Source organism: Vicugna pacos, chromosome 4, assembly GCF_048564905.1.
Source record: "Vicugna pacos chromosome 4, VicPac4, whole genome shotgun sequence".
Taxonomy (NCBI): Eukaryota; Metazoa; Chordata; class Mammalia; order Artiodactyla; family Camelidae; genus Vicugna; species Vicugna pacos.
Genome location: NC_132990.1, coordinates 68235586 through 68505944, shown reverse-complemented (window position 1 = coordinate 68505944; position 270359 = coordinate 68235586). Strand labels below are relative to the sequence as shown.

The 270359-nt window shown below is 46.8% G+C and overlaps 1 protein-coding gene and 2 long non-coding RNA genes across 13 annotated transcripts; 1 reads left to right on the top strand and 2 right to left on the bottom strand.

Moving 5' to 3' along the window:
• Positions 1-37056: 37056 nt before the first annotated feature.
• Positions 37057-264339, top strand: TTLL11 (tubulin tyrosine ligase like 11). 11 transcript variants are annotated; one of them, XM_072960063.1, is made up of 11 exons: positions 37105-37676; positions 80060-80156; positions 85768-85901; positions 91937-92011; positions 122262-122467; positions 122690-122837; positions 134749-134844; positions 135573-135688; positions 221235-221465; positions 229234-229340; positions 263466-264339. In XM_072960063.1, the coding sequence occupies exons 1-11, from the start codon at positions 37242-37244 to the stop codon at positions 263756-263758; spliced, it is 1938 nt and encodes a 645-aa protein (XP_072816164.1). In that variant the 5' UTR covers positions 37105-37241; the 3' UTR covers positions 263759-264339. The 11 variants fall into 11 exon arrangements, 10 of the variants coding, with proteins under 10 accessions (XP_072816161.1, XP_072816165.1, XP_072816168.1 ...); XR_012072252.1 differs by lacking the exon at positions 91937-92011 and adding an exon at positions 222005-222096 and having other exon boundaries at positions 37057-37676; positions 122262-122837; positions 263466-263598; XM_072960061.1 differs by having other exon boundaries at positions 122262-122837.
• LOC140696156 (uncharacterized) lies at positions 120449-122293 on the bottom strand. The gene is made up of 2 exons (XR_012072253.1): positions 122142-122293; positions 120449-120789 (listed from the first exon to the last, which is right to left on the bottom strand). It is a non-coding gene; the product is annotated as an uncharacterized lncRNA (long non-coding RNA).
• LOC140696157 (uncharacterized) lies at positions 162089-174982 on the bottom strand. The gene is made up of 3 exons (XR_012072254.1): positions 174430-174982; positions 165746-165817; positions 162089-162652 (listed from the first exon to the last, which is right to left on the bottom strand). It is a non-coding gene; the product is annotated as an uncharacterized lncRNA (long non-coding RNA).
• Positions 264340-270359: the final 6020 nt, after the last annotated feature.

The following is a 270359-nucleotide window of genomic DNA, read 5'->3' as shown; positions in this document are numbered from 1 at the left end:
TTCTTAAAGAACCAAACTTCCACCACTTCCCCTTGATATCCCATCCTCAAGCATTAGAACCCAGATGTTTTTCCTGATAGACAAGGGAGGTGGAGGCTGAGCTCCCAGCTCCAAAGCCAGGAAGTCGGGAGGTCTGAGTGTCAGTTCCAACCTTGGGTGTGTTTCTTAACCTCTTGTGAGAGGTTGAATTTGAGGACAAACTAAAGGGAACATGCTTATCTACCTCCTGGGCAGGTTAAAGCCACAAGTATTTATAAAGCTCTTTGGTTCAAAGCGCTATTACGTCTCTATTTTTCCTTTCATTCAATTCCTTTCTCACTACTAGGCTATTTCCCCTCCATCTCACTGGGTCACTTTATACCTTCTGGTCGTGGCCTTTAATTGCATCTGAAAAAAAAATGCATGAGTCTCAGTTCCCTGGGCCTTGGTTTCCTGTTTGCAGAGCTCTGAACAGCAAAGTTGTTGTATAGGAGGCTTCGTAAAGGCCTTTCCACCACCATTCTAGATACTGTAAGTGGAGAGATGGCTGTGAGACATTAGATGGGGTGCAGCGTCTGTTGCTCAGAGCGTTAGGACAGTTAAAAGACAAAGCACTACATGATCTGCCTCACTCCTACCGCACCCTGTTCTGACACCTTAGTTGGGAACATTTTGGATACACCTTCCTGTCACCCATTCTGCACAGACAAGCTCCTTGCCAGCCACCTTTGCCGAATTCTCCAATTTAAGAAGAAAAAGAATTGGTTCTTAAATTTTTGAAACAGCTAAGGCAACACGCATTAACTTCCTAGTGGCCGAGTAAGTCACTCCACCCCTGGTGGGGAAAAGTGTGAGCGTGACCACAGATTGGCGCTTGTATGATAACCTCCAGCTATGTATTGCTTCCCTGGTTCTTTCTGCAAAGGAAGCTGAGACTTGCTTAAATAGTAACAGATACTCACTGAGCCCTGTGTGCACTGTGCCCAGTGCTTTACATGAGTCAACTCCTTCAATGCTCAGAGCCCTTTGAGAGGGTTTCTGTTACTCTGTGCCATGCTCGTCTCACAAATGGAGGAACTAAAGTTTAGGGAGAGGTTAAGGAGCCCCAGTCCTCATACATGAAATAGTAGACGTGGGATATGGATGAAGATCGTCTGGTTCCAATGGCCACACTCTTGTCCTTCAAAGTCATCAGCGGTTCTCAGCCTTGGCTGCACTTTGGAATCACTTGGAGGCCTTTAAATACTGATGTCTGGATCCTACCCTGGAGAGATTCTGATTTAATTGGCCTGCGCTATGGCCAAGGCATGGAGGTTTTGAAAACTTCCCAGATTGTTCTAAGGTAAAACCAAGATTTAGGGCCACTGATTGATTCTGTTTTTTCTTCTCCATGCTGATTGATTTTTATACGTGAAGCGGGTCCAAGAGGTTAAGTGCTAGTAGTAGGTAGTTAAGTGGCTAAGCTGAGATGGAAACCCTGATACATCTATTCCAAAGTGCATACTTTTAATCTATACTACTGCATGTAAATCACCGGACATCTTATTACATGAAGATTCTCATCCAGTAAGTCTGGTGTAGCACCTGAGATTTCTAGTAAGCTTGGTGCTTAACTACCTGAGTTTGGGATCCATGGTTATCTATCCCGCTGTGGTGTCTAGAACCAGGCCCTCCCTCAAGGTTAATTCACCTCTTTAGAACCTGAGCAACAAGTCCTAAACAGTTAAAAGTCCTCAAATTCAATTCTAGGATGCTTTAACTTTTGCCCAAGTTGGATAGAAGTTCTTGCCTGCCCCCACCCTCCACCCTTGCTTTGAATTCCTTGAACAAAGCAACTGACTTGACTTCCCTGTATTCTTGATGGAATGACACCACACCGTAACCTTCAATGACCTAAGAGTCCTAAGTAAAGATGGAATTCCTAAAATCTCTCACCACAGGTGCATTCGCAATTTCAGTAGGTGAAAGGTCACAGAACAATTTGAGAGCAGCTAGTGCAAAGAAGCATCTCTGAGCAGGGCTTCAAATAATAGTCAGAAAATCTTCCTGCTGGCTTGGTTTAAGAATAATGAGACTGACTCCTTACATTCCCAAAGGAAATTTATCTGCGCCCTTTCCTCTGCCAAGCCTGTTCCTGTCTTCCCTATCTGAGTGCGTGGCGCCTCCATCCTTCCAGTGTCAAAACAAGAGACGCTCCTGTGACCCCTTCCGCTCGCTCCTCTGCGTGTTCCAATCGCACACCAAGTCCTGCTGAGTCCTATAACCTCTCACATTTGTTACTTCCTCTTTTATGTCACTGTCACCGTCCTAGCCTGTTTTTGTTCCCCTTGCCTGGATTACTGACACTGCTGCCAGGTTGGTCTCCTACCACTGCCTCGCCCTCCAGACCTCCCTCCAACTTGCTGCGTGTGCCTCTGACATGCCAAAGCCTTTGGTGGTTCTGGGATGGCTGTTAACTCAAGTCCAAATCCGTGCTGGCATCCTGACACTCCATAATCCGGCCCTTGCCTAGCCCATTTCCCCCACTATTATCTTATGTCTCCTTATCATGTACCCTCCAGTCTCCCAAATGCCACTCCTCAAGAGTGTTTTCCGATTTCCAAATCTCCACTAGTGCCGCCGTCCACTTGTCGGCAAACAATCCTTCCCTTGTTTCTGCCTCTTGAAAGTTGACCCATCTCTCAAGACAAACACGAATGCTGTCTTCCCCAGGAAATGTCCCTTCCTACAGCCAGAAGTGCTCTTTCCTGCCTTCGTTGTTCCCTTGACAGAATATGGCATGAGGGTTGAGCACAAGGACTCCGGAGTTGGGCTGTGTGGATCTGAATCGAGGCTCTGTCCTTTAATAGCTGTTTGGCCCGGGGCAAGTTTCTTAACCTTTCTGTGCTTTATTCTCCTCATCTGTAAAATGGGGGCATAATAATAGTACCTATATCCTGGAATGGCTCTGAGGATTTAATGAGCCTTACACATGAAACGCTTAGTACAGTGTCAACAAATGATAGCAATTGTTATAGCACTCTACTAGGGTGACACCTGTTGTGGCACGTGGGTGTCCCTTGTCTCCCCTGGTCTTAGTTCTGTAAGATCTGGACTTATGGTTTATTTATACTTCTATATTCTAGTGCCCATCACATGACAGACACCCAGGAAGTGATTAACTCTACTCCGTGTTTATCTTTCCAAAGAACTTCCAAACCGCCTCCTTGCTGTAAAACAACAAACAAATTAATTACGTAGAGAGAGGAGTAAATCTTTGAGGTTAAATTGCCATCTTTGTAGCATGAAATCCTGGCTGAAATGCTTTGCGTGTGATCAAAAACGTATGCTTAGGCTCTGAAATGGATCGTGACGTATTCGGTCTTCAAATGTACCAGTTGCTTCTACTGCATAGGACGTCTCCATTTGAGGTTGTGACATCGAGGTGTGTCTTGATCATTTACAATACATATCACAAGTAATTTGTTTTAATAGGGTATTAAAATCCATAAATGTATTTACTTTAAAAATAAATTAGAACAGATGCAAGAGATTAGAGAGAACTTACCCCAGACTTTGTATCTGAGGAGTTAAGATCTGGGTGATCGATCTGGGGAAACAAATGCAGGTTGTCTGGTTCCAATGGCTGCACTCATGTCCTTCAAAGTCTGAATCTCATCCTTGGATGCACATTAGAATCACCTGGAGACCTTGAAATACCGGTGTCCGGATCCCACCCCCAGATCTTCCAGTTTAATTGGTCTGCATATACTCACATATGCTTTCTTCAATGGGAGAGGAGAGGTGTAGTTGCAGCTACAACCCTGGAAATACATTAATGAATTCATTCAGCAAATATTTTACATCTTGCTTTGTGCTGGTTACCATTCTAGGCATGAGTGATGAACGAGATAGTCAGGGGCCCTGCTCTCCTAGGGCTTCCATTCCAGTGATGAGGGCAATAAACCGCTAAATACAGAGAAACGAGATGATTGCAGGTTGGGATGAGTCTGGTGAAAGGAAATAGCTGGGGGGTGAGGCTATATTTAAGAAGAGGGGTTTTGGAGGGTCTCTCGGAGGAAGTGGTGTTTGAGCTCCCTCCTCAAGGATAAGAAGGAGCCAGCCAGGTAGAGGATGGAAGAGTGTCCCAGCCTGAGGGAACCGCAGGAGCAGACCCCTGAGGCAGGACGGGGCTCTGTGTGCTTCATTCAGGAACAGTCTGGCCCAAGTATGGTTTTGTGGGTACAAGCCCAATGTGATCGCAGCTTCCTACCTCGGCCTTTAACCCAGTGAGGACATCCCCTGTCCTCTGTGTCTCCACGGTCTACTGGATAAAGTCCACACGCCCTCAGGGTGACAGTCAGTCACTCTGGAGTCTGACTCAGAGCCCCCAGCTTCATCTCCCACCACTGTCCACCCCGTCCCCCACATTGGATCCACGCCATCTCAGACATCTGCACCTTTCCCTGTGCTGTATCCTCTGCCCCAAAATTCTCTCCCAGCTCTTCTTGGTGAATCTTTCCCTCGAGACGCAGCTTAAATGTGTCTCCTTCGTGAAGCATCCCTCAACTCCCCTCAGAGTGAATCACATCTTCCTCCACGTTCAGGTGCATCTTGCCTGTTTCAGCCGCCGCTGTGCTCTTTGGGAGCAAGAAGTCCACCTGGTTTCCCATTGCATCTACCCCTTTAGGAAAAGCGCCTGGTAGATAGTGCCTGATAAGGATTTGTTGCATAAATGCTGCACGGCCATTGGCCTCTGCAAAAGGGAGGAGCCGAGTTCATCCTGAACTGTGTACCCTTCTATGTAGGGTAAGCAGGAGTGCTTTGCTATTCGAAGAGTGTCTATGTAATGATTAGCGCCATTGCAGAAAGAAGAGAACCCTCAGGTTTTTTGTTTTTATTTTCCAAAAAGAGCCCAGAAATCCCCGTCAGTCTCAGTAAAAAAACGCCATCTGTGCTCTAAGGGGAGGAAGATGCATAAAAGGTCAGATTAGGCTATGGTAATAAATATAATTGCATGCCGGCATTCCTTTAATTTGAGGGTTGAATGCAAATTAAGCAGGCATGCCCTTTCTGGAAGCCTTGTTTTAATCAGTTCTGCTGCTCTGGTGGAAGAGTTGAAGCTAAAAAGGTCCCTCTGAGACGATCTGCATTCTGTCTATGGAATGTGTATGTCTCTAAATAAACTCACTTTCAAGAAACAAAACATTAAAATGATAATAATGTTTCTTTCTCTTGCCGCCCGAAACTAAGGTATTACATGATGTGACAGTAGTTTGATGGACAGGCGTTACGGCTTTCTTTGTTTTCTTGTCTGTGGAACGTGCAGTACCTTTATGTCGCTGGGTTCCAAGAAGCTGAGGTTCCCAGCGGTGACTTCAAGCCAAAGAACTTTCCAGAAAACCCCTTGGCATCTTCCCTTCCATATCAGTGTGATGGGCAGCAGGCTCACTTGGAGGAGGTGGCCGGGTGCTGTTCCCATGCTATCTCTGACCTTGCTGTGTGGCCTTGGCAAAACGCTTTCCTCTCTGAGCCAGTTTCTTTAGCTATAAAATGAAGTAATGGGCTAAGATGGTATCGGGGTCCTTTTCCATGCCAAGAATTATATGAAACCCAGTTTCTCCACTAGCTGACTTACTGGGGGAGATGGGGAAGTTTTGGTGATCTTCTGGAGGTAGATCTAATCACCTGGGCAGTTCATTCTGGGCATTTGATTCAAATGAGAAGGGCACTTCCGGCCTTTGTTTTAGGTAAATCACCCACACTGCCTTTTGAAGGCCATGGTATGAAAGAGATTCAGGGATTTTTGTCATCCACTTCGAAATTGTTCCGTGGAGCTTTCTTGTTAATTGAGGCTGAGTTTGTTCAGGGGATTACTCTGAAGGCTTTGATCTTGAAAAGTTAAAGGAGAAAACCCTTGAAGATCGTCCTCTACTTGAACTGCCTTCTGATTGAGCCGAGGCCAGTCGACGCCCTCTGCCCACGTGGGTTCAGGCTGGCTGCACCCTGCGTGGAAGGCAGGGGTGGAAGGTTCTCCTGTGGGAGCAAGTGGGCAGCAGCTCTCGGAATAGGAGAGGGAACCTGAGTTTCGGACGCCCAAAGGGCAGGAATGTGATAAGTCAGAGGGCGATTGCGAGACAAACACCCTAACAGAAACATCTGCAATAGCTGTGAATGGGCAGTTTGCGGAAGAGAAGATCAGAATGGCCAATCAACGGGTGAAAAGATGTTTAACCTCACCAGTAGTCAGGACAATGCACATCAAAGCCGCAGTGAGAGGCCATCTTATTAGCAAACACGGAAAAGGTTGATGCTAATCAGCACTGAGCCAGATGTGGGGAAATGGGTACTCTCCTCCCCTGCCAGCAGGAGGAGAAACTGAACCACGGATACATGTGGAGGACAATTTGCTGCATCTATCAAAATATAAAGCATTTGTACCGGTCCCCATTTATGCTACAGAAGTGCTGATTCAAGTATTTTAAGATGTATATAGGGATGCTCATTGTGACATTGTTTGTAAAAATGGACGGAGGGAGAGGAACAACCTAAATCAGTTGCAGCAGAGCCGTTGAATGAAATGCAACAGAGCCCTGCAGTGCCATCGCGGGCAGCCAGTAGAAAGATGGAGAGACCATTGTCACGGGAAGGTTGTGATGAGCTCCTGGTAGGTCAGGGTACATGGTGGTTATTTGTCTACTGGTCTACCTCCCTCTCGTGACTTAAGCTTCTCAAAAACAGGAACTATGGGTATTTTACCTCTGGCAGAAGCACAATTACAACCTGGGCCTGACTGGCTCCAGAATCTGGGGTCTCTGCTCTGCACCACACTGAGCTGTCAGTTTGGGGTTGGGGAAGTGGAAGTCAGAGGAGGGGCAGGAGAGGAAATGCAGACGGAGGTGATTTGCCCAGGGCCCCACAGTTCTGCACTTACTTGACAAAGGGAATCCAGAAGGCTGCTCTAGTCTGGTGACTAGAGATGGTTCACGCCTTGCAGGACTGAGAGACATCCTTCACTTCTCTGAGAACTCAGGGTAAAAACAGTGCTTCCCTTCTGGGGTGGGTCTGTTGATTTGGTGACAAGATGACTGTCCATTGCCCGGCACCACGTTGGTGTGCAATGAATGTGACACCTCAAGGTGACAGGTGCACCCGGCCATGGGGTGTGGGACCAGCTGGATGGGCAGCAGAGCCGAAGTTTTGCAGAGGAAGAGGGGGAGGGCCGAGGGAACACAGTGCCCACCAGAACACGGCCCCCTGCGCGGCGTTCCTCGTGAGTCAGCTTTGGGCTAATTGGTGGACAATGGCGCTAATGAAAAGGCCATGTTCCGGGACAAAAGCACCCACCCCGCTCCCAAGCCTGCAGACAGCCTGAATCCGCTGTGCAGCTCTGTCTTTGGGGCAGGAGTCCAGCCTGCTGGTGAACTGGGGGTGCAGACGCCCTCTCCTGCTGGGTCTGGGCTCCCCCTTGGAGGCCAGTCCAGGGCCAGGAATGTAGCTGGGGGCTGGGCTGAGCCCCAGAGCATCCGAATGGGGAGGAACTTAGAGACCCATTTCCCTTTAACTTACAGGTAGGGGGACTGAGGCTCACAGATGGGAAGGGTTCAGAGAAGGGTAAAGTTAGGACTGAGCCTAGACTTCTGGGTCCCTGCCCTGGACTTACCTGGGGGGCGGCAACTAGATACTAAAAAGTTGTGCAGAGCTGGAGGTGTGGACAGGAGAGGGGAAGGGCTTGTAGGCAGGAGGGACAATGTGAGCGAAGACACGAAAGTGGGACTTCGCAGGCCCATGCTGGGAACAGTAGTAACAGTATTAACAAGGGTAACGTCGACTGGGGGGTCTGCCTGCCCGGCACGGCGCCAAATGCGTGACGTTTATGGGCCCGTTTATTCCTCACATGGTGTCACGAAATTAATATTCTTGTTATTCCTGTTTACTTTATCTGTTTGTTCCTATCTTACTTTATTTAAGAAGAAACTGGAGCTCAGAGAGGCCATGACAACGTCCCAGGGCACACAGCTCATATATGGCAGAAGTGGGATTTCAACCCGGTTTTGTCTGACTCCAAAACTGCACGTCTTCACACATGGTACATGGACACCATGGAAATAAATGCTTGGTACTCAGTAGGCTTGAAAAATGTGAGTAGACAGTTTCCAGGTTTCAGAGCCAAAGTCAGATTTTCAGAGGCCGCCCATGTGCCAAGCATTTTGGGATGCACTATGTTCAGGGTATTAGCTGTGACTTCAGCTACCACCCCCATCGTGATTACCTCCTTTGAGCAACGGGCCAGTTCTGCCAAGTGAGGAGAGGATCCCCAAGTTTTAGGTGGGGAGCTGAGGCCCAGAGAAGTTAGGTGACTGGCCCACAGAAACACAGCCGGCTGGTGACAGAGCGAGGCATCGGACTCAAAGAGATAAGCATAAAGGATGGCCTGGCCAGGTCTCAGGAGGTGGGGAGGGATGGGGCAGGACCAGGCACCGGGCAGCAGCCCCTTCCTGGCTTCCTGACAGCGCTATTGTTTGAAGCCGGTTCTTGGACATCCAGGAAATGGGCGACATCACTCCCAACAAAGGAGAGGAAGCTGCTTGAATGTTTCAGCTCCACCTCATGTGCTTGCCCTGGGGCTGGAGATGGGAGCTGGGCCAAGGCTGCCTGACCCCTCTGCTCAGCCAGGCCGCCCCACCCCCACCCTCGTGTCTGGCCTGCTCCCTCTGCTCTCTGCTACTCCGAATCCGAACCCTGTAAGCCCCGATCAGACCAGCAGACCTGCCTGCCCCAGGCGGCATCCCCAGAGCTCCATCCACACCCTCCTGGATGGAACTCATCTTCCACCATGCCCCGTGCATGATAGGAATCTGTGCCTTTAATTCTGGGTCCAGGCCTGGCCCTGCCTCACAGGGCCTCAGTGTCCCTGTCCCCGTCTGGACAGAGGCATAGTGGGGAGGGCGGGTGTGGGTCAGCTCAGAGCGCTCTTTCACCTCTGTGCTCTGGAATTCTGAGTCTCAACATCTTTCCTGCCTGGATGAGGAGGAAGGTTGCCATGGAAGCATCTGGGACCCCAGAAGGGAGAGGATGAGGAATTCCAGGGGGCAGAGCTGTCACTGAGAGTGGGACAAGGCAGCTAGCTGGAGTGGAAATCAAGGACGGTCTTTCTACTGGGCTCTGAAGTCAGCCGGACCTGGGTTCAAATGCCACTTCTGCCACTTACTAGCTGTGTGACCTTGAGTAAGTCACTCCACCTCTCTGAGCCTTGGTCTCCGCGTCCATGAAATCTAAGGTCGGGGGAGAATAAGTTCTTGCCTCGCACATGAAAGAATTTAAGAGCAAGGCATGGTAAAGTGAAAAAGCAAGTTTGTTTAGAGAGATATGCACTCCATAGGCAGAGTGGGGTCCGTCTCAGTCAGAAGGGAAAACGGCTTAGGAGCTGCACGCTCCACAGGCAGAATGTGGGCCATCTCAGAAAGGTGAGAGGGAGAGAGACCGAGAGGTGTGGGGTGTTTAATGTAAAAGTAGGTACACACTCCGTAGACAGAGTGTGGGCTCAGAAGGCAAGAGAGAGAGCTACCACGAGGTGCGGGGCTATTAGTTTCATGGGCTCAGGAATTTCATAGCTAATGAGTAGGAGGATTGTTCCAACTACTCTGGGGAGGGGATGAGGGTTTCCAGGAAACGCTCCTGCCCACTTTTTGACCCTTTCCGGTCAGCCTAGGAACTGTCATGGCACCTGTGGGTGTGCACGAGGTTCAAGGTCTACTGGAAGTCAAATCTTCCGCCTTCTTGGTTCTAACCAGTTTGTCCTGTCCTCAGTTGCTGTGTCCTTCCTTCAGTGGTTGTACCCTGACCCCTTTCCCCCCACTTCACTAAGGCTTTCTTGGCAGAATGGTTGTGGGAATTAATCCAGGTCGCGGGCACAAAAGGGGCACGAGCAAGCATGTGGTGCCTTCTCCCTCACTTTGGTGACTCTTCTGGCAGGAATTGGCTTGAGCTGGAAAACAGACATTGCCACGTCCTAATTAAAAACTCAAGGCTCTGGTGGAGGTGGGAGAACAAAGAAGCTGTTTTTGTTGCCTGACTTTCTGCAAGTGCGTGAAGCCAGGCCCCTCGCTTGGTGAGGGAGGGCTGTGCCTCGCATTTGGTAAACTCACAGGTCACAGGTCCAGGGTTCCGAGGTCCCTTGAGCTTGTCCGGCCGTAGAACAGAAAGCACAGCCTGTATGAGTGGGACATGCCTCTGGGGTCATCTGGTGCATTTTATAATCGAGAGCCCTGTCAAGTGAGGCCTGGAGACGGCAGATGATCCCCTGTCCTCTGACCTCAAAGAGCCAGTCAGGAGTGGAACCCAGGCCTCTTGCCTCAGGGTTCTATCCACAAAGGCGGGCCCTGGGGTCCGAGAGGCTCTCTGTAGTCCCTACTGCAGGCCCAGGAGATGAGGGCCAGACTCTTGTCAGGAGGTGGGAGGGAGACAAGGTCACCTGTTAGTGCTGGCAGAGAAAGGACAGCCCCAAGCCCCATCCTTCCCCCAAGAGCCATTCTCCAGGGGCTCCCCAGCATTCCTGACCTGTCCCAGCCAGCCAAGACTGGTGACTCTGGCCCTTCTCTCCACCACTCTGACCTCAGGCTCCTCTTCTGTCAAACTGCCATTAAAAATCCTCCTCAGGGGCCACTGTGAACCAACAGATAGGAAGTACCTTGAAACCCTGTAAAGGCGAGGGGCGGTTTTAGACCTTTAGTTTTGATATTGGGATTAGTTGAGCACCTAACATGTGCTATATGGTTGCCCTAAATCTCACAGAGACCCTGTAAGGGAGGCATCTCACAGATGAGGAGACAGAGGTGCAGAGAAAGGAATGATCACATATGGTACCAGTGTCTTATTTGATGCCAGCATTCGAGTCCCTGCTCCCAGTCTAGGAAGCCCTCCCTCAAACACTCTCAGTCCCATCCTGGCAGCCTTGCCATGCTAGGGGCAAGGGAGGGGAGGACGGGAGAAGAGAAGGAGGGGTCAGGAGCCCCCCTCCCCAGCCTCCCATCCTAGGGAACAGGTCTCCAGGAAGCCCAGCGGGTGGCCGGGTCCCAGCGCTGATTGCAGGAGATGGCACCAGGGCCGGCGGTTGCCATGGCGACTTCCTGAATCTCACTGCCTGTTCCCGCTGAGGCTTTGGGAAGTTGAGACATACCTGGGCAGCCCCTGCGCCTGGCTAGGCCTCTCCGAGGGGGAGGACACACGGGTGTGGGGTAGGCCTGCCCACACAGAATCTGCACCGATGTGTGCGAGCTGTGGCGGCAGCAGGCGTGTAGCCAGAGCACACGCACAGGCCTAGGGTGTGGAGATCCGCGTGTGAATGGGTTCAAGCCTTCCTGACAGCGCGGGGAGCCTCGGGGAGTGAGAACGAGTGGAGGAACAGAGAAATTGGGAAGGGTGTTCTTGGCGGAAGGAACGACACAGAGGCTCTAGGGAGCGCACCAGGGAGCGGCTGGGTGGAGGATGCAGTTGGCGGGGCCAGGCCACCTGGGGCTTGGCGTGCCCAGTTAGCGAGCTTGGACCTTTACCTGGAGGCATTGGGGAGCCAGAGAGGGCTTTGCAGCAGGCTTTGAGATCCCTCCAGCAAGCCATGGAGGACTTGCTTATTTATAATGCCTGTTCTTCACTGTCTGTCTTCCCACTAGGGTGTCGGCTTTCAAGAGCAGAGGGGTTCACCTGCTTTGTTCTCTGATGTACACCAAGTATCAGAAAAGCGCCTGGCGCACGGGTGCTCGGTAAACACTTGCCAAATGAATGAATGAATGAGGCCTGGTTAAGAGGAATGGCAGAAGGGATGGAGAGAAATATAAAACTAAGAGTGATGTAAAAGCTGAAAGTGTTGGTTGGTTGGATGAAGGTTGGTTTGGTCGGGGCGGTGGATGCACACCCGAGGTCCCTTCCAGGTGGGTGGGTGTGGCCCCGTGCAAACGCTATTCTAGCTCAGGAATGAGACCGTGGGGGTGATTCCAGGTGGGGTGCAGGATGCTGGGGCCACGAAGACCTGGGGGACCAGATGGGGAGACTGAGGTAGATCCCAAGTGCTGGTCCCTGGCCTGAGTGCCCTGGGAGACGTAGGGTCACAGTAGCTGAGTCCAAGGTCTTCCCCTGAAATACCTCTGGGGTTGGGATCTGCAGCCTCTTCCAGACCACAGCTTCACAACAGAAACATAACACAGGCCACAGAGGTGAGCCACAGATGTCATTTTTAAATGTTCTAGTAACACATTCCATAAGTAGAAAGAGACCGGTGGAATTAAGTAGCCTGTTTTACTCAACCCAATATAGCCACAATATTATCATTTCAGCAGATTTTCAGTATAAAAAATATTCATGAGCTGTTTGACGTTCTTTTATTTTGGTACAAAGTCTTTGAAAACTGGTGAATATGCCACACGTATAGTAAACCTCAGTTGGGATGCACCACGTGTCAAGCGCGCAGTGGCCACCGCCTTGGATGGCACAGCTCTGGGTCCTGGAGCCCACCCGCCAGAAGTGGCGTTCTGGGTGGGGCTGAGTCTGGAGAGGCACCTCAGGGACACAGCAGTTTCGGGCTGCGGAGAAGGGAACCACAGGGGTCAGTGTCAGCCTTTTTTTGCTGCTGTCTTTTGGGTCAGCCAATCTCACTCACCAGGTCACTCAACAGAGTTTTCCTGAGCACACGCTATGTGCGAAGCACTGTGCTGGGTGCTGGGGCTGGAGTCAGTGAGATGTGCATGGAGCCTGGGCCCGTATTGCAGGCGTCACCCAGATGCTAGTGATAGATGCAAGTAAAGCCGCCAGGCGGGAGAAGTGGAGGTTCCCTGGATCTGCAGGGACTTCCCGGAGGAAACCCACACCTCTAGTCCCTCCTCCTCCTCCTCCATCTCCCACCCCCTCACCACCCCCCCCGACCTGAACCGTGATGCCCTGGGCCCTGGCACCAGTGTTTCGCAGTGAAACTTCACTGAGGCTGTCCTCCTCCTGGGCCATATTCAGTCTGGCAACCCTGCAGGAGGGACAGGGAGTGGTGACCACGCTGACCTGCCAGCTCCCGAGGCTGGGCTGGGGCCAGCCCGATGTCCCCAACCTGAAGGCCCATCTCTCACTAGGCAGCAGAGGGGTGGGAACAGGGACAGCGGAAGTGAAGGCGTGGGCTCAAGTCTTGACTCCTTTTCTACCAGCTGGTAACCTTGGGGAAGAGACTCTGACCCTCAAGTTTCTTTGGGGTCTGCCCCCACAAATGAGCAAAGTAGCCCCTCCTCCAGGCTGAAGCCATATGATGGCCCTGAAAACACATGGTCCAGAGGAAGGGCCCATTTTTCCAAGAAACATCAACTCGGGTGAGCCCTGCTTAGAAACGATGCCTGGGTTGCCTCCAGCAGCAGGTAGTTCCTGGTGAGTGAAAGCTTTGACATGTGTCTGGAGTGGGGACTCTGGGTGTGAATGTGACCCTCCGAGCTCTCCTTCACCCTACATTTACAGAGCCAAGTGGTTGCCAAATGGGTTCAATCACTCTTCCTTACAGATGAGGAAACTGAAGCACAGGGAAGTTGGGCGAGTTGCCCGAGGTCTCCCAGCCAGGAGGCTGCGGGGCTAGACTTCCCACCTTGGCCTGGTCCAAAGCCATTACCTCTGGCCACTGCCCAGTACGCCAAGTACCCATAGGCTGTCCCCAGGCATCGCTCATGGCTGTTGTCTCTCGGACAGCCTGGGTCCCCCAAGGTGGGGGTCAGCCACGCAGGGAGACACACAGGGGCAGGGAGGCTGCAGGGAGGGCGCGGCCGGATTCACAGGTTGAAGACTGTTCCTCTGGGCTTCCGGACTTCGTGCCTTTCCCCGCAGCCCCTTCCCTGGCCGCCTCCCTTCCTGGCCTGGTGCTGGGGGTGACTAGTGGGTGGGGTGGCATCCGGGCTGCCGGGTCCCGGGTCTCGAGCTGTGAAGAGGGTGTCTGGGCAGACTGATGGCCTGTCAGTTGGCTGCCGGCACATCCTTAGATTCTTTGTGTCTGTGCAGAGACAGCAGGGATGGTGCAGGGGGTGGGGGTAGAGCACTGCAGAAGAGGAGGGTGTGGGGTGGTGAGTGGGGGGGGAGTAGGGCATCTCTGTGGCCCTGTTGCAGCTAGCTCTTAAGCTTGGTGTGCGAGTGTGCACGTGTGTGTAGGAAGGTGTGTGTTTGCATATTTGCGTCTGGGGAAGGCAGGCCCTTGTCCCCTGCTTTGGGGCCAGACAGATAGGACTTCAAATCCTGCCTCTGCTCCCCTCATGCTAGAGGACCTCAGGCAAGTCTCTTCCCTGTTTTCTGTCCTGGGCCTCTGTTTCCCCATCAATGCAATGGGTCTGTCCAGCTCTGACACGCTGTCTTCTATGTACAGCTGAGCTGATTAGAACATTTGGACCTGAAATCCTGGAGACCTTGGGGTTCTCCTGATGGAGCAGCAGGGGATGAGTCTCAGAACTGTCCAGGCATCGAGGGGGCTGGGCAGATGAACCCCCCAATTCCACAACTGCATACTAGTAGGACAAAAGCTGCCCTCTCCCCGACCTGGGCACCCTGGCCCACGTTGCAGGGGAAGTGGAGCTGATAGAGTGGCGGCCAGGGAGGAAGGAGGGGGAACAGAAGCTGTCATCTGTCCTGAAACAGCTTCCGCCTTGTGCTTGGGCCACCCACATACACGATCCTGCCAGGTCACCTGGCCCCAAAGGGCCACATCCACAGACAGACACACACACGCAGAGTCACATAGCCCTACCCACACAGCCTTCCCTCAGCCAGACACCCACATGCAGTCCCTGTCATCTAGTCATCGCTGGGCAGCCACATTCAGCTCCATGGTCTCACAGGGAACCAAGCAACCACACACAAGGTCACAGCCTGTCTGTGGATGGATTTGTACACACACACACACAAAGTCACGGGACACACAGACAACCACACAGGCGCAAAGCCCGCGGTACAGTCACATGCTGACTTGCAGAATCCTGAGTGCCCTGGAACCCACCACCAAGCATGCACACACGTTCACACAGGCACACAGGCCCCTCTGTGGATGAGCCCAGAGGGGTGGCCCGCTCTTTGGAGGACACACACAGGGTCACAGGAGCCTGCTCTGGGTGGGACCTGGGGAGATGAGGAGTCTTCTGTGGGCCCCTGATCCCCACTTTTTAAAAAGGAGCTCAATGGCCCCTCCCTCTGCATCCCCCAGCTTCCCCAGCTCCTCCAGCCTCAGCATCCAAGGCACTGGGCATCCTTTCTCCCAGCTGATGCCCTCTCTTGTTCTGCGGCGCACAGTTCGCGCCTCTCAGGGGAGCACCCAGAGGCTGGGAAGAGGCGCGGGGACCGCCCAAGGTCAGAGCCAGGAGCTATTAGAGGCAGGATGCGAACCCGAGGCGGTGGGCTCCCCAAACCCACGGTCTCCCCCGCCGCCCACGCCCCATGTGCCGGGCCAGGGACTCCGCAGCCGACCCCGTGCCCCTGCCCCCCAGCACCCAAGGGCCTCTGAGCACAAAGCCACGTGGCGCCGCTCGAGGGGGCGCGCGTGGGAGCGCGCGCGGGGGCCCGCGCCTCCGGCCAAGATGTTCCCTCTCGGCGTGATTGACAGGCTCGAGTGCCGAGAAACAAAATTGTTTATGCGCTAATGAATAAGGCCCTGATTGCAAGATCCTGTTTGGAAAATTATAGTGCGGCGGCGGCGGCGGCGGCGGCCACGGCGGCCCAATTACAGCCCGCGCTGCATATTCATTTCGTGTCTCCTTTGCATCGAGATGAACGGGCGGCCCCGCGCCCTGCAAAGGCAGCGCCAAATTTAGTCCCAGGTTCCACAGTCCTCCGCGCCATTGTCTGCCCCACCACCTGCCTCCTGCCGGCCTGATTGCCGGCCACGCGCACCCGCCCCAGAGGCGCGTGGAGGGAGGCCGAGAAAGTTCGTCCTACCCCCTCCTCCTTGCACCCCTCTTTCTGTCCTCCCCCTGCCTTCCTCGGTCTGCCTGTCTCTCAGTCTCTCCTTGTCTCTCTTCCCATCCCTATTTCTCTCCCCATGACTCTCTCCCTCTCTTTTGTCCTCTGTCTCCGCGGGCCCGGCACACTTCTCCGACTCTAAGTCTCTAACTCCGTATGTGCATCTCGGGTCCAGAGGGTGAAGTGCAGTCCCGTCACCCCTCCCCCACCAGCTGCAGAAATTCCCCGAGTTCCTGAGTCCTTGGGAACAATAGGGCAGTGATGGGGACCTGTCTGTTCCGTGGAGGCCACGGATATATGAGCTGGATCCCACTTTATCTTAGCTTTGAGGCTGGGGTGGCTTGGCCAGTCCCCCAAATCAGGCTGCTTAGAAGGAAGGTTCCTTCCTGTGCTGCATCTTCTGCCTCCCTGCAGGGCATCACCTGCACACAACCCGCTTGGCACCTAGACTGGGCAAGCTCTGCTCTCTCATCTCAGGGCCTTTGCACATGCTGTTCTCTTGTGCATGCCGTCTTGTCCTCCAAGACCCATCCCAAGTACAGTCCTAAGAGGCCTTCCTTCTCCCTGCCACCCTAGGCAATAAGACAGCATCCCCTAGGCATCCTCATTTCGAGGCAGGTCCTTCTGTTACAGCAGTGGGCAAGGGTTTTTGTACATCCTTCTCCAGGGGTCTGACCTGTGAGACCTGGGCACTGGGGCTGAGTCTTCCTGGTGCCCAGTTCAGGGCTGACTAAACTAACACACCTTCTCTGTAATATGGGCATATAGTCACCCATCCTTGTAGAGTGTTGGGCAGGAGTGGATGTGAGGCTGAGAGAGAGGGCCTGGTGGGGGCTCTGAGCCCATGTGGGCCCCTCAGGCCAGGATCCACTGTGTCTTGAAGCCCTGGGCCTCGAAGCCAGCAACAGGCACATTCCCCTTTCTTACTGGGGTCATTGCCCTAGTCGACAGGTGCTCAAGGCCCAGGTGTGGCCAGCGAGTCATGATGATGGTGATGGTGGGGGCGTCTTTTCAGAGGGTGAGGACTGCACAGGGTGGGGCTGTGTTCCTCCCAGTCCTTCCCTAGGGCAGGACTCCTTCCCCAAGTGATCAAGAGACTCCTTTCTGGGGTGGGGCCCAGCTGTGAATAAAAATGGACAACCACATATACCAACTGGCCTGGACAAACACCCCCATCAGAGACTCACAAAGTAACACACTCACACAATCTCTCTCTCTCGCACACACACACTTTCCCTGAAAGACTCACACCATCTGAGACACAAAGACCCGCTGGTCCCAGAGTCTGTGTATGGGGCAGCACCGCCCTCTGGTGGCTATTCTGATAATCTCTCTGTCAGGCCCAGACTGGCTTCCTAGAGCCACGGCTGAGCTGTAATGGGAGACATTCAGACTCAAGGAACTGGGACTCCCAGGGAGAAAAAAGCATTTAAGTGTCCCTGAGGATGAGAGTTTCTTCAGCTCCAGTTGCCTGCCCCTATCCCCATGTATTCAAGGAGCAGAATCCTACTGTTAGTAGGACCTGTCCAGTGATAGTGAGGAGGCCAGAGCTCCCCATCATGGGAGGTATACAAGCTGAGCTGGAGCCACCTGCAGGTTGGTGGCCTTCTGGTGGCCTTACTGGCAGAGTGGACAGCCTTGAAAGTCATCACCAGCTTGGAATACATCCAGCCTTATCCCACCCCCACCCAGTCCCAACACCCTGCCATTCATTTAATCATTAGCCATTAAACTTTGAGAACTTCTCAGCACCTGGAGCATCAATGTGAGATCATGAGTGGTGGGAGATGAGGTCACAGGGGTGGCAAGGCCACATCTTGAGGACCTTCAAGGCCAGTCTTAGGAGAATGGACTTTACTAGGGGGCAATAGGGATCTGGACACAGACTCAGACAAGGAAGTGACATGATCAGATGGGCTTGTGAGGGCCAGCAGGAGGCACGGTGGTGGCCCGGACCACGGTAGGGGCAGCAGTGAGGTGGTGAGAAGGATGCAGATTCTAAAGTGTTAAGGAGATTGAATCAACAGGATTTGGTGAGGCATTGACCGTGGTGGGAGGGAGCTGGAGGAGGTGGGCACGATGGTACAATTACCTTGGGGGTAATCAGTGCTGGATGGGAGGTTAGAGGAGAGATGATGGGAATGGTTTGTATCTGGTGAGCCTGGGAGCCCGGGGACATTTGGGGGCGGTATCCCAGAGGCAGTTGGAATCAGATGTGGTGACTTCCACGTGGGAATCGGAAGGTTATTGACAGGTAGTTGAAAGTAACAAACTGATGAGATCACCCAGGCAGGGCTCTTAGAAGCCCAAAGCGCTCAGAGGGTGATGGTGCTCATCCTATCTCCATTAGCCAAAACAAAGGATGCAAAATTGTAAAACCTAACACGTACACATATTATAAAAAACTTATTATCACCAAATGGACGGGTTCCTGGAAACAGACATTTTCCTCCCCGTCTTCCGTGTTTGGTGCTCTTGGTCTCTGCCTACCTGCCTGCCTACTAGGTGATCCAGCTCTAAGTCCAGGCAAGAACCGGGAGGTCAGAGGCTCAGGAAACATCCACAGTCAGGGCCAGATGGGAGTAAGAAAACCACAAAGTCTGAGAGGGAATAACCAGGGAGGTAGGAGGAAAACCAGGAGAGTGTCTCTTCCTTGGGGCCAAGGAGAGAGAGGTGTGATCAGCCAGAGGGCAAGGAGGTGAGGACTGAGGACATGCCACAGACATGACAGTGGGGCTGCCAGGTGAGCTCTGGTGCGAATGCTCGCTCAGCAACAGGGAGCTGATCACCCCCTCCAGGGGTCCCTGACCAAAGGGGCCGGCCTGGGGTGAGGCAACTGGGGTGCCCTTTGACCTCAAGACCCCTCTAGACTGAGAAACAGGGCATGGATGGTATTCCAGGGCAGAGGGTGAGGGGAGCTGTTCTGGGAAGGAGAAAAGTAGAGGAGTACATCTGTGGATCCCCTGCAGCGGAGCGGCTGAGCGGCTGGTGGCAGTCCCTCCTATGACCACGAGGGGGCAGCATGGGAACAGGTCGCGTATTTCCATAACCTGCGGTGTGATCTGGGCTCCCTGGGTCTCAGTTTCTTTCCCTGCTAAGTGGGGCAGTTGGACGTCATACTCTCTTGAGGCCCACTGGGGATCCCCTACATTTCATGTTCTCCCATCACCCACCCGGACCTCCAGCTTCACTGAGACCAGCATCGTGGCAGAGGACAAAGTGTGACAGCTTCCCAACTGACAGCACACAAGTGTCAAGTCAACGGCTCAGACACGAAATGTGAGCAAAGCCACGAGTGTGTGCAAGGTCAGCAGAGCAAAGACCCAGGAATGTGGGGCCAACCCCTCTGTGATGACAGTCTCTGAAGCTGGTGTGGCTCCTCTTACGGGGAATGCTGGGGAGGTGACTCCTGTCTGTGCCCCTGGGCAGAGTCCAGCTGGGAGGCCAGAGCCTGGGATCCTTGTCTTGACCCCCGCTGACCCTCTGTGTGGCCTTGTCAGTCTCCCTGCCGTCTCGGGGCCTCAGGGCCCATCTGAACGATGGCGGGAACAACATCTCTCCAACCTCAGTCTTCTGAGGCACCCCTGTCCTATCCTTGGACACTTCCCAGAGCTGCTATGGGGAATGGCAATGTTGAGGGTCAAGACAGCCAGTTCCTGGCCCTGGCGCCATGGTCTGATCTTCAGAGGAGTTAGGGTGAAGAGTCAGGCCTGGTGTCGCACTCCATGTCTGATGGAGTATGGCCTTAGTCAGCCACTTCTGGAGAAGTCACCAGAATTGGCCATGCAGTTTCCCTCCAGAGCCTGAGCCAACCCAGGGAAGCCTGTGGGGAATGGCCTGGGAGATCAGTCAGGGACCAGTTGGGCAGTGTTGACTCTCTGCTGTGTCACCTTGGAAAAGTGGCCAACCCTCTCTGGGCTTTGGTTGGGGGGACCTACCCAGGATTCTAGAAAGCATCTTACAGGCCCAGTGTAGCCCTAGGATTAGGATGAAGAGGGGCAGGCAACCCTGAGCCACCTTGGGGACCCAGTCCCTAGGAGGTTGGCTTCATGGAGCCCACCGGGGCCCTAGGGAAACTGAGGGCCTGTCCTGGTCAGGTCCTGGCACCCAAATTTTGGCTTGAGGGTGGGAAAGGGAAATCAAGGGACTCTACAGTCACATGGGCTTGGCCATTGCCAGGTCAGGCAGCCCTGTGCCAGTCCCCTCCGTCTCTGAGCTGCTGCTTCCTCATCTTTCTGAGTCTCACCTAGAGTAGGACCCTCAGAGTTCCTAACTCCCACTGGCTCAGTGCGTCCCAGGTGTTGGGCTGAGTTGGTTCTCAGGCCCTCTCTTCCCCAGGTGACCCCAAGCTTGGTCCTCCAGGCTCCGCAGTGCCAGGTGCATGGTTAGGGCACAGGGCCTGGCAGCGTGGGCCTCCCTGCAGGACACCATCTCAGCGCTCAGCGGGGTCTCAAGGAACTGCCCGTCAGGGGCCAGGACCAGTCAGGCCTGGGCCAGCGGGACCACACCCATCCAGCTCACCTGCCCACTCACCGTTCTCACCCAGCCTCAGCCTTCTGTGTCTGCTGCTGCTGAAGCCAGACCTGAGGGGCTGGGGCCACGGCGGGTGCCCCAAAGAGAGGAGAGGGGCAGGTGTGGGTTGCGTGAGCTAGAGACAGTTTGGATAGGGGGTACCTCTTTATCCTGATTCTGTACATCACCCACCTGTGCGCAGCCTCACACCTGTACCTGCCTTGAGTGCTTTGAAGCCAACAGCTCGTCTGGGCTGTCCTGGAGTCTGGGGACAATGCTGGCCTTGGTGATGAAGATGCTTTGTCTTTGGGCCCCTGTGCCATCCAGAGTGGGTCACTGGTCTGGTCTGCTGTGTGCACTGGGTGCTGGGCCTCGTCCCCGTGCTGCTGACTCTGCACACACAGAACAGACCGTGTGTGCAGATGTGGGGGCAGGGACACATAAGCACAGCCCCCGGGCTAAGGGAGGTGTAAACAGCTCGGCCACATGAGTGCAGACACTCATGCCGGCCTGGATCAGTGAACATGAGAGTGGGGACGCCGGCAGGTGGGCAGAGGCCTGCATGTGCACAGTCGTGCCCACGGGCAGAGGCAGAAGCACAGACCTGCGCTTGTGCACGACCCCCGTCAGCAGCACGCATCACGCATGTGCCCACGTGCCCGCAGCAGAGGCACACAGGGACGCGGTGTCCTGGGTGCACTTGCAGGAACGGGCAGACACACTGGGTAACGTGCTTAGAGCACTCTTCCCTCCTCCAGGCTCCCAGGTGTCCAGATCCTGGCTTGGAGCGGACCAGACAGGTGCCTGCCCACCCCCACCCCCACCCCCAAACCTTCCACAGATGCCGAAGGGCTGGGGCAGGGAATTTCACCTTTTTCTTGGACCGGAAGCCATGGCGATGGAGGGTGTCTTGGGCGCCATCTTGGATGATGTGGCCAGCTGTCTTCAGGTCCTGGGAGTCGTGGCACACATAGAAGATTCTGGAGGAGGGGGAGGTGCAAAGTGTGACCTACACCTGGCAGCCCCCAGGCTCGGTGGGAACTGGACCTGAGCAGTTCAGGTCCCCAGGGGCTGAAGCTGAGCCAAGGGACCTCAGACCTATGGATGGGGCACGCAGCATAAGGGCTGAGCCCTCATCCCTCAGCAGCTCTGACCTCTGCAGAGGGATAGGGAACATGTGAAAGGCCAGTCTATGCCCTGGGGTGAGATTTGTGGGGTCCCAAGTTCCCGTGCAGGAAAGGAAGACCAGGCCCAGTGCAGCGAGGGCAGGAGCAATTAGAGCAGGCCTGAGTTCACCACGGGGATGGGGTCGCCTTGGGACACCTGGGCGGCTGTGACCTGCAGGGAAGCCACCCAGCTGACTGTCACCGGGGTCCAGCTGAGGGCCACGCTGTGGCAGGCCACCCTGCACCTGGCCGTGTGCCTTTTGAGTTTCCATTTCACCTCTGCAACCTGGAGACAGAGACTTCCTTCTCACAGGATCTAAGTGTGGTGAGTCTGGCATAGAGTCGGTGACCGGTGGCTAACTCAGAATCAGCTGGAGATGGCGTGGGCCAGCGCTTCGGTGAGAGAGGCTTGTCGAGGCCAAGGACGGCATCTACTGAGCCCTTAGACAGTTTCAGACACCGTGCGAGGCCTTTCCACGCCACACCTCGTTCAGCCTGAAATCGCCCCACTGCTTGCGAGCCTGCCAGGCAGCCTTGCTCGAATCTGCCACTTAGCCGTACGGCCTTGGGGAGTTACTCAGCTACTGAATGACCTTATTTCCGTCCTTGTCCTAAGATGGGGAGAATAACCCCCACCCTAAGGCTGCAGTGGGGATTCAGTGCATTAAAACCTCAAACACATAGTGACTTAGAACAGAGCCTCACGTTCAGCGAGCCTTTCCTGCAAGTTAGCTCTTCTTCTTAGCTTGATTCATTCCCATTTTACTGATGGGGAAACTGAGGACAAAAACTAAGGGACTTGTCTAGGGCAGTGGTTCTCAGCCAGGGGTCCTTTTACCCCTGGCGGACATTTGTCAGTGTTGGGAGACATTTGTTGTTGTCACATCTGAGGGGTGCTACAAGGATGCTGCTAAACATCCTATGAAGCACAGGGCGGTCCCCCAAACACAGAAGTAGCCCACCCAGAACATCAAGGGGGCTGAGCCTGAGAAGCTTAGTCTAAGGTTACTCCTCTGAAAAGTGACACAATCAGGGTCTGAGCCCAAGCTGGGGGGTTCCAAGAAGGTGGCCCTTGGGGTGTCCCCTCTGGGAGTCCTAGGCAAGAGCGGGGCTCTGAAGGTAGAAGGGCATGCAGCCCAAGTTCGGGAGCAGAGGCAGGACTAGATGCCAGCTTTAGGGCCTCCCTGCCCCAGCCTTTCCCCCACAGCCCCTGCCCCTCTGTGATGGCCAGCGGGCAGGCGCCACCCGGGAGCAAGGCTCATGCGATGCATGGGTGAGCCCCGCTCTCGGCAACACCCCCAACTCCAGCCTGCACCTCCAACCCAGTCATTTGGAGATGCTTTTTTTGCACAGCAAGAGTGGTGTTTCCCCCCAGGCTCATTGGTCCAGGGCCTCTGGGGCGGCTCTGAAGAGTCTAGGATGGCTGCTGGCCAAATAGCAGCCCTGGGGTCCCTGGCTGGGCTCCTGCGGGGAGAAGATGTCGTTCTCCCTCAGGGAGTCTGGGCTAGGTGCCCCGGGGAGCTGGCACGAAGCCTCTGTCCTGGGCTGGCTGGCGGGGGTGGGAGACTGAGGGGCTGCAGACAGACCCCTGCAGGATCTGGTGGATTCTTCTGCCCGGCCCTGAGCCCCTCCTCAGAGCAGCCCCAGAAGCCAGGAGTTCCTGGGAGGCGGACTAGGAAAGAAAGCGGAGGGACTGGGGTTATGCAGAGGGATGGCCAGTGTTTGGGGAGCACAGAGCCAAGAATGGCCCACATTTTGCTGACAAGGCCATTGGAGCTGGACTTTGAGGGGTGAGAAGTGGGACTGAAGCAGGAAGGGCAGTTGGAAGAGACAGAAAACGCCAAGATGAGTCAGGAGAGGGGAGAGCGCGTCTGGAGCTCGGTGGGAGCCCTTTCTGGCCACAGAGGACGGGCAGCCGGGGAGGCAGGTGGGCAGAAGGCCCTTGGTGCCAGTGAGCAGGTGTGGGCTTCTCTGAAAGGAAGGGGGCCCCTGGCCCAGGGCCAGGGCAGGAAGAGGGGAACTGAGTTCAAGTTCATTGGACTTTATAACCCAACTCGGCTGTGAGAGGGAGGGGGGAGCTGAGGATGCCTCGCTGTCAGGCACATGGGAGTCAGTCTTATCCAGGAGGGGTTGCCCCTTGTTCCTGCCCAGGCCAGGCCTCCACAGGGGAGAGCTGGGGCGTCCCCCTCTACCCGACGTCAGAGACGCCACCAGGGCCAGGACTAAGAGAGTGGGGCATTTTGCAGAAAGTGATGATTTTCCAATCCTTAGACTCGGGCAGTTTCTGCTTTTGGTGACAGGTAACTTAACAAACAACAACAATGAAAAAAGTAAAAAGAAAAAAAGAGGAAAAATGAGAGAGAAACAGTCTGAGGTACAAAGACAGATGCAGACAGAGAGAGATACACACAGGGGAGAGACGGTAGGTAGGAACCTCACAAAACATGAAGAGACAGAAAGAGACAGACACAGATGCAGAGAGACGTAGGAGGGGGCAGGGGCAGGGGCAGGGAGACACACCAAAAAGGGGAGGGGAGAAGAGAAACCAGGGTGGAAAGGGAACCACTGCAGAGAGAGGTGGAGGAGAGCCGGGTGAACCCTAGCTGAGACGGGGATCACGCCCGGGGATGCAGGCTTCCGTGGGGACAAGACCCTGCAAGGCCTCTGCCTGTGAGGTCTGGGATGATGCAGCTGCCCTCTCCTCTCTGTGTGCCCCTCCCTCTCTCCACACCTCTTCCCCGTCAGGGTTCTCTGAGCTCCAGGACAGCCCTGCTGAGATCTGAAGATGGAGACAGCCATGAGTTCCCCAAGTCTCTTCCGTTGAGCATTGACTGGCCACTTACTCTTTGCCATGCACTGTGCCAGCATTGCCTCCCCAAACCCTTTCAACCACTTTACAAGGCTCCTGGAGCTCAGAGAGGTTAAGCTGCTGGTCTGAGGTCACACAGTAAGTAAGCCCTGAGATAAAATTTAAACTCAGGTCTGTGTGTCTGATGACCCAAGGATTTTTTTCCCATTGCCCCATTCATCCTGCACCTTTGTGGTTTTACATGCCTCTGCCTGAGAACCTGCTTCAGTTTGTCTCTGTATTTTTAGGAAATATTTCCCCCTCTGCATCTCCCAGGCTTAGCTGGAAAGGGAGGGAGAAGGGAGAGGGCAGAGGGGTTTGGAGGGGTCTCCTCTGCCTCTCAGATTGTGTCTGGATCCTTCCGCAGAAGCCTGGCAGCTCCCCAGGCACCCCTCCCTCCCTCCCTGCAATCCCCTGGCCTCTTAAGAAGCTGGAGGAACAATTGCTAATCAGCTTCCTAGAGAGCCTGGGGAATCGGAGCCCACGGAGCCGAGCCGACGACGGGGCGCCTGGATTGCTGGCAGCTGGTCCCCTCCCCACGCGGTGGCGACCCGGCGCTGGCTCCTCGCTCCCTTTCTCAATAGCAGTTTTTCCTCCTCCTGCCTGATTTTCCCAGGTCTCTTCAGGGTTCTTCCTTGACCTGATGAAGCCACAGGGGTTGAGAGATGCCCCCTGCCTGACACACTCCCTCCTTCACTCACCTCGCCATGGTGAGGCCCCCCCGAATGCTAATCACATGTTCATCTCTGAGCCTTTGGACACCCTCCTTCTTCTGGTGGCTGGCAAGCTCCTACCCATCTTCTAAGATCTGGATTATACATCACCTCCTCTGGGAAGCCCTCCTAGGCCTTACCTGCTCCTCCAAAACAAACTCCCTCCTCTGGGCTCCCATCTGTGAGTCTCAGTGGGGCAAATACTAACTTGAACTGCTTCTCTGACCTGCCTTTATGTGTGTGCCCCCCCAACTCCTCCTCCTCCTCCAGATTTCAGCTTCCCTTTTGCTGCCTTGTGCAGACTTCTCAACCCTTCCCCTCCATCTCCCCTCCCAGGGGTCCTTTTCCTCCCCTCATCCCACTAGGAATGACTTGGTGGCCTTGGGCTCCTGTAGTGCAGTGGTCCGGACAGCGTGGACCACGTCCCCATGCACAGAGCATGATGCATTCATGCGTTCATCATGATGAATTTTTTTTCAGTGGAGGTACTGGGGATAGAAGCCGGTACTCAGCTTGTGCTCTACCACTAAGCTATAACCCCCTCCCCTTGATGAATGAATGAGTGAATGAGTGACTAGAACCTCTGTTTCTCACCTATAAAATGGAGGTAGTAGTCATTCTGCCCTCCAAGGGCAGCTGTGAGCATTCGCTAAAATCAAAGTTCGCTTTCCACCAGCTCTCAGTACTCACACTTTACTCTGAATGTAAACATTCATTGAAGGGAACCCAGTTCCCCCGAGGCTGTGCTAATGGGCTTCCTGCAGGTTGAACACCTGGAGGCTTCCTCTGAGAGGTGACGGGAGGGTGGTGGTGTGGAGAAGCCAAAGGATGGGTAGAGTTGTGGGGGGGGAGGCACGGCCCGGCCCAAGAGCCAGGCTAGCCGGCCTGGGGCGGCTCTTCACTCAGGACCCAAACTCCAGACTGAGCCCCAAATAATAGTTGCCAAGGAAGCAAGGAAAAGGGTGGAGGAGGGCCAGGTGGGGCCAGCGGGAGGCTGGACGGGGCTTGTCTGCGCTGCTAGAGCGGCCAGTGCTCCCCAACCCCGGGCATCACCACGTGACCCCTCTGTCCCGCATGTTATGTCGCCCCTGCTAGCCCGTGAGCCCCAGAGCACAGGGCCTGGGGGTTCTGCTCAGCTCTGCATCCCCAAGCCCGAAGCCCAGCACATGGTGAGTGGTCAACAAAGCTTACTGAATGAAAGAATGACCAAAGAGCCGAGAGGGACAGAGGCCTGGGAGATTTAGCACCGGTGATGGGCCTGTATCCTCGGGTGGGAAGGTCGGGGTGGGGTGGTGGAGTCTCAGCCCTGCTCCTCCGTGGGCCCCAGAGTGGCTCCTGGCCCAGGGTTGCTGCCACCAGGCGTTGCATCCTCCCTGAACTGGTCCCGACAATACGAGCAGCAGACAACGTGGGTTCAAGACACTAAGAGCATCCCCGTATTACAGACATTCATATGCCACTGACTCGCGTCTGCAGGGCTCTTTGTATTGTATCGCCATTTCCTCATTTGATAAGAACCATTCAAAGTAGGCACAGTTGTTCCCATTCAACAGATGAAGGAACTGAGGTGCTGGGGGTAATGGCTGCAGTGGTGGAAGCCCCCAATCTGGAGGCCCCACCGTCTCGCCAGGCCTGGACCACAGCCCCACTTGCCAGAGCTTCCCTGCTCCCCGACTTCTCGTCTGCTTCTTTGGCGGCTGGGGTCCAGGGCTCAGTCTGGAGTAATGGTTGGTTTCTCTGGGCCGGTGTGGGGGACCCCCAGGCTCAGGCTCTTTCTGCTCAGATGGGGCTGGTGGCCTCAGACCAGTTGAATTTGAACTCAGGCTCTGCTGCTAACTGTGAGCGTGGGCAGGTTGTGGGAACCAACCCGGCCACCTTACCCACTTCCCACCCCTGTCTGCCGGGGATGGGAGCCGGGCCTCCCTCTGTGCCTTGCCCAGGCAGCCCCCTCCTCCTGGAACACCCTTCCTGCCTTGCCCCGTCTGGGTGTGAGCCCAGATGCCAGTCCCGTGGGCAGCGTTTTCTAGCTGTGACTTCAGACTGACCCCTCCCTCCCTCCCTCCCTGGTGTCCTGGAAAATCCACATGTCCTGTTCTCAGTTCTGCTGTGTCTGCTGTGTGCCGGGCACCCCTGGGCTCACTCCCAGATATCGGGGTGGGGGGGCAACACTCAAAGGCAAGGTCGAGAGTGTGGAGGGCGATGAGAGGGCCGGGGGCTGTGGGAGACCTAGGTGGGGAGTGGAGGTCTGAGGCCGAGCTGCGTGTGGCAAGGCCCTGTGGGACCAGGGGGGGCCTGGAGCGAGGGCTGGAACCGAGGGTGAGGATGACGAAGTGGGGCCTGGGGGCCACCTGGGGCGTTCCTGGGGACAAGGGATGTGGCCAGCTGAGCTTGGGGTCCTCAGAACACAGTCCTTGCTCGGAAGCCACTTGAGGAATGAAAGCAGGTGGCAGCCCCACGGCAGGGGCGGCTGGGCCTGGAAGTGGGGCTCCGGGCGCAGCCTGGCCCAGCCCCCGTGGCCACCACTGGCCAGGTCTGATGGGTCCTGGATGAGACCCCGACCCAGCTGCCGAGGGGCTCAGCCCAGAGGAAGCTCAGTTCACGCCCTGACTTCGGAAAGGGGGCCCAGAGCTGGCCAGGGGCCTTCTGAAAATGCGCCTGAAGCTTGGGATGGCGGGTGGGGCCCAGCTGGCGTCAGCAGGGTGGGCTGTGGGCAGATGGCCCTGGGCTGAGCCGGGAACAGCTGGCTGGTCCCCGCCCACTGCTTATTTTTGGAGGGCTAGGCGGGTAAGGTCCCCGCTGTGGTGTCACGCAGGCCTGCGCTGAGGTCCCAGCTGCTTCCCTGACTGGCTGAGAGACGCTTGTCAAGTAAGCAGCTTAGTTTTCCTGTTGGCAAAGTGGAGAGGTCTTAGCGCCCACCTCCCGGGACTTGAAGGAAGATTCAGTGACGCAGAACAAGTCACGTGGTCAGCACAGCCCCTGGCTCCTAGGAGGTGCTCAAAAAACGTCACCTGTTGCTATGACTCAGACACAGGTCTGCCCCTGGGGCAGGGTTCACGGCCTCTCCAGGGGAGGCTGCCTGGCCACGAATAAGCCTGAGATCAGGGCAGAAGAAGAGATGCGGGAGCGCTGTTCTGACTTAGTGGATGTCAGGGAGAGGTGCAGGCATGTAGGCTTCCTGGAGGTGGCAGCCTTTAAGCCCAGCCTTGAAGGATGGGTGGGATTCCCACAAGCAGACATTGCTGGCGGCGTCCCAGGAGACCTGAACTGTGCTCTCTGGGGGCCAGTGAGGGCAGGAGGATACATCTGAGCTCTCCAGCCGAGTTCCTCTCCCCTCTACCCCTCCTTGAGTCAGAAATCCCCCTTCATAGGAAAAAAGAGAGAAGGCTTCACCAGATGCAGGGGGGCTGTAGGCGGTGACAGCACAGCTGTGCCTGTGACCGGCAAGGCCAGGCTGGTGGCACGGAGCGGACTGGGACGTGCCCCAGGCAGCCTTGTCTGTGGGGGGTGGGGGAGGGGGCTTCTCTCCCTTGCTCTTAGCCTTCCCCCAACCCTGGCTCCCTCTCGCCTCCCTCCTGGTTCTCCAAGAGTCTCCCTGCCCTGGGGCTGAATAGCCCTCCCCAAAGCCTCTGTTCTTGGGCCTTAAATCTGCTTCTGGGGTCCCACAAGCTAGTAAAAGGGAGTCAAGGCAGATGTACTGCTCTCTCAGTGGGTAGCTGTCTTGGGCCTGGCCTCTTGGTTATCTTGGTTATTCAGCCAGAATGTTATCTGGCTGAATCCTCAACAATGTTCTCAGTCCTGTTTTACAGGCAGGAAACCGAGCCTAGAAACTGCATCTTTTTCCTGTGCCTCGGCACCCCTTTGGAGGTTGGCAGGCAGTGTTGAAGTCCCCCTACCTCCTCCAGACACCTGGTCTCCCCTCGCCTCCCATCCTGTCTCCTCTGAACGAACTGATTCCCAAGGGCTTTCCCAGTCCCCAGCACTCACCCCCGGAACCCCCTGGGGTCCCCTCCCTCACACCCACCGCCAAAGGCTTCCACTGGGGGAAGAAACACAGACCAGGAAAAGCTGAAGGCAGGGTCGCTGTCTGGCAACCCCAACAGTCCGGCTTAATGTCCTCATGACATCAGTGGGAATTTAGGCTGAGAGACATCTCTGTTGGCTCTCCCTCCCGACATCCCAAACCCATCACAGCAAAACTGAACGCACTTCACAGAATCAAACGTGATTCTATTTCTGGTCCATCCCTGAGCCGGACAGCCTCAGGGCAACCTGGGAGTCACCCCGACATGCTCTCTTACTTGCCTCCCCGGCTTCCTCCCAGATAAGTCTAGGTCTGCCCCCTTCTCGCCTGGAACCGTGCCTAGCACTTAGTAGGTGTTCAGTGAAGATTTCTGCAATGATGGAACAGGTCAGGCCCTCGCCAGCTGCCTGCAGACTCCCTCCCTCCAATCCATTCTCTGCTCAGCAGCCAAAGTGACATGTGGGGGTGTGTCATCCAGCCCCATCCTGCTCTGCTTCCAGAGGCTCCGGGTCCCCCATTCGCCTTTCTTTCCTTCCTTCCTTCTTTCCTCCCTCCCTCTCCTTCCTTCCTTCTTTCCTCCCTCCCTCTCCTTCCTTCCTTCTTTTTTTAAGCATTGCTTTCCAAAGTCGGGTTAAGATTGAACGCTCAGAAGCACTCTCTTTTTCCTCCAATTACAGCCCCACCGATACACTTCGACAGTCCCCACTCACTAACCCGGGTGAGACACCTCTCTTGATTGCACACGGATGATTGCTTTATAAAATATTTTTAAGTCCTGACAGCTCTCCAGGAGAGGAGCCTGTTGTTAGAAGAGTGCCGTGGCTTTCAATTTCTCTTGACCTTTAAGGAAAAGTGATTTGAAGTTCAGTGTTTATTCTCTGCCTCCTCCGAGCGCTTGGAGAAGGCAGGGCGGCATCGTGTTATCAGTGACGTTATTTCCGTGCTGAGTGCTTCACAAGCCTGGCCGTCGTTCTGTCACCTGCGGGTGGAGGAGTGTGTGTCTCTCCTCCTCTGGGGACTGGTGTGAGCGTCCGGCAAGGGAAGCAGGAAATCCATCCTCTGAGCTTAACACTCATGCACGAGGCACAGAGCCTTGACCCCCAAGACCCAGTATTTCCTCACCAGTTTATAAAGTGTCAGACTTTTTACGAGCACTCTGGCCAACCTCCTCACTTGGCACAGGGCAAACAGAAGCCCAGAGGGTGCAGGGCCAGGCCGGGGCCTCTCAGTGAGCTAGGACCTACCAGCTGGTGACAGCACGATGCAGTGGCAGAATGGAAAGAACGCAGGCTTAGCGCGAGACATGCTGATCTTTGGACTTCAGCTCTGTCACTTACTCCCTGTGTGACTTTGGATCAGAGCCTCCCTTTGACTCAGCCTCAGCTCCCTCACCTCTAAAATGGGAACCGTAATAATCATCCTCTCTGTGCAGGCACTCCGTGTATTTCAACTCACTCACTGTCTTACACTGGCACTCTGAGGTGGGTACCATTATCACCCCACTTTTCAGATGAGGACAGTAGAGGACAGAGAAGTTGTAAGACTTGCCTGAGGTGACAAAGAAGGACACGAATTCCAACCCAGGCACGTGGGGAAGAAGAGCGTCTTTCCTCCCTGGAGAGTTGTTTGGGAGGATGAAAATGCTAGAATGCACAACAGGGCTAGGTACACAGGGGTGTTCACGAACAATGGCTATTATTGTCATTCAAGAAGAAGCCACCTATTGGAGGAACCGTTAACCCAGAACTGCACATACAGCCTTTTGTTCATTCATTAAGATGGATCACTCCCCTTTCCGGGACTCCAGCGCTCCCAGGGGCTCTGCCATACCTAGTCTAAGAAAAGAAGATTTGGGATCTGAGCCTTAAGAAGAAACAGCTCACTGAGCAGACAGGGGCCAGTGGGAGGATGCACCAGGCAGAATGAGCAATCACGGCAAAAGCTGAGAGTTGCAAAAGTTTGTGTCAGCAAGTAGAGCCAGGCAGGCTCTGTTTGTTTTAATCAGATGCTTGTTGCTATGGGACCTTCCCTGCATCCTTTTTCAGCCTCTTCAAAAACCGGACTTCAGGCGCCACCTGGTGGCAGCCTCTGATACGAACAGGGGAGAAACCACCAACAGTAGTAAAAGCTGCCCACAGCCCTGTCCCCTGAACTGCCCCTTCCCGGAAACGGACTTGCTATAAAAGTGACAGAACAACAACCAAGAAACATTTTTTATTTAAAAATTACATTTTTTTCCAGTTGGCAAAACAATGCATGGTCATTGTAGAAAATTGGGAAAATATAGAAAAGAATTAAGAGGAAAAGAGTCATCGTCAATTCCATTGCCCAGAGTAACCACTATTAATATGCTGGCGTATTTGACTCCAGCGATGTTCTCTGCATGTAATTTTCATGCGATCCACGTAAGCTGAGGATTAGTGTGTATATATATTTAAGTATAAATAATATCCGTGTATGTGGACTCAGTTACATTTAAATACATGTGGCTTATTTTTGTGAGCAATGCAGCGGTTAGTGTGGGTGTCGGGAGCCGGCTCAGGGAGACCACCCTGAGTCTGAAGCCTGCCTTTGTGCAAGTGACTGCTCTGAGGAGCAGTTTACTTCCCCATCTGTAAAATGTGGCTAGTAATGGGACTTGACCCCAACTTAAATGACACAACGTATGAAGAATGCTTAGAATGGGGTCCGGGACAGAGAGGGTTCTTACTGATGTTAGATTACTGGAAAGCTCAGTCTGCCTTTCTGATTTGTAGCAGAAACCTCCAGAAATGGGATGGATGTCTGGGTCCGAGGATGGGAAGAGCATCCCGGCTGATACCAAAGTTTGCCAAAACCGAGAGCAAAATTTCAACCAAGATCTCGTGTCTCTAGCACCACAGCTGTTCTCATTTGTCCCTCTGTTCTTCCAGGCCCTGTTTACACGGAACAGCCTTTAAGCATTGTAATTACGATGCTTGCACCAGTTCACTTAATGTTACATTGCCAACACTGTCCTAAATGGCTAAAGCTGTCATTGACATCGGCTATAATTTGCTTAACTATTTCCTTATTGTTGAATATCTGAGTAGCTTAATTTTTCTCTCATTCATTCATTCATTCATTCAAGAAATAGCTATTCAGAGTTGCCAAGGGGAAGTGACATTTAAAACAAGCCTTAAAGAAGTGGGAGTCTGCCAGACAGAACAGGGGCGAGAAGGATATTCAGGTGCAGAAAACAATAAGTACACAGTCAAGTTCATGGAGGCAATGAGGAAGACAGAGAATCCAAACCACTGCAAGGAATGCTCCAAAAAAAAAAAAAAAAGGCTCCTCTGAGGAAAAAAAATGCTAAGTTTTAGAGAAGATATTATTTGCTCCATAGAATTGATTTTCTGGAATCTGTGAGACTAACCAGCCGCCTTTTGTGGGTAAAATAATTTCTAACATAAGAATGACAAAGAAAATTACCTTTATTTATGTAAATTAGAAAAAGTGTAGTGTTAGAATTTGTCGAATGTTTTCATTCTGAATAATTTACAAGTATATACAAACGTAATAAAATAGAGTACATATATAAAAGAAGCTGCTGTTGAATGCCTACTGTCTGCCAGGCACTAACTGGGCATTGGAGCATTTTTTCTTTTGATGGAGGTTCTGGGGATTGAACCTGGGACCTCATGCATGCGAGGCACATGCTCTACCACTGAACTATGTGCTCTTCCCTGACTGGGGGCTAGGGTATGGTGGTCAAGAACACTACACCCCTTCCTTCTGGCGCCTGGACTCTGGCCAGCAAGATAGACTGTTACAAGTTAATAAACAAGGAAAACTCTGTAAGCTGTGATGAGTGCTGTGAAGGAAAAGGAGAAAACTTCTTTATACATTAGTGTCTTTGGGGAAGAGGTCCTGGTCCCTCATCCTTACCTGCTCTTTGCTCCTCAGCCGCCCTAACTGAAGCTCCTCTGTGAGGAGTCCCACGTGGGGTTGGATTTTCCACCAACACGTTTTAGCATTTCCTGAGAAGTCAGATCTCACTATGGAGTTCAAAGCCCCAACATGGGGCTCAGATGGTCCTTGCTTTCTGTTCTCCCTTCCTCTAAGGCTTGTGTTTCCACTAGTCCAGTCTGCTCCCTGCCCCCTGGAGACACTTACAACTAGCCTTCCTTTTTTATAGGATTAATACATTTTTTCTTCTAGTTTTCTTAAGATATAATTGACATACCGCACTATGTAAGTTTAAGGTGTACAGTATAGTGGTTTGATTTGCATCCATCATGAAGTGATTAGTAAGTTCATCAACATCTATCATCTTGTATAGATACAAAATTAAATAGAAAAAATTTTTACTTGTGGTAAGAATACTTAGGATTTACTCTTAATAACTTTCATATACAATGTACAGTGGTGTTAATTATATTTATCATGTTGTACATTTGTATCCCCAGCACTTGTTTACTGTAAAACTGGAAGTTTGTACCTTTTGGTCTGCCACTGGACTGCCTTCCTCCAATTCCCCGTCCTCCCACCGCCCCCCCCCCATCCCACCCCGGTAACCACAAATCTGTTCTCTTTTTCTATGAGTTTGTTTTTGAGGTATAATTGACCTACAACACTATGTTCGTTCCTGGTACACAACATTGTGATTCAATATTTCTATACATTTCAGGCTGATCACCATCTTTATTCCCTTCTTTACCAGCACGGAACCTTTTCCTTACGCCCTTCTCCACACGGAGCCTCCATCAGCCCTGGGAGCCTTGGAACCAATCAGCAAAGGTGTCCCCTTCTGGTGGACAAGGCCTCAATGGGTGAGGCTTGGTGGGCAGAGTATAAGTTAGATTTCAGCCCCTCAGAGTCCCCATGGGTCACCTGCGTGACTGCACATGGCAGCCATGCCCACAGTCTCTGGAATGACTCCCCCCCACCTACTTCTTATCTACCTGATTCTTACTCCATCTTGAAGACTCAGTTTCTTTTTTTTTTTTTATTTCTGCATTTTAATTTTTTACTGAAGGGTAGGTGATTTACAATGCTGTGTTAGTTTCTGGTATACGGCATAGTGATTCAGTTATACATATATACATACTGTTTTTCCTTATAGGTTATTACAAGTTATTGAATATAGTTCTCTGTATTATACAGTAGGACCTTGTTGTTTATCTGTTCTGAACATAGTAGTTTGTATCTGCAAATCCCAACTCCCAATTTATCCCTTCCCCCCTTTCCCCTTTGGTAACTGTAAGTTTGTTTTCTATGTTTGGGACTCTCTGTTTTGTAAATAAGTTCATATGTGTCTTTTTTTAGATTCCACATGTGAGTCATACCATATAATATTTGTCTTTCTCTGTTTGACTTACTTCACTCAGTATGATCATCTCTAGGACCAAAGACTCAATTTCTTGCATTACCAAACATGTGGCTGTGCTTTTGATAAAATAATGACTAGGCAACTTGAAGCAGTTGACCAGATATACAGTTCTATATAAGATCAATGACAGTAACAGTGCACCTGTAGATGCAGGGAGAAGCCACAGAGGAAATCATGCCCTGGACCATAACACACTAGTGAGACAGCTGGTCTACAGTGTGGCTGCAGTCAATGGGGCCTAGTCCAGTAACAGCACAATCAGCGGCCTATCAATGAAATCCTCCTCTGACCTGGGAACGAGCATTCCCAGCACCGTGGGACAAATTGGTCACAATATGCCTCCCAAACCGTGGTTGAAATTAAGATCAAAGGGGAAAAGATTATAAAATAAAGAATGTTGCCCATCACCTTGTTCTACAAGAATCAAGTCATTAGCCACTGCAGTCACTGACCTACAGTGCGCCCTGGAAGGAGTTCAGGGTGGAGATCAGGAACGAGGCACTCTGTGCTCCAGGAAAACTGGCAGAACAGGCCTTCAGATAGTCAGATATTTTCAGGAGAGATTTTTTTTTAATGAACGTGGGTTCTTGCATCTTCCCATACTTAGAAGTGCACTAAAACCGTTAATAAAGATGTCTGTTCCTGGTGACCAGCAACAAATTTATACCAAGCTGTGTGCCTGATTGCACAAACCCACTTCCCCCAGATCACACGTATACTGTCCCCCCCACCCCTTACCTCTTTGGAATAGTTCTCAGGGCTCTTTGAGAAACTGTCTCCCAGGTTATAATTCTCAGTTTGGCTCAAGTACAATTTTCCATTTCTTTCTTAGATTGAATATTAATGTTTGTCGTTGCTGACACATGGACAGCTCCAAAAGATCTTCAGAGAACCCGAAATAGAATAGATCAAGGGTTCTTGACCTTGGTTGCCTTAGAATCAGCAGAGGAGCTAATTTAACATGCAGATTCCCAGGCCCACCCAGATGTTCTGCATCAAAATCTCTAGGGTAGGGGTTCAGAAGCCTGTACCCTAAATAAGCACTCCAGGTAATTCAGGTGTGGTAGTCAGAGGACTAGACTTAAATACTGAAATAAAGCCATGCTAGGTTGCAGGGGGAAGAGATGAGAGTGCCCCCCCCCCCCGCGGCTAAAAGGGAGGTTTGGACCTCTGCAGTTTATGATTTGTACATTCAAGGTAGTTAATTTACCCAGCGCTGGAGATGAGTGAGGAAGAGGGGTCACCTTACTAGATAACTTCTGTGTTTTTTTCACCCTGTGGTGCAGAGTGTGGCAAAGTTCCTGGTGTGCACTGTTAATAGTCACTGTTCTCAGTGTGGGGCACCGCTGTATCCTCCCAACCCCATTTCCTGAAAAAACAAATGCAGCTCCCGAGAGAGGGGAAAGTCCTCTCCTTGGATTGGTTTTAAAAACATACGACAAACGAAAAGAAAGCAAGGACTAGAACAGGGGTTTGTGTACTCACGTTTATAGTAGCATTATTCACAAAAGCCAACAGCTGGGCACCCAACTGTCCATTGACAGATGGATGGATAAACACAATATGGTACATCCATACAATGGACCTCTACTCTTGCCTTAAAAAGGAATGAAATTCTGGCATATGCTACCACATAGATGAATCATGAAGGCATTGTGCTGAGTGAAATAAGCCCGACATAAAGGGACATTTATGAGGTACTTACATGAGGTACTTAATCAAATTCCTAGAGACAGAAAGTAGAATGGTGGTTCAAGGGCTTGGGGAAGGGGAATGGGAATTAATGGTTTAATGAGTACAATTTCAACATGAGAAGATGAAAAAGTTCAGATGAATGGTGGTGATGGTTGCTCAACAAGGTGAATGGATTAAGGCCATTGAACTCTTATGTTTAAAAATGGTTAAAATGATAAGTTTTACGTTATGTGTATTTTACCATAATTAAAAAAAATGACACAATATGAAAAGGGGCGGTTACTGTCCTCAATTCAATTGCCAATCTGGCTTCTCTATGGCTTCCCCACCCCATTGGGAGCTCCCTGAGATGGGGAAAGTTGTCTCCCCTCTCAGGCCCTGGGTTCTCCCAGGACCAGAAAGGTATTTCTTCAAACGGGGAACTGCTCTTTGAGGGCCTGGACTTGTCACGTCCATCGTCAGACTGAGGTGGTGCTTCTTGACCGTCGAGTTGCCTAAAACCGGTCAAGTTGTGCCTCCTGCATCAGACCGGGAGTTATCCCTGTGAGTGTGCATGGGGCGGGGGAAAGTGGGCTTCTTGTTTGAAATTGGTGTCTCTTCGCCCCAGTCCCCGGGCTCATGAGCCCCGTAAGTGCCCAACGTCTTTCCACTATCAAGCTCCAGACTCTCGGCTCTAAATTCTGCGGGCTCAGAGCCACGGCGGGTTCCCCGGGTGGGCGGGCAGAGGCCGCTTCCGCCCTCTTCCAAGATGGCCGCCGCCGCCTCTGTGACAGGCTCGGTCACGTGGGCGGCCTCGCCTATGAGGTCGCTGGGGCTAGGTCGGCGATTGGCCCTTCCCGGGCTCCGTCCCGAGTCGGCGCCTGCCCTTGTCAACCGGAGCCTGAGCGATCATGGCAACGGGCTCAGGCGGGGAGCGCGTGGCAGCGGCGGCAGCGGCGGCAGTTTGGTCGCGGGCCGGGGCGGCGGAACGACGGCGGCGGCGGCGGCGGTGGCCCTGGCGCTGGCACCGGCCCTGAGCGCCATGCTGCGGGGCAGCCCCGAGAGAGAGCTGGCGGCCTGGTGGGAGGCGGAGGCGGAGGCCGCGACCGCGGCCAAAGCGCAGGCGGCGAAGGAGCAGGTCCGCGTGGACCCGGGCGCGGCCGGGGAGCCGGAGCGCAAGGCGGCGGAGGAGCAGCCCAAGGAGCCGACCCCGGGGCCTCCGCGCGCGGCCGAGGAGGGCGACGCCCGCGTCTCCCCGCGGCCGCCACCCGCGCTGCCCGTGTACAGGCCGAAGCCGGCGCCGGCGCAGGGCCTCTGCCCGCACGGGAAGTCCAGGAGCAAGGGCCGCAGCTGCAAGCGGAGCTCCGGCCAGTCCGACGAGTACTGCTCTCCGCGGCCCGTCACAGTGGACAGCTCCAAGGCCAGGACCTCCCTGGACGCCCTGAAGATCAGCATCCGCCAGCTCAAGTGGAAGGAGGTGAGGCCCGGCCCGGCCGCGTGGGCACAGGGGGGTGGACTTGGACGACCTCAGAGGAGTCGGCCGGCCCAGGCCAGGTCCGGGGGCCGAGCTCCTGCCTTGCGCCAAGCTTGAGCCTGCTGGTCAGCCACAAACTGCTCATCCTTCAGAGCCTAGCCCCCAAGTCACTGGAGCAAGAAGGCTTTCAGAGCCCTCCAGGTCAAGTTAGCCAACTCCTCTGGCTCCCCTGCTGCTCCCCTACAGTTCCATGGTCTCCAGACGTCGGCATTCGCCTCCCCACATTCTAGATATTTGTTTATATGTCTGTATCCTCCACCGGCTTGTGAGTCCCCAGGGCTCTAGACCCTCTCTCTTTCACTTCTTTACTAAGTTAATATTTGCTTCGCATTTACTGTGTGACTCTCGGGGCAGTTAACAGTTTGTACTTTGTAGGCAGACGGACCTGGGGTCTCACCACTCTGCTGCTTCGCTGTGTGACCTTGAGCAAGTTGCTTCACCTCTTAAGCCTATTTCCTCCTCTATGAAATGAGGCTAGTAATACCTCTCTGGTAGTTTTCTTACTATTAGAAGACTTAGGGCTTATTGTAGCTAGCACAAGCGTGCAGTTAATGGTTACTAATTTTACCACCCACTCCTCTCTCTCCTCCACCATCACCATCATTGTCATCAGTGCAGGCACTGCATTTTATGCTCCAAGGCTTGGCATATGGCAGGTGTCCAGAGATGGTGGGTGAAAGGGTGACTGAAGGAATGAGGGTATCAGTTGCATTTGGCTGAGTGGATAAAACTGTTTGACTGTATTTGCAGCACCTAACGTTATTTCACGTGCTTTCATGAGTGTCGGGGCTGTGGTTTAGGGTAGTCAAATCTGGAGACTTGGGCCCAGATATTCTGCTGCTGGAACAGGATCTGTGGCAGGCGACATGAGGACTCAGGTACTCATAGCCTGGGCCTTGGCTATGGTAGGTGTTCAGGAATGGTTTAATCAAGTTGGAACATACAGGAAGATGGCCACAGAAAGGACTGATGAGGTCGGAGGGTTGGTGTCCCAGCAGAGGGAGTCATGTGGTTTGGAGGGGAGTCCAGAATCAGGAAGGGCTGACTTCTAGGTAGGGAGGGCTTAGTCATGGGAAAGTCTGATTCCAGGCGTCAGGGCCCCCCAGCCTTGGGGTTTGGGACTTGGGGGAGGACTTTCATGCCTCTGAAACCTGGAGAAAATGAGGGAGGTTCCCAGTACTAGGCATCTGGGTTTCTGGACAGGGTCCCAGGTCCAGACTGGAGATATGAGGACCAGAACAGGATAAACCCGAAGAGCTTGTCAGTGCCATGGTCCTAATGAAGGGAGAATGAAGGGACTGAGACCAGGCCACAGAGTTAGGGAAGGCTGGCCCAAGCAAAGCCCATACTTAGCTTAGCCCTGTGGGAGAGAGACACACAAAGCTGGCCAAATCTCAAGAGATGGAGCCACGTGGACTCAGAAATCAGCAGGCACACATGTGGGGCCCGCTTGGTTCACTCATTCCATAAGTGTCCACTATGGATGCTGGGCCCTGTAAAGCAAAGATGCTTATGATGTAACCCTTGCCCTCAAGGACCTTCTAGTTCAGTAGGTGATGAGACACAAGTAAAGAAGTCATCACAGTAGTTACAGGGCCTTTGCTGCTGCTGCTTCTCGAAATGCTCTTTCCCCAGCTCTTTGCGTGGCTGACCCTGTCACTTCAGGTCTCTGATCAAATGCCACCTCCTCAGAGAGGCTTTCCCCCGTGATCCCCCGCTGATGCCTGCTAGTCTTTATTTTTTTATCGTAGCACCGAACTCCAGTGACATATTTCGTATTGTTTATTGTCTGTTTCCCTCACTAGAATGTAAGCTCCATGAGGGCAGGGGCTTTGCTTTATTTACTGCTGTATCCAAAGGTGCTTGGCACATAGAAGGTGCTCAATAAATATTTGTTGAATGGATGAACACCTTATGTGATGAGTGTTTCTCTCTCTATGTCAAGGTGTACGTGCCTTGGGAGGCAGAGGAGGGCCATCTCGGGAAGGGCTTCCTGGAGGAGAGGCCCTGAGCCGAGTTCTGAGTGTGGAGGATGAGCAGGCATTACTTAGGGGCTGTGGACTTTGGATCCCTGGTAGAAGCAGTGGTGTGGGCACCGCAGAGTTGTATTCAGGAGGGCTGGATGGTAGAGTGGGCGGCAGAATGGTGAGAGGGGAGGCAGGAGAAGGGAGCATGGGTCAGATTGCATGCCACACTGTGGGATGTGGACTTTTTTTGGGGAAGGCTATGTGAGCCCCTACAGAATCTTAAGTGTCTTTAATTTATCCGCTCTGCAACTTTGCCAAGTGAGTTTAAATTCTTTAGGCCTCAGTATGCCTATCTGTCAAATGGGGTGGGTCCAGCCAGATCAGTGGTTCCCAGTCTCTACTGCTGCACCCACATCCTGGTAATGTTAGTCTATGGGAGGCCCTTGCAGTGGTGAAGCCAGTGGATGAGCAGTTTCCAGGGCACTACCTGTAACTGCCTCCTCCAGCCCCAAGCCTGCCTGATCTCCTGCTCAGAAAGCATATTGGCTGTAAGTGGAGATGCTCATTCTAGTCCGTTTTAAAACATAATTCACTCACAACAAGGCTTTACTATTAATGTGTGATTATTTACCCACTGTCACTCTTCCCTATTCATCTGTGAGGTCCCGAGGACAGGAGTGGTGTCTGACTTGTGTCCCCACTGCCCAGCAGATGGTAGGTGATCAATGAATGAATGAATGAATGACTTGCAACAGAGCTCACATCTCATTGACACCATGGAATGTGGAGTTTGAAAAACGTCAGACAAGGTGAACTTTAAAGTTCCTTCCTGGTTTATAATTTAAAAAATTTTTCTTTCTTCTTTTTTTTTAATGGAGGTACTGGAGATTGAATCCAGGCCCTCTTGTGTGCTAAGCATGTGCTCTACCACTGAGCTGTACCCACCCTCCCCTCCTTCCCGCTTTCAATGATGATTATGGTACCCTTAGTGTTTACTACAAAGTTGACTGCACGACAAGTAACATATGTATATAAACCAGGTACTAACAAAAGGCAAACACAGTCTCCCCAGGCCTCAGTTTCCCCTTCTGTCACAGGGCTGATGTTGGACAAGAGCATGGCTAATGCTCAGCTCAGCAATGACTTTCTAGGAGCAGGAAGTCTGCTGGGGGCTGGGTTGCAAGGAAGTGCGCTGCGGTGTTCTTTGTATGTCACTCTGTGCTGTCACTGCAGGATTTGGGAGTCCCCAGCAGGGGTGGGTGGACCACCCAGGTATGAAAGAGGATCATGAGTACCAACCAGAGTGGAAGGTCTGTGTCTCCTTTTGTGAGTGGGCGGTGAGGGGCAGCGCTGAGCTCGGCCTCAGGGCGCCACCTCCCTTCCTCCTTCACTTTTTAAAATTCCACATACACTTACCAATGACAAAAGTAACAGTGATAACGAACAACATGGGTGATGCCGCCCCCTGACCCAGCTCTTCCCATGCCAGGCCCTCTTCTGAGTGCTTTATGTACACCTAAGGATTCAATTCTCCCAACAACAGTAAAGTGAATGCCTTTTTGCCTCCATTTTACGGAGGAGGAAATTGAAGTCCGCAGAGGTTAACTTATCCAAGGTCAGACGGCTGGTAAGGGGCAGAGCTAGCATTTGAAACAGGTATTCATTCGAAACCAGCCTTCCATGCTGAGCCCTTCCCACTGTTTTCCGCTGGCGGACACTGGCAGACCCTGGGTTGGGGGTGGCTGATGTAGGCATGAAAAGGAGTCACTCCTTGCCCTCCAGGGACAGACATGCACACAGACAGTTGCAGTCCCATCTGGGAGTTGAATGGGTAAAGGGCATTCCATGCAGAGTAGGATCAAAGGCAGGGGATCAGGTTTTACAGGCGGGATGGGGTGATGGCTGCTTAGCGTGTGGGTGACCAGAGCGAGATGAAGGAGCCAGATTGGAGGACATTGAAGGCTGTGGCAAGAAGTTTGTGCTTCCGGCTGACTGTGATCACAGATTCTTGCCATATGTAGACGGAGCTTCCCTTCCCCACCCTCTGTCAGTCCCAAGCAAACCACATCAACTCCCTGATGATTCAGTTTTCAGTCGTATCCACTCTGGTCAGGTCTAGTTAAGCAGTGCTCCCAATGCTAAATCTGCTCCTCAAAGAACAGCTCATACATGTTAGCACTGTAAACTTGTAGGTAAGACCAAAGTTTATTCTAGAAGAGCAAAATCATGTTTACAGAATCACTGTCAAGCCAGAACAGGAAAGAGAGGAATGGGTCCCGGCTCACAGTAGATGCTCAGTAAGTATTTACGGGGTTGCATGGTCCTCTTCCAGTCACGTGAGCCTCTCTGCCAATCTCCTGTTTGTTCTTTTTGCAGTTTTGACGCCCTCATAACGGAAAACCTCCTGGAAAAGGCAGCATGGGGAATAGATGCTGCAATTGTTGTGAGCTGCCCTCCTTGGAGATATGGGTTGTGTATATGTGCACAGTGGTGCCATGGCCACCAGCTGACGTGAACAAGGGCACTGAGGGATTTGACAGAAGGACCTTTGTTGATAATTGTTTGCATAAGCCCTGTCCCAAGATCTATTACAGTGTGAGCTCTTTGTTTTAGAGTGTCCAGATCATGTGCCTTTTTCTGAAAAGTATCCAGCCTTTCTTCAGAACATGCATATCCTTATTACATCATCAGACTTGCACTTTGTGCAATGTTAGTTACGGTCTATGAAATACCATGTTATGTGCTAGGCATTGCCTGCGTGCTTTCTTCTATACATTAATTTGTATAGAACATTTACTGTGGGTTATTTTATTTAATCCTCCCATCAACCCTTTGAAGTAGCTCTATTACCATTTTACATTCACAGATGAAGAAACTGAGGTTAGGAGGTTAGTTCAGGGCTAGTCCAAGGTCACACAGGGAACAAGGGGTAGAGCCACCCAGGGCCTGTGCTTGTAGCCAGGATCCAGTCCTATTCTGTCTTTGCTAATCTTTTGCTAAAATTCACCCTGCAAAGAGTTATTCTGTTAGTATTATTCTTCCCAGATAATAATTGATAATAATAAACTGAATTGGGCACAGCAAGTAAGTGGAAGAGCCAGGGCTCAAACTGTAGACTGACTGTCTTGTTCTAAAGCCCACTTTTCAGTGTGTTTTATAATCCTCCGCTTCCTAACCCTCCCGTTCCTCATCTGCCTCCCAGCTCTCAAATGACAGTGGAGTCGCTGAGAACCGGGAGAGTGATGTTGCAAATAGGACTTAAAATAAAACTCATTGAAATACATCCTGCCTGGCAGAGGGAGCATTTGGTGCCTGCCCCTTCCAAATCCTACCCCTTGCAGCCCACGAGGGAGAAGAAATTCTGGTGCACTTGACTCACTGAGTTGCCTCGCACTACTGGGGGACGTGAGCCTGTTGTGTGAATAGCCATGTCTCAGATTCTTGGGGGAAAGAAGGCAGATTAGAAAATGAAAGATTGGATAGATTAACATTCCCTCCCTTTCTCATTTTAGTGATCATCTTGCGATTTACTTTCCATTTTTTGAAAACAGCATTACATTTAAGGACGGTTTATATCCTACTCTGTCAAGTGTTCTCCTTGAACAGACATGTTATTTTAACACATAACCCACTGGAATTTTTCCTTTGCAGGTTAAGCTTGTCATGCCATAAAAATCACAATTCACTACCACTGTTACTTGAACGATACAATATGTATAATAGCTTCATGAATCCACAGTAACACCATACAGTAAGAGCCCCTAAAAGACAGTGAATTCCAGGTGCTCATATTCAAGTTCTATAACTACTGCAAATTAAAATTTTGGTTTTGTAGCAGGTGTTGTTAGAGCAATTTTCTGTGTTATATGAACACGCTCTCTATTATAAATAAACCTCAATCTTGGTGGCTTTCTGGATTCTGGTTTTGTACCAGCAGAAGTTGAATGCAAAAATTCAGCCACCCATTTTCTTTTTCTTTTAAATCTATTCCTTGTGAAGAACATATTATAAAAGTAATCAGCCACTCTTTCAGTGCCTTCTCTAGCGGGAAGGTGGTGTAACCCTTTGGACTTTGAATTCAGACAGATGAGTTGAAATCCTTGCCGTTAACTACTTGTGTGACCAAACTGGCTGGGTACTGCATACAGAACCCCTCTGAGCCTCAATTTCTTCCACTGTATCGATGGGCTAGTGATGCCTGTCTTGTAAATTTCTTGTGCGATTAAATGATGGAATGTATGTAAGTTACCTTAACCAGCTGCTTGGTACCCTGTCTGCATTCAGTTAATGTTACTTTTCCTTCTGTTGGGTGATCATAGACATTGGTTATTTGATCTATATATATTTTTTAAAACTTGAAAACAACTATTGTAGAATTTCACCTGCATGTATAGGTTAAACAGACATGACCAGTTCATTTCAATAATTTAACAAATACTTTGAGACCTATTTTGTGTCAGGCTGTATTTGGGTTCTTGGGAGACAGCAGATAACAAAAATACCCCAAGATCTCTGCAGGACAAGGGACAAGTTACATTTTGAATGAATGTCCATGTGATGTAGTCTAGGTTTAAATTTTTAAAAAGTAGTATTGATTTAAAGTTCTTTTCTTTTTAAATCAGTTACACTTTTAAAGTTTCATGAGTTTGACTGAATTTTTTAAAGCTGCCGTTCTGGACCTGGTGCCTGTCTTATTCTCTGGTGTATTAACTATATATGTCACCGTGGGAAACTTATTTTAGCTGTTTGAGCGACATCAGTGCTTAACTTTTGTGTTCCTAAGACAAATAGGGTGAGTCGTTCACAGGGAGAACTGAGGTGGTTGTGTGTGAACACACCTGCCAGCTGTGTAGGGGAGAAGCAGGTTCCCTGGACTGGTTTCCTTATTCCTTATTTTCATCCCTAAGGAGCCTTCCCTGCTGACCCTGAAAAGACTACACCAGACGTGGGTTTGAGTCTTGGCTCTGTGACCCTGAAAAAGTTCCTCTACCTCCCTGAGCCAAAGATTCCTCATCTCTAAGAATGAGCATAAAATACGTGCTTTCCATGTGACTGTCCCTCTGCAGCCCAGTCACTCCCCGAGAGTCCTCCATAAAGGATGTTGTTTTGCTGGAGAAAACAGTGATCTTCTTTCTCTTTCCCAGATGAACTAACGTCTCTCCTTCCGCATCACAGCACGTGGACGGCTGCCTCGACTGCCGTTTGTGTACATGTATAGTTTCTCTGGGTGTTTTTGAACCACCATCTAGTAATTTTATAAATGCTTCCTAACTCCAGCAGGCACTGCTGAGGGCCCCTTCTCTTCCTGCACCTGCTTCTGTGTTGTCGAGTAAAACCTGCACGTGTCTGATGGAGCTGGAGGAACAGGGCAGTTAGCCTCCTACGCTGTCATCCCTAAGTATAGTGTTGCTTTTCAAAGAAGTCCTTCATCCCTCTGCCTGGAACTCTGATGAAGGCCAGTTTTCATGTTTTATTCTTTATGGTCACAGGGAGATTTTATTTCTCTTTGCATCAGAACTATGGTTATTGGTATTTTTAAAAGCAACAATGTAAAACTTTATAGATATCTTGGACTATTTACAGATACCTTTTGTTTAGATTCTAAAACCAGCGTGTGCTTATGAAAATTTGTACAGTTCCCAAGGATATAACATAAAACCCCGGAGTCTCCCCTCCCCACTCCCCATGCCCCACCCTCCCCCTGTTCCACTCTGTCTTCTCCTTAGGGTAGCACCAAGATCACACTTTGGCATGTGTCTTCCTAGATTTTTTCCCCTTATTCCTGTATGTGTCAGGATCACTAAATTGTGCTGTAGTTAACAAGCAACCACACAATACCAGAAGTTTCTCTCTTGTGCACACTTAGGGGTTCCGCGTGGGTTGGTGGCACTGAAGGGACCAGGAGCTCTCGTCTTAGTCAGAGAACGAGGCTTCCAGCTCAATAGCTGCTTCAGTGAGTCTCTGAGAGGAAGGGAACATGATCAATTCTGCGCTGGCTTTTAAGACTTCCATCCAGAAGAGATTCTGCTCCCAGTTCATTTGCCAAAGCAAGATACATCGCGTGGCAAACTTGAGAGGGGCTAGAATGCGTGGTCCTGCCATGAGCGGAAGGAGGAGAACTAGAACATCTTGCCAGTGACCACCCACCCATCAATCCTGTGCAGAGACAGATATAAGAGATACATGTATATCGTACGTAAATAGAAATGGAAACAATTTTTATTTTATTTTTACATGCCGCCGTCATACAATATATATGGTAATTGGCAACTGCTTCTTCGGCAGTGCATCCCGAACATCTTTCTCTGTTAGAACATACAGATTCATTTTTCTTTAGTAACAACCTAATAGTTCATTTCATGGAAGTACCACCGTAAAGTTTATTGATGGGGGTGTTTCTATGTTTCTTGTTCACTGTTACAAAGAATGGTGCAGTACACATCACTGTTCACACGTTAAGTATTTACTTGTGTAAATACTTCTGTAGGATAAATTCCTAGGGATTGTTGGATCAAAGGGTGTGTGGACTTTGTGTTTTGACAGTTACCATCAAGTTGCCGCCAGCAGTGTTTGAAAATGCTTGTGTTTTCCTACCCTCTCCAATATTGTATCCTGTTAATCTTCTAAATCTTTGCCAAACTGATAGATAAAAATATGTTCTTTAAAAAAAATGATATGTACTTTTAATTTACATTTCTGTGATTGTCATCAAGGTTGGGCTTTTTGTATAAATTTTTTAGTTATTTGTACTGCTTCATGTGTGAAATGCCTAAATGTATTTTTTGTTCGTTTCTCTTTTGGGTTGTTTATGTTAATATTTTGTTTGTTTATGTTTTTCTTATTGTGCATATCATTTTTGCCTCATTTGTGTTGCATATCCTTTCCCCTGTTGATATTTAAACATCTAATAACCGTTTGCCTTGCATGATATACATGATTATAATTTAAAGCATTCTTTTTCTTGCTAGTCACTAAGCAGTCTTTAATTATTATTGACTTGTTAGCTTAAGAAGGCAGAATAAAGACACAATTCTATTTTCAGGTGCTATTAATCTTCTAGAGAATTAACAGGCAGTGTGGAGAGCCTTAGAGACTTACATTTCTAGGATCTAGATAGTTTATGTGGAACTTTCACATACGTTTATCTAAGTTGACTTTTACTTTGTGCGGTGAGTGGTACCCTTCGCTATTTCTGTTTTACAGAAGTCAGTATGGTCTGGAGTTAGATTTGGGCTGAATGCCTACCCCTGTTAATTCTGCCACATGGGGCATCCTGATGCTCGTGTCATAGGGCTGATGTCCCATCTTAAAAGCACATGTAACCTTTATTCCAAGGCAGTGGTCCATTCAGCTCGCCCACTCATCAGAGGTGTTAAGTGACACACAGCTCGGAACTCAGGGCAGTCTCCTGGCTCTCAGGCCAGGTCTAGTTCGGGGGACCACACTGTCCCTCAAAGTAGAGTGTGACTTCCTGGCTCCTTAGAAATAAGACCACCAGAAATTAGTGTTTACTGAAGTCATTCAGTGCAGGACTGGGCTCTGAGCCTGGCTCTTAGTTTTATATAAAAGCACATGTATCACTTGGGTAAATAATCCTTGCACATTATTTAATATATTAAAAACTTATGAAAAAAGAAAGAAAAAAGCCACTTGTAATCCCACCACTGAGATGCAATGTCTGTTTTTATTTTGAAGAATTTCATTCCAGTATTTTCTTCTAGGTGTAAATTTTTCTGTTTCACAAAACTGATAAAATTATGTTAATGTTAATATTTTACAAAGCTGATTTTTATGTTAGCATTAGTGCCCACATTATAATTTAAACATTTTTTTACGCTGTACAGACTTTTCATAAATGTCATTTTAAATGCTGTAAAATATCCCCTTCAGTGAAATATATTTCATTATTTACTTTCATATTATTAAATGTTTTGTTCCTCTATGAAAAAAATTTCTGATGTACTTTTCCCCCTATATTTCACACTGTTTTAAGACAACTTTCCCGAAATGAAATGATGAGGTTAAAGGGCATACGCATTTAAAGACTTTCGGAATGTATCGCCAAATTGCTTTCCCAAAAAGTTGTAGCAATGAATACTCAGCAGTGTATGAGAGTTCCTATAAGTGTTTACTTTTGAAGACTATAATGACTAACATTGGGGAAGAGAGTGACATAAATGAATCTTCTCCCTGTCTTTACCAAATCTAGTTCTAGTAATCAGTGCCCAGCTCAAAGCAGGGCATTGTGATATGGCCATTTGAGTGTAGTCATTACATCTAAACTGAAATAGCCATATCAAAATGTAAAGCCACTTTAAAATTTTCAAATAATGTATTCAGTGGACAGACTTGACTTTCTCCCTATCATTGACCCTCTCCCTGCCTCTGATTCCTTACCCCACCCCCATTCTTCTACCCATGAGTTAAGGCTTATGCATTTCACGTACAGTTGGGCAATGAAACTGCTGGAGGTCTCAATAAGTTATTTCTTAGATTTTGTCAAAAATATCTCTAGTGTGAAAAAAGGACACAGGAAGAGCTGTGTTAAAATGTCACATGCCATCATGAGCCATTACGCAAACGAATATCAAAACCACCATGAAATGCCACTCTGTACCCACCAGATACATTCGTGTCTGTAATAAAATAGGCAGATATAAAGTGTTGGCGAGAATGTGGAGAAATTGGAACCTTCATACACTGTTGGTGGGAAAGTAAAATGGTGCAGCCGTTTGAAAAATAGTTTGGCAGTTTCTCAAAATGTTAAACACGGAATTACCACATAGCAGCAGTTCACTCCTAAGTATCCACCCAAGAGAAATGAAAACATCTGTCCACAAAAACCTGTACACTGATGTTCACAGCAGCATTATTCACAACACGCAAAAAGTGGGAACAGCCGAATGTCCATCAACTGAAGGATAAATAAAATATGGACTGTCCCTACGGTGGAATGTTATTTGGCCTTAAAAGGAATAAAATACTGATACATGCTACAGCATGGATGAGCCTTATAAACATGTTACGTGAATGAAACCAGTCATAAAAGATCCATATAGTATGCGATTCCATTTACAGGAGTGATTGAGGATAGGGACATCTATAGAGACACAAAATAGATGAGTGGTTGCCTAGAACTGGGGCTGAAGGAGGCTTTGGGTGGGAGAAGTGGGGAGTGACTGCCAATAGGTACAGGATTTCTTTTTGGGGTGATGAAAATGTCCTTAAATCAATTGTGATGGTTGCACAACTCGACGACGATACTAAAGACCATTGAATTGTACAATTTAAATGGGTGAATTGCATAGTCTGTGAATTATATCTCAATAAAGCTGTTAATAAAATGCCATATGTTTATCCACTTCTCATCATTGAACAGTACTTGTCTCCTGGGTAGTAACTGGAAATATGCTCCAGGAACTCAAATCAGTAAAGTGCCCCCATTGTTAATTCTGCATGTTTATTCTGTGCTGCAGTGTTGCCTGTCAGTGGTACATGGACTCCTTGGACACCTGTATCTAACGGAATCCTGCCCTGGTGGCCCAAAGTAGTGGCAGCTATAACAGCCCTCCAAACTTTTGTCATAAGAGTGAGTTTTGTTTTCTGGGCAGGAAATTCAAATGTCTGTCTGGAGAATAAAGTTTGGGTTCATTATGGAGGCTCCATATTAAGTTTTCCAGTGATGTGTGTAGTATGGCAGGTAAAAGCATGGGCTTTGGAGCCACATAGACATAGGTTTGAAACAACACACTCTGTAACACTGGGAAAATTTTTCTCTGAGTCTCAATTTCTTTATCTATGGAATAGGAGTTGTTTGTTGCCAGAATAAAAAGATACAATCATTTTAAGTACTTAGCCTGTAAATACCTGGTACAGTTGAATCTTTTTATTAACATCTGACCCTAAGCATCTCCAGACTCACGTCACATATTCCATGCCTTGAACTTTATTCGTTGGCAGCATCATGTGGTTCTCTTGAACCTTCATGCTGTGCCATTCCTCTTTACCTTTGTTCATATTTTTCCTCCTCCTTAGAATGTCCCCTTCCTTTCTTTGGCCAACTCTTACACGTTCTTCAAGGATCAGATCATGACATAAGTCTTCCCTGATTCCTACATACACCCTAGTCTAGGCTAAGTACCTTTTTTGGTCACTTACAGTATTTTATATGGATCTCAATTTGATTATTATTTCCAAAGAAGTAACTTTTGGCTTATTGAGTATCTCCTCTGTATCTTTGTTTTCTGTTTCATGGCTTTCTGCTCATTCTTTCTTTCCTTCAACTTTTTGAAGTTTATTCTGTTGTTCTTTTTCTAACATTAAGTTGGATACTTAGCCTATCATCTTTTCTAGTAAAAGCATTCAAGACTACAAACTTGCCTCTAAGTACTGCTTTAGCTGCACCCACAAATTTTATTATGTAGCATTAAAAAAAAACAAAAAACACCTTTTAGTTCTATGTATTTTAAATGTTCCTGAAAATTTTTTCTTCAACCCATGGGTTATTTGGATTTTTAGAGTTTCTAAACATATGAGCTTATTTCTACTTATCATTTTATTAGTAATTTGGAACTTAATAGCAGCGTGGTTAAAGGATGTTCTTTCTTTTTTTACTTCTTCTTTCCTCCCCTTCTTATGCCCTCCATCCTTATTTTTTTTGTTTTCCTTTTTTTTTTGCTTTATAGACTAATACATGGTCATGTTCTGTATGTGCTTGAAAAGAGTGTATATTCTCTAGTTATTGAATGCAATGTTTTACATATGTACATTAGATTAGCTTGTGGATTGTACTGCAGATTCTGTAGCCCTAATATTTTTGTCTGACCTAATACTGACTTTAAGAGTTATATTAACATTTCCCTGTATGATTATGGATTTCATATTTTTTTTAATTGATTTTTTTTTCTTTTCCTATTTCCCCCCATACTAGTCTGGAAGTTCTGTTTTTATTCTTCTGGTGGTTACCATAGAAAATGTAGTATGTGTATAATTTCACAAAGTCTAAAGTTAGCATCTTTACTCTCCTTTTAACAGCACAGGGATCTCAGGATGCTCACATTTTGGTGCATCCTCCAACTTACGTGCTTTTGTTGTCTAATATTTTACTTTTATCTTACTGTATCTTTTTTTAAAACTTTACAAATTAGACATTATTATTTTACATAGTCTCTGCATTTTAGATTTACCCATGTGTTTACCATTTTCTCTGTTTGTTATTCTATTTTATGACTCACACCTTCCATATGGGGTCATTTTCTTTCTCCTGGAAGTAATCTTTTAGAAGTTCCTTTAGTGAGAAACAGTTGGTAATGGGCTGTCGGTTTTTATTTTCCGGAATTACCTGCATTTTGCCCTCATTCTTGAAGGACAGTGTTGCTGCACATCCAGTGCTGGGTTGATAGTCACATGATCTCAGCCCTTTGAGGATATGCCACCGTTTACTCAATTCCATTTTTGCTGTTGCAAAGTCAGCTCTCACTGTAATTTTTTTCTTTTACTTGGAAAATGTCTTCTTCTTTCTGGCTGCTTCTAAAATCTTCTCTTCGTCTTAGATGTCGTCAGTGTCGTTATGACTTCCTAAGTGAGGATTTCTTTTTACTTATTCTGCTTGGGATTTGTTGAGATTCGTATCTCTGAGGCTTGTTATGCTCTAACCACATGCAGAGGTTAGACCATTGCCTGTGTACAGGGAAAAGAGAATTACACTTAAACCTTTATAAACTTTCACTCTGGCCGCCCTACTGAGAATGGATTACAGCCCAGAGTCAAGGCAGAGGCAAGTTAGGATACTACTGTAGACCCCAGGGGAGAGGCAGTGCTGCCCGGGACAGGAGGGTGCTGGGTGGGGAAGATATTGATTGAGATGGCCTGTCTCTTGCCCTGGACTGTAAGGTATTCAGTAGCTGGGAGCTTGTCTTTCTCGTCTTTGTCTCCTTCATGTCTGGCACAGAGAAGGCATTCAACAAACGTTGATTGAATTGAACTGTGAATCAGCAATGGTTCTAGTGCTGTTTTTTGCACCACCTTCAAAGTGACTGTTTTCTTTAAAGGGAAATGACATAAAGGCATTCCAGGCTGTGAACTCATCCTGTCGCTGGCATTGAGAAGCTCAAGCCAGAAGTAGAGAGCTAGCTGTTTGTACGCCACTGCAAGCCTTAGATTTTGGCCAGTTTACTCTCCCTGAGAGCAGAGCTTTCGCTAGCCTGTGCACGTGTCCCTTTCTTAAGGAGTCTCAGGCTCAATTTGAAACTACCTGCATAAAGCCTTACCATCTTACTGGATTTTCATGACATTTTTTCCCTAGGCAGGTTGCAAAGATGTTCTTCTAATGGTATGTTGTGAGTGTGAAAACTTCTGACAGCTAAGACATTCTTTTTGGGAGAAAGTGTTCCGTGTCTAGGGAACAAAAGGAGAGGCAAATGGTCCCTGCCGGGTGACAGTTTAATAAGCTTCAGCTTGTCACTTAAGACTGTTGTTCTAAGAGTTTTTGCACGACTATTCCATTAGAATGTGTGGGAGTATTTCTAGAAAGTACAGTGAAGTAAAGCATACAAATATGGTTTTAGGTTCTGAGACCTTGAGGTCTTCATTTAAACAATTTTATGTTGATGTCTCCTGAGCCTCAAGCCCTGTGCAAAGCACTACAATAAAGGCACAATCAGACAACATCCCTGTCCTTGAACCAGGATCACTACTGGCCTGTATCATTCTTTTGAATGAATTTCAAAAAGATGCCCCTCCTCAAGGAAAAAATATTAAAATTAGTCAATCTGTTATTTCCATCTCAACAAATTTGTTACAGCAAATGGATTACTCATGATAAATGAATATGAGTTATTAAATAATATTTACATGGTGTCATAATGAAGTACTCATCGATTTAAACTTGGAATTCAGAAATACCCTGGCACAGTAAACAAACATCAGATGACTGAATTCCAACATGAAACTTCAGATTGCATTAGTCTCCATGAGGGATTTTTTTAAAACGTGACAGTAGTCACCAATTATACATCAGGTGTAAAAGTAGATCTTATTTAGAAACACAGTCTATGTTAGATGTTGTTAGATCAACATAGTCTTTTGATAATCCAGTTTGTCAAAGGGGAACAATATATACTGTCTTGTTAAAATGAGTCATTTGACTACCACGTGCCAGAAAATTCTCATCTTAAATATAAAATGACCCAAACAGAATCATCTGATGAGGTTTGTTTACTAAACCAGAATATTTCTGAATTGCCACTTTAAATCAACAAGTGCTTTCATTATGATGACATGTAAATATTATGCCATAACTGATTTTGTTATCACAGATAATCCACTTGTCATAGAGTCAAGAATATTATAAGATATGAAAAGTGTTCGAAATAGTAAAGATGACTACATGTGGACAGCATCACCGTATCCTTGTGCATGACCTAAAAAGCCACACATGGTGGCCTTGGAGGGCTCAGTCCCCGGGGAGCAGACATGTCTGGTGATTCCAATGCAAGGTGCTATGAGTTCTACTAGAAGTGTGCTGGGAGACAGGGAGGCAGGATGGGGCTAACTGGGAAGTGTTGGCAAAGGCCGGTGTGTGTGTGTGAGAGGCACTCAGGCGACTAAGGTGCAGTCTTTTGGACATGCTGTGGCTGTTAGAGGCCTCTAAGCCTTCTTCCTGGGCTCCTGCTGCTTTCTGGGTAAGTGAGATAGCCGAGTTCCAGATGGGTGAGGTGTTTCTGTTTTTAGCTGGACTGTTGGTCTTCCCTTCTCCTGCCTACGTCTTCCTCTGTCTTCGGGTCGCTGCTCTCAGAGCACGAAGCAGCTGTATTTTATGGCTTGTTAAATTTTCTTTCTTTCCCACCAGATTTTAAATTCAACGAATGCAAGGGCCATCTCTGTCTTGTTTATTATTGTTTATTATTAGATCCTCACACTTCAGTGCACAGTGCCTGGAAAACCATATAATAAGCTTTTGATGGATATTGGCTGACATGATTTTTTTCCTTCATTCCTCAAACATTTCCTGAAGCCTTATTCTGTGCCATGGACTCCATTGAGCAGTGGGGCAAGCAATGAATTGCCACCCCACGAGTCCTCCCCGCCAGGAAGCGCACTCTAGCTACTACGATCTGGTGACAGGAAAGGGGTGCAGCTGACTCCGAATCAGGGTTCAGCGAGGGCCTCCCCGAGCCGGGGCCCTGAGCTGAGTCTAGAAGGAAGAGAGGGGTGAGTCAAGTTTTTTCTGGGGGTGGAGGCCGGACAAGCGTTCAGACAGGGCTCAGCCTGCACAGTAGCGTGGTGGCAAGCTGGAACACGGGGACTTGGGGGACTGCAAACATTTCAGGCCTCTGGAATACAGGATTTGAGGAGGGGAGAGTGACGGGTGATGTGCCCTGAGAGGTAGGCGGGCGCCGAGTGGTCGAAGTCTGAACTGTGCCCTGACAGCTGGGGGGCCACTGGAAGAATATAAATGTGTATGTGTGTGTGTGTGTGAAAAACCACATTTGCATACTTGAGCCCTCTGGCTGTGGTGTGGAAGGTGCATTTAGGGGTGCTGAACTACACATAGGGAAAGCCTCCTTGAGGGCAGGGAGAGGCACTTCCTGGTCGAGTCCCAGCACGCGGCGAGTGGCCGGGGGCATCGTGTCGTTGCGGAGGTGATACTTTGTGAGCCATCAGCGAGGCAGGAGCACAGGCCCTCACTGCGGACGACAGTGGAATCAACGCTGGACTTCACTGAGCCACCCAGCAACCCCCGGAGGCAAATCAGGCAGATTTCATCAGCTCCACTTTACAGATGAGGTGACCCAGGCTGGGGCCGGCACGTGCACCCAGGTCTTTGTGAACGCCAAGTCCAGTGCACTGTCCGTGCTCTGGGCTGCACGGTGGGGTGGGTGGCAATTCTGGGAGAGAGTTGGCTCACCTGAGTCCCTTCTCCCTGGGGACTACTGTCCTCCTTTCTGATGAGGGAGGGGCCTCAGGCTTCCAGCCCCCATCTCATGTGTCCCTCCAGGCAATGGTGACCCTTCCCAGAGCTCCTTCCAGGCAGAGAGACACAGAGGCTCAGGGGGGCAGCTGAAAACTGTCTTCACCAGAGCAGTGGGAAGAGATTTGTGGCCCATTCACATCCTCATCGCCTGGGTACCACGCTGCTATTTAATAAAGACCCCATTGTTCGATGGGCCATTAAGTAACCAATGATATATTTCAGCCTCATTGAGGAGGAAGACACAGAGTTAAATCAGATTCAGACCATGTTGAGAAAAAAGAATAAAGGGGCTATTCACACGCAAGGCCCTCATCCTAAGGAGAAAGGGAAGGGGACGTGCATCACCCACGGTCCTCCCGGGCCACGCACTGGTTAGAAGCTTCTGCATTAATGCTCCTCGCAGCCGGTGCTGTGCCTTTTGTAGGCGAGGAAGTGGAGTGCCCAGGCCATCAGCCACCTGGAGAATTCAGCCCGGGTCTGACCTCATGGGCCTTCTCCATCCACTGCACCGTGCTGCCTCCCCGGGCTGTCTTCTGTCCCCAGACAAGCAGTGGTTGATTTTTGTGCAAAATTCAGATGGCGTGGAGGTCAGCAGCCCATGCCCGTGTAGCCCTGTGCCCGTGTAGACCTGTGAGTGTAGACCTGTGAGTGTAGACCTGCGCTCCCCGCCAGCCCTGGCAGCGGGCTGCTCACTGCTGTGGGAGGCTGGCGGGTCCTTTCCGGCCCGAGCGGGGTGTCACTGGCCTTCCCAACACCCTCTCCCTTTGTCTGCCCTTTCCTCTCCTCTGTCTTTCTGGCCCTCTGTTTTGAATCCATCCTGAGACCTTTGCTGACTAGTACTGAGCAAGTTGGTGCAGAATTTGTTGCTTCCTCCTCAGGGTGTCACATTTAAATGGATGACGGCGGCATCTCAAGAGACAAAGGGATGAGGTGCTGCCGGCAGGATGGCGGGCCACGGGGTCTATGTTCTCGTGTCCACAATCCCCCTCACATCCCGGCAAAGCATTTGAGGCCCTTAGGATCTCCCTATGTTACCCAGGGAGCCTCAGCCTGGCCGAGCCTCCCCTCCTGCCCCCCACGCCCAGTCGCACTCCACCCCGACAGCCCAGGTCAGTCTGGTGCCACCATCCTTGGCTCTCACTGGTCTCTCGGTCTGGAATCGCTTTTGTTCCCCACCACCCCCTGCTGGCTGGACCTGGAGCCCCACTTCAAGATCCAGCCAGTCGTGAGCTCCGCTGCAGAGGCAGCCGCTGCTTCCTCTGTGTCCTCAGGGCCCTTGGTCTGTCTCTCTGCACACAGGGTTTTCATTGGGGAGAATGATTTGTTCGTGGAGGCTGAGCCCTGAGCAGTTTGAGGACAGAGACAGTGGTGTGTGTGTGTGTGTGTGTGTGTGTGTGTGGAGCTCAGCCTGGGAGAATGTGAGCATGTGTCCCAGCACTGGCCTCAGCTGCAGAGGGGCACAGAGATGCATGGTGTGAGGGAGCGAGTCCAGTCCTCTCTCTGTCTTGTTTCTGTCCTTCTGTCTTTCGCCAGGAAAAGCTGCTTTTATGGAGGTGGGGGGATCATGCTGCTGGGCCTTCTCTGGGGTTGTCCAGTAGGGGGCTCTCGCTTACTCCCCCATACAAGGAGAACGACCTCCCCCTCCCACCCTCTACCCACCCCTCCCATCCCATCCTCCCCTGTCTTCCGTCCTGGCACCCTCGCTGACTAGCAGCGAATAAATGAACACTTGTCATGCTCTCTTTGCTTTGCAGTGTCTCTGACTTTGACTCAGATACTCGGGGCAGGGGAGTGGGGTCTCCACACCACACAGGCAGGGGCTGTCCCAGTCATTGCTGTCTCCCCAGCCCCCAGATCAGCGCCTGATGCTGCGGGTGCTCAGCGGAGGCTGTGAACACAAAGGGGTCTCAAAGCCCAAATCACTTGGCTTGTTCTCGGTCTTGGTCTTTTGGGTTTGCTGTGTGTATTCACTAGATTAGGCTAAACTGTTGTGACAAGCAGACCCAAATGTGTAGGGGCGCAGCATAACGGCAACCTATTTCTTGCCCTTGTAACACCTGGGTGGAGGTTTTCGGTTTGTTGGGGTGGCATTCAGGGACCCAAGTTCCTTCCACCTGTGGCCCCGCCACCCCTTGGGGGTCTCCATCATCAACAGCCAGGTCAAAGGAGAGGAAAGAGCAAGGAGGGGCACACATGTCACTGCTGCCCCCATCCCAGTGGGTGGGACTCAGGCACGTGGTCACATTTAACTGTTGTCAAAGGAAACCAGGGCGGGACAGTAGTGGTAAAAACAAATTTTCTTCAGGAACTATTGCAGCAAGGGGAGAGAGACCTCCGTGTACCACTGGGCTCCATTCCAAATACAGCTCGGACAGGTGGGTATCGGTGACGGGTCTGGCTAAACCAATTTGACAGGACTCTTGCTGAAGGCAGAGCAGGGCGATCAGATACCACTGGTGGGGGATGAAGAGTTTGATTAGATTTTGAGGGGGATCAGCTGTCAGCGGTGGGGCATTCTTGTAAACTGACTTTAGCAGGATTCTTGGTAAAACTGGGAGATGCAAAGACGAACGAGAAAGCTCAAAGGTCAAGGCCTAGTTGGGAAGAGTGGTCGGTAGAGCCTGACAAAGGTTTGATCAAGGAGAACATCTTTGCCACTGCCAGGGAGACCAGAAGAAGAGGAAACGGACTCTGGTGAGCATCCGGCAACCTCTGCCAAAAGCAGTGTAGAAAAAGGATGTCGAAACCAAACAGACTCACATAGAAAACAAACCATGGTTCCCAAAGGGGAAAGGGTAGGGAGGGATAAATTAGGGGTTGGCGATTAACAGACACACATTGCTATATATAAAATAGGTAAACAACAAGGACCTACTGTATAGCACACGGGAACTCTATTCAATTTCTAGTAACATATAATGGAAAGGAATCTGAAAAGAAAAAAAAATATATGTACCTATAACTGAATCACTTTGCTGAAACTAACATTGTAAATCAACTACACTTCAATTAAAAATTTAAAAAGAGAAGAAAAGAAAAAGGACATTGAGTTTGTCAAAACCAGGTTCAAATCCAGGGCTGCTCTTTGCTAGCTGTGTGAATTTGGAGGAGTTAACTTAACTCTGAGCCTCAGTTTCCTCAGCTGAGTAAGGGGGAGAGTCACCCTACCTTAGAGGCTGATGGAAAGAGACTGTCAGGAGAGCCCCGGGGGTGCATAGCAGGTGTCCACTCTGTCGTGACTATTACTACTCCAGTCATTAGCATGTTTATTCTTACCATGTGTCTCAATGTTACTGATTGAAAATTTAATAACATGCCCATGGCAGACAAAATCTGCATAGTTTAAAAGTATAAACACTGAAAAATACACCACTCACTCATCCCGCTTTCACTTCCCTTCCTCAAAAGCAACCACCATGGGTTTCCAGAGATTTGCACACACAAGTATACGTGTACAAACAGCCCTTTTAATTTACCTAATGCTTTCATGCGCTACAGTCTACACCTTTTATTTCATTTCATAATATAACTGAGCTATTGCTTCATATCAGTATATATTGATTTGCTGCATCATTTTATTTATGGCTGACACTCTTTTAGCTGTTTACACTCTTTAAAGCTGCCACGACCATATCCTTGTGTATATGTCTTTGTACACTTTTGTGAGAACATCGGTAGGATGGAAATCCCTGTAGGAGTCATACCATGTATTTAATTCTGTTCAAAAATAGGATTTAAAGGTTTAGAACATTTTTACTCTGGTAACTATTGTGGAGAGAAAGGATTAGGAATTAGAAACTTGGTTTGTCATGAGAAGGTGAGATAAAGAGCATTATTTCTTTATTTTTTAAACTTTTAATGGCGGGGAGGGTATAGCTCAGCCGTAGAGTGGGTGCTTAGCATGCATGAGGTCCTGGGTTCAATCCCCAGTACCTCCATTAAAAAAAGTAAATGAATAAAATAAGTAAGCCTAATTACCCCCACCAAAAAAAACCTTTTACCAGTAGAGATCCTTGGTCCTTCATCCCATGGTGCTTTGGATTTCAGATTTCGCTGCAGAAATATTTGGCAGATTATAAGCCAGTGCAAATCGGCTCTTAGCTCCAGAATGTATTTTCCCACATGAACAAATTGTCAGCCAGCTTTCTGAACCCCACACCCGTTACAGAAGTTGGATTTACTACAATAGAAACAGAGTTCTCTTTGTTTTTGTTTGTTTCTTTCTTCTTGTGTCCGAGAAGCACTGTTGAGTGCTTTCTCTGTGTTGGATACTTTTCATAGATGGTCTCATTTCATTCTTTGGTCTCTTCATTTCAAACCTTCGAGGTGAAAAATACCTGTTTTCCAGATGAAAGTGCTAGGTTCACAGAGGTTAAGTCACTTGCTCAAGGTCATGCAGAACCAAGGTCTGAGCTCAAGTGTTGATGACGATTCTGCTCTGTGGGCCTCTCTTCTTTTTAATTAGGGAACTCAGAACTTTCCTGAATGTCGAATAAGTTTCACTTGTTGCATGAACATGTGCTGATTAGCAACGCCTCTTAAAGATCTGTGGCCTTGCTGAGTTTCGTAGAGAAAGAGGGTCTGTTGTGGCCCCGAGCTCGGTGTCTGACATGCTTAGAACCAACCTCATTAATCCAGCCGCTCTTGGGTGACAGTCCAGTGTACACTGTCAGCTTCCACCTTTGAACTGTCTCTACCCTCAGTAAGGAGGCAAAATTGTTCCTTCCGTGACCCTGGACTCGGGCTCGGTGATTTGTGTCCTTCCCTGGTGTCCTCCCCACACTTCTCTTTTTACTGTGTTTTCTGGCTCTTAGCAAAGCCATTTAAAGCACTTTCTAAATTGCATGGCATTATTATTACTAATGACCCACAATCCCTGTCATGAGCCGGTGTCACCTCAGCCTGAAGTCTGCTCTTGCTTCTGGAACCTGGGTGTAGTGCTTCCATTTCCTAGGAAATCTGTTGCCTGTGAACAAACGTTAGCACATCACAGCTCCCTCCCACCCCCACATTTTACAACCTCGTATCCAGAGAACCACAGTATAATTCAATCTACCGTGTACTGGGAAGGCTCTGTTTTTCCACAGCATAGCTTAGAATTAGTGCTTTGTGCCTCTGAGTCTTTTTTTTTTAATTAATTCAGTGTATCTTTATTAACTATCATTTCCATATGAGCACAGCCTTCTCTTGTTGGGCTATACATTCACCCTTGTTTTGTAATTTAGTAACAAACATTTGTTAAGGCCCTTTTCATGTCAGGCCACCACCTCCATTCTCTTGTATATTCCTCAGAATAACTCGGCAGAGGGGGTGTTACTAGCCACCCTTTGCAGTCGGGGAAAATGAGACTCAGAGAGGTTCATTAACTTGCACATTTCAGCTAGTAAGTGGTAGGTCTGGGATTTGAACCCAAGTATTTGGATTCTAAATCCATAACCTCTCCCGGATGAAAGCCAATGCTTGAAGTTCCTTATTGTCTTGCTGCTTCGGTTACTCAGCTCCTTAATTAGTGATGACTCCAAATTAGCTGCATGTTCCTGAGCCTGCTGGTGAGGGAATGGGTTTTGTTTTGACAGCAGTCACAAAATCTATACCGAGAGGACATTACTTAAATCCAGAATGAGAGATGGTGAAAATCTGAAAGGGATCATTTTTATTTGACTGGCTGACTGATTGATCTCTAGAGGGTTTTTATTTATTTTTTGTCCAATCCTTTTCTTCTTGAAAGGCTAGATTACTTCAAGGAGCTCCATCCACCCATTTCTTAAAAATGTCCAGGAGATTGCAGTTAAGTAAACTCCCAGCATGTTGGGTTTTAGGTTTTCCAGAGCCTTAACTCAGCATATCCCAAACTTGTTTGATCGTAAGAAGCACCTGGGGCATTTGTTAAACTTTGATTTCCCAGTAGGGATGGGACCTGGGGAATCTTTATTCTTTTTAACAAGCCCCTTGAGGCCGATGCTTCTCATCAGATCAGCTTGGGAAACACTGAGTGTTGTTGCTGGGCATTAGGTCCTCTTGGTGGGCTGTCCCCTTTAGATTTGCAGCACAGCTGGTCATATTGTATTACAGTGGAAGGAACATGAATTCTGGAGTCAGAAAGCACAGGATTCAAAGCCCCTATCTGACCACGGATAAATTGTGTTATCTCGGGCACATGACTGAAGGTCTGCATCTTGAGATGTCAGCTGCCATTTCCTCTGCCTGCAAACAGGAAATTGTTTTCCTTTCTCTCCCCACCCCTTCTCGGCTCCTTTGTCCTCTTATTCTTCAGCTCCCCAAGGCATCTCCTGATGCCCCCCACTCTGGGTCACTCATAATTATTTTTGTAATAATTTTTAAGTGTCTAGCATTCCCCACTAGACTCTAAGGTCCAGGAAAGCAAGAACCATGATTCTCATGTTTATTACTTGTGACTGTTATGTTTAACATTTATCATTTTATTATCAAGACTCTCATATTTATTTTTGCATGCTCAGCCCCTAGCATAGTGTGCTGTGAATGACCTCTGCGCTTTGCTTTCCTTGTCTGTAAAAATGGATAAATACAATCTAGTCAGTGGGGTATTGGGAGATGAGAATGAAATAGCATGAGAGCAACTGGCATACCGTAGGCATCTAATAAATGTTAGTTTTTGCCTTCCTTTGGAGAACTTACTTCACGGTAACTATACTGAATAGAAGACATTATAGCCGAGGCTTTAAAGCTGCTTGACACAGTTCTAAAACATTTTTAGTATTCTTTCTTATTCTTAAGGATTTAGAATTTAGTCTTCTTTCCCCACCAGATCCAACGACTCTTCCACCAGACTTTTACCTTTGTCTTTATGAGAAACAGAAAAGGAGAAGACACAGAGACACACAGAGTGAAGGCCACATGGAGGCAGAGGCAGGGCCTGGGGTGATGTATTTGCAAGCCAGGGAACGCCCAGGGCAGCGGGCGTGCACTGGAAGTGGGAGGGAAGTATGGGACGGCTTCTCTCCCGGAGCCGCTGCTGGAACCAACGCTGCCGGTGCCTTGATTTCGGACTTCCGGCCACCAGGACTGTGACAATACAAATTCCTGTTGTTTTGAGCCACTCAGTTTGTGGTAATTTGTTATAGGAAAACAGTAAAGTGGAGATCTTCCCCCAAACCACAGGGGTACCTGGATGAGCGTATAGGTAGAGGCTCTCCCTCGACCCAGAGAACGGAATCTTGGAGCTAATAATCTTCCAGCAAGCCGCTGAAGCGCACTCATCCTGATCTGAGGCTGAAAGAGCCCTTGGAAGCCGGGGAGCCCAACTCCCCTCATTTTAAGGATGAGGATGCCCAGCCAGGGGAAGTGACTTGCCCAAGACCCTGAAGCTAATAAGGAGCAGAACTTGAACCCAGGTCCATCTGACTCCAAAGCCTGTGTTCTTTCCACTTCAGTCATGGCCCTGGCCTCAAATGTATCCTGTCCTCTCGGATCATCATGGCAGCGTGGGCCAGAGGAGGGAGCCCAGATGCCAGAATCAGGAGACCTGTGCTAAGCCTTTGCTCTCCCAGTATGGCAGGGAAAAGGTTAACTCCTCTAAACTCAGATTCCTCATCCCGACAGACAGCGAAGCTAACCTTGCTCCCAGAGCACCTGAAACTCTGGGTTGTACGGCTGAAGTAAGATCATGTATGTGAAAAGGTCTTTATTAATGAGATCACTGTATAAGTAGAAGTTAGTACTCATCATCTCGTCTAGTCTCAGACTTGGAAAGTGAGAACTCAGAAAGTGTGATAGGCAGAATCCTAAAATAAGCCCTAATGACCTTCACGTATGTATAATCCTCTCCCCTTTGAGTGTGGGTGGGACCTGTGTATATGATGAGATATCACTTCCATGATTATGTGACACTACAGAGCTAAAGGATGTCTCTGGGTGGGCCTGACCTAATCAGGTGAGTCATTTTAAAAACAGCTTTCTCTGGCTCATTGCAGAAGAGGAAGTCAGACAGATGTGATCTGGCTAGTCTGGAGGAAAGTGAACATCCACATTCTGAGTTGCCTATGTGGGTCACTATGGCAAAGGACTGTGGGCAGTGTCTAGTTGCTGACTGTGGTCCCTGGCTGACAGTTCGAAGGAGAATGAGGACCTCAGTCCTCCAATTGCAAGGAGAGGAACTCTTCCAGTCAGCGTGGAAGACAGCCCTGAGCCCAGACGAGAACCACACTGGCCCCACCTTGATTTCAGCCTGTGATGACCTGAGCAGAGGACCCAGCTAAGCCCTGGTGGACCTCTGACTTGGAGAACTATGAGCTAATACATGGATGTTGTCTGAAGCCACTAGATTTGTGTTGATTTTTTTTATACAGCAATAGAATACTAGTAAGAGAGATGAAAAGTTTTTCCCTGGGTCATAGAGACATTAAGTGCACATGTCTGTGTATTCCTTCAAGAAACCCTGAGCTTCTCTAAGGCTGGAACTGTATCTTATTCATCTCGAGTCAAGACTGGCTGGGTTTGGTCCCTGGCTCTGCCACATATGAGGGTGAAAACTGAGGCAAGTTATTTTAACTTCTCTGTGCCTCATTGTTCTCATCTGTGAAATGGGTGTGATAATAGTACTTGCGCCCTAGGAGTGATAGATGTGTTAAGTCACTTTATACATGTGAAATGTAGAACTGTGTGTGGCACATGGTAAATGCTCAACACACGTGGTGGTGGTGGTTTTGTTATATCCAAGCACTTAGCCCAGTAGCTAGCACATAATAGGCACAAAATTAATGTTTGTTGAGTGGATGAATGAAAAATTAGAATCTTGGTCTCCTGAGTTTTAATCCTATAACATTTCTACTAATCATTATTTACCATAGGATACAGATTTTTCCAAAGCTATTTTTACTGCCCTGATTCTTCAGGATGCACCAGGAAAGCACCAGATTTATAACACCGTGGAAAGACAGAGGCGTTTAAAGTGGTACCAGAGTGCTTAAAAACCTGCGCTCTGTGGAAGCTGACTGAAAGCCCTGAGTGAGCTGGCTTTGTCTTCATAGACCTTGTCAGCTGGTCGGGGTGACATATACTTAATGCAATTGCCTAATTATCTGGTCATCAGGGAAAGACCAGTTGTCATTGCCAACTGAGCTGGGCCATCAATCAGTTAGTTCTGAGTTCATTAAGTAAATTAAAAGGTATGGCTTAAATACTTGAGGAGAAGAATAACAACTCTCATCTCAAGGAGCTAGTGAAAGCAATACGTTTTTTGCCACAGCTGTTGGCTGTGTTGAGCTGTGAAAAATGAGATTTGGAGCTTGACAATACAGCTCAACATCAGAAACAAAAGGAAATCCCAAACTTTGGTAGGGATGCCCAAAACTCTCACCCTGGCTCCCATCACATTTGGATTGTTACTGCTGATAATTCCTTTTAAAACTCTAAGCAGTAGGGTGGACTCTAGCTGTGAAGTAGCCCATCACTCTTGAACTGGCCCACACTGAGGGTGTACATTTTCTTGCCGACAGCTGCCCTGTTCACCTACAGAGAGCTGGACATGTCAGTTATTGTCAAGCCCTGGGCTGGAGAAATGAATGACCAAAGTCTGCATGCACCTGCTATATGCTGAGAATTTGCACATCAAGATTTGTTTTGAGGCTTAGAGATTCTGGTTCCACTCAGTTCCCCTCCTGTGGCAAGACCCCACTGTCATGCTTTATTCCTCCAAACTAAACCACATGCTGTCATGTCCACTCCTCCAGCATCTGTTTGATGCCATTCCCAGTTGCTGGGCTAGGCACCTGGAATTCAGAAATAATTAAGATGTTGTTCCTGCCCTAGAGATGTTACTGAGTCCAAACTCGTTCTGCTCTCTGCACAACATGCTAATAAATCGGGGGACGAAATGTTGGGGCAAGGAATAATGACTTTGTTCAGAAAGCCAGCAGGCCGAGAAGATGGCAGGCTAATGCCGTAGAGAACCATCTTTCCCAAGTCAGAATTCAGGCTCCCTTCATACTAAAAAGGGAAGGGTGTGTGCTTGTTGCAAACTTCTTGGTGTTGGAATCCTTTGTTCTTGCAGCTGTCCACTTGGTCAGGTCATGGTGTCCCTGTAAACCCCGAACAAAACAAATGTCATTTTCTGTTCTGCAACTTTTTATCTTTGTATGAATGCAAAAGGGTTAATACCCTTAAAGGTCAGAGCCTTGAGAAGAGGCTATCCTGTATGTTTCAGGCTGTAGGCAACATTCTTTTACAAAAGGTACAGAACCAGCCGCGGAAACAGCGTAGGGTTAAAGCCAAAGGAACAGATCTAATATGGAGTGAGATTTGTTCTTTTCCACTACAGAGAAATCATACTGCCTTATGCTCCCATGCCTTTACACACAGGACTCCTCCAGCCTAGACTACCTTCCTGGCTTCTGGGTTTGGCAAATTCCAGCTCATCTTTCAAGTTTTTATCAAACCGCACCTTTCTCCCCAGGGGAATAACTTGCCCTGCTTCATTCTCCCATAGGCTTTTGACCCTCATCTGCTGGAGTGTTTGCCACTTTGCATTGTGATTTATTTACGAGTTCACATTCCAAAGACAGAGACTGTGCTTTATCCTTCTGTAAATCCCCAGTGCCTGACACTGAGTTAATGCATAAATTGCATTGATACTTGAATGAAAGACTAAGTTAATAAAAGAGGATAACTATTCTTATGTGAGATGTGTAGGAGGATAGAAGTGGGGATGGAGCTGGAGAATCAATGTGTTTTTCTAATATCTCTTTTGCCAGCAGGGGGAGAGATGTGCTTATAAATATCCCATCATTGAAGCCTTTAGGATCTGTGGTCTAAAAGGCCAAAGAGGGGCTCACGGTCTTTCTCGGTGACCTCTCAAATTTATAAGGAGGCATTTTGCTTCAAGGGAGGGGGGATATGACCTTGATTGACTTGAATCATATGATCTTATGGCAGGCTATTTTCTGTTTTTCCCTTGAATACTTTGTGATTTCCTGTTCCTTTTGGGGGGGGGGGCGGAGGCAGGAGGGGATTGAGAAGTGATGGTGATTATTCATGGTTTCAAACCTACAGGTGACACAGTTCTGTCCTCTCTGAACACCTTTCAATGCAATGACGGGGTCTGAGAGTTTAGTTATTTGTTCCTGGTATACGCTGTCCAAGACTGCTAAGGGGAGACCCCTTCCCTCTCTGCTCCTGGCCCGTTGCTTTACTTTCTCAGCAACCACTCCAAAAATGCACTCACTCTTTCTTCAGTTTTCTCTTCTATGACTGAAGAGTTTGTACCTCTTGCTTTGACTTCTCTCCACTCCCACTCCTGTATTTCTGGATTCCTTGTAGGGTAGTTCCAATGAGATGTCCCATCGTCCCCTCAAGCTCACTACTTCTAAAAGTTAGCTGTTTGTCTCCCAGCTGCACTCCTGCTCCCATTCCCTCTATTCCATTATGCCCCATTGGGCACTGAAACCAGGAAGTGAGGATTAGGACAAGCTGGGGCCCCCTGGTGGAAGATGTAGGTGCTGTGAGTCACAGTCCTTTGGCAGAGGCAGTTCAGCACTCTGGAGAGCTCCTAGTGGGGCCAACTCCTCAACTCTGGTGGCTCCCCTGCTCCTTCCCTGCACACATCAGCCTTAATATACACTTCCTTGTCACTGGAATTCTCTGGCTGTAAAAGGAACCTTATTCTTTTCTTTTAGGCTTAGTTCTCTGGGAACCAAAGACTTAATGGACCTGGGTTCAGTCCTTGCTTTACCACTTACTGCATGCACTACCAGAGACGAAGTTATCTAATTGCTCTAAGCCTCAGTTTCCTCTTTTGTAAAATTATATATATATATATATATATTTTTTTTTAAATTGAAGTATAGTCTTTTAATAATGTGTCAATTTTGGTGTACAGCCTAATGTTTCAGTCATACATATGCATACATATCTTCCTTTTCATATTCTTTTTCATTATAGGTTACTGCAAAATATTGAATATACTTCCCTGTGCTATACGGAAGAAACTTGTTTATCTATTTTGTATATAGTAGTTAAATCTGCAAATTTCAAACTCCCAATTTATCCCTTCCCACCTCCCCTCCCATAAACATAAGTTGTTTTCTATGTCTGTGAGTCTGTTTCTGTTTTGTAAATAAGTTCATTTGTGTCTTTCTTTTTTAGATTCCACAAATAAATGATATCATATGGTATTTTTCTTCCTCTTCCTGACTTACTTCACTTTCTCTTCTGTAACATGAAATGGCAGTGTATCTACCTACTTGATAGTGCAGTTGTGAGGGTGAATTAAGACAGCACATATAGGAGGGGAGAGTACAGCTCAAGTGGTAGAGTGCATGCTTAGCATGCATTAGGTCCTAGGTTCAATTCCTAGTACCTCCTCCTCTAAAAATAAATAAATAAACCTAATTACCTCTCCCCCTTAAAAAAAAAAAAGACAACACATATAAAGTATGCAGCACATAATATAAACTCAATAAATAGTAGTCACAATTTTTATTATTATAGAAACTATTAGTACAATTATATAAATTCTTCTTAGTAATACGTGATGATATGACTTGAGGCTCTCAAGACAATGGCCTGACTATGGGAAATTGCAGGCTAGTTTTGTGGGTCAGGAGTAGCAAATGAGTTTAGGGGGGCAAGTGAGTCCTAAGAAACTGCTCTGTCCCTTGGGTACATATTAAGACAGCAGTGAGTGCTTTAGGGTTAGCCCAAATCAGAGTCAGTGTTGGTAAAGAATAGCAGGCCCTTGCAGATTTATAGACTAGGAAATATTCTGCATGTGGCAAATGGGAAAGCAGGCCCAAGAGATCCAATAATGCCTAGCGAGGCTCAGCAAGTTGGTGTCCACGGACAGAGGAGGACTGGATCTCCAGGCTCTTGGTTGCTCTTTGCTGTCGGTCTTTGCACAGTTGCCTTCTCCCGTGGAAACCCCTTTCCCTGCCTAGTCTTCTTGGCGACTTCTCTTTTTCTCATCTAGAATCAGCTCTCCAAGCCTCAGTTACCTCTTCTGTGAAATGGGGTTGTGCTGGCTATTCACTAGGTTGTATGGAGAGGAAATGTGACAGTGTGAGTCAAGAGCTTAGCTCTGACGCAGGCATACAGTGGATGTTGGCACAGTGAGAGGGTGGGCACAGGTGTTACATCGATCTGTTCATGTGTTTGACTCAGCCGCTGCATCATGGGCTCCCTGAAGGTAAGGGCGGCTTCCTTCGTCCTCCTGTTTTCACTTCTCCAGCTTTGTCTCCTACCACTAATCCTCTGCTCCCACGTGTGGGACCTCTCAGCATTCCCTGAGCCTGCCACCCGGCTCAAAGGCATGACTTGCTTGTATGTTGAATGAATTGATGTTTCAGCTAAACATGGTGCCTTTAGACTGGCTTTCTGGTGGGAGTTGCCATGTGGAAAGCATTGAACTGGCCTGGGTAGCTGGTCAACTGGGGATGAGCTGCCCCGAGAACTGTCAGGAGTGACTTCGGGAAAAGTTGTTTGGTATCCTGGATGGGAGGCAGTGCTGCTGAAATGGAGATCTGATTTGCTTTGTTTCCATTCCAGTTAATAAACACATTTAAAGTTTTGATGTGGAAGAGACTGGGTAATTGGAGGCCTCGTGGTGCATTGGTATCATTTACTCACAGTGAGGGAGCAAAGAACAGGGAGACTACCGTTGAGAATATTCCAAAGCATAATGGAGTTAATTTATAATTGATAATTGATATTGGAGCTCTTTTCCATAGGCTGAATTATGATGGGGTGGAGTAAGAGCCATTAAATGTGGTTATTTTGTTGTTTGTGTCACCCTTATGAATTAGAAAGTGGAAAAAGAACATAGTGCTAAATTGGTATCTAATCTTTTCAGAGCTGTTTGCTAAATAAACTGGAATTTTAATTAAAACTGCAAGCCAAGAGGTAAATCACTTTAGAAGTTTGTGAAGCTTTTTTCTTTTGCCTAATATAATTACCACTAATAAAGATTCTTTTCGGGTGGGAAATCAGAGACCAGAATAAACAACTGGAGGAGGTTGCTATGGGGCACAGAAATTATGAGAGGAGCGAGGTTATCTTTCCCTCCTGCTAGCGTGGGCTTTTTTTTCCTGTGGTTCAATTGTTTGGTAACCGTTTTGATCTCATTAAACGTATTGTAATCAGAAGCAGGAGCGAGGTGGACGACAGCCCTCACCGCAGCTCCTCCAGCTTTGATTCATATGAGTCAATTATAATGAATGGATTTAATAAAAGAAAAAATACAAGATGCTTTGGTGATTAACTCAGCGAACAACGAATGGCACGCTTACCGGGGGGATCATATTTGCAGCAATGACGAAGGGAATAGGAAAAGAAACTTCATAGATCACAAGAATTGCAACTTTCCAGCAAAAGGTTGTTAATTACTTATCCTCGTGCTGTATTTATTGGCTCTATTAGGGGATGAGTAATTATTGTCTTCCCGGGAAACCCACTGGAGCCGGACGGCGGCTTTATTAAACGAGAAGTCTCCTCAGAGTGCTGGTTATCCCTGTGGGATCCTCTCCAGTCAGTCTCCAACGACCAGGAACGCGGAGGGGGTGAGCCAGCCCCTGGCACAGAAGGCACTCCTTCAAAGTGCCTGGGCTGTCACAGCAGCTCTCCCTCCTGAACCCTCTACATGCTCTCACTCCCCCGTGCCTTCCCCACCCCTCCTCCCAGGCACTCTTTTCCTCTTTGCTGGGTCCTACCCCACCCCGCCCCCATTCTCCTTTCTAGCATGGCCCTGCTTCTGAGCACTTCCCTGGGCGCTCTTCCACCTGCAGAGTTCAAGCTCCTCGGCTTGCCCTGTGAGCTCGTCAAGGTCAGTGGGGCCGTGCTGACCTCTCCAGCTCTGTCTCCCTCCTGATCCTGGGCTGCAGGCACCCCACCCTCTCCCGGACCCCCTGCTTGGCATGCACTGTCCCCTCCGCCCGATTTCCCTTTTCATCTCTGCCTGGCAGATGCCAACTTCACACCCACCTCGAAGGGCCCCTCCTTGGTTCAGCTATCCTCCCCTTGCTCCTCCTGGGCCCTGACACAGCACTGGGTTGCACAGAAAGCCTTTGTCTGTTAAGGATCTGCCTCTAACCCGAGGCTGGTTCCCACATCCCGGGAGCCTGTCTGATTCACTGTTTCTTTTCAAGAGGTGGACTTGTGTTGTAGCTGGCCGGCCTCTGCTTTCTCTACCACTGGGGGAATCTGAGGACTCGCTCTGTCTCTGCCCTTCTCATCCAGGGACTTAATTGGATGAAGAATCGTGAAAGAGGCCTGCTGTCAGTATTCTAAATTGGACTACTCTAGCTGCTACTATGTGCCGGGACGTTCACGAGCATTCTTTCACTTACGTGGTTGTTTTTCATCTTTACAGCACCTCCTGTGGGGGAGGGTTTGCCATTCCTCTTTTTCAGATGATGAAACCAAGGCCCTAGGTAGCCGCCAGGCCTGAGATTTGAATCTAGGTTCTTGAGCTCCACCATCTCCTTTGGGTAATATCTTACCAGCCAGTAGGTCTGGGGAAGGGTGATGGGAAAGAATGGAAGAGAAGAAGGAAACCAGTTTTATTTGAATATCTACTGTGCACCAGGCATTGTGTGCCAGGCACAGTGCTAAACACATTATTAACCCATCTAATAATCCAGTCACGCTGCCGTAATTGTTCCCACTGAGGAAACAGGCTCGGAGTTTCTCCGCGTGTGGGCTTTCCCTGAAGCCCCATCCTGTCACCAGGAAGCTGGCAGTTCCCTCACCAGCATGGGGGGAGGTCCTTCCTCATCAGCCACATTTTCCACGGGCAGGAGGGAGCCTGGCATCTCCCTGGGGTCCCTCAGTTGGGTCTCTTGTCACCCGTCTGGGTATACAGCAATGTTGTTAGCTGTGATAAGAGCAGCAGAGGAGTGAGCTGGCCTCCCTCTCTCAGGCTCTAAAGGGATTCCTCTTCTTTTGATATGCTCACACTTGGCAGGTAGAGCCGTGTCCCATCTGGGCACACCCTTCAGGATTTGGTGAAATTCCACTAAAATTCTCTCTGTTGGCTTTCTTTCTCGATAGAAGAAGAGTGCTAAATTTTTAGTCCGTCTTTGAAGGGCAGTTGTTCAGTCCTTCCCTTGTCTTAACTGGCCTTCTGTGGACTTTTCTGTGCAACGTTTTTCCTTGAAGTGTTAACCACAGCTCATTTTTAAAATTATAGATGTATGTGCTCATTGGTTTTTTATAGATTAATCCATCTATCCAGCGATCCAGCTTAGTAGAATCAAAAGAACACCATCTTTGGAAATAGACCAACATGGCTTCAAATTCTGGGTTTGCCACTTATTAGCAACGGGATTGTATTTTTTCATGTCAAGACGGAGGCGTATATGTAAGACACCTGGCACATACTTAAGTGCTTGATAAATAGTAAGAATTATATTCATTGTAAGGATATATTAGTCTTGAATTCCTTCCTTCTCAGAGTGCTTTCCCTATGACCCTGTTCTAAAACCAGAATGACGGATTCATCATCTATTGCTGTGTAACAAACTTCCCCCAAGGTCAGCAGCTTACGACGACACACATTTATTGTCTCAGGTGATTTCTGAGGATTAGGAATCTGGCAGTGGCTTCGCTGGGGCTTCTGGCTCAGAGCCTCTCGGGAGACTTGACGGAGGCTGAACGATCAACTTCCAAACTCATTCACGTGGCTGCTGGTAGGAGGCTTTGATTTCCTACCTCTTCTAGGCGTCTTCAAAGCAAGTGGTAATGAGAGAGGGGCAGAGACACAGAGACTGAGAGGGCACAGTCTTTGTATACAGGTATCCTTTAGAAGTGACATTCCATCCTTTCCGCTGTAGCTACTGGTCACCTAGAACAAGCCTGTGACACTGTGGGAGGAGACTACACAGGACATGAATTCCAGGAGGCAGGGATCAGTGGAGACCCTCTTAGAGGCTTCCGACCACTAGGCTAGGTGGGGGAGGGGGAGAAAGAAGAATAAAGTGTCTCCGCCCTGAAGCATCCTGTCTGGTAGGGAGGCAGTCATGTAAACAAAAACACCCTACGGGCAGCGGCGGTACCTCGGGCGTGCACAGAGTGGGGCGGGAGCGCTGGAGAGAAATCCAGTGCCCGCCTGAGGGCATCGTGGAAGGTTTCCCAGGTGCAGGTGAACCGCGTGTTCTTATTTAAGAGCCGACCTAATGATGCTTGGTGTTTGGTTGGCATCTTTTTTCATTGAAGTCACTCACTGAGGTGATTTCCTTGGACATTCAAAATAATAACTATCCCATCTAACAGCCATTGGCTGCTTACAAAGTGCTTTCTCACACATTACCTCAGCCTCCATAGCAGCCCCGGGAGGCAGACAGGCTTTATTGCTGCCACTTTCCTCCGTTGTGGATGAGCTGCTGAGGCTAGAGGGGCGAGGTCAGGACATCCAAGTCTCTGGGTGGGGTGTGGTGGGTCGGGGCCCGAGCCAGGGTCTTCCTAGTCCAAGCGTGTTGCTCTGGCCGCAACACCTCCTGTCTGTCCACCACCGCCCCCCAACCCCGAGTGCTTTAGGCCCCTCATTTTAAAACAGCAATTTGGGTCCTTTCCCCCTAAAGGTGCTTTACACAGATTCTTGCCCAGATCAAAGCTTATTTGCCACTTTTATGCCCAATCACTTGAAAGGTTTTTCTGTTCATGAAGAAGCTTTATGAAGAAAATCATTCACAAAGTATAGAAATGTGAATTGTGCTTTCATCAGCATTCACTGGGAAATTTCATTTTGCAGAAATCCCTCGGGGGGTTTGGACTTGCTCTTTGGGCCATTAGGAGAGCGACCGGAACATCGGTCCCTCAAGCACAAATATGCTCAAAGGACATAATGCTTTCAGTTCTCGTAAGAGCCTGGCTATTGCAAGGTTTTTTTGGGTTTTTTTTTTAAAAGTCCTTTTGGGCAAGACGGAGAAGGATTTTGGGTCCACAGAGATATGTTCGCTGAAGGAGGAACTTCCTTTGTGACAAAGATGGTAGCAGGTGGGGTGAAGGTAGGTCAGTTTCTCTAGTCCACGTGTGACTTTACCATGGTCGTGATCAGCTCCAGAGCAGTTGTGTGCAGTTAAGAGCCTGGGCCATGGGGTCTGGCAGACCTGGCTTTGCTCCTGACTCTGCCCTTACTAGCTCCGTGTCCTTGGGAAAATTATTGATTCTCCCCAAGCTTCGGTTTCTTCATATGTAAGTAGGATTAATAGACACTCCCTTCTCGTGAGATTGTTGTGAGGAGTAAATGAGGTAATATATGTAAAGTGTTTAACACATAGACGTGGTAATAGGCATCACATAAATGCTAACTTTAATGATGATGGTGATGATGTTGTATTTGAGTAGCTGCCATTCCTGAGCACCTTTATTCACATATTCGTTCATGAAACATACCAGATGTTGCTAACAATTGTGTCTGTGAACAACTGGAGGCTTCCGGGAGTCTTTGATTCTCCTACAACTACATGGGAAATATTATGCATGTGTGTTTTTCTGGAGAGACTCTCAAAGTGAGTCTTGACCCCCCCCAAAAGGTTAAAATAAATAAAGTCTCGGGCTTGGAGTTAGAGATACACAAGATTAGGAAGGTGTCTTCATCTTTGAAGAGTCTGCAGTGTCGGGGAGCAGACAGACTTGCAGATGAGCCATTGCTGGGTGACCCGTGAAGGGTCTGAGTGATGGAGGCCACGAGGAAGGGGGTGCTGGTGAGACAGCTTCATGGAAGGAAGAGGGCAGATGGTCAGGCTGAGTTGGAAGATCCCAGGCAGACGGAGTGGCATGTAGAAACCCAGGCCACAAAACAGTAAAGTGCTGTTTACTTAATGTCGAAAGGAGTCTGGCTGTGACCGTGCAAGTGCCCAATGCCGCATGGTCCCGCTGGAGGCGAGCACTTTGGCAGAGGGGAGTTTGGGAAGTGTCTTTGAGACCAGGCTGGGAGCTTACTTATGGGGAGAGTGTCGGCAAAGGAGTGACATGGTCAGAGCTGTGTTTAAAAAAAAAAATCCCTCTGAGTGTGGGGTAGACGGGAAGGGGAGACCTTGGTGGGACGGGGAGGGGGAATGTTGGGGAGGAGGCTGGTTAGTCCTCATCCAGGGGAGAAACGAGGCCCCGAATTAAGGCAGTGGGAATTCAGAAAGGAGAGGAAACTTACAAATAAATGAGGAGATAAACCAGAAGACTTGCTGACCAGTGGGCTGTTGGGGAGGGAGAGGGTATCAGGAGGGTTCGCAGAATTTCGGCTTCTCATTTGCCTGGGGTCTGGGACCCACTGGACACCTGGTTAGATATCACTGGAGACCTGAGACAAGAATGTCAAATAGTTCCTGGTCCTAGAAATTCAGTGTTACGAGGGAGATAAGGGTTACACGTGAAGTACATAACAGTACGTATTATAGGCATGGGAATTAAGTGCTGAAGACACCAGCAAAGTGATCATGGGGGGCCCAAGTAGTTCCGAAGCTCTCCACATCATCATGTTGAACGGGCAGTTGTTAAGACCCACCTTGCAGGACCTCTCAGCCACATCTCCTACCTGATCTTCCTTCCCATCTCACTCTACTAGCCCTTTCTCAGGAACAGGGTGACCATTTAATTTGTTGCCCAAACTGGGATACATTTGAAAGCGAAAAGAGGTGCTATTAATGATGACACCAGGACAACAGGCGTAGACTGGAGCTGTCCTGGGCTGGTGAACACGTGGTCTCCTGACTCAGAGCGCCTTCTCTGACCTCCCCAATGTGCTCGGTCCCCTGTGTTCTCGTTGCTGCCCGGGTCGCATTTCAGCCTTACTGTGGTTTGTGGTGATACCCTGGATTCCACTTTTTCTCCCCAGGGACTGAGTGCTCCATGAAGGCAGACGTGTTCCCGTGTGTCTTCATCACCTGAGACACACGGTGCCACAGAGTAGGTTCTTAACGTATAATGAGTAAATAAATCAATGATGAACTCAGATTTGTATTGTTCTGTGTAGCGTACAAAGCGTTTTCATTTCCAGTATCTTGTTTGGTCCCTGTTGCTACCTGGTTTTCTCATCTCAGTCTACTGAGGACACGGAGGTTCTGGTTGTTTACAATCTTACAGTTAGTAAGTGAACAGAGAAAGTCTAGAAGTCTCAGGTCTTCTGACTCCAAATTCAGTGCCTTTTCCAGAAGGGTTTAAAGAAGAGAAAAGGAAGGATGACTCCCAGATTTAGAGTCTGGGTAACTGGGACGATGGCAATGAACCTGAGAATGGGGAGCAGGGAATCTGAGAAGTGTTTGTCAGTTTTCAATTTCCCCATGAAAATCCATGCGGCAGTCCAGGCTCCAAAGAGCTCAGAGTAGAGTCATGAATGGCCCCTTAGCCTGGGGGGTGGGGCGTAAGCAGGTAGTTTTTTGTTGTTGTTGTGGTTGCTTTATTTAGAACATAAAATTCACCATCTTAACCATCTTTAAGTGTACAGTTCGGTGGTGTTAAATACATTCACAGTGTTGTGCAACCATCACTACCATCTATCTCTAGAACTTTTTTCATCTTCCCCAAACTGAGACTATACATGTTAAACAATGACTCCCCATTTCCCCTCCCCCCAGCCCCTGGAAACCACCATCCCACTTTCTCTCTCTGTGAGTCTGACTACTGTAGCTACCGCATATGAGTAGAATCATACGTTTGTCCTTTTTATGTCTAACTTACTTCATTTAGCATAGTGTCTTCAGGGTTCATCCATGTTGCAGGAGGTGTCAAAATTTCATTCCTTCTTAAGGCTGAGTAATATTACAGTGTGTGTGTATACCACATTTTGTTCATCTGTTGATGGCCAGTCAGTGAACACTTGTGCTGCTTCTACCTTTTGGCTGTTGTGAATAATGCTGCTATGAACGTTTGGGTACCAACATCTGTTCGAGTCCCTGATTTCAGTTCTTTTGTGTGTATACCCAGAAAGAGAATTGCTGTATCATGTGATAATTTTGTTTTTCACAGTGTTTTTTTTTACATTCCCAATGCACAGGGGTCCAATTTCTCGACATCCTCATCAACATTTGTTATTTCCTTTTTATTATTATTTTTTATAATAGTAATCCTAATGGGTGTGAAGTGGTTTTGATTTGCATTTTCCTAATAATTAGTGATGTTGAGCATCTTTTCATGTGCTTATTAGCCATCTGTATATCTTCTTTGGAGAATTGTCTATTCAAGTTCTTTGCCCATTTTTCAATTGAAAATGTTTTTGTTGAGTTGTAGGAGTTTTAAAAATATATATTCTGAATACTAATCCCTTATCAGATATATGATTTTCAAATATTTCCCCCCATTCCGTGGATTGCCCTTTCATTCTGTTGACAGTGTCCTTTGATGCAAAAGTTATAATTTTGATGAAATTTAACTTATTTACTTTTTTCTTTTGTTGCCTATGCTTTTGGTGTCATGTCCAAGTAATCATTGTCAGGTCCAATGTCATGAAACTTATCCCCTATATTTTCTTCTAAGAGGTTCATAGTTTTAGTTCTTGTGATTGGGCCTTTGACCCACTTTGAGTTAATTTTTGTATATGGTGTAAGGTAAGGGTCAAAATTCATCTTTTTTGTATATGAGTATCCAGTTTTCTCAAAATCAGTTGTTGAAAAGACTGATTTCTTTTCTCCATTGAATAGTCTTGTCATCCTTGTTGAAAATCATTTGACCATATATGGGAGGATTTATTTTTGGGTTCCCTGTCTTATTCCATTGGTCTGTATGTCAGTCTTTATGCCAGTACCATACTGGGTTTTTTTTTTAATTTACTTTTATTATTTTTGATTTAGAGCTGTTTTAGGTTCACTGTAAAATTGAGCAGAAGGAACAGAGATTTCCCATATAATCACTGCCTTCACATATGCACAGCCTCCCTGACTATCAAAATCCCACCCCAGAATGGTACATTTATTAACATCAGTGACCCTAGATTGACAGATCTTTATCACCCAAAATCCATAGTTTATATTAGTTTTCACTTTCGGTGGTGCACACTCTGTGGGTTTAGACAAATGTATAATGACATGTATTCATCATCATGGTATCATACAGAGTAGCTTCACTGCCCTGAAAATCTTCTGTGCTTTACCTGTTCATCTCCTAACCCCTGGCAACCACTGATCTTTTCATTGTCTCCATAGTTTTGCCTTTTCTAGAATGTCATTTAATTGGAATCATGCAGTATGTAGCCTTTTCAGATGGGCTTCTTTCACTAAGTAATATGTGTTTCCATGTCTTTTCACGGCTTGATAGCTCATTTCTTTTTAGCACTAAGTAAAATTCCATTACTGGTTGTACCACGATTTATTTATTCATCCACTTACTGAAGGACATCTTGGTTGCCTTCGAGTCTTAGCAATTATGAATAAAGCTACTATAAACATTTGTGTGGAGGGTTTTTTGTAGACATAAGTTTTTAATCTGGGTAAATACCAAGGAGCACAATTGCTGGATCATATGATAAGAGTATGTTTAGTTTTGTAAGAAGCTGCCAAACTGCCTTCCAAAGTGGCTGCACCGTTTTGCCTTCCCACCAGCAGTGGATGAATTCCTGTTGCTCTACATCCTCACCAGCATTTGGTGTTGTCAGTTTTGGATTTTGGCCATTCTAACAGATGTGTGTAGTGGTATCTCATTGTGATTTTATGCACCACTTTTGATTACTTTACTTTGATTAGCTTTGTTATAAGTTTTGGCATTAGGAAGTGTGACACCTCCAAGATCCTTTTGGCTATTTGGAATCCCTTGATATTCCATATGAAATTTAGGATAGATTCTATTTCTGTAAAAAAAAAAGCCACTGGAATTTTGGTAGGGATGGCATTGATTCTGTAGATCACTTTGAGTAGTGTTGATATCTTAGTAATATGAAGTCTTCCAATCCTTGAACATGGGATATCTTTCCACTTCTGTGTGTCTTTCATTTCTTTCAGCAAAATTTTGTAATTTTCAGTGTACAAGCCAATGTACAGGTTAGCCCCTTGCTTAAGTCAATTCCTAAGTATTTTATTCTTTTTGATGCTATTGTAAATTGAATTGTTTTCTTAGTTTCCTTTTTGGATTGTTATGGTTAATATACAGAAAACCAACTGATTTTTGTTTATTGGCTTTGTACCCAGCAACTTTGCTGAGTTCACTTATTATTTCTAACAGTTTGTGTGTGTGTGTGTGTGTGTATAATCTTTAAGATTTTGTACGTAGAAGATCATGTCATCTGCAAACAGATAATTTTACCTCTTCCTTTTCAACCTGGATGCCTCTTACTTCTTTTTCTTGCCCGTTACTCTGGCTAGAACTTTCAGCACTTTGTTGAATAGAAGTGGGGAAAGTAAGTATCCTTGTCTCATTCTTAATATTAGAGGCAAACCTTTCAGTCTTTCCCCATTGAGCATGGTGTTAGTTGTTGAAGCAGTTTTTTAAAAGATCTCAAAAAGATGTGGGATTATGAGGTCCTGGGGCCTATTTAAAATTGTGTTTCTCTGTGTTCTCAGCACCTAACAGAGGGTCTGGCAATAGTAATTATCGAATAAATTGATTTTTTTAAAAAGGCAGTTTCTCAAAACTGAATGAGCTAAGGGCTCCGAATGAAAGGTTAATTTAGGAATCATGAATGTGGCAAAGATGGAAGGACCGTTTTAAGGGTGATAAGGAGTCCTCAGTTGTCCATGGGCACAGAGCAGGTGTTGGTCCCCCAGTGTGGGCAGCAAAGCCACTTGGATCTCAGTAAACTTTGTTTGGACAGTCTGCTTTTTAGAGAAACCTCGCTGGTTAAGGCGTTCTTCCTTTCTCTATATTAGTACTTAACAGCTGGAAGAAAATGACATATGTTGTATCTCTTTGTGTTTATGACTACAGAATTAATAACTTCAGTCCTTAGGATGCAAAGAAAATGAGTGAAGTGCTATAAATTATAGATGGAAGTTGTTAATGCTAATAGAGTGTGTAACATATGCCTCACTTTGGCACAGTTTTGAAATAATGTGAATGATTTAAAGGACTTGAGTCTGTTTGCCTTCATTTTAATTTGGAGTCGTTGGAAAGCATTGAGTCACCACCATTTCATTAGTGATGCTGTGTTCTTCCATTGGAACTTAGCCCTCTCAGCTTGCAGCAGATAAAAATCCTGGTTAACTCAAGCCTTAGGGTGGGAAAATTGGATGATTTTATTTAATGTGTTGGTGTTTCTCTTCATTTGGACTTTTAACAAGCAGGTTCTAAATATGAACTAACATGGCCTCACTCTTTTCTTTTCACAAGGGTCATCTGAGTTACACATTTAAAAAATACTTTGTATAAATGCAGAAGTTGTTGCTAACTGTAAGTAGCAGCAAGATGTTAGTAGGAAGAGTAGGCTATTTTGTCTTAGCGTGGGATTTTGCTGGTTGTGAATAACTGAACTGCTACAGCTTGTGCAAAAGGGATGCATTCTAAGGATGTGCGGCTGCCTTACAGGATCCAAGGGACAGCCGGGCTCAGAAGGGTCTGGGCTTAGGCCCTAGAAGCCCTAGGAACTGAGGTCACTCAGTCTGTGTTGCCAGGGCCACATGGCCTCATGTCTCCTTTTCTCTCTGCACCTGCTCCTTTCTCCTCTCTCAGTAGACTGGCTGCCTTTGCTTCTCTGTGCACACGGTCCAGCACAGCTGCCCGGCTCTGGCTTTTTATCATGTCCAGTTCAAGGGCCGGCAGAGGCTGCCCGGCATCTCTGATTTCCAAGTTCCTGGAAGAGAGAATCTGGTTATCTCATTGTGAGTCAGAGGACCACTCCTGGTTTGTTCATTTATTCATTCAAGAAGTCTTTGTTGAATGCCAGGAACTGTTTTAGGCACTGGGGATACATCCTGCCCTTGTGGACTTTGTGTGAGTGTGTGTGTGTGTGTGTGTGTGTGTGTGAGAGAGAGAGAGAGAGAGAGAGAGAGAAAGAGATTGTAAAAGCTCGTTTTGGGGCACTGGTTTGAATGTTGCAATTTTCAGAGAAAGTGAAATATAGTTTGGAATTCAGATAGACTTGGATTCAGACTTTGATTCCTCCCATTACTGGCTTTATGTGACCTTGGGCATGTTAGATTACCTCTCTCAGCCCCAATTTCTTCATCATGTCCCTCATTAAAATGGGAATAATCCTTTCCTAGGATAGTTATAAAGATTCAAATGCAAGCGTGCCTGTAAAGCCACTAGGATAGTGCCTGCCATGCAGAATCAGAACTCTGCCGCTCAGTGGGTGTGGCCCAGGAAAAGTCACTTAGCCTGTCTGAATCTGTTTCTTCACCCTTAAAATGGGAAAGACTTAGCTACTTCACATGCTTACTGTGAGGGTTAAATCATGCGATGTGTGCCCAGGCGCTGGGGATTGGTACGTAATAGACACTCAGTATCATAGCTGCTCCTCTTGCTCTTGTCATTAATCACATTTTCTCTCTCTCTCCTAGTTCCCATTTGGTCGACGCTTGCCTTGTGATATCTACTGGCACGGAGTGTCATTTCACGACAGTGACATATTCTCCGGTCAAGTGAACAAGTTTCCAGGTATCTGCTGTTACTGTTGGCATTTAAAAATGTTTTGAGGGCTGAGTCTTCTTGGACAAAAACATGACAGTGTTCTGAGATCAAACTGGAGGACCCTGAATTGGGAATTGCTGTCTGCACTCTGCCTCAGTGCCCTGACCTTGAGATCAAAGGTGATCAAGGCTTAACCCACCCAGGGTTTAAAGATGGCAGCTCAAAAACATCAAAAGACAGGTTCTTCTGGTCTAATTCCGCTGATGGAAGAACCTGATTTGCATCTTTTGGGTTTTACATATTATATGGGGGTGTCCTGGTGGGGGACTGTATTCTCAAAATGAAAAAATTAGGCTACTTCACTCAACTAATTTGCAGGAAAGAGAAGTACTAAAATTCTGGGACTTGATCACAGAAATGGGGTCAGCAGCTTCGACCTGAATAGCGTATTCGGAGGTACCATGTTTAAATCCAAATACAGCATCTCTATACCGAGAACAGAAGCAGCCAGCCTCCGCCTTTAACCTGAAGATATTATCTAGTGAGACTGTTATCTGGAGAGACTGCAAGGAGGACTCGGTGCCAGATAAGTGCGATAGCCAGCACTTAAAAAACCCCCTCACTCTATTCCCAGCCTCCCCATGTGCCTTTTGATTTTATGTTTGATGTCTACTATGCTCTTCTGCTATGATTGCTATTCATGATTTTTTTTTTCCATGAATGACTGCAGTTCTTCTTTTTTGGTCCAACTATTTTTATTTATTTTTAGGCTTTTTTGTGGGGGGAGGTAATTAGGTTTATTTATTTACTTTTTAAAAAGAGAGTACTGGGGATTGAACCCAGGACCTGGTACATGCGATGCAGGCGCTCTGCCACTGAGCTATGTCCTCCTCCCACCATTCATTACTTTTAATGGCTAAGTGAAGAGGGTGGTTAAGGTGAGAGGGTGGTGCTTAGGGAGAAAGGAACATTTGGTCATTCTGGGTATGATTGTGGCCAGAGGGGTCCCTCTTATTTTCAGAAATTTTAACATAACAGGCACAAACCACATAGAATATAATAATAAATCATTTTTAAAAAATCACCCCAAATCTCATCCCTCATTTAACAAAACCACAAGGTGACTATTTCTGTATTTCCTCCGAGGCCTTAACCATGTTTATGTATCACTTTTACAGATTGGCAACTGGAGTGTAGTCTCCTGACTATCAAATGTTTTCTCTAGTGTTCCACTTATGCTTGTTTTTAAAAGGAGAATCAACTTACTCTCCTTTTTTTTTTTTTTGGCATTCCATGCCTCATCTTTAAGAAAACCCAACATTATACACTGGCAAGTTGTACCATGTCCACTAGGGGGTTTTTCAACTAAATAACAGACTGGCATAAGCCACTTGGCTCAGATTCACTGAGAAGGAGCTGGGGCAGGAAACACAGCTGGCCAGCCACTCAGTGTCAGGCGTTTCTTTCCAGTGGTGCCATTGCAGGGGTTCCAGAGCTGGTCTCTGGCTCCTCAAGTGAAAGTTCAGGTTCAAGGAGACAAGATCCACGTCGGTAAATGTGGGTCTGCCTGGGCTTGGAAACGCTGTAGGGGCCAATAGCTCACATAGCTACTCCGTCACGTAGCTTCCAGGGTCCCCCTTGGGGTCATGCTGAGTTACAAGATTCACTCCACTCAGGAGAGCCTGGAGCTGTGGCTTCCTACCAGGCACTTATGCAATATGCCAATGAGGGATCATTTTAACCATATGCTTTGTTGTCTAGTAGCACAACTAACTCCACCTTTATTGATTTCCTGGGATCAGAGCTAGAAAATGAGCCCAAGGTCAGTTTTGTTCTTGGAGGAGAACGGGTTTTGCTGAAGAACAAGCAGGACTCTTGCAGCCAGGGTTCTTGTACAGTTTAATGTACAGTTTACAATTTTCTCTGTCTTGCTACTCCTAAAAGGTGACTTTTTGATGCCACTGAAAGGACTTATTGGGATATTGGGAGAAGATAATTTGGACGAGAACAATTCTTTGAATGAGGACAGAATTCCCAAGACATGAATCATCATATGAGGCTTCCTTTCCATTTTTGCCATTGGCTCCTGCCTCGTCTGATGGCTGAGAGGAGGAATTGGAGGCAGTAGCTCTCCACTCGGGACACAAATAGAAATATGGGAAAGAAAACGACCCTCAAAGGACTAGTTTCAGGAAAGGTGATGTAGAAATAGTCATTCTAAAGAAGCAAGGATGCCCCATCTCATATTCCACGTGCCAGTGACTGGAACATACAATTTTCCACTTTACTAACAGCAGTTAATTAGCTCTAATGACAAAGCAGGCTCTCCAGGCAGTGGAAACACCGTCTGCCCTGTGAGAGACAACAGCCCTTAGCAAAGGGGTGAGTACAGAATGGTCTGTACTTTGGCTCCAGTTCGTGTCCAAGCTTATCTTCTGTCTCTCATATATCCCCTTATTCTGAAAATGCATCTAGTACACATTGCATATCACTTAGAGCAAGTTCGACTGGACGTGCCAGGCAAGGGGTAAACGCTTCACATGCTGAATAAACGGGAAGCTTTTGGAAAACATATGTAACTAATTTATTTGGTTCTTGTCAGCATGTTAGATTTTAGCCACTTTTCTATGGGCAATTTCCTTCAAGATATGTTATTATATCTTAAGATTTTCACTAAAAATAATCTGCTTTAGATATGTCACTGCTTTAAGAAAGCCCAGAGCTGTCCGTTCTCAGCTTCCAAGCAATCGTGTTTTGCTGAGTTTCTGGGGCTGAGATGTACGTAGCAGGTGGCGGGTGGTATCTGAGATCCCACCCTGAAGAGGGGACTTTGTCAAAGGAGGAGAGGGCTCCAGGCAGGAAGCATGTCAAATACAAATTCAGTGCTATGCTAGAGGAGGCTTGGGATGCTGTGAGAGTTTGGAGCAAGGGCATGTGACCCAACCCAGATTTGCTTGGGGAGCAGGCGGGGTGAGAGATCCTGGAGCAGAGGATGGAATGTGAGCTGAGCCTCCATGAATGAATGGGCCCGACCCCCCTGTGAAACAGGGTGGCAGAGCTGGTGCAAAGAAGGCTTCGCATGTTGCTCATGCAGCAAAGGGCAAGTGGCCCACGATAGTTAGAAAGGGCCGAGTGTGATGGCGCAGTGGAGCCGTGGGTGATAGGCAGGGGCGGAAGGTCACAAGGAGCCACTGAAAAATTTCTAAGCCAGAGAGCGACACTGGACAGCTCGAGTTTTCAAAAGATCTGCCCAAGGGGATGCGTTGGAGGGGAAGAGAAAGGCTGGGAGAGGAAACAGCTAAGAGGCTACTGCAGTATCCAGGCAAAAGATGAAGCAGAGAAGAGGATGCATCTGAAAGTACTTATTTGTTGTTTGGTGGTTATAATGTGTTTTTGCCAAGAATCGTTGTTACACATGATACTTGGATTGAATAGCGCTCCCAACATAGCCCAGATTTTGCTTTTTGTTTTGCTGTGTTTTGTTTAGTTGGGTTAAGTAGGTCTGTGTGGGCAAGCCTGAGGCTCAAACTCCATTACACTCCTGTGTTCCTCCAATGGGGTGAGACCGCCTGCCCCAGGCCTGGAGACTCCAGTGCAGCAGACAGAAGAACCCAGGCCCAGGAGTGGGGGTAAGAGGCCAGCTCCTGGGGGAGAAGCTCCAGCCTGAGTTTTCCCCAGCCCACAGGGGAACTTCCATAGTAGGGACATCTAGGGCTAGACCTTGAGAAGCCCAGGTAGGCAGTCAGCCGCAGAAGAACTTGTTAATTCAGCACGAGTCCAGAGACTGGGCTAAAGTCACAGGTGGGAGGACTCCAGCCCTTGCAGGGAGGCCTGCGGGGCACAGAGGAGGAACACTGGCGAGAACAAGGCAAAGGCATTGCCAAGGCAGCCACTCAGGCACCAGGAGCCAAAGGCAGGTGGCCATAATTTTGTAACAAACAACGGAGCCTCAGAGAAATAGGTAAAATCCTCCTTAGTACAAAGAAGGGGTCAAAGTTATAGCAGGGGAGTGAGCTGATGGTTGGACCGAGGGCTTCCAAGTCGTGTCAGAATAGGTCTCAGAGCCTAGGGTGGGGTCACAGGTAGGGGTCAGGTGCTATAGCTCCTTAGAGAAGGGAAGCTGTAAGATGCTGTCTTCCAGTTGGTTATGAAGGTTTTGAGCTTACTGCTATCACTAAAATGTTAAATGCAACTAAGAAGTCTCCAAAGAAGCTGAAATTTTGTTTTGTGTACTTTGTGCTCGGCTCCAGGATTTATAACTCAAAAATTCTAATTTCGTCGGGAAATAAAAGGAAAGAGCTATCATTTTCGGACTCCTACTGATTTCTTGGGAAGCTCGGAAAAGAGTCCTCAGTGAGCTTTCTTTAATATCGGAGAGTCCGCGTTAGAGCACAGTTTATTAGTGCCTTTTAAGCGCCTTTATTTCTTACTTGATCCTTCTCTGTCTCCTTCTAAACGAGAACTAAGAACGTGGGCCCTGACATCTTGAAGCTGCGATCTTTAGATCTTTATTGCTCTTTTTAATATGCTGAGGGAAGCAAGAAATAGATTATTAAAACCTCATTCTCAAACGTTCACTCTTTGCTTCCTGAACATGGGGGTTTATAGCAACCTCATGTGTTCTGACTGTGCCCGTTGGAATGTGATAATTTGGACATGTCAAACTGACATGAAACCGTGTACTTTCTATTAAAATCTACTTTGCTAAGCAGATTTCTGGTTTCGTTAATGGGACCGTGTAGCCTCTTTCAGGGTGAGGGCCATTTTTTGTCTTCTTTCTTTGGAGCAGTGATATTTACCTTAAGAAATAAGCATGCTAAAGCTGAAAATAATTTTTACCGATCTGCCTAAAATTTGCTAAGATGTCTACTCAGTTTCTTTTTCTTGCCAGAGTTTCTAAAGATATTACAAGAAAAAAAACCCCACCATTCTTTTAAAATGTTTTGTAAGTGACGCATTTCAGTCCCCTCCGGGCAAGTTAATGAGATCTGATCGGTGTCCGTTTCAGTTCTTATAACTGAAGAACTCCTATGGATTCCATTTTTTCCCCTTAAACTATAAATTATGCTGTGATAGCCTCTTTACTTCCTGTCTTTATTTCAAGGAGACAGATTTTCTGCTGAAAGATGTGTATTTTTCCATTTTATACCTTTAATACTCATGAAAGAGGAAAACAAAGCAAGTTAATTAAGCTTCTCATAATGGAACCAGAGTCCACATGGTAATATTCTCTCGGGTATAAGATGGGAGGAATCTTAGAAGTATGTGTGGTGGCCCCCAAGTTAAAGAGGATATTAATTTTTAAGTGCGAAATATAAATCTTTCTCTTTATTCATTATCTAGGGGGCTGACACAGAAAGGAATAATAAACTAGGTGGAAACTCATTCTTTCAAATTGATACTTCATTTTTATAAGGAGAAAAAGATATCAGTCTATAACCTCAAGTTTGTCATTAATTTGGTAGGTCTTTCCAAACCACGAATCACCGCTGTGGGGAACAGCTCATACCATTTTTTTTAAAATCCTGTCTGAAAAAGTGAAAGTGTCGGGCGAGTGGTTTTAAAAGTCCCAAATAACGGCTGTTTTATAGCTAGTGGCCCACTGTTGTTCAAACCTCACAGCTTCTCTTCTCCCCAGGCATGACGGAGATGGTGCGTAAAATTACTCTGAGCAGAGCGGTGAGGATCATGCAGAATCTTTTTCCTGAGGAGTACAACTTCTACCCTCGCTCCTGGATTCTGCCTGACGAGTTCCAGCTCTTTGCTGCTCAGGTAGATGTCTCTCCATCCCCATGACCCTTGAATTCCATCGTGGTTGCCACTGTGTCCTGGGTCCTGTGTGCTGGGGGCTGGGGCAGGGGGGTCCCCCAAAAGCTGGGATTGGCTAAGGGGGTGTCTGAACAGTACACAGCAGGTGTTGCAGTGATCAAGGCAGCCTGCAGAGTTAACCAGTAGGATGACAGACAGGTAAACGGAAGAAGTGGGTCCTGACCCAAGGAGACAAGCCCGAGGCTGATAACAGCAGCTAGATCATAGCCTCAGGGTGTCTGGAGAGCCAGGGAGACAGAGCTGGAGCAGGTGGTCGAGCCCACAGTGGACTGGGGCTGTCAGGGTGACTCCCAGAGGTGTGATCTCCCCAACATCCGCTGCTATGAAATGTGGGCGGTGGGGCTCCGTGTCGAGACCTGTGAGTAGGTCTGACAAACTGTAGGAGGACACTTTTAAGTGTCCTGCTTTCCATTTGTTCCAGAATCAATTCCCTGTTGAAACACTGAGCAAAAACAGCTTGAAGTGGTCATTTTTTTCAAAAAAAAGCTCTCTATGGGATGGTGGTCACATGGGTCTGAATACATTTCTTAGAATTCTTTGAGCTATCAACTTAAAATGGGTGCACTTTGTGGCATGCAAATTATGCTTCAATGCAGTTAATTAGGAAAATAAACTATCAGCTGGTTCCTATACTCACCCCTCAATTTCCCACCTCTGTGGCACTGCTCACACTATTGTCCCTAAGTGGAATACCTTTCCGCCCCATTTCTGCTACTCTGTATTTAAGTAGTCTGCAAGGCTGAATTTAAATGAGATACAGACTGTGTCTTCAAAATCAGAGAAGTGAGAAGAGCATCGCCATCACCCCCAAAAGTCCCTCTGTGCCCCTTTGCAGTCAGTCCCCTCCACCCCCAGCCCAGGCAACCACTCAGCTGCAGTCTCATTATCGGTTAGTTTTGCCTGCTCAAGAAATTCATATAGAGTTAATACAGTATGTACTCTTTGGAGTCTTTTTTTTTTTCCTTTTGGAATTGTGTTTTTAAGATTCATCCACGTTTGTTGTGTGTATTTTTATTGCTGAATCGTGTTGCATTATGAATCTACCACAGTTTGTTTACCTATTTACCAGTGGATGGGCATCTCGGTTATTTCCAGTTTAGGGATATTATAAATAAAGCTGCCATGACTATTCATAGACAAGTCAGTTTGTGGTGGATGTATGTTTTCATTTCCCTTGGGTAAAAGCTAGGAGTGGAATTTCTCGATCATACAGTATACGTCTGTTTAACTTTATGAGAAATTGCCAAACTGGACCACATGGCACTCCCTCCAGCAGTGTATGAAAGTACCCTTTGTTCCATGTCATTGCCAATACTTGGTAATGTTAGTCTTTTGAATTTTAGACATTCAAGTGGATGTGTAGTTGTATCTCTTTATGGTTTTAATTTATACCTCCCTAATGGCTAGATTTTGAGCATCTTTTTATGTGCTTTTGGGCCATTTGAATATCTTCTTTTGTTAGGTGTATATTCGAAACTTATGCTGACTTCCATTAGCATTTTATTTTTATTAATTTGTTGTAATTTATTATCGACGTATAGTCAATTACAATGTGTCAAAAATTTCTGGTGTAGCGCATAATGTCTCAGTCATTAGCATTCTATTTTTAAGTTGTAGGTTCTTTATATATTCTGGATATGACTCCTTTGTATGTGTATTGTTATGTGTCTGTGGATGGTGAATATTTTCTCACACTTGTTTTCAGTCTTAACCTTAAATTTTTCACTTTTTAACTCTGTCTTTGGAAGAGCAAAAAAGTTTTTAATGTTGATAAAGTTGAATTTATCAATTATTTCTTTCATAGTTTGTGCTTTTTGAGTGGTTTTAAGACATCCTTGCCTAACTAAAGGTTGTGGAGATTGTATACTTTGTTTTTTCTAGAAACTTTGTAGTTTTAGCTTTACATTTATGCCTGTGATCCATTTCAAGTTAGTTTTGGGGTATGGCATGAGATTAGAACTGAAGTTTACTTTTTCCCGTATGAATATTCAGTTGTTTCATCATCCTTTGTTGAAACGAATGTCATTTTCCCCATAGAGTTACCTTGGCATCTTTGTTGAAAATGAGTTGCCCATATATGTTTTGAGCTGTTTCTGGACTCTGTTTTGTTCCATTTATCTGTACGTTTATTCTTAGGTTACTATCCCCCATTGTCTTGATTACTATGGCTTTATAGTCAGTCTTAAAATCAAGTAGTGCAAGTCTTCTCATTTTGATTGTCTTCAGAATTGTTTTGGTTATTATAGGTCCTTTGCATTTCCATGTCAATTTTGTAATCAGTTTGTCCATTTCTACATAGCCTGCTGGGACTTTGGTATTGCATTGAATCTACAGATCAGTGTGGAGACAGTGAACATTTTAACAATGTTGAATCATCTAATCCATGACAATTTATTTTCATTTATTTATATCCTCCTTAATCTATCTCAACAATGTTTTATAGTTTTCAGCGTACAGGTCTTGTACATACTTTGTTAACTTTGTCCTCAAGTAGTTTCACTTTTTATGCTATTGTAAATGATATTTTTTGAATTTCATTTTCCCATTATTTGTTGCTAGCCTATAGCCATCCAGTTGTCTTTTTAATTTTGAGCTTCTGTCATATGACCTTACTCGAGTCTCTTATTAGTTCTAGACGTTCTTTTTGGTAGATTTGTTATGACTTTTTATGTATACAATTAGCTCATTTGTGAATAAATGTATTTTATTTATTTGTTTCTAAGCTACGTGCCTTTTATTTCCTCTTTTTGTTAAACTGCACTGGGCTAGGAACTCCAATACAGTATTGAATAGAAATGATTACATGCTAGTCTTAAGGGAAAAGCATTCAGCCTTTTCACTGTTACATATGATGTTAATTATAGGTTGTTCATAGACGCCCTTTATCAGGTTGTGGAAGGTACTCTCTATAGTTTGCAGAAAGTTATTCATCATGAATGGGTGCTTAATCTTATTAAATGCCTTTCCTGCATCTGTTAATATGATGATTTTTCTCTTTATTCTGGTAATATAATAAATCACATTAACTGATTTTTTTAAAATGTTAAACTTGCATTCCTGATATAAATGCTACTTGGTTATGATGTATTGTCCATTTTATATTTTATATACAGCTAAACTATTTGCTGATATTTTGTTGGGAATTTCTGTGTCTTTGCTCATGAGAGATACTGGTATGTGATATTTTTGGTTTTGTTATAAGGCAGGCCTTATTAAATGAGACAGCAAATGTTTCTTCTACTTTTTTGAAGATTTTATTATAAGATTGGTATTATTTCTTTCTTCAATGTTAAATAGAATTTACTCTTGAAGATATTTGGGCATGGAGCTTTCTTTCTGGGCACATTTTAAATTATGAATTAAATTTTAAATACATATAAGACAATATATGCCTTTCAAGGAATTAGTCCGTTTCATTTAAATTGTCAAATTCTACTGACATGAATTTTTAAAAATAGTATTCCCTTGTTAATTTTTAGTGTCTATGAGATAAGTAATGATCTTCCCACTTCATTGCTGGTATTGGTATTTTGTGCTTTTTTCATGATCAATGTAGGTAAAGGTTTATCAATTTTGTTGTTTTTTTAAAGAACTTACAATTTTATTGCTTTTCTCTGTTCATTTTCTTTATCATTGATTTCTGATTTTTATTATTTCCTTTCTTTTACTCTTTTGGGTTTAATTGTCTCACCTTTCTCTAGATTTTAAAAGAGGAACCTAAGTTCACTGATTTTTAAACACTGAAGCAATAAATTTCCCTCTAAGGACGGCCTTTAGATATATCTCAGAACTTTTTGTATGTTACATTTTCATTACCATTTATTTAAAATATTGTCTGATTCCCTTGAGATTTCTTTGACCAGTGAGTTATTTAGAAATGTGTTGTTTAATTTTTAAATAATTTTGGAATTTTCCAAATATCTTTTGTTTGATTTCTAATTTAATTTTGTTAACATCAGAGAGTATATCAGTATTATCTCAGTCTCTTTAAACTTATTGAAAGTTATCTTATGGCCCAGATATTGTCTATTTTGATGAATGTTTCATGGACACTTGAAAATATGTATCTTGGAGTTGGTGTAACATCCTATGAATATCCATTAGGACAGGTTGGAACTTGGTAATGCTCATGTATTCCTCACTAATTTACTGCCTATTTGTTCTGTCAGCTATTGAGAGATCATGATGAAATTTCCACCTCCCACTGTGGATTGTCTGCTTCTCCTTTAGTTATGTCAGTTTTTACTCCATGTACTTTGAAGCTCTGGTTGTTAGCCTGATGACTTGACTCCTTTATAAAGTAAATTTATTTCTCCTGAAGTCTACCCTGATATCAATATAGTACCTCCAGCTTTCTTTGACTTAGTATTTGCGTGGTGTATATATATATATATATTTTTTTTTTACTTTTTTTTTTTTAACTTCTAATCTAACTGGATTTTTAAAGAGTACTTCTGGTTGACAACATGTAATGGGGGTATGGTCTTTTATCCAGTTTGATAATCCCTGTCTTTTAATTGTTGTGTTAGCCCATTTACACTTATATGCAATCATCAATATTATTGGACTCATGTACACCATCTTGCTATTTCTTTTCTATTATCCCTTATGTTTGGATTAATTGAATGTTTTAGTGTTTTATTTTATCTCCTCTTTAGGCTTATTAGCTATGCCTCTTTAAAAATGTTTTTAATTTTTATCCTATCCCTAGACTCTAGGGTTTACAATGAATCTTTAATTTATCATCTTTACCTTTAAGTATTAGATACTTCAAGTAAAATATAAGCACCTTACAACAGTGTACTTCTGTTCCCAGTCTCGTCCATTGTGCTCCTGTCATATATTTTACTTCTATGTTATAAACCCCACAATACAGTATTATTATTTTTTCTTTAAAAAATCAATTATCTTAGAAAGAAACCAAAAAATGAATATATTTGTCTTCCATACTCATCCATATATTTATATTTCCAGCACTCTTCATTCCTTTGTGTAGCTTTGGGATTCCATCTTGTATTCTATTCCTTCAGCTTGAAGAATTTTCTTTAAAATATTTTTTGTAATGCAGGACTCCTGCTGTAAAATTCTCTCAGCTTTTGTTTGTTTGAAAATGCCTTCATTTTGTCTTTAGTTTTAGACCTGTTTTGAAATAATTTTGGACTTACAAAAAAGTTGCAAAAATAATATAGAGAGAGAGTTCTCGTATACTCTTAATCCAGCTTCTCCTAATATTAACATCTTATGTAATTACTGAAACTGGGAAATTAATATTGATATAATATTACTAAATAATCTATACATCTTATTTGCATTTTTCCTGTTGTCCTACTAATGACGTTCTTTTTGGTACAGGATCCATTCTGCGTTCCCTCATTGTATTTAGTTGTCATTTCTCCTTAGTCTCCTCTAAGCAGTCTGTCTTTGTCTTTCATGACCTTGATTCTTTTGAAGAGTACTGGACAGTTTATTTTTTTGAGTGTCCCTCGGTTTGGCTCTGATGTTTCTCATGATTAAATTCAGATTACACATTTTTGGTAGAATATCATGAAAGTAATGCTGTAACCCTCTCAGTGCAGCATTCAGAAGATACATGGTGTCAAGATGTCTTAATTCTGGTGATGTTAATTTCAATCACTTAGTTAAGGCAGTGTCTGCTAGGTTTTTCCACTATAAAGTTACTATTTTTTCCCTTTGCAATCATTAAGTATCTTGTGGGGAGATATTATGAGACTAGGAAGATAGCCAATTTGTCTCATAATTTTTTAAAAAACAGCTTTAATTAAGGTATAATTGACATACAGTAAACTGTAAATATTTAAAGCATGCAGTTTGATATGTTTTGATATATGTAAAACCCCATAAAATCATCATCGCAATCAAGGTAATGAACATAGTATCTATCACCCCAAAATGTTTCCTCATGTCCCTTTGTAATCCTTTTGTTCTTTCCCTCCCTGCCCTCTACCTCCCATCACCAGGCAACCATGGATGTGTTTTCTGTCAAGATGAGTTTGCACTTTCTAGAATTTTATATAAATGGAACCATACAGCAGGTACTTTTGTGTGTGGGTGGTGGGGGAAGGGGGTGTCTGACTCTTTCACTCAACATAATTATTTTGAGATTCATCCATGTTGTAGTATTCATCAATAATTCATTTCCTTCTTATTCTAAGGAGTATTTTATCAGTTTGTATTTACCAGTTTCTTATATCTTCAGTTGCTACTGGACATTTGAATTGATTCCAGTTTTTGGCTGTTACAAATAAAGATGCTATGGACATTTGTGTATAAGTCTTTGTATGGGCATATGTTTTCATTTCTCTTGAGTTAATGCTTAGGAATAGAATGTCTGGATCATATAGTAGGTATCCATTTAATTTGAAAGAAAGTACCAGTTGTTTTCCAAAGTGGATTGTGCCATTTTGTGTTTCCGTCAACAACATACGACCATTCTGGTTCTTCCACTCACTTGCCAACACTCGGTAATAGTCAGTCTTTCTAATTTTAGCCATTCTAATAGGTGTGTAGTGGTTTTTCATTGATTTTAATTTATATTTCTCTCATCATTTTATTCTATTTTATATTTGGGGGAGAAGGAAGGAATTATTACTTGCAGCAAGTAAGGAGAACACAGGGTGAGGGTGGGGAGAGTATTTCTCAAAGCAGCGTCTCCTCTGAATAGCAAAACTGGAGAAGTTTTAAGCTATGGGCACTTGAAGGGGCATATTCATAAAGGGCCTTGAGGAGAGGAGAATTTAGCTTGGAATTGGGGCAAAGGTCAACAGAGTCCAAGCTTAGCTGATTGAAGCCACAAGGGTCAGAAAAGGTCAACACCATCATCCCTTAAGTTCCAGTCAGTCTGGTTATTGAGCCCCACGAGGTGGGTTTAAATTAATCAAGTGTGATGACTGTTCTACAGGGGTGTTTGGGGTTCTTAGGGGACAGAGCAAGAGGACCTCTTCAGTGTTGGCCTCCACAAAGGCCTTCTAGAGGGAGTTCCTAGAGGATGCACAGGACTGGTGAGATGCAGAGGAGAGATGAGTGATGTGGGAGGTCTGGGAGGGCAGAATGAGTCTGTATTTACCTGATTACTAATAATGTTGAGCATCTGTTCATGTGCTGTTTTGCTGTCCAAATATATTTGATGAAATACTTATTCACATCTTTCACCAACTGAAAAAATTGAGTTGTTTATTTTTATTATTGAATTTTGAGAGTTCTTTATATATTTTGAACACACGTGTTTATCAAATATACCAATTGCAAATATTTTCTTCCAGTTTGTGCCTTGTCTTTTCATTCTTTATAACAGTATCATTTGAAGAACAAGTTTGTAATTCTGATGAATCAATTTATTGATTTGTTTTTTTATGGATCATGCTCTTGGTGTCATAAATCAAAAATCTTTACCTAACCCAAGTTCCCAGAGATGTTCTTTTATATTTTTATCTCCAAGCTTTATAGTTTTAAGTTTAGGTCTATGATTCATATTGAGTTATTTTTTAATAAGATATAAGGTATGGATTAACTTTTTTTTTTTACATGAGATATCTAGTAGCTTCAGAATTATTTGATGAGAATACTAACCTTTTCCTGATCGCCTTTGCGCTTATTTTGAAAATAGTTGCTCAAGTATGTGTGGGTGTATTTCTGAATTCTCTGTTCTAGTACTTTGATGTATTTGTCTATTTTTATGTCAATACCTTACTGTCTTCATCATTATAGCTTTATAATAAGTCTTGAAATCATGTAGTAAAAGTCCTCCAAATTTCAAAGCGGTCTTGGCCATTATAGTCTTTTGATTGGCCATATGAATTTTAGAATCAGCTTGTCAGTCTTTATTTAAAAAATCTGCTGGGATTTTTATTGGGATTGCATTGAATCTCTATATCACTTTGGGTAGAATTGACATCTTAACAACATTGAATATTCTGACCTTGTGTATCTCTCCTTTTATTTAGGTCTTCTTTAATTTCTTTGAGCATTTTTTAATAATAGTTTATACTTTGACCACCTTCATCCAATTTCACATCCCTCCGTCCCCTTCCTCTGGTAACCACAAATTTGATCTCTTTTTCTGAGTTTATCTTTTTTTTTTTTAATGGAGGTACTGGGGATTGAACCCAGGACCTTGTACATGTGTTTGTTTTTGAAGTATAATTGACCTACAGCACTATGTTAGTTCCTGGTGCACAACATAGTGATTCAATATTTCTACACATTACAGTAAATGTTTTTTAGTTTTTACTGTGCAGGTCTTTCACATCTTTTGTCAAATTTATTTTGACAATTTATTTATTCAGTTTATTCCAGTTTCTAGTTCTTTATTATAAGTATATAGAAATTCAGTTGATTTTTGTTTATTGATCTTGTATCCTGCAACCTTGCTAAAACTCACTTAATAAATAGTTCCACTGGCTTATTTTGTAGGTTCCTTTGGATTTTCTATATAGACTATCATGTCCTCAGAGAATAGGATGGTTTTATATGTTACTTTTCAATAGGTCCATTATTTCTTTTTCTTGCCTTATTACGCTGGCAATAACCCCATGCAATATTGAATAGATATGGTGAGAGTAGACGTCCTGGACTTATTCCTGATAAGTATTAGAGGATAAGCATTTAATTTTTCATCATTAATTATGGTGTTAGTGGTAGATTTCTGGGAAATGTTCTTTATTAGATTGATGAAGTTTCCTTCTATTTCTGTTTCCATGGATTTTGTTTTGTTTTTAATTAGGAGTGGATGTTGAATTTTGTTACACACTCCTCTTGCATCTGTTGCAATGATGGTATGGATTTTCTTTTTAATTTGTTAATGTGGTGAATTATATTAACTGATTTAAAAATATTAAACAAAATATGCACTCCTAATGCAAATCCTACTTGGTCATGATATATTATCCTTTTTATATATGATTGGATTTGAAATACTAAAATTTTGTTTAGAATATTTGTATCTATATTCATGAGGGATATTGGCCTGTTCTTTTTCCAACATCTTTGTTTGGTTTTGTTATGAGGGTCAAATAAAATGAGTTGGAAGAATTTCTTATTTTTAAATTTTCTGGAAGAATTTGTGAAGGATTGTCATTATTTCTTCCTTAAATGTTTGGTAAAATTCACCAGTGAAGTCATGTGTGCTTGATGTTCCTTTATGGGAGGGTTTTAACTAAAAATTCAATTTCTGTAACAGATATAGGCTATTCATATTATTTACTCTCAGATGGGCTTTGGCAGTTGTGTCTTTAAAGGAATTTGTCCGTTTTTTAAAAGTTGTCACATTTATTGTCATAAAGTTGTCATAATATTATCTTTTGTCCTATCTGCAGAATATTTACTGATGTCATCTCTTATTCCTAACATTTTTAATATGTGTTCTTTCTTTTTTTTCCCTCATCAGTGTGGGTAGAAGTTTATCAATCTCCTTTGGTGGCTTTGTCACTTTAATCCTTTGTTTTGTTTTTGTTTTGTTTGGTGGTTCCTTTAGGGTTATTGTACGTATCTTTAGCTTATGACACTCTATCTTTAAATGATATTATTTCATTTTACATATAGTATGAGAACCTTATAATACTATTTCCCACTCCTGGCTTTTATGCTTTATGGTCATACATTTTACTTTTACATATATTATAAACACCACAATAAATTATTATTATTTTTGTTTAAACATTCTATTGTATTTTAAAGAGATTTAAATAACAAGAAGGAAAAAATCATGTATGTCCTTATGTAGTTACTATTTCCAGTGGTTTTTATTCCTTTGTGTAGATTCACGTTTTTGGGGGGGATTATTTTTCTTTACACCAAAGAGTTTCCTTTAGTACTTCTTGTGTTAAGGGTCTTTTGGTGATGAATTCTTTCAATGTTTGTATTCATTAAAATTTATTTTGCCTTTGGTTTCAAAAGATATTTTCTTTAGGTATAGAATTCTAGGTTGACTTTTTATTTCTTTCAGTGCTTTTAGTATGTTGCTCCTCTGTCTTCTTGCTTGAATTGTTTCTGACAAGAAATCTGTTTTCATCCCTATCTTTGGTCTTCTGCATGTAACAATGTCTTTTTTCTCTGGCTGCTTTTAATATTTTCTGTATATCACTGGCTTTGAACAGTTTGATTGTGAAGTGCTTTGGTGTAATATTTTCATTTGGGGTTCACTGAGCTTTTAGATTTGTGGGTTTATAATTTTCATAAAATTTGAAAAATATCTGTCCATTATTTCTTCAGATGTCTTTCCATCCATCTCACCTCCTCTCATTTGGGAGACTCCAATTACACATATATTAGGCCATTTGAAGGTGTCCCACAGTTCACTGATGCTCCATTCATTTTCTAAAATTTTTGTTTCATTGTAGAGAGTTTCTATTGTTTTTTTCTTCATGTTCACTAATTTTTTCTTCTTTAATGTCTGATCTGCTGTTAATCCCATTTGTTCTACTTTTCATTTCACACACTGTAGTTTTCATTTCTAGAAGCTTGATTTGAGTCTTTTAAAAATATCTTCCATCCTTTTACTGAACTCTTTGAACATATGAAATGCATTATAATAACTATTTTAATGTCATTGTCTGCTAATCCTAACTCTGTGTCCATTCTGGGTTGGTTTTGGTTGATTTGTTTTTCTCTTTATTGCGGCTTATGTTTCCTTGCCTCCTTTTGTGCCTGGTAATTTTTAGCTGCATGCCAGACATGGTGAATCTTACCTTATTTGGATGTTAAATATTTTCGCATTCCTATAAATATTCTTGAACTTTGTGGTGGGACTCAGTTACTTGGAAATCAATTTGGGGTCTGGTTTTTAAAGTTTGCTAGTGCTCAGTCTAAGGTTAGTTATTCCTCACTATGGAGGCAAGAATCCTATGCGTACTCTGTCTACCCAATGCTTTGTGCATCATGGTGATTTCCAGTCTGGTTGGTGAGAACAGATACTGTTCCAAGCTCTGTGTGGCACCAAGCACTGTTACCTCTAATCCTTTTGAGTGGTCCTTCCCTTGGCTTCATGTGGTTTCCTCACGTGCATGCACTGATCTGTACTCAGCTAAATTCTCAAGGAAGACCCTCTCTGTGGATCCCCAGGGTTCTGTGTTTGTGCAGAAGTCTCTCCAGTACTCTTCCCTGAGAACTCTGGCTATCTTAGTCTCCCTTGACTCATAGCTTCATTTCCTCAACTCATATTGTCCACTGAGCTCCGCGGAGTTCTGTCTCTGCATGACAGTCCAGAATCTCTCAGGAGACAGTAAACTGGGACAATCCCAGAGCTCACATCATTTGATTCCCATCTTCAGGAATCAGTGTCCTTTGTTGCTTGATGTCCAGTGCCTTGAAAGCCATTGTTTAATATATTTTGTCTTTTTTTCAGTTGTTCAAGGTAGGAGAAGCTGAAGGTACGTAGACCTGGATAGTTCTCTAATATAAAAGAGGATTTCCCAAAGAAAGAGAATGCATATTCGTGGTTGCCAGGGGGCTGGGAGGAGGGTACCAAATAGAGGGAAAGTGCTTAATGTGTAAGAGGTTTTATTTTGGGTGATGGAAATGTTTTGGAACTAGACAGAAGTGTTTACACAACATTGTGAATGTACTGAATGCCACTGAATTGTTCATTTAAAATAGTTAATTTCTAGACTGTGAATTTCACCTCAGTAAATTATTTAAATAAATTAAAAACAGGAGGAGTTCTTTGCCTCTAAAACAGCACTAATTTAGAATCTGCTGGTTCAGGGTCTGGCACAGGCAGAGTACGACTATGAAACCCCACCATAGCTGTTTGCTGGAAAGCCCCAGCCCCATCCCTTACCCCTCATCAGGTCCCAGGCAAGTCCCTCTGCCTCTCAGCCCCATTTCTCCATCTGCTCTGTGGGGAAGTGACCCTAACCTTAGAATGAGCGTGACATCCTGTGAATATTTGATGATGAAATGCTTCATTAGCTGCTAAACTGGATAAAACCTGTGGCATTCTTGTTTTTAGTATCTCATTAGTTTCCATACAAAACAATGTATCACATGAAGAAATCAAATAAAAGAGGAATGTGTAAATTAGAAGTGAGAAAAACGTCCCCATCCTCAGAAATTACTGGACATGTCCTGTGCATCCTTCCAGGGTTTCCTATGTATAAACAAATACACACTGTAACACACAGCCTTTTCTCTTAAAAAAAAGGGATTAAAACTGTACATTCTCTTCTCTAGCCTGTATGTATTTTAGAAATCTTTCCATGTCACTGCTGCATTGTTTTCTGTTGTAGGAATGCATTATAACTTTTAAAAGCATTCTCCTGTTGATGAATATTTAGGTAGATCTCACATTTTTTGGTTCAACAAGTAATGCCATAGGGAACACCCTCATGCAGGTATCTTTATACACCTGTGCCAGCATTTCCTTCAGATCAATATCTCAAAAGGGAATTGCTTTATTAAAGGTTATGTACATTTATGTTTACGACATGTAAAACCAAACTTTATTAACAGTGCGCTTAATCATGCCGGTAATCAATGTCTTCCCGGTGTCTTGGAAGTGAGCTCTCAGAGGTGTGAGTGTGGGAAGGGATTTGGGGGTTGCTTTGTGAATTCCTGGCACACAAGTAGTGGTAACACATTCTAAAGCGTGATAATTTGTGGGTATTTTATTTCTCCCACTAATTAGGAATAAATTTACTTTGTTCAAGAGGTCTATATCCCCCTCTCCCCCAATCCGTTTGCAAAACTGGTAGCCAGCTCCGATCAGCAGGTGGCGCTAGGCAAAAACAAGTAGGATTCTCAGTGGAAATTTTTGTGAAGACTAGAGGATGCAGCCTCTCTTCCCAATTTCAGCAGATGGCCAATAAAAAATTCCTTAAAGTTTATTTTGCATATGGTTTTCCATCTGGGTATTTGAGAAAAGTACAGTTTTGTTATCACAACAGTATTTATTATGGTGAAGGAGTTTGCATTTCGTAGAAGAAGATTTTTTTCAGTGAATCAAGCCAAAAACCTGTTCAAGAATGTTCTGCAGTTTCTTGGAGGGAACCGGTGAGCATGGGGTCCTTCCGTTTTTACTCTCCAGTTTCATCCTAAGTTAGCCTGTATCCGCTCCTCGAAGCTGAATGAAGTGCCTTATTTGCAAAAAGCCCAGAGAACAATGTTCTCCACTGGGTTTAGGAACTCGGAAAATGTGGAGTTATAAGTGGGCCAGAGTCAAGGCAGGAAGCAAACCTGCCACGTGGAGTTTGTATCCCTTGTCCTGATTCCATGCGGATCAAAGAACCTTCTGGTGGGTTGATTACTGGAACCGTTTTCCTTCATACAGACAATATGCTGCTTTGGCTGATTTCAGGCCAACTGCTGGTTTATCCAGAGGATGAAGTTTACACTGCACGAGCCCTGGAGAGCCCGTCCCACCTCTGCGGTCCCAGCTCACGTGCCACGTCCGACCTCTCCCCCTGGGCGCCTTCCATACTCAGCTTCCGTGGGTGCTCAGCCGCAGCTCCGCAGCTCCTACCTCGGCGACTCGTACACGCCTCTCCCCTTGCCTGGAGCACTTGCTCCCACCTCCAAGGCTGCCTTCTTTCATCTGACCAATTCTGCCAATTCCTCACACCCCAGCTTATCCTTTCCTAACTCTGTAAAGCCTGCACTACCCGCCATGCCTCGGGCGGGCACCTTGTCTTTCTCTCTTCGCGGTACTCACTCCTGTCATGCTGCTTAGCGACTACATCTAATTACCTTCCTCGCCTGCTCTAACTTCCACAAGGGCAGCGAGTGACTGATTGATCTTATTTACCGTCGTATCCCTGGCGCCTAGCACAAGGCTCGGCACGAAGTAGGAACTCAAGTATATTTGCTAAATTGAACTGAAATTAATGCACAGATGCTCTGGTTTTAAGATGTTGTCCCTTGTGAGTTTAGTCATCAAAAGTTAGCTTCTGTGCGGCTGAGGGTGTCAGCCTGCCCCAGCTTGTCACTTCACAGGTGTCGGGGCCAAACTTGGGCCACGAGGAACTCACCAGAGTGACACCATCCAGTGAGAGCCTTTCCCAGTGATGCCACAACCTCCTCCCACACCCAGAGCTCTCGCACACCTGCAGCGAGCTCGGGAGCCGACATGGAGGCCAGAATGCCTTCTGCTGGTGCCACATGGCTCCCGGGAGGCCAGAGCGGTGGCCCAGAATTGTGGTGCATAACTAGAAAAAGTCTGAAGATGGAAGCAAGGGGACTCGAGCTGTCAGAAGAAGGGATATTCAGAGCCGCTGGCAGGGCCTCTGTGGGAGCTATGGTTTCACCTCCACGTCTGCTTCAAATTTTATTTCCTTTGTTGCCCAAAATAGAACTTCACCTCCTACTCAGATCCATCATGCTGTTCTTGTGCCCTTTGCTTAACAGCTCCATTTGTTTATTGGAAAGCATGAGCTCATCCCATGCTCAAGACGCTGCTCCCCTTTGGACAAGTATCCTTAGGTCCTGTTTATTAGGAAGTCCTTTTAAAGTAGCCTGAGTGACAGCTGGCCTCTGTGGAGTGCTTTGCAGTTTACCAAGTGCTTTTAATATACGTGACCTTTTCAGTCTTCACTCCATTTGGGGAGATATCGTTACCTCCAGTTGACAGATGAGAAAATAGAGATTCGGAATCGAAGGCACTAATACACTCAGATCTCTGACTTGCTTCAGTTCAGACGTTTTCCGAGACCTAAAAGTGTGCTAGGGATGCGATACAAGTTAGACGTATCTTGCCCTCATGGGGTTTCTGGTATGAAAGGGTGACCACTCATTCATTCATTCAGACGTTCATTTATTGGATCCAGATCCCATTTTCCTCCCACTGCGTCATGTCTGATTCATCATCTCATAAGCGAGGGAGCTGAGATTCAGGGGATCAAGTAACTTGCCCAGAGTCACGTGGCTTATAGGTACATATATCCAGAACTAGGACTCACATCTTCTGACTCTGTCACAATTTCCTTTAATGCCAACAAACATTTCCTGAGTCTCCTTCACGTGTCATCACTGGTATACTGAAGAGTCCAAGATAAAAGATGGGGTCTTGGCTTAAAATGGAGGGCTCTGCTAAGCAGAGGAGATAATGGTACAAGCTGATAAAGGCTGTGATGGAATGGAGCACAAGGTGCTGTGGGAACCAGAGTAACATGCAGAGGGAAAGATGGGGAGACAGAGAACATCAGGATACTCTCCGATGCGATCACTTCATGTGAAATGAAACACTGGGCCAGAGTTAGGACACCCGCTTCAAGTCCTGGCTCTCCCTCTTTATTTGCCTTCCTGCCCACCTCCCAGCTTTATGGAGATGTAGTTGACATATAATATTGTGTAAGTTTCAGATGTACAACGTGATTTGATCCACATAGATGTTGTGAATTGATGACCACAATAAGGTTAGTTGGCACGTCCATCACCTCATATAATTATTTTTTTGTGTGTGGTGAGAACATTTAAGATCTAGTCTCTTAGCAATTTTCAAGTATATAATATGGTATTGTTATCGATAGTCACTACGTTGTACATTAGCTCCCCAGAACTTACTCATATTATGACTGGAAGTTTGTACCTTTTGACCAACATCTGCTCATTCCCTGTGGCACCCCACCACTACCACCCCCACCCCCACTTCCAGTCCCTGGCAACAATCATTCTATTCTCTGACTTTTTTTTTTAGATTCCACGTATAAGTGAGATCATACAGTATTTGTCTTCCTCACTATCTAAGTGTGATAAAACAGCATTTGTATTATATCACTTAACATAATGCCCTCAAGGTCCATTCATGTTGTTGCAAATAGCAAGATTTCCTTCTTTTTTCATGGCTGTATGATATTCCTGTGTGTGTGTGTGTGTGTTTGTGTGTGTTTGTGTAAAACACTAACAAGGATATATGTAGACACGCATATATGTGATATATATATTACATTTTCTTTATCCATTCATCCATTGATGGACACTAAGGGTGTTTCCATGTGTTGGTTACTGTGAATAACACTGCAGTGAATGGGGATGCAGATATCTCTCAGAGGTAGTGGTTTCATTTCCTTTGGGTATACACCCGGAAGTGGGATTCCTGGATCATATGGTAGTTCTATTTTTGGCTTTTTGAGGAACCTCTATACTATTTTCCATAGTGACAGTATCAATTTACATTCTCACCAATAGGTGTGAGGTGGTAGCTAATTGTGATTTTGATTTGTATTTCTTTAATGGTTAATGATGTTGAACATCTTTCCGTGTTACTGTTGGCCATTTGTATGTCATTTGTTCAGAAAAATGTCTGTTCAGGTCCTCTTCCCATTTTAAAATCAGATTATTTGTTTTTTTGCTGTTGAGTTGTATGAATTCCTTATACAATTTGGGTATTAACCCCTTGTATATCATTTACAAATATTTTCTCCCATTTTGTAGGTTGCCTTTTCATTTTCATTATTTCTTTTGCTGTGCAGAAGAAGCTTTTTTAGTTTGATGTAGTCCCACTTGTGGATTTTGCTTTTGTTACTTGTGCTTCTGGTGTCACATCCCAGCGCCATCTCTTAACTGGCTTTGGGAATCCGGCCAAGTAATCTCTCCCCTGGCTCCAAGGCTTCAGTGCTTTTTCTGCAAAAGGAGAAGATTATAGAGTGCCACTAAGGTCCCTTATATTTTTGTGATTCTCCGAGTTTGGCTTTCCTGAGACTTCCATAAAACTCCCTGCTGGAGTTAACATTCTGCACAAATTTCCACTGCCCAGGTTTTCCTTGGAGCACAAAGGGCCTGATGTAATCAATCATCCGCCAGGTCAGTGTAGCCCGGGGCTTCGTGATGCCCCGATAGTGAAGGCTGCACCACAGCTGCATCTGGACCTGCGCTGCGGGGCTGGCCGAGGCTCGGCACCCGCGCCCGGGGCAGCGACAGTCACCCCACCTCCACCCCGCTCCCTCCCAGGAGGTGACAAGCCGTGTGGGCACATTCCTTCCTGCGTATTCCTGTGATGTGGGCAAAGCCAAGACATCCTTCCTGTTGGTTCCTCTAGAGCCCAGTCAGAAAGATTCCCATCTGTCCAGGCCCTTGACTGGCCCTTCTGCCGGGGGTTCCCTTCCTGCGTGCGTCCTCCTGACAAACTCTTACTGCGATTCCCTGTCGTGGAGCTGATGTCAACAAATCTATGAAGGCCTTTTCTGATGCACCCTCTCCCCTTCCCTTCCCCCTCCCTGGCCGCCCTGACCCATGGACCGTTCCTCTGGACCCCAATTCTATGCGCTCCCTCAGCTGTAGGACCCCCAGACATAGCAGTTTTCTTTCAGTGTTACAGGTTGAGAGAGACAAAGGCAAGAGTTTGGGGTCAGCGCAGAACTAGGTGAAAACCCTTCCTTCATCACTTTCTAAGTACGTACCTTCGGTAAGTCAGTCACTTGGAGCCTTTGCCTCATCTGTACCCCCGTAGGGCTCCTGGGAGAATCACACTGTCCCTTCAGTGAATGGCCGTTGACTTATCTGCTGTCCCTATTAGACTAAGGGCCCCGGGGAGCTGGGGCCTGGTCCCATTCATCTCCATCTCCCCAGTGCCCAGCACAAAGAGGACCTTCAGGCACTTGGGTGAAATGAATGAGTATTGGAAAAGGTTTTGCGGTCTTAGATGGAAATTTAAGCTGGAGCTAAGAATGCTTTGACAAAGCATACTAGGGGTTTCTGGCTTATTGGTAATGTGGAAATGGACTTATTTTAATTTTTAACAAAAGTCTAATCTTGAGGCTAATTATCTCATTACTTGATGATAGATCATTTAGGAGAGGAAAAGGGATAAGAATTCTCTTTGACTGAATGGCATCCGAGCTTGGCTTAACGTTCTTTTCCCCTTAGGTTTTCCACCACCCCTCCCTGCCTCCCAAGACAGCCCTGTGTATTAATACTTTTTAAGAGTAAAAGCTCTATTGTTTCATTTTCTAAACTTCAATTTTGCCCCAAATACATTTATTGTTTTAAATCACAACTATTATCATCAGGCTACTTTTGTCGTACTGATTTATTATGTAGAATTTTGAAATGAATGTGATCATTAGCGATCCATTGCTTAAACGTGCTTTTTTCCTCTCTAATGGCAAGCTTGGAGGAAAAAAAAAAACTGAGAGGTAGTCTTTTTCTTGGAGACTATTTTAAAGGTCAAGAAAACCCTGCTTCCCAAAGTGAGTAAAAGGTCATCTTTCACCCCGCAATTTCTGTCCTTTCATTTCATTCTGCAAAAGTTCTTAGTGATGTTGCCTTTGTCACTTGGGTAGAGAGGTCTAATTTCCCCCTAGTCAGTCTTAACTTCTTTGCCTGTTTTGAAGGGAAATTATGAAAATTGCTCTTGCCTGGACCTTCTTTTCCTCATCTCCAAAGAAATGAGAAAATCACTCCTACTCTGTCTCTTGCTCAACAACTTTTCCGTGCAGGTGCTTCTTGGGGGGGGAGGTCCTAATGAAGGGAGAAACAAAGCAGAGATTTGGATTTAGAAAGGGGTTGTAATCGAATTCTCTGGCTTTGTTAATGAAATCATCCTCCTGTCCTTTCCTCTCACCCCTGCTCCCACGGCCCACCCCTGCTTCTGAAATTAACATCATACATTTTCTAGAAGAGTAGGATCCAAGGATTTCTTTGGCTGGAATGGATCTAACCACAGTGTTTCTCCATCCTTTTGGACCTAATGTCCCCTTTGCATTTCCTTTTAACTTCTTCCTTTGATAAAATTTCAGACTTACTGAAAAACGAGAAAAATAATACGGGGAATTTCTATACATCCTTCCCTCAACCCCACATGTTAACATTTTTCCATGTTTACCTTCCCCCTCTCTCTCCTCTTCCTCTCCTTTTTTGAGAGTAAGATGCATACAAGATGCCTCTTTATCCCTAAACACTTTCATGTGTCTTTCCTAAATAAAAGAGAATTTTCTTCCATAAGCACACCATAATGATCAAAATCATGATATTAGCATTAATCCGGTACTGTTACCCAGTCTAATCACATCTGGAATTTATGCAGATTTGGACCACCGTCCCACTAATGTCTAGCACCAGGGAGTCCTGCCTCACACACTCCATCTCGTTGTCTGTCCCTGTAGCCTCCTGGAATCTGGAAGAGATTCTTGGGCTTTCTGTGTGTTTCACGACGCTGGCATTTTTGACAAGTGCAGGCTAGTGACTGAGCAGACTGCCCCTCAATCTGGGTTTGTCTGAGGCATGCTTATTATTTGACTCCGGATATGCATGTTTGGCAGGAACAGCGTAGAAGCAGCGTTGTGTTTCTCACAGGGATCTCGTCTCTGGGGGCATGTGATGTCAATGTGTCTTATTACCGGTGATGTTAACGTGAGTCATTTGGTTAAGGTGGTGTCTGCCAGATTTCCACTGAAAAATTACTATTTTCCTCATTCTAATTAATCTAAGTATCTTGTGGGGAGATGCCTTAAGACTGCATAGTATCCTGTTACTCCTCAAACTTCTGCTCTCTAGTTTTAACCCCTGTTAATGATTCTTGCCCGAATCAGTTATTAGCATGATGGTTGCCAAATGGTGATTATCTGATGTCATCATTCCTTCTGCACTTGTTAGTTGAGTTTCTCCTGCAAGGAAGAACTTTGCCTTCTCATTTATTTATCTGTGTATGTGTGCCTATTGGTGTGGACTCGGGGATTCTGGTCTTATTCAATGAATTATAATCCTCTACATTAGTTTGATGTTCAGATTATCCAAGATTGGGCCAGTGAAGCCCTGGGTCCTTCTAACCGCCCCTGTGACTCTTTGAATATTCTCCTCTTTTGGCTCCAATGTGATATTCCAGGCTTTTCTTGGATTTTCCCTGCCCCAGCCTTGGAATCACCCAAATCTCCAAGAAGCTCTAGTTTTTTATGGTGGGTGAGAAGTGCTCTCATTACTACAGGGTTGTCATTTCAGTGATCGTCTCCTTTTATAAAAAAATAGTTTGTGACATTCTCTTTACTACCCTGAAATGAAATACAGTCAACCTACACACATAGCAAAAATCAAACAAACTCACCCTAAATACTTCTCTAAAAGAGAAAATCAGGAAAAGTTCTTTACATTATACGTTACAATAAGTAAACACTTTGACACTGTTACACTAAAAGGCATAATGAAGTGGTCAAATGCTTGCACCTACCTAGAATGAATAAATTTGGATATAAGAAAAGTAAGACAATTTGCCGAAACATTATGTTCTCTCTCTCTCTCTCTATGTATATATATATATATACACACACACATATACAATATTTCTTTATTTTTGACATTTCAAACTATTTTCCATACATTGTATGGGTGACTCAGAGGCTGTAAGCCACCATGTCATCAATGACGTGACACTTCTGAAATATTGAACAGCTCCTGATAAATTTCCAGGAAAAAAAGGACAAAGTATAATTTCCCCTGTGCTTAAATGATTGTTGCATCCCTGGAAAGTTTTGATGCTCAATTTAAATCACGTGGAAAATTCTTTTCGCTTGTATGTGACTTGGAGTCGGGTCCTCGGCTATCTTTATGTTGGATATAAATAGGGCTTTTGCTTCACGAAGGCGCGGAAGGCACGGCAGGACTGCCCAGTGCGCTGCAGTCAGTCTGCCCTTGCCCACCAAGTACCAGGAATACTCTCCATTCATGGTGTCAGCGAAAACACTCCCAGAAGTTTCCAAAACCCTCCCTAGGTGGCAGTACCAGCCTCACTGAGGCCATATCCCATCTATACGGAATAGAAACATTTTCATCTCTCTTTCTTAAGAAACATAAATCCTGTTGTGTTGCTGGAGGGTGTTTAATTCTTAGCAGTTGCCAGAATTCTGTCTAACGTTGCAGTTTCCCCGATTCCCACCTTACTTTTGCAGTGAGGATGACCCCAGCTTGTCCCCTTGCCTGGGTGAGGAAGCAACCTGGGCTCACTGCCTTGGGCGGCCAGAGTGAGCAACAGGGTGGGTGTCTGCACGAGGGAGGCAGGTCTGTGACCTCTCATGACCCTGCACCATCCTGCTGGCAGTCCTGTCATCACCCTGGTTCTCCAGAGAACATGTAGGAAGAATATTGCCCTAAGCAGGCAAACACCTCCACCTGGAGACCCAGAGAGGGCAAGAGACTCGGCCAAGTCACACAGCAAGTCAGAGGCACTAATTAGGCCTAGAGTTGAAGAAATTGGTACCAAAGAAGCAGAGGAATAGGAAAGAACCTGGGAGAACATCCCCACCCCTCCTCTCCGGGTGCACCCCCTCTGCACCCGCATCACAGGTGAGCATCTTCAGCAATGGGCAATTAAATATTTTTCTAGGCAGTTCATTACACCTTGAGACTGCTGTCAATTTTAAAATATTCCTGAGTTGAGACCTTTCGATCTGTATCTCATCCTTCCTTCCCTGCCTCTACAGGATGCAGTTTGCCCCTTGGTCCCATGGAACATGTGTCTTTCCTGTAGACCCTATGACAGCCTTTCAGAGATTTCAAAATTGTATCCACAGCTCCTAAGCTCACCCTCTCTGGCATTGTACTCGGCACTGAGATAATTGTGATAAACATGCTGGACATAGTTCTTGTCCTTCTGTAGCTTTTAATGTAGTAGGAAGGCAAATGCCACGCAAGGGTGGACATACAGGCAGAGGCTAACTACCCCTGCTTCCTTCTCCAACCTGATGCAGTGGGAGAGCTTGGTTTCCAGAGCGATACCACCCGTCCACCGCTGCGTGTGTGGCTCTGTGCTATTTCTTCACCCTCTGAGCCATGTATCCTCCTCTGTAAAACTCTGCCCCGAGGGCCGTTGGCTGACAAACACAAGGTAGAGGATTACATAAGAACGCTGTATGGCACCTGGCACCGTGATGCTCAGTAAATGGTCCTGTCTCTCTCTTGTTCTTTTCCTTCCCACCATGTGGCATGTTCGAAGCAACTTCCAGCTATTTAGAAAGGGTTTAGAGCACAGAATAAAATGATTTATCAGAGTAAAATCATTCAGGTTTATCTCTACTGCTCTTGACCTTTGTCGGATAACCCCGGGATGCTTTCAAAATGACACAGGCAAAAACACCAACAAGATCATGCCGATGTGGATTCAAGTTGAAGGCGAAAAACTAAATGGTCTCTCAGATTAACTGTTGTACGTTTAATGTTATAATACATATTGACTCATGTCACTCTTGACTAATGTCACCATATCACCGTATCTTCTACACTGAAATTATAATCAGTCTACATTGTCAGTCTGAATATATGTGAGCACCTGCCGGTGTCCTCCAAGTCCATTATAATTTTTAAAGTGTTCCCTGGGAAAGGCTGGACCAGAGAGGTTTATCCTAATCCCAGTCTGATGGACGAAGGTACTGATGCTGGCGTGTAACATATCCTACTATTTCTTGTACAGATCTCTCTGGGGCTGTCTGGTTTGTGGGATTGTCCCCTGCGATTTCGAAATGCTACACTGTTGAGATTGTAGCGTAGCTGTCCTGACTTTATGGGCCATGGGTGCGGCATCCCCTTGGGAGGGTGGTCTCTCTAATGTCAGCGTCAGAGGCTCTCTCGGCCGAGCCTCTGGGGAATCTAGCTGTGTTCCTAGGTCATGGGAAACCCTGTCTTCTGCCATCTAAGGGCAGGCTGAAGAGCTCTGTCATGCTGGGATGAGAGCATCTGTGAACAGAATGACCTAGTAGCTCGTCTCTGTGTTTATATCCCTTCTGCTCCCTCTTGAGTCATTAACAAGGTCTTTTAGAGTCTGGTTGCATCTGGGCTGTGGGGCGCTGAGAAGAATGGGAGCCCATGCTTGGTCCAGAGCATTAAAATGGATCGGTCGCACTCCCCTCCTGTCCTAAGTCCACTGTGGTGGGGTCAGTGTTTAGTGGGATAGCCCCCAAGGGAAGGTGGAGTTGGGGGGACAGTCAGGGGAGCCTGTTCCCACACAGAGAGATGGCCTCCACCGCCCCTCTGTGATTTATTAAGGAAGCAGGGGAGTTTCCTTGCAGGTGACCACCGAGGTCAGGAAGGGGGCACTGGGCCAATGTTGCCTGGGAGCCCATCCGAGAGCTTTGCCAAAGGTGCTGTTGTCCCGTGGCCACCTGCCACCAGTGAAATAAATGGGGGAGGGAAACAGACAGTGTTTATTTCAGGAAAAGTGGCTTATAGAGCTGGCACAGTAGGAGTCCCTCTGTAAAACTCAGCCCAGCTTGGCTTCCAACCAGCACGCTCATTTAGAACTTAGAACGCCACAGAGCTTCCCGGATCAAAGGCATGTAAAAGTAATTCCTTACATGTCAGCACCTTCGTGTTTCTCCTTGAAATTTAACCCAGCGGTTGAAATCCTGAGGCTTGCAGGAGCCCCTGTTCTCACTCTCCTGGTGAAAATAAGCAGGCCTCCCTGGGCAGGCACGTGGCTGCCGGGCCAGGTTCTCAGAGGAGATTGGTTTCTTGGTTTGTCGGTTTCCATCCAGTGTTTTTCTGGCAGAGAGCAGAACCCTCAGCCTGCAGCATCAGCATCTCACTGCTGTCTATGCCTGCCCGGCCACCTTGAGCTGGGCAGACCCAGCGACAGGCCATGCCATTGGCACTTAGGGAGGCAAGCGCCCAGGTTCAAGGCCCTGGTCCCACCGTCATCTCAGACTTCCCTGCCTCCCCCACTCCTGCTGCTTCCTCTTCCTGCCCTTCTGACGTTCTGACCCACCACTTCCTAACCGTGTGACTCTCAGGTCGCCTGACTTCTCTGAGCCTCAGATCTTTTATTTGTAACAGTATTAAAAACAATATCCTGCACCTACACAAAAGATCCTCCAGAATAAAACAAAAACTAAAAATACGTGGGCAAAACGGGCGAAGGTGGTCAAAAGGTACAAACTCCAATTATGAAATAAATAAGTCCTCCGGGATATAATGTGTAGCGTGGTGACTGTAGTTAATAGTGCTGTATTGTATATTTAGAAGTTGCTGAGTGTATTTTAAAAGTTCTCATCCCAAGGGGAGAAAAAGTTGGTGACTACATAAGGTGGCAGAAGTTAGGCAGAATTACTATGGTGACCGTTTTGTAATATATACACATATCAAATCAGTATGTTGTCATATCATGTTGTATGTGAATTATATCTCAATTTTTAAAAAGCTTATAAACATAGAATATATATTTAACTAAAAAGTGACGGTTAATAAACTGAAAATCCGGTAGTCCCTACCCCCTAGAAAAGGTAATAATAGTGAGCACTTACATGTAACACTTATTTATGCCCCGTACCATTTTTTTTAAAGACTTTACATACATGAACTCATTCAATCCTTCAGACATCCTCTGTGAGGTAGATATGTTACCCGCATCCTATCCAGAGGAAGCTGAGGCAGAGAATTAGGTGTTTTGCCCAAGAACACATAGTAAAAACATTTTTTAAAATTAAAAAAAAACAAGAAAGTAAAATAAACATCAGTAGATTCCTCATAATGTGACTGAGAGGATTGAGTAAAATAATGAATGTAAGGCATACACTAGGTGCTCATGAATGGTAGTTATTATTAATTACATTTAAAAATGTTAAGTAGTGAGCCTTTCTCTAGGAACTGGCATACAAACGCTGAAAGATCATATGGTTTCAGCAGAAAAAGTAAAGCCTTTGGGGATTTGAACTCACGCCTGGGTTCCCATCCTGGCCGCCCAGGGCACACCCTTTCTGGACTGGGGGAAATAACTGACCCTTTAAGTCTCAGTTTCCTTATCTGTGATGGGGATCTATCATAGTTTTAGGATGAACCATATGAAATTGCTGATAGCCATATGGCTGGTTTTGACCTATAAAAATAGCAGTTTCATCCAACTTACCCTTCAATGCCTACCTCATAGGATTGCTTATAAGGACTGATGAGCAGACATGGGACCACCCAGCACAGAGCCTGAACTGCAGTCCTTCAGCTGACTCAGGAAGCTATTCCAGGAGTAGAGATGGGGGACACCAGAGGAGTAGAGGTCGGTGCGATGTGTTTTAGGAGAAGAAGGGTCAGAATCGGGGGACAGGGTAGGTGACAGGCAATGTGAGGGGAGGTAGAAGCCAGGGTGACGCCCAGATTTCTGGCTTGGGAACCTGGGCGGATGGCGGTACTATTTACTGACACAGGGGGCGCAGGAGGAGGAGATTTGAGGAAAGAGACCATGGATCTAGTACTGGCCCCATGGAATTTGTGGTGTCTGTGGAGCTGTCTAATTATATGGGTCGGAGCCCAGGAGAGAAGTGTGTGCCAGAGACAGAGAGCGGGAAGTCAGACGCATCCAGGGCGTAGGTGACCACAGTCATGTTCCCTGTGATCAGGGACCAAATGTAACAACAGTGAAGCAAGTGAGAGGGCGTGTGGGTCCCAGCCAGCGTTTGCTGATCCCAGGCCGTCCAGGTTCCTGCTAGGTGGAGACAGAGCGGGGCCGGGAAATCTTAGAGATGCAGGAGTTGTCTTCCCTGCCCCTCGAGGAGTTAGCAGTTGAGTTAATTCAGACTCTTTTCTGTACGGTCTTGGAGTATAGGAGGAAACCTCTGGTTGCAAAGGATAAAAATGAAGCTGCTATTCCGCATCTTGTAGGATTCCATCTCATGGACACACACCAAGGTGCCTGGCCGGATGCCTGGCACAGAGCAGTACTGCCCACAGTAGGAGGAGGGTCCCTGGTTTGGGTTTGCAAACTGTGACACTGATCTTCTTGTGTTGTTTTTTTTTAAAGTTTGATGTAAAGCATGGAGAGAATGCAAGGGACGGACATCAGAACGTAAGGATGTGGCACTGGGGAGGAGGAAAAGCCAGGGCCGGTGGTCCACAGTGTTTTTGATTTTAATGTAGTCTTTTGAATTCGGAGATGAGCAGACAATTTAGCCAGTTTCCTGCTAAGCAGGAAACCCCGAGGATTGGAAAAACGCATTTATCCGCGAGGGGTCCTTACTCAGCCATCGGGTGTTGTGTTTCGAGTGAGATATGCTGAGATGCCTTCTGGAATCTCAGTAGGAAAGTGTGAGGATGAGAGAAGGGGGAGTGAGGCCTCTGAGGCCAGGGGCACTGCCGCGGTGGCCCACAGGAGTACGGAAATGTGAGGCTGCCCTCCAAGGGGACCAGCCAGCAGCTGAGGGGCAGGAGACAAGGCCCAGTCACCAGGGGCAGTGCGGCAGGACTCCCTCCAGGCAGGCTGGGGATGAAAGGGAATCTGGAGGATGATCAGGAAACCAAGGCAGAATAATAAAGGTGAAGTAAAATGAAATAATAAAAAACAATAGTGTGTTAAGTGCAAATGCAAGACATGATTGAATCCTTACCACAGCCATGGGAACAAGGCACTATTGTTCCTGTTTTCAGGTAAGGATACCGCAGGCAGGCGGGTTAAGGAGCTTGACCGTGGTCATCCAGCCAGGAGTTGGCCAGGAGATCGGAGCCCACACTGCTGGCGGGAATGCAGTTTGGTGCAGCCACTGTGGAAAACAGTATGGAGATTCCTCAAAAGACTAGGAATAGACTTACCATATGACCCAGGAATCCCGCTCCTGGGCATATATCCAAAAGGAACCCTACTTCAGAATGATACCTGCACCCCAATGTTCATAGAAGCACTATTTACAATAGCCAAGACATGGAAACAGCCTAAATGCCCATCAACAGATGACTGGATAAAGAAGATGTGGTATATTTATGCAATGGAATACTATTCAGCCATAAAAACCGACAACATAACACCATTTGCAGCGACATGGATGTTCCTGGAGAATGCCATTCTAAGTGAAGTAAGCCAGAAAGAGAAAGAAAAATGCCATATGAGATCACTCATATGCGGAATCAAAAAAAAAAAAGAACATAAATACAAAACAGAAACAGACTCACAGACATAGAATACAAATTTGTGGTTGCCAGAGGGACGGGGGGGTGGGAAGGGACAGATTGGGATTTCAAAATGTAGGATTGATAAGCAAGATTGTACTGTGTAGCACAGGGAAATATATATAGGATCTTGTGGTGGCTCACAGCGAAAGAGAATGTGACAATGAATGTATGTATGTTCATGTATAACTGAAAAATTGTGCTCTACACTGGAATTTGACACAACATTGTAAAATGACTATAACTCAATAAAAAAATTGAAAAAAATAAAAAAAATAATAAAAAAAACCGATAGTGTGTTAAGTACAAACGAAGGACATGATTGAATCCTCACCACAGCCGTGGGAACCAGGCACTATTGTTCCTGTTTTCAGGTAAGGATACTGCAGGCAGGTGGGTTAAGGAGCTTGGCCGGGGTCGTCCAGCCAGGAGGTGGCCAGGAGATCGGAGCCCAGGCCCCGAGCTCTGCTGCTCCCCACAGACATTCAAGCATGTGGACCTGGTGGAGCGGGAGGGGGGCTGCAGCCTGGGGATCCCCACATGCTCAGGGATCCTCTAGGCCTGTAAGCTGGAGCGTCAGCCCCATGCTAAGCCGGCCTGGTGAGAGCTCACGTGCTGGGGGACGAGGAGGAGGGGAGAGGATGAGGGAGGCCAGGCAGTGAGCCAGCTGTCCTCATGTTCCCCCTCCCCTCACTCAGCTCCGGGTGTTGAGGGCAGACCGGAGAGAATGCACAGTCTCCCGAAATGACTGGTTCCCTCCTATTAAGCAGATTTTATAGTCCCAGGTGGGTTCTCTCCAGAGTGGCTTTTTGACGGCTCACTAATGATGGATAGATTACAGCCCACATAAAGCTGCCATTCTCTAAAAGTGGGAGCCATTAAATTTGGCTGACAACAGGCTAGATTTGGGGCAAAGCTGGTGGGGAGGCTTCTCTTTCATGATCAGGGGTGCTGGCTGTCCTCGCAGCCCAGTGATGCTGTTGTCTGCCTCCCAGGTACAGCAAGGACCGTCTTCAAAACCAGGGCTGCCACTTCGGCTCCACCTGCTAGCTGGGTGACTGCAGGCTTCTCTCTTTCCTCTCTGGGCCTCAGTTTCCTCATGTGCACCAGAATGGAGATTCGAGAACTGAATTAAGTGCTCTCTCTGGAAAGCACTGAAATTTATTATAACACCAAGCAAATGTGATTTTGGTATTCAGAACGAGGATAAGGTCTCTTCTTTTTTCTCTTTCTTTTTTTTTTTTTTAATTTTTAAATTGAAGTCTAGTCAGTTTACAATGTTGTGTCAATTTCTGGTGTTCAGCGTAATGTTTCAGTCATACATGAACATATGTGTATCTGCTTTCATATTCTTTTTCATTAATTTCTTTCATATTATTTTTCATTAGGTTACTACAACATATTGAATATACTTCCCTGTGCTGTACAAAAGAAACTTGTTTATCTATTTTACATGTAGTAGTTAGTATCTGCAAATCTCGAACTCTCAATTTATCCCTTCCCACCTCTTTCCCCACACTGGTAACCGTAAGTTTGCTCTCGATGTCTGTGAGTCTGCTTCTGTTTTGTAAATATGTTCATTTGTGTCTTTTTTTAAGATTCCACATATAAGCGATCTCATATGGCATTTTTCTTTCTCTTTCTGGCTTACTTCATTTAGAATGATGATCTCCAGGTCCATCCGTGCCAAGGTCTCTTCTGAAAGATCTCTTCAGATGCCCCAATTGCTTATGATAGAAAGAACTTTGGGTTGGAAATCTGGAGATTTTATGTTTTAGTTCTGTACGGCAGCTCAAGTGTGTGTATGTGTGTGTGTGTGTGTGTGTGTGTGTGATGTGGTGGTTCCTTCCCGGGCCTGCAGGCTGGGTGTGAAGGCACAAGGCAGCTCTGTGCCTGTGGAGGACTCTTTTCTTTACCCTGCTGCCCTCGGCAAAGGCAGATGAACCCTGTCAGCTTGGCTATGGCTCATTCCCACCAGTGTCTTTTTCCCGACTCTGCCTATTAGACAAAAGTTCAACTGCTTGGAATTTTCCCAAAGAACATGATTGTCATGGAAAGATCTCAGACTTTAGACTCTGATCAACTTGGTTTCCAGTGATAACTTTATGCTCGTTGGCTGTGTGACGTTGGCCCAGGAACTGCACCTCTCTGAGCCTCTGTTTCCTCGCATGGTTGTTGTGAGGGTTCAGATGACAGCTGTAAAGCACACAGCACAGAACGTGTGTGCCACAAGTGATCGTTTTTCCTTTCCTCTTATTCTTTAGAATTATTTTGTCCCTACAGGGGAAGTTGGTTTATCTGGCAACGTGTCAGCTCGATATCAATTAACTAACATTCCTGGGGTTCATAAATGCCTTAGTAATCAAGCTTCCTAATAATTTCATTTCGGAAAATATTTATTGAGCACCCGCTTTGCTACATTCTGGGAATAGTGTGTAAAATAAGGCTTGGTCTTTTTTTTTTTTTCTTAAGTGAAAGCAACTTTATTTAGAGAGATACACATTTCACGGAGAGTGGGGTGAGACTTGGTCTTAATCCTCAACCAGCTCATGGCCAGATGAGAGCACGACCATGACAGTAAGTAATAATAACATTCCACCAAATGTTATCACTGGCACATCACACTCTCTAACTTACATAATCCTCACAACAACCCCACGGCGGACGCACTGCTGTTTGTTCCTCTCACTTTGCAGCTGAGCAAACCAGGGCCCAGAGAGGTCAGAAGAGTGTCGAGGGTCCCACAGCTAATAAGGGGCAGCAACGCTGGGCTTGGTCGCCCTTTGGGCAATGTCCACGATCTTAACTCTCACGACGCACTCAAAGATGCGACTGTGATACATCAGAGCTATAAACTTAAAGATACACGCGCAGTTACATTACAGGGGGATGGAGACATGCTGTGGACGGGTTAGATGCACAGAGGATGAGAGAAGCCCTTCTGCCTGGAGCGCTGCGGGCCAGAAGGGGATTCTCCGATGGAAACTTTGAGCTGGGCCTTAGGTGCTGAGTAGGAGCTCTATGCATGAAGAAGGGGGAGGGAGGCCAATGGGAAGGTGCGGCAAGGCTTAGAGGCCGGAAGAGGGAAGGGAGGGGCAGCCGGGCCGGAAACGAGGCAGCTGAGAAGCGCCGAGCTGGCCTGCCAAGGGAGGAGAGCCTTTAAAGTCAGGCCAAGGTGTTGCACGTGAGTGAGAATAATTAATGTTATTTCTCTTAAACCGTTTAAGTAAATCCAGGACACTCATCAGTGATAGAAACAAACAGGGTTTTGCTGTTGTTGTTTGGCTGGCTGGTTGGTTTGGCTTTACCACTTAGGTTGTCTTCACTGGAACTGTTCACGAGGGAAGTGTGGGATTCCCAGGGACTGTGGCAACGCCTGACCGGTGCGGGGGCAGTCACGGCTCCTCCCGCTGGCCCTTCTTGGACTGAGGGGTTTGTGTGGACACCCGTTCCCCAGTTCAAGCCGTCCCACGTCTGAGTGTAACATCGGAGTCTCAGCCCTGCCAGACAGCAGTGTTTGGTTTTGCTAGTACTGGGGGAGTTGCCGTATCCAAAGTAATCATTTGCATAAGGTATTGGACAACAGGGTCCCGTTCCGATGAACAGTAAGGGACTTGAGTGGTGAGGTTTCAAAGTCCTCAATTGGCTTCGTGGCCCCAGGTGCTTGATTAATAGTCAGTGAAGTGAGCTTCTCATCCCCCACCCCCACCCCAGACCTGCTCCTCTTCCTGTATCCCCTAAATGTGCAAGTGCTCCCATCCCCCACACTGCTGAAGCCCCCTCTCTCCCCTTCCCCTCCATCCAGGCACCAGGTGCCCTGGAATCCTCCTGTGTCCCATTTCCCCATTCCAACCCCATCACCACTGCCCCGGCTCAGGCCTCCGCGACTTTGATAGCCCTGTTTTCCTCCTGCATCTGATCTTATCCCTGCCAAACCGTCCTCCTCACGGGTGCCCTGTCACCCACTGGTGGAAAATCCACTGGTGGCTTACAGATCGAGGACAAACACGAGGCATTTGGGGACATCTTCTGCCCGTTCCAGCCTCTTGTTCCCGGTGCTTCTCTCCAGTCTGGACTTTCCCTGCGTAACCTGGCCCATGGCGGAGGTTCCAGCCATCATCCGGGGCACTGATGACCCCAGGTCTCTCTCCTTCCTCCTAACCCCACTGCCAGCATCAGTTTCAGGCTTGTGCTGTCTGTCCCTGGCCATCTATCCCCTCCCGTCCATTGTCTACGTGGCAGCCAGAGGGATGTTTCTACAGAACACATCGAATTAAGTTGTGTAATTAAGTTCTCAAAACCCTTCAGTGACTCACCGTCACTCCAGGACGTTGTCCAAATGCCCCTAAAATGCTGTTCCAGGCCCTTCCTTCCCTACGAGACCCTGCGTCCTCCCCAGGCGTGGTCTCTTCCATTCCCCTTCTTCACCACATCCCACATTCATTCTAGACACGAGCTCAGGAACCTGACTGCCCGTATTCAAATCCTGGTTCTTCCATGTCCTATTGGCTGTGTGACCTTTAGCAAGTTACTTAACTTCTCTGGGCCTCCGTTTCCTTATCTGTGAAAATAGAGTTGTAGAGGGTTAAATGAGATAAATAATACGTGTTAAACTTAGGACAGCTTCTGACCCATAATAAGTCCCTTCAGGTGTGAGCTTATATTACTATTGCTGCTATGGGGATCTGGCCCCTGCAGCTCCCCCTGGGGTTTCCAGCGTCCTCCCCTCTTCATTTGCTGGCTGTTCTCCAGCCATTAGAACATGTCCTGCTCTCTCCCACCTTCACGGACTTCTCCATGGCAGCATGCTACCTGTTTGTCCTCTCGGCCTCACCTGTCTACCTCCCACCCTGCCCCTTCCTACCTAGCCCTTGGTAACCTAACTGCAGCCTCCTTTTCACCTGACTCAGAAATTGTCTGGCACACTGGGACTAGGAATTTGCCTCACATCCAAGGCTCAGTCGGCTGAGACTGGAAAGGGCTGGCCCTTGCCCCCTGTCCAGTGTTCACTTCGTGACAGCTGCTTGTCTACCAGACTTATTTTTGCTGAAGATCCACTCCCTGTGCCTGTGACACCGAGGGTCTCAGTTGCTAAGATTGGATGCAAATCCACCTGAGTGACAGAGGACTTCTCTAACTGGCTTTGACATCCCAGGTATTGCAGATACAGTATTTCTTCACAAATTGTCCTCTTACCTGCCCCTCGCTGCTAATAATGCTTTGTGGCTTGATGTTCCAGTGGCTGGATTTCTCTCTCGAAATATTTTAGTTTGCTTCCCCCAGGTTCCCCAAGTGCATCATAAATCTCCAGTCCCGAGTTCCTGCTCTTGTAGATCATCCCAGCGCGCTGATCACAGCAGCCCAGCATGAACTCTCCGCTGATTAATGTCACTTGCGTGTTTGTAACACAGCCTTCAACTGTGGTGATGTCAAGATAAATCATTGTTCCGAACCTGTTAGCTGGTGAGAGCCAGGGACCTTAGTGTGACCCCCCTTTATTGCATAGGTGAGTACAACAAAGCCCGGGGGAGTGAGGTGACTTCCTCAAGGTCACACAGTCAGAAATCACCTAAACTGGGACTAGAATCCAGGTTTTCCATTTTTCACTCCAGTATTCTTTTTAACTCACCAGAAACTATTTCTTTTCTTTTTTTAATTAAAATATTTTAACTTAAAAAAGTGGTAAAATATGCATAACATAAAATTTACCATCTGAATCATTTTTAAGTGTACATTTAGAAGTGTTAAGTACATTCACGTTGTTGTACAACCATCACCACCGTCCATCTCTAGGACTTGTTTCATCTTCCCAAACTGAAACTGTGTACCCGTCAAACACTAACTCCTCACCACTCCTCTCCCCAGTCTTTGGTAACCATCATTCTACTTTCTGTCTCTGTGAATTTGACGACTCTAGGTACCTCATCTAAGTGGAACCTTATAATAGTGTTTGTCCTTGTGTGTGATGATTTATTTCACTCAGCATAATGTCTTTAAGTTTCACTGTAGCATATGTCAGAATTTCCTTCTTTTTATGGCTGAATAATACTCAATTTTATGTATATATCACATTTTGCTTATCCATTCATCTGTTGATGGGCGCTTGGGTTGTTCCACATTTTGGCTGTTATGATTAATGCTGCTATGAACATGGGTGTGCAAATATCTGTTCGCCAAAAGCTATGCCTTATGAAAATATATTCAGAGACACTTGCTGCTACTGACTATTGCCACTCATATTTTTTTTTCTAATGGTAAGTTTGGGGGAAAAACAAAACCTACAATAAAGACTATGAAAGTAGATAATTTTATGTGGTATGTAGTTCCAGGATTTCATATTCATGTTTCTCATAATTTAAAAATTTTTATACAGACTGATAGAGAATTTTAACAGATAGGCCAATCTGTGTATTAGGGTGAACACTAAAAATATATTTAAGGGCCAGGCACCATGAGAACTGAGTGTGACCTTGGCCAACTATGGCATTTTGGAGATGAGTTCATTCAAAAGTATGAGCTTATCTTAACAGCAAGGCAGAGGGAACTTTTTGTGGTGGTGCTTCTTTAAGACTATTTTAACATCTTAATTGAGTGTCTGTCTTACTGCTGAGAAGAGTTGAATTTTGATGATCTTTCCCAGTCACATTTCTCAAATATCCACTAGGGGGCAGTAAAAAACACATAAAATTTCCAATAGACCCAACGAGTGCCCGGCAATCAGGCCACCACATCCTCTGTACCTCTTTCAGCTACCCATACATGCCATTACAAGATAATGAACTGCACATCCAACAGCATGTCAGGGTGAAACTGGCGATACCGTCAGCTGCAGCCCAAGTGCAAGTGTCCCTCACATCCAGGCTAACATTAATGCCTGCAGCTTCATTCACTGCGTTGGGCCCAGGTTGTATTTGCATTCAGTTCACATTAGTCCAGTGATTCTCAGACAGAGTGAACATCAGAATCACCCGTCAAGCTTTTTCCAAAATACGCATGCCCAGGTCTCATCCCAGATCTAATGAACCTGAGTTTCTGGGCCCGGGGCCTTGTCGTACAGACTATATTTAGATTCTTGTCCACAACTTCTTGCTGAGAACCAATACATTCGTTCTTTACTTTAATACCTTTAATACCTGGGGAGGAGGGGTTACCCTTGAGTAAAACCTCAGAGGAAAATGAATATGAATTCTGGAGAATCTTTTTCTCTTGTTAAAAATACAAGTTGCTGAAGGGTCTGGAGGCTGAGGAACAATGTTCAGAACAGCTCTGAGGCTTTCCCATAGGGAAGGCCGTGCTCAGGGGCCAGACTCTTTAGTGCGAGTCCAGAGCCCAGATACCAATACTGTCTTCTGTATTAAGAGAATGTTTCCTGTCATGCTCAGGGAAAAAGAGACCTTTAATTTTATCTTATCAGAGGGTAAAATGGCACAGAGAGCCTGCCATGAGGTCAGAAGCCTTCAGTTCTCATCCTAACCATCCCCCTAGCTAGTTATGGACCCAAGGCAAGTCATGTCCCCTCTCTCAGCCTCAGCTTCCCTGTTTGAATAATGAAAAGACTGGATGCCATTAATCTCCAAGGATCCTTCCAGTTCTAAAAATGCAGTGATTCTATTAGTATGAATAATCGTGATTTGTATGGTAGTACTCTGGCAAAGAGCAGAAGAAATATTCAGTCATGCAATGAATGACAGAGACTATTGAGCATGTAGTTTAATTTATTTAAGGCATATACACTGAATTCAAAGGAGAAAATATTGTGGCCGATAATATATTGATCTGTTAGTATCTTCAGCCTAGCCAAAGCTTTCTAGAGGAAAAAATTACCCATTGGTGCAAACTTGACATCTTTCACTTCCTGATGCATAACTACCATTTCTGCAGCTCGCTTATATTTACTGTAAAGGGCCAAATGTATGAATGCTTTGGATGAATATTAAATAACTACGTAAACGTCAAGGTCACTGTTGCAAGGAAGGCTCAGTGGAGGGCCCTCGGAGGCTTGCATTGATCTCCTGTGAAGTTCCATTCTTGAATCCTGCTGACAAGGGGAAACAATTGATGTGGACCATTATTAAGGCTTTAAGTGTTTCTCCATTGTTAAAGATCTTTTACAAGCCCGAGTAACTGATAGTGCCCGAGGAATTGGCAAAAGCTTCAGTTAGAAATATAGGCTGGTCAGAGAGATAAGTAAAACCCAGCGCGCAGATGTCCTGGGCTGGGCTTACTCAGCAAAGATGCGCAGCCGGGTGAGTCCAGTTCACGGGCTTCTTCACTCCAGAAGCTGCAGAGAGAGTGGCTCCTTCTTTCAAATCCACCTTAAATTTCCTCCAGCTCTCCTCCCCGGGCAAAAACCTCCCAAGGATCAGACAAGGGTCCAGGGTCCCGGGGAATGGGGCGTGTATGATGCAGACCCGCGGATCCAGGCTGACTGTCTGTGCTGGTCATGTGTCCTGGATAATTATGTGGGTGTCCTGCTGACCGGGAACTGGGAGGAGAGCAAATCTTACGATGACAGAATCTAGCTTCAGAAAGACCTCACCAGACTAAAGGATTGGCCGAGTCTACGAGATGAACTTAATAAGAGATATCAATGGTAAAACTAACAGCCCCCCGTGCACGAGCTCTGTGTGGGCCTGCGCTCAGCCCCGTGTGCATTTCAGTTTATTTCATCTTTACAATGGCCCAGAGAGGAAAGGTTTTCATATCCTCATTTTTAAAATGAGGAAACGGAGACATGGAAATGCAGAGCAAGGTGCAAGCCTTCAGAGCCCTGGATCTGGATTCCAATCCCAATTCTGCCCCTCGGCCCACCGGCAAGTTACTTCATCTTTTTAAAAAAGTAGCAACAGCCGGGCTTTCTGGCCGCCTCTTCTGTGTCAGATTCTGTGTGCTTCACCCTTTGCATTTGTTATCTCATTGAATCCTCAGAACAGTCTTTCTCCCGTTTTGCAGATGAGGCAGGCACAGGTAACTTAAGTAACTCGCCCAAGGTCACACAGTAAGTAGCAGGGCCAGGCTATGAGCCCAGCCAGCCTGACTCTCAGGCCCACGCTCTGAACAGGCTGTGCCCTCTCCGTTTCCTGTATTATAAAAAGGGAATGATCATCTGTGAGGGTTAGATTAAATAACTTATGCAGAGTGCCCAGTATAGGACCTGCACATAGTAGGCGCTTGTAAATAGCACTAGATTATCATCATCACTGTCATCAGTTAAATAACTTGCTTGGGGTTATAGCTAATAACTGGCAAAGGCCTGGGATTTGAACCCAGGTCTTATGACTGCAGATCCATTGCGCTGTGGATCTCCCTTCCGGAGGACAAGATCGGGAGCACCTTTGAGGTCACTATCTCAGTACCTAGTACCCTGTTCTCCCCCTGGCAGGTGCTTACCGAGTACTCACATAGGCAGGGCCCGTTTTGTCACCAAACATTTGCCAAGATCCTGCTCTGTCTCAGGGGACCAGAGAGGAAAAGAATATGGTGCTAACCATCTTTTTTCTCCCCTGCCAGGTTCAAATGGTGAAAGATGGGGACCCCTCCTGGAAGCCCACTTTTATTGTGAAACCTGATAGTGGTTGTCAGGGTGACGGAATCTACCTCATTAAAGACCCCAGTGACATCCGCCTGGCAGGGACCCTCCAGAGCAGGCCGGCGGTGGTCCAGGAGTACATCTGCAAACCTCTCCTTATCGACAAGCTCAAGTTTGATATTCGTCTGTATGTCTTACTCAAGTCCTTAGACCCCTTAGAGATTTACATAGCCAAAGAGGGACTCTCTCGGTTTTGCACGGAGCCATATCAGGAGCCCAACCCCAAAAACCTGCACCACATCTTCATGCACTTGACCAACTATTCTCTGAACATCCATAGTGGTAAATTTGTCCATTCGGACAGTACTAGCACGGGCAGCAAGAGGACTTTCTCTAGCATTCTTTGTAGGTTGTCTTCCAAGGGTGTTGACATCAAGAAGGTCTGGTCTGATATCATCTCCTTGGTGATTAAGACTGTCATTGCCCTGACTCCAGAACTCAAAGTTTTCTACCAGTCGGATATCCCCGCTGGGAGGCCGGGGCCCACATGCTTCCAGGTAACCATCGCCAGTTCTCAGCCTGAGTTCTTGACCTTGACGGGGCCCTTACAGGGCTCCCTGGCCTCGTGTGGGATGAGGGGTGGGGGGGGGATGGCCAGAGGGGTGGAGGGGTGGATGCTGGCCTGGGCTTCAGTGGGAAACTAGGGTCCAACATCCTGCTTTCTATTTGGGGCAAGTTACTTCCACTTTCCCACCTGTGAAAGGAGGCTAATAGTACCTCCCCCTTAAGGATTCTTACAAGAATCAAATGACATAGATGGAATACGCAGTGCCTCCCATTCATTCATTCATTCTTTCTTCTAGCAGTTTTTACTCCCTGCTTAGTAGGGTCAAGCACTGCTCCAGGTACTAGTGAGACCGTACGTCAGGTCTCTGGTGGCTGATGCAGAGGGTCTGCTCTTGTGGGAGGCAAATAAGTTAAAAAGCAATTTGTATACAGTGTCACGAGTGCTAGAACAGGGTAGGAAGCACACTGGGCGCCGTGAGACTGTGGGACCATCTAACATTTTCCGAGTGGGAAAGAGAGTGATCCGGGAAGACTTCCCAGAAGAAGTGGCAGTTAAACTAGAACCTGGAGGAAGAGTTAAATGAAGCAGGTGAGACTGGATAAGGCTGGGGAGACACAGTGTCCTACGGGAGACATGTTTGCAGCCCTCAAGGGAAGAGGGGACTGAAGGAGGTTTAGTGTGGCTGAAGGGTGGGGTTTGAGGCAGTGATTGGGAGGGAGGTGAGGGAAGATGAGGACGGAGAGGTAGGTAGGGGGTAAGTCAGGGAAAGCTGAGGGCGGTGGGGCCACAGGGAGGTGCTAGCAGGGCACTGAGGCACGCAGATTTGCCCGTTACAGAGAACAGACTGGCTGCAGGGCGGAGAATGGCTTGAAGCGAGGCTGGGAGCAGGGAGGGGACGAGTGAGCCACTTGCATTCATTCGAGCAAGAGAGGATGCTGGCTTGGATTAGGAAGGTCTTGGGGCGGTTGGAGAGAGTAGACTGGGGAGCATTTAAGAGCATGGCTAGGCTTGCTGACTGGAGGGGGCTCGGGGAGAGTGGAGAGATGGTAGCAGTGAGGGAGCAGGGAGAACCCAGACTGACTCACAGGTGGCTTGGGCACTTGGATGGATGGATAGAAGCCACTGGCTGGGAACCAGGCTTGTAGGAGGAGCGCTAGGAGTTGGGCTTGAACAGGCCTCTGGAGTGCCCCTTGTGTGACATCCGAGTGGAAGGACTGAGTGGAACATTTGACATTTGGGCCCAGAATTCAGGAGAGAGAGGTCTGGGCCAGAGAGAAGGGTTGGGAACTCATCAGTGTTCAGATGCTCACTGAAGCCATGAGAGGCTGCAGGGCGAGAAGAGGCCAGACAAGGGCCCTGTGGGACCACCATTCAAGTACGGGACAGGCAGAGAGGGGGCAGCTACGGAGGCCAAGAAGTGGCTTGAGCTCTGGAAGGGATGTCTGGAGAGGAAGTGGCCCAAATGCTCGGAGAAGCAGCAGGCGGGGACTCAGAGAAGCAGCCAAGGCGAACGCTGCTGAGATGTCACGTGAGACCAGAGCTGACCGTGTCCGCTGTCCTCGCTGACTTCCGTGAGCCTTGTCTTCGGTGGGGCAATGGCTCGGGGCGATGCACTGTGAGCTGAACCAGAGCGCGGGAGGGAAGGAGATGGGAATAAGAGCAGCGCCTGCTTCCAGATCGTTTGGCCGTGAAGGTGGTGGCGGGGGAACACAGAGTCCAGGAGCTCAGTGGGCACACAGTTTCCTGCTGCCGGATAAATCAGAGCAGGGAGCAGAGGATATGGAGGGTACCTCGGGGGCCCGCTCCACCTCATCTTTAAAATTATCTTGTAGCAGCTAATGCATCAGAGAGACTACACGAAACATGTATGTAAGCTGTGAAGCAAAATCACCAAAGAATCACCCCCAACCCACCTCCCAACCTCAGGTACCCGATTACCGGCTTCTTCCCCGCCCCGTTTCTCTCCTTAGCCTGAGGAGGACGTCATCCTGAATTTTATGTTTATCATTTCCTTGCTTTAAAAAAAATTTTACTATATGAATGTTTCCCAATGCAATCTATTGTTTTGTTTCACTTCTGTTTGAGCTTTATAAAACACCACAATCAAGTATGTTCTTTTCCACTGCAGGTCAGGGTGGGCCGCTGATCCTGTTTCGTTCGCACTGCTGTGTATTCCATTGTAGATACGCACGATGTGTTCATCAGTTCTCCTGTCAATGAACATTTGAGTTGTTTCTAGTCCTTTATCTAAGGCTGTGGCAAGAGAGGAACGGGTAGCGTGGAACGAGAAGGGAGAGGGGAGGCAGGGCGCAGCGTCTCTGATGGAGGGGTCGTTCATTCGACAGCGGAAGAGGGGGCTGGTCCGGAGGTGCAGCCCCCCCCAAGCAGAGGGCCTACCCTGGGGGCTGGACACCAGTCAGCGGGATTCCCCGGCTGGCTGACGGAAGCTCTTGGAGGGGAATTCAGGCAGCGAGCAGTTCCAGGAGGGGCTGACTGTCATACAGAGATCTGTCCTTAGGCAGTTGGACCCCAGGCTTTGGTTCCCAGGCAGGATGTCCTGCTCAGCCATCAGGCAGATGACTTAAAGCATTAGAAAGGGGGAAGTGAGCAGGGCTTAGAGGGAGAACCAGGGAGAAAACAAGTCTGGCCCGAGCCATCAGGAGTTTAGGGCAAAGGAGACCGATGCAACGTGGAGGCATTCAGGGGTCACCCCGGGGGACTGTGTGGGCACATCTGTTCAACAGGGACAGCTATTCCGGGAGTACCATGTGGCCAAGCCACAGAGCCCTGGCACAGCACGGGGGCGGGGTGGAGGGCGATGGTTTTGCTGCTGTCTGGCTGTGGACAGGCGTCACGGGGCAGCCATCGGGGTGGAAGCAGGGGCCCGCGCCGTGGGGAACCAGAGGGCCGACAGGGAGGGAGCCGCTGGTTGGGACAGATCACATCGAGCAAAGGGAACCACAGCCCTGTGACTGCTTCCCGCTGCTTGACCACACTAAGTGCTTCCAGGCCCGGGGTCAGGAAAGGAGCACAGGGCTGGGAATAACCCTCCCGGAGGAGCTCGTCCTCTTGCCAGCTGTGTGGCCTTGGGCACCTTCTTCGCCAGCCTGTATCTTTCTCTGCGAGTCACCTGCGCTCACTTTCCTACCTGCCTCCTTTGGAGCAGTGGCAGTCACGAGGTGGTATAAAGCGTTAGCTGCTTTCAATCTGTTTTACCACACATTTCAGATTCACAGTGATTGAACAGTGTTTTTTTTCCTCCTTGGAGTCCTCGCCTGCTTTCTTTTTATCACTTGTTAAAACACTTGTTCGTTTGGGTCTCAAACACCTGAGTGAGCTCGGCCTAAAGATTTAGGGACAATGCATGATTCTGCCATTGACTTGCTGTGTGATCTTATATCAGTCACTTAACTTCTCTGTGCCTCAGTTTCCTCCCCCCACCCCAAGGGTTGGTGTCTAACTCCCGTGAGATAAAGATTATGAAGGGCTTTGCAAACCCTAATGCTCTGTGCATGTGTACTGAATCATTTCTTTGTCCTGGACGCCCTTTTCTCTTGTAGCCTGGGCCCAGCCCGGATTGCAGCATCCTGGGACATGAACTCTAAGCCACCCAAATTACATTTATCTTAAACATGTGACCGCGATCCCTTTCCAATCACAGCCACAATAACTACTTGGGAAATTGCAATGGCCCGGAGCAGCTGCTGGCGCGGCGCGGCTGTGGGCAGCTTTCCTGTAATCTGTTGCCTAGGAACGTGGCTGCCCTGTCATTCTGGCCTGTCCCCGTCATTGCCCAGGCAGCCCCCAGCAACATATCCGGTCAGTCTTCTCGCCTGCGGCTCTGCGGGCCTGGCTTATACAGTAAGATCCGTCTGGGGGTAGGTGTTCCAGGCGGCAGAGGTGCCCCGGCAGAGGAAGGGTTTCCAGCTCAGCTTCCATGAACATTCTTTCCCAGCTTCACTGCTCAGTTTCCATGTTCCTCTGACTCTGGGGCCACTTCTCTCCTTGGCTGTGATCCTTTCCCTTCGGTGTCTGGAGGAGGCACCTTCCCTAAATGCTAAGGTGCTTCTAGTCTTTCGTCTTTGCCCTTTTGATCTCCTGCCTCCCCATCAGGTCCAGACCACCCCCCTCCCAGAAAGGAGGCGAAGGAGCAACCTAGTGGTCACACATGGGCTTGGGTTCCGTTCTTGGACATCTTGGTTTTGAGCCAACCTCAGCTCCACCTTCCAGCTGCTCAAGCTGGTGAGCTTGGCAAGCTAACCTTTCTTGGCCTCAGTGTCCTTATCTGCAGACAGAGATGTTATTTGTACCTACCTGACCGAGCCATTGTAAGACTGAATGAGAGAAAGCTATGTGGAACGTTTGGCACGGTACCTAGCGCATAGTAATCACTTAATAAACGATGGTTATTACTTATTTTGTTATCTGTAGCAACAATCGTTCTCAAACTGGTCTACGAAGAAGTGCCTTGAACTAATGGGGAAACCATGAAATAGTCCCATTTTGAACTTAAAGGAGCATCAAGGTTCCAAAGAGCATAGTTTGGGAAACATGTCCTTAGCCTGGCATTAGTTGCCTCCCAGCCTGGCCAAGGCCTCAGCTCTCCATCCTTCCTGAGCCCTGCAAGCCTGGAAGACAGAGCTGATTCCTGTCTCTCGGACGTAATGTGTGTTTTCCCAATTCTGCCTGTTTGTTCTCTTCTGTCTTGGCCATGCTCTCTTCTAAGTCTCACTGCTTGTTTGAAATTCATTGCCTTCCAGACAAGGTGATGCTCACATCCCACTTTCTCTGTAAAGCCTTCCTTGACCACTTCTGATGCTTAAGCTTTTTTCTTTTTTAAGACAGATTTGCCGGTCCCACTGAGACAAGACCCGAGCTAGCTCTGGGGCGTGTGGTCATGGATAAGACACAGTCCTGCCCCTAAGAGGTGCATGGTGTCGTGGGGAAGACCGACACGTGGGAATTACAGTTTTTGTAATGAAGGCTGGAAGGGGGCTTGTACAGGATGCTGGGAGAGCACAGAAAGGGGATTAGTTAACTTTGCCAGTTAAAGCAGTCAAGGAAGGCCTTCCAGAGGATGAGATGCTTAATCTGGAGCTTAAGGCATGAAGAATTTTCTATGCAGAAAAAGGTGAGCGATAACACACTCTCTGGTTTCTCTCTTATTTCATTGGCTGCTGCTTCTCATCTGTTTCTTCTGGACCTGCCAGTGTTGGAGATTCTCCAGGACTCTAACTCCTCACCTTGCATCTGCAATCATTCCCGAAAGGACCTCTTCCAGCCCCGTGGCTTTAAGTACCAGCTATGTGCTGTTGACGCCTACATTTGTATCTCCAGTCTTGACCTCTCCACACTGGTCTACCCAACTGCCCACTTTAATTTTCTACTTGAATTTCTGGTGGGCATCGCATAGTTGACATACGCAAAAGCAAACTCTGGATTTCTCTCCCCAAATACTCTCTCACTGTCTTTCCTATTTTAGTAAATGAATAGCATTCACTTACTTAGGCCCAAAACTCCAATCATTCTCATTTCTTCTTTTTCACTCCTTCCTACAACTAATCCATAAGCAACTCTTGCAAATATACATTAAAATGCAGCCGAAACGTAACCACTTCTAACCAGCTCCGCTGCTCCCCTCCCAGGCTAGGCAGCCGTCACCGTGCACTTGTGTCACTGCAACAGCCTCCTGATTGATGTCCCTTTTCCCACCCTTGCTACTTATAGCCTGTTTTTCTCACTGTAGCCAAACTGATTCTTTTAAAACATGTCAGATCAAATTACTTCCCTGTGTAAATTTTCCCGTGGCTTCCTTGTTGCACTTAAAATCCTGGCTCCTTACCGTGGCCTACAAGATGCTACATGATCTGTCCCCTGTCATTCTGTTGGCCCTCTTCTCCCGTCACCCTCTTGCTCACTCCTTGCTGTTTTTCAAAAGTGGCCTTTGTTCTTGCTGTTCCCTCTACCTGGAATGCTTCTCCTCAGCTCTTCAAATGAATTTTTCTCTCACTTCATTCAGTCCCTGGTCATCCATCACCACCTGAGTCTTTTGCTTCTGGTTGTGATGGAGTAGCAAAGACTGGACTTGACCTTCTTTTGAAAACAACCAGAATACCAGACAAAAATACATGAAATCAATGTTTTCAGATTTTGGACAACAGACAGCTCAGCGACTATGATCCCTGAGGAAAGAGGGGGAAAAAAGCCAAGATGAATCTACGGTTGCCTCAGCTTTCTGTCTGGAGGCAATCTCCAGAACGTGGGCAAGTGGGAGAGGGAAACTAAAGAGAGCCCTGTGACCTCAATGAGTTGAGGGGATGGAGGTCAGAGTTTGGGAGTGCCAAGGGGGCTGGAATTCTGTGGGCAGGATTCTGAGAAGGAGGGAGCCAAGCAGGAAAAGAGCTCCAGGAACCTGCATGGGGTCCTGGTGCCTCTTTGCTGAGCACTAGGCCATTCATACGTGGAGTGTTAATCCACAAAGCTGGGCAAAGAGTGACCAGGGCATCGAGAAGCTGAACAACCTCCACGGCTCACGCAGAGCAGGGAGATGGTCGAGCTCCCAAGAACCAGTGTGGAGAGTCCTTGGTGATGACTGGGGGCATTCAACGGAGACTCCGGAGAAGTTCTGCCTTAATGGACTGCATCTTCCCTGGAATGACATTTACTCCAGACTCAACTTAGTAAAGCTTAAACAATAGGCCTGGAAGGTATCAAACTAACCTGCAAATAACTGACTGCCAAAAAACCTGGTACTTTTTAAAAGAAGACAAAATTCAGACACTCAGCATGAAGTGTCTGGCATCCAATAAACACACACTGGAGGCAGGAAAAGGGTAACCCAGACCAAGGGGGGAAATCAATAGAAACAGACCCATAAATATTGGAAATAATAGAGCTAGGAGGAAAAGGATGTTAAAACAGCTACTACAACTGTGTACAAAAATTTAAAGGAAAATATGAGCTTAATGTGGAGGGAAATGGAGCTATTAAAAAAAAAACCAAATGGAAGAAAATACAGTCCCTGTAATGCAAACGTCACTGGATGGGATTAACATCAAATTAGACACCGCAGAAGAAATGATCAGTGAGCCTGAAGACAGAGCAATAGAATTTATTCAAAATGAAATGGAGAGAGGAAAACAACAGGAAAAATAAATAAACAGACCCTCAGTGACCTGTGGTACAATATCAGATGGTCTAACATATGTGTAATTGGGGTTCCCTGAGCAGAAGAGACAAGGAAGTTACAGGAAAAACATTTGAAGAAATGGCCCCACACACAAGTGCACATGCACACACCCCTGTAAGGTTTGTCATAATCAAACTGGTGGTGATAAGAAAATCTTAAAAGCAGCTAGAGAGAAAAGGCACATTATGTTCAGAGGAACAAAGAATATCCGAAAAGTTCTCATCAGAAACTGTGCAAAGCGGAAGACAATGGGATGACACGTCACCTCCTTAGAAAGTCCTTCCCTGACCACCAAACCCTCCCTGCATCCACTGCATCACATTCTGTTCTTACCCGGCTTTAATTATTAACTTGCTTGCAGTCTCTCTCCTAGAACATAAGCTCCAAGAGGGCAGGAGTTAAAACATCCTTTGTCTTATTTGCTGCTTTATCCCCAGGGCCTGGGACAGTACCTAGTGTTTGGTAGGTGCTTAACAGATATTTGATAAATCTGTCTTCCAGGTAAAAGGGTATAAAGCCAGAGAGCACTAAAGCATCCTGGAACTACTAATAGTTCAGCACAATTAGAGCCCCAGGTGTGCAGCAGTGAGTCAGAGGAAATAAGGCTGGAGTTGGATACAGGTGCCAGGTCATAGAGGAATTTGTAGGACATGCTGTGGATCCCAGGCTTCCTTCTGGAAGCAGAGATTTTAGGCAGAGGAGTGTTAGTATTTTATTTGCATTTTAGAAGAATTACTCTGGCAGCCCCTCATGCCAGATGAATTAGAGGGGTGAGTTTGAGAGCAAGGAAACTGATGGGGAAGTTGTTCAAGTTGCCCAGGGGAAAGATGCTGCAGGTCTGATCCAGACTAGGAAAAGGGAGGATGGGTCAGACCTAGAAAGCGTTCTAGCAGGTAGAATGCACAGAGTTGGTAAGCAGCTAGATGTAAAGGATGAAGGAGACATTCTTGGCTGCCTGCCACAGGCTCAGACTCCCTCACAAGGCTATAATCAGCATGTTGTCCAGGACTGCAGTCGTGTCAGGGCTTGACTGGGGAGAGATCCCCTCCCCAGCTCACTCACATGGCTGTTGGCAGGCCTCCGGTACCCTCCCTGGCTGTTGACTGGGACATCAGTTCCTTGCCACTTGGGACCCTGCAGAGGGCAGCTCACCACATGGTAACTGGCTTCCCTCAGAGTGAGCATGCAGGAGAGTTAAGAGAAGGTATCCCAAGATAGAAGCCACAGTCTTTTTATAACCTAACATTGGAGGACACAGCCCATCATTTCTGCCCAATTTTGCTTGTTAGATACAAGTCACTAGGTGCAGCCCACCCTCAAGGAGAGGGTATTACGTAAGAGCAGGAATGCCAGGTGATGGGTATCATTGGGACCACATTAGAGGCTGCTGGCCACAGATAGTTTGGATATGTAGGATTCGAGGAGTGTGGGACCTCCTAGTTGGGAATACTCTGGAGACAGGTGGATGTGCAGTTCTGAGGCTCAGGAGAGAATCCCCTCTCATTGGAATGTAGCTTGGAGCCTTTGCATGAGTTTACAATGAATGGCTCAGGGCCCTTTTCTCCCCAACTTGCTTTGGAGGCTTCTAGAGGTGAGGGGTGAAGGACAGATATCTTTGAATCCCTAGGGCACCCGTCAGGTAACACATAATTGCTGACTGAATTACTTGGAGGGGTGGATAGTATCATGATTGAAAAGTCCTCTCTCTCTATGTGACATTTCCTACTCTGCCACCAAACCAGAGAGAGGTTTTCCCATTTCTAAGCTTCAGGTTTCTAGTCTGCAAAGTGGATTTTAGACTAGATTAGTAGTTTTTCTTTTCTTTTTTTTTAAAAAGGTTTTCCTTACGGGAATACTAAGATGTAAAATCGGTAAAAGTTGATCTGATCTGGTCTCCCCTAAAAGACCCTCATTTTGAAAAACACTGGAGCAAGTAAATTCTGGATTTTCTGCCAACTCTTCTGGAGTTTTATGACAAGATCAACTCTAAGCTTCTCCCAGTTCTGTGATTCTGTTTATTGAGATCCACTGGTGGTCCATATTTCACTGAACTTTTGGGAAAAAAGTCATACTTCCTTGAACCTGGGAAAAATATAATAAAGCTGACTTTCGTTTAATACTTACTATGCATCAGGTACTGTGCAAAATATTTTACATCACGTTTTTATTTCCTCCTATGTCCCCTATTAGAGTGTAAGTGCCATGAGGGCAGGGACTCTGTCTAGTCCACTACCATATTTCCAGGAGCTAAAATAGTCCCTGGGACATAGGGAGCATTCAATAAATATCTTATGAATGAATGAACTGAGGTGAGTACTATTCTTACTCCCATTTTACAGATGAGGAAACTGGGGCATAGAGTTGCTAAGTAACTTGCCAGTAGTTACACAAGATAAAGGCAGAGTTAAGGTCTGAAATCAGCTCCTCTGGACTCCAAAGCCATTAATGCTACTTCTTGTTGATGGGATTAGAAGGAAAGTGGAAAGGGAGCTGGCGTATGTCGAGTATCTTCTTTAGGACGGGCATAATCCTAGGTTCTTTTTGCTTCCGTTATCAACCACCCTGCAATGGTTATCAATGGGCTGCCATTATGCCCATTTTTCAGACGAGGTGTGTGAGGCTGAGAGAGGCTAAGTTGTCTAGCTAGTGTGAGAGACTTGGCTGAGATTGAAACCCAAATCTGTCTGGCTTCAAAGCATTTTTGCACAAGACCCAACATATCCAACTACATCCACCGAAGTTTAGGTTCTGGAAGATACTATGCTACGGGCGCGTGCAGGTCTATGTGGCTGGTGGGGTTTTGTCACTCCCCTTCTCCAGCTTTCCTATAGCTGTGCATTCCCGAAGCCACTGTGCCTTGAGCTGAGAAGAGTCCACCAGGCTGAGAAAGTGCAAGTCCAAACTTCTAAGATGTAGCAAAATGTAAGCATTGATGACTCAGGATGAGGAACGCTGGCACCAGTAGCCGGCCATTTCTGTAACCTCATCAGCATCGCGCGTCTCAGACCAGGTCTGAAGTTAGACTGATGGTGTCACCGGAGTCTCTTAAAGCCCTCATTACTCATATCCACTTGTCATATATTATTAAGCAGATCTATAATACATGTAACATTTTCTACTGAATTTCCATTCCTTTCTTCTCATGACCAGGGAAAGAAAAATAGAGTAAGAGTGACTTCTCCCAACTTTTCATCCTCACTGCCCTTTATTGAAGAATAACCTCATCTTAAATTACCCCCCAAAATGGTCCTTTGAGCTCTGATTTCATTAACGAGGATGAAGCTAGAGTTTAATAATTATCATTTAACTGATACATAGTCTATATAGACAAGTCAATGGATTTCCTCTCATCTTTTCTTCTTGTGGACTCCACAGGGGAGGGGATGCAGTTATATCTTTTTTCTTCCCTCTCCTTTATTCTGTACATTATTTTTTGAAACTTTGGGATTGTATCGCTCACATTAGGAGCTTTCTAACTTAACGTCTCCTATAGAGATAATGAGACGAGCATCTGACGTCCTCCTCGTAGTCCAAGTCAGAATCCAATCTGAAGGGTGAAGAGATGTTATCTGGATAAAGGGTTATTTTGGGCAGAGGGAGTGAGATGCACAGGGTGGCTTACCCCATCGCAGGGCTTGTGAGGAGTTGAGAGAGGCCAGAAGACAAAGCCTCACGTGAGGCAGCAAGCCGGATTCCAAAGCAGGCAGCCGACAAATGGTCCTGGAGTCACCTTGGGTGCAGGCTGGCTTCATCGGTGCGTGATCTGTGCAGTCACACAGGGCCCCCATCGGAAGGGCTCCACGCGTGGTTTAAGGCTCCGTTTCACCATCCTGAAACCGTTTTGAGTAAGAGATCCTGCCTTTTCATCTTGCACTGGGTCCTGCAAACTATGTAGCCAGCTCTGCTTGGGTATGAAATCCGGCTCTGTCACTTCCTGGGTAGGTGGTCTCAGGGAAGTCCACTTTCTGAGACTCAGTTTCTGCTTCTGTGAAATGGACAGCCTGATCCCTGTTTCAGATACACTGTTGTGAGGATTCAACGGGAGGTTCAGATACACTGTTGTGAGGATTCAACGGGAGGATGAGTAATTGGTGCATTGTATCATAATTGGCGCCTAATAAGTTCTCCTGTCTCCTTAGCTAGAATTGCCCAGGGGATTTGTTATTCAGACTGCATTTGCCTGCGCTCCAATCTGAACGATTCTGACTCACAGGTGTGGGCTGGGGAGGAGCAGTGGTTTTGAAAGTGATCCTTAAGTGATGCTGATATGTACCTGAGGTTAAGAAGGATGCCCTTGGGTTTTTTTTTCTTTTTAGAGGTCTAGTTAAGGAGCAACTTAACAGAGGAGAACAGAAGGAGAGGGAGAAATTGATGGACTGCTTCTGGTCCTTAACATAATAAAAAAACTTATGAAAGAAGAAAAAGGTCGCCATCTCACAGCACTTGAGATGACACACCAATAGTGCTGAAGGGAACATGCGAACCCACCGCATTACCAAGGCTCCTGGAAAATTCTCTGCTGTGCAGTTGGCCTGACAAGCCCCTGCAGAGGTAGAGGGTGTGTGGACAGGAGAAGCCAGGGTCCAGCCCCAGGTTGGGGGGCAGCGTGGGAATTTATTTTCACCTCGAATGCCCCAAATACCATACTCGATTCCTGAAAAAGACACTGTAGCTCGAAGGAGTAATTCTGAATTGTGTTTGTCCTGCCCAGATTTTAGGTTTTGACATTCTTCTAATGAAAAACCTGAAGCCCATACTCCTTGAAGTAAACGCAAATCCCAGCATGAGAATCGAACACGAGCAAGAGGTAAGTATCTTCAGCATCTCGTTGAATATGTTGCCATCCAACCACACGTCCCGCTCTCGTGTTGCTCCCTTGGCCAAACGAGGTTCGGCATTCTCAGATTTGCCCAGCAGAGTTCTGTTCAATCCTAAATAATCTCGGTTTTGTTGTGCTCTGGACATGCTCTATTAATATAAGACCTCCTCGACCTGTGGTCGTTTCCCAGCATGCAGTCCTTCCAGATCTTAAGATCTGCAGATGTAGAAGAGCTGAGCCTTTCCATCAGTTCTGATCTGAACTAATTAGCTAGCCTCGGGAGATGAATTAATTGAAATTCTGTGAGTATTATTTAGCCATGCTGACATGCTTGAATCACGAAGACAAACAGTACATTTAACAGTGGGTCTATTTTCCCCCGCCCCCTTAACAATGCATAGAAAAGACTGGAAGGAAATACACCAAAGATTAATTTTGGGTTTGGGGAGGATTACGTGGATTCTTTTCATTTTCTCTGCCTCTTCCGTATTTCCAAATTTTCTACAATGCATAGGTGTCATTTTGCTAATTAGAAAAATAGATTTTTTTCCCCCTCTTTGTGTATTTTGTTGATCTGTAAAAAGGAAACTGACGTTTTTAAGATAAAGGGAATTCTAAAGGAAAATCTAACAGTCCATCCACTGGGGCTACTGCTGACAGTCACCTGGGACTGAATCACTCTCTCTGCTGTAATACGGAATCCGTACCTTTTCAAGCTCTCTCCAGGGGTGTTTGAGAACGTCCCCAGCCTTGTCGATGAAGAAGTAAAAGTGGCTGTGATCAGAGACACACTGCGTCTCATGGACCCACTTAAGAAGAAAAGAGGGAACCAGTAAGTATTTTTGAAGTCACTTATCTCTACCAACTCTGCTTCCCGTGTCCGGCGCAGGTAAGTCGAGTTCTTGAAACATGTTAACACTGTGAGATTTATGCATTAAACATTCTGATAAGTCATATTTTCATCTATGAAGATCAGCCTCCAAATACAGTGACTCAAAAGTCAGGAAATGGAGGCCTGCAATTTGAATTTGACATGGGGGGTTTAGTGGATGAATTTCTAGCCGATTCTTATCTGAGTCTGGAGAGTCTTTCCTAAAAACCCACTTTCCTCCAGTGATGGGATCTCCTCTCGCTCACCATTGCCCACATAGTGCTCCTCTTTGAAATGCTGAAGCACAGGGAGAGTACAAAATGCCACAGGTTCCCGGGACGTGGCAAGGATCACTTCCTTTCAATTTTCTTCGTGACGTTTACACTCTTGCAACAGAAGCTCTTTGTTTCAAAATCTGCAGATCCAATTATTGGACTTTCAGCTGTTCTACAATATTTATAGCAGTTGGAATTCCCCTCCATCTCACCCACCCAGTGGATGGTACGTTGAGGTGTCATCCCCGCCCTTCCCTCCGTGGAATCATCCCCGAAATGAATAATATTTCACTTGGGTATTTTGTTTGTTTTGTTTTTACCAAATTCCTGGCTTCCACAAAGGAAGAGCTGAGTAAATATCACTGTGCCTGTTTTAGGCAGGCATCTCAAATAGCGTTCCTCATACCCCCGACAAATCACATGGACCCAAACAAGTAAAGCACTTGTCAGCTACGGTTCCAGACTGTGAGCGACACTGACTTCCCTAAGCAGGGGTGTTTCTGTGGGTTCCCCTGCTGCGGCTCCCCTCCTGGGGCCCAGATACTGTTAGAATCAACCTGGGGTGGTGCCTCTCCCCTTGGCTACACCTTAGAACCATCTGGAGAGCTTTTTCATAAATACCAGGGCAAGTGCCCCCACTTCTAGAGATGCTGCTTTTAATTAGCCTGGGCTGGAGGCCTGGCCACAGAAATATTTTAGGTTCCCGAGGTGATCCTATCATGCGGCCAAGGTTGAGTGCCGCTGCCCTGCAGGAAATGTCACTCTGAAGGGGCATTTGTCATTTTCTGAGTCAAGTTGGATGGTACCTGCTCGGCTGGGTTCTCCTCCAGAGCATCCTTTGCTGTGTGAGGCACAGACGCACTGTCGGCAAGACTTGCTGAGAACGCTCACCTGTGGATCGTATGGGCCGATCCTGCCAGGAGCGGCCGCCACCGACTAGAGCTTCAGAGCGGTGGCGTGGCAGGTCTGCAGAATCCTCCGAGCAGCTGATGGCGGTGGATAACGGGTCTAGTCATTCACACGTGCAGCTGCTACTTTTAGCCACTCCTAAGGATAAACAGTGGATCAATTACACTTTGGTCAGATTAATTGCAACAGAACACATTCCTCAAAACCCTGCTCTCTAATGGTTATTGATCTCACCACTAGAGATTAGGTCTTGAGGGACCGTATTGCCCTGTGGGGAGATTTTGGTGGCTGTCCATGCCAGTATGGCACGGGCGGGGGATGACAGATTTTTAAAGATGACCTTGACACTTCAGCATTCCTATTCGTTTGGTAGGAACCAGTTCAAAGGCTTTTGTGTGGCCTGAGCCGCCTTAACCTCTGCCACCCAGAACAGGAAGAGATGTAAGGGTCCCCCTGTATTTGCACATTAAAAGGCATCGAAACATGATTAGCTTTCTTTTTCATGTTTTAGTTGAGTTTTTTTTTTTTTTTTGACGGAGACCTGGCATTCTGTATAATCCTTATGAGCTGCAGATCTAAAATTTAAATGGGCACAGGGCCATTGGGAAGGATGGGAAAGGCATTTTATAACTTATCAAGTCAGAAGTAGCAGCACCTCATTTTTAATTTAAAAAGCATTGACTTTTTTAAAATTGATAACCAGGAACAGTTAGAGCTTCGAGAACCTGACTTCAATTCTAATATAAAAACGCTTTCATCTCACCCTTTTCTTACCCCAATATAAGGATGTATATTAAGAGCTAAATGTCATTTACTGATATTTCTCCTTAATTATACCTTTTTTTTTAAACCCAGCAATGATTGTCCATGAGAGCATTTTGTAATCTGTAAAGTGCATTTATATGGAAGAAATTATAATCATCATTTTGATAACTTTACCGTGCAGACAGAAAGGCTGCAATTATTCTCAACTCTTTTATGTAGAAATGTTTTAGGGTAACTTGGAAAAGCACCGTAGTTACGCCTGCAGAAACACACAGTGTTGTGATGCTGAAAAATGTGTTTAAATCTGAGACCAGGTCCCTCCAAGCGCCGGAAATGAGGGACTTGTAGGCCGGAAGTTACCTTTAGAAGCTGAAATTTCTTGTGTTTGAATAGAATCCAACCTAAATCTTTTCAAATAAGTGATATCCTAGCCTTTGCCTTCAACTCCTTAGCAAAAGAGGGTCTGACGTGTCCCTCATTAGTTCCTTCCTGAGTACACTTTGGCAGCAAGACCGTTGAAATGGGTCTTAATTTTCCCCACACAGGCTCAAGAAAAAAAGTAGATAGATGTCCTGAACGCCTCATATCTCTAAACTGCTCTGGGAAGGTGCAGAGGGGGCCTTGGAAGGGCAGCAGCCACACATGTCCATGCATCAAGCATCTTGGCATGCCCCAGGAGCTTGTAGGCTGGGGTTGGTTTCTTGATGGGACTGAAGGCTGTCCCCAAGCCTCCCGTGGGGAGAGGCACTTGTGACTCTGCTGAGACTCATCTTGGCGTAGTTGACAGAACTCTGTCTTGTGCTGAAGAGACTGAGATTCAAATCCTGACCTTGGGGACGTGCAGGAGCTATTTTGAGCCTCATTATCCTCTTCTTGAAAATGGAGATAATAACGTTTAAATGGAACAGCATGAAAAACTTTTACAATATATTAGGTACTTAATAATGCTTAGTTTACTACTCAGCGATAAAATGAGCTGCTAAACTATCAACAAACAAACAAACAAGAATGCTTAGTTACCACGATCTTTCCTGGTTATACTTAAAGTAGATGTTCGAGTTTAAAACCCAGGACATATCTTAAATGGAAGCTAGTTAGGTCACGGTGGACTGGAACTGCCATTGGCGCTGGCTGCCAGAGGGAAGTTTTGTTTCCAAGTAGCATGATGTCACTGGCCCAAGCAAATTTATTTGTTGGGTTAGGAGCAAATACATTCGGCCCCCAAGGGAATAAAATAGCTGTCATATGAGAACTGTTCTGAACTGTGGTGACATTTTGTAATATCTAGGGACTCTCTTGATTTACATACGAGGGTTCTTTGGAGGCACTGCAGGGACGTGGGAAGGGAAGGCTGTTCAAGGGAAGGACTCTGGAACCATCACCTATCTGTGCACACATGGAGGTAAAATTCACATATAAAATTAGCCATACTAAAGTGTAGTATACACTCACAGTGTTGTGCAACCATCAACCTTATGTAGCTCCAAAATGTTTGTCACCCTAAAAGGAAACCCTGTATCCTTTAAGCAATCACCCCTATTCCCACCTCCACCCACCTACTTTCTGTCTCTGACACATATGAGAATATAAGAGAAATGCTGCTGCTTAGGGTCACCAAGAGGTCCATCAGGCTTTACTTTCAAGTTTCGCTATTCTGGATACTTCATGTAAAGGGAACTGTACCATATTCAGTTTTTTGGTATCTGGCTTCTCTCACTTAGCATGTTTTTGAGGTTCACCCATGTTGTAGCATGTATCAGTACTTTATTCCTTTTTATGGCCAACTAATATTCCATTATATGGATATACCACATTTTACGATCCATTCATTACTTGGTGGACACTAGGGTGGAAGCCATTTCTTTTTCAACCAGAGGGGAGCTGGAATGATCTATTTTGTATTTTGGCGTTCTACAGATTTCCTCTGAGAGGAAAGGATCTTTTCTGCTACAAGGAATCTCTAAATCCAACCCCCTCATTTTATTGATAGATGCACAGACTATTAGAATTGGAAGGCAGATCCCTGGTTCAAGAATGTCCCACCTAAGCCTCCCTGACAGAGGAGCAGCCTGTGTTCTGACCAAGGCACTGGATGTGGCATCAGCCAGGTCTGGGCTGAAGTCCTTAATCCCTGATCATTTCAGTATGAGCTTAGCCAAGTCGCTTTGTTCTCTGAGCACATCTATGAAATGGAGATCAAGGTGTCTCCTTGGCTGGACTGGCATGAGCGTCATATGAAATGACACAGACAAGAGACCTTCATGACATCTGAGGGTATCAGACAAATGCTAGTTCTTAAGGTCACCAAGTGGCCAATTAGGCTTTGCTTTAAAGTTATGCAGATGGGGAGACATGTCATCCACTCCGGAAGCAGCCTACCTGAGTTGTGCACATAATGATTCTGCCCGCCTGAATCGTACAAGATGAAACAAAGACGAAGAAGGTTGGTCCCTTGCCCCACGTCACAGCACTAGTTAGAGGCGGAGCAGAAACTGGATCTTGGGTCTCCTGATCTCTATTCCAGAGTCCTCTCTGCTCCATCACACTGCTCCACTGACCTTCAGCTTCTACTTCAAAGCTAAGCTTATAAGATACAGTAGAAAAATCAGGAAAATCAACGGAAAATTTCCCCTATTCTCAAAGTATTTGGGCAGCCTAAGTCTTTCTTTTTAAAAACTTCTATCAGAAGCAGAAGTGAATAAATTGCATTCCTTGATTATTTTGTAAAAAACAAGGTGATTATTCCATCAATTGAGTAATTTGGGGGAAATCGGTTTACCCCTGGGGGAGCCATTTTACTACTATTTTGCTCCTTACTCTGAATGTAGATGTTTTGAGTAATCACATTCCTTTCTCAGGAACCATAAGCCTTTAGGACCCCAGAGGAATATAAATAAAAGCAGGGATAGGCTTGGAGGAATCAGAGGGGATCTTGACGCAGTGCCTGGGAGCTGGGGTGGAGACTGCTTGCCTCTTACTCAAAAGTGTACATTTGGAACATGACTTATGTGAGGCACGGAAGCCTCTTTTCCCACAGCAACATTTCCTCATCCTCCCCCACTTTCACTTACCTCCTATCACCATAACAACCAGGTTACTATAAAGGGCAGAGTCAGCCTGCCCGGACCACTTCTGCCTTCATTCATGGAGGTCCGTCTTCTGAGGCTTCACTGGGAATTCAGGCTTCACTTCTTACCTTGTCTCCAAGTGTGTCCCTTGGATCCTGGGCCATTGTTAGAACCAGTGCATTAGGTGACTCCCTAAATTAGGTTGATTCTACATGGAATCTAGGCTAAAGGTGAAACATTCTAAGAAAACAGATCCAGGAATCTCCCAGTGACTCAGTTTCCCCACTGGGGGGCTTGTATTTTAACCAAGAAACGTAACTCTGTCCTGTCCTGGGAAAGAATAATCAAAAACACATTAATCAGAGGTCTACAAGCCGAGACCCCTGCCCCTTCAATTGGCAGTAGGTCCTACTGAAATCCCCTCCAACGTAGAGAAGATGGGTTCCTAGTCTATCTAGGTTAACATGCCTTCGTGAAAGTAGAACATTATCTTCCTTACCAGAGAGTATTCTTCTGGAAACAGACATTCTTTCAGGAGAATCACCCGACCATCCAATTGAATGGCCCGTCCATGTGTGCTCAGCTGACGTTTTGTTGAAATTCTGAGGCTATGTTTACCTCTAATGGTTTCTTTGTGGCAGGACCCTACAGATCAGCACAGACTAATGCTGAGAACCTTTGAAGATTTCATGTAAATCAGGAATCTGGGTCACAGAAAGGTGAATACTTGCATATTCATTTGGGTTTCATTTTCTACTATGCCACGATCACAGACACAGATATTGGTTATTTAGAGTATTTCTGGAGCCCTCACTGTGCACCAGGGAGAAGACTGCAGAAGGGAATTAGCTCACAGGCCAGTAGGGGAGGCAAGACCCACACATAAATATCTATAAGGTGGAAAGTGAGAAGCGCCCTAAACATAGAGACAAACTACCAAGGGAGGAAAATGGAGGGAAGATTATTTTCTTCCTTTTTTTTTTTTTTAAATTGAAGTATAGTCAATTACAATATGTCAGTCTCTGGTGTATAGCGTAATGTCCCAGTCATATATATACATACATATATTCATTTTCATTAAAAGTTATTATGAGAAATTGAATATAGTTTCCTGTGCTATTCAGAAGAGATTTGTTTTTATCTATTTTTATATATAGTAGTTAATACTTGCAAATCTTGAACTCCAAAATTTATCCCTTCCCACTTATTTACCCCTTGCCGTAACCATAAGATTATTTACTATGTCTGTGAGTCTATTTCTGTTTTGTAGATGAGTTTATTAGTGTCTTCTTTTTTCTTTTCTTAGATTCCACATATGAGTGATATATGATATTTTTCTTTCTCTTTCTGGCTTACTTCATTTCGAATAACAATCTCCGGGTCCATCCATGCTGCTGCAAATGACATTATTTTCTTCTTTTTTGTGGCTGAGTAGTATTCCATTGTATAAACTATCACTTCTTTATCTAATCATCTGTCGATGAACATTTAGGTTGTTTCCATGTCTTGGCTATTATAAATAGTGCTGCTATGAACATTGGGGTACGTGTAACTTTTCAAATTAGAGTTCCCTCTGGATATATGCCCAGGAGTGGGACTGCTGGATCGTATGGTAAGTCTACATTTAGTTTTTTGAGGAATCTCCATACTGTCTTCCATAATGGTGGCACCAAACTACATTCCCACCAACCGTGTAGGAAGGTTCCCCTTTCTCCACACCCTCTCCAGCATTTATCTTTTGTGGACTTCTGAGTGATGGCCATTCTGACTGAGATGAGGTGATACCTCACTGTAGTTTTGATTTGCAGTTCTCTGATAATTAGCGATATTGAGCATTTTTTCATGTGCCTATTGGCCATTTGTATGTCTTCATTGGAGAACTGCTTGTTTAAGTCATCTGCCAATTTTTGGATTGGGTTTTTGTTTTTTTGTTATTAAGTTGTATGAGCTGTTTGTATATTCTAGAAATTAAACCTCTGTCAGTTGCATCATTTGTAAATATTGTTTCCCATTCTGTAGGGTGTTGTTTTGTTTTGCTTGTGGTTTCCTTTGCTGTGCAAAAGCTTATAAGTTATAATTAGGTCCCATTTGTTTATTTTTGCTTTTATTTCTATTCCCTGGGTAGACTGCCCTAGGAGAACATTGCTTAGATTTATGTCAGAGAATGTTTTGCCTATGTTTCCTTCTAGGAGATTTATAAGTCTTATCTTATGACTTAAGTCTTTAAGCCATTTTTAGTTTATTTTTGTGTATGGAGTGAGGGAGTGTTCTAACTTCATTGATTTACATGCTGCTGTTCAGTTTTTCCAGCATCACTTGCTGAAGAGACTGTCTTTTCTGAATTGTATATTCTTGCCTCCTATGTCAAAGATTAATTGACTGTAAATATGTGGGTTTATTTCTGGGCTCTTTACCCTGTTCTGTTGATCCATATGTGTGTTTCTGTGCCAATACCATGCTGTTTTGATCACTGTAGCTCTGTCGTATTGTCTGAAGTCTGTGAGGGTTATTCCTGCAGCTTCATTCTTTTTCTTCAGTATTTCTTTGGCAATTCTGGGTCTTTTGTGCTTCCATTTAAATTTTAGGATTATGTGTTCTAGTTCTGTGAAAAATGTCGTGGGTAATTTGATAGGGATCACATTAAATCTGTAGATTGCCTTGGGCAGTATGACCATTTAACAATATTGATTTGGGAAAGATTATTTTCTGATGAGGAGAGTTTAAAAGAAAACTGACAAGTGGGGGTTGGCACTTGAGCTGAGGTTTAAAGGTTGAGTAATATTTGAAAGAAGGATGCCACTGGTGGAGGCAACAAAGGCATGGGGTCTCTGAGGGGAACAGAAGGAGTTAAATCAGCTGGAGAGACAGGTTCAGGAAGTGGATTAGTAGAGAGGAGGTGCCAATGGGAGGAGGTGGGTGGCCTGGGTGTCAAGCTGAAGAAATAAAAGCTTGTCTTGGATCTGGGGTCACAAACATGAAGCACTTCAGGGTGTCTGTGATCCCTGAAACTACACAAAATTGTGTATATATGTGTATTTTTCCTGGAGCAAATGTCAGAAATTTCATCAGATTTCCAAAAAGTTAAGAACCTAACAGTCCTATTATGGTTGGTGGCTACAGGGAGCTGGAGTAATTTGCCCGAGGCTGGGGTGTCATGGCTTCAGGATCCATCACGACCTCCATACCTAGAAAGGTTTCACGTTTCAGATGGCAGTCAGCAAACTAGAAAAATGTGCGTGATTTTCAAGTACGAACAGACAGGAAATGACTGATGATAAGTGCATTATGTGAGGTGCAAGAAATAAAACCAGATAACCCTCTTTATTTGAAAATGTTTAAGCGTTAAGTCAGACGTAACCAGTAAAAAGCCTCTTTGGCGTGAAGTTTGTTGAGCAGGAACCATTTCTGAGACTTATGGGGAAGGTGGAGTTTCCTGAGCTGGTGTGAGAATGTCGTTTCAGAGACCATTAGACAGGAGCCGAGCCCCTCCACCAGCAGGCAGGCCCGTCCCCCTTACGCCGGAGTGTGGAGCAGATGGGAAACTGGGCAAGCTTATGGCCAGTCAGTCACCATTATGGGGAAATGGTGGGGTGGAATTGTGCATGGACCCTTCCAGAGTTATACCAGTACTGATGAGGGGAGCACCTGTGTTTGGAAATTTCCCTTTGAGTTGCTCCAGTGAGCCTTAAATGTTCATGCGCTTTTTTCCCCGTGTCTTTCTTCCTTCCTTCCTTCCTTCCTTCCTTCCTTCCTTTCTTTCTTTCTTTCTTTCTTTTTTCTTTCTTTCTTTCTTTCCTTCCTTCTCTTTCTTTCTTTCTTTCTTTCATTTTTTAATTGAAGTATAGTAAATTACAATGTGTCAATACCTGGTGTACAGCAAAATGTTTCATTCATACATTATAAATACATGTATTTGTTTTCATATTCTTTTCCATTATAGGTTACTATAAGATATTGAGTATAGTTCCCTGTACTATACAGAAGAAACTTGTTATTTATCCAGTTTATATTCAGTAGTTAGTACTTGCACATCTTGAACTCCCAGTTTATCCCTTCTCACCCCCTACCCCCTTCCCCCTCCCTCCGGCTCCGGTAGCCATACATTTGTTTACTATATCTATGAGTCTGTTTCTGTTTTGTAGATGAACTTATGGGTGTCTTCTCTTCTCTTTTCTTTTTTTTTTTAGATTCCACATATGAGTGATATCATATGGTATTTTTCTTTCTCTTTCTGGCTTACTTCACTTAGAATGACAATCTCCATGTCCATTCATGTTGCTGCAAATGGCATTGTTTATTCTTTTTTGTGGCTGAGTAGTATTCCATTATATATAATATAACTATATATATGTACCACTATATATAATATATATAATATAACTGTATATATAGTATATAACTATATATGCCACTATGCATAATATATATAACTATATATAGTATATAACTATATATATACCACTATATATAATATGTAACTATATATAGTATATAACTATATATACTGCTATATATAAATATATATAATATAACTATATATAGTATATAATATAACTATATATACACCACTATATATAATATATAATATAACTATATATATAGTATATAATATAACTATATATATATACCACAGCTTCTTTATCCAGTCATCTGTTGATGGACATTTCCACTGTTTCCATGTCTTGGCTGTTGTAAATAGTGCTGCTATCATGTGCTTTTAAATGAAGAGTTGTTATCTTTCTGGGAGGAGGCATTGTGGTCTGGGCTCAGGATCGAGGCTTTGATGCCAGTTCTACTTGGCCTCAGGTTAAGTCACTGTACTTTTTTGAGCCCAGTTTCCTCATCAGAAAACAAAAACAAACAATAGCAAACAAACAAAAACAAGGGAATAAAAGGGAATCATAGTTGCTGCTTGGTCTCTTTCCCAGGGAACTGCAGATTGAGCACTTACTGTACATAACACAGTGGCGTCTACATTTGTTCCCAGTGTGTCCTCACGACAGCCGTATGCAGTCCATGCTATTCCTACTTCTGTTTCATGGAGGGGGACACTGAGGCTTGGGGAGGTTGAGTGACAGGCCCAAGACCACACCGCTTATAAGCAACAGACTGAGATTTAAAGACAGGTGTGTCTGGCTCTTGCCTTGAGAGAATGGATGTGAAAGTATTTAGCCCCCTAAGGAGATGTGTGCCCACAAGGTAATATCATTACTTGGCTGGGTTCATTCCTTTGCTGTACATTTTAAGGCAGGGACTCTTACCTTTATGTTCAAGCATCGAACATGAGTTAGTGCTCATGAGGGACTGGCCATCTCCTGCGAGGAGATTATCTTGCTGACCAGTCAGGTGGCTACTTCATATTTGGTAATATTCAAAACCATAATAAATAAACTGTGGGCCATGTGCAGAGAACACCCGCTTACAGCAAGATCTACAGGTGACCCAAGGCCGAAGAGAACCAGACAGGAAATGAACTGGACAGCTGTGCACCTCAGACTGGGGACCTGCTGAAAGTTCAGAAGAAGGTGGAGTGAGCCAAGGATTACATAAAACTATGTGCAATGATTGATATTAGATTTTTTTTGGACCTCCATGAATGGCGGTTTCCTGTGATTCAGCCAGTAGCTGGAGTGTTCAAGGCAGCTTCTTGAAGGAGGTGGGGCTTATGTTTGCTTGGGCTTGGTTTGGTAAGAAAATTTAAGTAAGCTTGCAGGAGGAAGGATGGAGGCAGGAAGCCTGGCTGAGGGGTTAGGTAGGGCTGGGGAGGTACCTGGCAGGCCCTGGCCGCCAGTCATACTTCCAAAATGGTGCTCTGGGTTGGTGAGGACAGGTGCTGCTTCTCTGCTTCTTATTAAATTTTTTTTTCTCATTATGAAAGTAATATGTGCTTATTGTAGAAAAAAAATGGAATGGAAAATACTGAGAAGTGTATAGCATGAAATAAAAATCTCCTTCATATTCAACCACCCAGAGCTAATCTTTATTAACTATTTAGTTCATAAAAATAGTATAATTTTCTTCTATGTATATTGTTTTTTAGTTGACACCATACTGTCCATATAATTTTCATATGCAGTTTTTATTTTTCTCCATTTTATGTGAACATCATTTCCCCTTCTTATTAACAGCTCTGTAAACACCATTTTCACTGATGGCTGGGCCAGCGTCTGCATCTGTATTGGTGAATGTTTAGTTTATTTCCAGCATCTTGTGCTTCAAGTTCTGTGTGCTATTTAGAAGGCTGTCCATCTTAGGATAGAGGGAGCCCATGAGGAAGCAGGACTGGAGATCCATGCATTTTTTTTTTAATTGGAGTATAGTTGGTTTACAATGTTGTGTTAGTTTCTGGTGTACAGCATAGTGATTCAGTCATGTATATACATGCTCTTTTTCATTATAGGTTATTACAAGGCATTGACTATAGTCTCTGTGCTATATAGTAGGACCTTGTTGTTTATCTATTTTATATATTGTAGTTTGTATCTGTTAATTCCAAACTCCTAATTTTTCCTTGCCATGCCTTTCCCCTTTGGTAACCATAGTTTCTTTTCTATGTCTGTGAGTCTGTTTTTGTTTTGTAAATAAGTTCATTTGTGTCATTTTTTTAGACTCTACATATAAGTGATATCATATGAGACTTGTCTTTCTCTGTCTGATTTACTTCATTTAGTATAATAATCTCTAGATCCATCCATGTGGCTGCAGGTGGTGTTATTTCACTTTTCGTGGCTGAGTAATATTCCATTCTACATATACACCACAACTTTTTTATCCAATCATCTGCTGATGGATGTTTAGTTTACTTCCATGACTTGGCTATTGTAAATAGCATTTATTGTTTGGATCCACACATGTTTTCAATGTGCAGGTAGGAGAGTAGGGGCCCTGGAGTCAGATCCTCTGTGGTGAATCCTGGCACTTCCATTTACAGCCATAAATGGTACAGATTTTCCTCCCCTCTCTGTACTTTGGTTTTTTCATCCATAAAAGGGAGTTTGCAGTTGGATGTTTTTAAATCTGCGAAGCAATAAGAATTTCTCAATTTGGAGGGAGAGAAAACATTGCTTATTCCTAAGAGAGTATTCTTTGTGGGAAATGTCCAATCTGAATGTAGTTTTTAAACAAGTCAAACAATATATGTAACCTGGGCAGTGGTTTTGTTTGTTTGTTTGATTTTTAATAAGGAAAAAAAATGTGTGAAGGAGGAGATGGTAAAGTAAGTGGGAAGAGATCTCCAGCAGCAACAGGTTGATCTTTGGCTGCGAGTATGGATTTGATTTCCCTCTAATTATCTGCTAGATTAAAAGAAATGAAAGATCAAAACCGAAGCCAGTTTGAGTCATCATTTGAAAGCCCCCGGTTATCACACCAAATGGTGGGCAATATTCTCCAGCTGCTTTCTTTCTTTTCCTTTTTACTCAATTTCCATTTCTTCCCCCTTTCGCTTCAAGTAGCATGAGAACCTCTTGAACTCTCATCACAGAGGCTAATGGGAGAGGGTGGGAAGAGGGTGGAATTTGAACAGTTCAGTGTTAGGATCCACCCCGCAGCTCATCCTCCACTGGGCGCTCACATCGCACATAAGAATCAGCTGCAGAGCTGGCTGTGTAGTCTTCATTTGCTTAGAAGGGATCGCTCTCTTCCTCCAGACAGTCCAGCACCAGAGCCTGGAGAAGCTGCTAACATGTGCACGAATGAATTCATGCATGCATGCACGGACAGATGAGTGTGAACCCTGTGCTAGAGACTGGGTCAGGCATGACCGCGAGCCTCTGCAGGGTGCAGGATGCACCAGGGCAGCAAGGTGAGCAGGATGGAGGTTGTGAGAGAGGCCTTGGTGGAGAAAATGAGACCTCACGAGGGCCTCGAGGCTGGATAGATCACCGGGCTCTCAAAGAACAGAGAGAACTCCGGAACTCCAGCTGCATGGTTCATAAAAGCTCCAAGCTGAAAGCAATCTGATTGTCCACCAACAGAAAAGTACACTCATAGTGGGTATTCACTCGCTGAAATGCTCTATGTCCATGGAAACGTAGAAACTGTATAGCTTTGTGCTTTGCTAGTGATGCTGAGCCGAAGAAGCAAATCCCTAAAGAACATCTACAGTATGGTTCTACTTCAAGACAGGCAAAACTAAACTTTCTTTCATAGACATGTAACCCTAAATGGCAAAAATATGAAGAAAAAGCAAGGAAGAATGATCAGAGAGGTTAAGATGGTTACTTCTGGGCAGAGTGGGGGAGACAGAGACGGGAAGGGGGCAGATGGGCACTTGCGAGCCTGGCTGTGCTCTATTTCTTAACCCAGGGGGTGATGGCATAGGTTTTAGAATTCCTCTTTGAGTGTGCGACGCATCTGATTTATAAGCTATTTTGTATGTGTGATGGACCACAAATTTGTAGGTAAAATAAAGATGACCAGTGTGTCAAGATTATAGCGAATAAGCAGGGAGATGTCAGGAGACGGGGCCAGGTGCTGCAGGATCGAATGGGTCAGACCAAGCCTTTTTGCTTTCACCCTCCAAGCGATGGACAAGTTTTAAACAGCAGGGTGACGATGAGATTCGTGTTTTGAAAAGACCCCTCTGGCTACCGCATGAAAACCGAACTGGAGTGAGGCCAGGGAAGACGCGAGGGCAGCTAAGACGTGAGAGAGGTGGTGCGGAGTAGCTGGTGGTAGTGGGTAGGGTGGAGGGAAACGTTGTAGTCAGGAGGCACTTAGGAAGGTGGGTGGCTAGGACTTGGGGATGAGTTGGGTATGAGAGGTGAGGATGAAGGAGGTGTCAGGAGAGGGGCTGGTTGAGCAACTGGGTGGCCGTTGGTGCCAGGGAGCCCTGGGGACACAGCAGCTTTGGGGGATGTGATGGGGGTCATGAGAGCTCCATGTATACTGTCCGCTAGGTAGTTGGGTACATGGGCCGAGTGGGGCCCATTATGAAGACAGATGGTTACTAGAGTAGCCTGGCACATCCAAATGGGCAGGCTGGACACTAAATGACTTCAGTGGCAACGATGGTGAAGTGGGGTGAGCTGGGATGGGAGGTCTGGGTTCAGATCCTGACTCTGCCAGTCTTTTTGACATTCTTTAACTCAATTCCCAGCATGTACTTGACAGCACCCAGCTCACAGAGCTCAGCCCTGCTGGCTGGCTCAGGTGCTGGGCACAGAAACATCCTGTCTTCAAGGTATCTTTTGCAAATCATCGCGCCGTCTTAATTTACTTTTTGCCTTTCGGTGTGCTTGCTGTCCTTCCCAAGCCCCATGCCTGGCGGGAAGAATGGTGGAGGAACTAAGCTGGGGGGCAGACAGGGAGGGTCTGTCTGCAGCGCCTGCTTCACGGGGCTTCCCCAGCGGCCTCCTCTGCTCATGACCGTCTGCAGCGTCATCACCGCCACACCTGGACAGCGCTCTGCATGTCGCTGAGCCATTTCAGAGCCGGGGAGCTTAAAGGATACTCATCCAGCCACGCAAAATAGGCTTGGCATGAGTCATTCCCATTTTACAGGTGAGGAAACCAAGACTAGAGAAACAACATGACATTCCACAGGCGTGGGGTTTTTGGACTCTGCACGTGAGAGGAGGTGGCCAATGATGGGAAAGTTTGCCTGTTTGTGCAAATCCGCTGGCCGAGGCCTCAGATAGGTTGTATTTCTGCACACCATGACCTTCCTGAAGTGCTGTCAGGGACTGTGGCTGGAATCTGTCCTCAGAGGCCTGATTAGGGAGTGGGTCTGGACCCCCTCTGCAAGGAGGCAAGAGTGAAATAAAAATAAAAGAGCCCAGGGGACAGCATTACCATTAATAGCTTGAAAGGTTATTGTGTGGAGAGGGGATAAACTCTGCAGGCCCCGGTGGGCAGAACAAGGAAACATGGGTGAAATTTCGGAGAGTCAAGGAAAGAGAGGGAAAAACAAAACCAAACCACCTTACCTTGACTGGAATGATAATGGTTGACTCAAAGGATTATTGAGTTCCATGCAGCTGGAAATATTCAAGCCAAGACGAAAGGGCCTCGTGTAGGGAAGTCCTCACCTGTGCAGTGGGATGATGGTGCAGGTTGGCTGTGAGGATCAAATGGGGGACTACAGCAGACCTCTGGGTGCACTCATTCCACAGGTCCCTCTGGCGTTCCTCCGGTGCATGACGTCTGTTGACTGGTTTAATTGTCACCTGTTTACATGCAGGCCCACCCCTAACATTTGTGGAGCCTGAGAAAGAGTACAAATAGGGGTCCCAGCCTCCTGCCAGCCCCTCCTCCTCTTCCCGCTCCTGAATCTATCCACCCCCTTCCCAGCAGACTCTCAGAGCTTCCCTTGTCTGGGGGGAGATGCCAGAAACACATTTGCCCTTAGGAGGGTGGACTCCAGTCATTTAGGAGAGGACTTCCTGGGTACCCAGAGCTGGTGTCCGGAGGATGTGGGGCACAGGTCCCCTGTAGGCATGTCCCCTTGGCTTCGAGGACCCTGTGCTCCACAGGAAGTGGGGCTGCCAGAGTTCTCAGGACCCTCTCAAGTTCAAAGCCAGGGCAGGGGCCCAGCTGCCAGGCCTAAGTGCAGTATTTTCTGCAAGATTCCTAAGCGGCGGTGCTTAGTTATCCTGGACGTGCTTAGCCATGAGCCATGCTGGGTTCTCAGCGGCAGACCGAGGGTAAGGGGACAAGGCCAGGGAACAGGGAGAGTGGGCAGGGAGCTGGGGAGCTGGGGGAGGGCCAGCAGCCCAAATTATACTCTGGGTTCTTATTTCCATAGTAGGGGGGGCATCTGTGGGCAGGGTGTTGCTGTAGGCGTCCCCAGGCAGTGGCAGGAGGAGTCCCCCGATTCTGGGCCATCAGCCAATTTGAGGAAGAATCTGGAGCACTGGTGTCTCCCTTGGGAGTGGGGCTGGGGCTGGGCGTCAGGGAGAGGGTGGATGGCAAGGACCAGACTTTAGGCATCTAGCCTGGAGTTTCAGAGACAAACAGCCCTATTAGAGTAGCCGGCGGGCCAGCAGGACTGGCACAGCTGGGCACTGGATTCCAGGTTTGAGTCAGCAAGACCACCCCAGACCCCCTTCTACAGGGGCTTTGGAGTCTGCTATGGAGTCTGCTAACGTGTCCAGTAGGGAGTCCTGCTGAGGCCAGCATGGGCCGTGGGGCTGGACGGAGGCAGCGTCCTTGGATGCAGGACCTTAGAGCCAGCAGCTGCGTAGGAGCAGAGGGGTGTCCAAATCACCTGGGGGCTTTGTTAAGTCCCCGATTGCTGAGTCCCAGCCCAGAGTGTCTGATTTATTTGTGTTTCCAGCAGGATCCTGGGTAGTATCAACGCTGCTGGTCCAGGCACAACACGACGCTCTGAGAACCACTTGCCTGCCAGCCCCAGACCTTGTGTCTGTCCCAAACCACTTGTGGACTCAGGGCAGTGGCCCCTCAACCCCTGCTGGGTTTTGGCCTCATGGGGGCTGACAGTCAGTAGGACTCATCCTTATGCAAAAGAGATGGACGATGCCCCTGGTGAAGGCAGGCGCTGGAGGTAATTCGCCACTAACTCAGAGACAAGACGCCCCCAGTTAACATTACTTATAGGTGTCATGTAGGTTGCCTGTGACCACAGGACTGAAAAAACAAAACAGGCGCCACTTTGCACATGTACATTTTTATTCATCTGTTTCCCTTCCCTGCCTTTCTGTGGGAGTTTCTTAAGATAAGTGAAATATGAAATGACTGTAAAATCTAACCTTTAAGGCACAATCAAACCCTTTTAAAAACAATTCTAGTGAGGGAAAATGTTGCATTATTTTTTCCATCTCTTCATTCTCTTCCAGCTGGTTTGCAGGCAAAGTCTTAGATGATTTCTTAATTTTGACTCAGCCTCCCTTTACAGCAAAACGAGTGGTGGGGAAAATTTTCTTCTCTAGGCAACAGCAGCGTTTGTCTCATTTGTTTGGTTTTGCGCAGTAACGTGCATGACAGCTTGCGGGGCCGCTCATTGGAACTTAGGCCCTTCTAAGAATGCATCATTCTAGTGAACAGTAAATAGATCAGGTTGCAGATTTTAGCCATTTAATTATTGACAATGGGAACGCTTACTCACCTCATGAATGTTTAAAAATGGAGCAACAGACAAACTGTACTTCACTCCCAAATTGCATTGTAGTTTGGAACCGCTTCATATTTCAGCGTTATGTGATTGCCCTGATGTGAGCTCTATTTTCTTGTTTGTTTGTTGGTTTGGTTTGGTTTTGGGGGGGGAGGTTTGGCGGGGGAGTGTTATTAAGTTTATTTGTTTATTATTATTTGCATTCTTTTTTATTGAAGTATTGTCAGTTTACAGTGTGTCAATTTCCAGTGTACAGCATATTGTTTCAATCATCTGTGTACATACATACATTTGTTTTCATGTTCTTTTTCATTATAGGTTACCACAAGATATTGAATATAGTTCCCTGTACTAGACAGTAGAAACTTATTGTTATTATTATTTTTTTTATTTAACAGAGGCACTGGGGATCGAACACGTGACCTCGTGCATGCTAAGCATGCATTCCTCCACTGAGCTATACTCTCCCCACCTTGAGCTCTGTTTTCCTTCAGGGAGTTTGGTGGCAGAATTACTTTGTTCCAAACCGTGGAGAAGTCCAAGACGTTTATAGGGAACAGGTCATCTTAGCATCATTTAGTTTGTCCTTGGATCTGTAAACGTCCTTGCTGAAAATAGAACTTGAAGGAATGCTTTCCAGAAAGCGGACATAGCGTTGTAAAGAGAAAGGGTTCCAGAATCCAGTGGGCCCGGGTTTGGAGCTTAACTCTTCCTCTTGCTCACTGTGAAATGTACGGCAGTTACTTCTCCAAGTCTCAATTTCTTCACCTGAAAAATGTGAATAATAGCAGTAACTACTGAAGAGGATGATTGTGATCATTAAATGAATTAAAATACTTAAATTTGTAGTCTAGTGACTGGACATGATAAGTATTCAATAAGTGGTGGTTATTTTTTAATTATCCTTATTGTTATTATATAAAGTGCCTGTCACTGTGCTGAGCACATAGGAGTTCAATACATGACTATTATTATTAGCATTATCAGTTTTATAATTCTTATAGGTGGGTGTATATTAAACATACAGTTTTCCACCATACAAATTATATGTGTTTTTTTTAAGATATTTGAGGCAACAGGAATTTATATGAGTAAATGGGCAGCCTAATGAGGTTTAGCAAGATCCAAGTAAGTCAACGGTGCTCATATAAATAGTTTAATTAAGATAATCCCTGATGCAAGACCTTTGTTCAATTTGTGCCTCAAAACGAAATGGGTTTCATAGATTTTTTTCAGGAACTTTTCCTCTTTGCTGTGCATGGGTTTGGGGACCTTCGGTAAGAGCAGTCTTCCCATGAAAGGGCAACTCTGACCTTGGGAGATGACCTGGGCTGGGAGTCAGCGTCCTGGGCCTCACTGTGACCTTGACCTCGGGCCAGTCCCCACACTGCTCTGAGCTGCGGTTAGTTTATCTCTAGACTTCCTGTGGTGCCAGAATGTGGCGATTCTCTAAGTGCATGTGATTTATTACTTTTAGAAAGAGAGATATAAAAAATAAAAAGAGAGATTTCATCCTTTAGAAATCCTTAGACTCTGCACATTTTGCCAGTTGCTTTTACACCACTAGGTATTAGGTGCCAGATATTTGAGGACGGCTTAATTGGAAGTTGTGTTTATCATCTGGAGTGTGTGCGCTTGCACTAAACGTGTTTCTGACAGTCTCTCACTATCCAGCTACTTGCTTCCAACCAGTATGATGTGCTTCTCCATTGCATTCAGAAGAGACACTTTAGTCGTGGTTGTGAACATTAATTAGTTTGAAGACGAGAAAACAGGATTGTATTTCTAAAAATAGTTCTGATACTGAAGGCCATTTTTTGGCGTTATTATAATCTGGGTGCTTCGTGAGGGTGACATTACCTGGCTCTGCATTTACCTCTGCCCAAGTTCATTGCTAGCATCTTTGAAACTGGGAACCAGTGCTCGTCATCAGGGTGTAGAATGGTGCTCATCTCTGTGCTGGGCTAGTGTAGCTGTGGCCCGGTGTTTCCCTCGGTTTAAATCTTAAATCTCTCAGCTGTTTGTGGGAAATCTTTCTTCTGGTCTCAGAAGCCTGTTGACGTGGTCTGTGATAAGGTATCAGTGTGAATGCATGGTGTCGGTGTGGTGGACAGACAGATATCACTGAGGGCAACACAGCATAAGAAGGGGAAGGATGCTGGTGTGGGAGACCCAGGTATTGGCTCTGTAACTGACTTGCTTCTCTCCCACACGCTGTGGGCCAGGCACCATGTGGGGCCTCTGGGTGCGAAGGTATTCAGCGTGGCTCCTCCACCCAGCTCTGTCATCTGGCCTTTCTTCCTCTCTTCACTGAGGGACTGAACTTGATTGCTGAGAACCCTTTCTGTTCTCTGTTAGCTCAATTATTAATAATAATAGCAATAAGTCTCAGGCATTTTTGGTAGAATTCCAGCAGCAGGGAAATCTCTGGATGAATTCTAAATTCCAAGGTGGCTCCCAAAAGAGTGCTTAGTTTTTGAGCTTGATTATTCCCACTTAAGGCTTATTATTGGCTATTTTTTTTTGGAGAGGGTCTCCATAAACTGGTTCTTGGCTCCGTCTTAGTAGTTGAGAAATGCTTTGGTTAATTTTCTATGCCAGGCTCTTAATGGCATTCAAGTTGCTTTATGTATTATCTCAGAATTGGTAGGAGCATAGGATTTTCCCTATTGATGAGGCAGTCATTTGAAGTTGCGCTTTCTCTTTTAGTTTGTCTCACGTTTGAGTTATTTTTAGTAATATCACCGCATTCTCCCATTTTCCCCCCTCCATATACTATATGCCTTAATCTGAATTAAAAGAATTACATTCCTATAGTGAATAATGTTTTGGGCTATTTATCACATATGCACTGAGCTGTAAGCTATCTTTTCTTTAGCAAAGAGCTCTGCTTTTTTCTGAGCCTTGTCTGTAAAATGGGGATCATAATCATTAGAGCTCTCAAAGGAGGCCCAATCAGCTGCCCTCTTTTCTACCTAAGTTCTGAAATAATTGAGAATAAGACAGAGGAATAAAGAGGGTAAGAGTCAAAACAGCACGTTGATTGTGGAAAAAGTAATGCTGAGAATGTTTCCTATGTCCACGGGCAAATGAGCCCCCTGATGTTGAATCCAGAGTGAGACTCGAGCACACAGCAGCCCCACCACTACCCGGCACGCAGGACTGGGGAACCAGCACCAGCCCCTGGGGAGCACTGAACCTGTGCTCCCAAGAGGAAGGGAGGAAGGGCTGAGCTTTTATCCATCTCTCCCTCCAAATTCACCAATCCAAAAAGGCATTTAATTTCCTCAGGGATAGAGCAAGGCTGGGGCAGAGAGAGGCCAAAAATATTACCCTAAGTCAATCTTGTCACATGGAAGGAAACACCAAGGGTGGGGAAACAGGGTCTCTCTGGCCTTCCCCACACCTCACCCCCCCAGCCGAAAAAGAACTGCAATCACACTTCCCTGAGAGGAAGCAGAGTAGCAGGGGTTAAAAGAACCAGCTTCAGAGTCTGACAGACCCAGGTTTCAAAGCTAGTCTCCATTTACAGGCTGTGTGATCCTAGAGGGATTCCCCCACTTTGCTAAACCTCACCTGTACAATAGAAGTGACAAGAAATAGGTCTTTGTGAAAGTCACGCGAGATAATCCGCTAGAACGCCAGGCACGTGATACGCGCTCAGTAAAGAATAGAAAAAGTCAAAAGAGAGGATGTCTATAAATGTCCTTTGTAAGTTCTACAATTATATATAAAGATAAAGAAGTGGCCTCACCGATGGTGGTGGTATCATTGTAACACTGCATTCCACCTGCCGTGCCCATACTGCTGGTGCTCCTCATTCAGGCTTGCTGAGCTAGGCTGGGGTACTGGCTGGCTTGCCATGCATCTCTTTTCGATCAGCTCTTGCAAAGCAGATCCACAAGGCAGAAAGGAGGAAGAAATTAAATTAATGAGAAGCTTCCGTGCATCAGAATGACCATTCCTCCAATTTCAGCTATTTTTGTCGATCCTCCAGGAAACTGCCATGTAATTCTGTAGCAGCCATTAGAAAGTATTCACTCCATTTAATTTATGCTGGAAAATCATTAGTAGGGGTTTGACCCAGGCCCGGAGCATTCTCAAGCCAATATTCTGCCATCAGGCTTCGAGGGACAGCTCCGTTTGCCCTGTGTCCTTGAAGTGCCCTCGGGGGAAAAAACCAGGGAGGTGGTGGCGGGGGACGGAATCTGGTGAGTTTCCCTCTGCCTCCTCTTTGTCCTCCTCCATCATCACCATCAGCATCACATTTATGGAGTCGCCAGCAACTTCCTTGTTTAATGTTGACCCTCACCCTATGAGGTTTTTATCATCTGCATTTCACCGTGATGACATTTGCCCAACGACTTGGCAGAGTCGGAATTTAGAGCAGGTTTGGCTCATTCCAGAGCCCTTGGACTCTTTGTCGGGAGCCTGGGTGACAACCTAAAACCTGGAAGGGGGCTTTTGAGAGACCCTGGGCTGGAACCAGCAAGTAGTTGCCCACTTTTTGCGCAACTGTCATTGCTAATATCTAGTGCAGCCGCATTTTCAGTTTTATTTAGTTTCTTAAGTAACATTCATCTTTCTCCCTGGACCAGGGAGTACTTGAGCATTGCTGGGAAGACCCGTGTCACATACTCTGTCCCCAGGGAAGACCCTTTGCTCTGGTGGAGAGCAGACGCCCTCTTGGCATGAGGTGCGAGGATGAATCACTGAGTTTCGTTCAATTCTGAAAAAATTTATGAGCTGCTCCCCTTTTCCAGGTCCAGGGGTGGGAATGAATCCGTAGCGTCCACCTTGCATGGCTGAGCTAGTAAGTAAGACGGGCCCGCAGCAGTGCCTGGAGCCTGGGGCCCTCGGGGAGAGCAGCGGTGGTGTAGTTATCAGTACTGCCCAGCTCCCGGCGGGCCAGGAATGACCCTCACACAGACGGTTCCGGCACCAGCACAAGGCGCAGACTCAGAAGAGGCTGCCTGGATGGGAAGGGACGAGATCAGACTGAGGAGGAATCCTCAGCTTTGTCACAACAGGAAGAACTCACTCCAGCGAATGCAGCCTGGGGCACAGAAGGCTTGGGGAAGACTGGTAACTGTCCTCACTCGTAGGAAGGTCCTTTTCAGGGGGAGCACATTTATTCAGTAGGGCTCCGCAGGGAAGAGCTAAGATTAACAGAGGGAATGTACCGGAAGGCAGGCTTTGGATAAATCTTAGCAAAAGCCTTCTGGTAATCAAGGTTTTCCAAAGTGGAACAGGGCTGCTGGGGTCCCTGCTGTCTGTCACTGGAGAGCCCACGCAGAGCCAGGTAAGTAAGACAGGAGGTAAAAGAGAGAGTCCAGGCTTGGGCGGCAGAGACCCAGATTGGAACCAAATTTGTGCACTTGCTGTGTGGCCCCAGGCAGGTCCTTTGACTCATCCGAATCTCCTTTTCATGCAGTGATCCAATAACAAGTGTGAAAGCACTGTATGAACCATTGAAACATCATGAAAAGTGTTAATTATGCTCACTGTCATTTCACTGCAGTAACTAGTGAGCGTGTCTCTGTCATAGCCTAATGGTAAATGTTTGTTGATTGGTTTAATGAGTCAGTGCGTTGCCCCACAAAACTGGCCCTGAAATACGAATTTGCATCTTATCCTTCGAGCCTACTACATGGTAGGCTCCAGGTTAAAATGTATTGGGTGAATGAATGAAGAAGAGATTAAATGTGTTAATTACTGCTACCCAGTGTGGCAGTCATTGGCTGAAGCACTCTACGTAAATCTCATTTAATCCTAAACGCAGTCTGGTGAGATGGCCCAGAAGGCAGAGCATCCGACTCAGGATTGTAATGGGGATGGTGGCATTGGATGGGAGGCTGTGGGTCAGTCTCACCTGTGAAAGTCCATATTTCTGGGGCAGCTATGCTCTTGGTGAGAAATGTCTAGTCCTGTGACTCGGGGAGACACATTTGGACCCCAGGGAATCAGCCCTCAGCTTGAATTATTAGGTCCCATTCCTGCTCCTGTACCATGTAGTGTCTGTGCTAACTTCGTGCAGGCAGCAAGGGACTCAGAAAGCAGTGCCCCACCCGCTCCTGGGTGGTCCTGCGGTGTCATCCACTCAGGAATAGTCAAACTCACTCCACAGGATGCCACAGCCCCGCTGCTTGCAGTCAGAGTTCAGGATGTGGATTCTGCAATCCTGAGTGTCTCTGTGAGGAACGACGGTTCTGCCTCTTCCTAGCTCTATGACTTCGGGCAAGTTGCACTTCAAGCCTCAGTTTCTGTATCTGTAAACTGGGATGCTACCTACCATTTACAGTTATTGTGGGGATCGCTGTTAAATGCTTGTTTAGTCCAGTGCCGGGCAATGGAAGGGCTCACCGACTGTTAGCGTTCTCAGACATGCTAGACATCACTCAATGAGCAGTTGCTACCATACATAATTACTATAACTTGGCAGATTACAGAAACAAACATAAAACCATTTTCTCCATCAGTATAATATTGAGGTGCACTGTTTGGGGGCAAATATTAAATAAACGAGGACCAGAGTTTAAGTCAGTGACAGTTCCCTTCCTGCAAGGAGTATTCCATTTCTCAGTACAGGCAGACCTCGGAGATGTTGCAGGTTTAGTTCCAGACCACCGAAATAAAGTGAACATTGCAATCAGGAGAGTCAGACAAATTTTTTGGTTTTCCAGTGTATATAAAAGGTACTTTTACATTGTACTGGCATCTGTTAAGTGTGCAGTAGCATTATGTCTTTAAAACCAGTGCGTTTATCTCAATTAAGAAAAAATACTTCATTACTGAAAAAGGCTAACCATCCCCTGAGCCTTCAGGGAGCTGCAGAAGTCACCTCAAGTACCACTCATCACAGATCACCATAACAAGTACAGTAATCGTGAAAAAGCTTGAACTATTGTGAGAATTACCAAAACGTGACACAGAGACATGAGGAGAGCAAATGCTGTTGGAAAAATGGTACCAATAGACTTGCTCGATGCAGGGTTGCCCCAAACCTTCAGTTTGGGAAAAACACAGTGTCTGCGAAGGGCAATAAAGCGAGGTGTGCCTGTGCAGATAGCTGCCCCGGAATCATAGCTCTGGTTTCCAGTTCTGCCCTTGCCACATTCAGGATGAACTAACTTAAGGGAGGGACTGTGGCTACCTCAGCCTCGATTTTCTTGTCTGTAAAATGGGGGTAATCGTAGCTGCCTTGTTGGATAGTTGAGAGGATTCAGTGAGATAATGTACCTAAGGATTAAATAAGGTAATTAAACGGGATAGGGCTTGACATGTGATAGTCATTCAATAAACGTCCATCCTAGGACCGTGTATGAGAAGGACTAGCTCACTGCCTGGCTGTGAAAGCAGGCACCCAGTAAACAGCAGCTTCGTTTACTCCTTTTCAATTTGCAATCTCCTTCATCCTCTGTGAGCACGGTACCAGCGTAACGAGGCTTCCTAGCTATCGAGCAGTGCTGATAGAGGGACCCGCTGCGAGGGGAAAAGGCGGCGGATCTTTGTTCAGTGGGGACCGCGCGCAGCTGAGCTCAGCAGTGGTGGCAGGAGACCACGGGGGGCAGGTAACTTCTGTTAGTCCCTCCTGTGATTCCTTAAGAGGGGGCTCCGATCCAGTGTTTCAATATTGGAAGTTCGCACATTGAGCAGCTAAGGCAGAGACAGGGCTGCCGGATGGATGGCTCGTTTCAGAAAACGTTTTCTGTTGTGTCTCTGCTGGCGGAGACAGGGAGCACTCCAGACACCTCGTTCCACAGCTTGTATTTTCTTTTTTACTGCTGCTGAGTGACTGTAAGTCCAGTGCACCCAGCAAATAGCAGCATTTACAATGCGCTGCTACCCATGTGGCATCTGAATAAGAATTACAGATGTTTGTTTTCCATATACTTGAGGTTTATGACTTCAAACTCAAAAAACGTTTTCAATTTTAACTGTTTGCAGTTGAAATCTTTCCAAAGTGCCTGCTTCCTAAAATCAAAGGAACATAATTTGACTTTTTCCCCCTTCTTTGCTTGGTGCCCTAGAGTTAAGGAGGGGCTGGTAATCTGGCTCTCAAAACCCAGAACAGAACAAAACAGACAGACAAAACCCCAGTTGTCAGTGTTTGCCTATTTCCGTGGTGTAAACATTCCTACGACAATTCATTTCAAGCTCTTGGTGGTTTGTGACAACCAGCTTGGAAGATTCCTGAGATCTGAGCTCCCCACCGCAGAGGACAGTATTGTAGGTAGAGGGGACACGGGGCCATCAGACCTGGGAGGGTCTGGCTTTCGTCCTCATTTATCCCACTTGAGAGCTGGGCTACCCCAGACAGGCTACTTGACCCGAGTGTCTTCATACAAACCGAGGTAAAAATGACCACACCGCGGGTGATGGTGAGGACACGGTGGCATAGGTCAGGGGTCCCAAATGCCAGTGCTTTGGGGGCCCAAGCCAGTGACACAGTGATCACAGCAGGCTGCTGGGCACTCGGGCAAACACCTAAAACGGTGGTTCCCCAGACTTCCCTGTGCCTGGACCCCCCCCAACTTTGGGTTTAATCCCGAATTTCTGGGGGAGCCGATAAGCAGAATGTTTTTGTAATTTCTAGAAATTCCACAGGGAGATCAGTTCCTCGGACAGGACTTGCTCCTCACGGTGTTAGTTGTGGACTGCTTTCTTTAAAGGACTTAGACATTGACTTTTTGAATAATTTTTCTCTCCCCTATTATCCTAAATGGAAACATTAAATTTAGGGGGAGTTTGGGAGAATTGTTAGTAGGGACGGAGGGGGCAGGGTGTGTAAGAAGCAGAGGGGATGAGGTAGAATTGTTGGCAGTGGTCAGATTATAAAGGGCCTTGAATGCCAGGCCAAGGAGCTTTTGACTTGCCCTGTGGGCGAAGGGGAGGACCCCGCAGACACACCAGGGCAGGGAGAGCAGGGACTGTGATGAGAACCATTCATGGTTGGTGCGTGGAACAGATCAGCTCGAATCACTCATCCTTCGGAACAGCTCCCTCCCACTACTCCCCCACTCCCCAATCTGGTGTTCCTGCCCTTCCTTCATTTGCATAATTTACCTTTAATTATTGCTTCCATTATTTTCACAGCCCAGACTGGCAGGAATAGTCTGGTGCAGGGTGGAATTAAACTGATGGGACCTCAGAAGCCCTCCTCTGTTCCAATTATTAACCCAAGCATTTTTCAGAGAAGATTTTATTAAAAGACATCACCTGGGGTTTGTTTTCCAGCTGCATTTTCCAGAGACAGCCTGATCCACAACTGCCCCTGACACCCGCCTCCCCTCTGTGTGCGCACTTTAAAAAGCAGGTGCCAGTCAGAGCCCAGGGAGCAACAGTTTCTGATGAGTTGCCTGTTAAACCACGGGCCTCCAGATCGTGCTGCTAAAATTACCAATTTTTCAATGAGGAAACCCTAATGGTAATTTTTTTTTCCCACCCTGAGCACAAGCACATCCGGCTCTTTGCTGCTGCCACATTTCTCTGAGATTGTTGTCAGATTGTTGTCATTGTCACTGTTATGTGTTACTATGACTATTTCTGGCGCCAGAGGCAGGGCTGGGTGCTCTGCAGATGTCCTGGTCTGGTGGAATTCACACGGGATCTTTGCAGACACTGTTTTCCCAGAAGAGGAAATCTGGTCTCCGAGAACTGAGTCACTACCCAAGGTCACACAGCCAGGATGGGTCAAGTTCAGCCCTAGGCTGGGCCCTCGGCCACGTTCTCTGCTGCTGCCTCTTCCCTGGGATGTGCTCATTAATATCCACTTGCCTGTGTTTTACTGACCACGTTTGATGACGTAGGAATTTGTATTTGAGCCAAATAGCACCTGGAAAACAATGTAAATCATTTTAAAAACAGAGCTTAAAAATACAGTACAGATGTAGATTCAGTACCACTGATACTTTCCCTGGACTACTGTCATTCCATTTGGTTTCACTTAAAGGAACAAGTGCAGTATTTCCCTATTACAGCAATGACGTTCCGGATTCTCAAACTACCCCACAGGCAGGAGTTCAGTTCTCCAGTGGTAATTTACGGTGTAACCAGCCTTTCTAGGCTTATTTATCATTTCTGATAATTTGGTCATAGTTTGTTCCTCCTTGCAGGACAACGACATGGAGTCGCTTTGATTCCAGATTTCTAAACATCACATTAACTTGGTGTTTGTTTGTTTTTAACTCTCTCACTGTTATCTGTTTATATTTTTATTATATGAAGGTGGATTTTTATTCTTTGATCAGACACGGAAAAAAAGAGATGGGCGGGCTTATAGAATCGTTCATTCATTTATTCTGCAAACATGTTTCTGAGCAGCTCCTGGGTGCGGGAAGGTCGGACGCGATTCTAGGGAAGAGGGTGGAGCTGAGAAGCAGCCCCTCCCCCTCGCCCCGCCCCCGTGAGCTCTGTTCTTGTGGAACTTGCGTCCTAGAGGAGGGGCAGACATTCAATAAGCACACAAAGAAAAAGTGGAGAAAAAGTGCTTTGGTGCCAGTGAGCTTGGTGATGGGACATCGATGGGGGCAGGACACGTTGTCCTTTCTCCCAGGTGCTCTCTGTGCAGCGGGGAGACAGACGCTTCAACACATAGATAGACTCTGGCTTCTGGGCATTTGAAGGTTTCACATTGACTATTCTGACTTTTCTTGTGCGACATGGAAATCTGTGAGATGCGGCAGTTTGTCCTTTGCTGAGGCGCCAGTCGGCTTTCATTGTGAAGGAGAAGGTGTTTGCCTCCTCGGAAAATAATTTGAGCCTCAACAAGTGGGTGCAGTGAGGGTTTCGGGGGAGTGGGGGGACGTTCCTGTGCCCATGGAATCAGCCCAGAGAGGTCTCATTTCGTGTATGAATTCGTCTCTGTTACCGTCCGTATACCTAAGAAGGAGAGCCGGGTGGCTCCAGCCCCGTCTTTGAAAAGGAAGAGAAAAACCCACAATTAATACAATGGAGTTGGCCCCTGACTTCGTGAGGACCACTTCCAGAGATGTTTGTGCGTCCTTAAACTGACTGCTGCTTATAATGAGGCAGAAAGGGACCGATTGTTCATTATCAGCTGGACTCATTCACTAGTTAAGTGACTTGCTAATTCACACTTCCCTGGTAGAAGGGGTGACTCAGGATCACACAGGGTGCTTTCCACGTGTCATCTCATTTCACCCTGGTGACAGTCACGTGACTAGGATTTTCATCTCTGCTCACGCGACCTCACATGCCAGATGCTCAGCTCCGCCAAAGCCAAGCGCCAACCGTGATTCATCCTAAATTCTCTTTACATTTTTATTATATGAGGGTAGATTTTTATATTCTTTGATCAGACATGAAAAAAGAGGTGGGCAGGATTATAGAATCAATCCACAGAGGTCTTATTTCATTTATGAATTCAACAAACCTTTAACTTAGTTCTGTAGCACAGATGGGAAAGGCTCTGGGAACCCTGGACGGTTCAGAGGCTGGAGGTACCTGGATGCACCTTCTCGGATGAGAGGGCACTAGCCTGGGTCCTGCAGAAGGGGGAAAGCTCTTCAGGAAGAGAAACAAAGTAGTGGGCAGAGGGAGCTATGTGTGCAAAGGCCAGAAAGTGTGACAGCAGACACTGCATTCGGGCAAAGCACAGATCAGGAACCAGGGGGGAGGGGGGAGTGGGAAGGTGGCAGGAGATGAGCGGGGGAGACTGGGAGGATGGGGCTGCTGACCTATATCACACACATACCCCTTGGGGGACAGCCCCCAGGATGGACTGGAACACTGAGGTCTAGCTAGAAGACAGGGGACCAGTTGACAGTTGAGAAATGAGCGCCTTGACCCAAGGCATTTGGTAGTGGAGCTGGAGAGAAGGGAATCAGCCAGAGAGACCCTTCTTGGCTTGACTCAGCAGGTCAGGGGGCCCTGGGATGGGATGTGTGATGCTGGAGGACTCACACTGGAGTTGAGGGTAAAACAATTAATTTAGGTCAGGAACGCCGCTGGGAGAATAGATCTCAGGGGAAGAAAAGAAGTCCAGGTTAGGACAGGTTGACTTTAAGTTACCTGAGGGAATTGCCGGTGGAATGAGTCTAGAGGCTGTCAAAGACATGAGAGGAGAGACATTTTAACACGGGCTGGGAAGCCAGACCACAGTGGTGTAAACTCTGCTCGGTCAGCCAAGTGGCCGGGACTTAGCCTCACCGAGCCTCAGTTTCATCTGGGTTTAACTTGGGGACCCCTAGTATGTTTGCAACCTTGTGAAATGGGTTTTGTGTGCCTGTATATTCAAATTCCATAAATGACATGCTGTAATTTTAAAAAAATAGCTACACACTACAGATTTGGACAGGGTGCCTTGATAAACATCGCCTGTCATCACCCTTGTCATCGTCGCTCTGATGTCATGGCACATCAGGAGCTGTTGCAGAAGATGAGGTCCTCCAGGCAGGGCCTGGAGACCTCGAGAAGAGAGCAGAGGAAGACAGCAGCGTCCACCTCCATTTCCTGTAAAAGCCAATGCAAACGGCACGTTCTAAAATCCGGGGCTCTCTTTTGTGATGGCTTTGGCTTGACTTGAAAGTTTCTCAAAATGAATTGCAATTTTAGAAAGTAAGGCATGAGCCTCCGTTGTATGCAGGTCCCCCTTCCATGAGAGCTCTTCTGAGCACACGAGTAAGATAATGACAGGCTTGGCAGAGTTCAGATGTTTTCCTGGGGAAAAATGAGTGGGAACAACAGAATCTTAAATGCCTTAATTTTCAACATTGCAAGATTAATTGGTTCCCAAATATAGCTCGCTCCTGCAGTAACTGGGGTTCTGGGGAGATTCCAGCTTACCTGCCACCTTTAGCCAACATTCCTGGGTTTGATGATGAATCACCTTTTAAGAAGTCAGTAATCTAATTAAAATTATATTTCCAGTTTACATGAACTAGAAAAAGAATAGACTGCTCCATACCTTGCGGTGACACAGGGTGTCCAGAGAGGAGTAAGGTCTGGCCCCTGTCCTCAGGCAGCTCAGGGTCTGCAACTGGAGGGAGACTGGAAACAGTGAAATCAACTCAAGGTGATAAATACTTGATAGTTCAAGTGCTGTCAGATCTCAGTGGGGAAAGGGACTCCCTCTGCCAAGCAAGTCAGGAAGCATCTCCAGAGAAGGGGACATCTGAGGCATCCTTGAAGGATGCCAGGAGGAAAAGGGGAGGATGCCAATCTAGCAGGAGGCCAGCTAGGAGAATGTTGCAGTGGTCCAGGGAGAGGGGAAGAGATCTGAATCGGGCGTTGACCCTGGGGACAGTTTGGAGAAGCATTTACTTCTCCTGGCGTGGCTACTGGGGTGTGGGCGAATGGAGGGGGATAAATCAGGAAAGAGAGAGGAGGTCACAGATCACAGAGGGTTAGAACTCCAAGGGAGGGAGGGATGGGGAATAGGGAGTGAGGATGAGGGACGAGGCTGCAGATTTCCCATGAGTGTACAATTTTCATGTAATTTAGAAATAAGGCTTAAACCATCAATCAAACACATATTCAGGAAATCTAACATAGCTATTACAAGCTCTTCGCTGGTAAGCTGTGCTCCGAGAGACCGGATTAAATACTTGACCTGTGTTGTCGCTGAAAAACCTGAGAATGAGTCGGATTGTCAGGTCCCAGTGAGGAAGGAAAGCGAGCCAGGCTGCTTGGAAGGGTGGAGGAGGGAAGGCATGCGTCCCTTCTGGACAAGTTACCTTTTCAGCTGGTACAAGAGGTGCACTCATCTCTCGTCCCACCAGCTCACTTCCCTGCCTCCCTCTGCCTGCTGCTCCCTCATCCTCCCCGTGCTGAGCAAAAGGAGAGCCCAGACTGATGAAACAGTTTTCAGAGCTGTCACTGCGTCTGCCTGGGAGTTGCCTGACCTGCAGTGCGCAGGCTGGGCTGGCGTGGGAACACCTGGGATTTCCTTTTTGCTTGACCCAGGGCTGAAAATTTCTTTTGTTTTTTCCTATTACAAAATTTTAAAAAATTATTTTGATCATGAAACATTTTAAGAATTCAGAAAACTACATTACAGGTATTTATGCACGATTCTGCAGTTGTAACAATTCTGTCTCATCTACTTCGGATCCCTCGTTCTCTTTTTTTAAAAACAGAAATCATTTACAGGTAGGGCATCCTTTCTTCTCCAGCTCTGCCCCTCCCTTGCCCCCAAGAACTACTGTGATCTTTGACTTTCACTGCGTGTGTGTGTATTTGTAAATAGTACGTGTGATTATTTTAAATATCAATTTTTATATACAGGATACACCACTGTACATGTGTGCTTTGGCAACCAGCCTTTTTGTTGAATGTAATGTTTCTGATATTTATTCCATATGATGAATTTGGGTCTGTGCTGGATGCACGTTATTTATTTTAACTGCTGTGTAATATTTCATATAATAAACCACAGTTTATCTGGTCCCTTCCTTGTTCGTTTACTTGTAAACTAAGGAAAAGCCAGCTTGCTTCTCACGTCTGCTGTGACAGGCAGTGCTGCAGTGAGCACCACCGCGTACGGGCAAGAATGTCCCTGGGGTTGGCACCTAGAAGCAGGAAAGGGCGCCTTCTGTGTTACTGGTTATTCTCTAACATCAGACTTTATCTGTTTGGTTTGCTGCTATATCCTGGGCACCTATAGCAGTGCCTGGCAAAGACTCAATGAACATTTGTTGAAAGAATGAATATTGACCAATTATTCCCGAAAGTGACAGCACTAACTTATACGCTCACTCAGTTTCTATGAGTATTTCCACGTCCAGCATCCTTGTCGACACTTGGTCATTAAACTTTATTAACGTTTGCCGATCTGATACAGATTAAACGGTGCCCTGCTGTTTTAACTTGCACCCCTGTGATCATTCATGAGATTGATCATCTTGTCACAGACTTTGGCCATTTGGATTGCTTCCTCTACGAATTACCTCTTAACATGCTTTGCCATTTCTGTTTTCTTACTGATTTGTACCAATGCTTTATTTATCTTGGATAAAGAGCCCTTTGATGGTTATATGGGTTATATCTATGGTCATTCAAGCTGTAATTTGTCTTTTAGCTTATTTTAGTTTGCCTTTTAATAAACAGAAGCTTTCCATTTTATATAGTAGGATTTATTAGTCGCTATTTGTTTGCTAAGACTGATAGTTTTACCTCTTTCTAATCCTAATACTTTTTTTATTTCTCTTTAAATGTCTTTTTGCTTTAAGGATCATGGACAGCTTGTCCTGTTTCTGATTTTAAAGGGAATGCCTCTAACATTTCACCACTTAGTATGATGTCAGCTGTGGGGTTTGGTCGCCATCTTTTATCAGGTTATTTTATACCATCTGCAACCCTGGGATAATCTCTGCTAATGATATATTATTTTTCATCTATACTGGATTTGTTTCCAGGTATTCCCTTTGGTTCTTTTCTTAAATTTATTTATTTTTTTCTTTCCTAATCATTCTTCTTCCCTTAGGGTTTTGTGCCCTTTGTTTGACATTTTAATTATTTTAAATATACTCGTTTCAGGATTTTGTGGTTTGCCTTGTCTTTCTTCAGGGAGGGACATCTCTTCATGTCTTTCACACTGAGTCTATCTTTTGCTTCCACTGGCTTACATTTATTAAGCAACTGCTGTATGCTGATAGAGTAGGGTGGGGGAAGGGTTTGTCCCTGGACTTCAAGAATTTGTCATGCAATTAGTGCTCATTCTCTGCAAATCCCTTGCACAGAAGTGATTTTAAGGAGTGCAGAAGAGCCCGGGTGAATCTGGATTAAAAATCTGGCCCCATCAATTATTAACTGTGTCACCATTCTCAAGTTAACAAGTTACTTAATTTTTTTTAAAGCACCCTGTTAACCTTTTCTATTAAAGTGGGAAGACAATAGTGTTTCCTTCATGAAGCACATTGGAGAGCACGTGATGTAAAATGCTGAACACGGTGTCGGGCACATAGTGAGAACCAATCAGAAATAGCTGCTCTTGTTATCCATGTCCATTTTCCCATCTGATCCTCACAATTGCTTTATGAGATGGATTATTATTACTATTTGACAGATGTTCTACGAGCATGCGGAAACATTTAGTAGAATATCATTAAAATGTTGGGGTTTTTATTAGTGTATGTAAAAGAGATTTGATAAATGTAAAACATCATGCAGATGGAAGGGAATGTCATTCTCTGCGATGGTTTAAACCCAGATTCTTATTGGCATTTAAAGGTGTTGTTACAGGAATTGAAAATCAGACAGAACACCCACAGAAACAGCCTAGTGGGTCTGAAGAGGAAGGAGTAGAGAAAGGATTGCAAATATCATTAAATAATGTTTAGGTGTTACTGGTATGTATTTAAACGTCTATGGGATGATGTAGTAAATGTTTCAAAACTATTTGCATACAGCACCAATTTATTTAAAAATGTACGCTATATGTGCATAGAATGTATCAGAAGGAAACACACTGAAGTGATGACCCTGTAAGATTATACATCATTTTAATTTTTTCTTGAAGCTCTTCTGTCTATTCCAAGTTTCTACAACGAGCCTGCTCTGGGAAGGAAAGGAGGGAGCCATGGCCTGTCCGTTAGTCCTGGGTGAGGGCAGCTTGGCTCAAGTCCCAGAGGACTCGGAGCCCGTGGGACCCCCTACTTACAGGCACGTGCTGGAGTTGGAGGCCTTAGAAACGCAGTGTCTGGGCCCTCAGAGGGCAGAAGAGAAGTGGGATCTTGCCTCTTGTCTTTCCAAAGCCAACTTGATACTAATGGTCTGGATTAGATATCCTCTTGTCAGCCTGTAATGGTTGGGTAGCTTTGACTTTTGCAGCTTACCCAGCAGCACCTGCCCAGGTAGGTCCAGGCAATGGAGATCTTACTCTAAGTCCCGTTTGAGGTTTTCTCTTCCTGTTCCAACACTGTCTTCCTCTCTCCAGCCTCTTCGGTTCTCTAAGTCGGTTGGTCAAAGCCCCTTTGTGTCGGGATCTCTTTCTAATGGTAATTAGTCTCAGCGGGTCCCTGGTTAAGTGACTACCTGAGGCTGCTTTTCTCAGAACAGCCAGTAGGGGTCAGTGTTCCTCGAGACCTTTTGAGACTCGGACCGTCTGTCCAGGCCTGGGGAGCTGGTTCCCACCCAGCTCTCACTGGGAGCCAGGCACCGTGCTTGGTGCATTTCGGGCTTGACTTCTCTGAGCTCTTTTCTCAGTTCATCCAGGAACCTACGCCAGAAACCGTGGAGTTTCCCATGAACTCTCAGCGAATCCTCTTGAGTTCGCCATCCAGAGAGCTCTTGATTCTGTCATTCTCTCCATCTCTACTGGCACCACTTGTCCTGGTCACCATCATCTCTAGTTTGCATAACTCTTAGAGTCTCATAACTTATTTTCTGCTCGCCTGGTCTTTTCTCCATCCATTTTATTCTCCTCACAGCAGCCCCAAGTGATCCTTTCAAAACTCGAATCTAACTGGGGGAGGTTCCTGCTTAAAACACTTCCCTAGCTTTTCATTTCCTCATAGGCTTCAGATAAAACCATTTTAAATGCCCGACAAGGCTTTGCGGGAGGTAGTCTAGACTAGTGAGGTCCTTGGAACCCCAGAGTTTGCCAAGATCTTTTCAGGATATCTGCAGGGTCAGAACTTCTGTCACCGTCACAACACTAAGATGTGCTTTGCTTTTCATCGTGTGGACATTTGCAGCGATGGTGTAAAAGCAGTGGTGAGTAAAACTGCTGGCTCATTGGCACTACTGAAGACAGTGGCACCAAACTATATTAGTAGTCATTGTGTTCCTCACTGCCTTGGGCTTGCTCACGGTTTCAAACAAATAAACCAAAAAAAAAAAAAAAAAAAGAGGTTCACTTAGGAAAGTCCTTGATGAAACAATACAGATTATTAATTTAATTCCATTTTAGCCCTTGAATACGCTTCGTTTTCATATTCTGTATGCCAAAATTGCAAGTCCATTGAAAGCACTTCTGCTGTGTGTGATTGTCTGGGTTGCAAGCTGAGCTAGCCCCTTTTGTCGTGGAATGATTGGAAAGTTCTTTTTCCATGGGAGGAACGATAGGCAGACAGACTATAGTTATTCAGATTTGGGCGTTTGGCAGACGTTTTCTTGAAACTAAAAGAAGTGAGTTTCTCATTTCAAGGAAAACAACCAATAGCCTTTGCTGCCAAAGATAAAATTAGAAACTTTACACAAAAATTAGAATTTTAGGAAACCGGTATCTGCCACCATGAGCTTAACAGCTTTGCAATATTTAAAGATTTTTTTTCTGATGAGATCAGTGGTCCTATTAATGAATGCAGTTTTCTGGTTTCATATAATGAATTGAACAACGTTTGGAAAATCTGTTTAAACGAGCATTTCCCAAATGTCCAGTGCATGATGTTGTAAAATTCTGCATAAAGAAAAGGTCCACTCAAAGTGCAGGATCGATCGATAGCTTCTCCTAACATGGTATGAGAAATTAATTGATATGATTTCAGCTTCCACATTGCGACTGACCTTTAAGAAAGCACCACTTGACAAGATTTTGGCATCTGCTGGATTCCCTTCATAAACTTCAACCGTACACATATCACAGCAGATGATGGAGACACAGATATGAGAACCCAATTATCTTTTATTAAGCCAGACAGTGAAGAGATTTGCAAAAAAAGTAACACAGTGCTTCTCTTTTCACTATGTTTTTGGTGATTTTTTTGGAAAAAAATATTTTTCACAAAAATTCATTACATGTTAATATAAAGTAACATGTAATGAATTTATTGTTATTTTTAAATGATTATTTGTTAAAGTTGTCCCTTTTCATTTCTATTATGATAAGTCAATAGAGTGTAAGTATAAAGGACTTCTGAAATGCCAGAATTTGAAAACCACTGTTCTAGACCCTAGGTCTAGAGATTCAGATCGCTAGCCTCTTCTTCCATCATTCCTAATGTTCCCTGAGCTCCCTCCAATCTGTATTCTTTCCATTGTTCCCTCAGTTCCTCCAGCCCAACTCCCTTGTGCCTCAGGGCCTTTGCACATTCAGTTCCTTCTGCCCAAAATGTATTTCTTCCCCATTCTCCAAGATTCTCTTATTAACCTCTACTCACTCTTAACCATCACAGCTCAGGAAGGCCTTTTCTTTCCCTGTATCCATTCCGATCCCCTCCTGTCCATAGGCTCCATCTAAATATATTTCATACGTGTTCCCTTTCTTTACCTTCAGATTTAAATTCTTGTTATGTCCCTCCTTTATCATTTCCCCTTTGTGCCTGTTTTACCAGTACCACCTCCTCTGCTGTCTGTTGTATCCTATTAATCACCACCTGTCTGATACAAGAGAAAGGAAAAAACTAACTGACATTTTCAGTGCTAAGGGGGCCAATTGATCAATCTTTTCCTTGAGATTTCATACATTTTTAAGAGGGTTCTCACATCCCTCTTTACATGCTCCAGTGTAATTTACTCTGTGGGTTTTTTTCAGCTCAGAAAGAAAAGCATCTGCATTTTGTCATTAATGAGACCGATTTTCCTGTCTCTTATAGTTGCAAATCCCTGAAGTGTGTGCTTGTTTTTTTTTTTTTTGTATCTGCCAAGCCTCCCATTTTAATGGTACATCATCTTTTCTCTGAGCTCCAACCCCTTGAAGTGTAAACTCAGACCTCACCGATCCTCAGGATCAGTGGGAATTAGCCTTATTATTTGATTTTCTTTGCCAAAAGAAAAAAAAAAGTGGGTTATATAGATCTATCGGCCTGCCATCCTACTATGAAAGGCTTGACGAGATTTTCTTTTTGATCTGCTAAGAAAGCCTTTGGAATAGCACAGGCTCTCCGTGCTGTCAGTGAGGAGGTCTGGGAGGGAAGCTTCTGGAGGCGCGTGATGCCCGGCAAGCCTCTTTTCCTCCCGGGCCCTGGTTTTCCCATTTGTGAAATGAAAGCTCATCCTGCCCTAAGACTGTGTAACCCAAATGTGTCCTGAGAACCTGGTACACACGCAGGCTGTGCCTGCGACCGAGGAGGGGTGCAGATGCGGGAGAAAACAAGCCTGTGTTTCCAAAGATGAGTACAGTGGGCTTGGAAACCAAATATTTAAATCTCTGAAAACATCAGGTGCAATACAGAATGAGAGTCGTCCTATAATACAGTTGACCCTTGAACCACACAGATTTGAGCTGCAAGGGTCTGCTTATAGGCAGATTTTTTTTTCAATAGTAAACACTACAGTGCTGCATGAATCCAGGGATGAGGAGGAACTGTGGATATGAAGAAACCTAGTATACAGAGGGTCGGCTATAAGTCAGATGTGGATTTTGGACAGCTAGGAGGGTGGGCACCCTTAACCCCCCTGTTGTTCAAGGGACAACTTTATATGTAGGTGTATCTATGTGTATTTCACACACGCACACACACACACACCCCTTGTGCCAAGCTCCTTCTGCCTACCTCCGGGGCCCAGGTGCAAGCAGGGTGTATGAAGGTCAACTCTCAAGATCTCATAAGACAAATGAATATACAGAAAGGAGGGGACAGGAGGCCCTCAGAGCGCGCTGACATCCTTGAGAAAAGCTACACAGGAGGATGGCGAGAGAGGAGCCACGGTGGCTCCAGAATTTCTTTGCTGGGAGGGTGGGGGGACCAGAAGAACCCTCTGGAAAATGGGCAGCTGGACGGAGGGGTGAGGGAGGTGGCTAGTCTGACGGCACAAGACCCGCCAGGAGGACTGTCTGCAGCGTTTCTAGGCCTATTTTCATCATTCATCTTATTGTTTACAGTTGGCAGGCATTTTAGTTCTATCTGAAACCGGGGGATTGCATCTCAGAGGCTGAGATGGTGTGGGAGCACGAAGCTGGAGGACGTAAGACTCCCCCTCAACCAAGAAGTCTGGGAATAGAGCATCTAATTTTAACCTCTCCCCCCCACTTAGCTTCCTCCGTTTCTATCCAGAGAGCTTTGCACGCCCGCGAGGGGCTCGGAGGATGTGGTGGCCCGGTGCCATTAGCATGTGCTCCCTGCCCCGAGCGCATTAGATCATTACCGAGCACTCTCTGCCTTTGACAAATGGGACAGCTGCCGCTCAGACAATTTCCTAGTGAATGGCTGAGCCAGGTGGAGTGGGAAGATAGCTGGCCTGACCCAACAGGGAAAGCTAATACTAATCATTAGGTCTTTGAACCTTGCCATGTTACCAATTAATGGTAGAATAAAGTGAAACGAGCAATTAGATGGATTCCAACCCACTGGCTCTGCTTCCCTGCTTGAGTGCCTCCCACCTCCTTACTGTGTAAAGCTGAGTACAAATTCAATTACTAGGAAGAAGGGCAGTGGGAGATGATAATACATTTAATGTTGATGGCTGCCAGCTACTAAAAACATTAAATGAGCACTTGCTACGTGGCAGGCTGTGCTAGGAAATACACATTTCTGTATACATCGATCCTCACAATTGCCCTGCGAGGTGTGGTTAGTGTCACGGCTCCTGCTTTCAGATGCCAAGATCAAAGCAGAGAGAAATGCATTGAGCGCCAGGACCATCTGACTGAGTGGCAGACCTGGGACTCGAACCCAGGCTTGCTGACAACACAGTCCCAGCTCTGACTCGCTCCCTACTGTCCTATCAGACCTATCAGACTCTGCACCAGACGCCATGCTGCTTGCTTACATGCACATGTCTCCTTAAGCCTCCACGCCGCCCTGCAGGGTGCAGAGGTAGTATTGGTTCTGAATTCACCCACGAGGTGAGAGAGGCGAGTTGATGGAGGGGTGACGGGCAGAGCCCAGTGTCCACCCGACACAGCGGATGCCCTGTCTGCTCCCTGGTGTGTCTGGGTCTCGTCCACACTGGGGTAAGTGGCCTTGGGTCCCGAGGGCTGAGGCGTCCACGTCTTGGCATGCCTGTAACCCATAAGCAAAGGTTGTGACAGCAGCCATCTAGGGTCCCAAGGATTCTATGACAGTTGGATGGATGGCTGCCCTGGTCAGCCACTTCCTGTCTCCACAGCAGGAGGCCCTCGAGGGCCAGAGTTCTCAGGGGCCCATGGATGTAGAACTGAGTTAATCACCACCCACAAACTTTGTCTTGGAGGGGTCTGTCTTGAGATGTGGAACGTGGTTTTAGTAATTGTGTAACTGAGAAAATGAACCAGTTTGTATCTGTATTTCCCCCAAATTATCACTTTGGGCTATTTTCTTAAGTCCTCAAACTATTTGAGTTAAAGAGCTCCTGGGGCGAAGCGTCTTGAGAAACTGAACACTTTGCTCTTGTCTTTTGAGCCCAGTTACTGCTTTTGTGTGTTTTACTCCACGATCTGGAAATCACAGCGACGTGGCACACCTGCATCAAGTTTCATCCTGGTCCAGCTATGACCCCCGCTTGCTTCTCTGTGGCCTTGAACTTACTGTGTCATCAGAGCCGGTTTCTCTGGACCTCAGTTTTCGCGGGTGATGGAATTAGACTGGGTCATCTTTAAGGAGCTCTTCTAGAGCTCAGATTCTGCAGTTTGCTATTTATTGATCACCCTCCCGTTGCTCTCATTTGGGGAATGCAATAGTCGCTGTAAGTGAATTCTTTTCAAAGGACGGGTGCTTATCCCACTAATCTCCAAAATTCCACAGTTTAATCACTTAAAATTGGAAATCTTTTCAGAAGCTTACACATCCTTGTTTTCTTAACTCCAGTAGATATTAAACATCTTCCTGATGAATTAGGCTCGTCATTTTGAACTCAAACCCATAGGACCTTACTGCCCAAAAGAACGGTGATCCACCCCCTTATTTGGCAGATGCCTTAGGGAACGAAGTCCTGGTCACACAGCCGGAGAGGAGCACAGGGTGGGTCCCCGGGGCCTGCCTTGTGTTCCCGTCCAGAGTGTCTTCTTCCTGTCCGCCAGGTTCTGATGAGCTGTTGCCCTGAGACCTTGCCTGTGTTCCTGGTGCTCGGCCCCGGACCAGTTCAGAGAGCCCACTAATCACTGTTGAAGGAGTGAGTGAATGAGCTCGTAACCCCAGAAACGGCTCTGCTTTGTAGCACTGGCGTCTGATGTAACGTTCTGCCCCCTGCACTCCACCACACTTTCCACACACACGCTTTGGCCGGGAGCGAAGCTACAAACACCCCTGGCTCTCCTAAAATAAAGCACAGGAATCTGATGGAAACTCGCTGCAGTCTGGGGCCTTTGGGGCTCATTTCATGTTTGGAGGCTATGTTTTGATAGTTGAAATTTTCTGAAACCACATGTTCTCCTTAAAATCACAGAGGCTGCGTTTAGTAGGCTAAGGATTTTTTTCTTTTGTCCAAATGAGAAGAAATGAATCATTGTATACTAGTGTGGCCAATGTATGTTGTATGTGTACAGAAAATTGAATAAAAGGTTTTTATAAATTTTAATTTTTTTAATGAAAGTATAGTTGATTTATAATGTTGTGTTAGTTTCGGGTGTACAGCACAGTGATTCCTTCATACACACACATACACATATATATATATATATATATATATATATATATATTCTTTTTCATTATAGCTTATTGCGAAGTATTGACTATAGTTCCCTGTGCTATACAGATGGAACTTGTTGTTTATCTATTATATATATAAATAAATATATATATATATGTGTATCTGCTAATATATATATATTAAGTATATTATATAATATTTAATATATTAATTAATTTAATTAATTTATTATTATTTAATTAATTAATTTAATATAATATATAATATATTAAATATATTATAATAATATATATATATATCTGCTAATCTCAAACTCCTAATTTATCCCCTCCCCCTGTTTATCCCCTTTGGTAACCATAAATTTGTTTTCTATGTCTATGAGTCTGTTTCTGTTTTGTAAATAAATTCATTTGTGTCATTTTTTAGAGATCCCACATATAAGTGATATTATATGGTATCTGTCTTCTCTGTCTGACTTACTTCACTTACTATGATAATCTCTAGGTCCATCCATGTTGCTGCAAATGGCATTATTTTATTCTTTTTTATGGCTGAGTGGTATTCCATTGTGTATATATATGTGTATACATATGCACCACAACTTCATTATCCATTCATCTGTGGATGGACATTTAGTCTGCTTCCATGTCTTGGCTACTATAAATAGTGCTGCTATGACCACTGGGGTGCGTGTATCTTTTTGAATTGGAGTTTTCACCAGATATGTGGCCGGGAGTGGGATTGCTGGATCACATGGTGAGTCTATTTTCAATTTGTAAAGGAATCTCCGTACTGTTTTCATAGTGGCAGCACAAATTTCATCCCCACCAGCAGTGTAGGACGGCTCCCTTCTCCCCACACCCTCCCCAGCACGAAGTTTTTAAGCTAATTGTCATGACTACAAAGAAACAACACTGTGTTTTCTGGAAGTGGTAGTTTTTACCAGGGAGGGGCTGACCGAGAGGTGGTTCTGAGACAGAATTCATGACCTGTTCTGAGTCACAGACACCATGCGTCCCTTACCTCCTCCACCTTCCTTCCCATGGTTCTTGATCATCTAATGTGATCCTTGAAGATTGTGGTCCCTGAAGCATCTGCATCAAAATCACTTGGCTACATAGTCAATAATATCAAAGTCGCTGGGTTTGATGCGAGGAACAGGCATTTTAAATAAGCTCCTTGGGTGATTTCTTAAGTGCGCCAAAGTCCGAGGGTCACCGGCCTCCCCAGTAAGATCCAGACCCAGTTCCATACGATGTAGAGGATCTTCCACGACCAGGTCTCACCACCTTCCCCACGTGGCCTCCTGCCGTCTCCGGCCTCCTGGTCACCCCGACGGTCATCGGGAAGGACGGTAACTGACTCCCAGCACTACAGCGGCTCTTCCTTCTGTTCAGAACACGCCTCCTCTGCCCAGCCAACTCCTGGACTCCCATCAGTGTCCTGCTCAGGACCACATCCCGCAGAAGTCTTCTCTGCCTTCTGGCTTCAAACATTGCCCATTTTGTGTGCTCTTTTAGCACAAGCTTCCCCCCACCCCACCCCCAATTATCAGTCTACATATTCTTTCCACCCAGAGACTATGAACTTTCTGGGGGCAAGGAAGGGACCTCATACATCTCCAGCGCCTTGCCTGGCACTTAGCAGGGACTCCATCAATGCTTTTTCGAGATTTAATGACCCAAAGTCTGGCTCAGAGTTCAGGGAGAGGCCGTTTGTTGAGGATCATGGTGCTGACGTTTGCTGAACAAAAATAGTCCCCATGAAAGGTCAGATTCAAGGGGAAAGTGTAAAGAGAGACAATAAAAATTATCTGTCTGTCTGTCTATCTATCTATGTATCTTTCTATCTATGTATCTTTCTGTTATCTAGCCAGGTAGCTGTCTGCATAGATACACACAGAAAGCCTGCGTTCTGTGTCAGACACTGCTGAGAGCTTTCTAAGCACTATTTCAATGAATTTCTACAACAGTGCTGTAGGGTGAGGCTCTACCGTGTTTTCCTGCATTCAGTGGGTAAGGAGACTGAGGCTTTGGGACCCGCCATAGTATGCCAGAATCTAGCTAAACTGGTGGGATCCAGAACCCAGTCTGATCCCCAAGCTCCTGCTCCAACCTTGGTCCCACTGGAGGGAGATGCCAGGCCACAGGTGACCAAGGAGAGAAGACACAGCCCACGGACTCGCTCTGAGACGGGGCGACGCTGCTTCTCCCCCAGCAGCCTCAGATCCCTGGCCTGTGCCGCAGGTGATGGGTGCCCCCTCAGAGGGCTGGGGGCCTGGGCCCCTCTGCTCTGACGCCTTATGTTGGGAATGGGACGGGGGCAGCGCAGGGCCTGCTCAGGGCCAGTCCTGCCAGTGGGCCCCAGACCCGGGTCCCTCTGGAGCACAGACGTTTCACATCTAAAAACCGTGGCTACTTCCTGGCAGGCGTGTGTGAAGCGGGACTTCAAAGTGTGTGTCAGGATCCCCTTACGGCTCTAAAGATGAAAAAAAAACCCTCAAGAGACAAAGTCACCTCAGAGCCTTCACACAGGTAAACTGGTATCTTTTTGAGAGGAACACAGAACCTGGGAGAGATGGATATGACAGGATTCTCGGAGCTCCGTGGTACAAGAACAGTGGGAAGGAAAGATGAATGCTTTATCTTCTGAGGAGCGGCCCAGGCCTTTCATCCTGAGATTAGAGGCCCCGATGCCAGGCTCCCCACCACCACCAATGAAAAGAGGAGGTGGGAGGAGGGGAATGGGGAATTCATTCATTCATTCCACAAGCCTGCCCTGAGCAGACACTGCTCCAGGGCCCAGACCTAGATTCAAAAGACCAGACCCTGCCACTGAGGCACACGTGGTCTGGCCCAGAGGCAGCCAGGGGGCCCTAGGAGAATCTCAGTAGAGGAAGCTGGGGGGTACTTTGGGAGGAAGCAGCATGCTCTGCCTGGGAATATCTGGAGGGCTTCCTGGAGGAGGCATCCCATGAATCTGAAGAATGAGTAGGTGAAGGGGAGGGCAGAGGAGAGGCCCAGAGTCATAAACCGGCTTGGTGGGTCCAGAAGTTGGTGAGAAAGATGGTCAGTGGGGGGGAGTGGGCAGCCAGAAGCCTGGTGGGGTCCTGGGGCCAGTGGGAGGCCTCACCTTCCCAGCCTGGGAGCCTGGGGCCGGGCTCAGCCCACAGGCTCTAAGCCGCCAGCCTGCACAGGAGTGACAAGGAGTCACCTTCTCTGGGTCAAAAATAATTTTCTTCTAAGCTCCAGCCTTGGGGAAAATCCACACCTCGTCTTCTGTCATGTTTTTTGGTGCCTTGGTCTTTTCTTCGGAAATGTCACGGTAGAAGATTGGAACTGAAATTCTGCTGGCGATATTAGAGATGCCGAAGAAAGAGGCTTTCAGAGAAAGTGAGCCTCCTGGGTCTCTGCGCTGCTCTCCTTCCGCCGAGCCTGGTCTCCTTGCCATGACGAGAGAAAATGTTTATAATAAGACGATACGGTTGGATTAAAACAGGCCGAAAAGGAACAAAATCAATATTTTGCCCTTTGTTTCATAATATAGGGCCCCCACACTTGCTTACAGACATTTTGGTGAGCTTCCAGCCCCTAGTGACAAATGACGGTCTCAGGGAGAGCTGGAGGAAATCTCTAGAACGAATTTTAGATGCTAAAAGTAGTAGGGCTGGACGATTTTGCTTCAGGTTATTAAAAAAAAAAAAAGCCTGTTATCACCACAGGTATTTCTGCAGGAAATTGCCTGGGCCTGTTTTTTCTCTTCTCTTTCTGGAAGTGCCCAATTTCACTCTGACCTCTGCCCTCCCATCCGGGCTCGCCCCAAAGCTATTCCCTCTCTCTGCCGTCTTCTGTTTCATGTTCAACCTTCTCGTCCTCCTCCGCAGAACCCTCACCTGCCCCTTCCCTGCCGTGTCTTAATTTTCCTCTGAAAGAAGAAAATCCTTCCTTCTTTCTTCTCAGCATCTTCTAACTCTGAATTTACGTTATGCTGAAAACAAGCCAGCAAAGAATACGCTTCAGGGTAGGGACTTAGGAAATGAGGGAAAAAACCTCACGGCTTGGTCTTCACCCTTCTCCCCGCCCCGCATTGTAAATCAGCACCATTATTGAGCTGGGAAGGGAGGAAACAGTTTGGGTCCAATTCAACTGCGTCACTAGGCACTGAGCACCTACTTCGTGCCAGCCCCTGTGTCCAGTCCTGGGAGCATGAGAGGTGGATGCAGCCCCTAGTTGGGGCTGTCTGGGAAGACTCTGTCCAAAGCCAGTCACTGTTCTAGTCTGAAAGCAAATGCCACTGAAGGAGTTCTCTCGCTCCAGGACGAAAAGCCAAGTGTCACTTCCCACAAGCTAAGGGAGGCTGTGTGATGCTGGAAAGAAAGCTCAGGCTGGAGCCAGGCAGACCAGGTTGAGCCCTGAGTCACCAAAGTCACTCTAAAAACAAAATTGGGGGGAAAAAAATGAAAAAATAATTGCCCTCCCCGAACCCCAACACCTCCATCCCCAACTTCTACCAACACGGTTACTGCTTCTCTAGACTCTGTCTACTTGCCGATGTGCCTTTAATATTTTCTTGTCATGTACAAGCTCTTTGACTTTGACTTCTGCCGGGTTTTAAGTGGCCGTGTGGCGTAAACTTTCCTGCCCATGACCGCGCAGTCCTCCTGATCATTCTGAGTGACTAGAGACTCTGCCTGGGGGCAGGTGTACCGCCATTTTCCCCATCACTGGATGTTTATGTGGTGTTCAATTTTGTTCTTCTTTGAATAAAACCCAGCTCTGGAATTACTGAGTCAAAGGAAATGCTTATCCTTTAAGATCTCGCTGCAGGGTGCCATTTTGCCTTTCCCAAGGGCTGTCACTGCTGTTTTTGCCCCGTTCAAACCTGTGTGTGGCCCCTCCCTGCAAAGCACCAGGTACTGCCTATATAAAACTAGCTGCCAATTTAAGGTGTGTAAGGTCATTCTTAAATAGGCGTGTCTTTGGTTGTTAATGAGTATGAACGTGTTTCCAGGTAACCGTTTATGCTTACTGTTTTTATTTTATTTTATGGGACTTGGAAATTATCTGCTTACCTCTCTTGCCTATTTAACCATTGGGATTTTGAGTTTTGATACAAACACACACACATACTCAGTACAGATATTAACCCTTCACCCTGAATCCTGAAAACCATTATTCGGACGTGACTGGGCAGAGAGGATTACAGCCCCCACTTGACAAGTACATACCCACAGTACAGAGTGATGGGGACCCGTTTGGGGCACTCATTTTAGGGCGTGGTCCTCTCCTAGCTGTTCTGAGAGCCAGCCTTTCCCCCCACCCTATCATGCAGCTGCCAGAGGCTGTCAGGGGGTTTCCAGAATGGGAATCACTTCTTCCAAGAGAGAAAACAAATCCATTCTAAGCTTAGTGAGTCTCAAACCTGTAGTTAGCAACTGAGATCTTTCTACTGACGCTGGGGGAACCAAAATGTCATTGTGGACTTTCTGTCTCCACTGGCCCAAGGTCAGCTCATTTCCGAGGTGGTTACTAGTCTAATGTAGCATTTCACAAACTGGAATACCCCAAGAATACCTTCAGGAATGTTAGCGATTAATGCCACATTAAAAACTCAACAGTTGAGGTGATCACTTGGCTCCAAGGCTACAGACAATAAGCATAAATGGGTAAAAGGAAACGGGGGGACAACGACAAACTTGTATTTCATTTTTTTAAAAGGAGCGTCACTAAAATGAAAACAGAGCAGGGTAAAAATCCTTGTGAAGTACTCAGGGATCTCAGGAGAAACGCTGTTTTCTAAAGGTGATTTCCTAAGGGTTAGTGGTGCCTTCCTTGTTCAGGACGGATACACAGTTGTTTCCAAGCAGCTGGTTCCACCTAGTGGGTTGGGTTCCTGAGGTTCCCTCTGGAACCAGGAGGTGAAGTTGAAGAGCAACGGCAGCTGCTGCTCAAGTTCAGAGAGCGCGGACTGTGTGCCAGGGTGCGTGCTACGCTCTTAGAGATGTTATCTCAAAATCCGGGAGACACAGATGAATAGGGCTTAGTGTGTGACGGTGCCAGGCTTCCCGGGTTCCTCCGTGGCTCAGAGATGGCTCCCCAGGACAGACCATCAGCCCATCTTCTCTGCTTCTCAGCTCTCCTGCCTTCTAACAGAGGAGGCAGCCATGAACATCTAAAGCTCAAGATTACTCCCTTGATCTGGCCCCGGGCTTCGTTGCAGGACTTCGCAGCTCTCTGCTTTGCTCTCACTCTCCATTTTTGAGCCCCTATCTCTGTCTCACCATCCGCACTTGGAGTACCTCCTAATTGCAATGACTAAAGCTGAAATTCTCTAGGTGCTGAAAAGTTACGCAGAAATAAATCAGCGGGTGCCAGAATTTCTCCTAAGGGGGACTCAACCCTGGGGAGGGATTTCTGAGGTTTAATTTACACAACAGCTGTGCTTCTAAAAGGGTGTGTAAATCAGTCCAGAGGTAATTGAAAGGCACTAGGGAAAAAAAAAATTGTTACTTAGAGGAATCCTGTGGTGAGCTCTTTTGTAAAACAAATCTTACTGATCCTTCAGGGTCTGGCTGTGATGTCACCTCTTCCTTGAAGCTGTCTCTGATCATCCCCCGCTCCCCTGACTAGATTAATTACTCCTTCATCTAAGCGCCCTTAGGCTACTGGTGGTGCCTCTGCCTAGCACGTGATCCAACCTGCCTTGTGATATAAATAGATCATATAGATCTTGGCACAAAAAAGGTGTGAAATGAATGTTTGTTGAGTCAAAGAAAGAAGTAACCAGTGAATTAGACTCAACTCCCCAAAGGAAAGAAGTCTTATCTGATTGAACTTTTTTTTTTTTTTGCATACCACTAGCAAGGGTCTTCCATTGGCCAGCAGATATTTGGATGAATAAACATCGGAAAACAAATTAGCCTCTCTTTGTGTATTCTTTGTGTAAACCCCTCTGTCAAATACAAAGAGGTCACATTTTAAGATTATTGGAAATTTGTTGGCAGAAGTCAAAATAAATCAAAAGCGTAAGTATGCCTTCTGGGCACTGCGCACATTAACTGGATGTCCTGTTCTTCTTTTCCCCAGGAAAGGGTCCTGGACCCTTTACATTGGGTAAGGGTGTTCCTCCCTCTTTGAGAACAGTTCCTGTCCGATGATGGACATATTGTGCATGAGACTGAAATGACCACGGTTATATTTAGTGGCATAAACTTGGCCACAATCTTAGCTATGGTGTTCGTTATTTTTTGTTTTGTTTTGTTTATTAATTGAAGTGTACTCAATTTACAATGTTGTGTTAGTTTCTGGTGTATAGTTTCTGGTGTTTCCTTTTCATATTCTTTTTCATTACAGGTTAAGCTATTGAATATAGTTTCCTGTGCTATGTAGTAGGACCTTGTTGTTTATCTATTTTATATATGGTAGTTAGTATCTGCAAATCCCAAATTTCCAATTTACCTCTCTCCATTCCCTTCCCTCCCGGTAACCATAAATTTGTTTTCTATGTCTGTGAGTCTGTTTTTGTCTTGTAAATGAGTTCATTTCTGTCATAGTTTAGATTCCACATATAGGTAATATCATATGGTATTTTTCTTTCATTTTCTGTCTTACTTCACTTAGTATGATCATCTCTAGGCCCATCCATGTTGCTGCAAATGGCATTATTCATTCTTTTTTATGGCTGAGTAGTATTCCATTGTGTGTGCGCACGTGTGTGTATATACATGTATGTATGTATATGTGTATGTGTGTATATATATACCACAACATTTGTACCCAGTCATCTTTTAGCTACAGTCTTTGTATCAGAGCAGACACACAACAGTTTCCAGAGGGAAATCTTGGCCTTGGTCACAGATACTCCCTTGGCCCGCCCCTGTTGAAATGGGGTGGCCATCTCTTCAAAGGTGCAAGTCTTCTTAGAGACATCAACTTAAGAAAAGGATTTCAGCCCTACTTTGGTTCCATGACCACCAAAGAAAATAGCTTGGGTCCAGATTTGCAAGATAGGCTATCTACATCTCAGTGGTTTGCTGCCTCATGGCATCCATGATCGTTTACTGGAAGGACTGGGATCTGTCTGGATCCAGCCAAATCATCAGAAGTCTTTGCTTGTATATACCGTCGCTCCGGCTGCCTCTCCCAACTCTGCTTTGGTGCTTGCCCTGCGGTGGGAGACTTTGTAAGAAACCCTGATTTTGAATTTACATTGTATGCGTAAAGAACTTAAAACAGCATTTGGCTCTTGGTCAACTAGGTCAAATATGGATGCTCTTACCAGCATCGCCATTAGTGTTATTGCTGGGATGTTGTTGAGGACATCAACAACACAGGGGAAATTTCTCTCCAGCAAGAAAAGCTGGGCTTCTCCTTGAGTAACCTGGTCTTTTGAATTTTAAGATCTTGTTGTGAAAGTGAGTATTACAACTTCTCTGCTTCCCTCTTTCCTTTGCCTCTCAGGAAGCTTGCAGCCAGATTTGTGACCACCCCACCCTTGCCAGCAACAGTGCAGACCCTGGCAGCCTGTGTCTCTCTGTGTTTACTTCATCCTTAACCTTATCTTTTGATCCTACACAGGCTTTTCCTCTACCCCTATTTACGTGTAGATCCCTATTTAAAGCATTTTCTCTATCTGTCTGTCTGCCTCTCTATCATCTATCTCTGTAAGCCACTTCATATTGTTTTTTTTTTAAAGAGCGTGTGTGTGTTTCTTTAAAAAAAAAAACACAACGATATTTTAAAATATTTCAGAGGGATCCATCAACTGATGGATGGATTACCAAAATGTGGTATATTCACACAATGGAATATTATTCAGCCTTAAGAAGGAAAGAAATTCTGCAATATGCTACAACATGAATAAACCTTGAGGACGTGATGCTAAGTGAAATAAGCCAGTCACAAAAGGACAAATACTGTCTGCTTCTACTTATATGAGGTGCTTAGGGTAGTCCAAGTCTTAGACAGAAAATAGAGTGGTGGGTCCCAGGGGCCTGAGGGGAATGGGAAGTTATTGTTTAATAGGGGTAGAGTTTCAGATTTATAAAAGCAACAGAGTTCTGGAGATGGATGGTGGTGATGGCTGCACGGCCATGTGAATGTATTTAATACCACTGAATGTACACTCAAAAATGGTTAAGATGATAAATGTTAGGTCATATGTATTTTAACACCATTTTAAAAATCCACAATATTTTAAAATATTTCAAAGCGATGAAACTCCTGAAGTCATTGCCATCCGAGACTTGTCTAATACTGATCTTATTAAAAAGCACAAAAATGGTTAGTCTTGCATTTATAATTAATTAAATTAGTCCTCATTTTCTCCGTGATTTAGTCTAACTTCTGATCTTTGTAAAACACCCCAACTTAACTGACACTTTTTTGTTGACACACACCATTTATAGAGAAAAGTGCGTAACTTGCAAGTGTCCTGCTCAGTAAATTGTCATAAAATAAACACTTTGGGGGAACCAAATCCTGGATGAGAAATGGAACATTATCAGAACCTGGGCCCTCCCCGACAGGCCCCCTCCCAGTCACTGCCTCTACCTCTTCCCCCCAGGTGACTGTCACCCTGACTTCTAATCCCGTATGTCCATCGAACCTGGTGTATATATACAGTCGGACAATAATATTCTTTAGTATCTGGCTTCTCTCACTCAACATTACATTGGTGATGTCCACGCATGTTGTTGCATGTAGCAGGAATTCATTCATTTTTTACTATTGTACAGAATTATATTTTGTGAGCATACCGCAGTCTCCTTCTATGTCGATAGGTTATTTCCAGCATTTGGCTATTATTTCACATCCCTTTGGGGAACAAAATGGGCAATAATGAAATTAAGTCAAATGAGTGAGTGAATGAATGTGTTTTTTAAATTGTGGTAGATGATCCCCCTCCACTCCCAGGTGGCTCGGCCCTGGGGCTCTCGGGCCAGGCCCCTCCCCTGCCTGAGCTCCTTGGAGAGGATCTATATTGTCCTTGATGCCATCTGCCCCAGACCCAGCTTGGGTGTTGCCATTTGTTCATTCATTCATTCATTCATTCATTCAACAAATACATATTAAACATCTACCACATGCACGGGTTGTTTTGGAACCTGGGGCTACAGATGGCGCTACCTTCTTGGAGCATATTTCTTGTGATACAGAGTTCCCCCCCACTTCCACTCTGTGACCCGTGTGCGGTGCTCTGCCCCCTAGTGGCCACTCTCTGTTAGCGCTCACGGAGTCTCGCCCTCCCCGTTCAGCCTTCAACCAAGGATGCGCGGAGTACCCGCCCCCTCCAACCCCACCCCGTACACAGACTCGCCTCTCTCCAGACACCGAGGTCCCTGGATGCTGATCTCTGCTTCCGTAGCTCAGAGGGATGCTCCCCCCACCCCTGGCCTACAGGCTGAAGACTGGGTACCTGGCCCGCCTCGTGTTTCCCTTTGTTCAAGGATCGCAGGCCTGCACTGCCTGTTGTCCGATGTCTAAAAACACTTTCCTCAAAAAAATGTGCCTGGTTTCATGGTTGCCTAGGGCAGGAGTATGAGTTTGCTATCCCTGGGTCACAGCCCAAAGTGGAAATGTATGCTTATCCTTTTAATGGCCTCCTATTATTCCATTACATGAGCAGAACTTAATTCCAGTGGATTTTTCAAGTGCAATTTATTTCCTATAGAGCAACGAGAAATGTAAGATTTAGAGATTATACTCATTCTTGCCCCTAACTCATGCTCACTTCACCAGGTGCTGTGATTTGTCTTTCTGTTTGTTTTTTTTTATTTATGGTGGTAAAATATACATAACATAAAATTTACCATTATAACGATTTTAAAGTCTACAGTTCAGTGTCATTAAGTATTCTCACGATGTTGTGCAACCATCAATTCTAGGAGATTTTAAAGGTATTTACTGAAGTTAAAATTGACTTCTGGCACACAATAGAACGTATTTGTTTAAATAAATATATGATTGGAGCCTGTCACTGGAAAGAATGTTTTTGAATTTGTTGGAATGCTTTTGGCTACAGGTAACTGAAAACCCAACTTAATTTGTATTACCTCCCATGAAAAGATGTCAAAAGCTGAAGTAGCTCTGAAGTCGGTTAGTGTGGGGCTCCATGACATCACTGAACCCCCAGGGGCTTTCCGTCCTTTTGTTCTTCCATCCTTTTGTTCTTCCGTCCCCAGCACCATGACTTTGTTGCCAGGTTTGTTCTCCTCCTAGTCTCTGGAAGGCCACAGCTGTCTCAGGTATCCTATCCCAAAATAGCATCTTGAGACAGGAAAGGGGACCACAGGTATTCAGGTGTCTTTAAAGAGTGAAGAAACCTTTCTCCGAAGCCCCCTAGTAGATTTCCCGTCACATCCCGTTAGCCAGGACTGGGTCGTGGTCCCAAGCTTGAGCCCACCAAGATTGCTTAGACCAATCAGAACTCTCCCTGCGGTGGGGCCTGGGGCTGGGGTCGGCCTCCTCTGAAGCACGTGGCCTTGAAGAAGAGCCTGGATCCCTAACCAGAATGTGAATTCTGTCAGGAAAAGGGAAAGGAGGAAATGGATCTTGGTTGGACCATCCATCATGTCTGCAACAACTTCCCAACCCAAAAATAAATCTGCCCAGGCTCTAAGTAAGAGACACTTGCCTGGTGAGAAATTAGGTTTGCTTGAATAAAGTAATAAGTCTCTTAACTGGAGATCATGTTGTCCAACTGTCTGACTGTCATCAGTCACAAATCAAACTGGAACATGGTTAGCCGTCCTCGGGGCTCACGTGAGCTCGTGATTCCTTCAGCTGGGATGCCATTGCTTCTTATTTCTCCACCTTTTCAGGCTCAACTCAGAAAGCAATTTCTCTGAAATCCTTCCCTGAACCCCCAGAATCAAAATGAATTTTCCCCTTTTCTGTGTTCTCTTTCATTCTGTTTTGAATAACCGCTATATATATCCAGGCTTTTATTTTTCTTTCTTTGTTTAAAAAAATTATAAAAGTAATAATAATTCTTCTTCATAAATAATTTAAACAGTTTGTTAAGTCCATAAATTGTAAAGGCATCCTTGAATCTTCCCATTCAGCTTCTCCCTCAACCCCAAGCCCACTTTCCAGGGATGACCACTGTGAACAATTTGTTTTATCCTTCCAGACTTTTTTAACGTGATATTTGACCTCCATTTAAATTCATGTTGTTATTGTAATTTTTATAAAAATGGAATCAGGCTGTGTACTCTATAATATGCATATATAATTCTATAACTTGTTCTTTTTACTTATTAGTATAAAGAAAATGTCTTTGGTATCAGGAGCTCCAGATCTAGACATTGTTTTTATGGCCTGAGTGTTAATCCTGCCTGGGGCCTTACCACATTTTTATAACCAGTGACCTGATTATGGGGACTTAACTTATTTCTGCTTTCCACATTTCAAACAGTGCTGCCAAGAACACCCTTTTGTGTGTGTATGTGTGTGTGTCTGTCTATCTGTCTTTGTCTACACATATCAGTATTTCTGCAGGCTAGATTACTAGAAATAAAATTTCTGGGCCAAAAAAATATGTGACTTTTACAATTTTGATAGCTACTGCCAAATTTTATGAGGGTGTTTGGGGGCCAGCTGCTGTTGGTGTGAGATGAGTAATTTCTAGACTTTCAGACTTTATAAACCAATAAAACTTTTTTTAAAAGCCAAACTATGGAGACAACATAAAGAAAATCGCCATCGTTTTGTTTGTCCACGTAAGGACATTAAAAAAATTAAGTGCCAATCTTTAGCTTGAATCGTGTGAAATGGCCATTTCTGTATGTCAGAGTAGTCTAATATTTGCACTTTCACGTGGTTTAACTTGATAGCCTCAGCATGATTTCATCAGAGAATGGACACACGTGCTCACACATTCACACACCTACCTTATCTGTTTTCTCATCTCATCCATCACACGAGTGAACATCTGGGAATCACCTGTGTAGTCACTGACCAGCGGCTCCCCCTCACCACCCCCGCCAGCATCTGTCTAGTCTGTAACTAAGACCGAGGTCTTGGTCATGTGAAGGGCAACGTGGTGGGTTGGCAATGGACATGACCTGGCATCTGTCCCTGTCCTGGGTCCCTTGCACTGGTTTTAAGCCACCGTGGAGAAAGGGTGAGAGGCAGAAGCTGATAAGTCTGGGCAAGAGGACTGGTATATGACACTTGGCAAGAGCAGGACCCCAGGAGCCACAAGCGGCCCAGGATCTCCCCTGACCCATAGTCCTCTTCCTCTCTCCCCGTGGAATCTAGCTCCGTTCAAGGGCCAGAGGCTTAGGGAGCAGAAAGAGCCAGGCCTCTAGGCTTGGTACTCACGTGGCAGCCCAGCCGGAAGTCAGGCCACTCACAGCAGCCTTGGGCAGTGGAAATGGACCCTTGGGAGACGTGCAGGAGAGAAAGTGTGGAATCTGAGTGTGATGATGAGGGCTCGGCCCTGGTCCTGGATGCTCCTGAGCCCTTCCTGGGGAATCTTCGAGAATGCCTGTGCAATCTGCTGGGGGTGGGGCCATAGCAGGGCGGACTCTGGCTTTGTCACTGGGCAGCCCGAGGGCTACTGAGATAGTCAACACGTGGGCTTGCCACTTTATTTGAAGGTCCTGCCTGTAAACTAAGCTCCTTGAAGCCACGGACTGTGTCTTCTTTAACTGTGATCCCACACTGTGCCCCAGGCCTTGCAGGCGGCGGGCACTCAGGAATCCCTGTGACAGTCCAGGCCCTATTCCGGGGGCTGGCAAACTTGTCCTGTAAAGAGCCTGCTAGAAGATGTTTCAGGCTTTGCTGACCATACTGTTCCTGGTTCATCTATTTAATTTAGCCATAGACAATCCATTCACTCAAATAGATGTGGTTGTGTTCCAATAAAACTTTATTGACAAAAACAGGTGGCAAGTTGGTTTTTGACCCAAGGGCCATGGTTGGCTGACTCCAGCCCTATAGGATCAAATGCTTACTTACAAGCTGTGTCCCCAGGTAAGTATTTCACCTTTTTGAGCTTCAGTTTCCCCAAATGTAAAGTGGGGGTAATCATCGCCGCCTTCGGGACTGATGTGAGAGTTAAATGAGATAGTGCAGGCAGAGGACCACGGGCCTGAGATGGAGCAGGGACTTCAGAATGGCTAGTTTTAACGGAGCCCCACAAGCCAGCTCCCTTTCCCCAGCTCTGTCCAGGGACTAACATGAAAGAGCAAGAGGCAGGAATTTTAAGGGCCGACGGAACGAAATGCTTGGGACTTTGATTTTATTTCCACACAAGCACTGGGCAGAGACGTAATGTCCCTGGTCCCCCTTCCACGTAGCCTTCAGGTGTCAGCTCTGTAGCCTCCTGGTTTTATTACATCCATCACAAGCAGCGTAAGGCTTCCAAAAACACAGTCCTAGACAGATGCTGAGCCTGTCTGGGGATTAGAAATACCCTTTTCCATTCAGCAGAAATTAACTTAATCACCAGGTGTGAAAGGCAAGCAACAGAAACAGCCTTCCCTGCAGCTTTCATTAAAATTAAAATTCTATTTAAAATTTAGCTTGTATTTTCTAGGACTTGAACCCTTTCAAGGAGATAATATCTGTGGTAAATTTTTACACTGATAGAGTGGCAGAGATGAATGTGCTGGGGACAGTGATGTACTGTGTAATTTAACTTCGCCTCCTGGCCCTCGCTTCACCATCGGATGGATCTGTACATCCTAAGGAAATAATTAGTCTTGGTAAGAACTGGTCTTTGGCCATTTTCAGAAGCCGTCAGACTGATCCAAAAAGATGAAACTCTGAGTCAGGATTACTAGGAGCAAGGTGCTTCAGATCTTGTTCTGATCCATGCTGTAGAAAGTGCTCTTAGGAAAAAAAAATAATAAACAGAAAGGGAAGCATTGACAGTGAGTCCCCCGGAGGCCTGTAACAGAATCCTCCGTGGCTTAACCGATGTTTTTCTGGGGTGGGGAATGGGGACAGTGGTCAGGGTCACTGCATTCCTCATCAGGCTTGGCAGGAGAGACCCCCTTGACAAGGGACATCAGCGGAGCCAGCGCGATGTAGAGAGAGCACTGAAGGCAGACAAAGCTGGCTTCAGATCCTGGTTCTTTTTTTCTGACTCTAATCTTGGACAAGTCTTGTAATTCCTCCGAGCCTCAAGTTCCTAATCTGTAAAATGAGGGGAAGGATGCTTGTCTCCTAGGATCATTGTGAAGTTTGGAGATCATCTTAGTGCCTAGAACTCATCACATGCTGGGTGCTTGCTGGGTGCTTAATATTATGTATTCGTTTAAGAAATCATTGTTGAACATCTGCCACGTGCCAGATTTGAGACTGAGTGCTGAGAATACAGAAACTCATAAAATACAGCCTCCACTCTTAAGATGCTCAAAGACCCAATAGAGGATTGAGACGTGGAAACAGGAAGAATCACCACTCAGGGTGACAAGTCCTACAAGGTACAGAGGTGACACAGAGAAGGGAGCAGTATAATCTGGAGGAAGTGACATCTGCTAAGTTTTAATGACGTATAAAGGCTCGCACCGTATACGGGCAGAGAGGGACATTCTGAGCAGAATAGACGGCTTACAAAGAAAGGCGGGCGTGGAGAGGCATTTTGGATTTGGAGGTTTATGAGCAGAGCAGTATTGTTAGACGGGGAGGAGTGGGGGAGGGAGACTCATGAGGATGGAGTGTCTCTTGATGCGGCTGCATCATCTGAAGACCTGGATTTGAAGTGCTCTGGATGCTTCCTCAGCTTGGCCACGGTGCCAAGGTGCGTTAAACGTCCAGACCAAAATTGGTGTCTCTTCCGAAAGGAAATCCCACTGTTAACTTTAATGGAGTTGCAGATTGGAGAGGAAGCAAGTGGTAGAGTTGAAAATGTGCTGGAAGAGGAGGTCCAGGCGGCCGGATCCCAGTCCCTCGTCTACCTTCCCGTCCACGGCCGCTCTTAAGCCTGGAGGAGGGACACTATTTCTCCTTCAGCTCTGAGTCCCTGGTCCAGGGCAGCCACATAGTAGAAGCTTGTAGATGATTGTTGAGCAAAAGCTCAGATGCCGCACCTGAGCGTCTCTAACCGACCTCCCTCACAGCGCCTCTCTGAGGACCAGGGATGGAGCAGGGGTGAAGGCACGTGGCAAAGTCTCAGGATTTATTTAAATATGAGTGTGTGATCATCATCCTCTTTGTTAAAGAGTTGTACACCAATTAGAAGCTGTACCGATGCTAAAAAAAAACAGTTTCCCCACCCATTAAAAAATTGCTCTGATTACCACTGGCTCTCTCACTTAACAAAATCCAGCCTACGCTCTTTAAAAAGACAAAGAAATGCAAACCGTGTAGTTACATTCGGTGATTTGCCTTTTCAGTATTGCAAAAATGACGTAGTAGTCAAAACAATAATTATATTGGAGACTATTAGAGATATCCAGACTCTTTCCTATGTAATCTAAAAAAATGTTAATTTACAGGGGGAAAAAAAAAAACCATTGAAATTGTACCTACCTACAAAGCAAGCATTATCTAAAAAAAAAATGTTTTCCCAAACATTTTCAACTGTCTTGACAGCTCAAAACATCACTTTCTCTCCAAACCCACAACGCTTTGTTTTAATAATAAATGTGTTCTAAAGAAAAGCGCCGCTGTCCCGGGCTAGGAATTGGAGTTTGGTTTGAAGCTTGTAACGAGGCTGCACTGTTTTCCAAACTGCTACTCAGCTGACAAGGAAGCTGCAAAGGAAATGCAGAGTTTGGAAAGCACTGCACAAAATACAAGGATGGTTACCGTAGTGGCAGAATGGTAAAGGACTGTTATAAGGAAAAATATCTGAAATCAGGCTGTGTTGTTCACAGCAGATGAGTTACACACTTTGGCCCGAATGATAGCTAAGTGGTGTCAGACGTGCCTCACGAGAGAGTGTCGCGAACTTGAGACTTACCCAAGGTCATGGGCACAAAACAAACAGATTTGTTTTTCCAGGGACCTATTGTTGGGGCTTGTAAAACTGCTAGCCTTCAGTGTCTGCAGAGGAGCCAGGGGCCACCGTTACAGTCCTGGTTCTGCGCTTGACACTGTGTTGTGGGGACCGACTGGTCCTCCCCCTGGGGCCTCCGTTTCCTTGTCTGTAAGTTGAGTAATAATTTCTGCCCTGTTTACCTTCCAGCATTGCTTTGAGGATCCAGTGAGGTAATGGGTGGAACCCGGAGCGTGGAGACCCAGAAAGGATTGTTAGCGTGTCTAGCCGTCCTCCCGACGCCAGGGCCTAACGTGCCCCCTTTCCCTTCTCCACCGCCCCTGAACACCGCTGTCGTTTGGAACCACCCCTGGTTCTGCTTCTGCAGAGCTGCCCCAAACTGCCTCATCCCAGGGCTTCCCCAGGAGACAGGGTCAAGAGAAGCCTGTTCCAACTCTGCCTCTGCTGCTTTCTCACTGGGTGGTTCTGGCCAAGTCCCCTCCCCGGCCTGGGCCTCATTTTCTGAGACCTAAAATGAAGATTTGGCCTAAGTGATTTCTGAATTCGCTTCCAACAGAAAACTCTCGAAGCCCTGACCGTTAGGCCCAAGCTGGCCCTTGTCCATCCGGTGAGACCTGGGTGGTGGGAGACCCTGGGGGAATGGGCCTTGGGTTCCTTCATTTTCTGATTGGTCCTGTGTTTCATCGCTTAAGCGCCAAGCCCTTTCCGGTTTATTGCGAATCTTGACTTCCAAAGTCCATTACAGTGAATCTGACTTTTTAATTGGAATGATGACTCTGCAGACTGGTTTTAGATTGTTCTGTGATGCACTGGTGCCCCCAGAGAGCCCGGAGAGTGTCGCATCCACTCTGGAGAGTTTTTCTACCTCCTCCTCTGCTTTCAGGCTGGCAGTTGTCACTTCTCGTGCTGCAGATTGTGTGGCATGGCGTCCAGTCTCCTCCCTTCTCATTTGCTGGCTGTACCCTACTGGGGTGGGGGGGGGTCCTGAAAATCAGATCGCCACATTTGATAGAAGTGTGGGCAAAGTAAGCATATATATCGGTGTGGCCCCAGAGGCCCTCCTTCCACTCACAGATGGGAAAGTCAGGGTGTGAACTCTGAGATTTTGATTTTGGCCCCTCAGCGGGCTTCTCACTTGCCTCCTGGTTCTCAAGTAGAGGGGGCGGGGTGCCTACGTTCTGACCCCAAGATTTCTCTACCGCCTGGGTGTTCTCGCTGTAATTGTTGCAATCAGTCCTTACCTCAATCTCTCCTCTCTCCCTGCTCTTTCACCCGCCTTAGGCTCCGTCCCCATCACTTTGTTATTGAATGCAAATCCACGTGCCAATGCACAGAGAGGCCAAAAAGTACTGGGGTTTGGAGCAGAGAAAGGTTTCTTGCTGGGCCGAGCGAGGAAGATGCTTAGCTCATGCCCCAAACCTCCACCACCCCCCACCGCAAGGGTTTCAGCTGAGCATTTTTAAAGGCCAGCTGAGGAAGACAGCCCACGGTCTGTGATCAGCTGTGCACAGTTCTCTGATTGGTTGATGGTGATCAGTCCTTAGGCACCAGAAGGCCTAGGGGGCTGTGTGCTCATGGTCATCAGGTAGTTAATTTCTTCCACTTGGTGGTGGTTTTTAGCATCTGAAAAACTGAGGAAGTGTGCATGAGTTACCGCCACCTGGGTCCTTCAGAGAGGAGCTACAGCAGAGGACATGGCGAGGGGTCTGTCCCGGGAAGGCCCCTTATCCCACTAGGTTACAACTTGAGTCCCAGGATTGGGCCCTTTCCTCCCACGCTCCCAATTGTTTACACATGCAGCTTCCTTTGGGTGGAATCCAGGCTTTTCTCTCTCCTACCTGCTACCTCGAGGGCTCTTCTCAGGTCTTTCGTCTCTCAGCTACCTCGTGAAAGCCTTGGAAACGTGCCCTGAACTCCCAGGCGAGCAGAGTGCCCCACGGTCCCTGTGCCACCTCTTGACTCCCACTGAGGCCGCACTGAGTGGTCTGTCTGTGTGGGTGGCACGCCTCTACCCAAGGTGAGGTCCTGCGTGGCTAGGACCGCCTCGTTCAACTTCGTATCTAGAGCCCGGCTCAGTGCTCAGGCACGTGAGTAGGGATGGAAGAATGAATGAATAAGAAAGCAAATAAACGAATGAACAAGTTGACTGCCTGCTCTGGGTTGCCCCCAAATTTGCGTGTTGAAATCCTCACCCACAATAACTCAAAGTACGGCCTTGTTTGGCCATGGGGCTTTGCAGGGGTAATCAAGCTAACATGAGGTCATTAGGGTGGGCCCTAAGCCAATATGATGGGTGGCCTTATAAGGAGAGGAAATGTGGAGGCACACACACACTCAGAGAAGATGATCTGAGGACACAGGGAGGAGACGGTCATCTACCAGCCAAGGAGAGAGGCCTGGAACTCCAGCTCCTGGGGGACAAGTGACACGTCTGCCTGTCTGGTCCTCATAAGAGCTGCTCCAACTGGTTGAAGAAATCTGTGACGAGATGAACAAACAAGTGTAAAGATACGCGGAGAAAACCACCGCTGAAGTGAAGAATGACTTTACTAGTTACTTCAATATTTTCTGAATTCCCAGCACATCCCCTCCAAATGTGAGATGGAGCTCTGTCCTTTGCTCAGGGAACACCAGCATGTGGCAGGATCTTTCCCAAGTACTAATTATTCTGCTCAGTGAGCCAGGCTGGCAGTTTCTAACCTGGACCCTTGAAAGCCCGGGTGAGTGGCGTCACGATGTGTGTCTGTGTCGGCACTGCTGTTAACTCAGTCACTGTCCCCTGCCTCACACCCTTGAGAAGAGAGAAACAAAGGGTCTGATAAAATGTCAGATCTGGGAGGAGCCATAAAGTCATCTATGCCAGTGTGCAGATTTTACAGATGGAAAAACTGAGGTTAGAGGGGAGTGGAATTCCCTGGGACTCATGCTGGTTTGGGATGAATCTGGGACTGGAATCTGAGTCATGTGATGCCTGGTCTCTCCCCTCATTCTCCAGCGACCAGAAGAAGTTTTCTCCTCCTTCCTCTTACGCAGTCCACACGCCCTGTGCTTGGGTACCAGGCATCCGTATCCAACCCGCGTAGACAGCCCCTTTCTTTGTTCTTCCTCTTCTTCTCCCGCTTTCTTCCAGAGGTAGGCCTCATTATCCCTAACCTCCAGAGGAGAATGCTGGACCTCAGAAAGGTTACGTAACTTATCAATGTCATAGGGTTAAGAATCGGCAGAATGGGGATTGCATCCCTGGCTGTCTTACCCCCAAACTTTCCATCATTCTGTGCTTCTTCTTAATGACTTTTTATCTCTAGGTCCTAGACATTTTATCCCAATTATGTAGAAAATATTTTAAAACATCCATTTGGTTAGATGTAATAAATTCTTCATGGCAAACCCACGTATGTGTGAGAATCCCTAGAGAATTTTGCAGTCAGCTTTAGCAGATTTCAAAGATCTTCCTTATCCTTGGAAAGTTACTACCAAATGGAAATGAGTGTCAGGGGCTGACTCGTGGTGACTGCTCAAAGGAATCTTGAATGATCTGTGGGTAACTGGCTAAAGGCGGTGGTCTCTGATGAACGGGAGACCGGACTGTCTCCTGTCCCACCCTGGTTTTGCACGTGTATTTTCCCTCACCTGTAGAAAACCTTGTAATAAGATCCCTGAAACTCCTATTTGTTGTTGTTTCTCCTTGAGCTCTGGGAAGGCAGACAGAACCTCCTATTCCTCTCTGGATTCCATCCCCTAGCACAATTCTACTATCTGGAAGGTACTCCATAAAAATCTGTAAAATAATGAGTGGTTTTGCTTTCATTTTGGAACCATGGGCATCTTAGAAGAACTGCTCTCCTCTTGTGACCATTGCTCTGAGGACAGCCTCTGTGCTGGCGTTGAACTTCTGCTTTCCCTTTTGGTTCTGTCCTGTATACTGGATCCTAACAAGCCACAGTCCGTGTGCTCCCTGGAAAGTTAAAAATCAATCCTCATCCTGTTTCTGTGTGTCTGTTATGAGTTTATCTCTCTGCTGAGTCTTGGGAGCCACACCAGGTTTTGCCTTTCTGGAGCTCCCAGACTAGTGGGCGACTTGACAAGTAACTCAAATGCAAAAAGACCAAAGTAAGTGTTAAATGAGGCACTGGCTATGAGCTAGGGGAGGAAGGGTGAGTAATTCTGTCTGGAGGAATCAGGAAAGGGTTCATGGGGAAGACAAATATTAAAAACAAAAAATTATTACATAAATGGAGCAGCTGACATCCCCAAGTTCACATTCTGCACAAGAAACTCAAAACTAGAGTTCACTGTTTCCAATTCTGGTTGTTTAGGGTGCTGACTCAGACCCAGATTCATAGCTTTGAGAAGAAGAATCTAAAAATTAATTAGAGATACAAATCTCAAAGATTATTTCCTATTATTGGGAAAATGACTGTGGGTCACTTGAAAATATTGCTTAATCTCATTACTTCTAGTTTCATATACTCCTATGTGAAATATTTTTAAACCCATATTTGTGTTGAAATTAATAGAAAGATATGTCACCCTATTTTATTGTGATCTCAGTAGTTGCCTTCAGGGCGAACCAAAGATTATAGATTAAAAAAAACTTTGAGTTGGCGACTAGGAATTTATTCCTTAGCAACTTACAAGGTCACAGACTAAAGCCAGCTTATATATCAAGGGCCTTAAAAATGTTAATACCAGTAGACTCAGAGATTTCACTTCTGGGACTTTACCCCAAAGATGTAATCCAAAATTATGAGCAGAATTTATTGTGTAACTATGTTCTCCCACGTAGTGAAAAATCAAACAATCTAAATATCCATTGGCTTGGAAGGATAGTCATTCAAGGTATCTATAAATAATTTTGATGATATGGCCAAATGCTTGCAATAAAATGTTAAATGTAAAAGCAGGCTACAAAATTGTGTATGTAGTATGATTTCAACTATGTGAAACAATTATATCCATAGGAGAAGATGGAAAGGAATTGACCAAAATATTAAAAGTGATCATTCCTGGAAGGTGAGAGTATGAGAATTTTGTTCTCTTACCTACATATTTTTACATGTTTTCATGTCTTTTACAAAGGTAGATGATCCTACAATACTAAAACCAGCAATATGAGAACCCCCACAACCTGGACCACACCAGAGGCCAGGCGCTAGCAACGAGGCATAGTGACCTCCAGGTCTTGTGAGCTCGGGTCATTTGCAGCTGGACCCGGACAGCACGAAGGAATACGGAGAATGGTACCTGCTGCCCTGGTGGAAGAAGCAGGCAAGGACTTGACCTCTTCAAGGGGGTCCAGTTAGATGGGCAGGGATAACGGTCAGTGCAACCTCCTAGTGGGAAACTCCTAAAGTACCGAGCAGGCACTGATGCAGAAGCCCGCTTGTGGGGAGCTGAGCGCCTCCCACGAGGACAGGGCTGGTAGCTGCCAGCGGCGGAGGTTCTGCTCCAGCATGAGGATTCCAGGCTGACAGCAGAAAGAACGGCGCTGGGCTCAGGTGACTGAGGTTCCACCTGTTGGGCCAGGCCTGGCTCAAGGCTGGACAGGTCTGAGCTGGCTGGTGGCGTCTCGGGACTCCGTGGGACTCCAGCTGCCAGGGGCTGGCTGGTGTCTCTAGCTGAGCAGTTTATCAAACGCATAATAATATATAAGAACCAAGCAGTTGGAGTGTCCCTTTGCTGATCATTATAAAATTTGGAAATATTCTTAGAGGTTAGTATCTCCTCCAAAGAGAAAATATTTCCAAAGAAAGTGCTGCTGTGAATGTGGGAATTCAGCAATTCGTGTTTCATTTTCACACGTAGTGTGTGCAGCTAAGTCGGCCTGTGTATTTTACCCACGTTGGATTTGGGATCCCTGAGTTGTGCTGGAAAAACCTGCAAACTCCTCATTGTAAAATGATGGAGTGTGTATCAGTCTATTCAAAGCACAGAAGAAAGACTATACCTCAGTACTCTCTTTAAATACTTTACACTTACCTAATCCTTTCAATTACACCGTGGCTTCTGTTCTTCGTGGCAGATTGAGGAAGTGTAGACACGGCCAGCCCAGCGAAGGTGGTGACGGCCCTAAGCCAGCCACTGTTTATACCTAGGGTGTGTCTGTGTGCGTGGTACAAAGTGAATGTTTTATAACATTTTATAAAAATAATATATATATAAGCTCATATATATTATATGTATATATTTATATAAAATATCACTGATCTTCACAACCACCTTGCAAGGGAGCTAGTGTTTTAAGGGTGAGAAAACAGAGAATCAGAAGGGCTGAGTGACTTGCCTGAAGTCACACAGCATCTAAGTGGCAGAGTAGGGTTTTGAACCGAGCTCGGTCCTCTTTCGACAGGCAGAGGAAGGGCCTCGGGCTGCTGCCGGCCTGGAGTCTGGGCAGTAACCCTTGCAGGCCCTCCTGGCTCCCCCCCTGCAGATTTCCTTCCTCATACCTTTCTGTGCAACCTCGAACATTTCTATTCCCACGTATGAGAAGTGTGAGTCCCTTTTGTAGGGAGTCATTAGAAAAAGAGGGCCCGGGCGTTGGGAAGTGAAGAGGGAAGAGGAGGAGGAAGGAACGGTGGCCACTCCAGCTGTGATGGAGATAAGGGAGCTGAGGGACTGTGCAGGGGGGCCTTGGACATGCCTCCCATGTGTATCAAGAGGAGAGGGCGCCTGGTTGAAGGGGGCTGGTGGGGTGCGTTCCTTGGCCTGGAGTTAGGAGGTGGGGCCAAAGCCGCCCAGAGCTAGCAAGGAACTGGGGCGTACGGCAGGCATGTTGGGAAATTCCTCTGTATCTGAGCATCTAACGGAAGGTAGGGCCATTCCGAGCATTTCACATTCACAGCATCCTGTGACTCTGGTAGGATCCAGAAGGTAGAATTCAACAGCTCCTGGTTATTCGGGTAGAGATTACCGAATCTTTAGCTGGGGGAACACATTCGTTCACAAGCACGCACACACAGAGAAATAAGGCTCACTGTGAACATTGCTTTGCAGCAAAGTAAAACAGATTCCAGACATCTTGTTCAAACTGCAAGGGAGAAAGATTTGAGAAATGTCTGGGGAGCAGAGTATGACAACTTCTAGTTCCTAAATTTAAGACCCGTAAGATAAACATAAGTTCTATTGTTACTTGATGAACAGAGGACTTTCGTAAAGGCCTTGAATCAACTTGTCCCTGCCCTTGGTCCCCCTAACTTTCCTTCATCACCATGAATTCTACCATCTTAGAAATTTTAGGAATCTGCCCTTAAGGTTTTTGGAACAAAAAAGGTTTCTGTGTCTGCGTCTTAGCACTTAATACACCTATAAGGAACTCTCTCTACACCAGAAGTGTGAGCTCCAGGCAGGCAGCGACACTGTCTTATTTATCTTAGATCCCCTGCACCAGCACATAGGAGGCACCACATGGTTACCTGCTTGGCGCCAACTTTAAGATGCTTAGTACCTACCATTTTGTTCAAACCCTTTTAAGAAAACATGGACTCCAGGTCCATCCTGGTCCCTCCCCACAGATGTTTGCAGGCTGGGCGAGAGGACGCCTCCCGGGCCCTCTGGCAGCTGCTCTGTATAAGTTACTTGTATTGGTCTCATGCAAAACAGCTTGCAAAAACTAGTTCATTATGCTTTCTGATTTCAGCTTTCCAGATATCTCTATGCACAGAAAACACAGATTCCCTCTGGTTTCTGACAGAATGTCTTCATTGAAGCTTCAGCTTTCGAAGCTTTCTGTAGTCAGGTACTGGCCAGTTAAGTGGACGCAGCTGGAATAACGCGAGTCCCTGATATCTGTCGCTACATCTCTCAGTAGTGAGTGGTCCAGCAGGCACGGGCCGAGGAATGGGGTAACAGGAGAGATGGAATCAAAACTGTCCCTGATTCTTCCTTAAATGAGTGAGAAGCAACACGGCAGAGTGGGGGAAAGACAGGTTTTGACAGCGGATAGACTCGACCAGCACCCTTCTCTTGCCATTTATCTGCTGTGTGACTTTGGACAAATTACTTAGCCTCTCTGAGTCTCAGGTTCCTCATCTGTAAAGTGGAGATAATAGTACCCAACTCATAGGCGCGCTGTGAGAATTAAAAGTAATTTTCTGTAAAAGTATGATTACAGCTGTGTTAAATCTTATATACCACACACACAGGCACACATGCACACGCACTTGGAGATGGACAGACAGACAGACAGACAGACATCCTGGAAAGGAAACACCAACATGTTAGCAGTGGCTGGCTGTATGTGGGTGGTGAAACAAAGGCTGAGTATTTTATCCCCTTTTCTGCTTTTCAGTATCTTGAAGTTCTTTTTCCATGAACATATATTGACTTTATAACTAGAAAAAGAGAAAATAAATTAAGAAGTGTAAAATAGGAAAAAAAGAAAGAATATGCATTAAGTACCAGGCATAAGCCGGCACCCAGTAAATGGTAGCTATTTTTACTAATTAGTCATTATGCCTAATAATAATAATTAGGAGTAATGATTTCCTCTGGGACCAGAGGTGGTGAATTAGACTGTTGGTGGTGGCTGATGACTCACAAGGAAAGGGAGTTCTGGGTTCACTTCCAACTGGGTCTCCCTGGTCCTTCTTGCCACCACCCTGAGCTCCAGGCTCCACACTGTCGCCACAGCCACCTCCCTCCACACAAACGGGCCGGGCACGGAGCTGCTGTGCCCGTGACGAGGGGGAGCAGGCAGAGCTGTTCACAGAACTCTCCGCGGAGGGGCTCATAAAGAAGAGCCTCAGTGCCGGTGGCAGGATGTTGCCGTCCCTCTGTTAATGGCAGGTCATTTATCTAGGGGGACAGGAAGAGTGAGAGGATCCAGAGTCTATTTCTTCTGCTTGGGTAGCAGAGGAGGCCTCGGTGAGAGATTTCCCAGCACCTAAAGCATCTGAAACTGACTTGATGCTGCTACGTGGAATATTATGAAAGTTAAAAATGTGTTTCCCTCTCCCTTCAGTTACTAGTAGAGTGATGAGAATGATCAGGATTTGGGCCAAGTGAGAATTTGCGACTCAGCTATCAAATTCCTCAGGGTCCAATAGGTTCAACCAGAGAGAAATAAAATTCTGCACCAAAGAAAGAGAAAGTGAAACCCCGAACTAGCTGTGTGATCGTGAGCACATCAGTCTACCTCTCCGAACCTGTGTCCTCAGGTGTCAAATGAGAGATGGGCACAGTTGGTGCCGGAGGTCCCTGGAAGTTCTCACTTCCATGCCATGCTGATTTTAAATGCAGCTGGTTTGGAGAAGAAAGGGGACTTACAGCTTTTCTCTGTTCCATGGGCAAGCTGCCAGAATGTGACGAATAAGACAGGAGAGGACAGGAATTCTCTCCAGGGCCGACGCTTCTCAGTGTGGCCCCCAGTGGTGACTAATGATGGCAGGACTTCAGCTGGGGGCTCCGATGGAAACAGCAGACCCTGCACGAGTCCTTGCCGTCCCTCTGTCACATCAGGGCGCTGAGACTGAGGTGCTAGGTGTCAAACGCCCGCTGCGTGCCAGGCACCGAGGCACGTGTTCCAGTACAGGGCATGATCTCTAATCCTCTGGCACCTGCAGGAGTGGCCTTGCCTGGTTTCATAGGTGAAGCAGCTAAGACTCAAGAGGTTGGCCCCCTTTCCTCAAGAGGCATTTTCTGTGCATCTCCCACGTGCTCAGGGCACAGCACGGGGAAACCGAGAGAAGGCAAGGTGATCCCAATAGCCCAGCGATGGCCATTTAGAAACAGTTACAGACAAGTAAATGGTGATAGTACAGTGTGAAAAGAACCTCAAAAGAGGTAGAAATTGGATGTTATGAAGCATGGTGAAGGGGACACCCCCCACCAGTAGAAGGATAGGGTGGGGTAGGGTGGGGTGGGGAGAATGGCATTCCAAGCAGAGGCAATGCATGTGCAAAGGTCCTGCGGCTAGCAGACGGCAGGAGGATGTGGCAAGCAGTGCAGTCTGGCTAGAGTTTACATGGGAATGTGGTAGGACATGGGGCTGGAGAGGAATCCAGAGGCAGAGCATGAATGGACTTGGCCAGACCAGAGAGTCTAGATTGAGTCTAGATACATCCTGCAGGCATTGAGGGGCCAGTCATTCTCACAGTCACACACTCAGCCATGTTCATTGAGCACCTACTGTGTGCTAGGACTGGGGAGTCAGTAGTGAACAAACCATCAAAAATCCCTGCCTTTGAGAAGTTGACGTTCTTTATTGGGTTGGGTGGGGTGAGAGGGCAGGAGCTGGACAGTGAACCAAATGAATGAATAAAATCTCTACTCTGATAAGTGGTGATAAATGCTGTGGAGGAGGAGGAAGCAAGGAAGGGCCTCGGGGGCACTAGGGAAGCATGGGTTACAGCTGTGAGCAGAGTGGTCGGGGAAGGCCCACCTGAGAAGGGCCACTGCCACAGCACTTGGAGGAAATTCGAGAGAGATCCAAGGCTTAGGACCTCGGGACACCGCGGTCAGATCTACAGTTTGGCTGTGACATGGAGGATGGTTTGGAAGGGGAGGCTGGAAGCAAGGAGACTGGAGAAGAGGCTGTTGGAGTTCAGGCGACCCACTGATGAGGTGACAGGTGATGGCAGCTTGGATTACAGGGCACGGCAATGGGGAAGGGCAGAGCGGGGGAACCGAGGTGACGAGGGACACGGGGAGACGGAGGGCTCGTCTCTCTCTGGGCAGGTGGTGAATCTCTCCTCTGAGTCAGGGACAAAGCTCGAGGCTCAGATTTGGGGTGGACGACCATGAGCCTCAAAGTAAGTTGCCCTTGTCCACCCGTGTTCATAGCAGCAGTGTTCACAACAGCCAAAAGGCGGAAGCCACCCAGGGATCCTCTGATGGACGAATGGATAGACATGTGGTCTGTACACACAGTGAGATATTCTTCAGCCTTTAAAAGGAAGGAAATTCTTTTCCTTTTCTTTCTTTTTTTTTAAATGGAGGTACTGGGAATTGAACCCAGGACCTCATGCGTGCTAAGTATGCGCTCTACCACTAAGCTATACCCTCCCCTCCGGGAAGGAAGTTCTGACTCAAGCTACAGCACTGATGAATCTGGAGGACACTGTGCTAAGTGAAATAAGCCAGATACTAAAGGACAGATACTGTATGATTCCCCTTATATGAGGTACCTAGAGTAGTCAGATTCACAGAGACAGAAAGTAGAATGGTGGGTGCCGGGGGCTGGGGGAGTCGGGAGTTGTGGTTTAATGGGTGCAGAGTTTCAGGTTGGGAAGATGAAACAGTTCCAGAGATGGATGGTGTTGATGGTGGCACCACAGTCTTAATGTACCTAATAGCACTGAACTGTACCCTGAGAAATAATGAGGTGAGTTTTATCTTATGTCAATTTTATGAAAATGTTTAAAAAATTATTTTAGAGCATTTTACCCCAAATCAGACAACAAGCAAGTCCAGCCCATCTCTAAGGGCCCTCTCACACCCTTGCCACTTATTCTGAGCTCTCAGTCTTTACCTGTACCCCATCGTCTAGACTGGCTGGGATCGCCTGGGAAAGGTACTTGGCGTCCCTGGGCCTATTTTTCCTCTCGAATAAGGTGGAGACAAGAGTTTGTAGTGTGAAGACTGGATGAGTTCATACACATCACAGACCTGGCAGAGAGTGAACTCTTATTATATCTCATCACCTATGATTACTATTCTTATGTCAGAACATCCTGACTTTGGTAAAACAGCAGAGACTAGAATCCATGCTCCAGCACTTGTGAGCTGTGTGACCTTGGGCAAACCACTTAGCCTGCCTGAGCCTCAGTTTCTACCTAGAAAGAGGGGCTGCGAGTTTGTACCAGGCTGGGATGAGGGCAGCACTAAATCACACCTGTGTTCAAGGCCCCCCAGGGCACGGCCTGGATGCCGAAGTGTCTGAACAACAGCAGCTGTTACTGTGTAAACACCAGATCGTAGTTATGCAAGGGAAAAAATTAACACAGTGACATGATGTGTCAATTTAACATCCTTCTCTACTTCCGGACCATTTTATAGCACATAGTTAAGGTGTTCACAGAACCCTGAAATTATACCTTTGTGTTGGCTTCACTACTATGTCAGTTTCTGATTCGTTTTATGAAGGAGACCTATTCAGCCAAGTCTAGGTACCAGTTACTGAGCCCCTGCTCTGGGCCTGGCCCCAGGCTGTTGCTGGAGAGCCAGCAATGAGTCAGCCAGGGGCCCTGGCTACAAAGAGCTGATATCACCCAGAGGAAGAGCCAAGGATACTGTCACAGCAAACTGCAGCCAGGAAACCTGGGTTCTTCCTGATCCCAGAAACCCAAGTACCAGGAAGCCTTAGGCAAATCACTTCTGGTCTCCAGAGCTCAGTCTATCATCAACATTCAGAATGAGGACCTTGATCTTGCCAGTCTCCGTAACTTGAAGCTATTTCCTTTCTAAATGCATTGATTCCGTTGCCCTGATGCACTCTCTGGGAGCTGCCTGCAGGACATTCAGGGGGCTTTGGACCAGAATCACTGCCTTCTGTGCTAGACGGACCTGGCCTTGGGAGCTTAGCAGTCAGCCAGCATGGACCTGACCTCATGGATGCTGGGACCCCAGCAGCAGGCTGGTGAGGATGGAAGGATGCTGGGGCCAAGTAGAGCCCGGGATGCGGAGAACTGGAGTAGGGACTGGAAGCCAAGTCTGCAAGGATTAGGAGCAGAGACTCCACAGCCAGGGAAACTCCGAGCCAATCGGGAGCTGGCATGGCTTGTGGACAACTTGTGTGTCCACCCTTAGGAAGGACCTTGAGGAGTCAGCGTCATCGGCCCTCGTTGCCCTTCCCCTGCAAGGCTGCATCCCGGCACTTCCCGCACTGCTGGTCTGCCCTCTGCTCCTGTCTCCGTCAGGCCAAGGCACGGTCTGCTCATTTCACATGGGACGCTGCGCCCGGCCTCTCTTATCTCAGGGCAGAATTGAGTCAAATCCAGCAAAGCTGTGTTCGGGGCCCGGGAATCATTGGTATGTGCACCGGCATAGCATTTCCTAGTCAAATTCTCAGTAGCCAACAGAAGTCGATTAACGTGGGGAAGATAAATCGTAGGTTATCGTTCAGCCGCGGCCGCCATCCATATGCATGAAGCCCAGGGACCTGACTTCCTTGCAGAATTAAGCGTAAACTTTAGCGGGACCAGTTTCTGAGAGCCTGCTACACTCTACCCCTGTCTACCCCCAGCTACTTCCCTACAAGCCAGAGCAAGTGCTGCTTCAGGTCTGGAGCCACAGAGGACACCTCCCGGGCCCCTCTGCTCCACGCCATCTATGTTCTTGAAGAGTTTGATGGGCTTCTGCCGTTTAAGAAATTGGTCACATTTAGAAATATTCAGCTTCAGTGAACATGTCACGGCTGTGTATAGGGAAAACATACTATTATCTCTCAAGCTTGCCTGAAACAACAGGCTTGTTTCTGAAACAGATGTTTTGTGAAACCCACCGTGACAGCCTCATCAGAGCTGGAGATGGGCCAGCACTTGGTTACCAGCCTCGCAAGGACACAGACATCCCTGCTGGCTTCTCGTCCATCCCCTGCACCTGGGCCAGAAGAGAGCCTCCCCTTGGCTCTTCCTCCTGGCTCTTGGGTTCTGAAGTTAAACATTTTACAAACCTGATACTGTAGACAGAGGCAGTCAGCCAGGTGTGCCCCGGGAAGAAGTTTCCAAAATAATGACTCAGAGTAGTTAATTTGGTCCAACTAACATTTATTGAGGGCCTACTGTGCACCTGGCACTATTCCAGTTGCCTTCAGTTATGTCATCTCGCAGTAAAGCTCTAAGGTCACCCATTTCAGAGATGCAGAAACTGAGACCTTGTCTGGGTTTCCCAGGGCTTCCATAATAAGTTACCACAAATGCAGTGGTTTCAAACAACAGATACGTACTTTCTCACAGTCCTGGAGGCTGGAAGTCCAAAGTCAAGATTCCAGCAGGGCCAGGCTCCTTCCTAAGACTCCAGAGGAGAATCCTTTCTCATTCTTTCCAGATTCTGGTCGCTCCAGGCGTCTCTTGGTTTGTGGCAGCATCATTCCAATCTCTGCCTTCGTCTTCACTTGGCCACTTCTCTGCGTGTGTCTGTGTCAAATCCCCCTGCCAACCCCCCACCCCCACCTTTTGCTTCTAAGGATACCTGGCACCAGATTTAGGGCCCACTCTAAATACAGGATAATCTCAAGATCCTTAACTTGATTATATCTGCAAAGACCCTTTTCCAAATAAGGCCACACTGACAGATTCCAGGCTTTCAGGGCCAGTATTCAGCCCACTATTGACCTTCAGCTATTACCTGGTTGTTTCCCCAAGGCCACACAGTGAGAGAGCGTCGCCTGTGGGGCCCCCCGGAATGTTCGAATCGGAGCCTCTAATGGAAGAGGGACAGTGGAGGGGCTTCTCTCCGGGCCCCCAGAAACCAGGGTGAGGGAGAGGGGAAGCCGAAGCTGACTTCAGGGCTTTGAGCTTGGCCCACAGGGAGGATAAAGGCGCCAGTAACGACATGGGAACAGCAGGAAGCAGGTTGTTGGTGGGAGCAGGAAATCAAACTGTACTGAGCTTGGATACAGGGGGGACATCTGAGTAGATGTGACTGGCAGGTGTTGGGCTTAGAAGGTGACTTTAAAAAGCTGCATGGAGCTTAAGAGCGAGGGAAAGAATTGAACCTGTTTGGCAAGTTCAGGTGCTGTCACAGCTTAAGCCTTATGGCAGGGTAGGGGCGCAGAGGGCGAATGAGAAGAAAGAAAATGAAAGTTAAGTATTCGCACTCCTTGGTTCATGGATACAGCACTCAATCTTCTCGCCTGTAAAATGGGCGCGCTTCTTTTTCCTCCTAGGGATGATGTTCAGGTTGCATTAGATCCTGGATGGGAAATTGTGCACGGAACCACAGCAAGGGGCTGCAGGTATCAGCTTAGCCTCATCTCCCCAGATGCTGAGCACGACCGGAGAGGCACAAGGGCTGCCCTTCCCACCCCTGAGTCACGGCTGAGGAGGTAGTAACTGCTCTGTTCACTGGGTTTGAACTGGCCTTGAGGGTGGACTCTAAATCTATTCATCATCCCCAGAGGAACCGTATAATAAAAACTGGAATTTCTCCATCCCCTGGTGAGGGGTGTACTTTTGCCAACGGATTTTGTTTTTTGTAAAAGCAGGCAAAGCACTCCTCTTATCAACCTCGTGGAGCGCTTCTGCTTTGCCGCCCTCATCCCTTGGCCACCGCCGCCCACACGTCCCCCCTGCCCTCCCGAGAGGTCAGTCAACGTTACCATGACAACCAAGGAAGAGGCCAGCTCTGACTCCAGCTTGCGCTGGCTCGTTAGTAGAGAAACTAAGTGACTCTCTATTTTCTTTCTTGGGGCAGGGGTTCCCCACCTCATTCCCGTTGGCATGGAAACCTCTCACTCCCACCAGGTGAAGCGGTCAAGTGGGGAGATTAATTTATTTGAGTGGGTGTTTGGAGAGCCCACTATGCAAGGAGAAAGCTTCAGGACACAGTGGTTCTGGCCATTGTGACATGATAAGCACGCTGCTCCACAGGGCGGGGTGGTGAGTGGGTGGTGAGTGAGCACCGTGGCCTCTAGACCTGTGTGTACGTCTCTAAATCGCTGGGATTTTTAAACTGTTTTGTATCAAGGACCCATGGTATGTCTGGCATGCCACCAACTTCTTTATGCATCGATACTGTTATCACCCTTTGCAAATGAGGAAACTGATGCTCAGAGAGGTTAAGCACCTACCCCAAGGTCATTCAGCTGGCAAGTGGCAGCCTTGGAGCTCAAAGCCAGGCCGGCTGGATGCATAATCCCTGCAGCTCTTGCCACCCGGCCGCCCTGCCTTAACCTTGTACTTGAACTTATGCCATCTCTTCCGAGTCTCTAGAGCCACCAGGGAGACATCATCTAAAAAATGTACCATGATAGCTAAACATTTAGTACTTCTGTGAGAAACACCACGGCAAACTGTCTGGCTGCCTGCTTGGGGAATTAGGCAATGACAAGAGAAATTAAATACTTTAATGGATTTTGACAACAACTCTATGTTAGGGGAATTTAAATTGCATAAAGAAAGAAGTTAGACTTCCTCTCTGGACCTGATTACCAACTAATATGCATGCCTAATTTATTAGCCGCATCTTTTAAAATCTAATTTTGTCAGGACCAAAGTTCTTGGAGGAGAAGAATATTATGGGCTGGAGGAGGCAGGTAAGTCTTCTCGGAGGAGACTGGGCTTGAGCTGACCCACTGTCCCTGATTTTTGAGGCGGGTGTTTGGTAAGTACATGTCGAATGAGTGGTAACGATTACCATTGCTTTTGCAACTAAACTCCAGCTGGGATGCTAGCCTCTGGCTTTATGTCCTCCTGTTGAATCTCTCCACACCCCTGGGAGTGAGCTTTTATTGTCCATTTTACAGAACAGAAACAGAGGCTGAGCGATAGGGCATCATCTCTGTGAATAGAACCAGGATGACTATTATTCTTATTATCATAAATTATTATTGTTGTATTATTACCCTAAAAATGGCTTTATATAGAACCTTAGGCTGAAAATGACACCCGGAGGTCACCCTGCCTGTTTTCTTGCCTTCAGGCAAAATTATACTAAATTCTTTATGTTATTTGTCTGGAAGAATGCTTTTCTTGCACAGTCATTTTTCACCGTGTCTTTTTTCGACATCGCCGATTAGATGCAGAGTCCCATCAGGGGAACAAAAGCAGATTCTATTTTTGGCAAACTCACAGTCTCTGGAGGAAAGAAGCCACAGACTTTAGTCACCATAATGTAAGTTCAGAAGAGGAGGAATTTCACAAGAGAGGTGCAGATGAAGTGCTGGGAGAAATCCAGAAGAGAGGATTCTGGGTAGGAGGGATCAGGGAAGGCTAGGAACTGGCTGGCATTTGAAGTGGGCTTTGCGGGATGAGCAGGATTTGGGCCTGGCTGTTGGTGAGACGTGGTGAACAGGACCTGGGCATCCAGGCACCAGGCCTGCATCTACTCCTGGCCACCAGGGGACCTTGGAGCATCTCCACATGTAACTAAGATCACCCGGAGGACTGTGTGGGGCACTGTGTAGGGCAGGAGGCAGGTCAAGGACAAAGGCTTAGTGGGCCGTCTGCCATGAAGGGTCCTGAGGAAGAAAAGCAGAGAATGGAAAAACACCAGGAGAAAGCAGGGGCACAGAACGAGAGCTTCAGAAAGAGCGACTAACCGCATCGGATGCTGGGAAGAAGCTGAATTCCAGAAAGATCAAGGAGTCATGGCAACCCTTGGGGGAGCAGTTGTTCAAAGCAGTAAAAGCAGGGGCCAGCTGCTCACACTGAGGCCAGGAGGACATCAGCACAGAGTGACTGTCTCCAGGTCACACTCCACCCGGCGTCTCCTAGTGATGACCGTCTCCTAGTGGAGGGCCAGCAGAGAACCCCCTGGCGCTGCCCAGCCTCGCTGGAAGCCTGGAAAGAACAGTTTTGACAGTCAGACAGACCCAGGTCACCAAGTGATCCCAGGTAGAAGGTTGAGTACATACTTTATTTTACCTGAGCTCAGCTTCGTCTGATGGACATCAACACCTACCACTTCTTGAGTTTTCACAGCATGCTGGGTGCAGTTCTAAATGCTCTGCATATATTAGCCCATTCAATGGTCACAGCAGTGCTGGGATGTGGGTAGAATTATCATCCCCATTATACAGATAAAGACACCAAGGCACAATCAGGTTAAGACACTTCCCTGAAGTCACCAGCTCATTAGGGGCAGGGCCAGGATTCCAACGCAAGCCTTCTGGCTCCCGAGTGTATGTTAGTATCTCATACCTTAAGGTGAGACTTAAGCACAATAATCAGTGCACGGGCGAGTTCCTGCCCAGAGGAGGCGCCACAAGAGTCACTCTCTTTCCTTGACCAACCACAAATTTGAAGTTGGGGCAGCCCAGCCTGAGAGAGGCCGGTGGGATCAGCCCTATGAATCCTCAGTCACAGCAGTGAAAATCCCCTACAGAATGACACACACAGAGTCACCTTGCAAAGCAGGGTGCCAATGCCACGAGCCCCTGGGACGGTCGCATGAAAATGGTTCTGCGTTCGATGCCCGTGCAGCAGGGGTTGGCAGCTGCCACCCTGCAAATCAGTGACAAGTGAAATTCACAAAGCTAGCAGATGTCATCTGAAATCTGAAGGCAGGAGGATCCTTGACCAGGGATATCCCTACTGAACCCCCCTGAATAAGGGTTCATTGGGTGCCCAGGATGCTAAAGGGAACGAGGGTTACCATAGAAAAGGAGCTAGGCTGGGATGAAATTGAATGCCAGGAAGAATTGCAGTCTGGGCAATGGATGACTTCCACACACACGTTTCCCCACTTATTGTCTGGATCCACGCAGCCCTATACTTTGGTGCAGAGCTGTGTTTAAGCGTTAAAATGCTTTGTGTGGCAGATAGGCTCTGAGTATGTAATTAAAAGGATCCCTTCATTAGCAGAGCTTACAACAAAAGCTCGAGTTGGCCTTCCCCGCTAATGTTGGAGGTGGTAAAACAGAAGCCGATACAAACGCTGATTACCACCGTCACACAGACAGAGCCTTGCTGTCGCCACGAGGAAATCTTTGTTCTGCCCAAGTGTAGACAGGATCTTCCCAGTAACAGAGAGAAAAAGAGGGGAAAAAATTCATTCCGGCAACCAGAGGTGGAGGGGTGTGGCAGTGTCAGGGTTAAAGATGTGACCTCTGGAGTCAGGCCACCGGGTTCCAGTCCCAGCCTCATCACTTAAGCAGATGATTTAACCTCTCAAAGCTTGAGCATCCTCCGATGGAAACTGGAGTCCACCATTGTGTCTAAACTAACAGGATGGTGAGAACCCACTGAAACAGTGACTGTATTTTCTGCCCGTTCTTTTGAGCACCTGCTGTGTGCCAGGAACTGTGTAGGGGCTGGAGTCATCAGCAAGCAAGAGAGGTGTCGCCCTCCTGGGCTTTCGGTCCAGCGGGCGAAACAAGCATGAGACAGAGAGCTGCACAGGTAACCAAGGAGGTGTGAGTGTGATGATAACCCCCCTGAAGAAAAATGAATGGTGGTGATGATGGCGCTGATGCACGAAGCCTGGGAGGCACGGGTGACGCTGACTGAAAGCTGTGGAAAGCATTTTGGAAACAGTGATACAGAATCCCGGACTTGATAATCTGGGGATAAAGTGGATAATCTGGGAAAGAGCACTTACAAAAAGAGGGAGGGATACAGGACGTGGACGACGAGACAGGCAAAGCAGGCAGCGACCCGACCTGTGGGGCCCTGAGAGTGAAGCCCTGTCCCGGGCGCCGCGGGCAGCCTGTGCACGAAGGGCTTGTCATTTGAAAAACGTTCTCCCGGGGTCCAGTGGAAAGCTGAACACGAGCCCAGCCATCCGCGGAAGGACAGCGGCCAGCTACTGAGTGGGTTTAAAGAGGGACTCGGCAGCCCTTTGGGCAAAAAGATTTCTCCTCGGCGCCTGCCAGCCTGGCCAGCCCTTCCGAAGCTTCTCATTCAGAATCAGAATTATGGTCACTCCGGTGTTTTTAGCTCCATAATGGTGTCATTTTTCTACTTTCTTTCTCTTTTTTTAAAGGTTCTGAACAGGAAGTCAGGGGAACTGGGCCGTCTTTACTATTCACTTGATGCTGGCCCTCAAGCAACTGACTTCGCCTCAACTTCCCAATAGATTTGAAAAAGAAAACAAGACGGGGGCACCGCTCGTGCCCCTCCTACCCCTCAGTCAGTTTTACTTTTGCTTTATATGGGGAGCAGCAAATCTCTCCCGCTCTGTGCGTGATTCTGTGACATCAGGAGTCCTGCTAGGCAGCCAGCGTATCAGAGAAGGGGCAGCTCTCCAGTGAGGCCCGAGAAAATGGGGCTCCCTTATTTAGGGGACTTATGTATGTCTGGACGAGAGGTAGGTGCATCCTGAGCCCGGGTAGCCTGCCGTGAGATTCCCCAGTCGGCCCGCCGGCAGTCAGAGGAGCAGGCGGACAGTCCAGTGTCTAGTTGCATGGGTGGGGGTGGGGCAGACTGTCAGAAAATGGTTAAAGAAACGCTGTGTTCTCCTGAGTTCCCAGAGGTGTGTGCCGATCAACCCCACTGAGGCTGGTGACTGGACAGTGAGCCTCTCGAGACGACAGCATGTGGGAGATAAAGATGTTGGCGACGATAGTCGAAGTGGCCAACAGGTATTAGGGCACTGCGCCAAGCACCGTGCATCCATTTCTCTGTAATTACATCAGTCCTAGAGGTTAGGTAACATTGTTAGGTACCACTACTATTCCCACTGTAAGAGGGATAAGAGGATGCTGAAGCTTTGAGGTTCTATGACTTGCCTGAGGTCACCCAGCTTGAGAATGCAGAGCTGGGATTCCAGCGGTGCCTCGATCTGCCCCCAGAGCCCACACCCAAGAGAGACGCCCAGGCCGGCGCCCCATGGAGGTTGCTGCCTGGCTGCAACCCTCCCCGCCCGAGTGACAGCACGTGTTTCGCTGACTCTAACTGCCCATGCCGGAAGGCGAAGAGAGCGAGAGGGAGAAGGGCGAGGACGCCCGCTCTGTGCAGAGGGGCAGAGCAGAGAGAGCCCAGTTGGAAAAGAATCGGATTGGGAGGCCTTTGTAAAATGAGCTGTCAGTTCCTTCATCCGGAAAATGAGAGGGCTGGGCCCGATGACCCCTCGGGCACTTCCAGCCCTGAAGCAGCCTGAATTGTGGGTCTGTGGGGGTGGGGACATTAGACCAAGTCCTTACGTTTGTCCTGTTGTTAATTCACTGCCTGGCCTGGCAGGAGGATGCTCCTGCAGCACCCCCAGCCTGGCGGCTCCGGGAACGCACCTAGGGACCAAGCAGGGACCGAGACCTAGTGGCTGTTGGGGCCTTCACTGGTTCACACATGCAACAACAGTGCGTCAGTGATTCATGTGAGCCTGTAACTGTAAACAAGGGGTTGATTTGTTGAGCAATCAGAAAGGAATAGCCCCGAACAGATAAGTGCTGGCAGCTCCCAGGTTGTCACAATGAGGTCGGTTACAACCCCCCTAAGCAGAATTATCTGGATGCTCTAGAAGACAGGCTCTCTTTGATCCTAAACAACGCAACAGTTTTGTGCTGGGCTTAGACTAAGTGCCCTCGCAGCCTCTCTCCCTGGTAAGCCCCACACCAGCCCATGAGTAAGAGACCTCTCTTTCTTGTAAACAAGAGAGGAGAAAACGAGTTTCACGAGCACACTGAGTTGTGACAGGATGGAGTGGAAAGGGCCTGGGCTTTGAACTCAAGCTGATCCCTGTTCAAATCCTTACCCAGTCATTTAATAGCTGAGTGACGTTTGGAAAGTGGGTCACCTCTCTGAAGCTCAGTTTTCACATCAGCAAAATGGGGCCAGTTCTTCCGCCTAACTCAGAAGGGTCATTGCCAGGGTCAAATGAGATGTGACAGGTAACCCACCTGACTCTCAGATCCCCATGCCTGCTCAGTCCCCGTGCATACAGCAGTGGTTAAAACAAGGATGCTGGCGCCTGCCTGCCTGGGTCTCTATCCTGGATCTCCAACCTATTAGTTTGCATCATTGTGTCTTGGTTTCCTCATCAGTAAAATGGGAATAATAATAACACCTGCTTGTTAGGATTTTTATCAAGCTAATTGTTTTAAGGTTGCAGTTGCTGGCACACAGTAGGTGCTACCAGTAGCATCACTGTTGTGTTTTGTGGATGATGGTACACTGTGCTGTGGAGAAAAGTCATCGTGGGAGGTGGAAGTGGCCCAGCGAGTGTTCACGGGAGCAGGGAGCTGCACGAAGGGGAGCAGGTGGGAGGAGTCCCAGCATGGGTCTGGGTCTAAGTCTTATCGGAACTAGAACATCAGACGGATCTCTCACTGAGTCCCTCTCCTCATCAATTTGGAAACGCGTGCCTCCCCCATCTATCGCCTTCTCTGCAAATAGCACCGAACTGCCATCAAGCAAATGGGGCCTCTGTGATGGAGGAAGAGATTTATCAAATGACAGAGCTGGGCTGCGTGGTAGTTATGTTTATTTTTAGTGATTTCATCCTCCAGCTCTTTAAATTAGCTGGTGGGCTGATTTAAGGGACTTCTTTGGGGGCATGGCTGGCAGTGTCTTTAGGAATGCCAATGTGCATTTGAAACTCCCAAGGGGCTGGGGGACATGTCTTGGCTAAACGACGGGGAAAGGAGCCTCCCTTTGCTAGGGTGGCCCCGCTGCCCACCAGGCTTTCCTGCCAAACCATGAGATTGCCCGGGAACATGATCCAGGGCCTTCTCTCCCTCTCTGTCCCCCATGGTCAAGCAGGTGCCAAATCCATCTTCTTTCACGGAGACCAGAGATTCTCAGATCTCAGCCTGCATTAGAATCACCTGCAGATCTTGCTAAAACAGAGCTTCTCAGGCCATCGGTCTGGGGTGGGGCCAAGGATGTACACTTCTTTCAAGTTCTCAGGGGATGCTGATGCTGCTGGTCCCGGGACCACACTTTCCGAGTCCTCGACCTCGAGAGTTCCAATAGCTTCCTGACATCACCCAGTTCCCCCTCCATGCAGAACACCCACTGCTGCCGGGCTCATCCATCTCCACCGAGCTGCTGATTTTGCTGCCCCCTCCCCAGATCCACCACAGCCTTCTTATTTCCTTCTCTGCCAGATCCAAGCATCCTTTTCTGACAATCAAGATCCTGTAAGACCCAGATCCACACCAGCTTTCTGGTCATATTCCCACCTGTTCCCCTTCTTGCATATGACCCAGCAAACTGACCTCCTTCCGAATGCTCTGGGTCCCGCCTTCGGATGCTCACCTGGCCACCCCGACCTGGCTCCGTCATTGTTTGTGGGCGGGTCTAGGCTTCCCCCCACTGGGTCACGTGCTTCTGGGTAGCGAGGACTGTGTCCACCTCACCTGTGTAGCCGAGGCCCCCGGGACAGGCAAGTCCTTGGGAAGTGCTTCCTGAATGAATACATTCTTGAAGGGACGCTTAACTAAAAATGGGAACTATTTCTCTGAGAGAATCCAAGCACTGCCTCTGAAACTGGACCTTGCTTTTTATCGACCTTCCTCTTTTGCCAATTTCTGAGATTATATGGTTGATACATCAGAAGAAAAGTCTTCGGTTTGATTTTAATCAAAATTGCACAAGAACTGTATAGTGAGCTAAGCCTAGGGTGTGTAGTGAGACAGTCCTGAGTCTAAATTCTGATTCTGCTATTGATTTGTGACATTGTGCAAGTATTGAGGTTTTCTGGGCCTCAGTTTCCTAATTTATAAAATGGGACTAGTTTCCACCTACCTCGTAGAATTGTTACAAGAAACCAGTGAGATCATATATATATATATATAGGTAATAAGCTGCTTGATATACGGTAGGTCCCCGATAAACAGTGGTGGTTTTTAACAGCAGGCTTTCCAGGCAGAAGAACAGCAGGTGGTTTTTTGCGAGCGTTTTACTAAATTGTAAATGACAATTTAAACTTAATTTAAGTTTTTTGAATGTTTAAATTTAATCAATTTCAAAAACAAAATTCCATTTTACCTGTGAAACAATAATAGATACAGCATTCCAGAAATCTTTCCCCTATTTTAATGAATCAAGGATACACCAAATTCAGCTTTTAAAACCTTACCCCGAAGGGCTAGAAGTTTGATTTATGTTTCGTTTACCAGTCACTTCTATTTCATAAGCCTGACTTTTCCATTAAAATGCTATTAAATAAAAATGGGACTTTGCAATATTTGTGATAACTTAGATCTCAGTGTGATCATTGGAATTATCCTGAGCAAAATACCATTTCTCGTTGTTTTATTTCCTCGTATAGATCAGCGATATCTTTATTGCCTTCTTCTGGCTGAGTAAAACCACTTCCCCCCGCATTTGTGGCTTTGAGTCCAGGAAAACATCTGTGGCTTTGAAGGCCCTTTTCATCTTGAGGTTGTTAATTGGGATTCAGGAAGGAAGGGGAACAGAAGTCATCCAGTAAGTGCATCAACCCTTGAAAGAAATGTGGGCGGCTGTCACAGAGCAGAGAAAACAGACTCACCCCGTGCGGCTCTCGGGGTGAGATGGGATACAGGCTGCGGACACTGGAGGGAGACACCCTCTAATGTGCCATCCAGGAAACCTTCCCAGCCTGAGAGGTCCCCCGGAGTGGGTGGGGGCCGCATCATCAGGCAGCCCCAGCTAAGGCCACCACCCTGGACCATCTGCCCCTCAGATGACCCACTGGTGCCCAAGTCCTACCTACCTGGGATTCATTTCCTCTCTAAAATGACGTCACTGTGAAAAGGTGCTGGCACTTGAGAGGGATGGTGGTTCCACAACGTGGTGAATCATCTGCTTCAAAACGGTTAAAATGGTGAATTTGACGTTATGTACATTAGACCGCAATGAGGGAAAGAAGGTGACATCGCTGGGCAGAATGATCTCCAAGGCTGCTTCCAGCCGTAACATGTTATGTTTCTGAGAGGGAGCGCATGGTTTAGGGGACCTGTCACGATACCATTTAGTCCAAGACAAGCCATGTGGACACTCAGTATCTGACTGAGGAGGGTGGCTGATTAAATTGTGGTTCAGGTATAATATGGGTTATTACATGTCCGTGAGAAATTACACTCATGCGAACATACCATGGGAAGACACTTGTGATGAAAAGTGTAAGGATTTTAACTCTCTGTGATGTGAGGCTAACTTTATAAATAGATATGAGAATCAAAACATTAGTAGTGTTTAGCCCAGAGTTGTGGGATTACAAATGATTCTGATTCTTTTATACATTTCTCAAAACGCCTCCAAAGAGCATGAATTACTATTATAATTTTTAAAAACTATTCAAAATCCTTTGGATTTTATAAAGCCCCCCTCCCCATGTGAATCATGATGTGTTTCAGAATCACAGGGCAGCAACGTGGGAAAAGCCCTGGACAGATGATCGATGTGTGATTCCATTTCATCCAGGGCAAAGTGGTGCTTCACCCTGCTGTGCCTCAGTTTCACCATCTGGGACAGGGGTATAAAAATGACAGTCTCCTTCATGTACGGCGTAAAGAGCAAACGAGATCATGAAAGTGGGGCAGTTCTGTTGATTGGAGGGTTCTCAACTGCTTCCTTTGTCATCGAGTGTATGCAAACGGTACACTTCCAACTCTTTCCTGTAACAAAAGCATAATGAGTGCTTATAAAGTCAGTGATTGCCACTTATCTGGTAATTTAAGAGCTAATTTCTAGTAACAGTGCTACTTTTTTTCTCATCTTTCTTCCTATAACCTTAACGTGGAAAACATCTTATTTCATCTGAAGAGTAACCACCTGACTTTTATTGACTGTCTTAAATTCAAGGAGGTGATGATAAAACCAGTTTAGCTGAAGGAAAATTACATCCACCCCCCCACCCCCACCCCTACCCCCACCCCCAGGAACATGTGCTCCTCCCGAGGAATCAGGTCCCCCTCCTTTGTAGGAGGGAGCGTTTGTTTCCCCGGAACAATCCACACAGGTTTTCCTTCAAGCTGCTCTGGTTCTGCCCTCTGCCTGTCCTTGCTTTGAGATCCACTCAAAAGGAGCCACAAACAGAACTTACAGGACTTTTTATTCACCAAAGGGGTTCTCTCTCTTAGAGGCTGGTTCCTTGGACCAGTACAAGGAGAAGACCATTTTGGCAAGGCCATCAAGGATGCTGTTTCTCTATCGAACCTCTTTCCCATTTAAACAAGCTTATAGGGTATAAAGCATCATGACCTTGGTACTGTATTTGCAGCCTGCCTTGCTATTAAAGGCAAACTTTCCCAACTCAACATTTTTAGTGAAACCTTTCCCAAACGCCTAATACGTGCCAGGTCCTATAGAAACAGAGTTGACTAAGAGGTGGTCCTTGCCTTGGATGAGCTGACAAAATAGTGAGAGGGATCGGCGTATACACAAATGCAGGGCAGCTTGAAGAGAGCAACGAAGAAGGAGGTCCAAGGGACAGGAGTGGGACATAGCCAAAGGAACATCTGAGCTGATCCTGAAAGCGGGACGGGCTTGGGCCGGGCAGCCAGGGCCAGGGGAGAGCAGGTATGAAGATACCAGGACAACCCAGCTTGGTCACTGATGGTGTCCTTGGATGCAGGAGCCCTGGGGACGAGGCCATTTAATAAAGAAACAAGTAGAAAATAGCCTTGGTCTTGAGCTCAGTACCATGAGACGTGGCTCTTCGTTTCCCAGATCTCTTAACCAGTCGGGCAGTATTTATTGGCCATGTACGCTGCGCTCAGGGTGTTACCAAGTCCAAGCTCGTACTGTTCGCCACACACCTGGCCAGTAAGTCAAGAGACAAATTGTTGGGGCAAGGAATAGCGGCTTTATTCAGAAAGCCAGCTGACTGAGAAAGATGGTGAACTAGTGTCCCACAGAACCATCTTCCCTGAATTAGAATTCAGCTTCTTTTATACTGAAAGGGGAGAGGTGGGTACAGTCCTGGTTCCAGCCAGACTCCGGATGGGATGTGTTAACTTTTTTTTTATTCCTGCAGCCATTCACAGGTGGGTCTGGTCAGGAGGCCTCCTGTGAGGTAAACAAAGGTATTTTAGCTTAACACTCATTACATGGAAGGCAGGGTTCCCGGAGCTGGGCCATTCGGTGCACTTTAAGCCATTAGGCAACATCCCTTTAGTGATTAACTTGTAGCGAAAGCAACAGAATACAAAGGCTAAAGTGAAGGAAACAGATCTAATGCGGAGTTAGGTTTGTTCCTCCCGATTTCATGGGTTCTGTCGCTGGAATGGACACACGGGTGGGAAGGCTTACGCCTGGCCCCCGATCAGGGAAAGCGAGATGAGCTGCAGGTGCAGAGGAGGCGCTGAGTGTAGAAGGGAGCTAGGCGTCCAGCAAGCATGAGTCTCTGCATCCAGGCTGGGCAGCGGTCAAGACCTTGGCACAGTATGTCTAGGACAGTGGCAGGAAAGGAGGAGGGCCTCGCGTGCCCGAGCAAGGAGTCGACTTCATCTCGGAGGCTCTCGGGAAGCACAGAGAGCTGTAGTAGGTGGGCAACCCAGCCAGGTCTGCTTTAAAAGGGCACCTTGGGTACCAGCGTGGAGGATGGAATTGTGATGGGAAAGGCTGGAGAACCTGTCGCTACGTCCAGGAAAGAGGTGACCAGGCTAGGGCAGGGGGAGATTGGAGTGGCTTCTCGGGACCACTGAGGAGGCAGGACTGGCCTTGGAGGCAGAGGGAGAGGAGGAGGTGGGATGTATTCTGATGTCTCCGGCTTGGGTAAGTGACAGATGGTGGTGACATCGAGGAGACAGGGAAGGCGGATTTGGAGCTAGGGGAAATGGTCGTGTCCGTGTAGGGTACCTCTGGGCCATCCTGGCACATAAACAGGTCATAGCAGATAGGTGGGTATGGAGGTGAGGAGAACGCTCCAAGCTGGAGGTGCATATTTGAGAGCTACTAGGTGTGAATTTTCTTGAATATCAGAATCATTTCAGAATAAAAGATCCAGACTAAGGAATCACAACAGTATAATCGTATTTTTTTGTTGTATGAGTTCCAAATAAGGAAATCGTTAAGCCAGAAAACGTAATTGTGCCTATTCCTAGAATTGGGTAACTGATGTATCTTTGCAAATTGTTCATTGAACTGTGCCTGTGGCTTCTTGCCAGCCCTCAATGAGATTTTTATATTTCTTAATTATTCAATTACTACCCTGAAGTAGGAGTTTGAAATCAAACCCAGACTGCTTCATAATAGAATATTCTCCTGAATCATGAGTACAGTAAAGGAAGTTGTCCATATTGGGAAACCAGGATAGCAAAACAGAGGAAGTGTTAAGTTTCTAGTCCGGCTCTGTCCTGGGTTTGAGTCCTGGTTTTGTCACGCCCTGGCTGTGTGAACTTGGGCAGGTCACTTCTCCAAGGTCAGTTTTCTGGTCTGTGTGATAAAAATCATGATAATACCACCCCCTACCCCCATCCCTGAGGTTGCTGTAAATCTAAAGGAAAGCAGAATTCGCAAGAGAAAGCTCTCTGTGTTCAGTAAAGCCTGCTCCAGAGGTCGGTTCTATCTTTAACTCCTTGTGTGCCGCAGGTCTCAGCAGCTCTTAGCCACAAAGGAAAATCCTTCGGACAGCGAGCTGGCCGGCAACACCAATCCCGAAGCCCACCTGCCCTCCATCTGCCTCAAGCAGGTGTTCCCCAAGTACGCGAAGCAGTTCAACTACCTGCGCCTGGTGGACAGGATGGCAAACTTGTTTATTCGGTTCCTGGGAATCAAGGGGACGATGAAGCTGGGACCAACAGGCTTTCGTACCTTCATAAGGTCAGTGAGACCGGCCCCTGTCTGGCTTCTTCTGTCTCCCTGACTGCGCCTGGGAGATTCTGTGGTGCCAGGTCAGTGCCCGACTTGGGTCTGGATCGGTCCAGGAGCTGACACTGGGCCTGGCACATAGTAGGCTCTTGTTTGTTGAATGAATTAACGAGTGTTATGGATGTGACAGCATTCGCAACCCTATGCTTGTTGTTAAAAAACAATCTGCACTCCCTTGAACTAGGACCTCAGCCCATAGATGAATAATTGCCCCTGGACTCAGGCAGACCTCGTGCTGCTTCAACTGGGGTGATATTCTCCCAGGGGTATGCGGCTGAGCACCGAGCGTTTATGAAGCCACAGCAGGGAAACAAGGCACATCTTTGCAAAGTGTCGATTTCAGGAGAGAAAAGTTAAATAATTCAGGTGATAAATAATTTAATACATTTGTTCTAATATACAAATAATGTGGTTATATTATAGAGTATAATACAAAATTTGCATGCATTTAAAAGATAAAACATGAGACAAAAATTGTTTTTTTGCCACAGCCTACAGAATAAGCCATTGCCACTTAATCTCCTGAGATTATTCATTAACTTGCCTTCACCCTTTGGAGCACTTACTAGCTGTGTGACCTTGGGTAAGTTAATGACGGTCTCTGAACCTCAATGATCCTATTAAATGGGGGTGAAGCTACCAATAGCCTAGGATTGTGTGCTCTACACCTCAGAGAAACTATCTGCCAGCATTCCAGTTGCTGCTGTTTTTCTCATCGTTGGCTTTAATATTTCTATCTAGCACTTCAAAGTCACACTCTTCATAGTTTTATTCATGAACGCAAATAGTTAGAAGTCTCCAGTTGGAAACCATTTTTGTCATAATGCTTCTCTCCAAATGAATTTTATAAATTCTAACCCTAGCCCTCTGATATTCCTGCTAGGATGGCAAACAGAAGTATGAGCGGGAATTTTTGCCACTTCAGGAAACCTGAAGTCATATTTGCACAGTGATTTTGAGAAGGGCTTTGGAATAGTTCTGGGGGGAAAGAAAACCCAGTGGAAAGAGCACAAGCTTTGGGGTTTGTCTTCAGAGCCAAGCACATCACACGATAGCTCTGTGGCTTTGGACAAATCCCTTATCTTCTCTGAGTCTCAGTTCTCTCTGTACAATGGGAACAATCTCTCCTGCCTGGCAGGGTTATTGTGAGGTTGTGATGTAATATATCATAAAGGACCTGGCCCAGTGCCTAGCTTACAGGAGCTGTTTGTGAAATGGGAGTCTTGCAGTCATTATTTCCAAGAAATAATGGGAATTTCAAGAAAGTCAATAGGCATGTGTTATTTCCCTCAGAAAACTACCTAATGTGACAGCCTCTGACTCATTTAGGAATTGCATTTGACTAGATACTCATTTATAAGTGGTTTAAATCGTGAGGTGAAGCTTGGCAATGGGGATTCCAGGGCTGGTTAATGACTCCACAATGTGATCAGTGCCCCAGTTTGACTTCCTGCTCATCCATCCTCAGTATGTGCATCAAGTTTCAGGGTTGCCTTATGGTCCCAAGATGGCTACTCAAAGTCCAGCCATCAAGGTCAAGTTCCAGGTAGGAATAAGGTAGAAGGGAGGAAGAGCAAAAGGACTGTCAGATGTTTCCTTTTAATTCCTAATAGAATTATAATAAAACATAAAAGAGAAGGGGAGATGTGAAAAAAAGAATCCCAGTCTTGCCTCTGGGGGCAGGCAGGAAGCATAAACAAGCCAGTGATTGGGATCTAGAAGGATGAGGGGAGCCCGGGCTGTGGCGTCCTGCAGAGCACACCCCCTGGCAAAAAGAAGGGTTGTTGCTGGGCTGGTATCACCAGAGCTTTGTGATTATTCAAGAGAAGCTAGAAATACTGATTTTAATGTAAAAAATCTTAATAGATGTATATACTGAATGTTGGCGATTCAGAAAATAGTTTTGGGTTCAATCAGAGTGACTGCGCATAGAGTCCACTGTGCATGTGACCTCTGGTGTGAGAGGTCAGGGTACCTATTAAGAAGACTGCTGTGTTCACACACAATCTTGAAAAGAAAATTCTTGAAAAGAATAGAGGATGGGTCTAGCAAAGAAGGTTCTTAAAATGCAATGAGACTAGAACTGGCTGATTCAAAAATATCACTACAGATCTGTCTCTCTGTAATAGGTTTTATGATTTTTCCATCCCTGAGTTCTGTTGGGATTAAGAGCATTTGCATGGAAAAAAATGGGTATTTGTGATGTCAGCGGCTATTGGGTCCTGCAGCCATCATTCCCAGTCTGTGTCCCAGTCCTGTTAGTGGGACTGATGGTGATCCGGACAAGGGACAACAGTGTCTTCAGGTGGGGAATAGGCAGCCAGAGCAGGACACAGACAATGAGCCCCTCTCCCCTCCCTCCGCACCCACCCAGAAAGTGTCCTGAGAAATTAAGGATGCAGGAAGAAATGGAGAAAACATTGCACAAGCATTAATAGATTTCTCCTTTTAAAATGTACCAAGACATCTCAACAGCAACTTAGTCGTAAAAGATGATATTCTCTGCTTTTAGAGTTATATCTGGATGTGTTCCGTCTTGCCAGCTAAATTTAACAGCACGCGTTTTCTCTTGCTAACAGCGATTCTCTCTCTCCTTTCCACTTCGGTTTAAATTTTGCTTCATTATGAATTAATAATATTTACGCCATATGTTAGATCGAACCGAGTGCCCTTCTCTGGAGCACTGTGCCCGTGACATCTTTGCTGGCGAGAGATCCTCCTCTCTGAGCCTCCCACGCAACCAGCAGAAGTTGAACTTGGCTTTTATCTGCCCACTCTTCCTCTCCAAGTTCCTTGAAGAGAACTGAAGGGAACAAAATAATAAACATTCCGATTGAATTTATTTTCAGTGACCATCTCTCATAATGTGCTGCATAGATCAGCAGTTTTAGGAGTGAATTATGCTAATGCCAGTCTGGCCATAGTCTATTTTTCTTTCCCACCCAGAAATGAGAAATAATGAACTGTCGTCCTCTCGTCGAGACTTAACGCTGTCTAACCAGCTTTTCGTGTCATTTCCTCAGGAGGCGTGTAATAGTCGCACATATTACCATGAACGAAGCGCTTCTTTTTCTTTCTTTCTTTCTTTTTTTTCCCCCCCTTTAATTTCATAATAACTGCTAGGGTGTGGAGACATCTCTTTCTCTGAGAAACAGAGATGATCTGATTTTTCAGTTTGACAGCTTTCTCAGAGGGAAATGGGTTTTTTGATATTTTCTTTCTATCGAATTACTAATTTGGGAAGCTTTCTGTGTAATTCACTGAGAACACGTTTTTCCAAACGTATCCTACATCGGAATTTGACGTCACCTGGCACACACTGCATCTTCCATTTTCGAAGCCTGAAGATTAAACAGTTTGCCAAAACCAGGGTTTATTTCTAGAAAATGGAGGCAGCTTCTCCCGCACCTCGAGTGTTTGTTTCACAAGAGGCCATTCTGCTTGGAGATTCCCCACTCGTCTCCTCTGCAGTTTCTAATCCGGTCTCCTTCTAAATTAGAGAACGGTTTTCTCTTTTTCCTTTTTCTCCCCCTTCCACTTCCTTTCCTCGTAAGGAGATATTAACATGCTTCATAATGGGTAGCTGTGGGGGGTTTTATTCTCCGAGAGGCAACATGGTGTGTCAGAAGGTTCTGGAATAGGGGTGTCAGGAGGCCCTGCCTCCCCCTCTGTCATTAACTCCTCGGTGACTTTGAAAATTCCCCTGTTCTGTGGTGATTGCTTTCCAGCAATATCAGGAGACTCTCTGCCTGGGATATCAACAGCCTTTAAAAAAATAGACAATATAAACCAAAGTTGTCCTCCACATCCCACCCCCGCCCCCCCCGATGTTTAGATTGGGGGGGAGGTTCTTTCTTCTTTAAGCAAATATTGATTATTTGTTAGCTTTCTCGTTATAGAAACCTCTCCCGAAAAAATAAGCTGCTTTTTCTTCCACAGAGAAGGATGAGCACAAAAGAAATTCTATAAATAGGATTTTATGGAGTGGAAAAAGTTGGTTTCTAAATTTCCCATGAGATGTCAGCAGTTGTCGAGAGGAAAGGGGGATGATAATTTCAAATCTCTCTAATCTTAGGCTCCTAATGAACTTGAAGGATTTGTGATTCTCTCCCATCGTATGTGCCCGTATTCTTTTGATTCTGGAGTGGAGGGGGAGCCCATCTTTCTTTAAACGGGTTCTACTTCATGGAGAACAGCGGGGAGGCTGTCCTGTGTGCCAGGCACTGAGCTAGTCCTTAAAATAGCTCTGTATGGTGAGTGGCCTCACCCTCGTTGTACAAATAAGGACATTTAGAAGCAGAGTGCTTCAGTGACCTGCTCAAGGTCACAGAGCAGAGTGGAGATTCAAACCCATGTGCATGTGACCCCCAAAGCTCGTTTTTTCCCATGTACATTTCTAGCCCAGCCTCTCTCAGGAATCTTTCTGGGCTCTCATGTTACCGTATTTCTTGGACTTCTCTTCCACTGAGAATTTATCCTTCCATTCGTTAGTCATTTGAAGAACTGCATCCCAGGGCATAAAGGGGAAACCGCTTAAACAATTAAGAGCTTCTAAGCTTCATGTTTTTACCCCAGACTCTGAGATCACTTCTATCCTCTGAGAGCTGTATCCAAGACTAATTCAGCTCTGTGTCACCCACTGGGCCCAGAATACCACTGACAGGGTGGACACAAAACAAATTCTATACTGAGTGGATGGATGGATGAAAAGTTCGTTCCAAAGACTTGACCCTCAGAGACATTCCTTGTCTGAGTCAGTTGGGAATGTCTGGTGATCACGGGGACAAACCTGGGACAAGCTGTCTCCAAGTGACCTTGGTTGTCTTGCCCCAGCCTTCCATCCCAAAGCTCCCCAACAGGGCCTCTCTAGAGGTTCCAGCCTTACTGAGCCCCATCTGAGACACCATCTCTTGAATCCTGAGTCCTTCCTGCAGCTCTGGGCTGAGCCACCTCCTCACTTCTCCCCAGAGTTCTCGAGTCCACTGTTTTATCCTCCAGGGGGGCGTGGGCGTGACTTCTAGCTGTGTGATCTTGGGCCAGTCATGTCCTGTCTCTTGAGTCTCAGCTTCCTCATTACTGAAATGGGACTAACAGCACCTCCCTCATAAATTGGTTATCAAGACCCAGAGAGTTAATGGGCAGGAAAGGGCCTGGCATACAGATGGTGCCAAGAAATGCCTACAGAATTAAAATTCTTTTAAAGCATTTCCTGTCTGCCGCAGCCAGCGTGCACCCGTCCTTCCCCTGCCCCAGTAGCAGGTGCTACAATCAGCTGGATTTGCAGGTATCACTAGGGAAGATAAGTTACCTTGGAAAAGGGATAAATGGAGAGTTCTCTTCGGTAAATTACAGCTACTACTAAAGGTTTGACACTTCTATTTTCCACCTGTCAGGAAAAAAATAACTATGTACCAGCAGTCAGCTTGGTTTCCCTTTTCATACTCCCTTTACCCACAGAGCAAACCAGGCAGCACGCCTGTCCTGTGTGGAGCAGGCAGTGCAGGGGACCCTGATACGCTAATTAGAGAGAACCTGTACTATTGCTAATGAAGTTTGGAAGTGAACAGTGTGGGCTGTTAGAATACCTCGGGGGAGACGGGAGCATGGTCCCCTGCTGGACCCGACAGAGATAGCCATCTTGGTGACAGGTGACGTGAAAAAGCCCTGCGTCCACTGACATGTTGTTACTGGCGCTCAGTAACTGCGCTGATGTGCTTTGAAGTCCGCCACGGTGGCTTGTGATTGAAATATGGGAGCCGCAGCCCAGGAGGAAGCGGGATGTGAATTGATGGCCCAAGAAATATAGGCGGGGCAGAAAGGGAGGGCAGGGGGAGGCAGCGAGTGTGCTGGCACATAAGATGCACCAGCTCCGCCCGGCACACGCCCAGCCAAGGTAGGGGTGTGCCTGGGTTTGGAGAGGGGCCTCTGGAATGCCCAAATCCTGCCTGTCAGTCAACCCCTGATCTGTCGGGTTCCTAAGGGAGCTATTCACTCAAGGGATGGTGACAAATGGGAAACCAAAGAACCACTTTATCATTAGCTGGGGCGACGGATATGGACACTTTTGGAAAGTTGAAAGCAGCATAGAATGTAGTTCAGCCAAACGGACAGCTGGCTCAGAGGACCAGCTTTCTGGATTCCCAGAGTAAATCCAGTCTGCGCTGGAACTCGCCTCCTGGCACGATCCTGTTCAGAAGGGCGGTGCCTCTGGACAAGCCGAGGGCTGTCTCCATTCTGAACAGAGAGCCCAAGTTCTGGTACCCAGACACTGGCTGGTGAGCTCCATTTCTGCAGAATGAACAGAGCCACTCACTGAAAGTTCAGCTTCAGGGAGCCTCTGATGGGGCTGGGATGGTTCTAGCTCTGCAAGAGGAGGAGGGAAGAAGAAGCGAGTTCAGGAAGGGAACCAACAGTTGTGAGCCAGCCAGGTGCCAGCACCACACCAGGCCCTTAGGAACGCACTGCCTCACGGCATCTTCACAACAGCCACGCAGGCGGGTGTTATGATCTTCATTTTAGAGACCAGCAAATTAATGCACAGAAGGTTTGAGTAAATTGTCCACAGCCACAAAGCTAGGAAAAGCAGCAGAGCCAGGATTTTAATCCTGGTGTGTCTGATGCCCAAAGCATGCTCTTTTCAGCGTGCCGGACTGTCTTCCCCACATTTCCACACCAAAAGAAACAAAACAACAATAAAAAAACAAAACACAAGTGAAGGGGAGGAGGAGGACTCTAAACACTCTTCTGTGGCTTGGACAGGGAGCATCACTGCTGACATTGGACTGGAAACCTGGTTATCTTGGCCTCTCTGCGTAAGGGGAATATCCGAAGCTCCAAGCCCCGCCCCCATCCCCCCCATCCCTGTCATTTCCAGGTGACTCCCCTGAAGTCAGGAGTGAGCACGGCGGGGTCTCCCCAGTGATGCTGCCTCAGCCCACACGAAGGGGCGTGGGCCAGTCTGGGCTGTTCCACTCTGTGGGCTCACTGTAGCTGATTGGGGGCTAACCTGCAGGTGACAGATTAAGATGGATGACATTCAGGAACCTCGAGCCCCTGTCTGTAGCTTTGGTCCCAGGGACTCATCTGGTGAGCGTTTCCAGTGGGGAATCCCGTCTGGACAGCAGTGATGCCCTCAGCCTGGACTGGTGACGTGCTGTTGTCACTAGGTCCTGGACACCAGCAGGAGAACACAGCACCTCAGGTTCCTTCCCTTCTTCCTCCCACGGACTGGTGGGTGTGAAGGTGGAGACAGGCACAGGGTGCATTTTTGAAACGGGGAGTTCCCATTTCCCTTCGGGAGAGGCAGAGACCTCCCCTGGTACGTGCACGGACAGGCTGACCTACGGTTACTGTCACAGAAACTGCCTATCTGATAGGTCAGGAAGTGGAGGCTCAGGAAGGGGAAATGGCTTAACCAGGGCCATCTGCATCTAAGTGGCAGAGCCAGGTTCAACTCAAGACTTGCCACCCTAAAGTTCCTGCTCTTCTTGGCCCTTTAGAATCCTGACTAACCCCATTCCAGGAACCCACGTGATCTGACCTCAACTTGCATTTTCAGCCTCCTCTCCCACCATCCCCTACTTTTCGCCCCTCACTCGCTCCAGCTGTGGGAAGGGAGGGCTTTCCAGGTAGGGGGCACAGCCCAGGCAGAGGCACAGAGGCGAGACAGGGCAGCACAGGTCGGGTCTGGCAGTGACGTGTCCCTTCCCGTCCTCGGCAGGAACTGCAAGCTGAGCAGCAGCAGCCTGTCCATGGCCGCCGTGGACATCCTTTACATTGACATCACGAGGAGATGGAACTCCATGACCATGGACCAGCGGGATTCAGGTACTGATGGCTGGCCTCTGCCGGGTCCTGTGGGAGAACAGACAGGGATGGGCGACACATGCTCTGTTCCTTCTTGTTGAGGGTCAGGGTTGCGGAAGAGGAAGGTCGTACTCTTGTTATTGAACCAGACTTGGGTCTGCTCGCCTGCACTCACAGTAAAGCCAATCTACTGACGCCGCGTTGTGGCGAAGGAACGCGTAGCGTTAATTTCAGGGCACTGAGCAAGGAGTCCAGGCAGCTAATGCTCAGAAGGCCTGAATGCCCCAGTGGCGTCCCCATATGGAAAAGTTCTTAAAACAGGGTGAGGGAGGGGGTTGTGGGGTGTGTGATCAGCTCGTGGACATTCTCTGGTTGGTGGTGAGGTCATCAGGAGTCAACATCATCAGCCTTCTGGTTCCAGCCTGGCTGGGGTCTGCGTGCTTGTGGGCAGCCTGCAGTTAGCCTCGTCCACCTGGTGGGGGTCTCAGTCCCTGCAAAACAGCTCGAAGGACGTGGCTCAGAATATTATCTATAGCCTTTGAGGAGGAACTGAATGTCCCTGACTTTGTTTAATGGCTAAACTATTATCATTTTGTCTAGATTAACTGTTTTCCTTTTTTTTTTTTTTTTTTTACATTTTCCCACTTCTCTGATTAAATATATTCTTTGGAACTTGGGGAAGGCCTAGGAGGCTAAAGTTTTTCTGCAAACAAAAGGCAGGCAGAGGACATAGGGTCCTACTTGGTGCCACTCTCAGCTCTGGACATCACTGGAGGGACCGAGCTGAGTCTGAATTCAGGAGCACTGTCCCGAATTCTGCTGCGAAGGCTGTGCCCACCCAACTTCGAATTCCACCATTGGAATCCTTTGCCTTTGCTTAAAGCTTTGATTTCATTTATATTGGAAACATTTACATACTCATTGGTTGGTTTATCCCACAGCACACATTTCTTGGGCATAAGTTGGGCTATGGCCCCGGGAGACTGGAGTGAACAGCACTTGCTTGTGGCCCAGTAGGAACTGTCTGTAGACTTGGGAGGCAGGCGAAAACACAGCAGTAGCTAGTGTGATGTGTGCCAGGATGGAGGGGAGCACAGAGGGGCGATCGGGAAAGCCAGCAGAGGGGCTCCTGATCAGGCAAGGCCCAGGGAAGACTTCTTGCCGAAGGCTGAGCAGGATAAGCCGGGGGACGGGGTGGGACAGACCCCTCCTGCGGGGGCACTGCCTAGCCTCGGCAGAGACTCACGTGCAAGGCTCAGGCCGCCCCTAATAGCCTGGAGGCGCTGGAGCAAGGAGGGAAGGGAGAAGGGGCAGGGGTGGGGTTGCAGGTCGAGTTCTTGAATGCCACACAAAAGAGCTTTGGTCTTGATTCCCTCTATTACGTGGGGCTGGTGAAGGATTTGGTGAGAAGAATCCGCTTTAGGTAGGTGAATTTCTGGTCATTGTCCTCCCAGAGGGTGATTTGCTAAAAAGTCACAGTGACCAGTGGGCCTGCCCTTCGTACAGCGCATCACAGTCACAGTGTGTTCTTGTGCGCCTTCCCTCGTTCAGCGCCCCCGTGTTACCGTTTGCATTTCACAGACGAGGAAACTGCAGCTCAGGTGACCTGGCTGCCCCCCCACCCTTAGCTGCCTCCTTGCAGAAGGGGCACAGGGGGAGGGGGTGCCTGGGGGAGCAGTTTTCTCCCGTGATTGGGTGACAAGGACATGAAACCAGGGTCAGGAGACTCGGACGAGAACGGACGATGCCATTTCCTACACATGAGCTTGGGAAGCCGTTTTGTCGTCTCCATTGCCTCCTCTGTAAACGGGGTGCCCTGGGTCTGAAAGCTGGTGGGACAGGCCATCTTATCAGTGGGCTCCACCTGGGGAGAATCCTGGGTGGGACTGTCAGACAGCGGGGTGCTCCCCGCAGGACCCTGCCCCCACCCCTGGTCGGCCCCGGGCTCCAGCTCCCTGACCGCAGGGACTAGCCGCCCTTCCTGCAGGTGCCGGTGTTAGGGCATCATTTGCTAACTGGCTTTGCATTTGATAATGATGCTTCCAGCTGCCAGTTGTTGGCTGTTTCCTACATGCCGAGCGCTCTGCGGGGCACTTGAGTTGTGCAGCCCGGGCTAGAATCCCCTGGAGGTCGGCACAGTTGTCTCCATCTTACAGAGAAGGACGTTGAGGCTCAGCGGCATGGCCGGTGAATAAGGCTTTAACATCAAGCTGCCACCGTCCCCTCCTGGTTGCTTCCTCCTGCTCATTGATCCTTGAGTAAGATGACCTCCCGGCTCCTTACTGCTCCCCTTTCTTAAATTCGAAAACAAACTCAGGAGATACCAGTACCCACTGATTCAACAAGGTGAGTGCTCCTATGGCATCTCTGCCGTCACAGCATCCTTCCAGCCCTCCCTGGCAACCGGGAGAGGCTGGAGATGGAGCGTCTCAGAAGTAAGCAGATTAATTAGCATCTCGAGGACTGAGAACGCTCATGTGACAGTCGAGCTGCCCGCGTTTTGCTGACGCCTTCAGAAAGTGAAGAAGTGTTTGCTCTGTGAGCCGAATGCAGGGAGTCCTCGCAGGAGCCCGCAGAGGGGGCCAGATGAGGGGGTGGGGTGGCAGTGGAATTATTAAATATTGAAATTGATCAGGGGTAGCAGCAGGAAGCTATTTATCATGTTTTATTGCTTCAAACTAGCATTACCATCTGGCCCATTGTTAATTCTGAGTAGCTTTTCATGTTTTGTTTGCCTCTTAAATTGCTCTCTGTGAGTGGACTCCATCGGGGCTGCCCACAGTGCAGGCTCGGGGAAGGTTTTTCTGAGGTCGGCAGGGTCTCTCTGTCTGCTGACCCAGCTAAGAAGATGAGAAAACGTTTATTTTTAGTACATCCAGATGCGTGCATCCGGGGCTGGGCTCTTCCAGGCCTTTCTGCCACACCTCAGCCCCTGAATGTGTGGAATAACAATCGTTAGTAGTAACAGCAGTTTTGAGATCTCCGCCTACGTGCAAATATCACTGCGACTTCTCACACCAGACCTTCAAGGTGGGTAGTCATGTCCCGTTTCGCTCCTGGGGTTCCAAGAGCAGAAGTGACTTGTCTAAAATCCCATAGACAGCGAGTGGCAGAAACCAGATAGGAACTCAAGCCTCCTGGCCCAGGACGCTGTCCCTAGTCCAGGGCCACACCAAGCGGGTGCTTGTTCGTTTTCGTGATGGGGAGGGGGTGGGGCCTGCAAGGCAGGGAGGTGAAAGGTCAACTCACAGAGTACAGGGAAGACAGAACTGGAGTGGGAGGTGGCACCTAGTGCACGCACCTGTCCCCTTCCTTCATCCTCAGAGCTTATACTCCTGTTAACATCACTCCTGAAAGGACATAACTGGGGGCAGGGAGTTCCGAGTGTGAGAGCCATCCATGGCTTATAGCAGCGGTGGTCTACAGAGATCTCCCTCTGCTCACCTGCTGTCCAGCATGAAATGCCAGCCCATTTGGATAAGACCATCTCCCCACACCCAAACAAGTGTGTCCAGGCGCTAATGCACCTTCCCTTTCTGGAAGCCAGCCCAGACCTGCCTCTTGCCCTAATGAGACTCTGGTACCCACCCCGCGGGTTACCAGATCCCTGATGCTCGGGGCCTTTATGAAATTTTATCTGACCTGCAGGAGGAGATCCTGCTATTGAAATGGAGAGAAAAAAATGGTGTTTAAAAAGATTAGAGAAGAAAAAAAACCAAAACTAGTAAGAAAAAGCATACACGTTATAAAATCTAAATCTTAGATAATCCATTTATATATATATATATATATATGTTTAATGGAGGTACTGGGGATTGAACCGAGGACCTCATGCATGCTAAGCACGTGCTGCACCGCTGAGCTATACCCCACCCCCTCAGATCGTCCTTTTAAATAGGCTTGTTATTGATTGCTGGTTTTAATTGGACCTCAGATGCACAGAATTGGGTTAACCGTAATCCTTGGTTCATGAGACGCTTCCACCCTGGTCCATGCATAGTCTGCTATATTTGGTTAGCTTTTCTAATTAGTTATTTTTAACCATGGAATAAGCATCCACACACTCACTCCCCAAAACCAAAGCTAGGACTTGACAATAATCCGCATCTAGCACGTGGCTTTCCCCCAACACCAGTCCCTTCCCTGCCTCTCTCCCCCTGAGGAACCCTCACCTACATCCTGTGCCCATCGCTCCCTAAGTAGACTATCTTCCTCTCTGTCCGAATGCCAACGACTATTTCAGAGTTTCATGGAATTTAGTAATATGCAGTCTCACACTCTAGCTGGCCAATGGGATTGTCGATTGTCATTTTAAAAAAAAATTGAAGATTTCAATTTCCAATTCTAGAACTTTAGCAGAAGACAGGAATCTAAGTCAGGGTGTTATCAGCAAAACTGGGGTGTGGTAACCCTCTCATTGCCCAGAATCAAACGAAGAAACAAACTTGTCAGTGAAGATGCAGCTGTTTTACATAAATTGCTCTTACGAGCATCTCCTTGTCAGGGAGACTTTGCTCTCAGGACTCCTCCCAGAGTAGAATTCACTTCTCTGTGGTGGGAGATAAGGACAGCATCAAGATTAGGCAATAAAAGGCAGTATCGCTGGCATCATCTCTGGGAGACAAACATTTCACTTGAAAGGGAACATCTGAGCCCAGCACCCAGGTATCTTGTCCATTTAACACACAACCAACATCTGGGGGCTTCAGACCAGCTTTGTTCACTTCGCAGCCAGATGTTTTGCTGTTTTAAGATGTCAGCCAGAGGTCCCTCCCAGTGAGCAATGGAAACATGATTGCAAAGCAAGAAAAAATAGATTGCAGAGTCCTTCCCACCTGCCTTCTCCACCCATGCGAGCACAGATGATACAGATGTACGTCTGCACGGAACGCACGCACACACCTTGCTTGCAGAGGGGAATCAGAGTGGCATAGTTCAGTGCCTCCTGTGTGCTGTGCACTCATTGACCAAAATAAGGAACAGATCTTCCAGTGCTTGAAGATCTCCTGAGCTACGTGCCCCACTTTGTGGGGCTGCCTGGGTTTGATTGTCAGTGTAACCAAAGCCACCAGCTCTGGGATCAGACAAACCTGGCTTCAAATCTGAGTCTGATAACTTTCAGGCTTTGTAATCTCTACAGGTTATATAATTTCATCTTCTGAAAAGTGGAGATCATAACGGTGCCCACATCATAAAAACACTGATATGGATGAAAGGAGACAAAGCAGAAAGTGCTCAGAGCAGGGTCCGACGGAGGAATGCTCTGTAAGCAGGGGGTGCTGCTCCATCGTTATCACCTTGCTCTGACTGTAGCCCTCTCTCGGGGAATGCTTCCCGGGCACCTGCTCATACCAGGCACTCAGCAGGCGCTGGGAACAGACAGGAAGCCATGCCTGCCTGAAGATGCTCACAGCCTGGGAAAGGGAAGGAATGTGGTGGAAACATACCTTCCCTGGGAGCCGACAGAGTGCGTCCCTTCCCTTCCCTATAAGACTGCTGTCATCTGCCTTTGGCTGGCCGGTTGCTGAAAATAGCTGGGTGCCTGGTTGCCCCATCCTCACCCTCCCTGCCTGTTCGTCTTACACCGCACTGTTAGGGCTTGGGCTGGGAAGAGGAACCCAAGGTGCAACTCAAGGGAGGTGAGGGCAGGGTGGGTGCAGTGAAGCTGGGGACTTTTAGCAAGAAATGCAGCACTGCCAGCTCCAGGGCTGCGGGGCCCTGAGAGCCAGGGTCAGTTTCTCTGCACGTCTCCAGTAGTCTCCGAAGCCCAGCTTTCCCTATCCTCTGGAGGTCTGCTCTCACTGCTGGGTGCTCCTGCTCTTGGCTGGCTGTGGCCCGGTCCCCCTTCCCATTGGGCTCCAGCAGCAACCAGTCCCACTTTCCCACAACTCCGATCACAGCGCTAATCAAACACTGTGGAACCAGTGTGTGGCACCTGCCACTGAAGCTAGACTAACCTCCCTGGCGCCGAGTTGTTCACGCCTTAAGAAAGCCTCAGTGCCGTGCCCGGCACACAGTAGGCACTCTGTGAACTCCGGGGATGGACACGAGGGATGAGACCCTGCCAATCTGCTGACATCAGTGGAGATCTGAGCCTCATCGCTGCCTCTCACCAAATTCCCTCAGTCGACTTATGCAAATCATCTGCCTCCCATCCTTTCGTCAGCTGGAGTGCGCCCCAACTGAGACGTATTTGGTGAACGACGACTTACTGAAATATTTAAAAGTATTTTTACTTGGGATGTTTAGCACAGCCTCGCTTCTACATATACATGGATGGCCCCCTCCCTCCGCGATCCGGGAGGCGGGTTTCACGCAGCGCCTCGCGCCGTGTCTGGCACACGCGACGTTCTTCAGCCTTGAAATTATCTCGGAGTCAGATGGGCCTCCCTGGATGTGCGCCCTACACGCTTACAAAATAGTCAGCATCAGAAGTATTTTTAATAAAAGCGAGTGAGCCAACAGAAGTGCCAGCTCACCCTCTCCTGCACAGACGCTTATCTGGGGCTGCTACCGCGCAGGCTGTGCCTTCTGTAATTACTTCCCCCTCCGTGAGTGTCGCCTGGAGACGTGTGTTCACGCCACAGCCCCTTTACTTGGTGGTTCTCTCCATCACCTCCAGGGCGAGGGGACAGGATCTCTGACATAGTCTGGTCCCAACCCCCCCCCCAAAAGAGACAAAAGGAAAAAAGTGGGATGATTGTTTTTTTTTAACGTAGCCTTCCCCTTTTCTTGTACCTGTGGCTTACCATCCCAGATCTTGGAGGCACAGCAGCCGCAGGATGGAGGTGGTGGGAAAAGCATTGGCTGATTTCGGTCCCCTGCACCTCCGCCTGGGAGCCCTGAGCAGAGGAGGGGTGGGGTGCAGTGGTGCACTTCAGCTCCGGGAGCCTCAGTTTCCTTTAAAATGGGCCAGTGCTATCCACCTTGGGTTGCTGTAAGGATTTAGTTAGGACGTGTATGCCTGGCTCAAATGGGAGATCTTTTTCATTTTGTTTTAACCACCACTGTCATTCTTGACGTGTGTGCGTGCTTTGCAGACTACAAAACGGTTTTCCAATCCGCTTGTGCTCTGAAAGCTCACGCTCCCAGTGAGCATGGTCTTGTTCCCATGACCCCACTCAAAGAGGAGGAAACTGGGGGTCAGAGGGGTAAAGACGGATCAGGGACAGAGCAGAAACTGGGTCCTGAGCTTCCGTCTTGTGCTGCCTCGGAAAGTGACAACAGCGATGAGCCAAGGTGGAAGGACCGTATCAATCCCAAATATCCCCAGGTGGAGGCATCCCTGAGGTGGGTGGAGTTGCGTTTGGTAGGAGCCTCAGGGAGGCATTACCATGGTGAAGGATGGTCCAGGGGCTCCTCCCCAACCTCTCCCCCCACCTGCTCCTGTACTACCAAGGAGTCCGTACATAGGGTCACACACGCTTCACCGCTACAAAGCTCAGCGCTTGACGCTTCTCACAGCCCGGCTATTCAGAGTTGAGGAAATGAGAATTAGGCAGGCTGGGGCCACTTCCAAAAGCGCCTCGCTAATATGGGGCAGCACTTGGGCGAGGACTCAGGTCTTCTAAATCTTCTCCAGCGTGCTAGTGATTAACACAAATACAAGCTACATTTATTGATTTTTTAAAAAATTAATAGACTTAGTTTTTTAGAACAAGTTTAGATTTACAGAGAAATTGAGCAGATAGTGCAGAGAATTCCCATATACCCACAAGCACACTGTTTCCCCTGTAATATTTTGCATTAAGATACATTTGTTAATGAACAAATATTAATACTTTATTGATTAAAGTCTATAGTTTACACTGACGTTCACTGTTATATATCCTGTGTGTTTTGATAATTGCATACTGTAATGTACCCATCACTGAACCATACAGAATGCACTGCCCTAAAAAATCCCCCCTGTTCCCCACCTATTCATCCTCCCTCCCCTGAATGCCTGGCAGACATCAATCTTTTTACTTTCTCCATAGTTTTGCCTTTTCCTAAATGTCATATAGTTGGAATCACACAGTATATAGCCTTTTCAAACTGGCTTCTTTCACTTAGCAGTGTGCATTTGAGGGTCCTCCGAGTCTTTTTGTAGCTCAGTAGCTCATTTCTTTTTATCTCTGAGTAATAGTCCATTGAATGGATATACCACAGTTTGTTAATCCATTCCCTCATTGAAGGATGTCTTTGTTGCTTCCGATTTTTGACAATTATGAATAAAGCTACAAATATTTGTGTGCAGATTTTGTGTGGACATAAGTTTTCAAAATAACTGAGCAAACACCTAGGAATGTGATTGCTGGATCATGCAGTAGGACTATGTTTAGTTTTTTAAGAAACCACCAAACTATCTTTCGAAATGGCTGTACCAGTTCACGTTACCACCAACAATGAATGAGAGTTCCTGCTGCTCCACATGCCTGTCAGCACTTAGTATTGTCAGGTTTTTGGACAAAGCCACTGTAATAGATGTGTAGTGGTACCACATTGTTTTAATTTGCAGTTCCCTAAAGACATATAATGTTGAGCATCTTTGCATGTGGTTATTTCCCATCTGTATATCTTCTTTGAAGAGATGTTCAGCTCTTTTGCCATTTAAAAAAATTTTTTTCCCTTACTGTTGAGTTTTAGTTCTTTGTATATTTTGGATACAAGTCTTCTATCAAATACGAATTTTGCAAATATTTTCTCCCAGTATGTGGCTTATCTTTTCATGTTCTTAACAGTGTCTTTTATAGAGTAAAAGATTTTAATTTTAATGAAGTCTAACATCAATTTTTTTCTTTCATGGATTTTGCTTTTAATGCCCTGTCTAAAAATTCATAGCCAATCCAAGGTCCTCTAGATTTTCTATGTTATCTTCTAAAACTTGTATAGTTTTGCATTTTACATTTAGGTCTATGCTCCATTTAATTTTTAATTAGTTAATTTTGTGAAAGGTGCCAGGTCTATGTCTAGATTCTTTTTTTTTAATATGGATGTTAAAGCACTTGTTCTAGCATCATTTGTGGAAAAAACTATTCTCTCTCCATTAAATTGCCTTCCCTTTTTTTCAATGATCAGTTGACATATTTGTGTGACTTTTTCTCTTTGATCGATCTAGTTGTCTGCTCTTTCACTAGTACCATGCTTGTTTGATTACTGTAGCTTTATAGTAAGTTTTGAAGTTGGATGGTGTCAGTCCTCTGATTATGTTCTTCTTCTTCAGGACTGTGTTGTATATTCCAGTCTTTGGCCTTTCCATATAAATTCTAGAATCAGCTGGTCAATATCCAGCAAATAACTTGCTGGATTTTAATTCGGGATGGGTTATATCTATAGATTGAGTTGGGAAGAACTATCCCCTTAACAATATTGAGTCTTCCTACCCATGAACATGAAATATCTCTCCATTTATTTAGATATCCTTTAATTTCTGTCATCCAAGTTTCTTAGGTTTTTTTATGTGTATCTTCTATACATTCTATTAGATTTATACCTAAATACTTTATTTTTTATTTTGGTGCTAAAGTAAATGAGATTGTGTTTTTAATTTCAAATCCCAAGTGTTCATTGCTGGTATAAAGGAAAGCAGTTGACTTGTATATAATAACTTTGTACCCTACAACTTTGCTGTGATCGCTTAGTTCCAGAAGTTTGTCGTTTTATTGGGATTTTCTATATTGACAGTCATGTAATTTGAGAATAAAGGCAGTTTTATTTCTACCTTCCCAATCTGTATACCTTGTCTTTTCTTGTCTTACTGTATTAACTAAGCCTCTCAGTACAGCGTCGAACAGGAGTGGTGAGAGGGGCCATCTTTGTCCTGTTCCCAGTCTTAGGGGGAAAGGATGTAGTTTATCACCGATACGTATGATGGTATCTGCAGGGTTTTTGTAGCTGTTCTTTCGTAAGTGGACGAAGTTCTCCTCTGTTCCTAGTTTGCTTAGGGTTTTGTTTTTTAACGAGTGATGGATTTTGTCAAATGCTTTCCCTGTGTCTACCGATATGATCATACAATTTTTTTTAGCCTGATGTGATAAATTACATTAATTGATTTTTGAATGTTGAAGCAGCCTTGCATACCTGGAACAAATCTCAGTGGTTGTGGTGTATAATTCTTTTTACACATTATTGGATTCCATCTACTAATATTTTGTTGAGGGTTTTTGCATCTATGTTTATGAGAGAGATTGGTCCATAGTTTTCCTTTCTAGTAACGCCATTATCTGGTATATGTCGGCCTCATAAAACAAGTTAGGAGGTGTTCCCTCTGCTTTTATATTCCATAAGAGATTGTAGAAAATTGGTGTCATTTCTTTCTTAACTGTTTGGTAGAATTTATCAGTGAAACCATCAGGGCCTAGTGCTTTCTTTTTTGGAAGGTTATTAATTATTGATGTAACTTCTTTAATAGACATAAGCCTATTCAGATTATCTGATTCTCTTTGTGTGAGTTTTGGTGAACTGTATCTTTTAAGAAATTGGTCCTTTTCATCCAAATTATCAAATTTGTAGACATAGAGTTATTCATAATATTCCTTTATTATCCTTTTACTGTCCATGAGATCAGTAATGATAACCCTCTTTCATTTCTGATGTTACTAATTTTTAATTACTAATTAGTAATCTTCCCTCTTTTTTTCTTGCTTAGCCTGGCTAGAGGTTTATCAGTTTCTTTGATCTTTTCACAGAATCAGCTTTTGGTGTAATTGATTTTCTCTATTGATTTCCTGTTTTAATTTCATTGCTTTGCACTCTAATTTTTATTATTTATTTTCTTCTGCTTAATTTGGATTTAATTTGCTCTTCTTTTTCTAGTTTCCTACGATGGGAGCTTAGTTCATTGATTTGAGATCTTTCATTTTGTCTACTATATGCATTCAGTGCTGTACATGACCCTCTAATCACTGCTTTCACTGCATCCCACAAAATTCAGTAAGTTCTGTTTTCATTTTTATTTAGTTAAAAATATTTTAAAATTTCTCTTGAGACTTATGTTTTGGCCCACATATTGTTGAGACATGTGCTATTGAATCTCCAAATACGTGGGGACTTTTCAGCTACCATTCTGTTATTGATCTTTAATTTCACTGTGGTAATGAGAACATACTTTGTATGATCTCTGTTCTTTTAAATTTCTTAAGGTGGGTTTTATGGCTGAGAATGTAGTCTGTCTTGGTAAATGTTCTGTGTGAACTGGAAAGAATGTGTATTCTGCTCTTGTTGAATAAAGTATTTTATACGTGTCAATTAGAGCCAGTTGATTGATGGTGCTGTTCAGCTCAACTTTATCCTTACCAATTTTCTGCCTGCTGGATCTGTCAATTACTGATAGAGGGGTGTTGAAATCTCCAACTGTAATAGTGGATTTGTCTATTTTCTGTTGCAGTTCTATCTGTTTTAGCTCACATATTTTGACACTCTGTTTTTAGCTACATGCGTGTTAAGGAGTGTTATATCTTCTTAGAGAATTGACCCCTTTATCATTATATAATGCCCACCTTTATCCCTGATAATTTTCTTTGTTCTGCAGTCTGCTTTGTCTGAAATTAATATAGCTACTCCAACTTTCTTTCAGTTAGTGTTAGCATGATATATCTTTCTCCCTCCCTTTACTTTCCATCTACGTCTTGGTCTTTAAACTGGGTTTCTTATAAGCAACATATAGTTGAGTTTTGCTTTTTTGAATCCACTCTAACAATCTTTGTCTTTTAATTAGTATATTTAAACCATTCACACTTAAAGTAATTATTGCTATAGTTGGATTAATATGTACCATATTTGTAACTATTTTTTGTTCATTGCTCTTGTTCTTTGTTTCATTTTTATCTTCCCCCTTTTCTGCCTTCTCTAGTTTTGAGCATTTTATATGGCTCCATTTTCTCTCATAACGTATCAATTATACTTCTTTTAAAAAAAACTAGTGGTTCTCCTAGAGTTTGCAATGTACTTTTTCAGTTAGGAAGTCCATTTTCAGATAATTCTGTATCACTTCCTTGTAACAGTGTCCCCAATTCTTCCCTCCCTTCTCTAAACATTGCTCTTACTCATTTTATTTATTCATAAACTATAATCACCTGACACACTGTTGCTATTATCACTTTGAACAGTTATCTCTTAGGTCAGTTAAGAATAAGAAAAATAAAAAGGATTTATTTTGCTTTCATTTATTCCTTCTCTGATGCTCTTCTCTTCTTTATGTAGATTTGTGTTTCTGACCTATATTTTCATCTTTCTCTCTAAAGAGCTGCTTTTAACATTGCCTGCAAGGCAAGTCTATTGGCAACAAATTCCTTCACTTTTTGTTTGATTGAGAAAATCTGTATTTCTCCTTCACCTTTGAAGGATAATTTTGCTGGATATAGAATTCTAGGTTTATGGGATTTTTCTTTCACCATTTAAAATATTTCATTCCACTCTCTTCTTGCATAATTTCTGATGAGATGGCTGATATAATTTTTTTTCTTGTTCCTCTACAGGTTAGGTGTTATTTTTCTTCTGGCTTCTCTTAAGGTTTTCTGTTTGGCTCTGGGTTTCTGCAGTTTGGGTATGATATGTATAGGTGTAAATTTGGGGTTTATTTCTCCTGCTTGTTATTCTCTGAGCCTCCTGGATCTGTGGTTTTGGTGTCTCATTAATCTCGGAAAATTCTCGTCCATTATTACTTCAGATATCTCTTCTGCTCCTTTCTCTTTTCTCCTTCTGATACTCCCATTGTATGTTAAGCCTTTTACATTGTCCCACTGTTCCAAGGCACTCTCTGTTTTTTCATTTTTTTAAATTCAATTTATGTATATTTAAAAAAAAAAAAGGTCACCCATGTCTCCCATCCATTCCCTGCCTCCCACCCCCTGGCAAACACCAATCTGTTCTCTGTTATTTATGAACTTGGGGTTGAGGGGTTGTTTTTGTTTTGTTTTGTTTTAGATTCCACATATAAGAGAGATCTAGGGTACTTGTCTTTGTCTGTCTTAGCATAACGCCCTCATTGTCCATCAATGTTGTTGCAAATGGTACAATTTCATTCTTTTTTTATGGCTGAATAATATTCAGATCATAATTTCTTTATCCAGTCATCCATCAGTGGACACTTAGGTTACTTCCGTATCTTTGCTATTTTAAATAATGCTGTAATAAACATGAAAGTGCATATATTTTTCGAGTTAATGTTTTCATTTTCTTCAGATAACTACCCAGAAGTAGAGTTGCTGGATCATACTGTAGTTCTATTTTTAATTTTTTGTGGTTCCCCGTACTGTTTTTCACATTTTACATTCCCGCCAATAGGGCACAGGGATTCCTTTTTCTCCACATTCTTGCCAACACTCTTATTTCTTGTCTTTTTGATAATAGCCATTCTAATAGGCATAAGGTGAAGTCTCATTGTGGTTTTCATTTACATTTCCCTGATGATTCATGATGTTTAGCATCTTTTCAGGTATCTGTTGGCCATCTGTATGTCTCCTTTGAACAAATGTCTATGCAAGTCTTCTGCTCATTTTAAAATCAGACTATTTGAATTTTTTGCTATTGAGTTATGTGAGTTCTTTGTATATTTTGAATATTAGCCCTTTACCAGATACGTGATTTGCAATTATTTTCTCCCATTTATTCGGTTGTCTTTTCATGTTGTTTGTGGTTTCCTTTGCTGCGCAGAAACTTTTTAGTTTGATGTAGTTCCACTTGTTCATTTTTGCTTTTGTTGCTTTTGGTGTTAAGGCCTATGTCAAGGAGCTTACCACCTGTGTTTTCTTCTAGGAGTTTAATGGTTTCAGGCCTTCAGTTCAAGTTTTTAATTTATTCTGAGTTAATTTTTGTGTGTGATGTTAGACGGTGGTCCAGTTTCATTCCTTTGCACGTGGTTGTCCAACTTTCCCAGCACCATTTATTGAAGAAGCTGTTCTTTCCCCATTGTATCTTCTTGACTTTTTGTTGTAAATTAATTGACCATATACGCATGGGGTTATTTCTGGGTTCTGTATTCTGCTGCATTGATCTATGGGTCTGGTTTTATCCAAGAACTGTGCCATTTTCACTACTACAGCTTTGCAATATAACTTGAAATCAGGAAGTGTGATGCCTCCAGCTTTTTGCTTCTTTCTCAAGATTGCTTTGGCTATTTGGAGTCTTTTCTGGTTCCATACAAATTTTAGGATTGTTTGTTTTGTTTCTGTGAAAAAAATGCCATTGGAATTTTGATAAGGATTGCATTGAATCTGTATATTGCCTTAGGTGGTATGGACGTTTTAACAATATTAATTATTCCAATCCATGAATACAGAGTATTTTTCCACTTGTCTTCAGTTTCTTATGTTGATATCTTATAGTGTGCAATATACGTATCTTACACCTCCTTTGTTAAATTTATTCCCGAGTATTTTATTCTTTTTGATGCAGTTGTAAATGAGATTGTTTTCTTAATTTCCCTTTCTGATAATTTGTTATTAGTGTATAGAAAGCAGCAGATCTTCGTGTTGATTTTGAGCCTTACAACTGTACTGAATTCGTTTATTAGTTGTAACAGTTTTTTGATAGAGTCTTTAGGGTTTTCTGTATATAGTATCATATCATCTGCAAATAGTTTCAGTTTTACTTTTTCCTTTCCAATTTTGATTCCTTTTATTTCTTTTTCTTGCCTAATTGCTCTGGATAGGATTTCCAATACTATGTTGAATTAAACAAGTAAGAATGGACATCTTTGTCTTGTTCTTGGCCTTAGAGGAAAAGCTTTCAGCTTTTCACCATCGAGTATGATGTTAGCTGAGGGCATGTCATATATGACTTTTATATGTTGACTTCTGTACCTGATTTATTGAGAGTTTTTATCATAAATGGATGTTGAACTTTGCCAAATGCTTTTTCTGCATCTATTAAGCTGATCATATGACTTTTATCCTTCATTTCATTAATGTGGTATATCCCATTGAGTGATTTACACAGATGGTAAGACATCCTTGTACCCCTGGAATAAATCGCACTTGATTATGGTGTATGATCCGTTTAATGTGTTGTTGAATTCAGTTTGCTAACATTTTATTGAGGATTTTTGCATCTATATTCTTCAAGGATATTGGCCTATAATTTTTTTTTTCTTGTGGTATCCTTGTCTGATTTTGGTATCAAGGTAATGCTGGCCTCATAAAATGAGTTTGGAAGAGTTCCCTTGTCCTGTTTTTTTGGAAGAGTTTAGGAAGGATTGGTATTAATTCTTCTTCGAATGTTTGTTAGAGTTCCCCAGTGAAGCCGCCTCGTCCTGGACGTTAGTTTGTTGGGAAGTTTTTGATTACTGATTCAATCTCTTTACTAGTAATTGGTCTGTTCAGATTATCCATTTCATCTTGACTAAGTTTTTGTAGGTTGTTTATTTCTACAAATTTATCCATTTCTTCTAGATTGTCCAAAGACACTATTCTTGGACATTCTACTTTTTTCCTTTGTCTTTGCATTTCAGTTTGTGACATTTCTACTGACATATCTTCAGGCTCATTGATTCTTTCCTTAGCTGTGTCTGGTCTACTGATGAACCCATTGAGGACTTTCTTCATTTCTGTTATGGTGTTTCTAATTTCTAGCATTTCCTTTTGATTCTTTCTTTGAGTTTCCATCTCTCTCCTTATATTACCCGTCTGTTCTTGAATGTTACCTACTTTTCCCATGAGAGCCCTTAACATATTAATCATCATTATTTTTAAATCTCCATCGAATAATTCCAACATCTGTGCCATATCTGAGCCTGGTTTTGATACTTGCTTTGTCTACTCAGACCATGGTTTTTTCTCTTCTTTTAAGCAGGACTTGTAATTTGGGGTTGAAAGCTGATCATGATATATCAGGTGCTAAGAACTGAAGCATTCGGGCTATAAGTGTGAGGTTTTATGTTAACCTGGCTGTATTTAACGTTTGCTGCTGCTGTAGGCGCCAGAGGCTTCAGTTTCCTTGATTTTATTTTCAACCCCTAATTGTCTTTGGGTTTCCCTAAAGACTCCTTGTTAAATTGTCTTGCAGCTCTTGGTTGTATCCACTGTTGTTATATTGGAGCCCTGTTGATGTGGTGGTGGTGAGGTGCTGGGGAAGAAAACCTATGATTAAGTCTCAGTTTCTTAGTGGCCTTGAATCCTTGGGCTGTAATGTTCAGAAGTATTTCTTAGCTTTTTTTTTTTTTTTTTTTCTCCCCTTACGTGAGACAGAAAGGCTGGAGAGGCTGGAGTTGTCTAACTGCCCTTCCCTCAGGTCAGATAAGCCTCTGGCATAGCAGTTTCTCTTGAGGGCAGGCCTTTGTTATGGAGAACACTCTGGACATTTCTCAGATTGATTACCTTCCCCCCACCCCTGCCTGAAGTACGAAGTCTTCTTCTCCAATAGTCACCTTGGTAACCTGGTTGGGTTCTGGAGATAAAACCCACAAAAGTGGGGGGACCCCCTAAAGCCCCCAGGAGTTTCTAACTCTCAACTCAGCCTCCAGCAATTCTTCAAAAACCAATTAAGTGTTCCTACCTGTTACTGGCTCTAGCAACTTCTGTTCCCGGTGATCTGATCTCAGCTATGATTCTCCATATCCACTTGTCCTTCCAGTTCTCAGTGTGGCAGTCTGTCCTGTGACCTCAATTCTCTGATGGATATATTGCAGGGAAATGGGGTGCAAGAGGATGATCATGTCCCAGGTCTTGGGCAAATTCCTGGGACACACCCCATCAAGTGACGGTTCTTGGCTTCACACAGGAAAAAATTCAAGAGTGAGCCATAGTGAAGTAAAATTAGACTTATTCAGGGAGTACACACTCCATAGACAGAGTGTGGTCCATCTTAACTCAGAAGAGAGAGCAGCCATGAGGTGTGGGGGTGGTTAGTTTTTATGGGCCAGGTAATTTCATATGCTAACGAGTGGGAGGATTATTCCAACTGTGTTGGGGAAGGAGCAGGGATTTCCAGGAACTGGGGGCCCCCCCTCCCTTTTTGACCTTTTATAGTCAGCCTGGGAACTGTCATGACGCCTTTGGGTGTGCCGTGAGGCTCCAAGATCTGCTGAAGTTGAATCTTCCACCATCTTGGTTCTAACCAGTTAACCTATCCTCAAATGCTGCATCATTCTTTTAACAGCTGTGCCCTGCCCTCTTCCCTTCTGTCTCGGATGTAAGAAAAGCCATCGATCTTCAGCTTGCTCCTCTTTTTTTCTTGTGAGGATGGGAGTGGTGACTTCTGAGCTCTTTACGTATCAGAGCTGAAACTGGAAGCCTTCTATAAGCATCTTACACTTTTCACACCAACCTGGTTGCAGAGAAGAGAGGTGAAGCTCAGAGACGTTAAGTAATGTACCCAGTGTCACCCAGCTGATAAGTAGTAGTAAAAATTCTTTGTCATCAGACTCCAGTAGTCTGCACCAATCACAAGCGTTGCAGAGAGGTTTTCCATGCAGGCCCTTTCAGAGACTTTCCTTGGGATTCCTGGTGCAATCTGGGCTTAATCATCTAACCTGAGAGTGAAGTGAGAACCCCACGAGCTGTCTAGTTAATCAGTTCTCTGTCTCTAAACAAGAAATGACCAAGTTACCCAGGACGGAGCCTTACCCAGCCCACAGTACCTCATCTCTCACCTGGGGCCAACTTCAGTATTCATTGTAGCATCCTTTAATGTATACGCTTCTTACTGGCATGGAATCATAGTCTTTAAAACTAGAAAGGCCTTGGAGATCATCTCCTCAACCCCCTTGCTTTACAGAGGAGGGACGCTGAGACCCTGAATCACCTGCTATCTGTTGGCTTTCTGCCTCTTCAACCTACTTCTCTTCCCTAGATCTTGCTAGGAGTAATTTAGACATATTCATTTTGAAATAGTCAGTGCCCAGTCATGTGATGAAACCTGCACTCTGCCCTATCCTTTGCCCCAAGGGAGAGGGGAGAAGGCAGACACCATGCCCGTGGGGTGCCCTGCAAGACATCCTTGACCTCCGTAAGTCTTCCCTGAAGTCTTAATAGACCAGTGGTTCTCAACTGGGGAAGGAAGGAAGCAAGTTGCTATTAGTATCTAGTGGGTAGAGACCAGGGATGCTGCTAAACATCCTATAATGTACAAGACAACATCCCCCTTCCCCCTGATACAGGGAAAAAAAAAATGAATGTGAGTGAGGCAAGAGGAGGGCCGTGTCCCAGGTCTTGGCTGAGCCCCTGAGACGTGCCCCACCAAGTGTGGGTCCTTGGCTTCGTGCAGAAAAGAATTCAAGAACGAGCCACAGTTGAGTAAAGATAGATTTATTTAGAGAGATACATACTGCATAGGGTGTAGGCTATTTCAGAAGGCAAGAGAAAGGCCACGAGGTGTGGGGACTGAGCACTCAAGTTAAAGTAGATACGCACTCGATAGACAGAGTGCAAGCTGTCTCCGAGGACTAGGGAGCGAGAGAGGCAGCCGCGAGACGCCATGTTCCCAGTTTTTATGGGCTCGGTAGCTTCACATGCCAACAAGTGGGAGGATCATTCCCTCTACCCTGGGGAAGGGGCTGGGATTCCCAGGAGTTGGGCCACCGCCCACTCTTTGACCTTTTATGGTCAGCCTCTTTGGAGCTGTCATGGTGCCTGTGGGACTGTCATCTACCATATCAGTAATACAATGAGCGTATAATGAAGCTCAGGTCTACTGGAAGTCAAATCTCCTGCCATCTTGAGCCTCAAGACCTACTGGGAGTTGAATCTTCCACCATTTTGATGTTAATTGCAGCGTCATTCCTTGAATGCCTGTGCCCTGCCCCCTTCCCTCCTGTCTCACCTCCACCTTCCCCAGCAAGGATTTTCTGGCCTGAAATCTTGGAAGTGTCAAGGTTGAGAATGCCGGCTCAGGATCTCCACAGTAGCTCGGTGTGTTCTTGAAATGGCCACATTTTCCCTTCAGCTTTCCTGAAAGACAGCTCCCCGGGCGGTGGGAGCAGTTCCCTGAGCCCCACCACGGGCATGTGACGCAGCTGCCAGTCAACGCAGGGCGAGGGCTGGCAGCCCCCTGGGAAAGGTGCTCGCCCTAAGTGTTCAGCGAGACCTTACATGACTGAGGTGCTTTCTTCTTGGTAGCAGGTGGGCGTCTCTGCCCACACTTCCCCGCTGATCACGTCTGTGAAGGGAGGAGGAAGCCTTATATAAGTGCAGCCTCATACAACCTTCTGTTATTTTGGCACTCCGGGGCCCAGGGAACCCCCTCCCTCCTGAAATCTCAAAGGAACAGGGTTCTGTTCTGAACTGGCCCAGCAGGGATGCTTGCCACCTGCAGGATCAACTCTGAGCTCTGTAGCCTTTGGGTTTGGCCCCGCCAACCTCCTCTCCATCCCCTGCAACCGCAGCCCCTCATCCCAGCCCTGCTCTCCTCCCACTCACCCTGTGTAGCACAATTCAGGCTGCTCTATATGGACCATGCCTCCCTGCCTGTAAGCCTTTCCCTACCCTGACTGCCTGGGTGATACCCACATGCAAAACCCTCCTTTGTGAAGCTTCCAGGCCCTGCCCATCGTGCTCTCTTCGGTGTTGTCAGTGTTCCCGGATCTCGGCACACCCACCCCAGCAAGTCTTACTTGGCTGGATCGTTAGTGTTTCTGTCTGTCTGTCTCCCTTCCCCACCTGCCCCCTGGGGATGCTGCTCCAGTGCCTGATGCATTTCTGGGGCCCAGGGCCTCGCACAGTGAAAGCTGATTGAACAAATGAGTGAGTGAATAAATGAATGAGTGCACGGATGGAATGTCACTGTTTCTTATTCCCAGAGTGGCTACTTCCAGGCGCCCTAATGATTCCCTGTGTTCAGCTGGCTCCCTGAGACTCAGGACACACGACCTCAGCTCTGCCTCTACTTCTGCCATGGGTGCTGAATGATCCTGAATAAGTCACTTGCCCTCTACACGAGGTGCACCCACGGGAACTCGCTGTAACACTGCAGCATCTTCTAGGCGTCGTCTCAGGTAGAGGAGGTAGTAGACTCCTAACCAATTTGAGGACTCTCCCTAATTCTCCATTTGTGGTGGCCCCAGCTGGCACCCAAATGACACTATTCCTGAGCAGAGGTACAGTGAAAGAAACATTTTCGTGCACTAATAAAATTACCTTCTCTAAAGAAGGCAATTTGCATGTTAATGTTTTGGGTAATTCTGTGCAGCTCCAATGCCCTCAGGGCTGCGATTTCTCTCTGACAAAGTGACAGAAATAAACTCCCCGCATAAAAGAGCATTTCTCTTCTCTCTCATTTGTGCTCTAAAGTGACATTCTTAATATAAGTCAAGTTGAAACCCACTCCTCTGTCTTATTTTTGACACTGATCTGCCTCCCGTCACCACTCCAAGTGACAGGCCGGCTCCTGAGAGGGGCCTCTTCTTAAGGACAGGCCTAGGTCTTCCTGTGGCGTGGGCACCCCCACCCCCAAGGCTCCTGACTCTGGTCTCTAAATTCCAGAAGGCACTGCCAATTAACTGGAGGGCAAAGGTGGGGAGCAGGGAAGAGGGCTGCATTTGGTAGGTGAGTTAGGGTGGCCCTACTTCCCCCAAATTGCCTATTTTCTGCAAAGAAAGAGCAATGACAATGGATTGGAGATTCGGAGCCTCTGCCCTCCAGGGCGGCAGACTGCTGACCTGCCTGGCTTGGCGCCTCTGATCACCTAAAGATAATAAAGAAAGAAGCTCAGATTAACGGGGTGTCTTCTGTGTGCCAGGCCGGGCACCTTGCATCTAAGTTCTCTCCCTGAACCTGGCAGGGGAAGTGGAAGGTGAGGCTCCTGGAAGTGAAGTGAATGAGCCAAGGTCACCTAGGAGCGTGAAAGAGGCAGATCCCGGGCTTGACCTTCGGCGTGTGTATGTCAAGTCTGGGTTCCTTCTACCCTAAGTGGATGGTAAAGGCACGCTCGCTCGTAAAATCATTCATCAATGACCCAAGCGGTGGGGAGGGAGGGGAGGACTGACATCTACCAAACACCTAGTGGGTTCCATGCTTTACACCTACGGATTTCACTCAGTCAGTCAACTAATGTGCAACGGCCCCTACCACCTGCCTGGCACTGGTGGTGATGGCTTGTGCTGTGACCCACAGGACAGACCCCCAGGCCCCATGCCCCTGACAGAGACAGACAGATATTAAGCACAGAAATAAAGGTAATTGATTACATGTTGTGATGAGTTCTGTGAAATAAAATAAGTTTTAAGGAGACTAGCAAAGACCGAATTTATTATTAGGAGATGAGTCAGGGAGATCTGTTAGTAAAAGTAAGATTGGGGCTGAGATCTAAGTGGGAACTAGTGAAAGGCTGAGGGGAAAGGTGTTCGAGCAGAAGAAGCGGCTAGTGACCTGAGCCTGAGGTGGGACAGTGTGTGGAGGGTCTGGGAAATGAAAGGGGGCTGGTGAGGGCGTGGAAGGATGCGTGATTCGAAGGCAGGCGGAGCAGCAACTGCAGAGGCAGGCAGGGGCTAGATCCTACCGTGTGGATTTGTTCTGAATGTTGTTGGCAGGGGGATGTGTGGCTTGACTCGTGTTTCTAGGGCATTCTGGATGCAGTGTCAGAAGTGGGGAGACCAGCCAGGAGGCTGCGTGGGAGTCCAGGGGAGTGATGGCCTCGCAGGCTGGGGGTGGGGGGACGTCGAGGGTGCGGGTAAAGTACTTGGGGGCATTGTTGGGAGGGGAGTTTCATCAGAGGCTCTCAAGACTTCTGGCTGGAGCCACTAGGTGGGTGGAGATAGAATTTATTTAAAAGGGTAAGACTTCAGGAAAAGCAGAATCAGGAAAGGAAGACCTCAAGATCCATTTCTAACAGGCTCTTTGAGATGCTAATGAGACATCCCAGTGGCAAAAAGGCAGTCCAGCCTGGAAATAACAGTTGATTCTTGAAGGCGTTGATTCCCAGAGCGTATTTAAAACCCAGGGAATGAATGACAGGGTGGAGAGCCCTGCAGGACCCCCGCCCATCCCGAGAGCAGGGCAAAGCTGGCAAATGACGGGAGAGCCCCAGCCAGGAGTTCCCAGAGAGACAAAGAGAAGCAGGGAGTGGGGTGTTAGGGATGAGAGTGTCCAAGGAGGGAGCTTCCCCGTGGACAAACACAGAGAGTGCCCACGAACTGAGAAGGGAAGGGAAGGTGGCCAGTCATTTGGCGACAGCAGCTCGGTAGCGGGCGAGGTAGGGAACGGACGGCCACCCTGAGGAGCCGGAGGGCAGGCTGTGGAGATGGTGCTTGTGCCAGCATCCCTTTGGGAAGTTTGGCTGAGCAGGGAGCAGAGATAGAAAGAAGGCTCGTGGATGCAAGGTCAAGGCAGCCTGTAAACAGTCTAAGACCGGGGTGTGTTTGCTGGCCAGTGGGCATGATTCAGGAGAAGGTGAGATGCTAATAGGTCTGGGGACACCAGGCACTGACTCCAGACCGCCTGCCTCTCCTCCCTTAGGCTCTCTCAATGTCCCTGCCTTTCCCAGGCAATTATCTGCTTCTTCCTTTGCCTTCTAACCGTAACCACTTCCAGCTCCGCCCTCTCTCCCCCAGCCCCACTCCCACCTCCCCTCCATCAGATGAGGGCTTGCTCTTCTCTGTATTCACATGGTAGGTGACCAGCGAGCATCTACGGAACGGAATTGCTCCTGTTCTGCCTTACAGATCCTCTCGGAGCGAGGCTCTTGTAGGGGAGAAGAGTTAGATATGCTCTCTGGAAAAGTGGGGCCAGTGGGGAACTTGGCACATTTCAGCTCAGAGGCAAGAGAACACACAGAGGGAAGAGGCCTCCTGGGGAGGGGATGAGACCCCCATCACTGGAGGTGGCCAGAGGAGGCCTAGGTGACCACCATTAGCAAGGTCAGGGAGGGCACTGCCCAGGGAAACTGCAGGAAGCCAGAGAGACAGTAGCAGAAACCACACTGTCTGTGCTGGCCCATGACTTGCGGTTCCTTCCCTGCCTCTCTGAGTAAACCCAGGAGGGCAGACGCACAGAGCCAGGCTCGCATCCCCATCGCCGCCGCTGGTCTGCAGGGCTCTGGGCGAATGTCTTTACCTCCCTGCACCGTGGAAGCCTGTGGCATCCAACAAACAGCCCAAGACAGAAGCAGAGCTTCACTGTGTCACTAAACACAGATGAACAACCAAAGGGTGAAATGGGGTCAGAAACTCACCTGCCACCCAGATTTTGTTTTTAGGACGAGGGAAGAGGCACCCCCAAGGAGCTCACCGCGGTCCCGGTCCTGATACATCCACGCATGTGCCGTAGGCCAGCTACTCCTGTTAATTCTTCTTACTGAGCGGTGTTAAGATCCTGTAAGGGCCCGGCGTGTGTGACCTCGGAAGTCCTTTCCAAGTCAGAGATGGTGCCCATTTGCTGAGGGATGAGTGCTGAACCTCAGAAGGTTCCACTGGAGCCATTCATCCCGCAAGAAATGTCTAGAATAGCGTGAGGGAGGTATGGGAAGCTGTGACCAGCCCCCGAGCCTGCCTCCCCAGTGATTCAGGAGCTTGCTCCTTGCCATGGTGGAACCAGGGGTGACACTGGCTGGGACTGGAGCAGGACCTCCCGGCCTCTCTGCATCGGCCAGCGGTGTGACCTGTGATTAATGAAATGATGGACTGGCCGCTTTTGTCTTTGGTTATGTTTGTTATTTGGGTGCCACGGGCATCAGGGGGTAATGATTTTTCTCCAAGGTCTATTTATGGTTCGTTCCTGACACTTAGTAATTTTTCCATCTAGCCAAGGACAAAGGTGGCGGTGACTTGTTGTTGCCGTAATGCTTAGAGACAGTGACTGCGTGAGTGCAGCTTCTGTTCCCCAGCTGTGGGGGAGCAGCAAGAGCAAGGCTTGGTCCCTGGAAACTGGCCTCAAGGAGGTTTCCATCGGGTTTGGGGAGAGGCGGTGTGGAGCAGCAGTGGGGGTCACAGCACCATCACTCCCAACAGTGTGACCTTGAATGCAGGAAGTATAACCTTGGGCAAGGGGCTGGGCCTGAGTTCAGCCCTCTCATCTATACAATGTGAATATTAGAGGGTGAATATAACCCTCTCAGGGTTGCCATGAGACTAAAGGCGTGATTGTGGGGAAAGTGAGTCCTGGCGGGTGGAGCGTCCTCAATAAATGTGGGTTCCTATTAATTGTTATCATTTTTAAAACATTCAAAAGCCAGCATCCCTCCTAATGCCTCTGGAATCCTGAGAAATGGCCCAGTCCTCCACCCATTTCCCAGATAGAGAAAGTGAGGCCCAGAGAGGGGGAGTGACTGGCCCAACACCAGGCACAGGGGCAGAGACCACGTGAGAATCCGGGTCGCCTAACGCCCCTGCGTGCTTCCTCCTCCTGTAATCCCAGTTGGCTTCATTGATTCCACGAACACTTTTTGAAAGCCTGCCCTGGGATACCTGGAGGTGGAGGCGAGGCTCCTGGCCTCACGACAGTAGAGATGTGTGGTCAGCTGCCTGCAATAAAGGAGAAAATGGAACCAGTGTTCTGATAGCACCCCAGGCAGAGGGAGAGGCCAGACATCAAAGTGGGGAGGTGACTGGTATTTCTTCAGCCCTGTATTCGGCCTTTTCTGGGTGGTGCCCTGTAAAAGCCACTCTTTACAGATGAAGAAATCAAGACCTCCAGAGGTGAAACGGCTCCCAAAAGACTAGACAGCAGGTAAGCGGCAGAGCTGGGACCCAGACCAGCCCATGAGTCACTGCTGCACGGGGCCAAACCCCATCTCAGGGGAAAGGCCCTGGGAGACCCAGCCCCAAGCCTGGAGACATCGTGGTAAGGTCTGGGGGACCGCGCAGTTGCAGACAGGCTGCAAGGCACCCTAAGAACGGATGGAAGACACCCCAACATTCATAGCAGCACTATTTACAATAGCCAAGACATGGAAGCAACCTAAGCATCTGTTGACATATGACTGGATAAAGAAGTTGTGGTATATATAGGAATACTACTTAGCCATGAAAAATGAAATAATGCCACTTGCAGCAATGTGGATGGACCTAGAGATTATCATACAAAATGAAGTAAGTCAGAGATAGAAAGGCAAATATCATATGATATCACTTATATGTAGAATCTAAAAAAAATGACACAAATGAACTTATTTACAAAACAGAAATAGACTCACAGACATAGAAAACAAACTTACAGTTACCAGAGGAGGAAGGGGCTGGGGGAGGGATAAATTAGGAGTCTGAGATTAACATATACATACCACTATATATATAAAATAAATAACCGGCAAGGACCTACTATATAGCACAGGGAACTATACTCAACGTCTTGTAATAACATATAATGGAGAAGAATCTGGAAAAGAGTAGGTATATATATATATGTATAATTGAATTGCTTTGCTGTACACCTGAAACTAACACAACATTGTAAATCAACATTTAAATCAACTACACTTCAATGAAAACAAAAAAGTTTTTTTGAAAAGAATAAGATATTTAAGCTCAAGTTGGTAAGAGTATAAGTCAAGTAGCCAGTGGTAAAAAAAAAAATCAAGTAAATGTTAAAATAAACTTTTTATACCAATTTAAAAATGGACAGAAGACAGATCCTCCTGATTAACTTCCTTGGAGTCGGGGCAGCCTTCACATCCGGCTCTTGTGGGGATCGTCCCACTGCACAGAGAGGGACCTCTGAGCTCATGCTAGTCCAGATCATTCAGCTTTATTTCCCACCAACGATTTCCAGACAGAAAGCTTGTACACTTACACCCTTCGAATTTCCCTATGAGACAGAAACATCTATTCCAGGTGGATAAGAAGAAAGAGATTTAAAGGCTGGGGAGAGAGGAGGAATCGGCGAGTAGCTGTCCTAGCCCAGGACACCAATAATTTGAAATAGAATTACTCGCAAGGAAGCGCAGGTATTTTTGAAAGGGAAAAAAATAAATCTCATATTCAGTCTGGGGTAATATCCCTGGCTGTCGACAATGATTTGGATTTAATTATATCATGTATGCAAATGCGCTCTGTAAACTATAAAATAATACATAAATGTCAGATGTTAGGAAAGAGTGCGGTGTGGGAAGAAAAATGTGAGTTTGCGAGTCAGGTGGGCGTGGGTTTAAATGCTGCCTCATCTACTTAGGCGGACCTCGACAAGGCACTCGGCCTTTCTGGGCCAGCGCTCCTCACGTGTCAAGTGGGGAATCCTTGCAATGATGGGTTCTTCCGAGCATTACCCCGAGAACCAGATGAGAAAAATGGATATGCTTTGTAAATTGAGAGCTGTGCACAACATAAGGTATCATTCTTGTTTCCATCCTTAAGCCCCGAGATGGATGTTGGGATTATCCAAGAGCAGCCACCAGCGTGGTCATTAAGTCCTGTGTGCCAGGCCCCTCCCTGGGCATGGAGAGGAGAGGAGAGGACTTGGGACCAGAAGGAGCCCGCGGGCCCACCCTCACCAGGCTGATTGACAGAATGAGGCTACGGGCTGTCAGGGGCTGCATCCCAACATTCAGGCGGCAGTCTCGGGGAGAGCCGGGCGTATGGCGACACTAGAATGTTCCAAAGGCTGCTGTACCAGTGACATCGTCAACTCAAGCGAAATTTAGAAAAATACTCAAAAGCTTATCTTCAGACATGGGGGCAGGGTGGGGAGCAGGTGGGAAAGCCTGTTTGCCAAGCCCAAAGGATCGGACTGCACTTTCCTGCTGATGTCCAGCAGAGAAGGAGGGGCCTCCCTCCCTCACTGCCAGGTGGCAATCATTTCTTCCTTCTAAGTGATTGGATTTAACACCCCAGCTTGGCCATCCCTTTAAATGCTCTTAAAGTGGTAGCAGAGTGAAGAAGTTACGGGAATGGTCCTTAGGGTCAGCCACCTACTGGCTACATGACTTTGACAAGTCTCTTGAAACGGGATTGATGGTAACACTTGCTTCATGAGATTTCTGAGGGATTCAGTTAAATAATGCAAGTGCAGCCCTTGGTCCAGGGCTTGCCCGTAATGAGGGCTCCATGAATATTAAGGCTCTTGTTTCTTTTCATTTCTTTTACTGTAACGGGTCACTAAAGCAATGCCACCAAAGTGCTGCTTCCTTCCAACTCCGAATCAGAGCTGTGAGGGGTGTTCCAGCGGGGCTGGTGGAGGAAGGCAAGAGGGGTGGGATGTATATTTTTCCTAAATAGCTCAAGTGTTCTCAGAGGCTGGGGAAATGGTAGGAGAGCATCCCAAGTACTGGGTGCGCCTCGGCAGAACCAAGCTCTGGACTGAATTGCATCCCCTGCTAAGTTCATATGTTGGAACCCTCATGCCTAGTGTGACTATATTTGGAGATGGGGCCCCTGAGGAAGTAATTTAGGTTAAATGAAGTCTTAAGGATGAGGCTCTGATCTGGGAGGACCTGTGTCCTTATAAGAAGAGATGGGGAAGGGCTGGCTCTCTCTCTGTCATGTGAAGATACACAAGGAGGCGGCCGTCCTCAAGCCAGGAGGAGGGTCCTCGCCAGAACCCAGCCATCCTGGCGCCCTGATCTCAGACTTCCTGCCTCCAGAACTGTGAGAGAATAAATTTCTGTTGTTGGGCTACCCAGGTGATGGGGTTCTGCAGATGAAGATGGTGGGGAGGGGTGGGCGGTGGGATTTCAGAGGAGAAAGCTTGTGCACGCATCCCCAAAGGAGCCTGTTTGCCCCACGGCAGGGCTAGCCCATTGCTGCTTTCCTCAAAGACCATGCTCGTAACTTCTTTACTCTGTTGCCTCCCTGAGAGCCCTTAGAGGGTTGGCCAAGAGGGCCTGTTCTTTCCCAAGGTTCCTCATCACCCTGGTGTGTGTACCCAGCACGGCAGTGACAAGTGCAGCGTCTGGGGCTTTGTGACCAACAGACGGAATCTCCAGGGCATGGGAACAGGAACCTGCATTTCTGGCAAGGCCCCCAGGTCATTTTATGCATAAAATGTTTGGAAACCAGGGGCCGTGAGGAGAAGGCCAGGCCCCCCCTCAGCCTGGTTTTAGAGTCCCTCCTTCACGAGGACTCCTGACTCACGCCCCCATCCAACCTACTGGCAGATCGCAGGGCTGTGGGTGCTCCCCTCAGACTCTGTCTGGAATCGCATCACCCCTCACCACCTCCACCACTCCCACCCGGTCCAAGCCACTGTCAGCCCCCGCTTGGACCAGTGCCGTAGCCCCCTAAAGGGTCTCCCTGACTTCTTTCACACGTGCCCCTACCACCAGCTCTCCACACGGCAGCCACAGGGACCACATCCCTTCGAAACTTCTCAGTGGCCTCCCATCTTCCCCAGCATGAAATCCAAAGTGCCACCCTGGTCTGCAGGGCCCTTGTGGCCTGGCCTGCTAGAACCTTTCAGGTCCAGTCTCCCCCGGGGCAGACGGAGAAGGGCAGGGCCCCGCAGAGGGCAATGGAGCTCCCCCCACCCCCACCCCCAAGAGGTCAAGTGATGACGCAGGAAGACACTGGGGATGTGCGGTTTCTCAGAAACCAAGACAGGACTTAATGCAAAGTTGGAACAATTTCATGCTTTTCCAGCTCCATCATTAGTCCTGTAAAAACAACTGACTGAGTCTGCTTTCAATCAGAGTGTCTTAAAGGGCAGACATTTTTTAGTCCAAAGTCAAGCCTCTCACAGCTCGGGGGCAAGGCCTTTCGCAAGCAGGCCCCTTTTAGCAGGTGGGCTTTTGGAGCGGAGTATGAACAGACTGAACTTGGCAGTGGAGAGGGGAGGGGACGATGGTTCTCAAAGTGGGGTTCCCACCAGCAGCCTTGTCACCGCCTGGGGACGTGTTAGAAGGGTAGGTTCTCAGACCTCCAGAATCAGGACCTCGGGGTGGGGGGGGTGGGGAATTCTAACAAGCCTTCTGGGTTCTAACAAGCTTTCCAGGGGACTCGTGACTTTGAGAGACTCTGATCTGGGGCATCTTGGTTTTGTAAGTCTGCACATTGTTGGAGAGAAGAATCATCCCAGGTTGTCACTCCTTTTGCCCCTCGGCTTACCTCTGTGTCTCCAGCTGTAAAATGGGAATAATAAACCTGCGCCGCAAGATTGTTAAAAGGTGCATGGTCCCAAGGCTGTTGATTGCATCTTGACAATCATTCCCCCTGCCTTTAGAGAGTTTTTATTCTCTGTCACTGTGTTATATACATAGTTATGTGCATAAATTTCTTTATTATTTAAAAAAAGATTTTTAGAAAAAGGTTCACAATCTATTCAAGTAGATTCCGTGGATCTTTATTGGTGCCTGCTCTGTGCTAGGCTGTGCTGGGCCCCAGGGACACAGAAGACTGGGACATGGTCCCTGCCTCTGGGAGCACAGAATCCCAGAGGACACAGCCTCATACCACAGAATCTGGGTTGGGGGCATATTTTAACTAATATTTATTTTTTTCTAATTCTTATCAATAATGAGCATGAATTATCTTATTTGGAAAAATACAGAAAAGTAGAAAGAAGGATATAAAAGTACTTTACGGAACACCACCCCCAGCCCCACCCCCATACTGTAAATAAGTTGGCAGTAAATACCACTGTGGACGTTGTGTTTTCCTTTGGACGGAATATTTTGGAATGCTCGAGTGGCTCTTAAAACTTTCACCAAATTGCTTTTCAAAAGTCCAGAGCAGTTTCACCTCTATCTCACTGTTACCCTGATTTTACATTTTTGTTAGTTTAACAGGTCAGCCCCCATGGCTTCCGTGGGACTGGCTGTCTTCTCTGTTGGTTGTTTAGTGTATGGTCATTCATGTGCTTCGTCCATTGGGGAACTCTATCAGGTGTAAGGATTTTTAACGTGCAATTAATCACCAAACCAACCTTACATTAAGAAAAAAAAAGATATTCCTAGTGTTTCTTGTAAGGAAATAAATCAACCAGAAAATTTGAAAGGAATAATAGTAAAAAAAAAATGTAACTGGTCTCAGTGTCTGACTGTGTGGTGAAATGCTATTTAAGGCAAGATGTGATGGAAAATTATACCAATAATAAAATAACGTTACGAAGCCTGCATAGCAACAGACAGATGTTTATGGTATCTGTGCGCGTTGTTGATACAACTAAGTGGAAACATCTTCTTTGGGCAGGTCGGTCCGCGAGGACTTGGGTTCCAGAGGGAGGACAATGCATGAGCTTTGTTGTGTTTTCTGCAGAGTCTCACTGTATTTTACAGCAGATGCTCATAAGGAAGGAGCAAGGCCCAGACAGACCATGTGGGCGGTCTGTGGAGGACCCTGGGAGGGGTGGGAAACTCCCTGGCCTGAGCCCCAGCTCACCGCTCACGAGGGGGCCCCGGCAGCCCTGCTCCCGGAACGTGTTATTTTAAGCACGTTTCCTCCCCCAGTCCTCCTCCTCGAGCCACCCCCAGCTGCTCAAAGCCTTCCTCTGAAGCTCAGTGAATACTGACCTGGGTCCCAGCCGCCGTTTCCTGGGCCACCTGGATGAAATGAGGATCAAGGATGACCTCCTGTAAACTCACGCTCACAGCCCTTTAGGATGGCCGTGCCCATGGTGTGTAGGTTTGGGGTGTCCCTCCTCTCAGCCCTCGCTGGCCTTCAGGCTCACTCAGACACATTCAACAGGGTTGAGCAAAGCAGGCGGAGATGTCAGTGTAGACAGCCCTTCTCCCCAGTCCCCGGGCTGAGAAGGGTTTGGTTTGCTTTGGGGGCTGATGGTGGGAGGGGTAGAGTTTGGGGTCGGGAAACCCGGGGCCTAGTCCAGCTTCTGTCAGTTACTGTCTGTGTGACTTGGCGCCTCGTTTACTGCTGCCCTTTCTGTAAAATGAAGATGCTAGACGAAGATTCTGGAGTCTCAGGAGGGATGGGGCCTGGCCGGGTATGAAGATCCAGGAGTCCCTTAGGGGAGGGAGGCCTGTGAGCGCCGGGCTCGGTGCCGCCACTCGCTGGCTTGAACAGAGAGCAGTCTCTTTGTCTGGCATATTGGACTCCCTCCCAAAATTTCATTTGAGTAAGAAAACAAAAGAAAACAAACCCCCCAAATCCCATAAGGATTCTATTACTATTTTTAAAAAGAAATCCCCAGACTGGAAGATGTGCTCCAGCTGTTACAGGTATGGGACCACAGCTCGGAGCACATCTCAGTTTACCCCGACACCTCAGGGGCCCCCTGCTCACTTCCTCTGCCCCTCCAGCCCTCTCCAGAGTCTGGTCCAGCTGGCCCGTCCCCCGCCCGTCCTGCTGAGGCCCCTGGGTTATTACTGAGCCCCGTGCCCACCTCCTGCCTGTTCTCTGCCCAGCCCACCACCCCCGTTCATCTCTGCCACCAAAGCCCTACCCATGTTTCAGGGCCCAACTCAGGTGCCCCCTTTTCCACAAGCCACTTTTGAGCCCCTTAACCTCCTAGGCCCCCCTCCCCCCACCACCACCAGTCACTGACCTTGCTGTTTCCTTCGGGTTCTGCATATTTCCATCAAGCCAATCTGTCCTCCACAACCGTGGTCTTGCCTCCAGAGTGTGGAGGGGTTTCCAGGAATAAGGTACAGAATCAGCTGTGCATCAGGTCTGGGCTCAAATCCCAGCCCTGCTACTTAACCAGTATGTGATCTGATGGCAAGTTATTTCATCTCTCTGGGCCTCAGTTTTCCATCTGCACAATGGGAGTTATAGTGAGACTCAGAGCACTGGGCCCAGCGTACCTGGCTCATGCAAGAGTCCATTCCCCTCACTGCTTCTTTTATCGTGTGTGTGTGTGTGTGTGTGTGTGTACACAAAACTTTTTGTCAAAGTCGAACATATACGCAGAAAGTTTGCATTGTATTTTTCAAAGTAATACATGTGCGTGACTTCAACTTCAAATAGTAGCAAAGGGTTCAGAATTAAAAGCAGCTGCCCCTGCCTCGCCTCTTTCCACCCTCTAGAATTTCCTGTTGCAGATTTCTTAATTGCACACATGTTTACTGCAGAAAATCAGAACGTGTAGGCAAGCAAAATAGAAAACCAAGCTGAACACATTAAACCCCACTTCTCATTTTGGAATGTCCTCTTTCAGACGATTTAGCCATGGTTTTTTTTTTCTTCCAAGAGAAAGTCTTCGTTGTATTTTTTCTGTGCGTTATAGCTCTAATCACAGTCTGCCTTCAATGAAGGGAAGGAAACGAGTATTTGTTGGGGAAAAGTTGCCCAGTCCTCGCTATTCAGAGTGTGATCCAGGGATCAGCGGCTGGCTACCACTGGGATGCTTGTTAGAAATGCAGTGTCTCGGGCCGCACCCCAGAATCCGCATTTTGACAAGATCGTGGTGACTGGCCTGCACATTAAAGCCGGGGAGGGCAGTGCAGACCAGAGCTACTCAAAATTGCAGTCCGTGGACTGTCCCTCCAATCCTGGACAAGAGACTCGAGCCCGAATGTAAACACGTGCGGCTTCCTCTATAAAGAGCACGTCTTGCCACAAAGTACTGCCAGCTGAACTAAACAATGTGATTGATGAGGAGGGAGATTTACATTCCGGCCCGAGCTCCTTATCTCATCAGGGACCAGGGACACGCAGTTCCTGGACTTAGCACCCGTCTGCCGACCACACTAGGAGTTGCGCTCTTGAGATCACGTCGTTGGGAAGTTGGGGGCTGGGACTGCACTGGGTTTCTCTGGCCTTAGAGCCTGGCTTCTTCACCCTGCTTGTATCAGACCCTCCCACACACGCACGCACACCCCCTAGGAGAGCCCCGGCCCAGAGTCGGTAATTAGGAAATGTCTTCTCATTGAGACTGAGGCCTCCATCCCCCCGTGTCTCTGTCCGCACCAGGCGTCTGTTTACATTAAAAGGGTTACTGTTCTCTTTATCAGCTCCTCCTGTCAAGAACAAGCAGGGGACTTGCAGAATGTCTGGAGTCAAAGGGAAGTTGAGCAAAAAGCTTTGGTGGACTTGGGAGGAGACACGAAAACCCCAAAAAACATTCTCTGCTCAGCTCAAGTTCCCAATGCAGAAAGACCTCTCAGATCCCAGGGTCCAAACATTATCCAGTATTTACAAACTGCAGGCCGGGCTTCTGCCTGCAGTGACAGGAGCAGGTGACTGACTCATCTGAGCCAGGAAGCAAGGCCACTGGGAGGGTGTGGATTAGCGGAGGTGGAGCTGGCCTCATCTAAAATATCACATGGCACTCGGTCCAGCCTTAGATCCACCTTCCCCAAGGAGCCCAGAGAATCCCATGAATTCAGACTTTGGGGTTCATTTTCACTAGGACATTGGGAAGACTCCGAACCTTTCACGCAGCACAACTTAGTTCAAAGAGTTGGAAGTCAAGAGTTGGAATGTCCAGGCCACAATTCTCAGGCTGTGTGACCTTGGGGAAGTTACTCAACGTCTCTGAGGGTTAGTTTCCTCATCTGTAAAGTGGGGCATAATAATAAAGACCTCTGTAAAGAGCCAGCACCAACTCATTCTTTCTCTCAGTCAAGAATTCAGTCCATCCATAGCGAGCACCTTCTGGTTGACACAGAACCACACAAATAAACACTGAACGAGCCACAAGAGGTGCAACAAAGTTTATGGGAAGCCTGTACTGGGGCCCAGTCTAATCTAGGGCTCCAGGAAGGTTTTACTGAGTGAGTGATTTTCAGCTCAGACCCCAAGAATAAGCAGGAGCTTCTGAGGCAAAGCAGGGGAAGAAGATTCCAGAGGCATAGTGAGGACTACTGTTAACGCCTTCCGGAATATAGCTTTGGGTAGAGAGCAGGGGTCAGGTGTGTTTCCTTTTTTACATAAAGCAAAATGCACTCATCTTAAGGTACAGTCTGCGGAGTTTTGACAAACGCACCCACCCTCGTGACTGCCACCTCTGCTAGGATGTAGAGCACTGCCCTCAGACGGGGCTTATCTTGGTACACTTTTCTCTCATTATAAAAGCAGCGGGCTGGGCGACCTTGGGGAAGGTCACTTTATGGTGGAGTAGAGGGATAAGGCCTTGGGCGAGGTTTAAATCCCAGCCGCCCACCCCCCCCCCCCCCCCCCGCTTTCTACCCGCTTGACTGTGCCCAGGTCTCTCCACGTCCCTGAGACTCAGTTTCCTCCTCTGTAAACCAGGCTGAATTGAACGTTCTTCACAGGGTTGCCTGAGGGACGGAATCCTAGTGGTTGCGACCGTCCAGCTGGCCTGGTGCGAGGCGGGCCCTGAGTCAGCCCTGTTTCGTTTCCAGATTGGAAACAGCGGTGGGGAGAGAGCCTGGTGGCTGGAGTTGGGCCTTCCCGGAGCAGCGTGTGAGCGCTTCCGCACACACCCTCCCCTAACGCCAGTCTCTCGTCCACAGGGATGTGCCTGCAGGCCTTCGTGGAGGCTTTCTTCTACCTGGCGCAGAGGAAGTTCAAGATGCTGCCACTCCACGAGCAGGTGGCCTCGCTGATCGACCTGTGCGAGTACCACCTATCCGTGCTGGATGAGAAGCGCCTGGCGTGTGGCCGCAGGGGCACAGTGGGGGCCCGGCCCCCAAGCAGTGGCACCCCACAGGAGGCCGCCCCCGCAGCCCAGCTGGCCGAGGGCCACCCTCCACCCTGCACAAACAGTGCCCACAGGCTCTCCCATTCTAGACACAGTCCGTCCTGAGGGCTGCTCTGTCCTCCCGGAAGAAGATCGAGCCCTTGGGGGCCCAAGAGATGCCCCCTCCCCACGCCAGCTTCTCGCTGGTGGAGAGATGGCGCGATGCTGAAACTTCCTGCCTGAGATTCCCGCTAACCATCTCTGTATTATGCTGAGCTGCGCTTCGAGAGGCTGCCTGATTCTCGCCCGCCCTCCTCCCGGCGCCTCTTGGTGGCCCACCTGTTTGCGAGCCATCAGCGGACATATGATATCCAAAACGTGACAGATGGCATCTTCTATTCTGGGCTCACAGAAAGCCACAACCGGGATAAAACTGCTGTGTTTGGGGCAGGGGGTACCAGCCACCCCAAGACTGAGAGCCGGGGAGAGGAAAGAACCTATGGCAGCCGAGTCTGGGGGCTGCCGGGGCCCCCGAGAGAATACGTTTAGAGCCCGGGAACATCATGTTTGTTTCCTACCACCCGTTCTGTGAAAATGAAGTTGAAATATCCAGGAGGCGTGCGCGACTCTCCCACCCCAATCATGTGCTGCGTGGGTGTAGTTAACAGACCGGCCTCGCTGATTTCATTAACGTGCCTGTTGCTGCAGCGTTCAGTGTGTTATTAATTAAGATATGATTAACTAAGTGGTAACTAAGGAAGGCTCCTAGGGTCTTGGAGCTGGCAGGAGCCTCCGAGGTCATTTTGTCCCATTTTTGTTTGCCCTTGACCCCAAAGCAGGAGCCCCCTGGTCACAGGCCTCTGATTGGAGCCCTCCCCAGGTGGGGCACTCACCGCATGTGCCCAGCGTGTGCTGGGTGCCCTGGGCAGGAAGAGGGGGCTTCAGAGGGGGACAAGGGAAGTAAGACCTGCGTAAGGATCATAGCGAGCGGGAGCTTGATGTCAGGAGTCGGGAAAGGGGGAGTCGTGCTCTCCCTTCCACGAGGCCCTTTCCTTGTCTCCATCTGTGTCTGCAGGCAGCTCCCCTTCGGAGGGGAAGCCTCGGAGACAGGAGCCTGCCCTTGCAAAGCCAAGTTCTCCAGAGTGTTATTGGATTTCGGGTTATTGTGGCCCTTCCAGGGGGTCCTCTTTAAGGGGCCCTGGGAGGAGCTGACCATCAGGCTCTGAGTCAACAGGATGGAGGGTCTTTGAAGGTGTTAATTAGCATGGTACCTGGCACATAGTAGGACTCAGAAAAAGCTCATGATTGGAGGGCGAAGGGGAAGGTCATGGGTGGCAGAGGTGTGTCCTAGACCAGCACATACATATTCTGTCTACTTTTCTTTCTTCTAACATCCTTCCTGGTCTCTGATCTAAGTCCCATTCACTCCATCCGGTGGGAGCAGTTGACTCAAGATCCAACACAGAGCTTGGTACATCGGAGGTGCTCAAAAAGTGTCTGTTGAAATGAATGACTTGGACTCACCCTCCTAGGAATATTTTTCAGCCCAAAGGGAAGGTTGTTAATCCCAGATCGCTCCAAACATTGGCGAATTTTAGAGCAAGGGGCCTTCTGTTAATCCTTGCCTGAGCCTCGTTCTGACCCGAAGCCCACTTTCTCAAGAGTAAAGCCTGCCTCGCCCTGCAGTGTGGCTCCCCAGCAATGCCCCCATCCCGCTGCCTCTCCCCTCCTGCTCCTCGGGGCCCAGGGCAGCCCCAAGGCCGCAGCCCTTCCCCAGGCCAAAGGGTCCCAGCAATGCCCAAGCCCTGCAGAGCTCACACTGGGCTGTTCAGTCATGGGAGACTGTCTTTCTGTAATGAAAATGTCTCTATTTTCCCAGCAAAAAGCAGACCAGGTGGCCTAAGACGGGAGGAGCAGCAAGTACCTCCCACATGGGGACATTTTAGAGGTGTCATCAGCTTTCTCCTCCAGTCTCCTCGGGCAGTTTCATAATGCTGTTCCCATTTTCAGAGGAGAGAGAAAAAAAAAAACGGCCTGGGAGGTCACATGGAAGGTCAGGCCTTGGTCTAGCTCTGTCCATCCACTCCAGAGCCCCATCACCTCTATGTCCCCAGGTGATTGTGAATCTGACTCCAAACACAGACCGCTGTGGGTCCTCCCTGCTCTGGGGCTGCCTGGGGCCCCCCAGGGCTCTGCACACTGTCACACTGGTGGCATGGGCCAGGGAGATCAGTGTTCCTAAATAGTCCACTATGAGAAACAATCTGAAGACTCTTCCCGCTCTCCCAAGGGATGGAGTGCCATTTTCAGGTTCAAACCCAACCAAGTACGTTGAATTTTTTTTTTTTCTAATTATCAATAGGCTGAATTCCAGCCACATTGTTTGGGGTGGCACGTGAATGTCAGCTCTCAGGAGGAGAACTGTCCTCTCCCCACCCCGTGCACATCACTTGGAGGCAGATTGCAGGGCAGGCTCCCAGGGTCACTGTCTAGAAGGAGCCCCTCCTAGGCAGACAGGGCCTGAGGAGCCCGGCAGCCCGAGGTGAGCGCTGGGGAAACGAGGCCACCGTTTTCCAAAAGGCCAGTAAGTGACAGTGTGGCCCGGTTTTGTCAACACCATTGAACAGGAAGGCTCAGAGGCTGCTCCAATGCTAGAGTGAGTGGTAGGAGACCCACCACCTCCTCGTGCCTAATAGGAAGCCCCACTGTGTTTATCCCCGTTGGTAATTGGCGGCTCATTTTTCAGGGTATAATTGAAGTGATCACAAAAGCAGGCGTCTCCGTCCTCCTGGAAGAGAGATGCTCCGTGTGGAGCAGAGTGCCTATGCTCTGCCTGTGGGATCAGCCCATCCCTGGGAGGGCCCTCAGGCTCCATCTCGATCTCTCCTCCCTCATTCCCTCCTGCTCTTCCTCCCCATCCTGCTGATGCCCCGACACACAGTCCAGCCACACCCTGTCACTGCTCACTGACTGAGTCCTTGCGGGGCTGGGGCCGGTACCCAGAGTGAGTTCAATAAGCAGATGAGATCAGGCTCAACCTGCTCCAGCTCCGGGTACCCGCATCCCTGGACTGCTGCCCCTCCAACCTTGCCTGCCTGCCTCCCTTGCCCCGTCTGGTGTGCCCAGACAGCGTCCTTCCCCCTTCCATGCTGGCCCGGCCTGCCCCCATCCTTCCTGCCTCCCGGAGGGTGCGCTTGGCTTCTCTGCTGTTCTGGTCAGGAGCTCAGTCTTCACAGCCTGGTCAGAATGGCGCCTGCAGTAGGTGCTTGTAAAGACGATTTGAATTCGGTTCGGCTGTTAGCAGTGCAGGTCCTGACAGGCCCCTCCCTGTGCGCAGAGGCAGGGCCTCTTGGAGACAGGAGCCTCCATCCCCCACACTCCTGGATCCCTCTTGCTTGTCATCCATCCACTTTCCCAGCTCAGACCTCGTCATCTCTTGCCTGTGCTTCATCAGGCTTCTGCCTCTCAACCCCCTCAACCCATCTTCCATCCCTATCAGCCCAGAAACAACTCTGGGAAGCCCAGGGCTGACCGCACGAGCCCCTGAATCCATCATCCCCCTCTCTTCCCAGATAAAGCCCAAGCTCCATAACCCTACATTCAAGGCCCCTCATGATCCAGTCCCTTCCTCCTTTTCCACCCTAACTCCACGCTCGGCCCCCGCCCCTGTGGGCCAGTCTCTGTGCTTCCCCTGCCCTTTGTGAATGTTGGGACCACTTGGGAAGCCAGTGTGCCAGTTCCATCCCCCACCCATAGGAGGGCCACAGGGCCCAGCCATGCTCAGTGCTCTCCTGCCCTGCTGTCCCCTCTGCTGGATAGCCTCCTCCCTCCGAACAATGGAAATTTATCTTTCAAGGTCCCACTCAATTGTCCCCACTGCAGTCCCCCAAACAATGAACCGCCCCCTCCTCCTACTTGCAAGAACCTGGAAAGTCCTTTGCTATCACACGTGTGTGTGCTCTCACGACGTCAGCTCCCACCAGCTGTGAGTTCTTTCAGGGTCAGGCAGGTGCTGGATTCGCGCTGGCCCCTCGGGCACCGAGCAGGGGCCCTGCAGGTGCTGGCAACACTAGTGTGACTGTCTGGCAGGCTCGGTGAGGAGCCCGACTGGTTCTCCCTCTCCCTGCGGATGCCCCGAGGATTTGATCTGTGAACACCTCCATGTCCCTGGCGACTCGTTCCCCCCACCCCCGGGCGCGACAGCTGTCCCAGGACCCCAGCAGGCAGTGACTCCTCTGACCCTGGGTAGTCCCTCCGTGTTCCTTTGTGTCCTGGCTCAGATCTGGACTGTGTCCCCCGTGGGCACCTCCATCCCTTTCAGCCTCGGAGACCAAAGGCCACCGGGCTGGATGGTGCTCACCACAGCTCTGGCTCCATCTGGCATCCAGCCTGTCTCTCCAGCATTTGTGGTGGGTGTGGGGTGGGGTAGAAGGATGGGGTTGGTTAGTTCAGAGCAGATAATCCCAGTGTGAATGGAGTGAGTACCACCAGGTTGGGGAGGAGCCCAGACATTGGAATGGTATTCCATTGCTTTCTAGAACCAACTCCCTTCCCCACGCGAGTGTAACAACATCTATTCGATGCTTCAGTTTGCAAAGTACTTTTACCTCCATCCTCTCATCTGATCCCCCCAACGACCCAGCGAAGGGTGAGGATTCTTATCACCCTCTGCACAGCTGCGGGCACTGATGCCCAAGGCCTCATAGCCAGAGAGGCACAGCCCAGCCCCAAACCCCACGCTCCCTTCTCGGCCTCATAACTGCCCTGCACGGAGCCGCAACGCTCCTACAGCCCAGCGGGGAGAGGGCTTTGGCCCCGTGTCACAGACACAGAAACCCGTGGCTCAGGGAGGCTGGGTGATCGCTCAGCTAGTCCCGGAGCTCTGGGGCTCGGCTTGGGGCTGTCCCACCAGTCCTCTCGCCCTAAGCACCCCAAGCCGAACATTCTACGGGCTCCAGGTTCATCAGCCACACAAGGTGGGTGACAGGTCCTCTCTCACTTTGTCTCTGGGAGCAGACGAAGAGAAACGGAAAGTATAATAATACACGTGAAAGCGCTTTGTAAACTCAAGTGCTGCAGGAATGCCGTGCCATCTTCAGACTGGCTTCTGGGTTCCTGCAGAGTCTAAAAGGATGAAAGGAAACGGTTCCTCGTCGAACGCTGTAATCCATCAAGACCAACGAAGCCAGAGCAGTCAGCTCCTCTCCCTCTCCACCCTGCTCATCTGCACAGACTTGAAGACATTCACAGGGTGAAAAATGGTTTCTGCTGCTCCTCCGGCCTGAAATTTGCCTTGTGATTGGCAGAGTATTACTCCAAAATAGCTTAATTTTTTTTTCTGTTTCTTAATTAATGCCCTAAACTCCTTGGCTCCATCACTGAGAACTGGACTTGAATATTTGCCATTTGAGCCCCTTCCCTCAAAGCTCAGGGAAGAGGAGCCCTGCGGTCAGTGGCTGAGAGAGCCATCCTCCTCAGGACAGTGAGCATGAACTGAAAATCCACTTCGCCCTGATTGATATTTTTGCCAGTCTCCTATTTAGTTTGATGGATGTGGGAGAAATTTTCCCATATGGCACATGAATGTCTCCCTCATGAAATAAGTTCAAATTTCTTTCTGTTCCTAGGGACAAAGGAGCTTGGCAGAATAGTCAACATATTTAATTATCTCCATCTCTAGTAACAAAAAAATCTTGATTTTTCTATAACTGGAAAAACCATGCAGTATACTGCTTACACACACACGTGCACACACACACACTGAACAGCATTGAGCTTTGGTATAAAATGGCAAAATTACTGATGTGTTGCTCATTTCTGGCAAATTTCTTCTGAGCCTTTTATTTTAGTTATTTATTTTTAGGGGAGGAGGTGATTAGGTTTATTTATTTACCAATTTTTTAAGTGGAGGTACTGGGGGTTGAACCCAGGACCTTGTGCATGGTAGGCAGGCATTTTACCACTAAGCTATCCCCTCCCCCTGAGCCTTATTTAAAGAGCTGAGGAAAGGGGGTCTTTGCAGCCTCGTGGGAAGCATTTCCTCCGATACAAAGGCGTTTGCTAAGATTCTGATTGCTAAGATTCAGGCCATGGGGACATTGCCTGCCCCTCACCATGGCCCCCCAGGCTCCTCCCAAGCCACAGAAGCAAGGCAAGGAGCTGGGCAATGAAAGGAGTTGGCAGGGGTAATTTTTGCACAGAACCTCTTGATCAGAACCAGGAAAATGAGAATCCCCGCCCTCTTCCTGGTCCCCAGTGGAGATGGGGTCATGACCCATGTGAAGAGCCTGGCGGGGACTCGGCACCGGGAAAGTGTCTTCATAAATGTCCTTTGAGAAAAGGATGGGTCTCATTATACTGGGACCAGACGGATGCCAGGGATCACTTCCGCCCACTTGGCCGGCCCTGACAGGCCAGGCTCCTCCAGGTCTGGCCCGAGGCCCCGCGTGCACGCGCCCTCCTCCCTTTGCAGGGGCTCTGCTGCCCGGCTGCCGCTTCTGCCTCTTAAAAGCCTTTAAAAATTCTTTATTAAATTTTCATGACGCATGAAGTCAAGGTTCTGTTACTTGGCCTCAGTTGTCTTGGTAACTTTGTAAAATGCAATAATAAAGCAGAGCTGAGTGTTACTGAACACAGGCCCCTTGGAGGAATGGCTGCAAAGTAGTGACAATTTCTTCCGTGTGATCGTTGGTGACAGCAAATCCAGTGGGTAGACAGGGCTTGTTCA

Bases quoted from the DNA above. Each gene is read 5' to 3' on its own strand.
- TTLL11 (XM_072960061.1), top strand. From the start codon at position 37,242: ATGCTGCGGGGCAGCCCCGAGAGAGAGCTGGCGGCCTGGTGGGAGGCG. The intron at 134,845-135,572 runs GTAAGTATCTTC...TACCTTTTCAAG, and splicing joins GAATCGAACACGAGCAAGAG to CTCTCTCCAGGGGTGTTTGA. The intron at 135,689-221,234 runs GTAAGTATTTTT...TGTGTGCCGCAG, and splicing joins AAGAAGAAAAGAGGGAACCA to GTCTCAGCAGCTCTTAGCCA.